Source organism: Gorilla gorilla, chromosome 21 (assembly GCF_029281585.2).
Source record: "Gorilla gorilla gorilla isolate KB3781 chromosome 21, NHGRI_mGorGor1-v2.1_pri, whole genome shotgun sequence".
NCBI classification, from domain to species: Eukaryota; Metazoa; Chordata; class Mammalia; order Primates; family Hominidae; genus Gorilla; species Gorilla gorilla.
Window position 1 is genome coordinate 50,414,195 of NC_073245.2, and position 268,466 is coordinate 50,682,660.

Below are 268,466 nucleotides of genomic sequence, written 5' to 3' on the forward strand. Positions count from 1 at the left end.
AGGAGCGACCTCTAAGGCGGAGAGGATTCTCTCTGGAGGACAAGGACAAGATTCCACAGGGTTCCTTGAACTTGAGAATGAAGGCCCCATGCCTGCTGAAGAGGCCTTGTGAGACAGGGAGCACAGAAGACATGTCCTTCCTTTCTGAGCACAGGAAGCGGCCTCTGGCTCCAGGAGGCAATTCTCTTTGCCAAGGCCAATGGAGCTGGCTGTGCGTGCTGTCTACGAGTGCCAACTCCTGAGGGTTGGCAGATAAATGCTCTGGATGCCTCATGCCTCAGGGGGTGTTCAAGGATTCCATGCTGTCTTTCAGAGATCTCCAGAAAGATCCAGCTACAGTTGCCAACATGGACATTTGTATGAGGGTGGGGCACAGTGGCTCATACCTATAATCCCAGCACTTTGGGAGGCTGAGTCCAGAGGATCACTTGAGCTTGAGATCAGCCTGCCTGGGCAACATAGCAAGATCCCATGTCTACAAAAAATAAATAAATAATAAGCTGAGCATGGTGGTGCATAACTGTAGTCCCACCTACTTAGGAGGCTGAGGTGGGAGAATTGGTTGAACCCAGGAATTTGAGGCTATGATTGCACCACTGCACTCCAGCCTGGACACCAGAGTGAGACCCTGTCCCTGGTGGGGTCGGGGGGGGTGGGTGGAGAAGGCAATCCCAGCACTTTGGCAGGCCAAGGCAAGAGGATCACTTGAGCCCAGGAGTTTGAGACCAGCCTGGGCAATGTAGTGAGGCCTCATCTCTAAACATAAAATACAATGAAGTTTTAAAAATTAAAAAAAAGAAAATTTGCTTGACAACTCTTTATTCCCTTTGCAGATTCACCTCCTACTCCCCCAGCAGGGGTTCCTGGATCAGCACCAAACACACTGATCCTTAAATCCTCGTCTCAGGGTCCATTTTCTTGGAATCCAAGACAAGGAAGCACTCCCGAATCTCCCCGAGGATTCTGCATAAGGGCAACACTGGCCCTCGTACCCGAGGGGAGAGCTGTGTATGTTCCTGAGCTGCAGGTGGGTGTCTGCCTCCCTGTGAGCGAGACCTCTGGAGGGGTCTCTGCCGACAGGTCTTTCCACAATGAGAGCCTGGAGGGATGGAGCCAATCACACCATTTATTGTGCCCTGGTTCTGATGCCCACTCTCGCTATTCTGCATGGGTGAGGATCAGGTCTTCCAGGAGTTTTCTGGAGCCAGGGGCAGGTCGACAGTTCTCATCCTCCCAGCAGAGGCAGAATGTAAAACCAGTGCTCCATGGTGACATCTCACTGGGACTGACCAGAGCTCCCAGCTACCCCTCCAGCTGGGCCCTGGCCCAGTGCTCCTGGAGGCTGGTGCCACTGAAGGGGCCTCTCAGCTAGAGGGAGGCAAGGGGACTTGTCTGGGGTGAGTCCTCAAGGGATGTCTGTGAGTCTGTCCCCTCTGAGGAGAAGCTGCCCCCAGTGAGGTGAGGGACCTGGCTCTGCCTGGGGGGCTGCTGCCGGAAGAAGGTGGTGGCAAGCAAATGCTCGCGGGCAGTGTCAGGCAGCTTGTGGGAGCCTTTGCCGTCTTCAGCCTCTGCAGCCCGGCCAGCTTCCTGGGGTGGAGAGCCTGCCTGGAAAGTTCTGTTCTGTTCCCCTCTGGGGGGCCCAGGAGGCCAATAGGACTTTGGCAAATGGTCCATGCCCAGCGAGTCTAGTGGAGGCTGATCCCACCTCCCCTTGGAAGTGACCTCTACACTCAGACCCTGGCCCTTGGCCGCCACCCCTCTTCGTTCTGGGCGCGCCAAGTGAGCAGCTGGAGCCTCTGGGCAAGAGCTGTGGGTCAGTGCCTTCTCCAGGAGCATCCGGATCTCCTCATGCCTGATCCGGGCCTCCTCCCATAGCTCCTGGCCCAGGCCTGCCCGGCTCAGGGAGGCCACCTGCAGCCCCACGGCTGCGAGCTTCTCAGCAGGGAACTCAGATGCCAGTCGCTGCAGGTAGCGGTGGAGGCGGCGCTGGTCCCCAGGACTGACCCTTGAGGTCTTGTCCAGCCTGAGCTGGGCCATCAGGTCCTGACAGTCCATGTGGAACCAGGTCATCTGGGGGACAAGAAGAGAGGGAGGTGGGGGCTCAGGCTGGAAGTGGGACCATGGAGGACTGAATTAATAAGTGCCCAATGCCAGAGCCCCGCTCAGCTTGGCCATGATCTTCTCCACTGACCATGATGACCCTGGTTTCCCTCTCTTCCCTGGGGTGCACACACCTGCCATCTGGAAACAGCCCCCAAGCACCCTTAGAATCATCAGACACCTTTTTTTTTTTTTTTTTTTTTGAGATGGAGTCTCGCTCCATCACCTAGGCTGGAGTGCAGTGGCATGATCTCGGCTCATTGCAAGCTCTGCTTCCCAGGTTCAAACAATTCTCCTGTCTCAGCCTCCCAAGTAGCTGAGGCTATAGGGACCTGCTGCCATGCCCAGCTAATTTTTGTATTTTTAGTAGGACGGGGTTTCACCTTGTTGGTCAGGCTGGTCTCGAACTCCTGACCTCAGGTGATCCGCCCGCCGCAGCCTCCCAAAGTGCTGGGATTATAGGCATGACCCACTGCGCCCAGCCCATCAGACACCTTCTAATAGCCCTACAGGCCAGCAGGGACTTAGCCCTCTCTGGGGCTCAGTTTCTTCTTCTGTAAAATGGAAGTTGCACTAGATGATCATGAAAAGCCTTTTGAGAGGTGAAATTCCTATCCATGGTTGTATTAACCCTTGAGAGTGCTGTGAGGGAGGAGTCTGCCTAACGTTTATTGAGCACTGACCGTTTGCCAGGTTCTGTGTGTCTCAGGCAGGATGGCACTGAACTGCACCAGCAGCCCATTTCACAGAGAAGAAAACTGAGGCTCAGAGAAGTGAACTCACTTGCCCTAGGTCACACAGCAAGTCAGGGAGGAGCTGGGATTCCACCTCGGATCTGTCCTCCAAGCACCTTCATGGGCAGAAGGAGAAACGGGCCAGGCAGGGATGTGCCCTCACCATCACACCTTGAGACTGTCAGCCACACCAGGCCCGCAGGCCCCCTCCCTCCAGCCGAGCCTCTGCCTCATTTTGTGATTCTGTCTGTCCCCGCTTCCCCCACAAAACGTCTGCAGACTGCAAAGAAGCCAACACGTTCCCAGCAGCTCGTGAAAAACATAATCTTTCTCTCCATTAATTTAGAACCCGACAGCGAGCTGTTAGGCTGTAGGGATTGGAGAACCATTTTCTCCGAAGAGACCATCTTCCCACGGATTAAGGGAACTTGTCTTTAGATAAATGGCTTCATATTTGTGCAAGCACACGGAGCTCACGGCCGGGAAAGAGCTCCATAAATCTCCGTTAGTGGCACCATTGTGTTATTATTATTTAGGACCAAAGCTGCTGCACACACGCTCCCCACCAGGGGCTGAGCCTGGTGCTGGGCTGTCCCGTCATCTGTCTGTCTGTCCAGGACTTGACCTTCCAGGCTAAGCTGGACAGAGATGGATAGCACTTCAGAAATCATCTTGCCCAACCCCTTATTGAACGGATTGAAATTCAGGGCCAGTGAGGAAACAGGGCCAGCCCAGTTCCAACAGCGAGAGTTGGACTCAAAGTCAGGGTTGCTACCTCCCCCATAAGACTTCTAGGCCTGGCACAGACGCCACATCCACACAGGCCATCCCCAGGCTTCCAGCCTATCCTGACTCCCCGCACAGCCTCCCTGAGCCCCTGCGGGCCGAGCCCGTGCCAGGCACCATGGATAGAGCCAGGACCAACTAGAACCCAGTCCCTGTCTCAGGGAGCTCGCCTCGCAGGCACCATGCAAGAGACAAGCGAGTGACAAGGACCAGGACAACTTCAGGTCAAAGTGAGCACCCAGAAGTGACAAAACAGGGTGAAGAGAGAGAACTGAAGTGGGGCAGTCAGAAAGGGTGTCTGCAAGGAGGGGATGTGTGAGCTGAGAGCGGAAGAAAGACAAGAAGCCAGCCGGTCAATGGGAAGAGCTTCCCAGGCTGAGGGAACAGCACTGCAAAGACCTCAGAGTTGGAGCACGTTTGATTGATCCGGGAAGGCCAGTGGGGCTGAAACTGGCTGAAATCAGTGGGCAAGGCAAAGAAGCTACCAGATGTCTTTAACCCTGGAGGCACTACTCCTCTTCTTCCTCCTCTTAATGATAATAATAATATTGATGTTAATAACAATTCTGAATTTGAACAAAGCCCTGTGCCAGGGGTTACTTCCATTGAAATCTGTCATTACCTGGTAAGGCTGGCAGTAGAGCCAGATGGCCTGAGTTTGAATCTCTGCCCACTCAGTTAGCTGTGTGACCCTGGGTGAGTTATCTGACCTCTCTGTTTCCTTAGGTGGAAATGGGCACAATAGTAGTACCTGTCTCATAGGATCGGGGCGACAATAAAATGATATGTGAAATGATTAGAACAGGGCCTGGCTTGTCATAAGAACTCCATGGCCATTAACTATGGTCTTAGCAAAGAGCTGAGGCCTAGAGCAGTGAAGACTGTGGTTGAGGTCACAGAGCTCACGCAAGGACATGAAGCCCCAGACTCCAAGGCTCGGATTCTGCCTGTATCGTGCTCTTAACTGTACACAGCTGGAACTGGGGGAGCCCTTTGCTGCCACTGCCAACATCTGCCTCCCTTGCCCACTGTCCCAAGGAGACAGAGAGTGTCCTGTCCTTCCAGGGCCCCAGGCGTGAGTTGATCAGAGTCCCTCCTGCTGCCCTCTGAAGCAGACTGTGATCGCTGTGGCCTGCATGCGGGGCTGGCCTGATAGCTGGGAGGCTGGGGTCAGGTCTTTCTCATACTTCATCCTTGGTGACAAGTGCAAGGGGCAGCCGAGGGCACTGGGTCTGGGCCAGCCATGGGGGTCCCTGTCCCAGCTGGACCACACTCTCCCAGGCTGCTCCTTTGTCCCCACAGACCTCAGTTTTCCCATAATTTTTTTTAAAGAGAGATTTGGCTACATGAATTTAGGACAGGTGGCAGCTCCTAAATCAAATCATCCTTCACCACTGCCCTCTTTGGGCAGTTTTCTCATCTGTAAAATGGGAACAACATTGGTGCCCTGTCATCAAAGAGGTATGGGTAAGAATGAAGTCAAGTAAGGTGTGTGAAGTGCTCACAGGAGGTCTGGCATGGTGTACACACTCACAAATGTGCACTCCCCTCCCAACAACCCCTCATCCTCATCATGGTCAAGCCTGCTTGGTGAACGGATCTGTCGTCATTTCTCCTCTCTTTGGGGAAGCGTATAAGGCATGTCACGGGGTACCACGGACACATCTATGTTCAAATCTCAGCTCTTCCCCTTCCCCTGTTTTTTTCCTGTTACAAGACTTGGGGAGTGAATCTCGATGAGCCTCCGACTGTGTCTGGGTATCCCTGTCCCCGCTGTGCCCCCAGCCAGGGGATGGGGGTGGTGTCTGTGCAAGTGGGCGGGGGGGCTGTGTCTAGGTATCCAAGGGATGGGGGGGTGTCTATGCAGTCGGGCCATGGGGCTGTGTCTAGGTATCCCTGTCCCCACCATAGCCCCAGCCAGGGGATCGGGGGGTATCTGTGCAGGTGGGCCGCGGGGCTCACCCTCTTGCAGAAGCGGTGCAGGTGGAGCAGCGTCTCAAGGTCCGTGCGTTGCCGCTCGGCCGCCATGTAAAAGTGGGTCAGCTTAGCCTGGAAGGCCCGCTGGGTAGAGGCAAAGGCTGCCAGCTCTGGGAACTCTGCACGTTCTGCCTCCCCAGCCCCTCTGGCTGTAGCTCCCAGCTGAGCGGCCTGCTTGGACAGCTCCAGGCCTCGGCGGTACTGGGCCTGAGAGGGGAGAGGAGGGGGCGCCCACTCAGCACCCACCTTGGCTGGGGCCTCCCTCGGAGGTCAGCAACCTCCAGCTGCCTTGCTGGCGAGCCAGGAGACTTCCTGAGCTTCAGTTTCCTCATCTGTAGAATGGGGACCCTAATAGCACCCACTTCACAGGGCTTAGCTCCTGGTGAGGGTTGAACAACTAAGAGCAGTTATCACGCTTCTGGAAGTCTCCAGGCCCTCGCCATGGCAGTTCACTTTGCCTAGCCGGGCTCTGCTTAGATGTCCCTTCTGGAAAACTTCTCTGACTCCAAAGGCTCCTGCTCTGAGTCCCCACATTCTCCCTTACTGTGCGCTTCCCTGTTTGTCCCCGCCCCCGCCCCCGCTCCCCACTGGCCTGAGAATTCCTGAGCGCTGATACGGGGCTGAATCACCCTGTGGTCCAGAGCCTTGTCACATCGCATCACGTTGATGCAGCTTCCCTGCCCCCCAACCCCCGGCTCTGTGAGGCTGAGTTATTAGGTCTAGGATGAGGCCCTGGAACTGCATTTTAAGAAACCCTCTGGGGGATTCAGAATATTCTTTGGGCTTGGCCATCTGGTAAGAATCTCTGGGGGAGATAACATCTCAGCTGAACTCTGCAATCCAAGCTGGTTCCCTCACTGTCTCTGGAACTTTTCTTGTTCTTTCCCACCTCCACAGCTTTGCCCTGGCAGTGCCACCCCCTCTAACGCCCTCTCCATCTGCTCCAGTCCTGCTCCTCTGTTGTCTGGAACGCACTGCAGCCTGGAGGAAGAAGTTCTCAAATTCTGCGTGGGCTTTCTCCACTGTCTCCAAACTTCCATCCTTGGGGGTCAGTGTTTGCAGGCACCGCCTTCCTTCCTGCTCCATCCAGTCGCTGACCTGGGGCAGGAGAGGCAGATTTGGACATGAGGGGCTGCTAGGAGACCTCCCTTGTCCAGCTCCCCCACTTCCTTGCAGGCTGAGGTCTTCTGTCTTCAGTCATTCAGTGGCTAGGCCTGTGACCACTGGCTTGGACTGAAATTCTCCCATTCTGGGCATGGGAAGAAATGACTTGGGGAGGGGGAGTGTGTGGTCGTGTTCTTCAAAGCGGGACCCCGGAGGGCATCTGGCCTGGCCAACGCCCTCAGTGCCCACTGTTATCTGAATGAAGTCACAGGGTGGAGAACTTCAGGCTACTCTAACCACTCAGAGACGCCGGATCATAAAAGGGGTGGCCTCAGGGGTGATGAGCTCCCTGTTCGGGTGTGTGTGTGTGTGTTTGTGTGTGCGTGCACATGCAAACAGTGCTGGAGAAGAAGCTGCAGGCTGCAGAGGAAAGTCCATGGGCCTGCTGGGAACTCACCGTGTGCACATGGTAAGCCACTCCCCCTTTCTGGGCCTCAGTTTACTCAGTGGTAAAATGGGGTAGACATGAAGATTCAATGAGGGATAGAGGGTATATAATGGCTCTCAACCCCGAGTGGAAGTTCCTTTCTTATTCTGGGGCACCTTAAAGAGCCTATTCACTCACTTTATCTTCACAGATCCAATGTAGCAGGTACTAATATTACCCCCCATTCAACAAATGAAGATACTGAAGCACTGAAGAGTTAAACATCTTGTCCAGGGCCACACCACGAGTAAGTGCTGGAGCCAGGAATGAACCAGGGCTGTCTGATGCAGGAGTGCGCCGTGCCCCACAGCTCCAGGCAGAAAGGAATGTGTTGGTTCTTGGCACCGGCAGTCAGATGAAGCCACGCCAGGTGCAGGTTCCAGAATCAGACCCCGAGATATGCAACCACAAGCAGGTAACATAATGTCTCCCAGCCTCAGTTTCCTCGCCTGTGCAGTGGATGAAATCCTAGCACCTTCCCCATGAGTTCGGAAAGCAATGATGTTCACAACGGCTCTGGCCCAGGGCTTGGCACAGAGTTGGCGCTCAATAAGTGCAGCTCTTGGGGCTATGTTTTCACCCATTGAGCACATACTGATCACCAGGTCATGTGCTACGCCCCAAGGATGCCTGCCTGGCCGTTGAAGGATCACCAGCTTGGTGTCCTTTCTCCAGAACAAAGCACCTGGCTAGGGCCGGGCCCAGAGTTGGGGCTTTCCTGTGGAATGTGGCCAGGCAGAATCCCCACACCCCAAGCCAGACTCCCCTTTCACCTGGTGAATGGCAGCTTCCAGGCGGCCCAGGCGGACACGGAGCTCCAGCTTCCCCAGGAGGCTGTTGGAAGCGGTGACCAGAACATGAAGCTGCTCGTCCACAAGGCTGTACAAGGCAGTGGCTGCAGCCAGATGGCTCCTGGGAGGTGGGCGGAGGTGAGAAAAGGCCTCTGTTGCCCTCTTCACCCTGCTGTACTTCTGTCCCGCATAGGCCTGACCCTCCATCTCTGTGGCCCCAGCCTGGGTTTCCAGCTAACTTGCTGTGTGACTGTGGGCAGGTCCCTTCACCTTTCTGGGCCTCAGCCTTGGTCTTCCATGGGACTGGGAGGACAAGAGAATGCAGTAGGAAGTGAACTGACCCCGCCCCCCCTTCCCTAGAAGGGAATAAAGCTGGCCGGACAGATCTGGGTTGAAAGCCCAGCTCTGCTGCCTTCTAGTAGGAGGCTCTGTGCAAATTTCTCAACCTTTCTATGTCTCTGCTTTTTATTCTGTGAGGTGGAGATAATCACAGAAACCACTTAATAGCATGGTTGTAAGGATTAAATGATCTAACGCCCTGGCCCTCAACTCTAGCTATACATTATAACCTGCCCTGGGAGCTTTAACAAATCTTAGTGCCCTGCCCCAGGCCAACAAAGTCAGACTCTGAGTGCAACCAACACACTGATGTTTCCCTTTTTTTTTTTTTTTTGAGACGGAGTCTCACTCTGTCACCCAGGCTGGTCACCCAGGCTAGAGTGCAGTGGCGCGATCTCCATTCACTGCAACCTCTGCCTCCTGGGTTCCAGCGATTCTCCTGCCTCAGCCTCCTGGGTAGCTGGGATTACAGGCACGCACCACCATGCCAGGCTAATTTTTGTATTTTTAGTAGAGACAGGGTTTCACATGTTGGCCAGGCTGGTCTTGAACTCCTGACTTCAGGTGATCTGTCTGCCTCAGCCTCCAAAAATGCTGGGATTATAGGCATAAGCCACCACGCCCGGCTGAGACACTGATGCTTTCTAAAGCACCTCAGGCGGTTCCAGGGACAGCCAAGGCAGAGAACCAGTGCTCATGCATGCAAAACACTTAACAGTGCCCAGCGCACGATGTTTGTCAGGTCCGTGCTATTTCTATTGCAATGGTGGGAAGTAGCTGCAACACGCCTGCCGGCCCTGCCTCCATTTCACAGACGGGAAAACTGAGGTCAAGGGAGGGGAATCAACTTGCAGATGACAACCTGAGTTGGAACCCCACCCAGGGCTGTTTCTGCACATAATTTAAAAAAATGCTCAAAGCCACAAGTCACTAAGGAAGAAGTGTGGATGGGATTTCAGGCATGGTGATATTTGCGTGAAGGGAGGAATCTCCAACCCTGCTCTGCCCTCCTCTGCCTTCAGAGGGAAAATGGAAGAGAGAAGATGGAAGAAAAGCTTTTGACTTCCTGGAGGGTGCTTTGCTCTACCTCAGCCTCCCCATCTGACTGCAGCTCCCCACGGGTTGCCACCCTTGCAGGGAAGAGGTGTGGGCCCAGGGTGCATGAACAGGATAGAAAATCTCTGCCTGCCTGGAGAGGGAGGGACGGAGGGACGGGGACAGCCTAGGGGCTGCAGGGACCCGCTGCAGAACAAACGCCCACAGCAGCTCATGTGGGACCACAGTGACCCCTGCTGGAGCTGCTGGTAGCTACGGGTCTGCGGGGCCTCGGGTGGACAGGAGGGGCCTGGGCTGGTGGGGCAGGTAAGGGTGGAAGAGGCTGAGAAAGGCAGTGCCAACCCCCACCAGGCACTGAGGGGCAGGGAGATGACCCCACACCCAGTGCTGCCCGTGCGTCCATCTGTGTGAGCCTGCTCTCAAGTCTAGTGCAGCTCTGGGTGGTGTGTTCAAGATTCTGGGACCAGACTGCCTGGATTCAAGTCCGGGCCCCACCACATCCCAGCTATGTGACCCTGGACTAATCACTTACCCTCTCTGAGCCTCAGGTTCCTGCACTGTAAAATAGGCATAATATTTGCAGCTACCTCGGAGTGAATTAAGTGAGCTGGTATTTGTAAATCCCTGAGAAAAATGCTGGACACATACAAAGTGCTATTTAGGTCTTGGTTCTGTAAACAAAATGTTCTTAAAAGCTCATGCATACCAGCCCTTGACTTTGAATATAAGTAGCTGTGTTCTAAGAGGGTGAAAATACTTGCAATTACCAACCAATTTAATGACTGACTTTTCCCCACCCCCTAAATTTAAGAAAGCTGGGACTTTCCAGGAATGTCTAAAGGTATAATTTATTCTGGCTCTGAGACCCCTGAGACACCATGAGGTTCTCATAAGTGTGTTTGAGCAGCCTACCGGGAAAGGCAGGGCTGGGTAGGGGTTAAATGCCCAGAAGGCCTGGCTTCAAATCCCTTACCAGCCGCTGTCTAGCTGCTATTTCCCTTCGCTGAGCCTCAGTTACCCATCAGCCAAATGGACAATGTGGACCTCACAGGGTTCTTGCCAGAAATAAATGAGGCAGGCTCTTGCAGGGGTTCAGCGTGGTGTGTGGGTCAGAGAAAGTGCTTTGTCCAAAAGGGTTACCAGAAATGGGTAGGCGACATCCTCTGATGCCCATCCCAGGCTCAAGATGGCTGGGGCTGAAGGAGGGAAAGCAGAGAAGGGGCGAGGAAATTGCCAGGGCTCAGGGCAGGTTTCTGTGACCAGGCGTCAGCCTGGGATACAGGCCCTGCAACTACTGCAAAGCTGGGCACCCTCAGGGCTCAGCTATGTGTGCCCTAGGTGGTGTGGTCCCAGCTCCAAGCTCCTGGGCCAGAAACAGGATGGGGTGGAAGAGGAAAGGCCTGGACGTCTGTACCTGACATCAGGGCTGAAGTCCAGCCTGCTGGCATCACGCTGCAGCCTGGCCAGGGTGGCTCCACCTTCCCGCTGGAGGCCCAGTAGGCCCGGGTCCCTCAGCACAGCCTCCATCAGCTCCTTGGACTTGCTCAGGCACCTGGTAGCCTCCTGCCAGCGTAGGGAGGTGCCCTGAGGCCCCATCCCCACTCTCCCTCTGCAACCTTCCAAGGCTCCCCACACCCAGATCAAGTCCAACTCCCAGTTTGGCATTCAAGGTCCTCCAGAAAGTCTGTCATTTCTGTCTCTAAAACATCCCCTCTAGCCATGTCCCCTCTCATCACCACGGCAACCTCATTGGTCCACCCTCCAGCATCTCTCGCTGGGACACCCGTTCCAGCCTCTTCGCTGATCTCCCTGCTGCCCTCTGGCTCCCCCTACAGTCTGTTCTCCACATGGCAGTTGAACGGATCTCAAAGTGCAAATCTGATAATCCCTGGTTTAAAACTTTCCAGTGGCTTTCCCTGCAGGCTTCGAACTGATTCCCAGCCCAACTCTTCCTTGGTCCAGCTCCTGCTGCATCTAGAAGCTCCACTCATGCTTCTTTCCCACTCATTCTGCTCCACACTGGCCTCCTTGCTACTCCTGAACACCCCAGGTATAATCCCACCTCAGGGTCTTCGCATGTGTTTGCCCCCTGCCTGGAGCACAGCCCCCCACCAAAGGCAGGCTCCTTCTCAAACTTCAAGCCTCAACTTAAACTCCAGCTCTTCAGAGAGGCCCTCCTCCCTCCCTCATTATTCCCAATCTTACTTCCACAGGACTTGACACAATTTGGAATGACATACCCATTTATTTGTTTGCTTTTTAAACTACAACCTCTGCCACAGCACCACGAGCCCCAAGAGGGCAGGGATAAGTCAGTTTGCTCCAGGCTGGTCTCCAGTGCAGGGTACAAAGTGGGTGCCCCTCAAATATGAGTCAAGTGAATGATGAAAAACGGGAATAATGTCCTCCCCCCTTTCCCCAGGCTGTCCCCTTCTCGAAGCCCTTGGTCCGTGGGGTCTAGGGTGTGATGTAGCTTCCCCAACCACCATGCTCCAGGCTCACCTGCATCCCCCCAGGGGGGTCGGCCTTCTCGAATTCCTCGATGGAAGCTTGTAGCAGGGAAGAGGCCTGGTGGAGGTCAGCAAGGAAAGGGTCCAGCTTCTGCAGGACAGAGGACCAAAGGGCAGGTGTCAGCCCAGGCCAACCAGGAGGATGCCTCTTGCATCCCAGGAGCACACAGGGGAGGTGGGAGGCAGTGGCTCTCCAACTTCAGGTGCATCAGAAGCATCTGGAGAGCTGGTTAAAACACAGGCTCTGGGCTCTGCTCCTGAGGTTCTGCTTCAGTTCCTCTGGGGCGAGGCATGGTAGAAAGTGCATTTCTAACAAGTTCCCAGGTGCTGCTGATGCTGCTGGCCTGGGGAACCACACTTTGAGAACCACTGGTGTTGAGTATGAGTGAGGGAGAAGAAAGGAGACAGGCCTGAGCGACTCCCAGGCCAGTGGGGATACCATGATTGGTAAGGAAAGAAAGAGGGCAGAGTTAGGGGAACATTTTCAGCTGAGTCCCACTTCAGCCCAGCTCCATCACTTACAAGCTGTGAGACCTTGGGCAAGTTACTTAACCTCTCTGTGTCTCTGCTTCCTCCTCTTTAAAATGGAGATCATAGTAGTTCCTGCCTTATAGGGTTGTGTAAGGATTAAACCCATTAATATATGCAAGGCACTTAGAACAGAGCCCAGCCCATACTGTGTTTATCATCATTCTCACTTCCATGTAGTGGGTCTACAGGTAAGATTTCATGTAAAGGAAAGGGTTTAAAGCTAAAATACAGTTCGAAAACCAGTGGATTCATTGGAGGCCTCTCAAAGGGAAGCTAGGACCCTGGGGGACAAGCGGAAAAGGAGATTGTTCAGTAGGTATCTTTTTGTACCATTTGAAATGTGAATATACTTACTGCCTATTCAAAAACACACAATTTTAAAAAGATCACTTGGGCAAAAAGTAAATAAGCCACCATGTTACACTGTTAGTATAGACCGGTGGTTCTCAATGAGGGGTGACTTTGCCCCCGGGGACATTCGGCAATGTCAGGAGACTTTCTTAATAGTCGTAATTTGTGGGGTGCAAACAGTGGGTAGAGCCAGGGCTGGTACCAAGCATGCCGCAATACACAAGACAGCTCCCAACAAAACAGAATTGCTCAACCCCAAATGTGAATAGGTTAAGGTTGAGCAACCCTGGTCTAGAGAGAACCCGGGGCGGGCATTGATGGGCATGGGTTTCGGTGTGGTTTAAGCCCACCGAAAGGCACCCTCGCCCTATGTGTCCTCATGTACTAAATTGGGTATGAAATGCCCCCTCTTGTGGTTGTGGGGAGGAGGGACTGTGATTACACAGGAAAGGAGCCCAACACTGGTGGCTGCCTTATTTCCTCCCTCTTATAGGAGGGAACCAGACCCTGAGCTTCCTAAGTTGTGTGGGTCCATAGAGCAAGTGCCTGTAAATTTATTTTATTTTATTTTATGATTCTTTTTGAGACAGAGTCTCACTGTGCCACCTAGGCTGGAGTGCAGTGGTGTGATCTTGGCTCACTGCAATCTCTGCCTCCTGGGTTCAAGCAATTCTCATGCCTCAGTCTCCCGAGTAGCTGGGACTACGGGTGCATACCACCACGCCTGGCTAACTTTTTCTTTCTTGTATTTTTAGTAGATATGAGGTTTTACCACGTTGGCCAGGCTGGTCTCAAACTCCTGACCTCATGTGATCCACCCATCTCGGCCTCCCAAAGTGCTGGGATTACAGGTGTGAATCACAGCGCCCGGCCCTGTATATTTATTTTCAGTTAACATAGACCTAGCTGTTTACTCACATTAACTAAATTAATCCTCACAAAAACCCCATGAGGAGGTACTATTATTATCCCCTGTTTAGCTGATGAGGAAACCAAGGCTCAGAGAAGGTAAGTAACTCACCCAAAATCACACAGCAGAGCTGGGATTGCAATGTAGGCAGCCTGGCCCCAGAGCCTGAGCTCTTAGTCATTCTACTCTGTACCTTCACTGTAAACATTTGTTGAGTGACCGTTTATTTTTTAGCATAGCAGGGTTGATGGATCCATGGGACAGAAGAGTGAAGAGAAGAGAAGGAGTGGGGGTCAGGGGCTAAAGGCTGTGATGGTAAACACCTGGAAGAAATGCACCCACTCGGTGTGGCAGTAGGGGAAGGGGCCTTCCAGGACTGCGGGCAGCTGGCTGGGGTCCACATGGTGGCTGAGGGCCTTCAATGAGGTCAGCACCTCCACCTGCAGACCAAAGAATCAGGAGAACCAGGGACTCAATGTGAGGACAGTCATTTTAGAAGGTCCTGCCCAGATCCCTGCCCCAGCACCAGTTCATTTCCCACAAGTAAGGTTGACTCCAGCTTTAAAAGTTGCTTGGCACGCAACCAATCTTCTCTGGAAACTCTGACAAATCAAAATTCAGAACCAGACCCTGGTTAGGGAATGGCAAATAAACAGCACTCATACTGCCACTCTCCTAGCTTGTGCCCAAGGCAGACATCATTAATCAATCATAGCACTCGTTCCCTCTGAGCTTGGCTCTTTCCCAGTACAGCTCTCCAGGCAATCATACAAACTGATGGAAGCTGGCCCTTGTGATGAAACTTCTTTGTAATCTTTGCACAGTTCCCTGAGGAGCCAAGAGCTGTTTCCTTCTTGGGGCTGGTGAGAAAAGTCACTAAATCCCAACAGTGTCCTCTAAGACATGGAAGAACTAGGTGACTGCTTCTGCCAGGCAGAGAAATTTGAGGTTTATGCTGGGAATAGCTCCACATACCTAGGCTTGGGATTTGGTGGATTCTGTGGTTTTTTTGGACCCACCTGATATTCCTGCTACTCAAAGTGTGGTCCATGGGCCAGCAGCACCGGCATCACCTAGGACATGTTGGAAATTCAGAGTCCCAGGACCCACCCAGAACTACTCAATCAGAACCTGCACATTAATGTATTTCCCCAAGAGATCAGTAAGCACATTAAAGTTGGAACAGCACATCTCCAGCCCACAATCTGCCTCCTCACTAACCAGGAGGAAGGAGAGTTTTAAAATCACATCCCGAAGCAGGACAGAGGACTGACTGCCCATACTCATTACTGTGGTGTATGGCACTAATTAAAGGGAGCTGCAGGGCTCTTTCCTGCAAAGTCCCGCTTCAACTCCACATCTGTATTAATTAGGGCGAGAAATACAGGAAGAGCAGGTGTGACCGCAGTGTGAAAAAGGCACTGGAGTCAGGTGACTCCAGCTCTGCGTCTAGCTTGCTGTGTGGCCTTAGGCTTCAGTTTCCCCCTCTGAAAACAAAGGGAGGAGGGATGGACCAGATGAAGCTTTTCAAATAGGTTCTATGCCATGTGCAATTCTCGATCATGTGGCAGCACCCACCAGGAGTTGCTAGGATTGCCAGAGAGATATCATTCTGTGACAGATTTGACAATGCCTGCCACGGATCTATACTGGGGAGTGGTAGCGCTTAGGCCTTGTATTTATTGCCTTACACTAGATTACTTCCAGGCCTCTTCTAGCTCATGAATTCTGCAGTTCTCCCTCTCCTTAACCCCAGCTCAGCTCGAGCCCAACAACTCCCCTCCTCAACCGTCAACCCTGAGTCCCCCTCACCTGGACGTCAGGTAATGTCTGCAGCTGGAGAGCCGCCTCCTTCTCCCCCAGGAAGAGAATAGCCCGGATAGAGGCTGGGACCTGAGCCTGTCAAAGACAACCACTGCAGAGTTGCTCTGCCCAAGGCTTCATGAAGCCTCACACACCTTGATTTCCCCCTTCGTCCCTTGTAAGATGCAGGCAAACGGGTCACAAGGACAGAGTGGGGTCCCTCCATGACCGGAATCTTTGTGTGATATGTTTGGACTGTGAATCATTGGTTAGAAGTCATGAGAGCAGCAGGTTCAAGTCGTGTTGCAAATCTTTCCAGATGACCCACCCCTCTGGGCCCCAGTTTGCCCACCTACAAAGCGAAGGAGGTCAGACCATAAGGTAAGCAGATGCAGAACCTCCATTGACTCTGCTGCCCATAATTGCTGGATAGGAATCTCTTCTCTCCTCCCTTCTCAGCTCATGAGCTTTATGTGATCTAAGTCTGAGCCAATCAGTGTGTTGCATTCACCCCCAGGCCACAGGGTTGGGTGTGGAGGGACTCCTGAATCCACTGTAACTGAGACACAAAGAAATTTTTGCTGAGACCTCTAGGAAAATAATCTCTTACTCTTTCCTAATGGATTTAAATTAGAGACCATGTGAAGTCAGAGCTGCTGGGAGCCATCCGGCCACCAAGGGGCACGGGGTGCCAAGCGGGGTGGCTTGGCATCCTCCAAAGAGAACGGGGCCAGAAATGGAGAGAGAGGAACCAGGTTCTAATGATAATATCTGAGCCCTTGGATCAAGCCATACTTGAAGCTGGACTTGGCTCCTGGACTGTCCAGTGACATGAACCAATGAGCTTCAAGCTTGTTAGGGCTGAGTTTTCTGTTGGCTGCAGTAAAAGTCCCTGCCTGAGAGTCCTGGTCCCAGCCCTAAGCACCCCTGGACTCTATGAATGTCAGGAGGCCCCTGGTGGCTCCCAGGACTTACTAGGCTAAGGCTCTCCACCTCCCACTCACCTGGGTGGCCTGCAGGGCGCTGACCAGACTAGGCTGTGGGGGCTGTCTCCTGGCGTCAATCAGGACCGCCAGCCCTTTGGCTTTATCTTCAGGCCTGTGGGTGGTAAACGGAATTGACAGTCTTGTTGGATGGCCTCGGACAGGGGGCAGGACCTAGTGGAAGGTGAGGGAACCTGGCTGCTAGAAACCTTGATTTACTGGTGAACTCTTCATCCTGTAAGACCAAGTTCCAATGCCCCTTCCAGGAAGCCCTCCATGGTTCTTCTCCAGGCAGAGCCTTTTGCTTCCTCTTTGGTGCTCCTGCAATACCTCATACAGCCCTCGTTTATAGCCCTACTATTCCTAACTCTAGCAACTAACCCAGGTACAGGAGGCAAGTCACTTGGGACTCACCCACTTTTTTGTGTAGGCAGAATCCTTATTTTGTTCAAGAATCCAACTCCCTCCAAAAAGCCAAGTTCCCCCAGAGCCTGGCTTCTGATTGGTTGAGGTCAACAGTAGTGACGTAATTCCTCTGGCCAGTGATTGGTTTAGATGGGGGAGGGTCATGTGACATTTCTGGCCAATGATATGTGAGGGAAAGTTTTCCGGGGAAAGAGGCTTCTGGGAAAGACATTCCCTCCTTTAAAAAGTTCTTAACAAAGAGATATGAGGCAGAGACATACAATGATACATTTCCTTAACAGATAAAACATTTTAAATGGGAATTTCTGTTGATTGCAGTCAAAACGCCCTCCCTGGTTCAGCCACATTGCACTGAGCTTACAGTGGGCCACTTTTCAGTGACTATCTTAGGATTTTCCAAACTGGCACAATTTTCAAGACTTGTTAAAATACAGATTTCTCACCCTACTCTCCCATCCCCACCCCTCTAGCCATCTGGCCAGTGGGTACAGGGTGGCCAGGGAATCTGTGTGGTTCCAAGCACCCTCGGCCAGTCTAATGATCAGGCAGGATTGAAAAATAGCCCCCAACTGCCCTCAAGCCTTCCAACCACTCAGTGCACAGACAAAACCTGAGGTGGCCCAGTGGGAGGGTAGAGCTGTGGCGCTGCCATTAGTACCTTGTGGTCTGGGCAAGTTATTTCATCTCCCTGAGTCAATTTAATAATGATAGTACCGGCCTTATGGGCTGTAGTGAGGACTGATGAATTCATTCTTGTAAAGCACTCAGTGACTGCACAGAGTAAATGGGATGTAAATATTTGCTATGATTATCCTAGAAGGGGAAACTGAGGCACAGAAAGGCCCAGTGGCAGACAGTGACAGGAGGCTCTGGGAGGTGACTTCAAGTCTCTGACCTTATGTCCTTGCCTCCCTCTGGCGATGCCCATGCTGGACAGTGATTTGTTTCCAGACCTGTCTCTGCTACCAACCTGGGGGCCCTTAAAAGTCAGGGCCCGGTGTGAGGAGCCTCTCTCCCTAGCACCATGTAGCATGAAGCCAAGCCCAGAGCAGGGGCCCAGCCTATGTTCATTCAGAGCACAAGTGGAGAAGACCAGCCCAGCACACAAACACCTGGTGTGCACTGAACTCCACAGTTTACATCCTCTACACCCCCTCATCCCTGCCACTTGTGCCCAGCTTGGTCCTTAGAGCCCTCTTGGTCATGCCCTTTATTCAGGCGAGCCTTGGGGAGGGGAGATTATTGCCCTATGGTTGCATAGCCAGTCGGTGGGATCCCAGAGCTCTGTCTACCACGCTAGTCACTTTCCACCACAGAAAAAGGGGGTCCCATCTCCCACTCAGTCCAGAAAAGCCACTCCACCTTGGACAAGAAGAAAAAAAAGTTAGTGACCAGCAGGTGGCAGTGATGGCTCCAGTGGGGTGGGATGCATGAAGATAGTTCCAGAGGGTTCCATCACCTTCCACCCCTTACCCCCAACAGCAGACCTCTAGGTTGAGTTGGGGCTTATTAGCCAGTCCTGAGCAGCATCCCCTCTAAGAGTGCCCTGGCTAGGGGCTGGGTCCCAGAGGAAAAGAGGGCGCCTCTTCCCCAGCCAGTCCATTAAGTCTGAATGGTGGCAGGGGTAGGAGTGTTAGGAGGAGCATTAGAAATCAGCCTGAGTCCACTCATCATTCATTCACTCACTCACTCACTGACTCACCCGCTCACCCACTCATTCTTTCACTGTCTCATTCATTCATTTACTCATTCACCCCTTTCCTTTGTTTATTCAAATATTTATAATTCAGATGACAGCTCAATTATCACCTCCTCAGGGAAGCCTTCCCCGATTTCCCAATTGAAATTAACATCCCCTATTCTTCTTACTCTACAACAATGGTTCTTAAAGGGTAGTCCCAGGCCCAGCACCTGTTATCACCAGGAAATTTGTTACAAATGCAGATTTTCAGGTCCCACCCACCTTCATCAACTGAATCAGAAAATCTGGGGGATGGGCCCCTGCAATCTGTTTTAACAGCCCACCAGGTGATTCAAATGCACCTTCAAATTTGAAAACCGGCCAGGCACGGTGGCTCACGCCTGTAATCTCAGCACTTTGGGAGGCCGAGGTGGGTGGATCACCTGAGGTCGGGAGCTCAAGACCAGCCTGACCAACATGGAAAAATGTGGTCTCTACTAAAAATACAAAATTAGCCAGGTGTGGTGGTGCATGCCTGTAATCCCAGCTACTTGGGAGGCTGAGGCAGGAGAATCGCTTGAACCCGGGAGGCGGAGATTGCAGTGAGCTGAGATTGCATTGTTGCACTCCAGTCTGGGCAACAAGAGTGAAACTCCATTTCAAAAAAAAAAAAAAAAAATGAAAACCACTGGTCTACAAACATCACTCTTTTCTTCATCACACTGACACTCCTGAAAGTTTCTTGGCCATGGTTTGTTTCTTGCACTCTGTCCATCTCTCCCACCAGCCTGACAACCCCCCGATGGCAGGGACTGAGGCTGTTTTGCTTTCCCCCAGCATCTGTCTGGGGACTGGCTCTGTGAACAGACGACTGGATGGAAGGATATGGTGCCTCTCCACTCAGTGTCTGGTCCAGGGCTCTGGGCCCAGAGGGTTGAGGTGGGGATGGAGCAGTCAGGGTGGCCCAGATCCTTACCTGGGGATGGTACACAGGTAGGAGAGTAGCTTGGTGACCTCTGAAACTGTGCACCATGGTGCCTCCCAGGCCCCCTCTGTAGTTGACACCAGAAGCAGGGGCCGCCCGGCCCTGTCCCGGCCACCTGGAGGACAGAGGGCACATGTGAGCAGTGAGAACTTTGGGGGGGCCCTCTAGGGACCTCTCCTGTGGCCTGCAGACCTTTGGCCATAATGGTTCCTTTGCCTGGAACACCCTTTCTCTCCTTCTCCTTCTGTGAACTCTGACTTCTACTTATCCTTCAAGACCCAGCTCAAACACCACTTCATGAGAAAAGTCTTCCCTGAATCTCCTCTGTGCAGAGCACTCCCTCTGTATAAGGTATGTGGGCAGGCAAAGCTCATGGCATGAACTCTGGGGTCACACAGAAAGGGGTCAAGTCTCTGCTCTGCAGTGACTCACTGTGTGTCTGTGGGCAAGTCAGTGCACCTCTGAGCTTCAATTTCCTCATCTGTTAAACGGGAGAATAATATGCTGAGCTTATTAGGTTATTTCGAGGATGAAATCAGACAGCTCCTGAGAAGCACTTAATACACAGCAAGAGCTCAGTGAATGATTGAGTTGCTCAATCATTGGTCGTTACAATGATCACTGTCTCTGTTCTCGTCTCCAGTCCAAGGGGTGGTGAGCGTGCAGCCCTGTGGCCACCAGCACTATTTCTTCTTGCAGACTTTCAACCCTGGGTTTCCGACAGGCTATTTCCTGTTCCAGGAATCTGGGCTGTGTGCCTCACTCTCCCCACAGGAGTCATGAGGCTGAGGCTCCGGGAGCCAGTACAGCCCATCCTCATGGGGAGGAAAGGGGAGGGCAAGTACAGCAGCAGGGAAAGAGGCTCGGGCCTCGGGAAACCATGCCTGTCTCGCAGCCTGGACTCAGAGCCCTGCACTTCAGTCACCTCACTCCAGGATGCCCTGCAATGACCACCAGCCACTCCACATGGGCACCACCCTCTGCAGCATGCAAAACCCTTCACAGCTCACGAAGCCTTGGACAAACCTAACCACCTTCACAAGTGCCGCCTCACAGGGGTCCAACCACCTGGAACATTCTTTCACATATGTCTTAAAATCTGACATAATTTTTACAATAAAAAAAAAATTTGTGGCCGGGCACGGTGGCTCACGCCTGTAATCCCAGCACTCTGGGAGGCCAAGGCGGGTGGATCACGAGGTCAGGAGATCGACACCATCCTGGCTAACATGGTGAAACCCCGTCTCTACTAAAAAATACAAAAAAAATTAGCCAGGCATGGTGGCGGGCTCCTGTAGTCCCAGCTACTTGGGAGGCTGAGGCATGAGAATGGCGTGAACCTGGGAGATGGAGCTTGCAGTGAGCCGAGATCTCGCCACTGCACTCCAGCTTGGGCGACAGAGTGAGACTCTGTCTCAGAAAAAAAAATTTTGTGTGTATGTAAATGTGTATACATATATATCAATGTTATCCTCTTGATATTATGGATTTGATCTTTTTCCTACTATTCACTTACAAATTTCAAAAGTAAAGACATTTTGTTGGGGATAAGAGGGGAGACTTGAACAGAAACTGGAAATTGACTAGTATGAGGACATTATTTTTCATTTTGTTAGGGGGCCGGGTGCAGTGGCTCATGCCTGTGATCCCAGCACTTTGGGAGACCAAGGTAGGAGAATGGCTTGAGCTCGGGAGTTCGAGACCAGCCTGGGCAACATAGGAAGACCTTGTCTTTACTAAAAATTAAATAAATAATTATCCAGGAGTGGTGGTGTGTGCCTGCAGTCCTAGCTGCTCAGGAGGCTGAGGTGGGAGAATTGCTTGAGCCGGGAAGGTTGAGGCTGCAAGAACCATAATTGTTTCACTGCACTCCAGCCTGGGTGACAAAGTGAGACTTTGTCTCAAAAGAAAATTTTTTTTACCTGTTAAGTGTACTAATGGTATTGTGATTATTAGGGAACACACTGAAGTATTTAGGGGATAGAATATGAAGATTTGTAATATTTTTATAAATACTTCAGAAACAAATAGATGAAGCATGACAAAATGTTAAGATTTATTAAATCTGGGTAATAGGTACATGGGTATTCATACTATTCTGTCTACTTTTCTATAGGTTTGAAATTTTTCAAATATTAAAGTCCAAAAGGTGAAGTCATTAAACCACGAAAAAAATGCACAACTTGTGAAGGTGGAAGTGCGGGTACAGGTCCCTCCAAAATCCTATCGCAGCTGTTTGTTGGGTCCCTTGGGTCAGGAAATGCTACATCACATACCTGGGTCCATTTTGCTGATGAGGAAACTGGGGTGGGGAAGCAGCTTCCCAGTCCCCCACAGGCCCAGGTCCCCAAACTCTCTACAAGGGTAGAGACCATGCCTGATTCACCCCTTGAATTAGGGGTGCCTTTGTCTGCTATAAACCTGAGGCCTGGAGCTCAACTGCAGCTCTGATGGTGCTGCACTCCCCTGCTCTATAACCTTCTATGGCTCCTTATGGCCTTGAAGAGAAACTGCAAGCTTCTGGACCTGGCACTGAAGTGTCTCAGGCTCTGCACACTCTTCCATCCTCATTTCATACACTAGGTGTTAGGGCGAAGCTGTGTCCCCTGCCCCTCCAAATTTATACGTGGAAGTCTTAACTCCCAGTACATCAGCACGTGACTGTATTTGGAGATAGGGTGTTTAAAGAAGTAATTCAGTTAAAATGAGATTACTGTGGGCCCTAATAGAATATGGCCAGTGTCCTTACAAGAAGAAATTTGGACACAGAGGGAAGAGCCCATGAAGATACAGGAAGAAGATGGGCATTTGCAAGCCAAGGAGAGAGGCCACAGAAGGAAACAACCCTGCCAACACCTTGATCTTGGACTTCCAGCCTCCAGACCTATGAGAAAATGAATCTCTGTTGCTTAAGCCACCCACGTTATGGCAGTCCTGGGACACTAATATACTAAGTCACCCCTTGCCACCAATGACAGATGATACCACCCAGCTTTGTTCACCCTATTCCTTCTGCCAGGTATGCCCTTCTGTCCTATCTCTATCTGGTGAAATCCCCCTCATCGCTCAAAGACTAGCCAAGATGCCACCTCTTCCTGGAAGACCTCCTTACTGCCTTCCCTCTTTAGAAGCTCTTCCCCAGTCCCAGGTTCCCAAAGCAAATGTAGGCCTCTGTGAGATCCTGCAAGACTGAGAGCCCTTACGGGTGCGCACTGGGTCAAACTCATTGTTGCATCCCTGTGCTCAGCACAAGGCTGGATAATCAATGTCTGTGATTGATTCATGAAGGAATGGAGGGTTAGAGCAATACCTCTCAAACTTTGATGGGCCTGGGGATCTTGTTAGAATGCAGATGCCAGTTCAGCAGGCCTGAGATTCTGCCTCTCCCCCTAGCTCCAAGGTCACGCTGATGTAGGTAGTCCCCAGACCACACTTTGAGCAGCAAAGGGTTCACACACTCAGGACATTCCACACTGGGACACAGTGGTCATACAATTAGTTCACATGTCTGGTTCCCCACACTGCCTGGAACAGGGCCCTGCACACACCCAGTGCCAGCTGAGTTGATTACAGCAAGGGGCAGTTGTCCACCTGATTTGTCTTCAGCTGGGCCAAGGAGACCCTTTTGCCCCAAATGTTATCCTCACCTACCAGCTGGCGCCAGAAATACCATCATTAGCATCTCAGAACTGTGGCTTGAAGCTGTGCTGTTCACAGATATTGGGAGCCTCAGGTGAAAATGAGGATGGCAAAATGAGGGTGGTGGGTAAGTCGGGGTTGCCCAAAGTTGCTGAAAAATGTGTTGCATCTGCCAGCAGCATGAAGAGTCACTCCAAGTTTGGGGAGGGAGGAATGGTAAGTAATTGAATTTGCAAGCAATTAAAAGCATTTTTTTCATATCAAAATGAGTGTGAATGTTTTCTATTTATGGATATTTAAAATGTATAGAAATTTTAAAGGCAAAAAGGATTTCAAAGATCTATATGGAGCAACTGAGAGCTCAGGGTGAGGTCTCAATCTCAGGGGCTCTGTTCATTCTCTTCTGCATTAGGGATTTTCCAGTGAAAAGACAGGGAAGCCCTCTCCTAAGGCTTTGTGCCTGTGGCCCCAAAGATGTCCATGCCCTAATCCCCAGAACCTTGAATATGTTACCTTACATGGCAAAAGAGACATTGCAGATGTGATGAAGGGCAGGACCTTGAGGTGGGGAGATTATCCTGGATCATCCAATCTAATCATAGGAATCCTTAAAAGCAGAGAAATTATCCTGGCTTTGGTAGGAGCAAGGTGCCAAGATGGATGGAGGGTGAGGGAGATGCAACATTGCTGGCTTTGTGGATGGAGGAAGGGGCCACAAGCCAAGGAAAGTAGTGGTCTCTAGAAGCTGGAAAAGGCAAGGAAATGGAGTCTCCCTTAGAGCCTCCAGGAAAGAATGCAGCTCTGCAGACACCTGGATGTAGCCTAGCGAGATCCATGTTGAGCTTCTAACATACAGAGCGATCAGATAATACATTTGTGTTGTTTTACGTCACTAATTTGTAATAACTTGTTATGGTCACAATGGGAAACACAGTGCCTATTAAACAAAACCCCATCCCCAGCATGGGAGCAGACATTCACACCTGCATGTTGATCAGTTTCTTTCCTGAGAACAGATCTTTATGAAAACTTTACGGGGAGACCTGCTTCACAGGGCTGGCTTGGAGCAGATCTAGATCTTGAAGCACAGGCTCTGGGGGCTGTTTGCCCTATAAGGAAACTCCAACAGAGGCCGGTGTGGACGCAGAGACACCAGCGAGGAGACCACTGCAGCAGGCAAGAGACCACGCTGGTTTGGACTTGGGTGGGGTGAAGTCAACAGATTCTGAACACAATTTAATGGGAGAGTTGACAGTTAACAAATTGAATGTGGGGTGTAAGAGAAAGAGCAATCAAGGATGATGTGGTCATCTTTTACTGCCATGAGGAAAGACTGGAAGGTTGGGAAGTGTGGGGTGAGGGGATGTGAAGTCAGGAGTCCATATTTGGACATGCTAAGTTAGAGATGTCTGTGAGACCTCCACGCAGAGACATCAAGTAGTAAACAGCTGGATGGATAAGTCTGGAGTTCATGGCCAGGGCCCAGGCTGGAAAAATCAGTGTCGGGGTTGTCAGCCTGGAGAGAGCATTTACAGAAAATATTCCACTTCCAGGATGAGATCGCCTAGGAAGTGAGTGTGGATGGAGAGGAGAAAGGGACCAAGGACTGGGCTTTGGGGGCCCTCCAGGATTTACAGCTTGTGGAGATGAGGAGACAGGAAAGGAGGCTGCAAAATTGTGGCCAGTGAGGTGAGAGGAGGACTGGGTGACTGAAGATCTAATGGCAAGTGAAGAAAGCCTTTCAACAGGAGGAAGTGGCCATCCATGCCAAATGCTGCGGAAGGGCCTAGGGTGATGAGGACTGAGAATTGACCCCGGATCTAGAAACATGGAACGCAATGACGACCTCGACAAGACGTGTCTCAGTGGCACAGTGGGGAAGGGATTCTGATTAGAGTGAGTGGAAGAGAGAAGGTGTGGAAACAGGGAACACAGACAACTGCTTTGTGGAGTTTTAATGTAAAAGGGTGAGGGTGGGAACACGGGGGCCTAGAATAGCTCATTTCAAGCTGGGCAATATTGCAGCGTGTTCTCATCCTGATGGGAATGGCCCAGAGCCAAAGAGGGAAGATGATCCTGTAGGAAGGAGAAGAGAATCTTGTTGGAGGGATGTCTTTGAGGAGGTAAAGAGGAACAGAGCACTGGTTCAGGGTCAGCCTCAGGCACATGGACAATTCATCCATACTAGAATGCTGAGCCTGTGGATACAGATGCCAGCAGGTGGGTGAATGACCTTCCTTCTGGTCTGACTGAGTAAGCAGAAGCAATTCATAGACTTCCTTCCAATTGCTTCTGCTTACTCAGTCAGACCAGAAGGAAGGTCATCAGCTGAGATTTAAGTTGGGGAAGGTGGTGTTGAAGGTCAAAGGAGAGAGAAGGTGTGAAGTCATCACACAGGACTGTGGGGGAGTCATTCAGGACTCTGGAGGTGAAGTAGGATCCACTAGCACCATTGGGACCCCCAGAGGTCAGTGGTCAGGAATCCAACACAATTAGCCTGCACAATTGTGTGGATTTTTCCAGCTTCGTTCAGCTTGAGGGTGCAGGTGGAGAGTTGGATCTCACGGAGGTTGGGATTTATCTGGGTAAGTGTGAAGGTGGAAGAGGAAAGCAAGCGAGTGAGTGTTTGAAAGGAAGTGATTACAATGTGAGCCTGGAATCTAAGCTAGGAAGAAGGGATGTGAGGATGTGACAGAAGGTGGGGGAGACATAATGATGGGGAAGGGATGTGGTGGAGGGTGGGGGAGATACGATGATGGGGAAGGGATGTGGTGGAGAGTGGGGGACATATGATGATGGGGAAGGGATGTGGTGGACGGTGGGGAGACACGCTGGAAAAGGGGAGTGAAAAGGTGGTTGAACCAATAGGTTCAAGGTTTTGGGAGGCCTGAAGATGATGAAACTTGGGGCAGTGGGTGACCTGGAAAGAGAAGCAGTGGTAAAGGAGAGGGAGCCTTAACACGCAAACCAGGCGGGGAGAAGTTGGTTACGGGGGATGCGATGGGGGCAGTCATGTGGGGAACGAGGACAAGATCACTAGAGAAGAGCAGCACAAAAAACGGACAGAAGGAGCACGCATGTGGACGTTGCTCATTCACACAGCAAATGCTTTTTGCACACATACTACACATCAGGCATGTGCGAGCTAACAGTGCATGTTGCAACCCCCAAGAATTACAACAAGAGTAACTGAGGGAAGAGTGACAGTGAGCCAGGTCCTATCTGCCTATTCTCCTCCTCTCGAGGAGGCCCAGAGAGGGCAGTGACTTCTCCAAGGGCACACAGGGAGCTAATGATAGAGTTAGAACTAAAACAAAGGTCATCTTCCTCCCACAGCAGAGCCTTCCATGGACAAAATCTGAGCCCTTGGCCCATGATGGCCCTAAGAGGATCATGAGATCCTTTGTGTACAATTAATATGGAACAAACAGCAGGAGCTTCAGCAAAGATGACCAGGAAAAGGACAGATTAAGGTCTCCTGGGAGCTGCAAAAAGACAGGGCAGTGCCCAAGGTCCTGGAGAGATATAGAAGTCTGTGAAGTAAAATAGTATTTCAGGACAATCAGTCTCCAGAAAGCACTGTGGTTCTCTTGCCTCTGGACCTTTGCACATGCTGTTCCCTTTGTCTGGAACGCTGTTCCCAACTCTTCACCTGGATAATTCCTACTCATACCATAGGACTGGGCTTTACGTTGCTTCCTCCGGGAAGTCATCCTTGACCTCTACTACCCTAAGCCTGAACCAGGGGACTCATCTGTGCTCCCACAGCCCCCTGTCCTTCCCAACTGTCACACTTTGTTTACACTGGGTTTCAATAATCTGTTGCGATAACCTGTTGGCTTTTCCCCACCACTAGAATATAGGTTTCCTGATAGCAGAGAACACATCAGACTTGTTCTCTTATGAATCGCCAGTGCTAAGCCCAGGAACCGGTTAATGTCTGTTACAACAATGGGGAAATATTAAATACGAGTGATAAGACCTTCTGTATTGGATGCTGCTAGTACCCCAAACCCAGATCCCCTCAGCAGGCAGAGAACCCATCCCCAGAGTCTGCAAGTATCAGTTGTCAGTGGCTCACAGATGCCCCCTCTCTGAAGAAGCACTCTGGGCTGAACTGGATCACTGGCTCCCCCTGCCCCACCCCATTCCAGGATCAGCCCGAAGTTCCTGCAGTTCATTAATGACGGACAGACCGGGGATCAGCCCACAGTTAATGACTGACAGACAAGGCTTATAAAAGGCCAGTCCCCTACACCTTCAGCTGGAGCCAGCTCTGTGGGGCGGGTCATGCCCCAGTGCTCTCCCTGGGGTCAGCCCACAGCCTTGCTTGGCTCCTTCCCCTGCCTTGACCCTCTGTCCTTCTCCTCAGAGCCCTCCTCCAACAGGTCACTTTCCCAAAAATCTATGTCTCAGGCTCTGCTTCTGGGGAACCCAGTATCCACCTTGGCTGCTTCACTGATGGATGGACAAGTAGACAGATGGACAGACAGATAGATGGGTGGATGGATACCAACAAATTGCTTTCATCTATTCCAATTCTCCCATGGGAAAGATGAGGAAACTGAGGCCCAAGGAGGCTTGGTCTAGAACCTAGGCCTCCAGGACATTCCCTGCCTCCCCTCCACCCAACAGCACCTGAGGATGCTCTGGGGCCCCCAGCTCCCTCCCTACCACCTCCTGCTTGAATCCCCTGGAACCTGGCAGGCATGCTATCCTGGAGCGGAAAACCTTGACACCTAGAGCCCCAATCCTGGGCTCAGACCCTGGGGGCTCCTCGTCCAGGGTGGGGCCTCTTTCTGGGGAGCCTGCAGAAGCTTCTGGCAAGGCAGCCTTTTCCTCAGTCAGTGGGCTGGGGGCAGTGGCTGGGCCAGATGTTTTGGTCTGAGTTGTTCCAGCTGGGAAAAAGCAACAACAAAGAAAAGGATGTTAAGCAGAAGATGGGCTTTCTAAGGGGAAAATGTCTCCTCTTTCTCTTTCTGACTGATAATAGCTTACACCTATTGATCTCTCCCATGTGCCAGGCATGGCGCTAAGCCCCTTACTTCTAGCGTTACCCCTCCCCACACCTCACTTTTTTTTCTTTAGCGACAGTCTCACTCTGTTGCCCAGGCTGGAATGCAGTGGCATGAACATAGCTCACTGCAGCTTTGAACTCCTGGGCTTGAAAGATCCTCCCACCTCAGCCTCCCGAGTAGCTGGGGCTACAGGCATGCACCACCAAGCCCAGCTTTTTTATTTATTCCTTCCTTCTTTCCTTCCTTCCTTCCTTCCTTCCGTCTTCCTTCCTTCCTTCCTTTTTTCCTTCTTTTCTTTCTTTCTTGTAAATTCCTGGCCTCAAGCCACCCAAATTCTCCCGCTTCAGCCACCAAAGCACTGGGATTACAGGATAAGCCTCTACACCTGGCTTCTGGTGTCGCTTTGAACCCTCAAAATAACACTGTGAAATAGGTGACATTCCCATTGCACAGATAGGGAGAACGTGGACTCAGAGAAACTCAGTACTTGGCCAACGTCACACAGCCAGTGTATGGCAAAGGTGGAGTGTGAACTCAGGCAGTTGTAACACAGTCACAGTGCCTTGCTCAATTCCAGACACATGAGACTTCAAGCCCCTTAACATGCCACACTGTATACTAAACCCCTGAAGCTGAGCCAGCCCAGGTGGTCTCTATCACTTACAACCAAAACCACCTGAAATGTGATCTCAACCAGACAATAACCTCCCTGTACAGCTGAGCATGTGGGCATCTTACCTTTCCCCAAAGATTTGGCTCGGTTGGGTTTAGGAGAGTAGAGGGAACACAGGACTTTCCAGGGCCCATCGTGCTGGAGTGAGGCTTTCTCCGGGGTCACAGAGGGTTGCCTCTGCCCTTTCAAGAATGAGAATTTGAGCCCAGGAGTTGGGGGCTCAGGGGAGGAGGTGTTTCTGCTAGGGCAGGGCATGGGCTTGGGAAGTCTCCCATTTCTCTCTTTGGTCTTCACCTCTATCTTTGTTTCAGAGGCTGGAGCTGCAGGAGAAGCTGGGGACAGGCGGGGAGAGGAGGCTTGTCTTGGTCCAGGCCTGAGCTGCACCATATTCTCTGGGTTTCCTAGAGGTCCCTGCATCTTGGAGGCAGCTGGCTCTTGTGAGACACCTGCCCTGAGACCAGAGGCACAGTCCAGTGGGTCCTCAAGGACATTCATGTAGGAGCCTTGGGGCGGCCTTTCTGAGTTGTGGGTGGGTGCTTTATGATTGACCTTTCTCCTGAAGCCCAAATTATAGGGCCTCTCCTCAGAGCTTTCTGGCTTTGTGCAAGCCCGATTTCCCAAGGAAGGTCCTTCACTGGCCTCTGAGAGAGGCAGTATCTTTTGAAATAAGGGAGTTTCCTTAGTTCCAGCTATCTCCTCTAGTGCCCCAGAAGTACACCCACTGGATGTGCCTGCCTCCCTATTGGGAGACTCTCCTCTGCTCTCTTGGGAAAAGCCTAGGAGAGCCACATAGTCTCCCTCGAAGTCCTGGCTGACCACCTCGTCCATCCTGAAAGCCACCTCCCCAGACCGGGCTTGCTCCACCTTGATGAGTCCTGGATACTTGCTCCCATATGTCCTGCCCTTACCCTTGGCCAAACTCTGGGCAAGAAGCACCTGGTTGTCTGGGGAGCTGGCCTGGTGCAACTCTTGAGGGCTGCTCAAATCCAGTGCCTCTAATGGAAGGGGCCCCCAGGCTTGGCAGAGGGCATTCACTACTTGGGGTCTGTCATCCACAAACTCTGGGCTGGTTATCTTGGTCCAAGGCACAGGGGCAATCCCATTTTCTGATGCTACCAAGCAGTTGTGTAGGGGATTTCCCTCAAAGTCACTGTTGATGGCCTCCAGCCATTCTTGGGTGAAAAGTATAGGGTAGGCTGGCTCGGGAACAGGCTTCTTGTCCACTGTGCAGAGGTCCAGGGAGAGGCATTTGATCATGATGCAGACAGACTGCTCCTCCTGGGGCTCCACTTGGAGGTAGAAGTCACCCTGGCGCAATAAGAGAGGGTTGAGGGGTGCCAAGTGGACCACAACTTCATCCCTCAGACAGAGTGGCCAGCCCTCGTGTAAGAAGAGGCAGTGTGAGTAGGGAGCCTGTGGAGAGAAGGGGATGGCATCAGAGAACCTGGCCCTGAAAGGCTCCACCCTTGGATTTGCTCCTTTCCCTCTCCCACGTGGAATCTGGAACAGGTCAGGGACTAGGATGAGGCAGCATTTAGGAGGCACTCACTGTCAAGGTTGTGCAAAGGTTGACTCTCCTGCCTCACGCTCATCCTGGCCCTGACCTTGGAAATCCTAGCCTACTGACCCAAGTGAGAAAGCTCAGAGCACCATGCACTAGTTAGCAATTGGCTTTCCCAAGTGGTCCCCTTGCTTGGCTCATGCTCCCTTCCTCTCTGCATCTATCCAGAACATTTCCCAACCCAATTCAAGCCTTAGCCCTCCATTTTAAAGCCAGGGAGACATGGTTTAGACAAACGTCTACGTTGCTAATTTGTGCAAATTGCTTAACTTCTTTGAGCCCCAATTTCCCTATCTGCAAATAGGATAATAATACATGTCAGTACTACTGGGTTGGTATGAGGATTAAGTGAGATTATACAGATGGCCTCAATTTATGGTGGGGTTATATCCTGGTAAATCCATCATAAATTGAAAATATCATAAGTCAAAAATGCATTTAATGTACCTAATCTACAGAACATCATAGCTTATTTAGACTAGCCTATCTTAGAAGTGCACAGAGCACTTACATCAGCCTACAGTTGGCCAAAATCATCTAACACAATGCCTATTTTATAATAAAGTGTTGAACATCTTATTGAATTTGGATAGTGTATGAGGGTGAAGTAGAAACAGTACTGAATGAGAAGTCAGGAAATCTGACCCTGCCACTAACTTACTAGATGGCTGTCCAGTTTTTCCTGACCCAAAGGTTATTCTGGGCCTGAATGTTTATTTTTTATTTGTTTGTTTATTTATTTCTCATTAAATAAATGAAGGCTTATTTGTTTATTTTTTATTTATTTCCCATTAATGGATAATAACACGAAGGTGAAGCAAAACTTTAAAAAAAAATTTTTTTAACTGGAGTTGCCAGAAATTCCCTGTATAGGTGGGTACAGCGGGTCATTCTGGAACAGGCTGTGACCCAAGTGATCCCTCTCATTTGAGCCTCTCCACTGGGCTGTGCGGGACCAGTGTTCAACAGTGACACCATGTGGCAACAACGGAAACAACAGCTCCACTGGGCTGACAACGGGTCTTTAACTGGCTTTTGGAAAAAGAGTCTGAGTTCTGTGGATTGAGTAAGTCCCAGACAATCTTATATAATCTGGATGTGTGTAGGGGAGATGTACAGAGAGTGAGACTGAATTTCCTGCTAATTAAACAGGTGTTTCCTGGAATTATTGATTGTGGAAATAGTGAGATCTGAGCATAGTTATACCTTATGTTGATAAACCCATTTATATCAGTCATATTGTAGATTGGGCTGCCTCAGAGAAGCTTAATATCCATAAACCTTCATGAGTCTGTAGGTTTTCTCGACCCTTTTCACTTAGCCCTCTTGGGTTTGCAACATGCTTTCTCTCTCACCTTCTCATTGAATGAGAAAAAACAGCCCAGCCATTTTTTGCAAACAGCAAAGCACCAGAGCGATGATGGCTTTGCTCATCTCACTTGACTTTCACAGTAACTCAGTTTGATGTAGGCAGTTCAGGCATTATTATTTTCATTTTACAGAAGATGCAACTGAGGCTCAGTGAGGTGAAACATTTGGCTCATACCCACACAGCTGATAAGCACCAGGGACTTGGACCTAGGCCTTCACATTTCAAGTCAGCTGTATCTGTCCCCAAGCCCCACCAGACTTTATGTGAAGGTGGCTGCCTCTGGGTGATGGTGGCTGGAGAGGCAGACTTTGAGGCTGCCATGCTCTTATTTCAGATGGAGAAACAAGGAAGTGGGATAGCGATAGCCAATAGCTACTGGGCACTTGCTGCATGCCAGAGTCTTTGCTAAGCCATGTGTTGTCATCTCCATGTGTTGTCATCTCCATGTGTTAGGTGCTGTATTATTAACATTTCTGCTTGACACATAAGGAAACTGAAACTCAGAGAGGTGGCATGGATCTCCAAAGTTCACAGTGATGAGCTTGGATTTGAACCTGGGGCATCTGAACCCAGAAGCCATCGTGTTAATCCCACATGACTTCCCATTGCTCTGAGATTGACAGATATTTGCCTATCATTACAATTAGATTAAACTCACCTACAAGGAAAAATAAAGACGCGGAAATGTTGTTACCTTGAGGAAGCGGCCAGTGTAAATGAAGTTTAAATGGCCAAATAAGGGAAGTGGGCAATTGTGTAGCTTGTCAGGGAGAAGAAATAAGGATGGGGGAGCATCTGCATGAAATAGTGTCATGTGGAAGTGGCTGCAAATGCTTCCATGAGAAGGTCCCTTCTTCTCCAATACCAGTTCCCATGTATTGAGCTATTTCTATGAGCCAGGCTCTGTGCTAAGCATGTAAAATAGATTATCTCACTTTCCTTCTGGTTCCTAACTCTGGACTTTTAGCTGCCACGTTCAATTTATTTCTACCACTGAAATGACGCACACATTCCCCACCCTTCCTTGTTGCTTCTGATGAGCTGTGTCCCTGACAGGCAGTGGGCAACTCAGGACAGGCTGATGGGACCTTAGAACCTCTTTGTGATTCTTGAGGCTGAGGTAGCAGGAGGGTGGGTGTTAATAACAACAGAGCAGGGAACAGTAGGGAAACCCATGAAGGGAATGGCAAGTTCCTGAGGTGGGCATTTGACGGCTTGGTCTCCTCAGGCTTCTCTCATCCTTTTCTGTTTTGTTTTTTTGTTTTTTGTTTTGAGACGCAGTCTCACTGTGCCACCCAGGCTGGAGTGCAATGGTGTGATCTTGGCTCACTGCAACCTCTGCCTCCTGGGTTCAAGCGATTCTCTTGCCTCCAAGCAATTCTCCTGCCTCAGCCTCCCGAGTAGCTGGGACTACAGGCATGTGCCACCACGCCTGGCTAATTTTTGTATTTTTAGTAGAGACGGGGTTTCACCATGTTGGCCAGGCTGGTCTCAAACCCCTGACGTCGTGATCCGCCTGCCTTGGCCTCCCAAAGTACTGGGATTACAGGCATGAGCCACCACTGCCAGCCTTCTCATCCTTTTCTTAAAACAGCTCCACCCTCTGACCATAGAGGTAGACACGTGACTCAAGCTTGGCCAATCCTGGTACCCCACTCCTCTGGCCACAGTGATTGGTCCAGGAATGGGCATATGACCCAAGCCCGGCCAATCAGGATCCTTCCTTGAGATTTTTCTATGTGCAGTGGATGGGAAAGAGTTTATTTTCCTCCCTAGGATAGAATATAAATCCTTGAGCTTCCCTGGGTTCCAGCCTTGTGGGAACACTTAGCCTGGAAGAATAATGCCAACAAGCAGTGCAAAGCAGAGACTAGGGACAGAAAGGATCTTCAAGGGATTTGATCAGTGGATCAACTTGGGCCTGAGGCCTGATCCACCCTTCCCTGGTTTGAGTGAGGATTCTGTCATTTGCAGCCAATGAGTCTGGCTAAAACACTTTTCTCTCCACTTTGCCTTGGCAGAGGCCTCCCTGAGATCTGAGTTTGAAGAGGTCACAGGGGAAGAAAGCAAGAGTCCTGATGCCTCAGGGGCTCCGGGGAAGCTCTAGGACCTTCTCTGCTATTTCCACTGAAGCTGCCCTACTTCACCAAAGGCACTTGGCAGTGCCCACAATGTCAGGCGCAGGGCAGGCTCCCCAAGACCAGGGAGCCCCCAAGGATGCCTTTATTCAGGCCTTCTTCTCTGCTGGTGACAGTACAATGTAATGAACTCATAGATGTCACAAGGCAAATCCCCTTCGATCTGGGGGGCTGATGTCTCCCCTTGGGCAAGCAATGATACTTGGAAAGTCCCCCCACACCCTCAGTTCCCCGTGAAACAAGACACAGGCCAGCCCACCTCCTTCTCTGCCCACCTCTAGCCCCATGACTTTCTGGAACAGCTTGTTCCCTGTCCCTGTTTCCCTCTTGACTTACACAGGCTGCTTCTCGTACTTGCTCACACAGGCGCTTGGCAGGGATCAGGAAATCCAGAAGGAAGCTCAGCCCATCCCCCTGGAAGCCAGAGTCCAGGAGACGGAACACCTGACCCAGGACGGTGGGTGCTGTGGCCTCGAAAGGAGGATAGAGGCCCGCCAGGGCATGCTGGATGGCTGTGTCGAGAGATGGAGGGTCCTGTGGGGGACAGGAGGAGGGGGTGATAATAGCAATGATAATAAGGGCAGAGACCACTTCCCGTGACCTTCCAGGCCCCATATGCCTAAGGCCCCTGCTAATTCTCTGACCTCCTCTCCTACCCCACCCCCCTCACTCATCACTGCCAGCCACACTGGCCTTCTTTCCTGTCCCTCAAACACACTAGGCACAATCTCACCTCGGGGCCTTTGCACTGGCTGTTCCCTCTGCCTAGAATGCTCTTCCTCAAGACAGCCTCATTCCCACACCTCTTGCAGGTCTTTGCTCAAATGTCATCTGCTGATCCACGGAGACGTGGAGGAATAGGGGTGGGGGGTGGGCATTCAGGTCAGGGTCAAAGAGAAGGAGGATTTTGGCATTGCCCCAGTCTCACCGCCTGGCTGGCCTGCAGGCCTGCAGCCTGAAGCTGAGCCACGAGGGAAGCCCAGCCCAGACCAGACAGCCCCACTCCACATGTAGATGGGAGAGTGAGAATAAGTGATTGCTGTTTTGCCACTGAGCTTTGGGGTCATTTTTCACACAGCAATAACTGATACAAGTCCACGGCTGCAGACTGTACAGCCAGCTGCCTCCCATTGACCTCCTAGATGCCTCTCAGCCACCAACCGCCAACATATCAGACCTATCCTGGCAACTTCCCAAACCTGCTCCTCCCCCAGTCCTACCTCGGTGATGACCCCACTGCCCAGTCAGGCTCCTAGGCCAGAAATCTGCTCACAACACTGCTTCTCCTCCTGCCTCCCAACCCACAAACAGCCCTCAGTGTGTCCCACACCACTTCCCCTCCACCAACAGCTCTCCAGCCAGGTGCTCCGCTCTGTCCCCTGCCCCCGCCCTGATCCAGGCTTCACCACCTCTTCCAGGAAGGGATCCAGAAGGCAGTCAGCCCGTCCCCCTGGCAGTCAGAGTCCAGGAGAGGGAACACTGGGCCCAGGACCCAGGATCACCTGACTCCTCTCCTTGGCTGCCAAATTCTCGTCTGCCTCACCCCAGCCATTTTCCACCAGGACCCCAGAGTGACCTTTCTCAAATGCAAACCGGACCTCATCAGTCTCTGCTCCAAACCCCTCAAAGGCTCCCACCGTCTTCAGGAAGCATCAGCCTCCAGGCATCCAGCTCCCCTGAGAGCTGGCAGCTGCCCTCCGCCCCCGCCTCCCCTCCAGCCTCGCCACCCCTCTCCATGCTTCGGCCACAGTGGCACATGCCTTCCCTCGCTCACCTGGAGGCCTCCGCACATGCAGTGGCTTCCTGCTGGAATGCCCTTCACTTCCACCCCTCCTCACCTGGCCAACTCCTCATTCAAGACTCAGGTCAGCCATCACCTCCTCCAGGAGATTTTCTTGGGTGCCCCCAACTACCCCAGTGAGATCAGGTGTCCCCTTTTCTGGGATCCTATAGTACCCCTATTACAGCAGTTCCCATCTAAAGTCAGGTGTAATGGGTAGAATGACCTCCAATGACGCCCTCATCCTAATCTCTGGAACCTGTGAACATGCTATCTTACAAGACAAAGTGGAGTTAAGGCTACCAATGGAATTAAGTTTGCTAATCAGCTGACTTTAAAACAAGGAGACCATCCTGGATTAGACAAATGGGCCCAGTGTAATCACCAGGTGGAAGAGGATGCAGAAGAGGGAAGGGTAAGAGGAAATGTGACTATGGGCCAGGGGCGGTGGCTCACACCTGTAATCCCAGCACTCTGGGAAGCTGAGGTGGGAGGATCGCCTGAGGCTAGGAATTTGAGACCAGCCTGGGCAACATAGTGAGATCTCATCTCTTATTACATTAAAAATCGTAAATAGGCTGGGTGTGGTGGCTCATGCCTGTATCCCAGCACTTTGGGAGGCCGAGGTGGGTGGATCCCTTGAGGTCAGGAGTTCAAGGCCAGCATGGCCAACATGGCAAAACCCCATCTTTACTAAAAATACAAAAAAGTAGCCAGGTGTGGTGATGCATGCCTGTAATCCCAGCTACTCGGGAGGCCAAGGCATGAGAATTGCTTGAACCTGGGAGACGGAGGTTTCAGTGAGCCAAGATGGCACCACTGCACTCCAGCCTAGGCGACAGAGCAATAATAAATAAAATAAAATAATAAATAAATAGCGGAAATATGACAACGGAAGCAGGATCAGAGAAATGTGATGTTGCTGGCTTGGAACATAGAGCGGGAGCGAAGGAATGTGGGCGTCTCCTAGAAGCTGGAGAAGGCAAGCAAATGGATTCTCCCCTAGAGCCTCCAGAAGAGAAATAGCCCTGCCAAGACTTTGTTTTTGGTCCAGTGAAATGCATGTCAGGCCTCTGATCTTTTATTACCTGCAAGATACTATACTTGTGTAGCTTGAAACTAAAGTGCATGATCATTTGCTGCAGTGGCAGCAGGAGGCAGGTACAGTAAGCACTGGCTTCTTTTCCTCTCTGGGGCCTCGGTGTCTGCACAGGACCCGGCACAAACAGGTGCTTCATAAATTTTATGGCAGAAGAAACAAAATGTCCCTCTCTGAATCACAATTTTTCTTTTCCTTTTCTTGTCTTCTCTTTTTATTATTATTATTATTATTTTTGAGACAGAGTCTTGCTCTGTTGCCCAGGCTGGAGTGCAGTGTTCTGATCTCTGCTTGCTGCAGCTTCCGCCTCCTGGGTTGAAGCGATTCTCCTGCCTCAGCCCGAGTAGCTAGAATTACAGGCATGAGCCACCGTGCTTGGCCTTTTTGTTTGTTTGTTTGTTTTTAAAGACAGGATCTTGCTCTGTCGCCCAGACTGGAGTGCAGTGGTGCTATCTCGGCTCACTGCAGTCTTGACTTCCTGGGCTCCAGCAATCCTTCCACCTCAGCCTCCCGAGTAGCTGTGGACCACAGGCACCCATCACCATGCCTGGCTAATTTTTGTATTTTTGGTAGAGATGGAGTTTCACCATGTTGCTCAGGCTGGTCTTGAACTCCTGAGCTCAAGCTAGCCACCCGCCTCGCCTTCCCAAAGTGCTGGGATTAGAGGCATGAACCACCGCGCCTGGTCAGAACCACCATTTTTCTGTCAAATAGACAAGTTGGACTAGGCCAGAGGTTTCCACCCAGGTATGGTCTTAGGACCCATAGGTCATGAGCCTCACGGGGGCCCTTCTGGTTGCCCCAGCCTGGTTGCAAGCTCCAGGTCCACCTGTTGCCCAGGGGAGCAAAGGGAGATGAGAATAAATAAGGACCCCACTCAAAGGGAGCTTACTTAAGGAGGGAAAAATCATTTTAGTAAATGAGGCCCCTGAAGAAAGAGAAATACAGTAGGAACTCTGAGGAGGAGGAGGGTGGCATTTCTCAATGCCAGCAAGATTCCAATGCCAGGAGGCTTTTACAGAGGACCGAGGCTCCCTCCCACCCGTAGCCCACACAGTGCTGGCCACAGGGGACCGCCATCACTATTTGTAGAATGAATGAGTGAATGAATGAGTGTCCACAGCCCATTGTGATGGAAAAAGGGTCCGGGCACTGCCGTGGCAGTGAGCTCAGAGAGGATGATGGACCGACAGGCATCTGGTGCTGAAATCACATGTACCCAGGAGGTTTTACACTGAGGTGGAGGGAGGGGCCTTCAAGTTGGCAGAACAGGGAAGGTCTCATCTGGCCTGGTGTCCTCTTCTAATCCCCCCCCAACCCCCACCAATCATGGTCAAACTCTGACATTTCCCACCCCATGCAGTCCTGGGAGAAGTCCCTTCCCCTGCCAGGTGCCCTCTCCACTCCCTCCCTCCTCTCTCCTGAGACTTGGGCTCTGGCCTCTCTGTTGAGACGTTGGCTCCAGCCTCTCTGTGCAGCCTTGAGTAGGTCCTTTCCCTCTCTGGGCCTCTTTCCTTGTGTAAAGAAAGCATATTGAGCTGGGCTAAGCTTGCTTTGTTTTGGTTTTGGAACTTTAATCATTCATGATGACTTTTATGATGTTTAGCATCTCCTCATACCATGCATACTATTAGCACTTACTATTTTTCTTCAAATCCACTCACTTTTTCAAAACTTACACAATTGTGTTTTTCAATGAGACTCTGTATCATCACAGTGGTTATGCAAGTGCAGCCAGACTGCCCGGGTTCAAACTCTGGTTCTGTCACTTACTGGTTGTGTGTACCTGGCAAGTCAGATTTAACTCGTTGTGCCTCAGTTTCCTCATCTGTAAAGTGGAGACTGTAATTACACCCACCTTAAAGAGTTGATCAAGATTGGGTGTATTGAGGTAATACATGCGAATTCTCTGCACAGGACTAGAATTTAGTAGGTGCTCATTAAGTAAGAGCCATCACTACAATTTCTGTGGTCATATTATTATTATTATTATTATTATGGTGTGTGTGTGTGTGTGTGTGTGTGTGTGTGTGTGTCTGTGTGTGTATGTGTGGTTTTAAGGAGCAGAGAGTTTAATAGGCAAGAAAGAAAGAAGGAAGAAGAAAACAGTTCCCCTGTATGGAGACAGAGGGAGGAGGATTCTAACAAAGAGAAAACCCCATGTGCTGTAGGAAAGTGGCTGCTTCTACGAGGAGGTTGGAGGCGATGGTGTCTGATTTGCATAGGGCTCAAGGGATTGGTTTGACCAGTCATGTCACTCATGTAGCCCACGAAAAAACTGGCCCTACTACCCTAGCTTTTTAATATGCAAATGCAGGGCGCCATGATGTTCTACACAGGTGGGGATATGTGGGGGCGGCCATGTTACCAGGTACATGTCGGGGCAAGGGCAAGAAGAAGAAGGTAGGAATCACCACGTTTGGGTGGATCTGTGGCAATATTATAATTGTTATTACATCATCACTATAAATGGAAAAATAACTGTAAACTGGCATAAATAGAATGTAATTCCAAAAATAAACTGATGATGCATTGGATGGTTTTTGTATTATTTCATTTATTAAAATATATTTAAATATATTACTTACATAAAGTATATTTTTTGTTTACTGTTTGTATTTCTGTGAAAATAAACTACTTTAAAAAATAAAAATAAACAATGAAAACGAATAGTATCAGTAAATTCTAGGGACATCTGGTCACCTCTTGGAGCCTAAGGGGGTCTTCTCCCTCTCTTTCTCCCAAATGCATCAGAGAGATGTTAAAGACATCTTATCCCCAGAGGAAGTCTTTCTCCTTAGGTCTGGAGAAGCTCAGAGAATTTGAAAGGGACTGACTGTCCATCACATGGTTCCATGTCATTTAGTTCCAGTCTGTGACATACCTTGTGTCTAACCAGGCCTGCATTCCTGGCCCCTATACTATGCTTATGACCTTCCGGACTGACCCAGGGAACCTTGTAGTGCAGAGGGACATAGAAAACTACCTGCTCACAGTGGTTATACCTGGGCAATGGAGTGGGGGTGGGGGGATGTGTATACTTCTATTTCAATGTCTTTGCAATGAGCCACTGCTATTATAGTCTTTTTTTTTTTTTTTTTTTTTGAGACAGAGTCTCACTTTGTCACCCAGGCTGGAGTACAGTGGTGCAACCTTGGCTCACTGCAACCTCCGCCTCCTGGGCTCAAGCGATTCTTCTGCCTCAGCCTTCCATGCAGCTGGGATTATAGGCACCCACCACTGCGCCCAGCTAATTTTTGTAGTTTTAGTAGAGATGCAGTTTCACTATGTTGGCCAAGCTGGTCTTGAACTCCTGACCTCAGGTGATCCGCCCTCCTCGGCCTCCTGAAGTGCTGGGATTACAGGCATGAGACACTGTGCCCAGCCCCATTATAATCTTAAGTATCATTTTCGTCAAGTAAAATAAACAAATATAAAGGGCACAGGTTGACGCCTTTTTAACCTGTGTATGAGCCCCTGTAACCACTTACCCAGATCAAGAGACAAAAGATCTCCATACTCCAGAGAGAGGCCCCTTGCCAGTTGTCTATGTCATCACTGTGGTCTGCATCCTAACCTCAGGGAAACAGTGAGTTAAACTATCTTTCCCTGATGTGCCTCAGTTTCCACTTCTGCACATAGATGGGATTCTGATTCCTATCCTACCTCACTCAGATGATTGTTCTAGACACACGAGGAGCTAATTAATGGACGTAGAGGGTCTTGGGGAAAGTCAAAGTCATGGCCGCTGCTGTTATTGTTATTCATTCTTACTTATTTTTACTCATCCTGTCAGCCCAAGCTTAAGTCCCAGCCTCTGTGTGAAGCATCCCCCTTCTCCTGGTCCCTCCCTGTGTCCACTGCTGTCACCCCAATGATAACAACAGTCTCCAGGCGGCTACTGTACCCAGGTCCCCTACTTGCATTCTCTCGCTTAGCCCACACAACGATGCCAGGAGCCAAGTAGGAATGACCCGTTTTGCAAGTCAAGAAACCGAGGCTGATCTTGCCCAAGACCACAGAGAAGAGAAAGACAGAGCCAGGATCCAATCCAGATTGGGGCCTGCCAAGTCTGCCCAGATCTTCCCCTGTTTCCTGCCGCCCCCTCTGCCTGGGGACCACCAGCTGTGGGGACTGACGATCCCAGCTGCCTGTCCTTCCCAGTTTCTAGTAGAGCCTGAAGAAACTGTTTACCTCTCACAGAGCAAGGCTCAGAGACTGGGACGCCCTTAGCTTTCACAAATTGGCTCGGTTTGCCACACACTGTTACCATTTAAGGGGCAGCCAGTAAAAAGGAAGTGTGTTCCGAGTTAACAGAGCTCCGAGCTCTTGGCCAGCACATTACCCACTACAGGCCTGAACCCCAGGGGCTCGTAAGCCATCCAAGTATTGGAGGAAGCACACTGTGGTGGGTGTGGGGGTGCCCAGGCGGCTGCAGGAAGGAACGCTAGCCACTCTCATTCCCAATCCACCCGGCAGCCCAGCCTGGGACCACAGGAACCCAAACACCAGACGTGGGCCCCTCAGCATGATTTCCATGAAACTTAATAGACGTGTTTCCATTCCTTCCCAGTGAACACAGCCCGCAGCCCGCCTGGGCCAGGCAGGAGCCAGGCTGTTCCCAGGCAGGAGCCAGGCTGTTCCCAGGCAGGAGCCAGCGGGTGTGAGGCTGAAAAGGAAGAAGGTGAGACGAGCCACAGCCCCCTCCCCTGCAGCCCAAGGTCAGAGAAGGAGCTCATCAAAGGGACAGGCAGAACCAGGCCCGCACTGCTGGCTCCTATACCATGCTCACGACCTTCTGGACTGACCCAGGGAAGCTTGCAGGTTAGGAGGGACTACTTGCTCACAGCAGTTATAACCTGGGCAGGGGAGTAGGGGCGTGCGTATACTTCCATTTCAATGTCTTTGCAATGAGCTGCTATTATTATAATCTTAAATACCATTTTTATCAAGTAAAATAAACAAATATAAAAGGCATAGGATGACGCCTTTTTACCTATGTATGAACCCTGTAACCACTTACCCAGATCAAGAGACAAAAGACCTCCACCACTCCAGAAAGAGGCCCCTTGCCAGGCAACTCTCCCACCCCTGACTATTGGAATTTTTTTTAAAGAAAACAGTGTCATACCGTATGATCTATAGTATGAGTAAAACCACGTAAGCCTAGAAAAAACTCCAAGTGGACATTAAGTAAAGTGTTAACTGCAGTTACCCCTGAGGGCTGTGCAGGGCAGGGGCCTCGTAAGGCAGCCTTTTAATTTTCTTCATAGTTTCCTGGATTTTCCAAACATTCCGTAACCAGCCTGTATAGCTTTTATAATCAGGAGGGGAAAAAATAAAAGTGTGAGTGTATGTGTTTTTAAGGCTGGTTCCCTTTGTAAATGGTCTCACCAGATGTTGTTAGCTGGACCTTCTGAGATGTGGCTTAAGCTTTTCTTTTCTTTTCTTTTCAAGAAAGAGTTTTGCTCTTGTTGCCCAGGCTGGAGTGCAATGGTGCCATCTCGACTCACTGCAACCTCTGCTTCCCGGGTTCAAGCGATTCTCCTGCCTCAGCCTCCCAGGTAGCTGGGATTACGGGCACCTGCCAACACGCCCAGCTAATTTTTTGTATTTTTAGTAGAGACAGGGTTTCATCATGTTGGCCAGGCTGGTCTCAAACTCCTGACCTCAGGTGATCCACCCACCTTGGCCTCCCAAAGTGCTGGGATTACAGTCATGAGCCACTGCGCCCAGCTGGACTGAGCTTTTCTTAAAGGTCCAGTTTTATCCATTTACTGCAACAGGCAAAGATTTTAGTATCACTTAGCATCTGCCGCCTCCTTACTTGGGAAGAGAGGACTGAGAAAAGCCAAAATGAACAGAGTCCTAGGGCTACCTTCAAGCTCTGCCCTGTTCCTTGGGAAAAAAAAAATGCCTAGGGAGGGTGAGATTATGCCCCTGACTCTCTGGGTGACCCTGGCCTCAGTTTCCCCATCTATAAAAGGGAGGCACTAAGCATATCTATCTCCAAGGGCCCTTCCAGTAGGAGCATTCTAGAATTCAAAGTATAATCAGGGGCCGGGTGCAGTGGCTCATGCCTATAATCCCAGCACTTTGGGAGGCTGAGACAGGAGGATCTCTTGGGGCCAGAAGTTCGAGACTAGCCTGGCCAACATAGTGACAGCCTGTCTCTATAAAAAATAGGAAAACTTAGCCAGGCATGGTAGCTCATGGTAGTCCCAGTTACTTTAGGCACTGAGACAGAAGGATCGCTTGAGCCCAGGAGGTGGAGACTGCAGTAAACTATGATCACACCACTGTACTCCAGCCTGGGCAGAGCGAGTCCCCAACTCCAAAAAAAAAAAAAGTATAATCTATTTCAGGAAGGTTTGGAGCTGGGATGTGGTTTCTAAATGGGATCAGTTAATCCTCAGTTGGTGAGAAGGTTTAAAAAGATCTGTCTTGGCTGGGCACGGTGGCTCATGCCTGTAATCCCAGCACTTTGGGAGGCTGAGGCAGGCAGATCATCTGATGTCAGGAGTTCGAGACCAGCCTGGCCAACATAGTGCAACCCCGTCTCTACTAAAAATACAAAAACTAGCCGGGTGTGGTGGCGGGTGCCGATAATCACAGCTACTCAGAAGGCCGAGGCAGGAGAATTGCTTGAAACTGGGAGGCAGAAGCTGCAGTGAGCAGAGATTGGGCCACTGCACCCCAGCCTGGGTGACAGAGTGAGATCTGTCTCAAAAAAAAAAAAAAAAAAAATCTGTCTCTTCCATCTTCCTGCCTCAGGCCTAGGGAGAGTCAGTCTAAACCAACAGCCACAGGTATAAATAAGTGCTTCCAGGGGCCTGACAGGGTAACATGAAGACAGACACTGGCTGAATGTGAGAAAGCACTCACTTCCACCCTTTGGAGATAGTCAGCCTCAGCACCAAGGAAGCAATGGGGAATAGAGGGGCTTGGGGCACACACCCCTTCTCATCAGCATCAGCTGAGTGTTGCTTTGGCCCAGCACCACCTGATCTACTGATCTTTCAGTAAAACCTCCCAATTTTGAAAAAGTTGGCCAAGCCAAACACATCTGTGAGCCAGATACGGCCCAGCGGGTGTCAGGTTGTAATTTCCAGTCTCAGTGACCTGGGACACTCGTCCTGAACTTCTCCAGGCTGGAGATTCTAGAACCAGCATTCTGTGGCTCTGGCTGCCAGGAAGTTCTTGCTCACTTCCAACTAAAACTTCTGCTTTAAGTCCTTTTCATTTTTGTGTGGGTGGAGGTATGAGTGAGTATTGGCTCGTACAAAAAAACTTTCAGAAACTGGAAAAACAGCCCTGATGCAGTGAGCCAAGAAGCAAGTGGCTGTCAGAAGACCCACGTTATAAACCAGCTCTGTCTGTATCATCTGCATGACCTCGACCCCCTGCCCCTCACTGAGCGTTAGTTTTATATTTGTTCCTTTCTCTCCCTCTCCCCTTTTCCTCTGCCCTGGGCTCACCACCTCCCACCTAAACCACATCATGATCACAATTGTAACCAGAGCTGCTTCCTACTGTCTTGTGTGTTAGGTCCCTGCTAAGCATTTTTCATTAACTATTTTATCTCAATAATTCTATGGGCTGGGTATTTTTATTCCCATTTTACAAGTTAAGAAACAGAGCTCAAGGCTCTACTGCTACTAAATGGTAGCACTGGGGTATGACCCTGGGCACATAACCACCAGCTGTCCTGTCTCTTTCCCCGGGCTCCCTGCTACCACGCCAGGCTCCTCTTAGCCATCATAGTGGGCTTCCTAACACAGAGATCCAACTGTGACCCTCCACTGCTCAACAACCTCGGGTGGCTCCCTATTGCCTTAGCAACTCACTGGCCTGGTGCTGTGGCCCGTCAGTCAGCTCCCAGCTTACCTTCCCTACTTCTTCTAAACATACTTTATGCTGTAGCCCAAGGCTTTCCAATCATCATGGGCCCCTTTCATGAGGTTCTTTCTGCCATGTTCACATATTCTAATTTGTTATTGGCTTACTCTTTTTTATTAATTATTATTTACTTAACGTTTGACTTTTTGTCAATTCTTTTTCAACTTAAATCTATTTTTTGGCTGGGTGTGGTGACTCATGCCTATAATCCCAGCACTTTTGGGAGGCCGAGGCAGGAGAATCGCTTGAGCCCAGGAGTTCAAGACCAGCCTAGGCAACACAGGGAGGCCCTATCTCTACAAAAAATGAAAAGTTAGCTGAGCATGGTGGCACGCACCTGTAGTCCTAGCTGCTTGGGAGGCTGAGGTGGGAGGATTGTTTGAGCCTGGGAGAGACAGAGGCTGCAGTGAGCTATGATCATACCACTGTACTCCATCCAGCCCAGGTGATGGAGCGAGACCCTGTCTCAAAACAAAAATTATTTATATTTATTATTATGTGTTTGTGCTGTTTAAATTCCTTTCTAATACTCATTAAGATGAAAAGCTGTAAACTAAAAAATGTTCATCTAAGTGCCATCTAAAATCTCCCCTCCTGGAACCCTTGATGGATGCCACACCTTGGAAAGTGCTGCCTGGACACACATCTGTGTCTCTGCTTCCACTGCCCCACTCTCTGGACTGAGCAACCTCCTGCCCACCCTTCAGAGCCCTTCCAGACTTGCTTCTCTTCTCTTTGCTTTTCAGGACACATGTGCTTCCAGGCAGAAGGATGGACCCCCACCACCCATCAGACACAGCCTAGAATTATCTGTGGATGAACCTGCCTTCTCCATGGACTGCCAGCCCCCAAAGCAGGAACCACGTCCTTATAGAGGGCCTGGCACACAGTAGGGAACTGGGGTGGGGTACTGCCATGCAGCAGGTATGTGGGCAATGTTGAATGGATTAAACTGAACTTGGCTGGGCGTGGTGGCTCATGCCTGTAATCCGAGCACTTTGGGAGGTTGAGGTGGGAGGATCACTTGAGGTCAGGAGTTCGAGACCAGACTGGCCAACATGGTAAAACCCCATCTCTACTAAAAACGCAAAAATTAGCTGGGCGTAGTGTCACACACCTATAGTCCCAGCTACTCAGGAGGCTGAGGCATGAGAATTGCTTAAACCTGGGAGGCAGAGGTTGCAGTGAGCCAAGACAGTCCCACTGCACTACAGCCTGGGCAATAGAGCGAGACTCCATCTAAAAAAAAAAAAAAAAAAAAAAAAAAAAACCTGAACTTGACCAGTTTTTCTCACAGGTGGCCCACAAAACAATTTTGGGAGAACATAGATCGATGTGAAATCACAGCGAGAAAGTTACTCCAGTTCTCTTCCATTCCTCCCGATGACACCAAGGACAACACCTCAGTCTGGAGCCAGTCTATCTCGAACACCTCTCAGGCACTTACTCATCACTCTGTTTAACAAAAGAAAACAGTCCTCGGGCTTGAAATTGTTCACCACCAACCTCATCCAGCCAGAATTTACTAACACAGATTTGCCTTCCTTGAGTACATATTTTATAGTTACTTTTTTTTTTTTTTTTTTTGAGACAAAGTCTCGCTCTTGTCCTCCAGGCTGGAGTGCAATGGTGCGATCTCGGCTCACTGCAACCTCCGCCTCCGGGGTTCAAGTGATTCTCCTGCCTCAGCCTCCTGAGTAGTTGGGATTACAGGCACCTGCCACCACGCCCGGCTAGTTTTTTGTGTTTTCAGTAGAGACGGGGTTTCACCATGTTGGCCAGGCAGGTCTTGAACTCCTGACCTCTGGTGATCCGCCAGCCTCGGCCTCCCAAAGTGCTGAGATTACAGGCGTGAGCCACTGCGCCCAGCTTAGTTACTTTCTATTTATGACAATGGATACTGATTTTTTCATGGTTGTGATATAAAATTTTCTATTTAAATACATTTTTCAGTGTACAAAGTAAGTTGATTTAAAGAAAAATATTGAGCAAATAATAAGTAGTAGATTTTATTATTTTCTTATATATTTTATCCAGTAAGTGGATGTGTAAAACTTGTTTCAGTGATACCAAAATTTGGGAACCATGGGACAGGATCAACCCTAAGCCCCTTTGCCATAAGATTCTCTGACATGGGGGTGTCCCCAAACACTAGACAGCTGTTAATCAAATGCCCCACAAAAATTACAGTTATGATGGGTTATCATAAAGGAAAGATACATGACATGCTAGAGTAAGAGTCAGGGAAATCAGGGAAGGCTTTCCTGAAGAGGTGATATTTGGGTGAAGATTTACCGGGTAAATAAGAATTCATTAGGTGAAGGTATTCCTCCAAGCAGGAACAGCATGTGCAAAGGCCCTGGGGCAGCAGGGAGCATGAACCATAAGAGGCTCGCAAGCAAGGCTGGAGTGGATGGAGCACAGAAGTGAGGCCAGGGAGGTAGGCTGGCAACAATCTTTATTCTTTAAAAACAGGCAAGGGAAGGAAATCTGCACATTGTTCCCAATCTGGAAAGAGCTGCTCACCCTTTGACAAGGGGCAGACCAGTGCCTGACCCTTGATCTGAGGATCTGGGGTTCAGTGAGGGGTTTCTAATGACTAGGTTAGGTGTGAAAGCAGGAGAGGCTTGGCAAACACCAGGTGCACACTGTGGCCCTGGAGTGACCATGACCGCCGAGTGCAGGCTCAGAATTCAGACTGTCCTAACTTGCACTTTCTGGTTGGGGTGACCTTGGGCAGCTACTTAAGTTCCCAGAGCCTGAGGTCCCCATCTGTTGGAGATAGCCGCAGGTCTAATCTTAGAGTTGGTATGAGTTACCGACTCCTGGATGTAAATCACCTAGCACTGGGCCTTGCCTGTAGGGAGAGGTGAATAACCACTGGCTTATGAGAGTATTTTCAAACAGCTCCAAGAGCCATGTGTGTGTACACCTGTCCCCCCAGTGCATGGATGTAGGTGCCCGGTTTTGCAATATGTCTGTGGTGTGTATGCCAATGTATGCCCATAGTTTAGCAGTATGGGGGAGCAGGTGGAGAAGGCATGGGTGTATGAGAGGGTGTGAACATGTGTTCAGCTGTGTGAGTCAGTGGGAGCATTCAAGTGTGCTCTGTGCGTGCATGTGTACATGTGTGTGCATGTGTACATGTGTGAGTGCCTGCATATGTGTGTGTGTGAGAGAGAGAGAGAGTATGAACACCTCTATATGGAATTCTTCTGCTTGTGAAGGTGCATTTCTGTGAGTGAAAACCCACACAAATTCAACATGGTTGGTCACAGTCACGGGGGTAAAGCCTTGGCCTGTCTTCACAGCTTTTTTCCAAATCTTTACAGCCCCTGTGAATCTGCCTGGGTCTCTTGTATCTGTCTGGAGCTGGGCTGAAATCCTCTGAAAACAGACTTTTCTTTCATTCCCTGTTGCCAGATACTGGCACAAACGCATCCCTGCCACCACCACACACACACACACACACACACACACTCTCTCTCTCTCCCAGAATGTCTCAACTTTTTTCAAGGTTCCAGCTCCAAAAGTCCCTTCCTCTTCCCTCTCCCCAGCCAATTCCCATGGAAGCACCCTGTGTTTCAATGTGTATATCTGACTTTCCATAGCTGAGTCTAAAACAGCAAAAGCATCCCAAGTTTTGGTAAGCAGTTCTCTCCTTTTCACCCTGGACCCTTAACCCTCCTCGCCCTGCACTGCCTGGCTGGTCTGGGAGGGGACTTTAACCCCCACCACCACTCTTCCCCATCCAACTCCCTGCCGGGACAATGTGCATATCACAGTCAGTTCCAAAACAAACATGCAAAACCACCCCGTTTCAGCCCTCAGCCTCAGGGCTGAGATTCAGGCTCAGGTCTAGGGGTTGGGGAATATTAAAGTTTACAAGTACAATCTTACTCCATCCATACACACACATGGAGAAGCCGGGAGAGAACGCGGCCAGAGATGGGCTCCTGCCCTTGAACCCCTGCTGGGGTGGAAGCAGGTAAGCACAGCCCTGCCGAGGCACCGAGGGTCGTCTCAGTGTAAAAGGCCAGGGCCACCCGGGGCTGTTCTGCAGGGAATGGGGAAGGCTGTGCCCACTGAAAGGGGGCAGAGCGAGGTGGTCCAGGCCTTGGCGCGTTACCATGGTGACGGGCTGCCAGCGGCGGGCGGCGCGGCTCCTCTCCTGGGCGCGGGGTCTGTGGGTCCGCGGGTCCGTCTGTCTGGGGCAGCCCTCGGTCCCGCCTAGCCCTGGAGCCAGGGGAGAGGGCAGGCCCGGGGCACCGACCCCGGCGTCATCTCGGAGGAGCGGCCGGGGGGGGGACAGGGAGAGAGACTGAGAGAGAGACAGAGAGGGACTGGGGCTGGAGACGGCGAGAGACATAGGGGAGCCGCGGGCGGCGCGGGTCGGGCCACCAGACGGGGGGCGGCAGCAGAGGCGGGGCGGGGCGGGGCGCGGCGGGACAGCGGCCCCTTTGTGCCTGCGCCCTCGCCCCCAGCCCGCGCGCCCCGCCCCCACCGCCCCCCCTTCCCTCCGCCCACCCCCTCAGCAGCCAGCTGGAACCCGAGGAACCCGAGTCCGCCCCGCCAAGTTTTCCTCCCCGCTCCTGGCTCTTCCCACGGCGCACCCGGCCCGGACAGCCCCATTGTACAGACGGGCAGAGCGAGGCCTCGAGCCGCAGCAGCCAGGTTAAGCGCCCGCGGACCTCGCTGGCAGGCCCAAGTTCGAGTCTCCTCCTCCTCCATTTCCCAGGGAGTCACAGACTCTCTTAAGCTTCGATTTCTTCATCTGTAAAATGGAGTGGGATGATGATGATGATGATGATGATGATGATGATAGTGCCTGCTGCTTAGATTTGGTGATGAGGAGTAAGCATCTGTCCCAGCGCCCTTGAATTCTCCCACATTATGCCCCATCATGACGGCCTAATTCAAGGCTTTGAGGTGATGTTGGCTGTGTGCGAGTTCTGTTCTTGACTCTCAGATAATGACCTTGGCCAAGTCGGTATTTCCTACTGAGCCTCAGCTTTGGAGTGAGACTAAGAAACTAGATGACTGCTAGGGTCTATATGTGTGTGTCCCCTCCCAAATTCATATGTCCAGACCTAATCCTCAGTATGATGGTATTAGGAGGTGGGGCCTTTGGAAAGTGATTGGGTCATGAGAGGACAGAGCCCTCACGAATGGGATTAGTGCCTCTCTCTCTATATATATACATATATATATACACACACACACACATATATATATAGGCACTAATATGTATAGGCATATATACACACACATATATACACACACATATATATACACACATATATACATATATATATACACACGCACGCACACACATATATATTTGAGATGGAGTCTCACTTTGTTGCCCACCCAAGCTGGAGTGCAATGGCATGATCTCAGCTCACTGCAACCTCTACCTCCCAGGTTCAAGCAATTTTCCTGCCTCAGCCTCCTGAGCAGCTGGGATTTTAGGCACCCGCCACCACACCTGGCCAATTTTTGTACTTTTAGTAGAGACTGCGTTTCGCCATGTTGGCCAGGCTGGTCTCGAACTCCTGACCTCAGGTGATCTGCCCGCCTCACCCTCCTAAAGTGCTGGGATTACAGGTGTGAGCCACCATGCCCAGCCTAGTGCCCAAGAGGCCCCAGAGAGCTAGCTGCCTTGCCCCTTCCACCATGGAAGGACACAGCGAGAAGGGGCTGTCTATGAACCAGAAAGGCCCAGAAACATAAGGTCCAGAAAGAAGGCTCTTACCAAACACCCAACTTGCTTGTGCCTTGATCTAGGGCTTCCCAGCCTCCAGAACTGTGAGAAGAGAATTTCTGTTGTGTATAAGCCCCTCAGTCTAAGGTATGTTGTTATAGCAGCCCAGACTAAAACAGTGACCAAAGTTATTCCTAGTTAGATGGCTTGGGGTTTTGTCCATTTATTTATCAAACACTAGGCACTGAGTCAGCCTGTCTCCCCCACTAGACTATACATTACTTGAGAGTCCCTGCCCTCAAGTAACATACAGTCTAGTGGGGGAGACAGGCAAGGAGCAGATAAACAGGAAAAATAAAAAAATAATAACTGTGGTAACTGCTAAGAAGGAAACAAACAAATGTTGACATTGGGAACAGTAGAGGGATCAACTTATAGCTGGTGGTCTAGGAAGCCTAGATCTGAAAGCCTAGATCTGAAAGGGGAGGAATTAGAAGAGTGGAGATGGGGAGATGCAGAGAAACCAAGTTCTAAGCAGAGAGAACCGCATGTGCAAAGGCTCTGAGGCAATAGTAAGCTTAAAGGAACTGGGGAGTAAGTGAAGAACTGAAAAAGACGAGTGTAGTTGTAAGGGTTAGAGTTCAGACCCAAGCCTTATCCACATCCCATCTCCCACCCCACATAGGTTAATCAGTCTTTTAGCAGAGAAAACCTGAACTAGGAGCCATCCTATCCCAACTTTTGATAAGTTCCTTCACATCCCCAACCTTCACTTGCTCATCACTAATTTGGGACTAATAATCCCCTGCAATAGTTCCACAGCCCAGCAATCAAGTAAACTCTCTCTACAGGAGATGGTCTGGATGGTTTTAGTATCATGACTCCAGATGTGAATTTAGGAGAGAACAGACTTGATGTTCAGTACAGAATTCCACTGAGAGTTGTGGGGTCACAGCTTGAAGGTTTTAGAGTCCCAGGTTGCCATGAGACAGAATTGACATGACAGCCAGCATTCTGGGGTTGCAGGCAACAGAAACGAGTTCTGAGTTAATTAAGCAGAAAAGAATGGATTGGCAGTCAGAGAATCAATGCGAAGGCTGGGGCCTATCCTCTGGAAAGCACTGGAGTAAGTAGGATGCTCTGGGGGTCTCGTTATAGGAAAGAGTTGGAAACGTTTTAACACATGGAATTACATTAAGACAAACAAACACACCAAAGTAGAACTTTATACGTGTCAGGTAGTTTTCTAAGTATATAAGAGTTATGAAGTAGATTCTATTATTGTCCTCACTTTACAAATGAAAAACTAAGGCACAGAGAGGGTATGTAGCCTGCCCAATGTCAGATAGCTAGTAAACTGTGGATTTCAGAATTGGACACAGCTATCCAATTCTGTAAGTTATGTTATTAACCACTTTGCTATGCTACCTGAATAAATCCTAACCATTCCCTCTGCCCTTGTGTTCCTCACTGATGGACTCAGAACCTTAAAAGAGCCAGGCATGGTGGCATGCTCCTGTAGTCCCAGCTACTTAGGAGGCCAAGGTGGGAGGATCACTTGAGCCCAGGAGTTCAAGGCTGCAGTGAGCTATGATTGTACCATTGCACTCCAACCTGGGAGACAGAGTGAGACCCCATCTCTAAAATACAAACAAACAAAATAAAACCTTTATAGAGAAATTCTAATTGCATCACATGCCCAGGGCCTCACTAAGACTGCACCTACACATATCAGGAATAGTTGGTCACCCAAAAGGAAATTAAATTGCATAAGAAGGAGAAGAAATGAATATGAAATTGTCCATAAACAAGTGCAATTACAGCCTGGGCACAGTGGCTCATGCCTGTAATCCCAGCACTTTGGGAGGCCGAGGTGGGCAGATTGCCTGAGCTCAGGAGTTTGAGACCAGCCGGGGCAACATGGCAAAACCTTGTCTCTACTAAAAATGCAAAAAAATAACCAGGCATGGTGGCGCACACCTGTAATCCCAGCTACTGGGAGGTTGAGGCAGGAGAATCACTTGAACCTGGGAGGTGGAGGTTGCAGTGAGCAGAGATCACACCACTACACTCCAGCCTGGGTGATAGAGTGAGACTCTGTCTCAAAACAACAACAACCACCACCACCACAACAACAAAAAGGTGCAATTACAGTCTATCCATTGGGCCTCTCAACATACTTTATATCCTTGTTCACAGGCATGTTCTTCCAAAACTCCTCTCTACTGATGTGGTATAGCAGTTCCATATGCAACCAACAATGTGCACACACACATACACACACACACCTCTATGGTTTGTAGTCATACTGTGTGTGACCTCAGGGAGGTTCACTTTTCTGAGCTTCAGAATCGTCTTTTGTAAAAGACAGGTAAGATTCGTCATGGGGAAGAATAAATAAGTTAATGAATGTAAAGTGCTTTGCACTGTGTCTGGTACATAGAATTAACATGCGTCATATAAAATAGTGCTGTTATTCCAAAAAATAGGGAGGAGGGAATACTTCCAAACTCATTCTATGAGGCCAGTATTACTCCAATACCAAAACCAGACAAAGACACATCTAAAAAAGAAAGCTACAGGCCAATATCTCTGATGAATATGGATACAAAACTTCTTAACAAAATACTAGCAAACTGAATTCAACAATACATTAAAAAGATCATTCATCATGACTAAGTGGGATTTATCTCTGGGATGCAAGGATAGTTCAACATATGCAAATCAATCCATTCTGTTGTGATACATCACATCACATACATCACATCAACAGAATGAAGGACAAAAACCATATGGTCATTTCAATCGATATTGAAAATGCATTTGATAAAAGTCAACTTCCACTCACGATTAAAAACCCTCAAAAAACCAGGTATAAAAGGAACATACCTCAACATAATAAAAGCCATATATAACAGACCCACAGCTAGTATCATACGGAATGGGGAAAAACTGAAAGCCTTTCCTCTAAGATCTGGAACACAACAAGGATGCCCACTTTTGCCACTGTTATTCAACGTAGTACTGGAAGTCCTAGCTAGAGCAATCAGGCAACAGAAAGAAATAAAGGGCATCCAAATTGGAAAGGAAGAAGTCAAATTATCCTTGTTTGTCGATGATATAATCTTATATTTGGGAAAACCTAAAGACTCCACCACAAAACTATTAGAACTGATAAACAAATTCAATAAGATTGCAGGATACAAAATCAACATATGAAAATCGGTAGCATTTCTATATGCCAACAGTGAACAATCTGAAAAAGAAATTTAAAAAGTAATCCCATTTAAAATAGCTAAAAATAAAATTAAATATCTAAGAACTAATTTAACCAAAGAAATACAAGATCTCTATAATGAAAACTATAAAATATAAAGTGAAAGAAATTGAAGAGGACACCAAATAATGGAAAGATACTCCCAAAGCAATATACAGATTCAGTGCAATCCCTATCAAAATACCATTGACATTCTTCACGGAAATAGAAAAAACAATCCTAAAATTTATGTGGAACCACAAAAGACCCGGAATAGTCAAAACTATCCTAAACAAAAAGAACCAAACTGGAGTAATCACATTACCTGACTTCAAATGATACTACAGAGCTATAGTAACCAAAACAGCATGTTACTGACATAAAAACAAATACATAGAACAATGGAACAGAATAGAGAACCCAAAAACAAATCTGCACACCTACAGTGAACTCATTTTTGACAAAGGTGCCAAGAACATACACAGGGGAAAAGATAGTCCAATAAATGGTGATGGGAAAACTGGATATCCATATGCAGAAGAATGAAACTAGACCCCTATCTTTTGCCATATACAAAAATCAAATTAAAATGAATTAAAGACTTGAATCTAAGACTTTAAACTATGAAACCACAGCAATAAAACATTGGGGAAACTCTCCAGGACTTTGGTCTGGGCAAAATTTCTTGAGTAATACCCAACAAGCACAGGCAACCAAAGCAAAGATGGACAAATGAGATCACATCAAGTTAAAAAGCTCTTGCACAGCAAAGGAAACAATCAACAAAGTGAAAAGACAACCCACAGAATGGGAGAAAATATTTGCAAACTATCCATCTGATGAGGGATTAACAACCAGAATATATAAGAAGCTAAGACAACTATATAGGACAAAATCTAATAATTTGATTTTAAAACATGCAAAAAGATTTGAATAGACGTTTCTCAAAAGAAGATGGCATACAAATGGCAAACAGGTATATGAAAATTGCTCAACATCATTGATCATCAGAGAAATGCAAATCAAAACTACAATGAGGTATCATCCCACCCCAGTGAGCATGGCTTTTATCCAAAAGACAGGCAATAACAAATGCCAGCGAGGATGTGGAGAAAAAGGAACCCTCTTATGCTGTTGGTGGGAATGTAAATTAGTACAACCACTATGGAGAACAGTTGGGAGGTTCCTCAAAAAACTAAATATAGATCTACCATATGACCCAGCAATCCCACTACTAGGTCTATACCCAAAAGAAAGGAAGTCAGTATATGGAAGAGATCATCTGCACTCCCATGTTTGTTGCAACACTCTTCACAATAGCCAAAGTTTGGAAGCAGCCTATGTGTCCATCAACAGATGAGTGGATAAAGAAAATGTGGTACTTACACACAATGGAATACTGCTCAGCCATAAAAAAGAATGAGATGTTGTTATCTGCAACAACATAGATGGAACTGGAGGTCAGTATGCAAAGGGAAATAAGCCAGACACAGAAAGACAAACATCACATGCTACACTTATTTGTGAGATCTAAAAATCAAAACAATTCAACGAATGGAGACAGAGAGTGGAAGGATGTTTATCAGAGGCTCGGAAGGGTAGTGGTGGGGGTTGGGGGTGGGGGGGTGTTGGTTAATGGGTACAAAAACATAGTAAGAATGAATAAGACCTAGTATTTGGTAGCACAACAGGATAACTATAGCAAATAATAATGTAACTGTGCACTTCAAAATAACTAACAGTATAATTGGATTGTTTGTAACACAAAAGACAAATGCTTGAGGGGATGGATACTCCATTCTCCATTATGTGATTATTATACATTGCATGCCTGTATCAAAACATCTGAAGTGCCCCATAAATACATACACCTACTATGTACCCACAAAAATTAAAATGAAAAATAAAAATAGAATAAAATGGTGTTATGTTAGGGGCCGGGAGTTGTGAATTCACCCTCCAAATACACAGGCTTAACTGTTGGACTGGACTTGGTTCATCTCTCTGGGACTTTCCAGTGGATCTTCCAAGGACTCAAGCATTCACTTCCTTCCTCTCTCTCTCTGGCAAATGAATAACTGAATCATGTGCCAATTGCTACACTAAATTTTGAGAAATAACCAAATCCATCACTAGTCTTACATATATGGTGGCGTGAGAAAATGGGGAAGGGCTGTGGAAATGGGCTCTGTTACTGGTTCGCTGTGCAGCTCTCTGCATGGGGCCACAGTTTCCTCAGCATAAAATGGTGATTATATAATCTCTCCTCATGAGGCTTTTGTAAGAATCCAGTGAAATAATGCATTGAAAGGGTTTAACACAGTGCTTGGCATATAACAGGTTCTCAGCAAATGGAAGCTCTGCCTGTGATTTTGAGATTCCCAGGCCTAAGTGCCAGGACACCTCACCAGGGGACAGGATTACTTGGGTGAAGGGAGTTTCCTAATTTAAGCAGGATGTCATGGGATTCAGAATGCATTCATTCAATCATTTAATACATATTTATTTGCTCCTACTATGAGGACGCTAAATACTTGGCATGCGTGCATATACTCACCCCTCCCATACCCGTGACAGATGTCACTAATCCATCATGGAACTTTCTGCTGAACCTAGAAACTGCCCCAGAGTCCTCCTCAATAGAAAGTGCAGGCAGCTGCTACCAATCAATACATGTTGACATGAAGACGATGCTTATTCACCATCTGAAGTTCACAATGTATAAGGAAATGGGCTCCAGAGGCAGAAGCCTCCAGAGACAGAAGGCTTGGGTTTGCATTTTGCCATAGGCCCTTATGATAATGTGTAGGCACTAAAGGAGCGTATCAACCATGGAGTGGACCACTCAGATCTCCCTTCAAGATAGAGTCTGTGAGCTGCAGATGTCTTCAGGATCTGCTTCAGCTTTTGAGCTGAGGCCACCTGCTTCCTGGGCAGCCTGCAGCTAAGCACACTGTGAATGAGGTTTCGTTATTTCTGCCTAATATAGGATTTCTCTATGAATAATCTTTGTGCCAGAGTCCCCTGTTGGGCTGGCCAAGACCTTCTCAGAGCTGCGCCACAGTCTGAAGCTCTTGCTACCCAATCCTTCTTCATTCCCCCTCTCCTTTCATAGTCAGACCTGCATCAACATCCAAAGGCTCCCCTTTTTTCTCCTGCTCCCTCTCCCCATTATCCTTTGCAGGCATTACCCCCATGCATCTCTTGGCATTCTTAACTCTGTCTTTGGCCTCTGTTTCTCAGAGACACAGGTGACATCAGCACAGAGCTGCAGAAGACTGGGCTGGAAAGGAGTGGTCCTCATCTTCTCTGATGGGGAGAATAGGGGTGGCACAGAGGTTATTGTGAGTGCTAGGAGCAAAGAGTGACCCAGGACAGGGAGGCTGAAGGGCACCTCCCTCAGCATGAAATTGGCCTTCCCTATCAAGGACTCTTTTTTTATTTTTGAGACAGAATTTTTGCTCTTGTTGCCCAGGCTAGAGTGCAATGGTGCAGTCTTGGCTCACTGCAACCTCCACCTCCCAGGTTCAAGTGATTCTCCCGCCTCAGCTTCCTGAGTAGCTGTAATTACAGGCGCCCACCACCACGCCCAGCTAATTTTTGTATTTTTAGTAGAGACGGGGTTTCACCATGTTGACCAGGCTGGTCTCAAACTCCTGACCTCAGGTGATCCACTCACCTTGGTCTCTCAAAGTGCTGGGATGACAGGCATGAGCCACCGTGCCTGGCCAAGGACTCTTGATTGCAAATGACAGAAACTCAACTCAATCTCAAAGTAAAAAGGGACTTTAGCGCCTTATAATGGAGAAGCGGTGCCGGAGCTCTGTCATCATTCTAATAGCTTCTTCCCTATGACTAGAGAAGTTGGTCTCCAGGCCTATAAGGTCTCAAGCTGGCAATAATAGTATAAAGACATCATCAAAATAGTAATCTCAGGGAAGACCCTGATTGGCTTTGCTTGGGTCACATGTCAATTCTTGAACCAATCACTGTGACCAAGGTAATGAAGATATTCTGATTGGCTGGAATAGATTCTATGCCCACCCCTGGGTGGGAGCACATGATGATGGCTCTACCAGGGCTGCATAGAGAGAGGAGAAGCTCTCCAAAACAAACAGGGGGATGGGAACACAAGGTAAACAACAAAACCTTTGGTGATCATTATCCACTTCAGAAACATGGAGAAGGAAAAAGACAAAAAAGACAGATTCTTCTCTCAATGACCTCCTCTTTTCACAGGGGAAAATCTGATGTTTAAATGTTTCCTGATCAGGTCCTAGGATGGGCTTTGGGGAGTGACCTGTGGGTAGGTTAGGGACCTCAGACACTGTCTCACCCTTTCCTAGGATGCCCACAATCTCGGTGGGAAGGATGAGATGGAAATAACCTATGGAAATAAAACCTCTTAGAGCTCCTAAAAAAGACTGAAAACTTACCTTGTTTAACTGTCCTGATTTATGCCAGGGAGCTTCACCCAGGGAGGAGTGACTCACGTTGTCACACTGTCCAGCCAGGACAACAATCTGTTATACTTCATCTGTCCTTAAATCGGCCTCCTGATGGAGCAGCCTGCGCTATATAAGCGGAGACCTTGAGTTCAGGTCCCTCTCTGCCCACTAACTCCGTGAGGCATCTTGGGGGTTTGCCTGAATTCTCAGAACCTCAGTTTTCTAACCTGTAAAATGGAACCCATAACCTCTGCTTTGCCTGTTTCCCCTGTCTGCTGTGAGGAAACAACACACGCATTTGTCACGTCTCACTAGGGATGGAGGTCATAAGATGCATTTATTGAGTGTCCACTCTGTGCCAGAGACAGCATGCTGGATGCTGGCCATATCAGGGTGAACATGACAGACATCCCCTGCCTTCGTGTAGCTCACAGTCTAGAAGAGAGTCAGATCTTAATAATGAGTGCCTTATACAAATGGTGGTAAGGTCTTAAAGGGGAAAAAAGAGCACAAATCAATGGAACCCACTGGAGGTCCAGGAGGGTGGCCCTGAGGGCTTAAGCTGGGATTCAAAGAGAAAACATAAGAAGTCAGGGAAGGCTGGGCTCGGTGGGTCACACCTGTAATCCCAGCTCTTTGGGAGGCTGAGGCAGGCAAATCACGAGGTCAGGAGATCGAGACCATCCTGGCCAACATGATGAAACCCCGTCTCTACTAAAAATACAAAAATTAGCTGGGTGTGGTGGCGCATGCCTGTAATCCCGGCTACTCGGGAAGCTGAGGCAGGAGAATCGCTTGAACCAGGGAGTCGGAGGTTTCAGTGAGCCGAGATTGCGCTGCTGCACTCCAGCCTGGTGACAGAGCAAGACTCCGTCTCAAAAAAAAAAGACGAAGAAAATGTCAGAGAAAAGCATTAAAGTCAGAGGGAACACCACATGCAAAAGGCCTGTGGCAGGAGAGCATGTTGGAGGCAGAAAAAAGCCAGAGAGTGATGGGGACAGGGACACAAGAGGAGGTGGGAGGCATGAGCAAGGCTCCATAGGCCAGAGAGTTTGAATTTTCTTCTTAGAGCCATGAAAACCCATGGGAAGGAATTCAGGAGGGAGTAATATTATCAGATTAGGTTTTTCTTGACCACCCCTCCGCCCGCCGACTCCCTTCAAAAGGTTCCTCCAGTGCCTGGGTGGAGGAGACCGTGGGAGGGGGCAGGGGCTGTAGGGAGACCCACCAGCAAGGGGGCTGACATGGGGGGCTGGAGAAGAGTTGGGCTCCAAGGGCGGTGGAAGCCAAAAGCCAGGGCTCTGGGGGGACTTGGGGCTGGATACTCCAAGTCAGGGGGCATAGAGGGCTGTGTAGCTACCCCCAGCACATCCCTGAGCCTCTGGAGAAGTCCTTCATCTCTGGAGTTTCTCTTTCCCTTCCAGTCCAGCCCTTTCTTGTTATTGTAGGACAGACTCCATCGATGACTCATTCAGGACTTGGGTTTCTTGTTCAAGCAGTCTCCCTTCTCCTGATTACTTTGGGCTCCTCTGGGCCTGCAGGCCTCGCCCCTCATCATCTGGGGAGGCAGCCAAGAACCTTGCTGGCTGGGTGAGCTCTACGGAGGAAGGAGCCGGGACCCTCCTAGCTTCAGGCCCCACCCATGCTTTCCTGCCTCTGGTTTTGCTCTCCTCTTTCCCCCGCCAGGGGACCCCTGTTCTGCAAGTCCTGTTCCTCCTTCCACGACCACTTCCCCTGGGAAGCCCTGCTAGGTGGCCCCAGACAATCTTCTCCACCCTGCTCAGTGGCACCTGTCTTTTTATTCAACCCCCAGGAGCCCACCTTCTGGTGAGTGAGGCAGGGGTGCATTGATGGAACTACGGACACAAATATGGTAGGAACCTAGAGGAGGGAACCGATAACACCCCCTAGAGATTGGGTCAGATGAGGTTTCCCAGAGAAAGGGACATTTACACCTGGGTTTTGAAGGAGGAATAGAAGTTCATCATGGGGAGAAAAACAAGAAGGCATTCCAAGCCAAAGAAACAGTGTGTGCAAGTTATTTCTGTAATGTGGGAAAGGGGCCCAGTGCATGTAAATATTTGTTGAATGAATCAATGTTTGGGGGAACATTGAGAAATTTGGTGTGGCTGCATCAGAGCTTGCAAACTGCCAGTGGATAGGCCAAATCAGGCAAAGAGAAGGTTAAAAATAAAAGTGAAAATGGAATTAATTATCAACATCTAAAAACTGGGAGGCTTCACAGACACTCCGGAGCTGGGCAGCATCCTCTGCCTTTAGGCGCATGCTGTCCAGCTCACCAGAGTCCCCACCTGGCTCAGTTTACTCATTCATGCTACTTCTTGGGCCCTGTGGACATTTGAATTTGCACCACTACCTACATGTTATACTCCTCAAGGTTCTGGACTGTGAGCTGCTCACAGGGCCAGGCACACAGCAGGTGCCCAATACATCTTTGTTGGCTAAGTGGATAGATGGTGTGATGATTTTAAAATATGTCCCCAAATTTCTTAACACTCTGGAGCCCCCTTCAGTGTGGGCTGAACTTAGAGACTCCCCTGTAGACAGCCAAATGTAGAAGAAGTAATAGCTTGTGATTTCAGAAACTAGGTCACAAAAGACACTGTGGCTTCTGCCTGGCTATTTCTTGGATTGCTTGCTATGGGGAAAGCCAGCTGCCATTTTGTTAGGATACTCAAACAGCCCTGTGGAAACACCCAGGTGGCGAGGAACTGAGGCTTCTTCTTGCCAATGGCCGGCACCAACTTGCCAGCCATGTGAGTGAGCCACCTTGGAAGCAGCTTCTCCAGCCCAGTCTAGCCTTAGATGATTGCAGCCCAAGCTGACAGCTTGGCTGCAACCTCATGAGAGACCCTGAGTTACAACCACCCAGTGAGGCGGCTTCCAAACACCTGATCTACAGAAACTGTGTGAAACAATAAATGTTTATTGTTGTCTCAGATGCTGAGTTGTGAAATAATTTGTTACGTTACACATCAATAGATAACTAATATGGATGGATGGCTGGGTATCTGGATGGCTGGATAGATTTATATAGAGTGCATTAGGTAATGGAGGAAGTCCCATTGGGAAAGAGGGTCAGAGCCTGGAGAACCAGAAGAAGTTTATAATCCCTGGTCATCTCTAAGCTTTAGGGAGGTTATTCAGGCAGCCAGAGGAGGAGAGGGTTAGTGAGTTTTGAAGCCAAGAGGTCATCAGAGGCTAGACCACTCATCCTGGGGAGACAGCCTGCCCTGTGTCTCCAAATCCAGCTTCCTCAAGCAGCAGTCCATACTAGTCCTTCCTACCCTGAGGTCCTGGCTCCACCATTCCTCGGCCCCAGCTGGCCCTCAGAATTGTGGAGGAGGTCAAGACTTCAGCATTTTTCAGAAGCCGAGTCATCCTCCTCACTCAGAGTCTTCTTTGTGTGGAGGAAGCAGTTTCTCGACTGGTGGGGGACTCAGGGCAGGGTCAGTAGCCTTCAGGAACCAGAGGAGGGTATTGAGAAGCTGGGACCCTCTGTGGAGACCCTGCTGGCCCCAAAGGCACGGTGGAGAGCCACAGCCACCAAACATCCATAGGATTAGGTCAGCCCTAAGATCCAGTATATTGGTATTGTTTGAAATGACCCAACACATGTCCTCGGGAAACATATGTACAATGGGCCTGGCACATATGAGAATTTTTTAAGTAAATCAAAACTGCACTGAAATGCCATTTTTCATCTACCACATTGGCAAAATTTCAAAAGCTTGACAATACCTGCTGGTGAGGCTTTGAGCAAATAGCTACTCTTATAAATTGTCAATAATGCCTGTTGGCAATAAAACTTCTAGGAAGGAATTTGTAATATAGAACAAAACAGCATATGCATTTACTCTTTGATCCAGGATATTTACTTCTAGGATTTATCCTAAAGATATAATTCCACAAATATGAAAAATGTGTATGCAAGGTTATTTATTGAGGAATTATTTATAATACAAAATGTTGAAAATACACAAATGCCCATCTGTAGAAAACTGGATGAATAAACTATGGTACCACATGAGAGAATGTTATGCAGCCATGAAGGCAAGAAGGAAGATCTCTATAAACCTACAGGGAGTGATTTCCAGCATATATTGTTAAACAACAAAATAAGGTAAAAGCAAAATAAAGGACTACCTATACTATGCAAACTTTTAAGAAAATAAAAAAGAAAATATTTATTTATTTACATACATATTTAAATAATTATGCAAAAGAAACCCAGGAAGGATAAATCAGAAACTTATTGCAAATGGTTACTCATAAGAAGTTAGCGGGAATATCAATGGAGAAGAAAGAGATGGGAGTGAGATTCCTCTGAATATATTTGTACAGGAGTTTTGACTTTTTAACCATGCAAATATTTTACATTCTCAAAAATAAAATTAAATAAAAAGATAAAAATGTAAACTGTAAACTTATAAACAAAGAGTAAAGAGATGAGCTTAACTGAATGTCAAATAATAATATAGCCACACAAAGAAAATAATTTAAGTAAGTGTAACCACAGGAGTCTAGGTATTTAGTGTTGTAATTCTAAAACTACTATCTCTGTGTTGTATGATGGAAGAAATGAGTAAATGTGCTGATGTTTTGGGACTCAGCGTTCTCACTATGGGAAAAGGAAGTCAAAAATATGGAGTGGAGGAAGGATCTGTGGCTATGGCTATGAGTGTTAATTGGAGACATTGATATGAGCAGACCAGGGAAAAGCAACATACCTATAGCAATTAGCACACCCAGGGCCCAGATCTTGTCTCCTAAATGCCATTCCCTACTAAACAGAACTAGTGTCCTTAGAAAAATGGCTGATTCCAGGATTGGGCAGGGAAAGCGAATGGTGAACCTGAAGCATCTCATGTCAAAATGCAAGGAAACACTCAATGAATTATGAGGCCAAGTCTAAAGGAGCTAACTTAAAGGGGCTCCCACTAGCCAAAGTCCAGACAATTTGATTCTCAAGAGAAGAACGATGAGGTTTCTCACTGTTGGAGTGAGAGATTACCAACAAGCAAGGGACTAGAATGATCCATGTGGCAATGGATTTGAGTTGGAGACAGTAGCGTCCCAATGCAGATAAGTAAGTTGATAGATAGTTGCATACAGAAATGTTTATAGGTATGTGTATATACAGAAGTTCATATATACATATATTTTCTTGTTCTATCAGCTGAGAGCACTTAGAAGCACTGACATTGCAGTAGCAACAAGCACACTTAACATCCAGATTTTGGTGTCTAATTCCATTCTCCAGTAAAAGAAAACAGGGATCCCTGGAGAAATGGCTGACTCAGGCTGGACATGGTGGCTTATGCCTGTAATCCCAACACATCAGGAGTCTGAGGCAGGTGGATTGCTTGAGCCCAGGAGTTCAGGCCAGCCTGATCAACATGGCGAAACCCTGTCTCTACAAAAAATACAAAAATCAGTTGGGTGTGGTGGCATGTGCCTGTAGTCCCAGCTACTCAGGAAGATGACGTGGGAGGATGGCTTGAGTCTGGGAGGCAGAGGTTGCAGTGAGCTGAGATCACACCACTGCACTCCAGCCTGGGCAACAGAGCAAGGTTCTGTCTTAGAGAGAGAAAGAGAGAGAGAGAGAGAGAGAGAGAGAGAGAGAGAGAAATGGGTGATTCAAGCAAGGACTGGGGTAGAAAATGTACAATGTACAAGATGAGCCTGGAGCATCGTAAGAAAATGCCTTAAAAAAACAAAGAAATCCACAATGATGGAAGGATGTGAAAGGGACACAGAAAACAACTGAAAGAGCTTCTAATGACCAAAGCTGGATGGAACAACTTGAACAAGAAAATAAAGCATACACTGATATAAATAAATGAGTGCATAAACAAACAGTCACTTGTCCCTTATTGACAGGGATGCTTTCTGATAAATGCATTTTTACAGGGATATGTTCTGATAAATGCTCTGTTAGGCAGTTTCATCATTGTGTGAACGTCAGTGTACTTACACAAACCTAGGTGGTGTAGCCAGCTACACATCTAGGCTATATGGTATAGCCTACTGCTCCTAGGCTACAAACCTGTACACTGTGTTATTGTACTGAATACTGTAGGCAATTGTAACATAATGGTAAGTATTTGTGTATCTAAATATACAAAAGGAACCATAAACATACACTTACCATGAATGAAGCTTGCAAAACAGGAAGTTGCTCTGGGTGAGTCAGTGAGTGAGTCGTGAGTGAATGTGAAGGCCTAGGACATTACTGTACCCTACTGTAGGCTTTATAAACATTGTACACTTAGACTACATGGAATTTATACAAATATTTTTCTTTTTCTTTCTTTTTTTTTTTTTGAGACAGAGTTTCACTCTTGTCACCCAGGTTGGAGTGCAGTGGCACAACCTCGGCTCACTGCAACCTCCGTCTCCTGGGTTCAAGAGATTCTCCTGCCTCAGCCTCCCGAGTAGCTGGAATTACAAATGCCCGCCACCATGCCTGGCTAATTTTTGTATTTTTAGTAGAGCGAGGTGTCACCATGTTGGCCAGGCTTGTCTTGAACTCATGACCTCAGATGATCCACTCGCCTGGGCCTCCCAGAGTGTTGGGATTACAGGCGTGAGCCACCGTGCCAGGCCCTAAAAATATTTTTCTTTCTTTAATAATAAATTAAACTTAGCCATAAATTTTTTTACTTTCTAAACTTTTTAATTTTTAAAACTTTTAACTCTTTTGTAATAGCAACTTAAAACACCAACACATTAAACCAGTGTACAAAAATATTTTCTTTCTTTATATCTTTATTCCATAAGCTTTTTTCTATTTTTAAATTTGTTTTAATTTTTAAACATTTTTGTTAAAAACTAAAATGGAAGGCCAGATGCAGTGGCTCGTGCCTATAATCCCAGCACTTTGGGAGGCAGAGGCAGGAGGATAGTTTGAGGCCAGGAGTTCAAGACCAGCCTGGGTAACATAGCAAGACTATCTATTAAAAGAAAAATTAGCTGGGCATGGTGATGCATGCCTGTAGTCTCAGCTAATCTGGAGGCTGATATAGGAGGATGGCTTCAACCCAGGAAGTCAAGACTGCAGTGAGCTAGGATCCCTCCACTGCCTTCCAGCCTGGGCCACAGAGTGAGACCTTGTTGCTAAAAATTAAAACAAAAAATAAAAATAACTAAACTGCAAACATAGGCCGGGTGCGGTGGCTCACACCTGTAATCCCAGCACTTTGGGAGGCCAAGGCTGGTGGATTACCTGAGGTCAGGAGTTCAAGACCAGCCTGGCCAACATGGGGAAACTCCATCTCTACTAAAAATACAAAAATTAGCCAAGTGTGGTGGCACAGGCCTGTAATCCCAGCTGCTTGGGAGGCTGAGGCAGGAGAGTCACTTGAACCCAGGAGGCGAAGGTTGCAGTGAGCCGAGATTGTACCACTGCACTCCAGCCTGGGCGACAAGAGCAAAACTCTATCTCAAAAAAAAAAAAAAAAAAAAATGCAAACACACATATTAGCCTAGGCCTACACTGGATCATGATCATCAATATCACTGCCTATCACCTCCACATCTTGTCCTACCGGAAGGTCTAGGCAATGGGAATTTCTCAGCTCCATTATAATCTTACGGGACCACCATCATTGTTGACCGAAGTGTTATCATGCGGCACATGGCTGTAAGTGTGAGAGATTAGGCAAATTTCCTGTGCAGAAGAATTCCAAATAGTTTATGTAGATACTTCACCCCCAAGAAGATACAGCATAAATAAATAACTTCCACTCCTAAAGTGTGGACTGCACATAGTGACTTCCTTCCAAAAGTTACAGTATGGGAAAGAGGAGAAAGAGTAACTTTACCGTGGAGATATCTGACAAATATGACCTCGGCCAGGTGATCAAGGCCAATATCAACAGTAATAAATTGTGTTAATGCTACATACTCTTGATATGCTGTGTAAGGATGGGGCGCTTCAGATACAGGCTGCCTTAGACATCTCTATTCTGCCCCCACCTGCCTTGCAAAGATGTCCTCAGGGAGAGAGTAACTGTCTTCTCCAGGGCCACACAGCATGCTGGGAGGGGCAAACACCTGACTGGCCTCTTCACAGCATCAACAGAGTTACCACACCTATTTCACAGAGAAGGTAAGGGGGACCCTGAGGGCTTGTACAATTTGCCCACATTCCCTTACAGTGGTCCAGTTGCAAAAAAAAAAAATAGTAGAGGGGCTCCCCAAACCACACACACCCCAAATAGCCACAGCTTAGCTCAGCTTCCTCCCATCCCTGGATTCTCAGCACTGAGATGTCTCCCTCCCTGACATTCTAGCTTCCTCTCCCTCTTTTCCCACAGGGACGGCCCCTTTCCCTCTATGGCCCCACTTCAGAGCTCTGAGGCTACCCAAGGACACCCCAGGCCTCTTCCTTACAGTATGAAAAAAACTGGGCAGATGCTATGGCGGTGGCGCCATGGAGGGGGCCGGGGTCATGTTGCGGCCTCACCCAACAGGCGGCTGGGAACTTAACTCATGGTGAAAGGGCTAAATTGTCCTGTGCAGCTGTGCTTGTTTTTCTTCCCCGTTTCAGTCCGCAGCCCTGATAGGGGAGGGGGTAAGCTGGAGGCGGTCACTTTTTTTCCTGCCTGTGTTCCCCCATCCCAGGGAGTCCTCCAAGACTGTCCTCCAGGAGCCTACACGTGCTGCTTTCACCTGGTTTCTTATAAAGCAGAGTCTCAGGTCTGCGGAGTGGGAATGGGTCTTCATGGATCCAGCTGTTGAAACATCAGAATGATCCATGGGGGTGCAATCCAGGCAGTCATCTGCCTCCCCCAATAGGATTAGAACCCCAGGGGCTAGGACCAGAATTGCAGTGTTAATAAACACAGATGGTTAGTTAGACCCAGCTTGACTATACAGATTGAGAAAAACTGGGGCCCAGAGAGGGACAGAGATTGCTCAGCGTCACTAAATAAGACCTATGGCTAAACCTAAGCTAACTCCATTCATTCATTCATTCATTCATTCATAAAAACATTCACTCAGCATTGACTACTTCCGGCCCTTTGCCAAGGGTTTAGCAGGGTGGGAGTTGGCTCACAAGATGCGCACAATAAGCAAGCATGTATACAACAAACATCCTTCAAAAGTGCAGTGACAAGTACTGCAACTGAGATGTCTGAGATACCACAGGAGCCCAGGAAGGGTACTTGACCAGGCAGAGGGGAAGTGGTCAGGGAGGGATGTCTAGGGGAGGTGATAACACAAGCAGAATTCTAAAGGAGCCATAGAATATATCTATGCAAATGGCCAGGCACTGTGGCTCATGCCTATAATCTCAGTACTTTGGGAGGCTGAGGCTGAAGGTTGTTTGGGAGGCCAGAAGTTTGAAACCAGCCTGAGGAAGGAGTTGGTTGAACTTGTTTGTTTGAGACCAGAGGAGCAAGACGTCATCTCTACAGAAAATACAAAATTAGCTGGGCATGGTGGTGTGCACCTAGCTACTTGGAAGGCTGAGGTGGGAGGATGGCTTGAGTCTAGGTGGTTGAGGCTTCAGTGAGCTACGATTATACCACTGCACTTCAGCCTGGGCAACAGAGTGAAACTCCATCTCTGGAAAATATATATACAAATAATTTTTTTAATTAAATGAAAATTTGAAAAACAAAGGAGGAAGGACCCTCCAGGCAGGAGGATCAGCATGAGCAGAGGCTTGGAGGTAAGAGCAGTGTGGGTGGGCAGCAAAAAGCAGTTCAGTGTTGCAGGAGCCCAGATTTGTGTGGCAGGAAGAGGCAAGAAGTTTATTGCACCTGCTGAGTGCTTACTGTATGCAGGGCCCTATTCAGACACTGGGTTTAGGCACCATGAGCAAATGTACACAAAGCCCCTGCCCTCATGGCTCTTCCATTCTAGGGGAAAGACAAGAAAAAAACCAAACCAATAAGCAAACCAAGGCATAATATTCATGAGGAGGTAAGTGCTGAGGGGGGAAATAATGCAGAGTAAGGGGCTCCTATTTCATGACAGGTAGCCAGAAAAGGCCTCTTGATGAACACATCCTTAGCAGAGACCTGAAGGAGGCAAGGTAGTGAGTGGCGAAGCATTTGGGTAAAGCACGTTCAAGGAGGAGGGAGCAGTGAGCACAAAGGTCCTGAAGCCTGAGCAAGGTGAGGCTGGAGAAGGTTGGCAGGAGCCAGTTCAAAAAAGGACCTTACATGACATGCTAAGAAGTCACTTTCCTCTTCTTCTTGTAAAGTATAAGAAGCCAGTGTTGGGGCTTTGTGTTAATCCATTCTCACACTGCTATAAAAAAATCCCCAGCTGGGTGCAGTGACTCATGTCTGTAATCCCAGCACTTCGGGAGGCCAAAGCAGGCAGATCACTTAAGGTCAGAAGTTCAAGACAAGCCTGGCCAATGTGGCAAAACCCCATCTCTACTAAAAATACAAAAATTAGCCAGGCATCATGTCACAGGCCTGTAATCCCAGCTACTTGAGAGGCTGAGGCAGAAGAATCGCTTGAACCTGGGAGGAGGTTACAGTGAGCCGAGATCGTGCCACTGCACTCCAGCCTGGTGATAGAGCAAGACTCCATCTCAAAAAAAAAAGAAGAAGAAGAAGAAGAAGAAGAAAACCTGAGACTGGTAATTTATACAAGAAAGAGGTTTAATTAACTCACAGTTTTACATTGCTGGTGAGGACTCAGGAAATTTACAGTTATGGTGGAAGGCAAAGGAGAAGCAGGCACCTTCTTTACAGGGTGACAGGATGAAGTGAGTGCCAAGTGAAGCGGGAAGAGCCCCCTTATAAAACCATCAGACACACACTCACTATCACAAGAACAGCATGGGGGAAACTGCCTGCATGATCCAATTACCTCCACCTGGTCCTGCTCTTGAAATATGGGTATTATGGGGATTATAATTCAAGATGAAATTTTGGGTAGGGACACAGCCGAACCATATCATTCTGCCCCGGCCCCTTCCGAATTTTATATCCTCACATTTCAAAACACAATCGTGTCTTCCCAACAGTCCCCCAAAGTCTTAATTCATTCCAGCATTAACCCAAAAGTCCAAGTCCAAAGTCTCATCTGAGACAAGGCAAGGCCCTTCTGCCTATGAGCCTGTAAAATCAAAACCAAGTTAGTTACTTCCTAGATACAATGGGAGTCCATGCATTGGGCAAATACACCCATTCCAAATGGGAGAAATCAACCAAAAAGAGGGGCTACAGGCCCCACACAAGTCTGAAATCCAATAGGGTAGTCATTAAACCTTAAAGTTTACTATGTAAACTTTAAGTAAACCAGAATGATCTCCTTTGACTCCATGTCTTACATCTAGGTCATACTGATGCAAGGGGTGGGCTTCCAAAGCCTTGGGCAGCTCTGCCCCTGTGGCTTCAGAAGGTACAGCCCCCCTCTCAGCTGCTTTAGTTGACTGGCATTGACTGCCTGTGGCTTTTCCATGTGCATGGTGCAAGCTGTCAGTGGATCTACCATTCTAGGATCTGGAGGACAGTGGCCCTCTTCTCACAGCTCCACTAGGTGGTGTCCTAGTGGGAACTCTATGTAGGGGCTCCAACCCCACATTTCCCTTCCACACTGCCCTAGCAGAGGCTCTCCATGAGGGTTCCAACCCTGCAGCAGACTTCTGCCTGGACATCCAGGCATTTCCATACATCCTCTGAAATCTAGGCAGAGGCTCCCAAACCTCAATTCTTGACTTCTGTGTACCCACAGGCTCAACACTACATGGAAGCCACCAAAGCCTGGGGCTTTCAGCCTCTGAGGCAATGGCGTGAGTGGTAACTTGGCCCGTTTTAGCCACGACTGGAACTGAAGCAGCTGGGACGCAGGGACGCACCATGCCTCAAGGCTTCACAGAGCAGGGGGGGGCCTGGGCCCAGCCCACAAAACCGTTTTCCCCCCAGGCCTTGGGACCTGTGATGAGAGTGGCTGCCATGAAGGTCTCTGACATGCCCTGGAGACATTTTCCCCATTGTCTTGGTGATTAACATTTGGCTCCAGGTTACTTATGCAAATTTCTGCAGTAGGCTTAAATTTCTCCCCAGAAAATGGGTTTTTCTTTTTCTATTGCATCCTCAGTCTGCAAATTTTCCAAACTTTTATGCTCTGCATTCTTTTGAATGCTTTGCCACTTAGAAATTTCTTCTGTCAGATACTCTAAATCATCTCTTTGAAGTTCAAAGTTCCACAGGTCTCTAGGGCAGGGGCAAAATGCCACCAGTCTCTTTGCTAAAGCATAGCAAGAGTGACCTTTACTCCAGTTCCCAAAAAGTTCCTCATCTCCATCTGAGACCACCTCAGCCTGGACTTCATTGTCCATATCACTATCAGCATTTTGGTCAAAGCCACTCAACAAGTCTCTAGATAGTTCCAAACTTTCCCATATCTTCCTGTCTTCTTCTAAGCCCTCCAAACTGTTCCAACCTCTGCCTGTTACCCAGTTCAAAAGTCAATTCCACATTTTTTAGTATCTTTATAGCAGTGCCCCACTCTTGGTACCAATTTACCATATTAGTCTGTTCTCACACTGCTGTGAAGAAATATCCAAGACTGGGTAATTTATAAAGGAATGAGATTTAAATTGGCTCACAGTTCCACATTGCTGGGTAGGCCTCAGGAAACTTTCAATCATGGTGGAGGGCAAAAGAGAAGCAGGCACTTTCTTCACAGGGTGGCAAGATGGAGTGAGTGCCAAGCAAAGGGGGAAGAGCCCCTTATAAAACCATCAGATCTCGTGAGACTCACTCACTGTCAGGAGAACAGCATGGGGGAACCCTCCACCTGGTCCCCCCTTTGACACTTGGGGATTATGAGGATTATAATTCAAGATGAGATTTTGTGGGGGACATGGCCAAACCATATCAGACTTAGAAAACAATACCCCAAAATGAAGGCCTTAGAAGTGAGTTTCTTCTCTGACCCTCTCCTGCCCTCCTAGCTCTCAGTCCTATTCCTGAAGGCTAGCCATAGAAACTAGAATCCTTCCACAACATGTGCTATAGAAACCAGAACCTCTTCTCCCCAAAGCTAGTCATAAAACCTAAAAATACTACTCTAATTTTCCCTCCAACTTTCTGTATAAAAACTGGCCATAAAGAAATGATCTTTCCTTTGACTGTAGGTCATAAGACCCCCATTCCAGAAAAGGTCCTGCCCCATCCCCAGAAGGAAGGAGCACTGCTCAGAGAGGCCAAGAATAATCTAGACAGGCAGGCCATGCTGGGTTCCCACTCATTCTATCAGCATTCGATCAGACCTTTTTGTCCAGTAGTATTTCTACATGGCTGTTTATACTTCATGGAACCTAAGCATAAAAATGAACAATTTCTTCTGTATCTTTGGGTCTTCATTCTAAAGACTCCCGTGAACACACATTAAATACATTTGTGTACCTTTTCTCCAGTTAATGTGCCTTTTGCAAGGTGATTTTTCAGAGAACCTTTAGGGGGCTCTCCCTTGGCCCCATGCCAGCAAAAGGTTTAAACAGAGAGGTGGGGGCATGCCCCAGGTTAGATTTTCAAGTTCCTCTGACTTCCATGTGGAGAATGGACCAGGTGGCAGCAGGAGGGCCAGTGAGGCATCTGTTACATGGACCGGGCTGGAAGTGATGGTGGCCTGGATGGTGGATGGAGGGCATGGGGGGCTGAGGAGGAGAAATGGGGTGCTGAACTAACTATCAAAGAGGCAAACCCATAGGGCTAGATTGGTTGCTGTTGCTGGGTTGGTCAGGGTGATGGCAGGTCATGGGAGGAAGGCAGGCCCACCTCTTAGACAGAGGCAAGCAGGGATGAGCAAGGCTGGGGAAAAGACACATTTAGTTTTGAACGCCTGAGCCTGAGGCTCCTATGGGACATCCCTTCTCAGGGATGATGATCTGGGGCTCCAGAGAGATCTGAGCTGGAGAGGAGGTTGAGGAGTTGTCATCATGATGGGGGGTTGGGAGTACTGCCCGACCCACTTGTCATTTGCCTTGGCTCATGACTATTGAACTGGGAGATAAGGGGGCCCAGGACAGAACCCCAGAACCCAGGAAACCCCCAGGGTTAAAAGATGGAATAGAAGCTCACGAGGAAGGGAACCAAGGAGTTGTCTAGGCCCCAAGGAGAATGAGGAGAGTGCCAAAGGATGCTTCAATGGGAAAGAGACAGGCAATGTTAAAGTTGTCCCCAGACCTACTAAATCAAGGATGAAAATATGTCCCTAGAATGTTGGCAGGCAGTAAACAGAATGACACTGCTCTCAACAGACTGATGTGGATCTATCTGCAAGGTTGGCACGTGTCTGTAGTCCCAGCTACTCAGGAGGCTGAGGTGGGAGGATCGCTTGAGCCCAGGGGTTTGAGGTTACAGTAAGCTATGATCGCACCACTGCACTCTAGCCTGAGTGACAGAATGTCACCCTATCTCTAAAAGTAAAAATTTTAAAATGCCAGGCACGGTGGCTCATACCTGTAATCCCAACACTCTGGGAGGCCAAGGCAGGCAAATCATTTGAGCCCAGGTGTTCAAGACCAGTCTGGGCAACATGACGAAACCCCATCTCTACAAAACATACAAAAATTTGCTAGGCGTGGCGGCACATGCCTGTAGCCCCAGCTACTCAGGAGGCTGAGATGGGATGATCACCTGGGCCTGGGAAGTGGAGGCTGCAGTGAGCCAAGATTGCACCACTGCATTCCAGACTGGGTGATGAAACAAGATCCCCCCATCTCTAAAAATAGAAATTAAAAGAGGCCAGGTGCAGTGGCTTATGCCTGTAATCCCAGTACTTTGGGAGGCCAAGGTAGGCAGATCACTTGAGCCCAGGAGTTCAAGACCAGCCTGGGCAACATGGTGAAACTCCATCGCTACAAAAAATACAAAAATTAGCCAGGCATGGTGGTGCATGCCTGTAGTCCCAGCTACTGGGGAGTCTGAGGTGGGAAGATCACCTGAGCCTGGGAGGTCGAGGCTGCAGCGCACGGAGATCACAGCACTGCACTCCAGCCTGGGTGACAGAACAAGACCCTATCTCAAAAAATAAAATTAAATTAAAAGAAAGGTTGTATTTGTTCCCTACTGCTAGGTACCAAATGACTCCACAGCCTAGGGGCTTAAAGTGGCAATGAACAGTTTCTGTGGTGGCTTAGCTGGGTGGTCTGGCTCAGAGCCTCTCATGAGGTTGCAGTCACAATGCTGCTGGCCAGGGCTGCAGTCATCTGAAGGCTCAACAGGGGCTGACGGATCCACTTCCAAGATGGCTCACTCACATGGCTGATGAGCTGGTGCTGGTGTTGGCAGGAGGCCTCAGTTCCTCATCCTGTAGACCTCTCCACAGGGCTGCCTGAGTTTCCTCACAGCATGGTCTCCCCCAGATTGAGTGATCCCAGAATGAGCACCATGGGCCACCATGTCTCATGACCTAACCTCAGAAGTCACACACTATTTCCACCATGTCCTAGCATGGTCAGCCCTATCCAGTGTGGGACGGGATATTCATAAAGGCAGGGATTCCTGGGGACCATCTGAGGCTGGCATCCCCAAGACAAAGAAAGTATAAACATGAAGTTCTCAGCAGTATGTTTCATTCACAAAGATTTGTGGAAGCTTTTTAAAGGCCCTCCAACTACATAACACACGATAGCTGATATGGTTTGGATCTCTGTTCCCACCAAATCTCATGTAGAATTGTAATCCCCAGGGTTGGAGGTGGGGCCTGGTGGGAGGTGATCGGATCATGGGGGCAGAGTTTCCATGAATGATTTAGTAACATCCCCCCTTGGTACTGTATAATGAGTGAGTTCTCACAAGATCTGGTTAAGTGTGTGGCACCTCCCTGCTCTCTCTCTTCCTCCTGCTCCAGCCATGTGAAGTGCTGGCTTCCCCTTCGCCTTCCACCATGATTGTAAGTTTCCTGAGGCCTCCCCAGGAGCCAAGCAGATGACAGCATCCTGCTTCCTGTCCACCCTGTGGAATCGTAAGCCAAATGTCTCTTCTTTATAAATTATGCAGTCTCAAGTATTCCTTTATAGCAGTGCAAGAATGGACTAATACAAAATCTTGTGCTTATACTTTCATAGAACATCTCTGGAAGGATGTACTTTTCACTAACTTTTTGAATCTCACGTTTTTCTACTCCTCTAATAAATATATATTTTAAAAATAATTATCGGATAATCAAAAGGAGTGTCCACTGAGTTTGGAAATAAGTTTTCTCATATATCCAAACCACGGATATTTGCGAAGCTGCTACTGTGCATCAAGCTTTGTTCTTGGCACTGGAAATGGTGAAGGGAACAGAGCTTCGTCACCCTCATGGGCTGGGTTCTTTTCCTAGGGCTGCCATAACAAAATGCCACAGATGGAGTCACATAAGCAAGAGAAATGTATTGTCTCACCATTCTGGGGGCTAGAAGTTTGAAATCAAGGTGTCAACTGGGTCGGTTATGTTGAGGGCTGTGAGGGGAGGCTCTGTTGCAGGCTGGCTTCTTAACTTGCGGATGGCCGTCTTCATGTTCACATGGCATCTTTGCCGTATGTACGAGTGCCCACATTTCCCCTTTTTATAAGGACACCAGGCTATTGGATTAGGGCCTACCCTAATGACCTCATTTTAATGTGGGTTCCTTTGTAAAGACCGTTTATTCAAATAAGGTCACATTCTGTGATATTGAGGGGGCTGGGAATTCAACATAGGAATTTTCAGAGGAGAGACATAATTTAACTCGTAACATTGGCCTTACGTCGAGTGAGGGAGATGATAAGCAAAGGGGTCTATAGTACCTCAGGAGCCCAGGGAGCTGGAGAGGGAGAAAGCAGCCCAGGGGGAGGTCCACGATGGGCAAAGGCAGGGTTGGCCTGTGGGTAGAAAGTGTGTGGGAGCAGAAGAAGTGGATGGAGGGTGGAGAGTCACCATGAGACACATGCAGCTTTGAGGAGCTTTGGCTGAGCAGGGAGTCCACAGTGGTGGCTGGAGGGAAAACTGGGATCTAGAGGGAGTCTTATCTGATTTTATGATGAAAAATCTTGTAAGCTGAAAAGACAAAAAAAAAATGCAGAAAAGGAGGGCAAGGCCGCAGGTTGAGGGTCGGGCCTCTTCTGGGTGCGGAGAGGAAGAGAGGGAGGGAGGAGAGGCAGGTGTGTTTGCATGGTGTGGGGTAGGAGATCTGCTGAGTGAGGAGGTGCCAGGCTGCAAGGGCCCTGAGGAGGGAGAAAGCTCAGGGTTTGGCTGAGGGACACAGGAAGCTTGCAGGGAGTGGGGGCTCCCAAGCCCTCTCTCAGCCCCCAGACCTCCCTCCCAATCCCCGACCCACCCCGGCAGCTTCTGTCCTTCCGTTTCCTTCCCATCTCTCCCAGGGTCCCTCCTACGGCCCGTGGGTCTGTCCCTCCCCACAGCTGTCCTGCTGATCAATGGATGCTCTGTTCTCTCTGGCTTCCCTCCATGTGTCCCCGCCTAGCAGGGGCCATGGCCTCACCCCGGGGGTGCACAGGCCTGTGGTCAAAGCAATCTCCATCTGGCCACAGGGAAGTTCCGCCTCCACATCTATGACAATATTTGAAATTCTTCAGAAGTTGCATTTTGTGTTATCACACCCATTGGGTCCTGCTCACCTTTTGAAAACCCTCCAGGGACCCCTGACTGCTCAGAGAACAAAACCCAAACACTTTAAAGTGACCTCCAAGGCTCTGCATGCTTCAGCTTCTGCACTGCTTTGCAGCAGCGTTTTATCTTGAAATAATTTTAGATTTACAGAAGAGTTGCAAAGACGGTATGAAAAATTCCAGTATTCCTTTTCACCAGTTCCCCTCATGTTAACATCTTACATCACCATAGGACATTTATCAAAACTAAGACATTAACATTGGTACAATGATGTGTTACTTTTGTAGGAAATGATAGTAATTATGGATTTTTTTCATTTTTATTGTGGAACATGCCATAGAGACAAAGGCATATATGTACAGTCTGAAGAATAACAATAAATACCCTTGAACTCACCAATCCATTTAAGAAATAGAATACTGCTGTTACCCCTGACACTTTGCATGCTCCTTCCTGATCAAACCCCCTAGCCTCAATGATTGAAGCAGGGATGTTAATTTATGGGGGTGACTGATGACATAGAAAGAAAGAATTCATTACTTACAATTCCAAGACAAGGCATCACACAATGCCACAGAGGGCCACGGAGGCAGCACCAGGAAGCCGTGCAGATTCCTGCATCATGCTTCCTGCACACCCTGTGGAGTGTACACCCTTGGGTGAGGAGGTAGAAGCAGGGGCAAAGATAGCACTGGGCCAGAGGCTTTACTGGAGTTTCCAGGGCAAAGGCAAGGCAAGGCAGACTAAACATCGTGCTCTCAGAACGGCACACAATTTAAAACTCATTAATTGTTTATTTCTGGAACTTTTCAATTATTTTCGGACCGAGGTTGACCACGGGTAACTGAAACCACAGAAAGTGGAACCGCAGATAAGCGGGGGCTGCTGTATAGTATATGATCATCTTCATGTTACAACGCTTCTATTTTCTTTTTTGAGACAGAGTCTTGCTCTGTCACCCAGGCTGGAGTGCAGTGGTGCAATCTCAGCTCACTGCAACCTCCACCTCCTGGGTTCATGTGATTCTTCTGCCTCAGCCTCCTGACTATCTGGGATTACAGGTGTGAGCCACCAAACCCAGCTAATTTTTGTATTTTTAGTAGAGACAGGGTTTCACCATGTTGGCCAGGCTGATCTTGAACTCCTGACTTCAAGTGATCCGCCCGGCCTCGGCTTCCCAAAGTGCTGGAATTACAGGCGTGAGCCACTGCGCCCAGCCAATGTTTCTATGTCCGATTGTTAATGGCTATCTGGTTTCTCTCCAGGTGCACAATGCTTCTTTGAGTATCTCCGTGTCTGTGGCTGATATCCAGATGCAAGGCTTCTTCTGGGCATCCCTGGGAATGGGAGTGCATAGACATACTGGTCAAATTACAGCACAGCCTCTACACCTTTACTGAAGATGGAAAACTGTTTTCCAAAGTTGACTTGCCTAACATGATGTAACTATCATGCAAAAATAAAAATAAAATTAAGAATAAAAATTTAAAAATGAAAGTTTACATGTTCACCAGCTCCCTCCAGACACTCATCTGCCTTTGGTGCTGTCTGACTTTGTTTGTTTATTTATTTATAGAGATGGGGGCTCCCTATGTTGCCCAGGCTGGTCTCAAACTCCTGGACCCAAGCCATCCTCCCAAAGTGCTGGGATTACAAGTGTGAGCCACCACGCCTAGCCTGACTTTAAGATTTTTGCCAATCCAGTGGGTATGTAATGATATCTCAGTGGATCTTAATCCACACTTCTTTGATTGATAATGAGATTGAGCATTTTTCTCATGTTTTTAAATCACTTATGCTTCTTTTATGAAATTCCTGTTCTTTTGTTCCCCAATTTCTATTGTGTTATTTATCAATCTTTTTCTTATTGTTCATAGGCGTTTTTCTATATTATGGATGCTACTCTTCGGTTAGTCATGTGTGTTGCAAATCTTGCTAATTGTGACTCGTCTTTTCATTCTCTGAATGGGATCTTTTCATGAAAGGGCCCTCTAAATTTTAATGCAGTCAAATTTGTCAACTACTTTCTTTATGGGTTAAACTTTTTAATCTCATTTTTTTAAGTTTCATTAAAGAATCTTTTCATAAAGATGCTCTCCTATATTTTATTATAAAGTTGTAAAGTTTTACCATTTATATTTAAATCCTTAATCCATCTGGAATGGATGTTTAATGTGTGGGATGACATACGGAATCATTTTCATTTTCTTCCATATGAATAGCGAGTTATTCTGGCACCATTTCCTGGGAAGACCATCCTTTTCTCCTGGATTCGCGATGCAGGCTGCGTTATCACCTTTTCATATATGCATGAGAAAAAAAATGTTAAGGAAAAAGCCAAGTGAAATACAATGGTAGGCAACACTTTGGCCCAGCAAGTCCATGTCTAAGCATTTATCCTAAAGAAATAACTGTAAATGCAAAAAAAAAGAAAGATTTGTCGCAAAGATGTGGTTTATAAGAGCCAAAAATTAGCAAACAATCTCATTGCATATGCAACAAAAGAAATTGTTTAAATAAATTTTTGTACATCTATACAATGGAACATTATGCAGTAATCTAAAAAGATATGGTAGATTTTAAGGAGGTGACATGGAAAGAAAAATGGAAAAGTGCAGACTATGGAACCACATACAGATACAGTATAATCCTCACTATGTAATCTAGAGGCATGTTCTTAGACAAATTACAAAAGAGGGACGATATATACCAAACTGCAAGCAGTTGATCTATATTATCTGACTTTAAAAAAAATTTGTCATCCTAGCATCCCAGTATATTATCTGAATTTTTATAGTGATATCAGGCAATCATAAATAAAACATAGTTCACTTTCTCCATGTTAAAAAAAAATGATGTTGCATATGCTTAGGATAATACCATAGGACCCAGCAACCCATTCCTAGGTATTTTCTTAAGAATCTAAGAACATTTATGTTCACACGAAAGCCAGTATGTGAATATTCATCATAGGCCCATTCACCCAAAACTGGAGGCAACCCAGATGTCCCTCAACCAGTGCATGGATAAATAAGCTGTGGTTCATCCACACGATGGAATATTACTCGGCAACAAAAAGAAACATTACTGATGGATGCGACACCATGGATAAACTTCAGAACGCTGTGCTAAGTGAAAGGAGCCAGACCCAAAAGGCTACATACACTATGATTCCATTTATATGGACATTCTGGAAAAGGCACACTTATAGGAAAGCAAAACATCAGTGGTTGCCAGGGGCGGGGATGGTGGGAGAGATTTACTATAAAGGAGCACGGGGACATTTTGGGGGTGAAGAAACTGTTCTCTATCTTGATTATGGTGATGATTACATGACTATGGGTTTGTCAAAACTCATAAACCTACTAATTACAAACTACCCACTAGAAAGGGAAAACTTTACAATATGTAAATTACACCTCAACAAAGAATCGCAAGCTATAAAAGGTGTTGCAGGTTATACCTTTGTAAATTAAAATACACCAACAATGTGAAAGCTAAAGAAAAATATGTGATGTAAGAACATTTAATGATATGGAAAAATATTCACAGTATCGTCAAATGAATATCCATGTTGCACAACGCTGTAATACACAAGTCTATGTACACAAAGGCATGCATACATGCACACACCGGTAGAAAGAAAAAACTGCTGGATAAACGCCGCAAATGGTGTCCACAGGTCTCTCTGAGTGGAGGGGTCACTGCTGGTCTTTATTTTCTTTCGCTCCCTGGGTTTGCTGTTTTCCCAAGACGTTTCCCACAATGTGTTCCCGCTGGAGTCCATGGCTGGCTCAGGGAGGCTGGGAGGAGGTGGCCACTCCACAGCTGGGAAAACCGCAGCCTCCCGATGAACCCTGGCTGACGACCTGTCTATGTTTACTTTTTCTCCCTGGGCAGACAAGACGGGAGACTGGAAGAAGGGGCCAGAAATTCAGACTCAGAAGCCCCCTCCAGAGGCCACAAGGCAGCCTGGTCCTCTCTGAACCAGTGGCTTCCACTCACTGGCCCCTTGTCTCTGCCTGGACTCCTGTGGGTGAGTGGAAGGCCAAGAGGGCGCCCTCTGGTGCCCACTAGATCGACTCCCAATTAATCACTTAACTGTGTGACCCTGGGCCAACTACTCAACCTCTCTGTGCCTCGGGTCCTCCTCTGAACATGGGGATAAAGACAGTGCTTGCCTCGTGGGGATGTTGTGTGTGTATACATGCATACACACATGTGCAAAGAGCTTAGAGCCACGCCTGGTACCATTTACATGCTCAGTAAATGTTTAGGAGGATTGTTGTGATAACCCAGCAGACTGATGTGTAAGCCTATGGTCCCATCTCAGGGCATGTGGGTGTCACAGGATCGTAGTCCTAACAGCCCAAAAATAATGTTAAAATGACTCAAGGACTTCACTTGTGCTTCTGAGCATCCTGCAGGAAATAGGCACAGTCTACAGAACTACTTCCTAATGCTCCCCTTAGTTCAACTGTCCACTTCCTCAGCACAGTCCCTGTATGTCTTTGGAAGTCCCCCTTCTCCAGACTTCCTTCATTCAGCCAACAGCGTTTATTGAGCACCTGCTATGTGCCAGCCAGCTGCTGTTCTAGGCTCTTAGAGTAAATCAGAAAACAAAATAGATGAAAAATTCTCATTGTTCACAAGTAGATTCTAGACGTCTCCCCAGAGCAAAGCCCAGGCCCTTGGCCTTCCTCTCCCCTGCCCCTTTCTTCCTCGTTCTGCACCCAGAACCCAAGAAAATGCTGCAGCCCTTCCTGGGAGGGCAGGAGAGAGGAAAGAACTGAGTTGGCCAAGCCAGGCTCTCCAGCAGGCAGGGCTCCAGCAGAGGCTGGGCACCTTCAGCCATCAGCAACTGTGTCCCATTACCTGTGGAAAGTGCCAGCCCTGGCCTGGCAAACAGTAGGAGTTCATCAAGAGTGGCTTTGTTGTACAGTGGTTGTCTTGTACCCAGTTGGATTGGCAGCAGCTTCGGGGCACGAGGAGCGACTGTTCACTCCTTGGGGAGCTTGCAGCACAGGGCAAGGTGCACAGTAGGCACTTGGTGGCTGGCAGGGCCCTCTGGGGCATCCTATGGGTGAATATCTTGCTGAGCCCATGGAAGGCCCATGTCAGAATCCAGTAATGTGCTGGGGAGGCGAGCTGGGGTGGGGTTGGAAGTGGTGCTCACCAGCCCAGCCAGGGTTCCTCTTAAAAGTCACAGTGCTCAAAGCCAGTACACTGCCTCATCCCTTTTTATGCCCTCACCTGGCTCATCTCCCATCCATTAGTCCTCAAGGTACATCTGTGAGTCCCATGGGTCAGGTAGTGGGTGCAATGGGAGGAGATGAGGGTGTGGACTTGTCCTCAGATCTACCTCTTAGTACCTATGAGAAGTCAGCAACCACCCTGACCCTCTGTGTCTTCATCTGTAAAATGCATATATTAGTCTCTTCCTTGGTGGAAAGGATTAAATGAGATGTTGCATATGGAGGCATGTGAGGGTTTTGTAAGTGCTCATTCTCCCTTTTCCCTCAGGAAGAAAGCCTCCACCTTCAGACTATCAGGCACCTGGGGACAGACCCCAGGACACTGCCTTTTGTGGCTCTTACCACCCATGGTCACCTCAGTTACTCAAGCCACACATGCATGTTCGTGCATCCCCCACATATACACAGAAACTCACGGGCGTTATATCAACCAGGGTTCCTAGCTGCAAGCAACAGAAAGCAACCATGACTGACTTAAGCAGAAAAGGAATTTCTCAAAAGAATATTATTTGATTTATGGAATCACAGGAAATTATCCAGGTCTCTACTTGGAAGGCAGAATGAACCTTATTAAAATTAGTTGAGATGTGCACTTAGCATTGTGCCTTGCACAGAGTAACTGCTCAGGAAAGGTTATCCAATAATAATGAAAGCATGTCTTATGGTGTGACATCTCTGCTCAAAATCCTTTCATAGATCCAATTGTCTACCATGGAAACCCGGCCTCTGGGCTGTGGATACTTGTGATGGGGGAGGTGGTGCGGGCTCCGAATTCTTTCCAAGAGTCTGCAAACCCGCAGAGCCATGAAGCATTGTCTGTAGGCCAGCACTCATCCTCCACCCCTCTGCCTGCTTCTCCGCTCTCCTAGTTCCTTCTCCCTCCTCTAGGAATTCAGCATTGCCACTCTGATTGGCTGGATTTTGGGACATTGATTGAGCCTTGTTTTCCAGTGGGCAGGAGGCTCTGTGTCTTAAAGGCCACTGGCCCAGCTGCCAATGAATCAGTACTTTGTTTCCCCAGGTAGAGTGGGGGCAGGGGGCAGGGAACTGACAGGGCAAGTTTGGGGCATTCTGCTCCAAGGTCCCTCTAGCCAAACATTATCAAATGTCATCCAACATGCTCCTGGCTCTCCATTTCAGATGTCTGTAAACTGGGGACTACAAAATGCAAATATGTTTGAGAGTTGCTAAATTTGCAGTGACTTTTTCTCAATCGATGTTTTGCAAATCTAACTACTATCATAGGAAGACCTTCATACTTGAAAAACTTGGCGGGTCACCCACCACCCAGATCAAGACCAAAGCATGGCTGTCAGTGCCTTCGCTTAAACAGTTCTCTCCGCCTGTCCTGCCCTTCCGCCATGCCCCTCCTAGGCCATCACAGATGCCAGCTCAGAGGGGCAGTTCCTGCTGGCTGCATGGTGTCCCACCTGGACTGTGTCACCAGCCCCTTCACAGCCTCTAGCCTTCTGTGCTCCCTACCTGACCCCACCCATACATCCAGCAGGCAGAGGGACGGGTCCAGAAATGCACAACTGGTCACCTTGATTGCACTGAGCCCTGCCCTGCAGTCAGTTACCTGGGTTTTCCACCAGGCATCCATTTAGCTTAGTCATCTTCCTCCGGGACAGTGGCCGTTTGATGGTGACAGACCTAGGCCCAGGTTTCTAAGAATCAGGAAGATGAAGCAACAGGGAAAGCAGGTTGACCCTTGCTTCCTTCCCCTTCCACAGGAGGGTCCTGCCCCGGCTGACAGAGGAGGCGTGAGTCCTGCCGCTTCCTGGCCTGTAAGATGCCCCTCAAGGTCAGGCGTGGTGGCTCACACCTGTAATCCCAACACTTTGGGAGGCCAAGGCGGGCAGATCACCTGAGGTCAGAAGTTTGAGACTAGCCTAACCAATATGGTAAAATCTCATCTTTACCAAAAAAAAAAAAAAAAAAAATAGCTGGATGTGGTGGTGTGTGCCTGTAATCCTACTCAGGAGGCTGAGGTGGGAGAATTGCTTGAACCTGGGAGGTGGAGGTTGCAGTGAGCTGAGACTGCACCACTGCACTCCAGCCTGGGCGTCAGAGGGAGACCCAGCCAAAAAAAATGCCCCTTAAGTTTGCCAGCCTGAATATATTCAGTCACCTGAGCCACTGAGAGGCTCCCCCGTGGCTCCAGTCAGTGGCAGGAGCTGGAAGTCTCAGGAGAGAAGGAAAACGGAACCCAAACCTTTGCAAACACTCAGACTGGCTGCTAAGTGCCACACACGCATTTGATCACACTGACTCCTCCGGCGAGCCCTGTAAGGCTGGCGTTACTATCCCACTTTACAGATGAAGAAACTGAAGGTGGCTGAGGTAGCGACCCTTCCTAATGGGTGGGAGTGGGATTGAACTGAGCCACACAGTCAGCATTTATCCCCCCAACAAAGAGTAATAACTGCCCCCGTGGCCCAGGCCTGGCTTGTCAAAGGCTGTACATTTTGTGTGGAATAAACCTAAGATGCCGTGGGAGGGAGGGAGTTCAGGGAAGGCTTCCTGGAGGACACGGTGCTGCATGCCAGGCAATGGGAAATGCATCTTCAAAGGCATGGAGGTGTGACAAAGTTTCACATGTTCAAGGTTATTTCTCTAAGTTAGTGTTTCTCGAGGGGTGGCATCAACGGGAGCTTCCCAAACCTTGTCACCTACCCTGTACTCAGGATCAGGGTGTGGGGCTTGCTTTTGGAAATCTGCGTGGTCACAAGCTCCTGGGTGGTTGTACTTGAAAGTGGCAGTGCGAGAACCCATGGGGTGGGATGTGGAGGGCCCTGTGAGCCTGTTAAGGAAGTGGGCCTTGCCCCTTGGTGATGTGAAGCAGAGGGGGGATGGTGCTGGTGTCGGCTTCAGAGAGATCTCTTTGGCAGGTGTAGGTGACCAGCTTGGAGCCTGGGCACCTGAGACAAGGCCGGAGCAGCCATCAGGAGGCCAGACAGCAGGAATCAAGGTCTGGACTTCAGAGTGATCAAGAGGATAGAAAGAATAGAGAAAGAGAGAAGGCAGGGTTGAGGAGGGCTTCCAGGTTCCAGCTTTATGGAGGAGGCGAGAGGGGGCTGGGTTTGGAGAATTGGTAGAGCCGAGACAGCAGTGCAGCCCTCACACCCGGGCATGTCAGGACGCCACAGGCCTTATGCCTCAGGGTGCCCCACACCTTAGAGTGCCTTCCTCAGAACTTTCTAGGTCCCACCTGGCACCTAGAACCAGCTAGGCATTGCAGTGTCATCCGTGTGGGCACCCCAGGCCCAGGGTCAGGCCCCAATCTGCCGTCTCATTCCTCATTTATTCTCTATGGGACACTTTACAGCCCTGGATCCTGAGGAAGGGGTCTGCCAGGTGCCCTGAGAGCTCTGGGACTCATCCTATGAAGTGTCCTGGGGCCCTGAGGCCAGGTCCCAGTTTCAGGAGGGTGCCTGGAGAGCTGATCATCCCTGCTGGCCAGCGCAATGTTACTTTGGTGGGGTCATGTGAAATTGGGCTGCCAGAATGGTCCTCAAATGCTGATTTGAGGTGACTCCAAATATTTGCCTGCTCAGGGCTCTGCCTAAGGACAGCCGTGGGTGCAGGGACACTTGCTGCTGGTTGGTATCTAGACACTGCCCTGAGATCCCTGGGTGCCTTCCTGCTACCCTGGCCACCCCAGATGGGGTGACTCAGGTGAGGTCCTTGGGGAGGCCACCCTGGCACCCACTGGCCAGTGACTCCCATCTGCTGGCCCCTCCTCATGTATTACACCTCCACCTTAATCACACGGCCAACAGAAATATCCCCAGCAATAGGGCCATTTGATGTCACATGATCCGCTGCACTGAGAAGAACGCAGCGTCGCTTCTGTGGTTTCCCTGCTCAGAGGGCACGACCTGAATCCAGTCCCAAGGAAACAACAGCCAAACCCAAACTGACAGACATTCTGCAAAGCAGCTGGGTTGTCCTCTCCAAAAATGTCAAGTCATGAAAACACTGAGAAACTGTTCCAGCTTAAAAGAGACCAAGAGCCTGGGCACAGTGGCTTATACCTGTAATCCCAACACTTTGGGAGGCTGAGGCGGGCGGATCATGAGGTCAGGAGTTCAAGACCAGCCTGACCAACATGGTGAAACCCTGTCTCTACTAAAAATACAAAAATTAGCCAGGCATGGTGGCACATGCCTGTAATCCCAGCTGCTCGGGAGACGAAGGCAGGAGAATTGCTTGAACCCAGGAGGTGGAGGTTGCAGTGAGCTGAGATCGCACCACTGTACTCCAGCCTGGGTAGTAAGAGTGAAACTCCATCTCAAAAAAAAAAAAAAAGACCAAGAGACATGAGAAGAAACTGCAACAGGAGGTCCTATATTGGACCCTAGACCCATTCACATTATTATTGGTACCATTGGTGAAATGGGAATGGGGTCAGTGGATTAGCTGGTAATACTATATTAATGTTTGTGCTGTGATAGGCCGGGCACAGTGGCTCACACCTGCAATCCCAGCACTTTAGAGGCCAAGGCGGGTGGATCACAAGGTCAGGAAATCGAGACCATCCTGGCCAACGTGGTGAAACGCCGTTTTTACTAAAAATACAAATATTAGCTGGGCATGGTGGCACGTGCCTGTATTCCCAACTACTTGAGAGGCTGAGGCAGGAGAATCACTTAAACCCGGGAGGCGGAGGAGGTTGCAGTGAGCTGAGATCGCGCCACTACACTCCAGCCTGGTGACAGAGCGAGATTCTGTCTCAAAAAAAAAAAAAAGTGCTGTTTGTGCTGTGATTATGCAGGAAAGCATCCTTGTTTTTAGGAAATACAAACTAAAATATTATGCGTGCACTTACACCCAAATAATTCTGGAAAAATATTTACATATATATGTATACACATATATATTCATATATAGATACATCTGTAAAGATAAGTGTAGTAAAACACTACTAACTTGGTCAATCTGTGTGAGATAAATATAGGAATTTTTGTACTATTTTTGAAACTGTTCTGTAAGTTTGGTATTATTTCAAAATAAAAAATTGAAAGCAATTTTACAGTCTCAACAACCACAAATTATAATAGACATGGCTACCATAATTGAGAATCTAGTATGGACTCCAATGCATTGGCTCATTTAATCTAACATTAACAACACAAGGTAGATATTATTCATCCTGTTTTACAAAAAACGAAAGATCTCAGAGTGGTTAGTGACTTTCCCGAGGTCACACAGCTTGAAAGCAACAGAGGCCAGAATTGAACCCAGGCCATACTGGGTTAAGAACCCATGCTGTCAACCTCTGAGAGATGGAGAAATGGGCAAGTAAACAGATGACAATTACATAGGGTGGCAATTATGGAGACAGACTCTGAAGGGAGCCCAGATAACCTGGAAGGCTCCATGTAGGAGGCGATATTTGAACTGGGCCTTGAAGCATGTATAGGAGTTTTCCACTTATGGAAAGAAAGTCTCCAGGTAGAAGAAATGGCATAGTCAAGGGCGCAGAAGCTTGAACGGATAGGTCCCTGGAGGTTGTTTTTCTGGGCCTCACCAACCTGTGGGTAAAAACGTGGTTACATTAAGTGTCACTGGCTTTTTGTCATTGCCTACAAAGTGCCCCTCATGCTTCTCCATGAGTCCACAATCCACATTCACCTCCATCACATAACACAACAGGAGGTGCCCCCTCCCCTCATTTTGAAGCCTTCAGCATCCCTTTGCCACTTTTCTGCTTGTGTGGCCTTAGGGAAGTTACATAACTTCTCTGAGCCTCAATTTTCTCATCTGTGAAATGGAGCCAATGATACCTACTTTCAGGGCTAGATAAGGATTAAAAGAGAATGTCAGCCAAGGGTTTGGCTTGGTTTCTGATATGGATTAAGCCCATCAAAGATGGTGGCTGTTCTTATGAATGAGGACCCTAGGTCCCAGAGAGGGGCAAAGACTGGTCCAGGTTCACACAGCCAAGCAGAGGCAAAACCAAGGCTCCACCCCAGGCCCTGGTCCCCACTAACCTCCCCCTAACCCCAGCCTGCCAATGTTCCCAGCTCGTGCTCTCCCTAGCATAGGGTAGAACCAGGCCACGAGCAGCTCTCTAGCAGCCCAGGTTCTCTCGGGGCTCAGCCTGTTGGGCCTTGGCTGGGCACACACGTATTTCCTAATGTGGCCGAGGGGAAACAGCCCCAAGTGTCAGAGGCTGTTGCACATTTGGCAATAGCCAACTGCCGGTATTGCTTTTCTTCCCGTGATCCTCCCTCGGGCTGGAGGAGGCCAGGTCTGCCGTGAGCCAACATTGTGACACAGGCGAAGCTCTCCAGTTTCCTGAGCAAAAGAAGCCAGAGAGGCACCCTCCCTTCCACCCACCCCTGCAGAGCTGCTCTATCTTGTTTTCCTTTCTCTCAGCCTTCAGCTTGTCCCAGAAACTGCCCTTTGTGCAGGGCTCAGGCCTTCAGTCTGAGAAACCACCCTCCTTCCATCAGCCCCCAGGCACCAAGGCAGATGCCTCCCCCTGGAAGCATTGGGGGTTTGCCAGGCCAGACTGAGCTTGTCCTTAGTCTCCAAGCACTTAGGGTCTAGAACTATGCTCTGACTCTTCTTTCAATTTATTCACTATTGAGCATATCTTGTGTCCCACTCTGGGATTGCTGTGATAATAATAATTAATATTAGTATTAATAATAATGAGGAAGCTCAGCCCCCACCCTGTGCCCCTTGGAGGCTCATATCCTTCTGACCAGATTACTCAAAGGAGCCCTTTTATGAGATGTGAAGCTGGGAAGGAGACAGACAGTGTTTTTAGCATAACAAAGCAGGGGAGACACCCTCTTAAGAGTTTATGCCATAATACAAAATTAATACAAATTGTACAAAATGTCTGATTGTCTTTTTTTTTTTTTTTTTTTGAGACAGAGTCTCGCTCTGTCACCCAGGCTGGAGTGCAGATCACAGCTCACTGCAACCTCCGCCGCCCAGGCTCAAGTGATGCTCCCACCTCAACCTCCCAAGCAGCTGGGACTACAGGCGTGGCCTACCATGCTGGCTAATTTTTGTATTTTTTGTAGAGACGGGGTTTCGCCATGTTGCCCAGGCTGGTCTCAAACTCCTGGACTCAAGCGATCTGCCCACCTCGGCCTCCCACCATGCTGGCCTGATTGTCTTTTCCACACTGCACCTTGAGGCTGGATCTCCAGGTGGGCCTGCTTCTCTCCTCCCCTTCACCCTCCAGCATCTACCACAAGCTCCTCCTTCACCTGCAACCCCCTCTCAGGATGAAAGAATGGCTGGCAGCATAGCCTGGAAGCCGGACACACAGAGGAAGGGGGATCCTGGTGGGTGAGGGAGGGAAAGGGCTAGAAAATCAGAGCTGAGGGGAGGGAGAGTACAGGGCCTCAGGTGACCACAGAGGTGACCTCATGTTAAACCCAGGCAAGACCTGTGCCTGAGGATGGAGCGTGGGGACAAACAAGGAAACAGGTTCAGCAAGTTTAAGCAGCAAGCTCACAGTCACAGAGCGAGGAAGTGGCAGAGCTGGGATCTGGGCCCAGGTTTGTCAGGTTCCAAACCATGCCCTTAACAGCCTTGCTGTGCTGCAGGGGCTCACATAAGGCAGGGAGTGGCTGCTTCTCCTCCAAGCCCCTGGCGGAGTGGAAGGCTCACAGAGGCAATGTAAGCCACAGATTCCTCTATCTTTGCCCCTATCCAGTCCAAACCCAGAGGCCAGAGGGCCAAGAGCTCAGTTTCCAGTGCCCTTGGCGTGTTTTCCTGGGGGCTCTGAGGCTCTCCAGCCAGCTAGTGATGAAGGTTGACTTACAATTATTTACTGAGCACCTTCTCTGTGCAAATCGATTCACACCTATTATCTCATTTCATCCTCAGGAACAACTGCCATGATGAGCAGTGTTTCCTCATCTTTAAATGAGGAACCCCAGTTTCAGAAAGGTGGAGGAACTTGGCCAGGCTCACAGAGTAGGGTAGCATGGCTGGGACTATGAACCCAGGTCTGCCTGGCTCTAAACCCAATTCACTTTCTTCTGGAAAAAGTCGTCAGCCTAAGGACGGAAGAGCAGGAAAATAGACAGATCCAGCCCTTGAACTGACCAACTCTTGATCCACCCCATCTGTGAATTTCTACTGAGAAGAATATATTTTCCCTATGATTTAAGCTGCATCAAATTGAAATAGCAGGAGGAGAGTTTTGGGGGATGACAGGATTCTTCTATATCCTGATTGTGGTCCTGGTTACAACACATAGCTATACATGTATCAAAATTCCTAGAACAAAAAGGAACTCTAGGAAGCAAATATGGCAGAATGTTAAGGTTTTATAAACCCATGTGGTCTATTCCTTTCTTAGGTTTGAAATATTTTATAATAATTTTAGGGAAAAGAAAAAAACAAAAAGCAGGAGGAGGAGGAAGAGGAAAAGGATATTTGGGGAAAGTCTGTTTAGATGGGATGGCTGGAGCTGCTGCAGCCATCTTGCAACCATGAAAGAAGCCAGTGTAAGAGCAAATCTGAGACACGGGGATGGGAGAGCAGAGAGATGGAAAGATGATCCTGCAGATGTCAGTCAGTTGCTGAATCAATCAGAATCTCAAACCTGTCCTCCTCCCTCTGGACTTCCTCTCTGCCATAATAAATTTGTTTATCGTTGAAGCAATGTGAATTGATGGTTTCTGATACTTGGATTGAAGACACTGCTACTGATACAGGATACGGGGTCAGATCTGAAGCATTGGGGCAGCCCCATGGCCAGCAGCAGTGCTGACAAGGAGACTGTGGAAAGTCACTGATGTGGCTCATCTAGATGTGGCTGGGCATGAGACATCGGGGAAGCCAGTGGGGTTGCTTGTTCAGAAACTTGCCAGCTGGGTTTTTTTTTTTTTTTTTTTTTGGTGGGAGGTGGGTGGGGGGGACAGAGTCTTGTTCTACTGTCCAGGCTTGAGTGCAATGGTGTGATCTTGACTCACTGCAACTTCAGCCTCATGGGTTCAAGACAGTCTCATGCCTTGGCCTCCTGAGTAGCTGGGATTACAGGTGAACACCACCATGCCTGGCTAATTTTTGTATTTTTAGTAGAGACAGGGTTTCACCATGTTGGCCTGGCTGGTCTCGAACTCCTGGCCTCAAGTGATCCACCTGCCTTGGCTTCCCAAAGTGCTGGGATTACAGGTGTGAGCCACCACCCCCGGCCGTCAGCTGGTTTTAAGATTCTAATTTTATAGCAATGTAGGTCATTGTCATGTGATTTCATCTTAATGTTCCTTTCCTAGCTGACACCCTCATGGATACCACATCCACCTGGGCCTTGGGGAACTCAGGAACTTCGAGCAACTAAGAGCTGGAAGTGTTCAAAATGTGCAAGATAATTTTTCAAAAATCTAATTTTTGTGACAAGTCATCAATCTATGTGTTCTGGCTGCTACTTAGAGCAATCTTCCTGGTACAGATGCAGACATCTGAGTCTGGGGGCTCAAATCACTTGGAAAAAGGGAGAGCTGGGGTGAGGGCCTACAGTCATGAGTCCTCCTGGCACCTGCCTCAGGTAAGGGAAAATCTTCTCTGCATGAAAGGAGGAATGACCATGACAGTGATGTGATCACTGCATCTCAGTTTCCTTGTTTCCAAAATGGTGAAGAGGTCAGGCACGGTGTGGCTCAGCCTTAATCCCAACACTTTGAGAGGCTGAGGCAAGAGGATTGCTTGAGCCCAGGAGTTCAAGACCAGCCTGGACAACATAGTAAGACCTCATCTCTATAATAATAATAATAATAGTAATAATAATAAAACACAATGGGGAAGAATCATCCCTCTCTCAGGGTTGTTTTTTGGCTTGGAGATGATGCGTGTGAAGCATCTGGCACACAGTGGATGCTTCACACATGGCCACTGCTTTCATTCTGAAGCAAGCCAGAAGAATTCTAGTTGCTGCAGATGGAAGCAGGAGGGGAGACTCTTTTAGAACCAAACAAAGAGAGGAAGAAAAAAACTTTTAAGAAAAAAAGAAGAAAACTTCAGAAGGTCTCACTTCCTCCGAGCTCAGCGGACTTCATTAGACTTTCATAAAATCCAAAGTCGGGGAGACAGGGCACTAGGGGGCTGATGAGGACCCAGCGGGAGAGAAGCTGGCTGCCCCCTCTGCAGCCCCACCCCTCCTCTCATCACCATGGAGACGGAGCAGGCTGCCCAGTGGGGTTCCTGCCCACCCGAGGCCTGAGGCTGCTGCAGAGGGAGGGGCAGGGGCTGAGCAGACAGGGACCTGTCTGGAAAGCTGGGTTGATGGTGGGGAGTGTCTACATCCTCCCAACTCCCAAGGCACTGAGGGATTCGGGCTGGTGTGGGATGCATCTGGAGGGCTGTGTTTTGATCCTCGCTCTGCTAGCAGCTTGCTGAGTGGCTGTGGGAAGAACGCTTCCCCTGGTGAAGCCTCAGGTTCTACATCTGCCGAAGGAAGGAGTAAAAATGTACAAAAACAGAAGCTTGGATAAGAAAGCTGTGGGATGAGGAAGCAATGAAATATTTAATGCTGGAGAAGAACATTTGCTACCTATTGTTTCTCGAAAAAAGGGAACTTTACCAAACTGACCAGGTGATCCCATATTGGTTAACAAACAAACATGGACTCTCTACCTATGCTTACCAACAAAAGAGGGAGAAAAGAAATACTCTAAAATACACTTTGGCTTGTCTCCGGGAGAGGGAGTTACATGTAATTTGTATTCTCTTGTTTCTTTCTCAAATTTTGGCCAATAAACATGGGTTACTTTTAAAATCAGGATAACATTAATAGCTCGCATTTGGATATTTATTTTGCACAGGCACTATGCTAAATGCTTTACGTGGTTTTAAGCTCATTTTATCTTCTCCACAATCCAGAGAGGAAGCAGTACTATATATTTCTCTTCTGCAGAAGAGAAAACCGAGGTTCAGAGAGGTTAAAGGGCTTGCCTGAGGTCGGACCACTAGAGAATGACAGGGCTAAGATTTAAAACCATAGCCAAGATACTAGACCCTAAAATGTGAGCATTGAATCATTACCACTACTGCCTCTCAGGACAAGAAAACACGAAAGCATCTGTTTTCTTAAATGTTTTACTATCAAAAATACAAAAGAAATCAAAAGTAGAAAGAAAAATATGAATCCTTATGTCTGTGCCACCCACCTTCAAGGGAGTCTGTAGGTGGGGGCATTTGGGTGGGGACACAGAGCGGGGGATGGGGTGCTTAGGGAGGGGAACCAATCTACACACACACATACACACACGCACGCCCGCGCACACACACGCATGCATACATGCACATGCGAGCCTCCCAGGCTGCACTTCTCCCTGCCTGTGGGGCCCTAACCACAATGGAAAACCACAGCGGCCCTCCCTCTTTCCCACCCTCACCAGGTTCCTTCCTCCTTTCCACATTCTACTGACGCATTTCCCCAGCCGACTCTTTTATAGCTCCCTGGTTCCACCTCAAGGCCTTGAGGTTTTGGCAGCTCTGGAGGATGAGAGAGAACATGGCCAGGGGCCCCTGCAACGCGCCGAGATGGGCGTCCCTGCTGGTGCTGGTCGCCATAGGCACCGCCGTGACAGCGGCCGTCAACCCTGGCGTCGTGGTCAGGATCTCCCAGAAGGGCCTGGACTACGGTAATTGGATGCCTCCCTTCCCTCCTCTCCACCCCTGAGGAGCACTTACTTAGCATCTACTGTGTGCACCCCTTTAGATCCAGCACCTGGCACACTCATAGCACCTCAGGGCAGGTCCCCTTGCCCCCATTTTATATATGAAGAAACTGAGGCAAAGCGAGTTGCCTAAGATTGCAGGGCTGGGATGGCAGAGCTGGGACTGGAGCACTGGTCTAGAGGACTCCAAGTCCAGTGCTCAGACCCCTGAGGGTCCTCATGGTCCCCTCCTTCCCTCTATGTAACCTCCACCTTTGACTTCTAAGCCCTTCTCTTCTTTCCAAAGCCAGTTCTCAGCCTTGCCATTTGCCTCTCGATGCTGAGGAGGCTGAGCAGGGTCAGAGGGAGAGTGTGGGAGGACCTCCCCACCCCGTGCTCTCCCCAGTGCAGGGGCTGGCGGCCATACTGTGCACGGTGCTCCACTGGGTGACACAAAGAGGGTCCCCCCAGACCACTCACCCCAGCCCAGGCAGAGGAGAGAAAGACCTGCTCTAACCTGTGCCAGGCATTGAGCTAGGAACTTTACACACAATCTCTTTTACCCTCACTTCAGCCTTGTGTAAGACAAACTGCTGCTATCCACATTTACACGTGAGAAGTGGGCAGCCTGGATTTGAGCTCTGGTATTGCCTGATGCCCCAGCGCGGGGTTGCCCGATGCTGCCTCCCGATGGCAGAGAGATGACCTGCAAAACAGTGGGTGACACCCAGCCCCAGGGAAATCAGACCAAGGGGAAGGCAGAGCCTCACCAGTCGGGGTGCGCTGGGGAAACAGACAGGACTCAGGGGACCTGGTATCCCACCCCTGAACTCCCACCCCAGCCCAGCAGGACATCACTGAATCCTAGAGCTGCAGACAGACGGCCACAGAAGACAGAAGAGCTAGGGGGAAGGAGTATGGCCCTGAAGCCTGTCGACGCAGAGGCTCAGTCAGGGTCTTTAAGTTCAGTGGTCTTCATGCTCCGTCATAGCAGCCTCAGTTTCCCCTTCTACCCAGGCCCCTTGTGCCAATCAGAGTGAGTTTTCTGAAATGCAGCAAATCCCTACACGTCCTCCACTGGCTCACATTCTCCATGGCTCCCTACTGCCTTCAGAAGCTATCCTGACCCTTTGGCATGGCATTTGAGACCCTTCGAGGCCTGGCCCCTGTCAGCTTACAGATCCTGGCCACTGCACATTTTTTTTTCCCTCCACACAGTGACCAGTTATGTGTCATTTACTTTTGAACCCCCAGAAAGCCTTCTCTAGGGCATGGGCTCTGGGACCAGAAGGCCTGGGTTCAAATTCTGCCCCTTGTCAGCTGTGTGGCCCCTAGCAAGTCACCTCCGCTTTCTGAGCCTCAGCTTCCTTATCTGTGAAATGCGGGTAGTGACAGGACCTACTTCCTAGGATTGTACAAATTCATACATATACGGAGCCTAGAACAGTGCTTGGCACAGAGTAAAGCTCGATGCATTTCATTGATATTATTATTTCCTAACTGGCTCCAAGAAAACCCAAAGTCTGGGCTCCCTCATCTTAATACTTACTCCTTTTCAGGTAATGTGTCTGCCTTTTAATTGGTTCTTTGATGCTGTTAGCCACATCATAACTGGTGGTAGAATTCCTGCCATTAGGACATTATTTATTCATCTAATAAATCTTTTTTTGTTTTGTTTTGAGACCGAGTCTCGCTCTGTGGCCCAGGCTGGAGTGCAATGGTGCCATCTCAGCTCACTGTAACCTCTGCCTCCGGGATTCAAGCGATTCTCCTGCCTCAACCTCCCAAGTAGCTGGGATTACAGGCGTGCACCATCACACCCAGCTAATTTTTTGTATTTTTAGTAGAGACGGGGTTTCACCATGTTGGCCAGGCTGAACTCTTGAACTCTTGACCTAAAGTGATCCACTTGCTTTGGCTTTCCAAAGTGCTGGGATTACAGGCGTGAGCCACCGCGCCCAGCCTCATCTAACAAATCTTAAGTGCCTTCAAAGTGTCAGGCACAGTGGGAATGTAGCGGACACATGAGTAAATAAAACAGATTGCTGCTGACCTCAGGGGGCTTACATGTAATAGGGGAGAGACATTAGTCAGAGTCACGTGAATAAATGCATAATTACAAATGGTAACAGGGGCTCCGAAAGAGCCGTCCACAGCATCATGAGAATAACACAGGGCGTTGCTCTGATCTACTAAGCCAGGGAGGGTTCCCAGAGGAAGTGATGAATGAGCTGACTAGAAGCTGACCGGGTGAATATGGGAGGGAAGAATTTCTTAGGGAGCAAGAATTGCACGTGCAAAGGCCCTGGGGAGACAGTCCAAAACCCAGAGAGGTGGGAGATCTGTGGGGGTGTAGCATAGAGCAAATAACAAATTAAGTATCCAACAAATACTAGCAGGAGGCATAACTGGGTGTTTCAGGGGTGATATTTTAGACCAGGGGTCAGCAAACTACAGCCCTCAGTTTTTGTATGGCTTATAAGACAAAAATGGCCTTAATGTCTTTAAATGATGGGAAAAAATCAAAAGGGCCGGTTATGGTGGCTCATGCCTGTAACTCCAGCACTTTGGGAGGCTGAGGCGAGAGGATCACTTGAGCCCAGGAGTTCGAAACCAGCTGGGCAACATGGTGAAACCCCAGATCTCTGCAAAAATGTTAAAAAAATTTTTAAAACGTTAGCCTGGTGTGGTGGAGAACACCTGTGATCCCAGCTGCTAGGGAGGCTGAGGTGGGAGAATGACCTAAGTCCAGCGGGTCGAGGTTGCAGTGAGCCGTGATCATGCCTCTGCACTCCAGCCTGGGCGACACAGCGAGACCCTGTCTCAAAACAACAACAAAAGAAGAAAAATACTATCTCACAACATGTGAAAATTATATGAAATTCTCATTTCAATGCCAACAAATAAAGTGTTATTGGAATACAGGCACACACAAGAACATGATATTGTCTACGGCTGTTTTGTGCAGTAATGGCGGAGCTGAGTATTTGTGACAGAGGCAATATGGTTTCCTATAAAGGGTCAGTTTACTATTTGGCCTTTTCTAGGAAACCTTAATTGATCCCTGTTTTTGACCCTTCCAGTGCCACTGTCCATGCTACGAACAGGGGCCCAGGGTCCAGAGCCTGCCCTGCCCCTCTGTCCCCTGCTCCAGGCCGTGCCTCTCACTGTCACCCCTGCCTTCTCCCTTCAGCCAGCCAGCAGGGGACGGCCGCGCTGCAGAAGGAGCTGAAGAGGATCAAGATTCCTGACTACTCAGACAGCTTTAAGATCAAGCATCTTGGGAAGGGGCATTATAGCTTCTACAGGTGAGGCCTGTCAGAGCTCAATCCTCAATTTGCAGGACTTGTAGTGTTCTGGGGACACCAAGAGCTAGAATGCAGAGCCACAAACTCCTCAACTCACAGAGTTTCATATCCCAAAGCCTGCATTTACATCATCCCAAGGGGAGGCAACCTCCCAGCTGAGCGTGGAGGAAGCCACAAAAACCACGACTTCCAGGAAATGTGTCATGAACCCCCAAACTCTGTGCCATATGTCAATTAGAATGTGCAAGTTTTCAAGGTCAGAAAATCTTTTCTAAAGTGGCTTAAGGCAGAATGCATTGGCTCACATGGCCGAAAAGTCTCTGGAAGAGTCTGGCTTCAGGTTCAGCTTGAGGCAGGCTTACATGTCACTGGGCCCTGTTTCTCTCTTGCCCCCTCTCAGCATCACTTCCTTGGACAGGCCTAATTCGCAGGCAGTGTGTCCCCTCCAGAGGCAAGACAGCCACCAGTAAGTCTCACTAGATCTCCTGCTCAGCACTCTGAACAAAGAGCCCTAAGACTCACTCTGACTGGCCCATCTCAGATTATATACACAGCCCTGAGCCAATCACTGTGGCCAGGGAATGAAATACACTACTTGGCCGAGCCTAAGTTGCAAGCTCCACCCCCGAAGATGGACGTGAGGTCAACTTTCTTTGGAGTGGCATGGAACAGATATGGGGAGGGGCTTCCCCTAAATAATCTAGTAGTTGTGTTATCACAAGAAGGGGGCTGTGCACTGGGCAGAAAACCCATAAAAGTCCTCTACAGTTTTATACACCCATTCATTCACAGATATTTTGAGCACCCACTGTGTGCCTGACACAGCAGGCTTTGGGGCTGCAATAGTGAAACAAGACAGAGCTATACAGAGCTCTTCTGTACAGAGCTTCCAGTGAAAGGGCCTTCTATTTTATCTTCATTGATTGCCACACACCCTGCAAAATAGCAATCACTGTGCCCATTTTACAGATGAGGAAACTGAGGCTGAGGTAATTATGCCCAGGGTAACCCAAGAGTATATTAAAGAGCAGGATTTAAATGCAAGTTTTTTCTGACTTCAAAACCTAAGCCACTCCAGTTGCCTACATATCTGCCAAGCCTGCTTTCTTAGCTTTGGGCTCCTCCTGGAATGGATGGAGTGAAGGACCAGGTGGTGGGGGATGAGTCTGCATTAACCATTAACGAAGTCCTCATGTGGGCACCTAGGAGTATATGAAATTATATGACATTCACATTTCTCCTTTGCAGCATGGACATCCGTGAATTCCAGCTTCCCAGTTCCCAGATAAGCATGGTGCCCAATGTGGGCCTTAAGTTCTCCATCAGCAACGCCAATATCAAGATCAGCGGGAAATGGAAGGCACAAAAGAGATTCTTGTGCGTTTCCATGCTTGCGGTTTGTTGGGTGTGCTCTTGGTGATATTTGGACGGGATTAGAGAGTCAGCGTCTCTGGAATGCCCAATTTTTGCCTTGCCTATTACCACCTATAGCCACAGCGTTCCTCAGGAAATTCTTCACATGAGAAGATTCAACATAACCCTTGATTAATAGCTGAGCATTTATCCACATCTCAGTGCAGGATACCGGCGAGGCTGAGTTGGTGTATGTGGCTTAGGGTGGAAATCTAAGTGGAACCTTTAATTTATTCCGTTTATCAGTTAGCTATTGCTATGTAACAAACCATCCCAAATTCTGTGGCTTAAAACAACAATCAGCTGTCATCACTTACGTATCTGTGTGTCGGCTGGGGCTTAGCTGATCCGGGTTGGGCTTAGCAGAGGAGGCTTGGCTCCACCTGTGTCTCCTCCTCCTTGGACCCGTGGGTTATGCAGAGCATATTCTTGGTGATAGCAGAGGTGCGAAAAGGGAAAGCAGGAACACACAGGTCCTCTTAAGGCCCAGGCTCAGAACTTATATACCATGGCCAAATCATTTCACGTGGCCAAGCCCAAAGTCAAGGGCAAGCAAAGGCACCTTCCTCAACCCTGCCATGATAGGCAATGGCAAGGGTATGAATGCAGGGCAGGGTGAAAAATAGGGGCAAATAACCCAAACTACAACTCCAAATCTAAGTCCTGGGATCTCTCCACAGCTACCCTGCCCATTAGCAATAGGGGTTCAGACTGACCATCGCTTTAGGAAGGTCTCCTTTCTGGGGAATCTAGGGAGGAAAATGGAAGAGAAACCACCCTGGCGGATGAAAGGGGCGTGAGTCTGCCCGCCCTTACAAGAACTGCTGGATGTGTCTCCTCCCCACAATAAGAATCACTTAACTCTCTCCCTGGGCTGTTTTGCATCTGTCTTTTCCCTTAATGATCACACACAAAAACAAAAGAATGTCCACTGTCTTAACCAAAACCCATTTCATCCCTGAAGGAGGAGTTATTAACCTCATTACTGAATTAATGGGGGCATTAATGAATGAAAGTCATTGGCCCCAAACACCCAGCTTTTTAGTAGCAAAGCTGAGACACACACTCTGGTGTCTGACTGCTGATCCAGGGTCTGAGGGAGGAAATGGAAGCTCAGAGAGGTAAGAAACATGCCCAAGGCCACACAGCTAGGGCGGCGGCTGAAGCAGTGGTTAAGAGCAGGTTTCTGCCAGGCAAACATGAGTTCCGAATTCAGGTTGGATTCCTGACTCTCCCACTCGGCTGCTATGTGATCTTGGGCAAGCTGCCTCTTCTCTCTGAACTGTACCTCCTCACCTGGAGTGGGGATAATAACAAAACCCGCCTTCCAGCACTGGGGTAAAGTTTGAATGTCAGTGGGAAGAAAGGATTTGTCCCACGTTCCTCTTTGTTCTTCTTCAGAAAAACGAGCGGCAATTTTGACCTGAGCATAGAAGGCATGTCCATTTCGGCTGATCTGAAGCTGGGCAGTAACCCCACGTCAGGCAAGCCCACCATCACCTGCTCCAGCTGCAGCAGCCACATCAACAGTGTCCACGTGCGCATCTCAAAGAGCAAAGTGGGGTATGGACTCCCGGGACTGTGGCTGGGAGGAGGGACCTAAAGAAGAACTCTCCCAATCATCCCTGTATTCCGAAAACACATCCAGAGAGCCACGGGCATGCCAGGCCTTGCTCAGAGGCCTCAGGCATGGTACGGGGGCCAGGGGCCCACAGATGAAGCAGACACTGTCTCTTTCTCAAGGCATCATTTGTTCATTCCATATTCATCCAGCAGACTTTACTGAGCACTTACTATGTCCCAGGCTCATACTAAGCACTTTACATATGCACTAAATTATATCCTCATCACAAATCTGTGGGCATTCATCTATCCATCCATTCAACAAATACCTAGTGAGAATCAGCTCTGCACCAGGCTTGTGCAACATGGTCAGGAAACAGGAGTGACCAATGAAAACTTAGCAAGAGCTAATATTGGTCAGAGGCTGACTGTGCCCAGCACTGATTTGATCACACTTATTATCTCATTCAAGCCACACCATGACTCTGTGAGGTCGGTCTATTATGACCCCATTTTCTGGGGAGAAAACCAAGGCATGGAGAGATAGGCAATAACTGAAGTTGCTACAGCTAATGAGTGTTCAAGTCCAGGTCTATTTCACCCCAGACTCAGCCACACAGTCCTGTTCTCTTAAAGTTTTCAGCCCAGTGGGGAAGACAATCATTAACCAAAGCATTGCATGAATGAATGGCCCACACAGAATTACAAAAGGAGACAAGAATTAAGAAAAAGAGGTACAAACTTCTATGAACGCAGAGAACCAGAGGCTCTGACCGCATCCAGGAGCAGGCCAATTCTTCCTTGGTGAAATGACATTTGAACTGAGATGAAAGGATAAGTAGGCATTAGTTAGGGAGGTGTTGGGGACGGGGGTGTTTTAAGCAGAGGGAACCGCATGTGCAAAGGCACGGTGATGGGAGGACACACAGGAGAGAGGACATGGCAGGCCAGTGTGGCTAGTGTGCAGCAAGGGAGGGGACTGGTAAGGAATGAGACTGGGACAGGGGCCCAGCCATGCAGGGATTCAGGAAATAGCCTCATGAACAGGTCACTAAATCGGGGAGAAGTGTCTGATGGGGTGTGTGCAGTTAGAGCTCAGAGGAGAGGGTGCCAAGGCCTGTTTCTAGGAGGGAAGAAAGCTTTTGAGATGAGGCAGCCTCCTGAATCCAGCCCAGGGACAATCAAAAAGCCTCATCTATGTCCCTACTTGTTCATCTCTAGGTGGCTGATACAACTCTTCCACAAAAAAATTGAGTCTGCACTTCGAAACAAGATGAACAGCCAGGTAGGAGGGGCTCGGAGCCCCATCAGCGAACAGAGGAGAAGGGCCCTTAGTAACCACACACCTCCCCCTTCTACGGACACTCTGCTGTCACTCCAGACCCCTTGGTAGTCCTTATAGCCCTTTGAAACCACAACCCCAGCTCTAAAATCCAGTCATGTATGTTTTGCTGAAGAGTCCACCAAGAGACCAAGAGACAATCACTTCCCACACTCCCAGCAAACTTTCCCTCATGCCAAGCTTGGGCCACCTCTGCTTTTCCCCAGCCTTCCTCCCTGCTGAGAAAATGCCATTCTCTTTCTGCCTCCCTCTCTTCCCATAGCCCTGCTAGCTTCCCTCCACCCCACCCACCCCAAGTTCCTTCCTTGATGCTCCCCATACAGAACAAATGCCAATGATGAAGCTGCATTTCTGGGCTTTGGCCAAACCCCAGCCATAGCCCATTCCCTGAGGCTAGAACTAGTACAAGAGACGGGTATCAGTCAGCACTCCCCGAACCATGCCCATAGCCTAAACCCGCAACCCAGATACTTCAGCTACGGGACGAGGCCATTCATTTGGCTGGTTTTCCATTAACAAATTATTAGTTTTTAAGAATCATCTGAGCCTGTCTCAAAAAGCAATAAGTTTTGGCTCTCTCCAGAGGGCAATGGAAGCCACTGAAGGTTTTAGGCAAGTGGGTGACCTGGCCAGATCTGTGCTTGACAACAATTTCCCTGTCCACTGTGGGAATGACTGGAGGGGCCAGGAGTAGGGGCAAGGAGACCACTGAGGAGGCTCGTGCGGTCTTCTAGGTGGAAGACGTTGGTTTCCTATTTAAAGACACTGAAAATACAGATGGGGGGCATCAATCAAGTGAGATCATCTATCTGAAGATACTGTGTCAAAAGCTTAAAGAGCAAGAAATCAATACATGTTTGTCAAAATGCATAACACTGTCGACTATAGAATGGGTTTTAGAGTCCTATGGCAAGAGTGGAGCCAGTGGCTCGGTTGGAATTAGATGGGACAGTTCCAATGAGCAGGACATTCCCCAGCCAAAGTCTCAGGGTAGGGTCTCAGGGAAGGTTTTGGCTCTGGCTCCAGGGCTTAACTAGCTGTGTAACCTTGAGGAAATTACTTGACCTTCTTGAAACTCAGTTTTACCATCTGTAAAATGGGGACTTTAGGCCGGGCATGGTGGCTCATGCCTGTAATCCCAGCACTTTGGGAGGCCGAGGCAGGTGGATCAACTGAGGTTAGGAGTTCAAGACCAGCCTGACCAAATGGAGAAATCCTGTCTTTACTAAAAATACAAAATTAGCTGGGCATGGTGGTACATGCCTGTAATCCCAGCTACTCGGGAGGCTGAGGCAGGAGAATCACTTGAACTCGGGAGGTGGAGGTTGTGGTGAGCCAAGATCATGCCATTGCACTCCAGCCTGGGCAACAAGAGTGAAACTCTGTCTCAAAAAAAAAAAAAAAAAAAAAAAAGGGTCGGGGGGACATTAATACCTTCTTCACCAAGGAACTGTAAGGATTCATGAGATAACCCAGAAAATGTGCTCACTCACTAGGCTAGCTCACCCACAGTTCAGCTGTCTGTATAATCAAGTAATAGGCTGAGAGGAGTGTTGAGATATATTTAACATTTGGAACAATTACAATGATTATTTCTTAGTACCATCTAAAGATGGCCCCTCTATAGCAGCCAAGCTAATAAGTAGTAATGCTGCTGCTGCTGTTGATGATGATGATGATGGTGAGGTTGATGATGGTAATGGTAATGGTGGGGATGATGATGATGATGGTGATGGTGAGGATGATAATGGTGATGGTGATGACGGTGATGGTGAGGTTGACGATGGTGATGGTCGGGATGATGATGGTGGTGATGGTGAGGATGATAATGGTGATGGTGATGATGGTGATGGTGAGGTTGGTGATGGTAATGGTAATGGTGGGATGATGATGATGATGATGGTGGTTCTGAGGATGATAATGATGATGGCGATGATGGTGATGATGGTGATGGTAAGGCTGATGATGGTGATAGTGAGGTTGATGGTGATTATGAGGTTGATGATGGTGATAGTAATGGTGGAGATGATGAGGATGGTGATGGTGATGGTGGTGATGATTATGGTGAGGTTGATGATGATGATGGTGATGGGATGATGATGGTGGTGATGGTAATGGTGGGGAAGATGATGATGATGGTGGTGATGGCGAGATTGATGATGGTGATGGTGGGGATGATGAAAATGATGATGGTGATGGTGATGGTGATAGTGGGAATGATGATGGTGGTGATGGTAATGGTGGGGATGATGATGATGATGGTGGTGATGGTGAGATTGATGATGGTGATGGTGGGGATGATGATAATGATGATGGTGATGGTGGGGATGATTATAATGATGATGGTGATGGTGGGGATGATGATAATGATGGTGATGGTGATGGTGGGGATGATGATAATGATGGTGATGGTGATGGTGGGGATGATGATGGTGGTGATGGTGATGGTGATGGTGGGGATGATGATAATGATGGTGATGGTGATGGTAGGGATGATGATGGTGGTGATGGTGATGGTGGGGATGATGATAATGATGGTGATGGTGATGGTGGGGATGATGATGGTGGTGATGGTGATGGTGATGGTGGGGATGATGATAATGATGGTGATGGTGATGGTAGGGATGATGATGGTGGTGATGGTGATGGTGGGGATGATGATGGTGGTGATGGTGATGGTGGGGATGATGATGGTGGTGATGGTGATGGTGGGGATGATGATAATGATGGTGATGGTGGGGATGATGATGGTGATGGTGATGGTGGGGATGATGATAATGATGGTGATGGTGATGGTGGGGATGATGATGGTGGTGATGGTGATGGTGGGGATGATGATAATGATGGTGATGGTGGGGATGATGATGGTGGTGATGGTGATGGTGGGGATGATGATGGTGGTGATGGTGATGGTGGGGATGATGATAATGATGGTGATGGTGGGGATGATGATGGTGATGGTGATGGTGGGGATGATGATAATGATGGTGATGGTGATGGTGGGGATGATGATGGTGGTGATGGTGATGGTGGGGATGATGATGGTGGTGATGGTGATGGTGGGGATGATGATAATGATGGTGATGGTGGGGATGATTATAATGATGATGGTGATGGTGGGGATGATGATAATGATGGTGATGGTGATGGTGGGGATGATAATGATGGTGATGGTGATGGTGGGGATGATGATGGTGGTGATGGTGATGGTGGGGATGATGATAATGATGGTGATGGTGATGGTAGGGATGATGATGGTGGTGATGGTGATGGTGGGGATGATGATGGTGGTGATGGTGATGGTGGGGATGATGATGGTGGTGATGGTGATGGTGGGGATGATGATAATGATGGTGATGGTGGGGATGATGATGGTGATGGTGATGGTGGGGATGATGATAATGATGGTGATGGTGATGGTGGGGATGATGATGGTGGTGATGGTGATTGTGGGGATGATGATGGTGGTGATGGTGATGGTGGGGATGATGATAATGATGGTGATGGTGGGGATGATGATGGTGATGGTGATGGTGATGGTGGGGATGATGATAATGATGGTGATGGTGATGGTGGGGATGATGATGGTGGTGATGGTGGGGATGATGATGGTGGTGATGGTGATGGTGGGGATGATGATGATGGTAATGGTGACGGTGTGGATGATGATGGTGGCGATGGTAATGGTGGGGATGATGATGATGGTGGTGATGGCGAGATTGATGATGGTGATGGTGGGGATGATGATAATGGTGATGGTGATGGTGATGGTGAGACTGATGATGGTGATGGTGATGGTGGTAAGTATACACCGATGTAATAGGCATTTTCTTCCTCCAAGGCAGGAGCTCATCCTGGGAAGTTTCAATGGTGATAGCGAGGTTGATGGTGATGGTGATGGTGGGGATGGTGATGATGTTGGCCCATATAATATACTGAGTATTTACAGTGATCTAACACTATGCTAAGAACTCTTTTCATGGATTCCACCATTTAATCCACACATTCTGGCATTTAATCCCCTGTGAGAGAGATTTCATGATTATCCCTATTTTACAGGTGAGTAAACTGAGATACAGAAAGCGGAAGTAATAGTGCTTGGATTCAAATCCAGGATACCCTGCCTCAGAGATGAGCCTCGCTCTTAACCATAAGATCCAATTTAGAAGCAAGTGCTGGCCTGAATGAATGAATGAAGGAATGAGATGTCATGATGCCAGGAGGGTCTGGAAATGGTGAGAAGTGAGCCAGGGAGTCTGCCCCCAGGGAATACAGCGTGCAGGGCTGGTGTCTGAGGGAAGGAAGATCCTGCGTCAGTACAAAGTGTGCATGAAGGGAAGAGCAGGGAGGGAGCTGGGCTCCCACCAGGATTTGCTGCGATCTGGAGCCATCTGTTGGCCCTGATGGGTGAGCAACACTGGTGACAATGCCTGAGGGGCAGCTCAGGAGTCCAGCAGGGCCTCAGCTGCCAGCTGTGCTGTCCTCTGTTCCTGGGTCCTTTGGAAAAGAGGTGCAGGTTCCTTGGAGAATGCCAGTCCAGGTCCTCTTAGGACTTCAAGAGCCTTATGTGGTAGAAACACACTTCAGGGAAACCAAATTTTCTCCTTCCCTCCTTCTCACTGCTGTCTTCCCTCCTTCCTTCCTTCCTTTCCTTCTTCCCACTCTTCTTCCTTTCTTTTCTTTTCTTTTTTTTTTTTTTTTGGTGATGAAGTCTCGCTCTGTTTCCCAGGCTGGAGTACAGTAGCACAATCTCAACTCACTGCAACCTCTGCCTCCCGGGTTCAAGAGATTCTCCTGCCTCAGCCTCCCGAGTAGCTGGGATTACAGGCATCTGCCACCATGCCTGGCTAATTTTTGTATTTTTTGATAGAGACAGGATTTCACCATGTTGGCCAGGCTGGTCTCGAACTCCTGACCTCAAGTGATCCACCCACCTCGGCCTCTCAAAGTACTGGGATTACAGGCATGAGCCACCACACCCAGCTCTTCCTTTCCTTTCTTTCTTCCTTCCCTCCCTTTCTCCTTTTCTCCCTTTCTTCCTTCTTTCTCTTCCCCTCTTCCCTCCTTCCCCTTTTCTTCCCTCCATACCCCAGGAAAAATAACTTGATTGGCAGTGTAGAAGAAGGGGTAGGGGAGGATAGAGGTGACCTCTAGGCAGATGGTGCAGCCAACCCCAAGGAGGATTAAGAACCTGAAGAGTTTGGTTTGGGATGTGCCAGCCTTGGGGACCAGTAGGACACACAGGGACAGTTGTCCTTGAGGCAGCTGGGTCCCCAGGCTGAAGCTCAGAGGAGAAGCCTGGGCTGCAAAGTAAGGCCTGGGTACTGGCCACATGTTGGGAGCAGTGGAGGTGACTCCGCCTGGGATCCCAAAGACAGATGCTGAGTCAGGGTTTGGGTGCAAGTCATTTATTGGGAGGGGTTCCCAGGCAGCGCAGTGAGGAGGCCGGGAGGCAGGGAAGGGCCTTTACTGAGTGGGTTGCTGCTATGGGCAACTGGGACTCAGTCCTGCTGGCAATTCTCAGAGGAATGGTGGGGAGCACACTTCAGAATTGTCCCAGAAGCGGGAAGAAGGCTGGGGTATTTGTCTACCACCTCCTACCCTTCTTTCATTGAAGGCTGTTCTTAGGGTCCTAACTGCTTGGCACTTCTGAGCACAGTCCAGAGAGTGTGGGCGGGGCGCTGCGGCATCTGCCACAGGGGCCGTGGGGATGCCTGAAATGGCTCAAGAAGAGGGCCTAAGTGGAAGGGACAGGAAGCCAGGAAGAAAGCCCGGAGAAGCTCCCACATCTTCAGTGAAGGAGGAAGAGCTTGCAAAGAAATCTGGGGAAAAGCCTGTAGGGGATAGGAAGAAAGCAGAAGGCCTTGGTCACAGGACTCTAGAAGGAGTGTTTCTAGAAGGGAATGGGCAACCACACCAGGAGCTACCCAGTAGTCAAGAAATGCAAGGACTGAAAAGACTGCTGGATTACTGAGGGGAAGGTCATTCGAGAGCAACATCAGGAGAGGGAGGGAAGGAGCTTGTCTGACCACCAGCCCCAGCCCCAATCTCTTAGTGAGGGGAAGGCTGTGGTTTAAATCCCATATTCCAGCTATCTATTGCTTGAAAACAAACAACTCAAAATTTGGTATCATAAAACAACCACCATTGTTAACGTTCATGGATTCTGTGCATCAGGAAAAAGGCATGACAGGGATGGCTAAGCTCTCTGCTCCATGAGGTCTGAGGCCTCACCTCAGAAGACTCAAAAGTACCATGTTAGAATTACCTGGAGAGTTCCTCTCTCCCATCTCTGGTGCCTGGGCTAGGAAGACTTGAAGGCTCAGCTCTGCTGGGACTATTGACCCAAGCCACTTCCATGGTCTCTCCACAGGGCTTGGGCTTCTCGTAGCATTGAGTGGGTTCTGCACAGCGTTTTATGACCTCACCTCTGAAGTTACACAAAGGTCAGGTGTATTGTTGTGTTCTGTTGCTTAGAAGCAAGTCGCCAAGCCCAGATTCTAGCGGCAAGTTCATAGACTCCATCTCTTGGTGGAGGTGTGGCAAAGCCACATTACAGAAGAGCAAATGGAATGGAAAATGTAATTTGCCATGTTCCGTTTTACAGATGAAGAAATAGAGGTCTAGATAAACGGAACAACTTCCTCAGTGTCAAAGTCAGTGTGTGACCCAAGTCAGATCTTCTCAGGCTAGTGTTTGTTCCATTGTGAGTCATGGGCTAGGGGACAGGGGGATTGGGGTGGGGTGGCAAAGGCAGGTAGGGAATGGCTTCTCTGGCCATACATACCAAACGTGAGGGTGCCCACCTAGACTTAAGCAGAAAGCCTGCCCATGCTCCCAGAAGCCCAGACAAGGGAAGGCTGACCATTGACTACCTCGTATTTGTTTATTACCTCATTCCACAAAGGATCTGAGACAGCAAAATCAAACAGAAACAAAAGAAAAAACAAAACAACAACAGCAACAAAAAAAAAAAACACCTTATAAAATAGAAAACATAAACACTCATCAGTTCCACACACCAGGGCAGGAAATAGAATGCAGTTATGTGGGCCATACAGTCATATACAGTTATTATTTCTAAGCTACATGTTCAACTCTGAGTTTCCTGGTGGCCAAAAAGAAAAGGGAAACCTGATTGGCTACATAATTTTCAAGAAAACATTCAAGGAAAGCAAGGCATATCTGGCCCGTTATTGCCAAGGGACATTTTTCACTATGGGAAGACCTTACTGATTAGTTGTTTGGTTCTCCCCAGGTCTGCAAGAAAGTGACCAATTCTGTATCCTCCGAGCTGCAACCTTATTTCCAGACTCTGCCAGGTGAGGGCTGGATGAGGATCAAGGATAGAAAGGAACAGAAAGGGGAGGGGGTGAGGAAGTCAGGGTGGATGTGATGGGGCCGGCAAGTTTCCCAGACAGCCCTGGGCCTGGGTGGGAATGAGCAGAGTAGTAGATTATTTTCAAGCGGCAGCTAGCATTGGGTCAAGTCCTTGTGCTAGGTCCAGAAGTGAGGAGGACAAACAGCCCATACTGCCTCATTCCCTCAGCTCTGCAAGGGCCAAACAACCAAATACCCCCAGCTCTCTGAGGCCAGAGACACATGACTGGCCTGAGATCTGATATTGGTCACTTCGTTTTGGATCTCAGTTTCCATGTCCTTAAAATGGGGACAATAATCTTCACCCCCAAGTACTTGGCAAGCTGCAAAGAACTGTGGCAGGCACTCAGGAAATTGTCCCCTCTCAGCCTCCCAACACTCCCCTGAGAGAGGCATTATTCTCACCGTTTTACACAGGAGTAACCTGGCCGGGGTCACACCTGTAATCCCAGCACTTTGGAAGGCCAAGGCAGGCAGACCACCTGAGGTCAGGAGTTCAAGACCAGCTTGGCCAACATGGAGAAACCCTGTCCCTACTAAAAATACAAAAATTAGCCAGGCGTCATGGCAGGTGCCTGTAATCTCAGCTACTTAGGAGGCTGAGGCAGGAGAATCGCTTGAACCCAGGAGGCAGAGGTTGCAGTGAGTCGAGATCATGCCACTGCACTCCAGCCTGGGTGACAGAGCAAGACTCTGTCTCAAAAAAAAAAAAAAAAAAAAAAAAAAAACACATGAGGAACCTGAGGCTCAGAGAGTAGGTGAGACTTGTCCAGAGTCATGAAGCCATCAAGAGGCAGAAGAAAGATACAAATCTGGAGCTAAGATTTCCTTCACTCCAGAGCCTGGGCTTTCAGCTGCTCTCAGGACTACCTCGCTGTGAAGCCTGGCATGGCTGGCACATAGCATATGCCCATTTAAGAGGCACTTTCTTCCTGCAGAACAGGAGCCCATCCTGGGCAGGTTCAATGCAGCTGCAGTGCCCAAGGTTTGGCCTCAAGAGGCAGGAAAAAGATTTTGGTCTGAATGCCAGCTTCATCACTCACCAACCATTGAACAACTTGGATTTCTGAGCCTTGGTTTCTTCCCTGCTAACTGAGAAAAGGGATATTTATTTAATTCTTTTTTTTTTTTTTTTTTTTTTTTTTTTTTTTTTTTTTTTATTGATCATTCTTGGGTGTTTCTCGCAGAGGGGGATTTGGCAGGGTTACAGGACAATAGTGGAGGGAAGGTCGGCAGATAAGCAAGTGAACAAAGTTCTCTGGTTTTCCTAGGCAGAGGACCCTGCGGCCTTCCGCAGTGTTTGTGTCCCTGGGTACTTGAGATTAGGGAGTGGTGATGGCTCTCAACGAGCATGCTGCCTTCAAGCATCTGTTTAACAAAGCACATCTTGCACCGCCCTTAATCCATTCAACCCTGAGTGGATACAGCACATGTTTCAGAGAGCACAGGGTTGGGGGTAGGGTCACAGATCAACAGGATCCCAAGGCAGAAGAATCTTTTCTTAGTACAGAACAAAATGAAAAGTCTCCCATGTCTACCTCTTTCCACACAGACACGGCAACCATCCAACTTCTCAATCTTTTCCCCACCTTTCCCCCCTCTCCACTCCACAAAACCGCCATTGTCATCATGACCCGCTCTCAATGAGCTGCTGGGTACACCTCCAAGACGGGGTGGTGGCCGGGCAGAGGGGCTCCTCACTTCCCAGCAGGGGCGGCCGGGCAGAGGTGCCCCTCACCTCCCGGACGGGGCGGCTGGCCGGGCAGGGGGCTGACCACCCCCACCTCCCTCCCGGACGGGGCGGCTGGCCGGGCAGAGGGGCTCCTCACTTCCCAGTAGGGGCGGCCGGGCAGAGGCGCCCCTCACCTCCCGGATGGGGCGGCTGGCCAGGCGGGGGGCCGAACCCCCACCTCCCTCCCGGACAGGGCGGCAGGCTGGGCGGTGGGCTGACCCCCCCACCTCCCTCCCGGACGGGGTGGCTGGCCAGGCGGGGGGCTGACCCCCCACCTCCCTCCCGGACAGGGCGGCAAGCTGGGCGGTGGGCTGACCCCCCCACCTCCCTCCCGGACGGGGCGGCTGGCCGGGCTGAGGGGCTCCTCACTTCCCAGTAGGGGCGGCCGGGCAGAGGCGCCCCTCATCTCCCGGACGGGGCGGCTGGCCGGGCGGGGGGCTGACCCCCCCACCTCCCTCCCGGACGGGGCGGCTGGCCGGGCGGGGGGCTGACCCCCCCCCACCTCCCTCCCGGACAGGGCGGCTGGCCGGGCGGGGGGCTGACCCCCCCACCTCCCTCCCGGACGGAGCGGCTGGCCGGGCAGAGGGGCTCCTCACTTCCCAGTAGGGGCGGCCGGGCAGAGGTGCCCCTCACCTCCCGGACGGGGCGGCTGGCCAGGTGGGGGGCTAACCCCCCCACCTCCCTCCCGGACGGGGCGGCTGGCCGGGCGGGGGGTTGACCCCCCCACCTCCCTCCCGGACGGAGCGGCTGGCCGATCAGAGGGGCTCCTCGCTTCCCAGTAGGGGCGGCCGGGCAGAGGCGCCCCTCACCTCTCGGACCGGGTGGCCGGCCAGGCGGGGGGCCGAACCCCCACCTCCCTCCTGGACAGGGCGGTAGGCTGGGCGGTGGGCTAACCCCCCCACCTCCCTCCTGGACGGGGCGGCTGGCCGGGCGGGGGGCTGACCCCCCCACCTCCCTCCCGGACGGGGCGGCTGGCCGGGCGGGGGGCTGACCCCCCCACCTCCCTCCCGGACGGAGCGGCTGGCCGGGCAGAGGGGCTCCTCACTTCCCAGTAGGGGCTGCCGGGCAGAGGCGCCCCTCACCTCCCGGACGGGGCGGCTGGCCAGGTGGGGGGCTAACCCCCCACCTCCCTCCCGGACGGGGCGGCTGGCCGGGCGAGGGGGCTCCTCACTTCCCAGTAGGGGCGGCCGGGCAGAGGTGCCCCTCACCTCCCGGACGGGGCGGCTGGCCAGGTGGGGGGCTAACCCCCCCACCTCCCTCCCGGACGGGGCGGCTGGCGGGGTGGGGGGTTGACCCCCCCACCTCCCTTCCGGACGGGGTGGCTGGCCGGGCGGGGGGCTGACCCCCCCACCTCCCTCCCGGACGGAGCGGCCGGCCGATCAGAGGGGCTCCTCACTTCCCAGTAGGGGCGGCCGGGCAGAGGCGCCCCTCACCTCTCGGACCGGGTTGCCGGCCAGGCGGGGGTCCGAACCCCCACCTCCCTCCTGGACAGGGCGGCAGGCTGGGCGGTGGGCTAACCCCCCCACCTCCCTCCCGGACGGGGCGGCTGGCCGGACGGGGCGGCTTGCTGGGCGGGGGGCTGGCCCCCCCACCTCCCTCCCGGACGGGGCGGCTGGCCGGGCGGCGGGCTGGCCCCCCCACCTCCCTCCCGGACGGGGCGGCTGGCCGGGCGGGGGGCTGACCCCCCCACCTCCCTCCCGGACGAGGTGGCTGCCGGGCGGAGATGCTCCTCACTTCCCAGACGGGGTGGCTGCCGGGCGGAGGGGCTCCTCACTTCTCGGGCGGGGCGGCTGCCGGGCGGAGGGGCTCCTCACTTCTCGGGCGGGGCGGTTGCCAGGCAGAGGGTCTCCTCACTTCTCAGACGGGGCGGCCGGGCAGAGACGCTCCTCACATCCTGGACGGGGCGGCAGGGCAGAGGTGCTCCCCACATCTCAGATGATGGGTGGCCGGGCAGAGCCGCTCCTCACTTCCCAGATGTGATGGCGGCCGGGAAGAGGCGCTCCTTGTTTCCTAGATGGGATGGCGGCCGGGCAGAGAGGCTCCTCACTTTCCAGACTGGGCAGCCAGGCAGAGGGGCTCCTCACTTTCCAGACTGGGCAGCCAGGCAGAGGGGCTCCTCACATCCCGGACGATGGGCAGCCAGGCGGAGACGCTCCTCACTTCCCAGACGGGGCGGCAGCCGGGCAGAGGCTGCAATCTCGGCACTTTGGGAGGCCAAGGCAGGCGGCTGGGAGGTGGTTGTAGCGGGCCGAGATCACGCCACTGCACTCCAGCCTGGGCACCATTGAGCACTGAGTTAACCAGACTCTGTCTGCAATCCCGGCACCTCGGGAGGCCGAGGCTGGCAGATCACTCGCGGTTAGGAGCTGGAGACCAGCCCGGCCAACGCAGCGAAACCCCGTCTCCACCAAAAAAATACGAAAACCAGTCAGGCGTGGCGGCGCCCGCCTGCAATCGCAGGCACTCGGCAGGCTGAGGCAGGAGAATCAGGCAGGGAGGTTGCAGTGAGCTGAGATGGCAGCAGTACCGTCCAGCTTCGGCTCGGCATCAGAGGGAGACCGTGGAAAGAGGGGAGAGGGAGAGGGAGAGGGGGAGGGGGAGGGGGAGGGGGAGGGGGAGGGGGAGGGGGAGGGGGAGGGGGAGGGAGAGCTATTTAATTCTCATTGATTACTACTGGGAAACAGAGAAACTCTCCAGACTTGAGCCAGCCAGGGCTTAGCCTGGTCTATTATCAATGATCCTAACAATGATCCTCTCTGGCTTCTGAGCCTCTGCATGGACAGGGCATTGGGCATCCACCTTCTCTCAAAACCCTCCCAGCATCTGTGAGGTCACTAGGATTCTCTCTGTTCTACAAATGACAAAAAGTGGCTCAGAGAAGTGCAAGGACTTGTCCAAGGTCATCCAGAGTTTGGTTCAAGCCTAGGTCTCTCTGTGCCCTTGACCCTGTGTCTTAGCGACTCATCTCAGGGCTGTTGGAAGAAGAGAGTAAGGGGGTGTCTGTGAATGTGGGGTGTGGGTTCATTTTCCCTTAAGGCAAGCTCCCTTAAGGAGAGCTCCCTGGAGAAGGTGGGAATGAAACTTGCACTGCAGTTCTTGATTCAATTTTAGGGGATTCTGATCCTGCATTTCAGCTTCCAGCGATGCTGCCGTGGGAGCCAGCTCATGGTCCATCTTCTTTCTCTCTAGTAATGACCAAAATAGATGCTGTGGCTGGAATCAACTATGGTCTGGTGGCACCTCCAGCAACCACGGCTGAGACCCTGGATGTACAGATGAAGGTGAGGCTGACACTGAGAATCATACACCCTCACACCTCTGTCTCAGACACTCCAGGGCTCCCCAGTCCTTGGAAACAAACTTTACAATGTCCCCCACTTCCTATCTGACTCACCACCACCCTCTCTACTCTCCCCGCCTCTCCCTGCTCCAGTCACACTGGCCTCCCCGCCATTCCCAAAACACACCATGCCTGCCCCACCCCCCACAAAGGCCTTTGCCCTTGCTTTTTCCTCCGCCTGGGTACTCTCCCCCAGGTTTCCACACAGCTCTTCCTTGCTTCCTTCAAGTCTTTGCTCAAATATTCCCTCCCTAGAGAGGCCTTCCCAGACCACTCTCGCTGAAATAGCTCTCTCCTCTTCCCCCACATCCTGCTTTATTACCAATACACACACACACACACACACACACACACACACACACACACAGAGTCTCTAGTCTGTCTCCCTCACTATGATGAGGGAGAAGGGGCTGCGACTGTTTTGTTCACTACCAAATGTGCAGCACCTAGACCAATGCTTGGCACATACTAGGTGCTCAATAAATTATTTGTTGGATGGGTGGATGGATGGATGGATGAGTGGATGGATATATGGATGGATGGGTAGGTGGATGGGTGGGGGGATGGGTGGATGGATGGGTGGGTGGGTAGACAGGTGGATGGGTAAGTGGATGGGAGGTGGGTGTGTTGGTGGGTGGATGGATGAATGGATGGATGGATGGATGGATGGATGGATGGATGGATGGATGGATGGATAAGAGGGTGGATGGGTGGGTGGATGAATGAATGGGTGGGTGGGTAGATGGGTGGGTGGGTAGGTGGATGGGTGAGTGGGTGGGTGGAAGGGTAGGTGGGTGGGTGGGTGAATGAATGGATGGGAGGGTGGGTAGATGAGTGGGCAGGTAGGTGGATGGGTGGGCGGGTGTATTGGTGGATGGATGGATGGATGGATGGATGGATGGATGGATACATGGATAGATGGGTAGGCGGATGAGTGGGTGGATGAATGGATGGGTGGGTGGGTAGATGGGTGGGGGTAGATGAATGGCTGGGTGGATGTATTGGTGGGTGGATGGATGGATGGATGGATGGATGGATGGCTGGATGGATGGATGGAGTTTTATTTCATGCTGCTCCCTCCCTTACTCACCACCCTCCAACCAGACACACTTCCTCAAATAGGTTAAGCTTCCTCTCACCTCGGGGCATTTGTCCTAGCTGTTCCCTCTGCCTGGTGCTCCCTTCCCTCCCAATGCCCACCTCTACCCCGCTGGCTTCTTATAGTACCACGTGGATCTCCGCTCAGCTGTCATTCCCAGAGCAGCCTTCCCTACCACCCCAGCAAGAGTGGGTCCCACTCTGAAATTCATCCTGGATTGTGCCTCCTTCAGTCCTTCCATATTGGTGATTTGCTTGTTTGTTTACAGTTATTTGTTTGCTTCAAAACACATTCAATGTGAAAAAGAAACTTTAGAAACTGCAGAGGAATGCAGAAATAAATATAGGAAAGAAGGAAACAAAAAAACAGAGAGAGAGAAGAATTACCCGAGTCTACAACCTAGAGATAAGCATCATCAATAAATAAGTGTAGATCCCTCCAACCCTTGTCTTTGCAGAAACAGAGGAAGATACACACACACACACACACACACACACACACACAGAGAGAGAGAGAGAGAGAGAGAGAGAGAGAGAGAGAGAGACAGAAACAAATGTACACATATATAGATACAAAAACAAATACACACAAAACCCACAATATAGAAACAGGAAAAAATGCACACATATGTACTCACATATAGAAAACAAAATACACACAGACATATATTTTGCATGTGTCATATTATAAATTCTGCTTTACAACTTTAAAAACTCAACACGTATCATAGGAACATCTTTGCCATCCATGAGATGTCCTCTTGCAGCCCTTTACTGGCTGCTTGGATTTTCAGCGGACAGCTTGTGATAAGGTATGAGGACAGTGCCCCCTCCTGGGACACCTGGGCTTTCCATTTTTTTTTCCACAAACGTAACCAAAGCTGCAGTGATCATCCTTGCAATCGTGTCTCTGTCTATCCTTGAGTATTTCCTAGAAGTGGAATTGCTAGACCAAATGGCATACTAAGAAAAAAAAAATGAATACCCACATATATCTAAGTGATACAACAGAGTAAAAGATTAAAACAATAAGTAATTATCCTCAGTGAATAAGAAAGGTCTTGTTTGTCTCCTGGGCTCCTGCCCAGAGTTGATCACTGACGACCATGGAGTGTGTTAACCTCCCAGGACCCTGGTTCTAAGCACTCACATAAATGCATGAGAAAATCCATCTAGATTTTGCTGATGGTCTACATGAATGGATACACACTGTTCTTTCACTTGCTTTCCTCACTTAACAATATGTATCAAAGATAATTCCTAGCCAGTACATAGGTCCATCTTTATTATTATTATTTGAGATGGAGTTTTGTCTTGTTGCCCAGGCTGGAGTGCAATGGCGCGACCTCCACTCACTGCAACCTCTGCCTCCCAGGTTCAGGCGATTCTCCTGCTTCAGCCTCTGGTCACTGGGATTACAGGCTCCCGCCACCACGGCTGGCTAATTTTTTGTATTTTTAGTAGATATGGGGTTTCACCGTGTTGGCCAGGCTAGTCTCAAATTCCTGACCTCAGGTGATCCACCTGCCTTGGCCTCCCAAAGTGCTGGGATTCCAGGCGTGAGCACCGCGCCCAGCCCATCTTATTATTATTAAGAGTTGCATGTATTCCATAATATGGAGGTTATGTTTGTTAATTTTAAGTAATAAAATAATTCTAAGGTACAGAGAATGCTATACACTTCCAAGTACCCAACACACAGATTTAAGAAATCTTACCATTTTGTCATATTTGCTTCTGATTTTTAAAAAAATTTTAAAAACTGTAGAAATAACTAACGAGGCCCCCTTGGGTGCCTCTCCCCCCACCCCAGAACCATGTTGATGACGTTGGTGTGTGTCCTTTTTGCCTGTGTTTTTATACATTTTACGGGCCTTTAAATTTTACATAAGTGTTATCCTACCATATGTATTCATCTATAATTTGGTTTTTTAAGCTCAACATTTATTTGCTAAATAAATGACCTGCTTTTGCAACATATTGCCAAATTGCTTTTCAGAAACATAAAGAACAACCTTAACAGCTTATGAGTGCTCTCACCAAACACTGGGTAGCATCAGTTTAAAGCACACACGACTCTCAAAACAATTTTCCTCTTTTCCCATTTTGCTAAGTTTACCGACGAAACAAACAGGATTTCACTGTTCTTTTCATAGGGTTTCTGTGCTTACTAGCAAGGTTGAGGTTGAGACAATGGAGTGGTTAGGAGAACGTTCACTGGACATTGGAGGCCTGGGTTCAATTTCTGGCTCTGCCACTTACCAGCTGTGTGACCTTGGGCAAGTCACTTCACCTCCCTGTGCCTCAGTGTCCTCTCCTATAAGATGAGCATAATTATACCTGCCTTCCCAGGACTGACATGAAAGGCACTTAGAAAGTAATGCCCGGGAGGCTTTTGATGCTACCGTTAGTTTCTGGTCATTGCTTTTTCCTTTGCAAGTGTACAATTGGTGTCTTCAGCCCATTTTTTCCTGGATGGAGATGTTGACTTATAATTCCTGAAGACTATCTGGGCTCACTCTGTTGCCTCTACCCCTAGGGGGAGTTTTACAGTGAGAACCACCACAATCCACCTCCCTTTGCTCCACCAGTGATGGAGTTTCCCGCTGCCCATGACCGCATGGTATACCTGGGCCTCTCAGACTACTTCTTCAACACAGCCGGGCTTGTATACCAAGAGGCTGGGGTCTTGAAGACGACCCTTACAGATGACATGGTAAGGCCGGGCTCTGGGTGGGTGTGGGAAGAGCACTGGACCCAGAATCCTGCAGACCTTCCAGACAAATCTGGAAAAAGCTTTTCTCACAATGGGGGAGGTTAAAGTGTTGACTCTAGAGTCAGCTAGAGCTGAGTTCCAATATCGGCCCCACCCCTCTCCAGCTGGGTGACCCAGGTCAATTACTGTACCTCTCAGAACTTGTTTTGTCATCTGTAAAACACCAATAACTGGTTTTCTCCAAAGGGTGTCATGAGGATTCAATGAGATAGTAATGCCTGATTAAATGAGATATTAGTCTATGAGAGGACCGAACACAGAGCTTTGAATGTAGGAAGTGATGAATAAGAAACATAAGGGCTACATTGATGAGTACTTGTCAGATTCTGTCATCCAGTCCTAGCACCATGCTAAGGCAGAGGCAGACTTCCTGGAAATGGGGCATCCTATGAGATTGGTTTGCAGGCAGATTGGGCTTTCTCAGGAGCAAAAAACAAGCAGGCGGTCACTGACCAGCTCCTGACCATTCTGGGCCAACTGCTGCAGAAGGTGTGGTTTGGCTTCCAGTCTGGTTGCTGCAGAATTTGTGGGTCAGTGCTCTGTTGTCACATAGGGGCTGGCCACTGTCTGTGTGTGCAGTCAGCCTCTCACCCCGATACAGAACTCACCCCCTCTGCTCCGTCTATAACAGCATCCTCCGAGATCCTTTTCTCATCTCTTGCTACAGATTCCAAAGGAGTCCAAATTTCGACTGACAACCAAGTTCTTTGGAACCTTCCTACCTGAGGTATGGAAGACCTTGCTTTCCTTTAGTGAGCCCCGGGGGTTCTGGGAGGACAGGGCTTTGCTGAGTGGATGATGAGAGCCCTCCACCCAACATAACACACACAAGATCCAGAAACAACCCAGCATGAAAGGGTGGAAATAGCTTCATCCACAGAACAGAGAAAAGCTCCAAGCGCCCAGTTGACCAGGTGTGGGAGTAGATGCTGGCAGGAGGTGGAGGGAGGGTCTTTCATGCAATAAATTTTTATTGAATGCCCACCATGTGCCTGGGGCCCTGTGCTGGGAACCCAACAGAATAGGGCACCTCCCTCCCCTCCTGGAGCTCCCAGACCAGTGGAGAGAGAAAAATATCATCCAGATATCCAAAACAATAACAAAAATAGTGTGGACTGTTACCAGTGAAACCAACAGGTGGATGAGGTTACTTTAGACAAAGTGGTCAAGGAGGGCCTCTGTCTTTATCTGCTCAGGCTACCATAACAAAATGCCACAGACCTGGTGGCATAAACAACAGAATTTATTTCTCATAGCTCTTGAGACTGGAAGTTCAAGGTTAAGGTGTCAGCAGATTTGGTTTCTAGTGAGGGCTCTCTTCCTGGCTTGTAGACTGCCTCCTTCCTGTGTCCTCACAGGGCCTTTTCTCAATGCGTGCATGGTGGCCGGTGGGAGAGAGCTCTCTGGTGTCTTTTCTTATAAGGACACTAATTCTATCAGATCAGGGCCCAACTGTTATGAACTCACTTAACCTCAGTTACTTCGTTAGAGGCCCTTCTCCAAATGCAGCCACACTGGGAATTAGGGTTTCAACATATGAATTTGGGAGGACACATTCTGTTCATAGCAGTGTCTCTGGTGGTGAAACCCCAGAAATTTCTATACAGAGAAGCTCTGGTTGCGGGGAGAGGTGTGGCTGCTAGGGGTGTCCAGGAGTGTTGTCTTGAAGCTTCATTTGCACAACAATCACATTATTTTTACTCAGACTGTGGGTTTACCTGGGGGAAGATCAGAGACTAAGAGAGAGGGGAAGAAGGTCACCAAGGCCCTCCTTAGTTCCCCCTTGAAGCCACTACTGCTGTCTGAGAAAGTAACATCTGCAGAGACCTGAAGGAAGGGAAAGGGCCAAGAGAAGAATGCGAGGAAAAGTATCTAACAAGGGGGAACAGAGAGTGCAAAGGATTTTAGATGGCAAGAGAGCTTGTTGAGTTTGAGGCACAGAAAGAGTTCCATGTGGCCAGAGATGGAAGACAAGAGGCAGAGGCACATGTGGTGAGGTTGGCAGGGTGCCAGCTGGCAGACTGTGCAATCTTAGGATTTATTCTAAGAGCAATGGGAAGACATTGAAGGTATTTAAGTAGGGGCAGGCCAAGGTAGGATTCAGAAACATTTTAACAGAAACTCCTCCTTTCGTTGGTTGTCTCCACTGGGGGCTGCAGGTGGCCAAGAAGTTTCCCAACATGAAGATACAGATCCATGTCTCAGCCTCCACCCCGCCACACCTGTCTGTGCAGCCCACCGGCCTTACCTTCTACCCTGCCGTGGATGTCCAGGCCTTTGCCGTCCTCCCCAACTCCTCCCTGGCTTCCCTCTTCCTGATTGGCATGGTAAGCAGTTCCTGGGTGTGGACAGATGAGGAGCCCCAGACAGTCCCAAGAGCACTGTCTTTGGAGTCAGGAGACCATGTGAATCCTGTCTGGATTCAAACCTGGACTGTGTCACTCCGGAACCTGAGGCTTGAGTCACTGTACTCAATGGTACCGACTCCTGGAGGTATTCATTCACCCAGCCATTCACTAGTGCATTTGTTTACTTATTCATTCAATTATTCATTCCATGTTGGCTTGAAATATGTGTACTGTTCCAATTCATCCACTTATATCTTTAGTCATTGAATTATGCATTTGTGTATTTGTTCATTCATTCAATTATTAATTCATTCAGTTATTTATTAGATTGTTGACTTGAAATATGTTATACATTTTCTGATTCCCACATGCATTCATTTATTCAATTATTCATTTACTTATACCTTTGTTCAATTGATCATTCATTTGTATATTTGTTCATTTATTCGTCCATCATTTATTCATTCATGCATATCTTTGTTATTCTTTCATTCACATATTTTTTAATCCTTCATTTGCCTCAGTTTTCACTCCATTGTTGATTTATGCATTCATCCCTTTGATCACTCCATCACTCCACAAAGATTTGGTGGCACCCATATGGCCACTGAGGGCGTGGTTCAGACGCTCTCTGCACCAGGAAGCACTTAGAGGCCTTAGGCAGGTCTACTGGGTCTCCCAAGCTGAGACCTGTTATTCCCACTTTGCAGACAGAATAGGTCCTAAGAGGTCATCCAAGACCGCACAGACTGCACTGAACAGCTGAGGTGGGAACCGGGGACTTCCTCCTCATATTTTTTGAATGAATTAATGAATGAGGGATCGTGAGAATGGGGCTGGCCTGTCTTATGCAGCCTCTCTGAGAGTGGCCCAAGAACTCTGAAATGGTCCTGGAAGTAGAGAGAGAAAATGGAAATTAACAGTTTAGGACTCAACAGCCACAAAGCCAAGGGAAGTCTCCCCACTCCTCCGGCTCTGTGGGCCTGACCCCACGGTGTATGCTGCCCTGCTGAGCCGTTGTGAAGCTGACCCTTCTTGGTTTGGAGGCCTTGCAGCCAGGTGCCTGGGTCAGGGCACTTCACCCTGGGTTGTTGTTTTGGCAGCACACAACTGGTTCCATGGAGGTCAGCGCTGAGTCCGACAGGCTTGTTGGAGAGCTCAAGCTGGATAGGTAAGTGGGCCTGTGAGAGGAGGAGGGGGCTGCCCCTCTGCCCTTGGTGTCCGTGGGATGACAGTGGCCCTGTGATACACAGAAGCACTGCATTGTTGTTTTCCTGTTGGCTCAACACATTAAAACCTCAAAGAGTGTGCGATGGCCACAGTATCCCCATTTTGCAGACCATGAAACTGATGCTCAGAGAAAAAGTGACTTGCTCGAGGTCACACATTGTAGGTGACCAACCATCTCAGCTTACCAATAAATGTCCCGGTTCTAGCAGTGACAGTCCTGTGTTCTGGGATACGGCCAGTCCTCATGGCTGGGAGGCGTCAGCTGATGATCCCCACTGAACCACAACAGCATGCAGCCACTGCACGTCCCTGGCTTTCCTTGACACTAGGAAATCCCTCTTCAACTTCTTCTCACCCCATCCTTGGGACTTTAACCACCATCCTCTGCTGAGAGACTCTAGAATCCACATGGCCCTGATCTGAGTCCCAGCAGGGGAGTTTGTGGTTAGGAGTGTGGCCCCGACATGAGGCTGCCTGCGTTAAAAGTGTGGCTCACCTTGGCAAGCACCAAAATGCTGCCAACTTCAGTTCTCCGACTGTCAAATAAGCCCAGTAAGGCCAGGCGCGGTGGCTCACGCCTGTAATCCCAGCACTGTGGGAGGCTGAGGCAGGTGGATCACCTGAGGTCAGGAGTTTGAGACCAGTCTGGCCAACATGGTGAAACCCTGTCTCTATTAAAAATAAAAAATTAACTGGGCATGGTCAGGTGCCTGTAATCCCAGCTACTGGAGAGGCTGAGGCAGGGGAATGGCTTGAACCTGGGAGGTGGAGGTTGCAGTGAGCCGAGATCGCCCCATTGCACTCCAGCCTGGAAGACAGAGTGAGACTCTGTCTCAAAAAATAAAAAATAAGCCCAGTAATTACTTTGCCAACAGCATTATTGTGAGCTGGAATGAGGTATTAATATGTGTTGAAGTGTTTAGAACACTTCCAGGGATAGAATAAACACTCAATATGCAAGAGGGAAAGAGAAACAGAAATGCAGAAAGAGAGAAATACAGGGCCAGGCATGGTGGCTCACGCCTCTCTCCCAGCACCTTGGGAGGCCATGGTGGGAGGATCTCCTGAGCCCAATAGTTCAAGACTAGCCGGGGCAACATAGTGAGACCTCGTCTCTACCAAAAAAAAAAAAAAATTATTTTAATTAGCCAGGCATGGTGGTGCATGCCTGGGGTCCCAGCTACTCGAGAGGCTGAGGTGGGAGGATCACTTGAGCCTGGCAGGTCAAGGCTGCAGTGAGCCATGTTCCAGCCACTGTACTCCAGCTTGGGCAACAGAGCAAGACCCTGTCTCAAAATAAATAAATAAATAAATAAATAAATAAATAAATAAATAAATAAATAGATTTTTAAAAGTAAAAGAAATACAGAAAGGGAGTTTCAGACGTAGAGAAAGAGACAGAGACACAGAGAGTGACACTCAGAGAAGGAGACAGACACAAAGGAAGGAAGGGAGGGGAGAGATGTAGAAAAGGAAAGGTAGAGACAGAGGGAGACACTCAGAGAGACAGAGGGAGGGAGCCGGGGGGCAGAGAGAAAGAGACACCGTATGCAGGCAGATGTGATGGCCCCCGCAGTTAGACCTGGCACCCGCCTCTTCAGCATATTTGCGCTGTTTTCACGCCGCCTTGACCCACATCCCTGCCCAGTCCCGCCCTCTCCCTGGCACCAAGTCGTCCTTCTTCACCTTGAGATGAGCCCCAGAGGTTTATGTGCTGCTCCTTTCTCCTGGCATCCTGTTGACAAGCATTACTGCTTCAGAAACGTATAGATTTAATTCCTCTTAAACACCCATGGGCCTCTAAAGTAAAGGAGCTGGAGAGGATACAGCTGGGTGTGGGCTGAGCACAGACTTTCTGGAATATGCAGGGGATGGGGATAGGGTATGAGAATCCACGGAGCAGAAATCCTGGGGCTACTGACTCTTGAGGAGCAAGGGCAAGTTTTTAAGCTTTGTACAGTGTTGCAGACAACCAAGGCTTTGCCTTCAAGGAGCCCTGTTCGAAACCCTGCTTTATTTTATTTATTTTTTTTTAGACAGAGGTTTGCTCTGTCACCCAGGCTGGTGTGCAGTGGCATGATCTCAGCTCACTGCAACCCCCGCCTCCCGGGTTCAAGCAATTCTCCTGCCTCAGCCTCCCGTGTAGCTGGGACTACAGGCATGCACCACCACACCTGGCTAATTTTTGTATTTTTAGTAGAGACATGGTTTCCCATGTTGTCCAGGCTAGTCTTGAACTCCTGACTTCAAGTGATCTGCCTGCCTCAGCCTCCCAAAAGTGCTGGGATTACAGGCATGATTCACCGTGCCTGGGCAAAACTCTGCTTTATTATAGCCTGGGCAACATAGTGAGACCTTGTCTCTACAAAAAAATTTTTTAAAACTAGCTGGGCTTGATGGCACACACCTGTAATCCCAGCTGCCTGGGAGGCTGAGGTGGGAGGATCACCTGAGCCCAGGTAGGTTGAGGTTGCAGTGAGCTGTGATTTTGCTGTGTAGTGCAGCTGTGACTACACTCTAGCCTGAGCTAGTGAGACCCCATCTCAAAGAAGAAAAAAAAAAGCAAACCGTACTTTGCTAATTGTTAGCTGTGTGACCTTGGACCATTGTTTGATCTCTGAGTATGTTTCCTCATCTGTAAAAATGAGAGTAATGGCCCTTGCCTCTTGTAATGTAACTGGTATTCAGTGGGATAGAGCGCCCAATACAGCTAATGAATGGTTGGGGTTCAATAAACAGCCATATGTTCCCCCCTTCCTCTGAGATCACTGTTAAAAATGTCATAAAGGCCTTAAAGGGAAAATAGTATATTGGCTCAGGTAACTGAAAAATCCAAGGTTTTCAGTCAAGGAAAGACCCAGGTGCTCAAATGATATCCTTAGGAATCTGTCTCCATCTCTTGGCTTTGCTATCCTCTGTGCTGGCTTCATTGCCCAGCAGGCTGTCACCAAGAGGTGGCAAAATAGTCACCAGGAGCTTCCTTATTTTCCCAGAGAAAAGAGAATACCTCATTCCCAATATTCCCAGCAGAAGTCCTGGGACTGACTTTCATTGGGCCAGCATAGGTCAGAGGTACATCCTTGCAGCAATGACTGTGGCAGAAGAAGTGGACTATGCTCTTTGGCCAGCATGGCCCAGAGCTCAGTGTGGGGTCAACGGCACTAACAATGCAGGGAATGTGTGAATTCTCCAAAGGCAACATCGGGGGGCTGTGACCTGTGGAAGGGGAGTGGATACTGGGTGGGAAAACCGGGCAGTATCCACCAGAGTGGGTTTCTCCTCTCTAGAGACTGGGTTCTCACGCTAGTCAGGCAATTGGTGGTCTCAGCCCCCTCCTTCCCCTCTCACAGGCTGCTCCTGGAACTGAAGCACTCAAATATTGGCCCCTTCCCGGTGAGTCTGAGGCCCTTGGTGGCTTCTTCCTCCTCCTGACCTGGCGGGGGGAAGGGGGACATGTCACAGGCTCGAGGCATTATTTAAGAGGCTACTGGCTCATTTGCATTTAATTTGGTTGTGAATTAATAGTTCGAGGAGCTTGGCGGGCAGAGGGATCTGAGCCAGAATCCGTGCTCCATACTTACTAACTGTGAGGCCTTGGGCAAGTCACTTCCCTTTTCTGAACTCCAGACCTTCCCCACCTGAGTGAGTGTAGTATGGTTTAAATGGGATTAAACATGCACAATCTGGTAGAGAAAATCTGCTCAACAAATGTTTGTTGGATGAACAAATGAATTACTTTATTGAGCACCTATTATGTGCCAAGTACTCTTCCAAGTGTGGGGTAGGCTGATGCACAAGACAGGGAAGTGATGCCTTCTCAGAGCCTTACATGGCCGTGGGAAGACAGCACAATAAGAAATGAAAGGCCAGGCATGGTGGCTCATGTCCATAATCCCAGCACTTTGGGAGGCTGAAGCGGGAGGACTGCTTGAGGCTAGGACTTCAAGACCAGCCTGGGCAACATAGCAAGACCTCATCTCTTATAAAAAAAAAAAAAATTAGGTGGGTGTGGTGGCATGCACGTGTAGTCCCAGATACCTGGGAGTCTGAGGCAGGAGGATGGCTTCAGCCCGGGAGTTCCAGGTTACACAAGCTAAGATCATGCTACACTGCACTCCAGCCTGTGTGACAGAGTGAGATCTTGTCTCAAAAAAAAAAAAAAAAAAGAGAGAAGATCGTTTCAGTCACAATCAAAGCTATAAAAACCAAAGCAGGGATGGGCGGAAAGTGATGAGGGAGAATGAAGAGTCAGAAGATGTGATCAGGGAGGGCCTCTCCGAGGAGGTGATGTTTGGACTGAAGGAGAAGGAGCCAGCAGAGGAAACAGCAGGGGCAAAGGCCCTGTGGTGGAGACAAGCTTGGTGCGTTTGGGGAATGAAGGGAGCCTGTGTGTCTGGAGCAGAGCGAGTAGGGGGCATCGGAAGAGATGTGGCCAGAGGGGCAAGCATGGGCTAGCTCATCCAGGGTCTTCCGGGCTGAGCTAGAGGAGGGGAGATTGTTGTGTTGCACAGGCAGTGAGAAGCCGGTGCGCTGTTTCCCTGCAGGGAGTGCTGTGAGTCTATTTATACCTTTGTAAAAGCTTCCCCTGGCTGGGGTGGGGGGATAGATTACAGACAAGCGGGGTCATTGAGGAGGCTGGTGTGTTTGTCCACGTGAGATGCTGGAGGTTGGGACTCAGCCAGGCAGAAGAGAAAGATGGTGGATTGGAGATATATTTTGGAAGTAGATTTAGAGAGACCTTAGTGAGAGATGTGAGCCTCTTTTATAAAGTGCATTTAAATATTTAATGAATATTTTGCACACCTTCTTTTGCACCCAGCACCATACTATGCACAGTGGGGTATAACATGTGGTCAATGTCTGGCAGATTTAGACACAGCACAGAAGCCTCCCTCATGGCTGTGTGGTGAGGGAAAGGATTGTCCAGGTGACTTCTAGGGTTTTGGGTGGAGCAGTTGGATGAATGGCAGAGCTACGTACTGACATGGAGAAAGGGCTGGTAGGAGAGGGAAGAGCAGGGAGAAACCCAGCTCAAGTAGGTGGTTCGCCTGCCCAGGAATCACTGCTCATCATTAAGTAGATTTGCCGCTACTGCCCTCACGAGGCGCATTGATGACGAGTTGCCCCTGTTAGTAGTAAGTAGTCGCCCATGCTGTTCAACACCAGCCACACAGAGCACCTGCCCTGTGTCTAACGTCAGAAGCTGCAGTCTGCTGATCCTGTCCAACGTCTTGCTACATTGACCTGAATCTCCTGGTGGGCTCTGGTTGAATCCCAGTTTCTGCTGCTCTGGAGAACATTTCCTTAGATTCCCGAGATGCCCCCAAGTTCCCCACCAAGTGAGTGCCTTGTAAGCCCTCCAACCCCAAAGTCATACCGTCCCAGTGTCCCCTTCAAATCTGATAAAAATCCAGCCAGCCATTTCTACCGAATGAGATTCCAAATGAAAGGACCAAATGCAACCTCACTGTATTTTCATGGACTTACTGGTTCCAAGGCTTTCTTGGTGGCTTGACTAAGTCCATAACTAATTTCTACTTCTGTAGAAACTAGAAATTTTAATTCCCAGGATTCACAGGAAGGAAGGCACTGCATTTGGTGAGGCCAGGGAATAACAGGCCAGGAAAAGAGACTCAATTGTTCCAGAAACAAAAATGTATATATTTACAAATCGTAAATGTCACAACTACAGGCAAGCATCTTGAGGGTTTTACACTATTTTTAATTTTTTTTATTATTGCCAAAGAAAAATATATGCACTATAGGGCAATCAGAACCTACAGATTTGCAAAAGAAAGAAAATAAAAACCATGCATATTTTCATCACTTAGTTAATAATTTGGAGTATATCCTTCCTGGCCTTTTGCTATGCCTATTTAATTAAAAAATGGAATGATGTGATTTCTATAGCCTGGTTCTCCTCACTCAAAAACATATCGTGGTTATGTCTGTGTTGTTACTTACGTTTCTACAATATCGTTCTTAACAGTTGCATAATATTACCTTCTATTAAAGTATTGCCATTTTCCACCAAGTGATTCCCCTATTGTTGGACATGGAGGTTGCTTTTAATTTATTGTTTTGGATAAATTTGTTGCTTTGGTGAACATTCTTGCATCCACATTTTTTCCTACACCCTACATTATTTCCTTAGGATAAATTCCTCAGAGGCATGTTTGCTAGCCCAAAAGGCACACAGGGGTCTTGCTGTGTTGCCCAGGCTGGTCTTGAACTCCTCCTGGTCTCAAGTGATCTTCTCGCCTCAGCCTCCCAAAGCACTGCTGTTACAGTCATGAACCACCAAGCCCAACCAGGCACACACAGGCTTTTGATGAACATTGTGCCAAATAGCCGTCAAAGAGGTTGATTCGATTTGCCCTCTTACTGCAGTGTCTGAGAGGACTCATTTTTTAAGCAAAGCTTTTCCCATTTAAATACTCTCTGATGACCTTCCTCATGATTGTCGTGAGTTGTAAGGCCTTGCACCTTACAATTGAGAACATGCTTTACATCTGGAACCATTGGAGCAAAAGAAACCACTTCCATGACCTTGATTGGGCTGCCAAGTGTTCACATATCACTTGCGTCCACCTCTCAGCAGTTTTCCCAACTGTGCGGTTGCTGAGCAGCGCTAGGGGAAAGGAGGGTGACAGAGGTGGGGTGATGAGGACTGCTGGTCCCGCAAGGTTCTGGCAATGCAGGGCCATCCTCCCATCCTCCCTCTGATTTCCAGGTTGAATTGCTGCAGGATATCATGAACTACATTGTACCCATTCTTGTGCTGCCCAGGGTTAACGGTAAGGAACTTTGAAGAAACCATTCATTTTCAGTCATGGGGGAAGAGGGTGGGGTTGATTACCTACAGCCACCTGATACCTGGCCCCAGGTATGAGGGCTGGGCAGTGGTGATGTCAAGTGAACTTCAAATGGCATCTGGCCCAGAAACGGATGGAACAAAAAGGAACTCACATGGGTTGACTTACTACACATGGGTTGATTCATTATTGCATGAGTTTGTCCTTACAAAACCCCCATGAGATGAAGGATTATTAACATCTCCAACTTTTATGGCAGGAAGCGGAAGAACAGAATGGTTTAGTGACTTAGGTCACAGAGCAGGCAAGAGGTGGGGCATGGGTTTGATCCTAGCAGTGAAAACAAAGCCCATGGTCTTTTTCCAACTCTGGAAGCAGGATGAGGGGGTTCCCTGATAACCCCTCCCAGAGCTTAGATCACCACGCTGGTAAGAGCTTCAGGCAGGCCGGCCCCTGACCTTTGAGAGTGAGGGGCAAAAGTACAAATAGAGGCCCATATAACCTGTGACTAGGATATTTAGAACTTACCAATTAATGCAACAAATTATCATATGAAATATGATACATCAGTCCTGGGATCTGTCCTCCTACCTTGACAAATGTAGCTTTGTAATGACCTGGGAGGCCACGTTCTAATTTAGAGTTCTCCAAAGTTCCATGTCAGAATGTGGCAGTATGTGGGGCGCTTGCCCGGGCCACTGTCCACCTCTGGCTTTGTCCTAAATGTTGAGGGGTTTCATGCCCACATGCATAAATACCCCTGTTACACACCACGCTCTAGTCACACCATTGCAAGCAGCAGATTTTTGGTTTAGTGTATACCAGCAGTGCTGCACCCTCAAGAGGGCCATCATGGGGATGGAGTCCATGCAGGTGCTAGAAGTGGACTTGGGGTTGATGGACAACAGGTGGGAGGTACGGACTCTGGGGCAGCCTTCCTTTCAGGCATGTATGCCCATGCCAGTCCCTACCTAGGGCCAGGAATGCCAGTTCAGGGAGGCTGTCTACCCAGGCTCTCTGGCCCTCCCTCCTCCCCTGCCCTTCTCTTTCTTTTCTCCTGGTCCTCACCATCGGTCTCTGTCACAGAGAAACTACAGAAAGGCTTCCCTCTCCCGACGCCAGCCAGAGTCCAGCTCTACAACGTAGTGCTTCAGCCTCACCAGGTGAGTCCCGGAGTCTTTTCCACAAATCTCCCCTAAAGATAGTGACCAATAGCAGCCTATGGCTGCAATGCTTCCTGCATGCCAAGCCCTGTGTCAAGCGCCTTCTACCCTTACAACAACCCTGGGATGTGGGTGCTGTTAAAAAACAAAGAAAGACCAAGCTTCAGAAAAGCCACAGAGTGTTAAACGACGTCCAGATTCAAAGCCAGGCTCCCGGCTTTGAACAATCACTGCATCGTTCCCACGCTACGCTCTGCAAAAATGAAATGCATTTGTGGGCCAAAGAGCCTCTTTTATAAGGTGCATTTAAATATTTAACGAATATATGTTGCATGCCTTTTGCACCCAGCATCATACTAGGCACTGTGGGGTATAACATGTGGTCGATGTCTGGCAGATTTAGACACAGCACAGAATTCTCCTTCGTGGCTTTCGCCCAGGCTGACCTCCATCTGCATTTGACACTGATGCCCTTCCTGGGCATGCTTTCTTCTCTTAGTTTCCAGCACTCCCCTAGCTCTTGGTTGTCTACCTGCCACCTCCTCTGCTTGTTCTCCTGCCCCTTCTCTGCAAGCTGGAGATCTCCAGGACCCCTCCCCAGGCCTCTTCTCTTCCCCCGCCATTGGCAAGCCTTCGTCGCTCTTGCCAACCTCTTCAGGCTTAGCTGCCACCTGCGTGCCACCCAGTGTCCCAGACATGCTTCCAGTCTTTTTATTTTTTCCAAACTCTCAGCTTGTGCATTCGCAGGCTCCCTCAATGTCTCCACCCTGAGGCCTCTTAAACCCAGCATGTCCCCACAAAGCTGTCACCTCCACAGGCAGCGAAACCATCACCCAGCTTGCATTTCTCACCTTGGTCAAAGGCTTTCCTGATAACTTGTGGCCCTCCTGGGGAGCCTCGCATCACCCAGATCCCTCCCTCTCCCTTTCCCCCAATGTCCAGCCCATCAATCCTCAATTCTTTAGACCGGGGAGCTAATTAATGGGGCTGAGAGACTGTAGAAAAATAACCAAGAGTGCATAGGAAACACATACCGCATGTTCCCCACATTTTACCAAGTTCTTGCTTTAAAAAAAATGACCCGTGGCACAATTTAATTTCTTCATTTCTAAAAATCCTGAGTGAAGGACACAAAGGAGCAGAGAGAAGTGGTTTTGCAGCCTTGATTGGAACAAGCACTCCCTTGAGCTGCCATGAGGCAGGGACGACAAATGAAGGCCTCTAAAACAGCCCGGGGGGTCTCCGTGTCTGAGAAGGAGGCAGCTTCCAGGGAAGCTGCTGACAGATTCGCAGATGTTGGCAGCTGTTGATGTGTAGATCCGGGCAGCGAGACACTGAGTGACCCCCACTGGCCCTGCCTTTCTCCTTCCCAAGAGGCAGGCTCCCAAAATGTCCTTCTTAAAACTCCAGTAGCTCCACACTCACAAACAAGTGGTGCATCTTCAACCGGTGACAACATTCCCATCTCTCCCTAGAACTTCCTGCTGTTCGGTGCAGATGTTGTCTATAAATGAAGGCACCAGGGGTGTCAGCCGCACCTGTTCCTGATGGGCTGTGGGGCACCGGCTGCCTTTCCCCAGGGAATCCTCTCCAGATCTTAACCAAGAGCCCCTTGCAAACTTCTTCGACTCGGATTCAGAAATGATCTAAACACGAGGAAACTTTATTCATTGGAAAAGTGCATGGTGTGTATTTTAGGGATTATGAGCTTCTTTCAAGGGCTAAGGCTGCAGAGATATTTCCTCCAGGAATCGTGTTTCAATTGTAACCAAGAAATTTCCATTTGTGCTTCACGAAAAAAACTTCTGGTTTTTTTCCTGTGGATTCTGTGTGCTGGTATTGTTTCTTGTTTTATGTTCATTTATTTATTATTCATTGGCTGTAACCAATGTGGCCGGCAGTGCCAGTTTACAGCACAGATACAATCATCTCTTTTTATTTCTATAATTAATCTCTGGAAGCCCCACAGCCTCCATTAACAGAAAGTCTCATTGTTCCAAATGTCCTTGGGATTTTCTTAGTCCAAATTCCTAATGTCACACAGAGAGGATCTGGAGAGTGGGTCAGTCCACTATGCTGTTGTTCTTTCCACTACCACATGGTGTGGCTGTTGACCGGTCATTCTGCACAGCCCATTGTCCTGTGTAGTCACCCGTCCACTAGGACTGTTGCTCCCGTCACTACCACACGGTGTCGCTGTTGAAAAGCTAGCCTGCACAGCCCGCCTTCCCTGCCCCACACTTGGGCTCCCCCTTTCATCCATGTTCTCCTGCCCAGCCATTGTCCCCAAAAGCAGAACAATGGGCCAGGTGACAGAGTCCATTGGGGTTTTCTGTTTCAGTCACATCTTTGGGTGCAATTAGCACTTCCCCATGACTCTCCCAGCTCTGGTGTGGAAGCCAGATCACCAGCCCAGACTGTCTTTGGAATTCTGGGGAGTTTCCTTGGGGGCTTTGGGCCATTTCCTGCCATGGGACATCAGAGGGGGCTATCTCAGCCCATGAGATGGGGTTTTATGGATTGTACTTCAAATTGATTGAGGAGTCCTGGAAGGCCTTTCTATGCTGCTGACATTTGCTCTGAGACCATAAGGATGAGCAACAACACACTGGAGGAGTTTGATGCAGACGGTGGAGTGGGGGACCACATGACCAGATTTAGTTTTTAAAATGTTTTATTGTGACTTCTGAAAGCATCAGAAAGACAAGAGGGCAAGGGATGAGCACAAATTAGGAATGTGTTGTTATTCAAGCTTCAACCAGATTGGTGATGGTAAAATTGAAGAGAAGCATTTGTAGCGAGCAAAAGCAGATAAAAGGTATTTATTTTATGTATAAAGAAAAATGTGCACACTTCTGCTGACATCATTGATTCTCTGTTAAATGGAGGTAAAGGCTCTAGGGCCACACAAGAAGGGAGGGCCATTGATCAAACACTCTCAGGAGTCAAGCAAAGGGCATGAATGATCTAATTTAATCCTGATAGCATTCTTCATCCCCCAAGATGGCAATTGCTCAAACTTTTTTGGTTGTTTTTTTTTTGAGACAGAGTCTTGCTCTGTCACCCAGGCTGGAGTGCAGTGGCACGATCTCAGCTCACTGCAACCTCTGACTCCCAGGTTCAAGCGATTCTCCTGCCTCAGCCTCCTGAGTAGCTGGGACTACAGGCATGTGCCATCATGCCTGGCTAATTTTTGTATTTTTAGTAGAGATGGGGTTTCATCATGTTGGCCGGGCAGGTCTCAAACTCCTGACCTCAAGTCATCTACCTGCCTGGGTCTCCCAAAGTGCTGGGATTACAGGGGTGAGCCACTGAGCCCAGCTGTTCAGACATTTTAAATTGAGTTACCCTTCCCTGATCACATAGCCAGCAGGTGGCAGAGTTGGAATTCCCACCTTATCTATTCCCACATGTCAGAGCCCATGCTTTTTTTGCTCCTCCCGGATGTCAAAATATTGTCTGTTCTGGGGGACTTGGCACGTTTAAAGCAGAACTTCTTTGTTCTGTGGCATAGGTTGTACACTGTAAAACATAGGTTGTACCAGGCTGAGGAAACAAAAGTCTTTCTCTAATTTGTCCACCAGGAGGATGCATCTTTTTCTCCACTAGCCAGGGGCTATGGAGGCCCTGAATAGGAACAGAAGAGCAGCTAGCAAGGGCGGAAGGAAGAGAGAGAAGGGAAGCACAGTGTGGGATAGACTGGGAGGCCATGAGGACTGTTAAGAGCTCTAGGTTTTGTTCCAAAAGATAAGGCAAGCCATTGGAGAGTTTTGAGCAGAAGAATGTTACAATCCAATTCACATTTGTGAAAAAGCCCTCTGGCTGCTGGGGAGACTAGCTGGTAAATATGGACACACACCTGCCATCCCCCACCCTCATTCTCTTTGGAGTTAACCCCCTTCTACACCTGCCCTCTACTTTCTGTAACATATAGACCCCCCCTGCTCCACACTCTATAGAAAAAAAAAAAAATGCAATTATTAGGTTGGTGCAAAAGTAATTGCGGTTTTTGCCATTACTTTTAATGCAAAAACCTCAATTACTTTTTTTTTTTTTGGAGACAGAGTCTCGCTCTGTCTCCCAGGCTGGAATGCAGTGGTGTGATCTTGGCTCACTGCAACCTCTGCCTCCCGGATTCAAACCATTCTCCTGCCTCAGCCTCCCAAGTATCTAGGATTACAGTCTCACACCAGTACGCGCGGCTAATTTTTTGTGTACATATATTTTTTAATATAGACAGGGTTTCTCCATGTTGGCCAGAGTGGTCTCCAACTCCTGACCTCAAGTGATCCACCCACCTTGGCCTCCCAAAGTGCTGGGATTACAAGTGTGAGCCACTGAATCCAGTCTTGGCCGTCACTTTTAATGCCAAAAAATATAATTACTTTTCCATCAACCTAAATCTTTCTTGGACCTGAAGGTTGGTGCATGAAACACATTGTGCCTGCGAACTTCTCTCTAATGGCTGAGAAAAGGCAGTTGCTTGGGGGTTAGGGTTTGAGCAGCATTCCCCAACACACTCCAAAAGTTCTGCCAAGTTGGCTACAGAACCACTATTTGAGCAGCTTCTCCCTTCAGGCTAAGCATTGTCTGCTGCAGATGACTGCAAATGTGTGTTCAGGGTTTCTTTGGGTGATGTTGAAAATGTTCTAAAATTAAATTCTGGATTGTACACTTTAAATGGGTGAATTTTATGTATATGAAATATATGTCAATAAAGTGGCAAAAGACAATTGAAGAAAAAAAAAAAGAATTGTTCACTCCAAACTGCCTAAAAGCTCACCATCAGAGCAGCTTCCCTTCTGGGACAAGCATAGCCTTCCTGGGGTTCCTTTTGGAAATGCTGACTTATTAAATAAATATGAGGGAGGAGTACCCTGTGCAAGGAGGGAAGGTGGGGAGGGGCACAGGAAGACTAAGCACTGTCCTCATCATTTCGCCATGTCCCGCTAGTGGCCATGAGCAGCCCTGTCCCTGGGTCTATCTCTTCAGGCTTATGATCCTATTTAATCCTCATGACAACCGCTAAAGGTAGACAAGGTTGCCCTTGTTTTTCAGATGAGGAGTCTCTAGAAAAGGCGTGTGGCCTGCTAAGCTAACTGTTCAGAGCCTGGGCTCTGGAGTCACCTGGCGGTGGTTTCAAACATAAATCTGGCCCCCTCAAGAGCTGTATGACTTTGCAAATGTTCCTTAACCTCTCTGGCCCTCTATTTCCTCCTTTGAAAAGGAGAGTTAAAATCTTGCCTTCTTCTTTGGCATGAGGTTATTGGGAAGAATCAGAGGTATGATTGATAGGGTCATGGCACAGTGGTTAAGAGTATGAACCATGATCCCAGATATCTTGGGTTTAAATCCCATGTCTGCTATTTACCAGCTGTGTGACTTTGGGCAGTATACTTAATTCTCAGGTTTTCTATTTCTCATCTGTAAAGGGAACATCATTATAGTACCTACCTCATAAAGTTGTTATGAGAATCAAATACATGTCCAATCCGTGGTACAGGGGTTGACAACAGTAATCCAAGTTTGCTCTAATTTGAGTAAACGCAGTTCTTCTTACTATACTGTAAAGACTATATCTGACCAGGTGCAGTGGCTCACGCCCTGTAATCCCAGCACTTTGGAAGTCTGAGGCAGGTGGATCACTTGAGCCCAGGAGTTCGAGACTAGCCTGGGCAACATGGCGAAACCCAGTCTCCACTAAAAACACAAAAATAAGCCGGACGTGGTGGCACACACCTGTAGTCCCAGCTACTCAGGAGGCTGACGCACGAGTATCATTTGAACCCAGAAGGCGGAGGTTGCAGTGTGCTGAGATCACGCCACTGCACTCCATCCAGCCTGGGTGATGGAGTGAGACTCTGTCTCAAAAAAAAAAAACAAAAAAAATACTATATCTGGCTACAGTAGTATTCCCAATGCCTGCCACATAGTTGGTGATCAGTAAGTATTTATTTTAAAAATGATCTGGGATTTCAACCCACATCTGCATAACTCAAAACATTTATGCCAGTGATTCTCAATGTAGGATCCAGGGCTGTCTGCATGAATGGGCCTGACCCCAAGAATCAGAGCCCCTGGCTGGCCAGAACTCTGGATTTATCCTCTCCAGTTCAGCAATAGGCTCACAGTGTAACCTGGGCCAGTTCTCCCTCTCTAGGTCTCAGTTTCCCCATCTGTAAAAGTAAGGGCTCTCTGGGGTGAGGAGCTGTTTATCCACATGACCAGCCCTGCTCCATGGGGGCTCCTGGTATCTCAAGACACGCAACCTTCAAGCCACAAAGGATCGTCACTGACGTTACTACTTTTATTTTGTAAGCCCGCATGTCTCAGGGCTCATGTGTGTGTGTCTGTGCGTGTGCGTACACAGGCACACGTTCAGATCTGCAGGTGATGTGGCTTGGGGAGAGGCTGCCATAAATATTAAACTCCCAACTCCAAAGTACCCTGCAGAGATTCAGAACTGCAGGAATTCATAACATCATTCTCTTTCAAGAGTCAGTGTTCTCAGGAGTGCGGGCACCGTCATAGAAAACTATCGAAAAGGAGAGTGAAGCGTTAGAGAACTGCTGAGTTTGGAGGGAACTCGGAGCTCATTTAGTCCCTTGTTCCCGAAGCTCCAAGCACAATCCGTGGTCAGCAGCATCACCCTCACCAGGGAGCTTGTTAAAATGCAGAGGCTCAGCCCCAAGAGGAACATGATGGATCAAGATTTGCATCTAAACAAGATCCCTGGGCAACTTGCCTGCACGTCTTTGTTTCTGAAAAGCTGTGCTAGTCCCCAGCCCTCATCTGCATTTGAGGGAAACATGAGGAACAGAGAGGGGTGGAGTTTGTTCCAGGTCCCCCAGCCCATTAGGAGCAGGGGCTTGACAAAAAACCTGTACAGACTTTGGAAAAGGATTCAAAGCTCTCTGCGAGAGGCAGGCGTTTGCGCAAAAGATGAATAAGTGCAGAAGAAATGCTCAGTGTTGCTAATTGTGTCCAACAGGGTTCAGGCAAGAAAAGAGAATCCAACTGCATTGGTTCTTGGGATTTGAATAAAGTGGCTATTTCTAGAGTTGGGGGACAAGCTTGAGGAAACCAACCAGAGACTGTTTTTCCTAAGGCTCAAGCAGCAAAGAAAAGCATCTGGGTATCCCAGCCCAAGGAGATAATGGGAGCCAAGGACAAGGCCTTATCAGGAGAGACACAGCCAACTGCCACACTTGTGATCTAGAGAAGACAGCAGGGAAAAGTGCCCTGACATCTGACCTCCTGCCGTGCCACCCTCTGGCTGAACCCAAGTAGAGATGAGGAAACTGAGTCACAAAGTGCCCAAAGTCACCCCGTGGGGGAGTCAGGATTCAAATCCAGGCCATCTGGCCCCAGAGTCCATAAAGATAAACGTAAGGTTTGTTTATTCCTTTGGCAATTATCTACTATTTGCTGCTCAGTATTCTAGACACTATGGATTCCAAATTCTGGGTTTTTCAAAATCTTTTCAGTAACACTTTTGTAGTCAGAATATCGGTGGCGAGTCCGCAACACTCCCAGCCCTTGTCTTCTCAGAGGAAAGAATTCAATTGAGAGACGGAGGCAAGTTTTAAAGCAGAGGCAAAGGTTTATTGAAAGAAGCAAAGTACAATTGAGAGATCAAGTGCCCCGCTCAACCTTTGGCTCGGGGCTTTTATACACCGGCTTGGTTCTGGGGTTTCTTCTCCTCCTTGATTCCTCCCTTCGGTGGGCTGCTGCGCCATCCATGCATGCGCAATGGCCTGCCAGCACTTGAGAGGAGCCGCATGCGCAGTGTGTTTACTAAGGTTGTGCGCATGCTCACTTGGGGTGATTTGCCCTTACTGGTCCGTCGCCGCAAGAAAAAGGTCATATACAAGTCAGACTCCAACATTTGCCTTTCTGCTCATGCTTAAGACCTTACCAGGGAATTGTGTTTTGCTGGCTCCAGATGATGTCAACTATCTGTAAGGGAACTCCTCTCCCTCTTGGCGCCATTCGTGGCCACTTATCATGTCAGAGGGACAGTTTTATGATCGCCTGTCCATCATTTGATGCACTGCCATTTCTGGGGGCCCTCTCCTGCACAAGAACACAATAAACAGCCTTGTTAAAAGAGTCCTTATTTCACTGCAGTAAGACTGAGTGGTGGCCAGAGTGGTAGCAGCTGTTGCTTTTGTGGAATTGGATGGACAGCCTGGTAGGAGAAAGGCCCAGGGGTTCTGACCAGCAGTGGGGTCGTGCTGCTCCCTGAGGCCTCTGCTGGGTCCTGGGCCATCAGCAGGGACCTTAGCCAGCAGTGGGCACCTGCAGGGGTGGAGGCCAGGCCTGGGCCATGTTGCAGCTCTAAGGTCCAAAGATTGCTGCTGTGGGAAATTCCCACCCCTGCAAATGACTCCCAGCCAGGGACATCCTTAAACTGCTGCCAGAGGAAGAGTGACATCTACGTCCCCATAAGATCCTTATGCTCCAGAATGTCCTCCCCCACTCTCCTCCCCTCCTGGGCAGGCTGAGGTCCAGGAAGCAAAGGCCCCTAGGCACACTGGGGACGCACCTGTGAGCCCTTTCCTGCTCCAAAGCCTCCCAAAGGCTGGCTCCTTACCCTGAGGCCTCTGCTCAGCTTGTTGCCTCCCAAGAGAACCCTGCCCTGACCAGAGTTTTGGAATGGCATCCTGCAGACCTGGACTTAAATTCCTGCTGGGTGACTGCAGCCTGCATCACTTCACCCTGCCAAACCTCAGTTTCTTCATCTCAAGACAAGACTAAAATATCCACCTGGGGTTGCTGATGCAAGGATGAGAGGAGACGTGCAGCTTAACCAGCACAGCGCCTGCACATAGTAGGTGCTCAATAAATATCAGTTTCTTTCCAATTCCTGCCGGGTGCTGCAAGGATCTCAGGAAATGGAAGACTCAGCCGTGCCTGCAAGGAGCCATCAGACTGGTGGTGTGGGGACTGAGAGGAGGGACGGATGAGGATCCCAACAAACCTCAGCCCCAGTGACAGGAGCAACACGGTACAGAGGAGCAGAGAGGCCTGGACTGTGGGGTTCCCTGTGCTTAACGTGGGACATTCTGATCTTAACCTCAGTGCCTGCCAGTGCTGTTTGTGACCTACTGGGAGTCACCCTGTTAATCCCACCACATTCGATTGGTTGAGGCCATCATGAAGACCTGCCCAATTTCAAGGGAAGGGGGCAGAAACATTACCTTTTGATGGAAGGAATATCAAAGAATTCGTGGACATATTTTTAAAGGACCACAATTATCAAAAAGCAGAGTGGTTAATGCTGTGGTGGGGAAAGCACAAAGGGTTCTGGGACCTCAGAGGGGACCCTTTCTAGAATCCAGAGAAGCATGGGAGTGGTCAGGGAAGGCTTCCTGGGGGTGAGGGCAAAGCAGAACTCACAAATGTAATCAGGGCTGGGGCAAAACTCTAAAAATTAAACACAGTCTGTACTATAAATTTTGTTTTCCAGAATGAAATTTTACTATCTTGACTTACTGCGAATATATGCCCGGGACCATACCCCCAAGAAAATAAAAATTTTAGAGGCTGGGCATGGTGGCCCAAGTCTATAATCCCAGTATTTTGGAAGGCCAAGCGGGAGGCTCACTTGAGCTCAGGAGTTCGACACCAGCCTGGGCAACATAGCAAGACCTCGTCCCTACTAAAATACAAAAAATTAGCTGGACATGGTGGCTCACACCTGTAGTCCCAGCTACTTAGGGGGCTGTGGTGGGAGGATCACTTGAGCCCAGGAAGTTGAGGTTGCAGCGAGCGATGATCATGCCACTGGACTCCTGCTTGAGCAACAGAGTAGACTTTGTCTCAAAAAATGAAAAAAGAAAAAAAATTGTACATATCCACAAGCAAAAACTTTTTTAACACTTATAATTCTACCCCCACAACCAGAGACAATGCCTCATGACTCCTTGCTAAATATTTTCCAGATTGTTGAACATAGAAGCCTATTTTGAACCCCCCAAAATAGAACCTTACTCTATGGTGCCATTGGAAACGGATGCCTCATGACACCCCTTTCCTTGCCAAGAATACCTTTATTTCTGCAGCCTCACTTTAAGGGGCATGTCATAATTCATTTAACCAATGCCCTTCTGGTGGATACATGAGGTTGGGTCTCACTTCTCCTGTCCTGTTTCCCACAGCATAGCAGTGGTATCTTGGAGCAGTGATTTACTGGCACACTGACTCAATTATGTACTTAGGGGCAAGTCCCTGAAATTGAATTCCTGGGTCACAGGGCATGCAACTGTTTAAACATTTGCCAATTGCCTTCCAGAAAATTTCACCACCAGCAAGGTTTGAGAGACACTGTTTTCCCATTGGGGGAAACATTTATTTTTTAAATAAACGAGCCAGTATATTTAAAAAAAGAGAGTTTGGTTGGTGCCAGATGTAGCTTCACTCTCAACCCTGCCGTCTGCTGGGGGTGAGATCTCGAGGGAGCTCTGTGGCTTTTTTGAACCTCAGTTTCCTCATCTGCAAAACCAGGCCTTCCTAGCCGAGCTCTTAAGAGACTGGCTGAGATGAGGCAAGATGAACAGTGATGAATGTGGGGTCTTTCTGTGGGGAGGGTGGACAGGGATGATCATAGGAGTCAGGCTTCCTCATCCACTGATCTGGGCAGTGAAATCTGGCTTCTAAGTATGACCTTATGACTTCAATGATGTCGCAAGCAGGTTCCAGTCCCTGTGCCTCCCCTTCCCACTCCCAGGAGCCCATCCAGCCTCAGGAACTGCCCCCAGCCATCGAGCCTTGGCTACTTAAGGGACCTGGGCCCAATCCACAGCTGGGACAGTCCTGGCCCACTGCACTGGGAATCTAGGATGGGGGCTTTGGCCAGAGCCCTGCCGTCCATACTGCTGGCATTGCTGCTCACGTCCACCCCAGAGGCTCTGGGTGCCAACCCCGGCCTGGTCGCCAGGATCACCGACAAGGGACTGGAGTATGGTAAGAAGCCACATCTGCTGGCTGGACTTGGCAAACCCACGCTCCAGGCTGCTCTGGGTACAGTGGGGACAGGGAGTAGGGACACAGACCGGACCCTCTCCCTGGGGCAGTGCTACCTTCTGGGTCAGGTGGCTCTGGCTCCTATTCTGGCCTTACTGCCCACCAGCTGAGTGCCCTGGGCATGTTATTTGTGGTAGTGAGGTCCTCCACCAGCCAACAGAACACAGCTTTGCGTGCAAGTAGTTGATTTGGGAAATGATTCCAGGAAACACTGTAGGGAATCGGTACTGAGATGAGGAAGGGAGGGCAGCCAGGAGAGAGTGTGCAATTAAACCAGCCACCACCTCTGATGATGGGAACCACTCAGCTGGGAAAATTCTGCGTAAAGTTTGGAAACACATGCCTCTGAACTGGAAGTCAGAATTGTGGTCACCTCTAGAGGCAGGCAGAGACCCTGAAGGGCATGAGGGAGGTCTGCCGGGGTGCTGGAAGTTGCCATATCTTGATCCAGGTGGTGATCACATTGCTGTATAAACATTAAAAATTATTTAGCAATACCTTTAAAATTTGTGCCCATTAGGTACTTTATATATATTATTCCTCAATTTTAAAGAATGGGCAGGCCAGGCACAGTGGCTCACGCCTGTAATCCCAGCACTTTGGGAGGCTGAGGTGGGTGGATAGCTTGAGGCCAGGAGTTCGAGGCAAGCCTGGCCAACATGGTGAAATCTCGCCTCTACTAAAAATACAAAAATTAGCCAGTCTTGGTGGCAGCCAACTGTAATCCCAGCTACTTGGGAGGCTGAGGCAGGAGAATCGCTTGAACCCGGGAGGCAGAGGTTGCAGTGAGCCGAGATCATGCTGCTGCATTGCAGCCTGGGCAACAGAAGGAGACTGTCTCAAAAAAATAAATAAAAATAAAACAAAGAATGAGCAAAAGTAGGAGTATTTTTTTTTTAATACTGAAACAAAGCCTCCCGACTATCCAGGTGGCAAGGGAACTGGGATATTTATACACCACAGTGATTGATTGAGGGCTTCTGGGCCGGGGGTTTGTCACCTCCCCAGCACTTCTGTCCTGTTGCATGTACCTGCTTTCTGCAGTTACAGGACAAAAAGCCTCAGGACATACAGGCTCAGGGAGGCAGACATTGGCAGCTGGGAGTCAACTGTCACTCACTGGAAAGACTCAAGGATATGGACAGGCACTGACCACATGTCTTCTCACATCCCTAGAGCCTCAGTTGCCTTACCTATTAAATGAGATAACAACATTCCCTTAGGTAGGGTTGTTGGGAGCCCAGACTGGCTCGAGACAGGAAGAGGGAAATCAGGGAAGGATTCCAGGATATAGTAAAATGGAAAAGACAGTGGGAATTACCCAAGGACAAGGGGTAGCGTTCCAGGCAGAAGGACCCCAACATGTGCATTTGCTAGAGGGAGAAGAGCAAATTGGAAAGAGGTGAAAGGGGAGGCTGCTGGTCTTCTGTGTACCCATGCCTGCCTTGGGGACAGAAACCTGGGCCTCTCAGATCTCGGAACAGTGGGACCTGGTAACTGGTACTTGCATTGAAACTGTAAATCAGGAAAGTTTCTCTTTTGTTCCTTTGCACTGTGCACACACACCATGTTTATGTAACCAGTCCTCTGAGGTTGGGCATTTTGGTCCTTTCCATATTTTTTTTTTTTTTTGTAACGGAGTCTCACTCTGTTGCCAGGCTGGAGTGCAATGGCACAATCTTGGCTCACTGCAACCTCCGACTCCCTGGTTCAAGTGATTCTCCTGCCTCAGCCTCCCGAGTAGCTGGGATTACAGGCACATGCTACCACGCCCAGCTAATTTTTGTATTTTTAGTAGAGACAGGGTTTCACCATGTTGGCCAGGATGGTCTCGATGATCCACCCGCCTCGGCCTCCCAAAGTGCTGGGATTACAGGCGTGAGCCACTGCGCCCGACCCCTTTCCATATTTTTAATAATATAAACCCTGTTTGCTGTTCCAGGCATTTACTGAGTGCCTGCTGTGTGTCAGGCACCAAGCTAGGAGTGCTTGTTATCCTCACAGCCCCCTTCTTGCTTTGCAGTTTCAATGACATGCCAATGAGGAAAGTTTAGTTTAGTTTAGTCTAGTTTTGTTTTGTTTTGTTTTGTTTTGTTTGAGACAGAGTCTCACTCTGTCGCCCAGGCTAGAGTGCAGTAGTGCAATCTCGGCTCACTGCAATCTCTGCCTCCCGGGTTCAAGTGATTCTCCTGCCTCAGCCTCCCGAGTAGCTGAGACTACAGGTGCCTGCCACCATGCCCGGCTAATTTTTGTATTTTTTAGTAGAGATGAAGTTTCACCATATTGGCCAGGCTGGTCTCGAACTCCTGACCTCAGGTGATCTGCCCTCCTCAGCCTCCCAAAGTGCTGGGATTACAGGCGTGAGCCACCACGCCCAGCAAATGTATTGTTGTCATTGCTATTTGACAGATGAACAAAGTGAAGGTTGTTTGGGGACTTTGTCAAAGTCATCCAGCTAGAAAGATGCCCTCTTTCTCTAGCCCCCAGATCCTTCCAGTTTCTTCTACACAGGCCAGATGTCATGGAGGACAAGAAGGAGGACCATCCGTCCAAGCGCACAGCACTTTTGCCCTTGGGGATTTGTTGGCAAAGGCATTCCATTTCCTCGTCAGTAAAATGGGCGTGAACCTAACAATGCCACAGAAATGCAGGGACGCCTCTGAATGTCCCTCATGCTACCTGGCACACAGAGGGGCTCATATCCTGTCATTGTACTTAATGCTAATAAGGATGTTGGCCCCTCTCTTGAGGACAGGTGGGAGCCACCGTAGGGTTTAGAGCAGGGGAGGAGGCAGGCAGATCAAGCTGACTCCCAGCTATTTCCTTTCCACAGCGGCCCAGGAGGGGCTATTGGCTCTGCAGAGTGAGCTGCTCAGGATCACGCTGCCTGACTTCACCGGGGACTTGAGGATCCCCCACGTCGGCCGTGGGCGCTATGAGTTCCACAGGTGCGGCTCTCCCTTCTGCTGTGGCTCTGAAGTGGCTGGAGCTGGCTGTCAGGGGGAATTGGAGAGTGAGGAAGAGAGAGCCTCAGGATTGGGCTGCGGGGGGACCTCTCCGGGGCAGACAGTGGGATAGTTCCCTGAAGAGCTCAGAAGGAAATTCTGGGAAGGAATTGAGCTCCTCCACTCAGTCACGCAGCAAATATTAAGGAAGACCTACTGGCTGTGTGATCTGAGCCTTGATTTCCTTATCTGTAAAATGGAGTTGATCTACTTCCTCCTTCAGAGTGCTCATCCAAGATCCAATCTGGCCACTAGATGTAGTTTGGAAGAGAAGATAGACCTTACACTTTAAATCTAGTAGCCCAATGGTTAGAGCTGAAGTTTGTACTTGGGGGAGTCAGGGAAGGCTTCCAGGAGAAGGTGGCATTTGAGCCAAGTCTTCAAAAGATTACTAGACTTGAGCAGCTGATGCTTTAAAAGAGCGTGAACTGCTTTTTGAGGGATGGGCAGTGAAGAAACGACAATCAGACTCGTAGCACATTGTACCCCTCCCTGCTCACTGCTGTTGGGTGTTTCCTTCATTCCTGCCTTCTTTTATTCAGTCCATCAGCCAAAATCTATTGGGCACCTACTATGTGCCAGGCAAATAAAATAGAACTTGACCGTTATTTTCACACTGTGACAACCTTGCTGACTTTTTTGGGTCTTATCTTAAGGCTGCCACCATCTTCCCTGAATCTGTTTCCCCCCTACCTGGATGTATTGAGAGAGAGGAGGGTTAGCAGGAACTGCAAACCCAAAGGGATATGTCTACGGACCTTCTCAGGATGCCGCCGGGGGTCATTAGATTCATGGGTTCTGATGCTGACTGCAAAACCGTGAGCAATTGCATCCCTTCCTCAAGGTTCTATTTCCCCCTTTGTGGAAAGGGAGCAACAACACTGCTGACCCCTTCAGTGTGGCCCATATGGCCTGAAGAAAGTAATGTGCTTAGCATGGTCATAAGATCGATGCCTGGGGCACAGCAGGTGCTTACCTGGAGCAGATCCTGCTGGTCTAGTCCCCACTGTGGAGAGGGGAGGCGCAAAGTCCCTGGTGAGGCTGGTCCCTGGTGAGGCTGGGTCCAGGCCCAGGGCTGACACCTCCTTCCATGTCTCTCCCTTCAGCCTGAACATCCACAGCTGTGAGCTGCTTCACTCTGCGCTGAGGCCTGTCCCCGGCCAGGGCCTGAGTCTCAGCATCTCCGACTCCTCCATCCGGGTCCAGGGCAGGTGGAAGGTGCGCAAGTCATTCTTGTAAGTTGGCTCTGCTCCCAGGCCCTGGAGCTCTTGGCCTTGGCCTTCGCCCCATCCTTCTTAGGTCCAAGGTGTTCCTAGCTTATCAGAAAGGCCACGTGATGGACAGATGGAGTCCAAGCCCGGAGGTGGCCTGGGGATTGAGTCCTGGCTCTTGGATGAGTGTCTTTCCGTCTCTGAGTCTCTACTTCCTCATCTCCCAAAGGGGACGGGCCTGCTTCCTTGATGGAGTCATGGGAGGGCTAAGTGCTGTAATATCATGTCTCCTTGGTTTGCTTCCCACAGAAGCAGACCTTAGGGCAAGAATTCCAGTGCAATAGTTTATCTTGGAAGCGATCTGAGGAAACCCACAGGGGAGTGGGGAAGTGAGGAAGGGGAGGGAAGGGAAGGAAGTCAGCCTGGTGGGCAAGTGAAGCTGTCTAGCTGGGGAACTCAGGGACAGCAGAGAACACGCCTCTGAGTTACTCCAGCCCCACCCTGTCACCCCGTCCTCCTGCTTGCCATTGGCCAAGGGCTGCTTCCAGGGGCTCTGGCTCTCAGGCACTTTGAACAGTTCTCTGACCCCAGAGGCACGTGGCTGGAAGGGGTGTTCATGTGCTCGGGCTGCCGTAACAAGCATAGACTGGGTAGCTTAAGCAGAAGTGTGTTTTCTCACAGTTCTGGAGGCTGAGGGCCAAGGTCAAGGTTTTGGCAGGCCTGGTTTCTTCTGAGGCCACTCTCCTTGGCTTGCAGATGGCTGCCCTTTGGCAATGTCCTCATGTGGTCTTTCCTCTGTGCTCAAGAAATCCCATTTCTGAGGCCGTGCACGTTGGCTCACCCCTGTAATCCCAGCACTTTGGGAGGCTGAGGCGGGAAGATCACTTGAGGTCAGGAGTTCAAGACCAGCCTGGCCAACATGGCAAAACTCAGTCTCTACTAAAAATGAAAAATAAATTAAAAATTTAAAAATTAGCCAGGTGTGGTGGCAGGTACCTGTACTCTCAACTACTCAGGAGGCTAGACAGAAGAATCGTTTGAACCCTGGAAGCAGAGGTTGCACAGGGCTGAGATCATGCCACTGTACTCCAGCCTGGGGGACAGAGCGAGACTCCATCTCTAAAAAAAGAAAGGAAAGAAACCCCGTTTCTCTCTGTATGTCCTAATCTCTTTTTATAAAGACACTAGTCAGATTGGATTAGGGCCCACCCTAATGGCCTCATTTAAATGTAATCACCTTTTCAAAGGGTCTATCTCCAATACTGTGACATTCTCAGGTACTGGGGATCAGAGCTTCAACATCTGAATTTGGGAGGCAGGTGGTGACACAGAGCAGCCCATAACAGAAGGAACAGCCCAAATATGGGTGATATGACCATATTTATACTTCAGACCTGCACTGCCTAAAATAGTAGCCACCAGCCATGCCTTTACTGAGTACTTGAAAAGTGCCTGGTACAAGTTGAGATCTACTCTAAGTATGCGACACTGAATTTGAAGATTTAGTATTAAAAAACAAACAAACAAACAAAAAAACAGCAGCTGAGCGGGGTGGCTCATGCCTGTAATCCCAGCACTTTGGGAGGCTGAGGCAGGTGGATCATTTGAGGTCAGGAGTTCAAGACCAGCTTGGTCAACATGGTGAAACCCCATCTCTACTAAAAATACAAAAATTAGCTGGGCGTAGTGGCACATGCCTGTAATCTCAGCTACTTAGGAGGATGAGACAGGAGAATCTCTGTAGCCTGGGAGGCGGAGGTTGCGGTGAGCCAAGATCACGCCACTGCACTCCAGTCTGGGCAAGAGAGTGAGACCCTATCTCAAAATAATTAATTAATTAGTTAATTAAATAAAATAAATTAGCCACCACACCTGGCTAATTTTTAAAATTATTTATTATAAATAAATAAATAAATCTCAATATTTTTTATACTGATTACATGTTGAAATCATACTATGTATTACTAAAATTAATTTCAGCTCTTTCTTTTTATCTTTTTAATGTATCTTCTGGAAAATTTAAAATTACATGTGTGGCTCTCGTTCTATTGCTTTAGAAAGATGGCCGGTTTATATGTTACCTATATATGCACATTTGTTCTAGTTCCATGAAAGGAACTGGCCACACTCTCTTACCCTGGCTTTTGTCACTGAAGTATCTTAAATATCTCTTTCTATGGGCATATGACTATCTACCTCATTTTTTTTCACTTTTTTGAATGTGCTTTTAAAAATTGATAGGAAATTCACGGAACATAAAATGGATTATTTGAAAGTATACATTCAGTGGCACTTAGTACATTCACGATTTTGTGCCATGTCCACCCCTATCTAACTCCAAAACATTTTCATCATCCCAAGAGAAAATTCCTTACCCATTAAACAATCATTCCCCATTTCCCTTCCCCCAGCTCCAGACAACCACCATTGGGGTTGGAGACTCCTGGAATAGACCACATTTTGCCCCATTGTTCTCAAAGGCTGCATAACATTGGGTGCCCACAACTCATTCAACCTGTCGCTGCCAGTGGACATGTAGGCTGTTTCCTTTTTTTTTTTTTTTTTTTTTTTTTTTTTGCTACTGCCTATGATGCTTCAGTGAGCTGCCCCACACCACGCGTACATCTTGGCAGGAAGAGCTACGGGATAAAGGCTTAGAAGTTAAATTACTGGGCCAAAGAGTATGTGTGTTAGAACGAGGAGAGATCTCACTGATTTGTGTTTCAGAAAGCTTGTGCCAATGTGCACTCTCGCTGCCACAGTGTCTGGGACTTCTGTTTACTCGTACATTCAACAGCATTGAGTATTAAAACTTCAAAAGTTTTTTTTGAATCTGATAGGCGAGAACTGGTGTCGTTGTTATTTTCATTTTTAATGACTTTTACATGCTTATTTTGTACTGCATTTCCTGTTCATATCTTTTTTTTTCTTTTGAGTTGTTCTTTCTTTCCTTGTTAATTTATATTGGCTTGTTCTTTGTATATTAGGGAAATAAGCTCATATATTAAGGAAATTGGCTCTTTAGATGTCTCATACTGCAATTTTGTTTTTTACTTTACATATGGCATTTTTTTTTTTGTCCACTGAAGTTTTAATTTTCTATGCCGACAAGTTTATCAAGGATTTCCTTTATGGCTTATGAGACTTGGATATTGCCTAGAAAGGCCTTCATCCAGCCCTGCCTGGAAATACTGGATCTGGGCTTTCTTCTAGATCTTTTATGGCTTTATTTGTTATTCTTAAATCTCTGCTCAGCTCCGTGTATTTGGAGGTAAGAACTGAGCCTTCTATTTTCCCCACAAATGGTTGCAGACCCTGGTCTAGGAACTAACCATGGCTTCTCTTACCTCCTCCAGCAAACTACAGGGCTCCTTTGATGTCAGTGTCAAGGGCATCAGCATTTCGGTCAACCTCCTGTTGGGCAGCGAGTCCTCCGGGAGGCCCACAGTTACTGCCTCCAGCTGCAGCAGTGACATCGCTGACGTGGAGGTGGACATGTCGGGAGACTTGGGGTAGGTCTCCATCGGGGCACTGCCAGCTGGACTCCTGGTTGCAGCTCCCGGCCAATCCAGCGCTCAGCCTGGCCTCCGATAATTGCAATGATCCAGGTGGCTTGCACAGGCACTTGAAGATCATTCTCTGGGGAACCCTGTTGAGATGAACAGACTTAAGCCAGGAATATTAGTGCATCATATTCATTTAAAAAAATAAACTTTCATTCACCTGACAAGGGGACCCTTGTCAGGTGAATGAAATCTGGCTATTTGGAGGAACACAGAAACTTTGGTTGAAGGAGAGTTTGCGAAAAATATACAAGTCGTTGGACAAGTCATTTCATCTCTTCTAGTCTCAGTTTCCTTGATTAGAAAAGTGTGACCAGGTGTGGTGGCTCACGCCTGTAATCCTAACCATTTGGGAGGCCAAGGCAGAAAATCGCTTGAGCTCAGGAGTTCAAGACCAGCCTGGACAACATGGTAAAACCTGTCTCCACAAAAAAATACAAAAATTAGCCAGGCGTGATGGCACATGCCTGTAGTCTCAGCTACTTCAGGGGCTGAGTTGGGAGGATGGCTTCAGGCCAGGTGACAGAGGTTGCAGTGAGCTGAGATTGTGCCACTGCACTCCAGCCTGGGTGACAAGGTGAGATCCTGTCCCCCGCCCCCCGCAAAAGAAAAGAAAAATGTGGATTCTCAAGCCGCTTCCCCAAATCTGCTGAATGTGATCACGTGACTGGGTGCCGCAGGTGCTGGGAAGCCAGACACAGCGAATCAGGCTGGATGTGCTGGGACACAGCAGGGCGCCACGAAGGGGTGGAGAGGGCTCCCTTTCTGGACTGGCCTGACCAGGGACCAGGGCCTGGCTTTCCCAGGCACCCGGCCATCCCCAAGTTCAGTGGCAGACTGTGCTTCTCTCCCCAGGTGGCTGTTGAACCTCTTCCACAACCAGATTGAGTCCAAGTTCCAGAAAGTACTGGAGAGCAGGGTAAGAAGGTCCAAGCCTCTGGCCTCCCCCGAGCTTGGCGAGGGCTGAATGGAAGACCTCACTGACCGCTGGCCCTGGACCAGGCCATGGGGGCTGGTTTAGACGTACTTGGGCCCAAGGCCCAGGGAGGACAAATCATTTGCCCAGGTCATGGAGCTGTTGTGGGGCACGCTGGGGACAAAGCTCCAAGTCCGTTCGGTTGGGCAGAAAATGGTCAACTGCTTGACCAAGGGTTAAACAGCAGGGGCTAAACAGAGACTCCAGCCCCTCCCTCTGCTCCGCCTTGCTCAGTGCCCCACACTGCCCTGCATTCCACCAAGGTCAGAAAGGAAACCATTCCTCAGGCGCCTGCAAGAGACCAGGCAGGAAATCTCAGCGAGGGCGTGGGCCAGGTGGGAACTGGGCAAGCTCGTGAGCACCAGCCCTGGATGGGGAGGCAGCAACACTGTCAGACTGGCCTGTTAAAAAGGAGTATGTGAAATCTTCAGAGTGTATCATCTTTGACTAAATCAAAAAGATGTCGTGTTAACTTTCAGTTCCTCTAAACGCTCATTCATCCCAAAATCCCGTTTCTGAGATATTAGCCAAAGGGTATCTGTAGCAATGACTGTGGGAAGGGAGAAAGTGATGAAGGAGGAAAGGGAAAAACACACACACACAAAAACACACCACACCCCACACACACTCCCCGCCCCACGCACACACACACCACACACACATCTTACACACAAGCACCCCCCACACACCACACCCTCCACACACACCCCTCACATACCACAGCCCCCCACACACCCCCACACACACACCGTATACACACACTCACACATCACACCCCGCAGACTCCTCCACACACACACCCACACACACCACCCACATACACAGTACAAACATCCTACACACACACCCTGCACACACACCCCACACCCCACACCCATACACACGTCTCACATACCACAGCCCCACACACACCCCCACACACATCCCACACACACACACACCCCACACACACACCCTCCACACACACCTAAGACACCACACACATACACAGCACACACATCAACCCCCTCACACACAACCCACACACCCTGCATCCCCCCCACATTCACCCCTCACACACCACACCTCCCCCATACACCCTCCACACACACCCCCACACACATACCACACCCCACACAAACACACACCCCACACACATACCACACCCCACACAAACACACACCCCACACACATACCACACCCCACACAAACACACACACCCCCACACACACCCACCACACACACCCTACACACAGACAGCACCCACACACACCACACGCACCCCCTACACACACACCACACACACCCTCCGCACACACACACAAACACACCACCCACTCACACCACACACACCCCCCACACCACACACACGCGCGCACACAGACACCCCCCCTGGTCTGTAAGTCCAACCTCTGGTTTGGCTTTGAGTGCCCCCTCGTGGTTGAAGCAGGAACAGCAGGCAAACCCCGCATTTTGGGTGTGGCCAGCTGTGCTGTTTCTTTTCTGGTTCTGGGTCCCTGGGATTAAGTGACCCTGAGAAATATGCCAACCTACTCAGGCACCCTGTTGCCATATTGCTGTGCATAACAATAGTAAGGTAGTACAATTATAATTATCATAGTAATCCCATACCATAATTATTGTTTTGATAAATGAATATAATTAATGCTGTACAGAATATATTATTGTATAACTATTCTGATTTATAACAAAAATGGCTGCTATTTCTTGAGCCTGTGGCTTGGCCAGGGATAATGGGCTCAGCACTTCATGTGCACAGTCCCTCTGGATCTTTTTTTTTTTTTAATTGTGACAGAGTCTCACTCTGTCGCCCAGGCTGGAGTGCAGTGGCACGACCTTGGCTCACTGCAACCTCCACCTCCCAGGTTCAAGCAATTCTTCTGCCTCAGCCTCCCGAGTAGATGAGACCACAGGCACGTGCCACCACGCCCAGTTAATTTTTTGTATTTTTAGTAGAGACGGGGTTTCACCATATTGGCCAGGCTGGTCTTGAACTCCTGACCTCGTGATCCGCCCACCTCAGTGTCCCAAAGTGCTGGGATTACAGGCGTGAGCCACCACACCCAGCCAGTCCCATTGGATCTTAACCTCGACCTTGGAAGGAGGCGCCATTTTCCACATGGACAGAGGAGGCTGAGGGGTGGAGTAGCTTTCCCAGTGTCACCTTGCTGGTGAGAGGCTGAATCAGGATTGGAGCTTCCTAGAATGTGGAGCAGCTTGTACCAAAGCCCTTCTAGGGCTAGGTGTCTTGGGAAAGATGGAGATCTCACCTGACCCCTGATCCTTAGAGATCTTCGAATTCTCTTCCAGAAAAACTAAGAGCCTGACGCAGGCCTTTCTAATTCCCCACTCAGGGTGGGATGTGGTACCTGGACCAGCAAGGCTAAGGAGAAGAATAAGCACTCATGAATGCTTGCTCTCTGGGTGATATATACTCACTATCTCTTTCCCCAGCTTCCCAAAATATTACCAGAAAGGGGTCCTGATCCAGAACCTCAAGAGAGGGTTCTTGGATCTCGCGCAAGAAAGAATTTGGGGTGAGTTCATAAAGTGAAAGCAAGTTTATTAGAGAAGTAATGACGGAAAAGAATGGCTACTCCACAGGCAAAGCAGCAACATGGGCTGCTCAGTTGCGTATACTTGTGGTTATTTCTTGAGTCTGTGCTAAAGGGGTGGATTATTCATGAGTTTTCCTGGAAAGGGGCGAGGACTTCCCAGAACTGAGGGTTCCTTCCCCTTTTAGACCATATAGGGTAACTTGGACATTGCCATGGCATTTGTAAACTGTCTTGGAGCTGGTGGTCAAGTCTTTTAGCATGCCGATGTATTATAATTAACGTATAATGAGCAGTGAGGACGACCAGAGGGCACTCTCGTCGCCATCTTGGTTTTGGTTGGTTTGGCCAGCTTCTTTACCGCATCCTGTTTTATCAGCAGGGTCTTTATGACCTGTATCTTGTGATACCAGTCCTGCTGACCTCCTAGCTCATCTGGTGACTAAGAATGCCTAACCTCCTGGGAACGCAGCCCAGCGGGTCTCAGCCTCATTTTGCCCCTGTTCTAGATGAAGTCACTCTAGTTATAACACCACTGACAAAAACACCCTGGGAAGCACTTGGCCTTGCCATTGTATCTTGTGAGTGAGAACCAAAAAGCAGAGAGAGGTTCTGCAAAGGTCAAACAGCCATTGGGGACTGGGCAGGATTTGAATCCAAATTTACCTGGCTTTCCTGCTGCACCCCTAACCACTACCCCAGCTGCATCCTCAGGAGGCCCTGCTGTGTGTCTGCGACTCAGGCATCCCATGCCTCCCCTGCCCAGTCCTTCATGTCCCTAAAGACTGGGGCATCCAGGCTCCAGGCTTTTGGGATGGTCTGATGGGCTATTGTCTGAAGGAAAAGCAAGAAAGGAGCGGTCTTCAGGGAGATGGATGGAGTTTCTTGGTTCCCTTGCAATCAACCACGAATGTTCCTCACTACACTTGACCTTGCTTTCTGGCAGCTCCTCGCTGCTAAACTCCTCTCCCAGAAAATGGAGCAGCTGCAAAGAGAGGTTAAGATACAGCCCTTTGCCCTCCCAGCCCCCAGCATCACCCTTCCATCAGCAACCCAGCGTCTGATGGATGGTGCCTGCTTACCCTTCAGCACAGAAGCCATCTGTGACCCCTGCACTAGGCCAGGGCTCTGCATGTCCCTCTCCTTCACTGTACATGTGGATTCATTGCACAAGAGGCGGTAGCTGGCTAACAAAAAGAGCTGTTTAAAGTGAGGACTTTCTCATCGCACATAAACAAAGCAAATATTGACGTATGAACCCAAATGTTTTAATGGTGGAGTTTCAGGCAGCGTCTCCAATGCCCCCTCTTCGAGCTGTGTCAGTGAATGCCCACAGCTATTCTTTGAAAATGGTCTCTTGATTGACATTGCCCTTGGTCTTTCCTGCATAAAACATTAAACTGCTACAAGAAACCATCCCAGGTTTCTTTAACTGCAATGAGAATTTAAAGACACTTGCAAAGCCATCCCAGTGTAGAATCCTTCTTGATCTTTATGATTTTTTTTCCTCCTAAGATTTTCTGTTGTCTGGTCCAAATTTAATCTTGTTTTTAGAGGGGTTTTTTTGTTTGTTTTTTGTTTTTTGTTTTTTTGGTTTTTTGGTTTTTTTGCACCTCACCTTTCCAGAGTATTTATCTTAGGTTTTCATAGAAAGAACCCTTATAGCTAGGGCCGGGCATGGTGGCTCATGCCTGTAATCCCAGCACTTTGGGAGGCCGATGGGGGTGGATCATGTGAGGTCAGAAGTTCTAGACCAGCTTGGCCAACATGGTGAGACCCCAGTCTCTACTAAAAATATAAAAATTGGCAGGGTGTGGTGGCACATGCCTGGAATCCCAGCTACTTAGGAAGCTGAGGTAGGAGAGTCACTTGAACCTGGGAGGCGGAAGTTGCAGTGAGCTGAGATTGTGCCATTGCACTCTAGCCTAGATAACAGAGCAAGACTGTGTCTCAAAAACAAAAAAAAAAACAAAAAAAACAAAAAACCTTTTTTCCCAATGATATTGCATTAGTGTACATAATAAATAATTCGAGTGATTACAAAAGCAAGTACAGCAAACAGGTGGTAGGCTTTCATGTGGACCCCAGTAGGGCCCAGTTGGACTTTTCAAAGTCTATCCCAAGGCTGCATCATAAATAATTCGGGTGATTACAGTGGCAAGTACAGCCAACAAGTCTGGAAATGCACATTTCCTTCTCTTGAGAAGCAGGCCGCACAACTGGTGGCAATTGTGTATGAGTAGCCTACAGACCCCAGCATTCAGTCTTCCAGGAGTACCAGTGGGAATGGGGAATACTGATCAGTCCAGCCAATCTGTTCAGGATGACCATTAAGAACTATCTACAGGCCGAATGTGGTGGCTCACGTCTGTAATCCCAGCACTTTGGGAGGCCAAGGCAGGTGGATCGCCTGAGGTCAGGAGTTCAAGACCAGCCTGGCCAACATGGTGAAACCCCGTCTCCACTAAATATATAACAATTAGCTGGGCGTGGTGGCACATGCCTGTAATCCCAACTATTTGGGAGGCTGAGGCAGGAGAATCGCTTGAACCCAGGAGGCAGAGGTTCACCCAGGAGGTGAGCCGAGATCGCAACACTGCACTCCAGCCTGGCCAACAGGGCGAGACTCCATCTCAAAAAAAAAAAAACAAAAAAACTATCTACATTAACTGTATGTTTATTTGTGTTTATTTCTAGTTAGTGTCTAGTTCTGCTATTAAACTCTAAATTCTGAGAGGCCAGGACCTCCCAAAGGAAAACTTTGTAATGGTGGAGTTTCAGGCACTGTCTCCAGCCAGTGCCCCCTCCTCAGGCTGTGTCAGTGACTCCCTAGCTCAGGTGTCCAGCCCTGGGACAGACTGAAAAGTCCAACTGGACCCTAGTGGAGTCCACATGGGGGCCTACATAATTTTATTATTTGTATTTCCTTGGTACCTGGCTCATGACAAGCACTTATAAATATTTGTAAATCAGTGATCACTGAGCACAGGTGTGGAATAATGTGACTGCAGTGATCAGCACGGGGCCAGACCAGAGCTGGGGAACTCACTCAGGCATTCTCTTCCCATGTTTTTCAGATTTGCGAAATGATCCAGAAATCAGTGTCCTCCGATCTACAGCCTTATCTCCAAACTCTGCCAGGTAGGACACCCCATCCATCCCGGGACACTTTTATTTCTGTTAATTTCTATAAGAGCATATATATATCTTATAAAATAGTAAATGGGGCAAAAATATAGAAAGTAAAAATTAAGGGCCAGGCGCAGCGGCTCACGCCTGTAATCTCAGCAATCTGGGAGGCCGAGGCGGGTGGATCACCTGAGGTTGGGAGTTCGAGACCAGCCTGGCCAACATGGTGAAACGCCGTCTCTACTAAAAATACAGAATTAGCCGGGCATGGTAGTGCATGCCTGTAATCCCAGCTACTCGGGAGGCTGAGGCGGGAGAATTGCTTGAACCCAGAAGGTGGAGGTTGCAGTGAGCCAAGATCACGCCATTGCACCCTACCCTGGGCAACAAAGACCGAAACTCTGTCTCAACAGAAAAAAAAAAAAAAGAAAGTAAAAATTAAAAGTTCATTTTTCTCCCCCACTTTTCTTCCAAGAAGTAACTTCTGTTTTGGGTGTACCTTTTCAGATATTTTCTTTGTATGTACAAATATAAATACATGTAAGCATATAAATAGACATTCATATATGTATTATTTTGTTCATGAATCTATGTGTATATGCATAATTTTAAATATATATGTTCATATACACATAGTATAGGCATTGTTCCAGATTTCTTTTTTTTGAGATGGGGTCTCACTCTGTGTCCCAGGCTGGAGTGCAGTGGTGTGATCTCGGCTCACTGCAGCGTCAACCTCTTGAGCTCAAGTGATCCTCCTGCCTCAGCCACCTGAGTAGCTGGGACCACAGGTGCATGGCACCACACCCGTCTACTTTTTGTATTTTTTGTAGAGACAGGGTTTCTTTATGTTGCCCAGGCTGGTCTTGAACTCCTGGGCTCAAGTGATCTGCCCACCTCAGCCTCCCAAAGTACTGGGATGACAGGCACGAGCCACTGTGCCAGCTTGATTTCATTTTTAAAAACTTTTTATTGAAGTATATTTATAAAGCAAAGTGCTCAAATCATAAGTGTGCTGTTAAAGAGTTTTTACATGCATGTAACCAGCTCCCAACCGAGAAACAGAACACGGCTGGTTTTTCAGAGCCCCTAGTGTCCCCCTCCGTCACTGCCCAGCCCTCCAGGGTCACCACCATCCCAACTTCTACCAGCAAAGATTAGTTTTGCACTTTGCACATGAATGGAATCAGACAATATTTTGAGTCTCTTTTCAAAAGCCAGAAGGCTTTCTTTGTTCAACTTTAAAATACGAGGTCAGGGCTGGGCGTGGTGGCTCACACCTTTATTTTTTGTGTTCTTTTTCTTTTTTTTTTTTTTTTTTTTGAGATGGAGTCTCGCTCTGTTGCCCAGGCTGGAGTGCAGTGGCGCAATCTCGGCTCACTGCAAGCTCCGCCTCGCGATTTCACGCCATTCTCCTGTCTCAGCCTCGCGAGTAGCTGGGACTACAGGTGCCCACCACGTCTGGCTAATTTTTTTTGTATTTTTAGTAGAGACGGGGTTTCACCATGTTAGCCAGGATGGTCTTGATCTCCTGACCTCGTGATCCGCCCGCTCGGCCTCCCAAAGTGCTGGGATTACAGGCGTGAGAGCTCACGCCTTTAATCCCAACACTTAGGGAGGCCGAGGCGGGTGGATTACCCGAGGTCAGGAGTTCGAGACCAGCCCAGTCAACATGGTGAAACCCCATCTCTACTAAAAATACAAAAATTAGCCAGGTGCCATGGTGGATGCCTGTAATCCCTGCTACTCGGGAGGCTGAGGCAGGAGAATCACTTGAACCTGGGAGGCGGAGTTTGCAGTGAGTTGAGACTGCGCTACTGCACTCCAGCCTGGGCAACAGAACGAGACTCTGTCTCAACAAAGAAAAAAAATAATAAATAATAAATAAACAAAATAAAATATGAGGTCAGGTCAGGCTTGGTGGCGCACACCTATAATCCCAGCACTTTGGGAGGCCAAGGAGGGAGTATCACTTCAGTTCAGGAGTTCAAAGCCAGCCCGGGCAACATGGTGAAACCCCATCTCTACAATAAATACAAAAATTAGCCAGGCATAGTGGTGTGTGCCTGTAGTCCCAGCTACTTGGGAGGCCAAGGTGGGAGGATCGCTTGAGCCCAGGAGGTCAAGGCAGCGGTGGGCTGAAATTGTGCCACTGCACTCCAGCCTGGGCCACAGAGTGAGATCCTATCTCAAAAAGAAATGAAATAAAATAAAACATGAGGTCCATGCATATTGTTGCATGCACCTGTAGTGTAGCTGGTTTATTCTCCTTGCTGCATGGTATATCACCATGTAGATGTTTCCCCATTTATTTGTCCATTCTACTGTTGAAGGCCATCTGGGGGGTGTTCAGTTTTAGGCCATTATCCATAGTGCTGCTATAAATGTCCTAGTACCTATGGTCGCATGTCTTTGGGTATATATCTGGGAGTGAAATTGCAAGCTCATCATATCATGTGATATGCCCAGATTCAGCATTATAAGATCCTGCCAAACAGTTTTCCAAAGTGGTTGTAACAGACCTTATTTGTTAACAGCCGTGTAGTGTTCCATCACATGGATGTGTCTTCATTTATTTAATAAGTCCCCCACTGATGGACATTTAGGTGCTTTGCTGTCCCTTGCTATTGCCAACAGGGCTGCAGGGAGCCATCTACAAGTGGAGTCCCTGGATCCAGGGTGCACACATTAAGCTCGGAGGGGGAGACCCTGATAAATTATCTGAGATATTCTCTGATGCCTTAGCTCCTAAGCCCCTATGCGGTTATTTGCTGACATCACGTTTACCAGAAGTCCAGGTCGGCAACCCAGTACTGAGACTTGGAACATTCATCCATTCAGGGTTTTGGAGGGGAGTGTCTGGGCCCTCTGGACGTGCCATGCCTGACCTTCCTGGTTATTGGCTCAGCATTAAGCTCCAGGTGTGGCTGGAGAGGTGAAGCCTGGACTCATGGGGTGTGTGTGTGTGTGTGTGTGTGTGTGTGTGTGTGTGCGCGCTTGTCTGGAAACTGCTTAGGCCCTAGGCTGAGCATACACCCCCACCACTGTTAACTCATCCAAGGGAATCCATGTAGTCTCTTTCTTGAAGAAGCAATTCTTTGCCTCAGGGCCGGGCTAGTAGGGGGATTCTGAAGAAAGTCACAGGGAATGTGAGTCAGCCAGAGCCCTTGCCCCTCCTCCAGCAGCTGAAAGTGTCATCTGGCCCCTAATTCTGCCCTGTCCTCGTTCACAGTTACAAAAGAGATTGACAGTTTCGCCGGCATTGATTATAGCTTAGTGGAAGACCCTCGGGCAACAGCCCAGATGCTGGAGGTGATGTTTAAGGTGAGGGTCCTGGGGCCGGGCTGTGTGGGTGAGGCTTTCCCTCAGGGTCAGCCATTCTTTGGGCCACCTGTCCCCTCAACTTCAGATCTGTCCTCATCCTCCCAGTGGTTCCCGCTTTGTCAAGGGCCGGGTGATATGGAGTGGCGGGGAGTGTTTCCAGAGCTAGGATTCTCCCACGGCTGTCTTACACCTCTCAAGTCTTAACGCTTCCCTCCTCCTTTTTCCCCTACTTTGCCTTGCCCGTCATGCAGAAAAGGCCAATCAGAGCGGGGCTTAGGGAGTGTAGATGGGCCTAGGGCATATAGAGGGGCTGGCCAGGACGTCCTGTGGGTTAATATAGCAAAGCTTCTGGTGAGCTTTTCATTGAAAGACGTAACACTGCCTTTAATGGTGGAGTTTCAGGCAGTGTTCCAGCCAGCGTCCCTTCATCGGACTGTGTAGGGGAATACCTAGCCCCTGCCCCACGATAGGCTTTGAAAAGTCCAATTGGACCCTATTTCCCTCTCCAGGGTGAAATCTTTCATCGTAACCACCGTTCCCCAGTTACCCTCCTTGCTCCAGTCATGAGCCTTCCTGAGGAACACAACAAAATGGTCTACTTTGCCATCTCGGATTATGTCTTCAACACGGCCAGCCTGGTTTATCATGAGGAAGGATATCTGAACTTCTCCATCACAGATGACATGGTGAGGATGGTGGCAAACAGGTCTCTCAAATGAACACATAACCTACCGCTCCTTCCTTCTTTCCTTTTCACCCCTGTCGACATCAGTCAAATAGTGAGTTGTAGCTAAGAGAAAAATCAACACCGAGAAAAATCAACACCAAGAAAAATATGTTAGCACAATCTCCCTTTTTACTTTGGCAACCAAGAAACTCAAAGCCAAAGTTCTTTCTCCCATGGCTGGGTGTGGTGGCTCACGCCTGTAATCCCAGCACTTTGGGAGCCTGAGGCGGGCGGATCACTTGAGGTCAGGAGCTTGAGACCAGCCTGGCCAACATGGCAAAAACCTGTCTCTACTAAAAATACAAAAATTAGCCGGGTGTGGTGGTGTGTGCCTGTAATCCCAGCTACTTGGGAGGCTGAGGTGGGAGAATCGCTTGAACCCAGGAGGTGGAGGTTGCAGTGAGCCAAGATCGTGCCACTGCACTCCAGTCTGAGCAACAGAGTGAGACCCTGTCTCAAAAAAAAAAAAAAAAAAAAAAAAAAAAAAAAAGCTCTTTCTCCCTTATAACAACTGTGGAAGACTTTGCAGCTTACTTATCTGTGTTTTGCTTTTCTAGACTTGTTTACTAGTCTAGACTTGTTAGTCTAATTCATATTTTCTCTCATCCTGATGATTTCTGGAGGTTTATTAAAAAATATTTTAGTGAATGAGGCCGGGCAAGGTGGCTCATGCCTGTAATCCTCGCACTTTGGGAAGCCAAGGTGGGCGGATCACCTGAGGTCACGAGTTCAAGACCAGCCTGGCCAACATGGCAAAACCTCATCTCTACTAAAAATACAAAAATTAGCTGGGCATGGTGGCACATGCCTGTAGTTCCAGCTACATGGGAGGCTGAGGCAGGAGAATTGCTTGAGCCCAGGAGGCAGAGGTTGCAGTGAGCTGTGATCTCGCTACTTCACTGCAGCCTGGGCAACAGAGTGGGACTGCATCTCAAAAAAAAAAAAAATATATATATATATATATATATATATATATATATGTGTGTGTGTGTGTGTGTGTGAATGAGGCAAGATAATACATGCACTGATAAATGCATATATTTTCAGAGAAAAGGAAATAAAGGCCAAGTGAAAATAAAGCACAATTATAAAGACACTGAGCCCTTAAATTAATTTCTTTAACATCTCAAACCTGTCTGGGAGCTTCCTTGTAGCTAAAGTGAAAAAGATACATGATTTCATGATTCATGGTGAAAAGGAGAGACAGGCTTCCTCACACCCCCAAAACAACTGTTTCCAGTGTGGCTTTGTATAAGGGAGACTGAATTTTATAGTGGCTCTCACCTTTAATGGTTCTCCAGTTTATCTAATATTTCTGGGTTTCAAAAAGTTGTCTCTTGAAGCACTTCATAAAAGTTGAGGCCTCATGAATAATGTCAGGATGGTGGGAGAAACAGTGTGGTTCAGCTCGGACGGTCCAGCTTACCCTGGTATAAGTCAGGGGCCGTCTGGTAGATCGAGGGTCATTTTATCCTTCTGATGGCCTCCTACACCTGCACAGGCCTTTGCTTCTGGCATCGTGTTTGGTTTACCCATCCTACTGCAGCACAGGCCTCTCTTTCAATGGGATGATAATAGCTACGTTTTATGGAGCACTCACCATGTGCTGGGCCTTGTACTAGGATGTTCGTTTAGCCCTCACAGTGACTCGAAGGTGGGGACTATTGTTATCCCCATTTTATGGATAAGGAAGTTGAGGTTCAGGAAGATGGAAGGGCTGGCCTGAGATCACAAAGTCAGGACACAAACCAAAGTCTGTGTGACCGCAAACCTCACCCTCGCAGACCCTCTGAGTGGGACCCACACATCAGCTACCCCCGGGGGAGAGCAGGCAGGATGCTGAAGACCCATGTGCTCTCCTTGGGTGAATGCAGGACAGGCATCTCTCCCTGCCAGGGTAACCCAGGCTGTGGAGAAGCGACAGTCTTGCACATTCCCCTGTCTCCCCAGTCTTCTTTAGAGCTTCAGCTCCAGCGGGAGCACCCTAAAACTTCTTCGTGTCTCTTTGCTGCAGATACCGCCTGACTCTAATATCCGACTGACCACCAAGTCCTTCCGACCCTTCGTCCCACGGGTAAGGAGTCCCTTAGTTCCCCATGAGTGCAGACCGAGCCTACTAGACTCCAGAGGTTTCTCTTGAAAACCTCTGCATCTCTCAGCTTGACCAAGAGTGAGAAGGTCAGGATAAGACTCCCACTGAAGGCTGGGGTGCTGCTCCCTTCAAAGCCTAAATAACAGGGGCCAAGCCCCATATCTTGTGGGACCACAGCTTGTCCAATCTTTTGTTGGTGTTATCTAAGAATCCCAAGGAATGCTGGCATAGTCCATAAAATGTACCCTAATGAACAGCAGCTAACAATTACAGGGGGCTTCCTAGGTGCCAGGCATGTTCTTGGTTCTTTAAAAAATTATTTTTTGGCCAGGCATGGTGGCTCATGCCTGTAATCCCAGCCTTGTGGGTGGCCAAGGTGGGTGGATTGCTTGAGTCCAGGAGTTCAAGACCAGCCTGGGCAACATGACAAAACCCCATCTCTACAAAGAATACAAAAATTAGCCAAGCATAGCGGTACATAGCTGTAGTCCCAGCCACTGGGGAGGCTGAGGTGGGAAGATCACCTGAGGCTGCGAGGTTGAGGCTGCAGTGAGCTGTGATTGCACCACTGCATTCCAGCCTGGGCAACAGAGTGAGACCCTGTCTCAAAAAAAATTATTAAAAATATTAGTTTTTGAATGGGAAATAAATTCTCAAGGTTCAACATTCAAAAGATCTAGAAGGTTATAGAGTGGAAAGTCTCACATCCACTCCTATTCCCTAACCACCCAGTTCCCATCTCAAGTTTGCCAATATTACCAGATTATACATATCTTTCTGATGATATTCTATGTATATATAGGTTCAGTATCTCTTATCTGAAATGCTTGGAAAAGCAACTCTGCCTACCTTCTTAGTGAAGCATTTTACCCTCTCAGCCTTCCAAATGTCTCCCTTCTAGAAGAGGATGTAGGTTTTACATATACATAACCAAAAGGTTCATGGGAGTACTGTTTTTCCACGATTATCCTCCTAAAAAGGAAGAGTCTTGCCCCAAATTAAACTCTGTACCTATCTCTAGTACACAGAAAATTAAGAGCGCTTTTGAAATGGTAGAATCTAGGGCTGGTCGTGGTGGCTCACGCCTATAATCCTAGCACTCTGGGGGGCCAAAGTGGGAGGGTAGCTTGAGGCCAGGAGTTCAAGACCAGCCTGGACAACATAGCAAAACCCTGTCTCTATTTTAGAAAGAAAAGTTAAAAAAAAAAGAAAGAAAGAAAGAAATGTTCTGTGGAATATCATATTAAAAGAGTAATAAGAGAAAATTAAATATTTTTTTTAAAAAAGAAATGGTGGGATCCAGCTGTGTCATATTTCGAAAACACTGGCATCTGACCTCAGCATGCCCAATTAGCAGAATGTGATGAGGGGATGGAGAAACCTCGGGAGAGGTAGGGAGGGAGAAAAAATGGGCCCAACTTTTCTGGAGGACAATTTGGCAATACCTGCCGAAAGTTTTAAAAGCATTGCTGGCCAGGTGCGGTGGCTCACACCTGCAATCCCAGCACTTTGGGAGGCTGAGGCGGGCAGATCACCTGAGGTCAGGAGTTCAAGACCAGCCTGGCCAACATGGTGAAACCCTGTCTCTACTAAAAATACAAAATTAGCCAGGTGTGGTGGTGCACACCTGTAATCCCAGCTACTTGGGAGGCTGCGGAAGGAGAATCGCTTGAACCCCAGAGGCAGAGGTTGCAGTGAGCTGAGATGGCACCATTGCACTCCAGCCTGGGTGACAAGAGCAAAACTCCATCTCAAAAAACAAAACAAAAAAAGAAAGCATTGCTGTCCTTCAGCCAAGCAACTCCACCTCTAGGAATGTTTTCCTGAAAAGAATAGCCAAGGGTGCTCACAGGAGGTGGTCATTATAATGGCAAAACCCTGGAGACAACTTGATGCCCAATAGAGTTTAATCCATCGCAGGACCCATACATAACGAAATACAACACAGCCATGAAATAGATGGTGCAGACTCTGTGTCTGACATGGAGAGATGGCCAGTTTTGCCACTAGGAGAAAAAGGCACAAAGAATTTTGTTGGAAATAAAATCAATTGAAAGCAACTTCCAGCTTTATCTGACTCCCTCAGGCATCTCCTGGCAGACTTGTATATTTTCTTCTCTTGATGTAATCTCCTAATTCTGCTCCCAGTTAGCCAGGCTCTACCCCAACATGAACCTGGAACTCCAGGGATCAGTGCCCTCTGCTCCGCTCCTGAACTTCAGCCCTGGGAATCTGTCTGTGGACCTCTATATGGAGATAGATGCCTTTGTGCTCTTGCCCAGCTCCAGCAAGGAGCCTGTCTTCCGGCTCAGTGTGGTAAGGTTCAGAGCCTTTGCAAATGCTGTTCCCTTTTCCCTACATGCTTTTCCCTTTTCCCCACATGCTTTTCTCCCCACTCACCACCTGGGTAATTCCTCCAGGTCTCAACTTAAATATTACTTCCCGAGAGAGGGCTTTCTTGCTGGCCCTTACCCCAAATCTACCTTACGCCCCTTACCACTTTTTCCTGTAACACCCCCTTATCTTTCTTCTCAGCGTTTACTACAAAGATACTTTGTAGCTGTCTGCAGGTGTATTTGTTTAATGCATGTATCTCTCATTTTGTGAGTCTGGGCTATTGTGGGGAGAAAGGTATACGGGTGTTTGTCTATTTGCTCTGTTTTTTGTCTATATTTGACCTTGGAAGACTACATTTCCCAAGCTTCTTTGTACTTTGATTTCCACCCAGGTCAACCAAAGGGAGGTACTGTCAGGAGAATGATGGCGGGGAGGAAGGATGAAGCCAGAGTACTATTTCCTCTTTCTTTGCCACGGCAGAGGCTCTGGCTGTGACTATGTCTCCTCATGGTGACTTCCATAATTCCACCTCCACTCTTTGTTCCTCTCGTCCTGGGGTGGATACAGCCTCCTGTCTCTGGATAATCTCTGGGTGGCCTCACCAACACTTTACTAGCTTCTCAACAATTCCATCACTTGTATAACCAATTCCCTGTATTAAATTCCCTCTGCGTTAAACATTGAGAGTCAGTTTTCCTTTTTTGATGGACTCTGGCTAATAGGGAAGGGATGTTGGGTCCTTTGGGGGCCTTGCTCCCTGGATGGAGAACTCTGCTCTCTTGTTTCTTGACTTTTGAAATCAACAAGTCAAATCTCTACCAGGGTAATTCTTCCTAGAGGCTATATCTGCAATTTAATGTTGTCGTTATTGTTATCAAAAGTGTCATTATTAATGTATTTTAAATTAAAATATAATTTACTGTCTGGGTGTTGTGGCTCACATCTGTAATCTCAGCACTTTGGGAGGTCAAGGCAGGAGAATCACACAAGGCCAGGAGTTTGAGAGCAGCCTGGGCAACATAGCAAGACTCCATTGCTACAAAAAAGAAAAAACAAATAGCCAGGCCTGGTGGCATGCACCTGTAGTCCTATCTACTCAGGGGGTTGATGTGGGAGGATCGCTTGAGCCCAGGAGAGTGAGGCTGCAGTGAGCCATGACTGCACCACTGCACTCCAGCTGGGCGACAGACAGAGACTCCATCTCTAAAACAATAATAATAATTTATTATTGTTGTTACTAGGGCTGAATCTTGACCCGAGATAACTAGAAATGATCCTTTTTAGAGCTTTCCAAGGGTAGGTACTCTATACCTTCTCTTAGTACTCTGTTCAAAGTTTAACTGCTATCATAAACAACAATTTCAAGTAAAAATGTTCAAGTCCAAGTTCAAATATTGTTTGAGCACCTACAGTGAGCCTTCTGGGAGTCTATGATCTAGTGGGCAAATTTCCTGCTTTAGCGCATTGAGCTGTTTGTTGAGAGGAGACAGTTGGTCCCTTGTCATCATCCTTCCTATACATACAACCTTCATCACTTACACCTGCTTCCTTCTTCTGGCATTTCCAGGCCACTAATGTGTCCGCCATCTTGACCTTCAATACCAGCAAGATCACTGGGTTCCTGAAGCCAGGAAAGTAAGTTGGCCTCCTACCTACATGGGGGTGCCCAGCTGGACTCCATCTGTATGCTGTAGCTGCTTCTCTGTAGCTGGTGGGAGGGGGGGCACCATTTGGAAAGGACACTTACATTTCACCCCAATTGGCCCAATTCTTCTTCCCCACTGGTCCTGCCCCCACAAATCTCAAATTGTTAAAGAATGCGCTAAGACTGTTACTTCTTAATGTATGAATTTTAGACGCCAGCTATATTAACTTCCTGAAATGATAAAGAGTGAGCTTTTTGACACTATCTCATCTGCCCTGTGACAGTCTTCCCGATATCATTGTATCACTGCTTTTAGTTCCTCAGTCATCTTTTCCACTCCTGCTCCCGCCCTACCTTTGGCCCTGTGCCTTCTCAAGCTCATCCTTTCTCGCTTCTGGGGACCCCCGCGTTGCTTAAACTTGCATAAAGCCCACACCTTTTAATCTTCTCTGATTCATTACAGGGTAAAAGTGGAACTGAAAGAATCCAAAGTTGGACTATTCAATGTAAGTTGTTTTTATTGATGACATGATTAGAATGTTAATTAATCTGGGGTGTTTCCTAAGCAATTGCTATGGCACCTATAATAGGAAATACAAAAGGAGAAGAGTTGATTTTTTGCCCTGCAGAAGTGTAAAAGGTCTCGAAGACACAAGACATAGGGCCAAGGAACAGTTATATCCTAATATAAAACAATATATAATTAAGTCATCTACTGAACAGAATTCTCTTAACTGCAAGAGACAGAAAGCCAATTGAAGTCATCTTAAGCAAAGAGGGGAATATAATTGAAAAGCAAAAATAAATGAAAAAATGAAGACCAGAGATTTCAGGCATAGCTGGATCCAGGTGTTCTAATTAGTGCATCAAGAATCTCTCTCCATCTCTCTGTTCTGTTTTCATCTGTGTTAGCTTCACTCTCAGGCAGGCTCTTCCAATTGGTAGCAAGCCCCAGAGTTTCTTACAGTTTCAGTTTTTTAAAAAATTTACACACACACACACAAAATCTCTGTGCTAGCTCTCAGTGGACTAATCTTAGGCCCCCAGTCTTAAGCCAAGCACTGTGGCCAGAACTCAGCCCAGCATGGATCTCATCTACACTCTAGGAGACAGGATTTGCAGTCAGCTACATCCAAAGCACATGGACCAAGACTGGCAAGGAGGGTTGTTCCCTGGGGGAAAATAGACTCCATTATCAAAACAAGAGGGATTGAGTGCTGAGCAGGTAAATCCAAGAAGTGATTTCCACAAGGTAGAAAAAGTGGTGAAGTAGACGGCCCCATATAAAAGGAGGAAAGAGAACGTGAAAATCAGTGTGGGCCAAAGTTATGGAGAAGAGCTTTCTGGAAAGAGGGAAGGAGGAGCTGGGTAGACTTTAATGTGTAGTCGTTGGCTTCTCTTTTACCATTCCATGATGCTGGCCTCCACTGACCACCTCCACCTGTGCCCTGCCTCCCAGACTTTCCTGAAGCACTTATGAAGTGGAAACAAACACAGAAGCGGTGGGGAGAGACGCAGGGACCCTGAGGCTAACTCCTTTCAGAGAATAAAGGGTGGAGTGAATAATGGTGCACTCATATCGTATCTGTGCGTGTTTACTGCAAAGTAAAACATTCAAGTGAGAAGTTTCACAAAAATCCATCCTGTCGGGTTTTCAGAGCATGAAATGTAAAAACAAAAACTATAGACTCAGATACATTTAGATTCAAATCCTGATGCTGCTGCCCAGTTTGTGGTAAGTCCCTTTCATTCTGTAGGCCTCAGTTTCCCGATATGTGGAATAGGGACATTAATATGAACTTTGAGGGGTTGTTGTGAAGATTGAATCAGACATGCACGTAAAGCTCTGAGCTCTCTGCTTGGCATATAGTGGGAGTTAGAAGTTGTGTTTCATGATTTTGGTAGAGAAGCTAATTTGTTTTTATTAAATTTTTTAAATTATGTAGGTAGTTCAGGAAAAACATTCTCACTGTAAATAAAACCGATACTAAAGATAAGGCTAAGGACATGTCAAATGTTGATGTTCTTCCTTTAGAGGAAAGACTGTCGGGTGTGTAACTTTCCAAAATTTTTCTATTCACTTGCATACTAAATGTTCATCTCAAAAGAGTTTTATCTTATAAAATAGTAGCATGATGTAATACTAGTTTGCTTTTTCCAAGCGTTTTGCTATGTTGGCACACACAGAACCACCGTGTGGCCCTGTGGCGATGTAAATGTATCTCTCCTGTTCTCCTCCAGGCAGAGCTGTTGGAAGCGCTCCTCAACTATTACATCCTTAACACCCTCTACCCCAAGTTCAACGGTAAGAATCACTGTGGATTTTTCCAAGTCAAAAGTGAACACTGCTGTCTGGAGGAAAGAGAGTTGGACTTGGAAAACAGGGCTCTCCTGGGGGCTGTATGACCGTGGGCAAGTCACTTCTCTCTGAGCTTAGTGACCTGCCTGTGACATGGGATCGTTGAAGTTGGCCTCATCTCCCTCCAGGGCTCTAATGAGGGTTGGGGGCTGGGACAGCTCTTTGGAGCACGGGAAACCTCCTTATAAGCGGGACAGAGGGACACATGGAAGTGCCCCACATCCTGAAGAGGCAGGTCAAAGACTGAGGACCAAGTTAATATAGAAGGCACAAGGCAGCTGCCTCTGAACTCACATCTCCCAGTCAATTGCCCAACTGCCTAGTCAAAAAAGAAAGCAAAAGACTTAAATCCTGTTTCCATGAAGCTTTGCTTCTTTTGGCTGCAACAGAGAGCAGGACGGGGCAAAGGGCAGGGAGTGGAACGCCCTGTTCTTTATCTTATCATGAATGTGTGCTTCCTCCAGACAGCACCATGCCTGATAGCTTAGGCTCCCAAGTCAGCCTCCCTGGGTTTAAATCCCCTTTCTGACACTTTCTGTGTGACCTAGAACAAGTTACTTGGCCACTCTGTGCCTCAGTTTCCTTATCTGTAAAATGGAAAGAATAATCACACCTACCTCATAGTCTTGGAAATCACTAAATGGGAATATACTGAATATAGAGTTTGCAGAGAACATTTTCGGTAAAAATCTGTCTCTAATTATTATTTATTCACCAATCTCTTTCAATGTTGTGCTTCAAACTCCAGATAAGTTGGCCGAAGGCTTCCCCCTTCCTCTGCTGAAGTGTGTTCAGCTCTACGACCTTGGGCTGCAGATCCATAAGGTCGGTGGGTTCAGGGGGGCTCTGAGGATGTGTGAGGGAGGAGGTGGTTTGCATGCTAGCTTTGGGGCCATGACTCATGGGTGACACCCAGCCCAGCCCTGCAGCTGGGAAAGTCTGGCCAGGGGCAGATCGGGTGCTCCTGGGCCTTGCCATATGCCACAAAGCCATCCACATGTCCTTCAGAAGTGGCACCTCTGCTGGTGCAGGTGGCATTTGACACAGCCCTATGCCACCACCACATCCCATCCCTACCATGAGGGGCGTGAGACAAGCTCAAGACTGGCTCGTTTTGAAAATACTGCAGGCCTGAGCTGAGATTGCGCCACTGCACTCCAGCCTGGGCGACAGAGCCAGACTCCGTCTCAAAAAAAAAAAAAAAAAAGAAAATACTGGAGGCCAGGTGCAGTGGCTCACGCCTGTAATCCCAGCACTTTGGGAGGCTGGGGCGGGCAGATCACGAGGTCAGGAGTTTGAGACCAGCCTGGCCAACATGGTGAAACCCCGTCTCTATTAAAAATACAAAAATTAGCTGGACATGGTGGCCGGTGCCTGTAATCCCAGCTACTCAGGAGGCTGAGGCAGGAGAATTGCTTGAATCCAGGAGGTGAAGGTTGCAGTGAGCCGAGATCACGCCACTGCACTCCAGCCTGGGCAACAGAGCAACACTCCGTCAAAAAAAAAAGAAAAGAAAGAAAATACTGTAAGTCCTAGACATAGCATTAGGTCAGATTCTGAAAGTCATTTGTAAGTTTTAAGCTTTTCTTCTAAATTTTAAGGTTGAAGAACTTTATTATAAATACCTGTTTGGCATGCCTCCCCATTTAAACAAGTACTACAACCATATATATATATATTTTTTTTTTTTTTTTTTTTGAGACAGAGTCTGGCTCTGTCACCCAGGCTGGAGTGCAGTGGTGCGATCTTGGCTTACTGCAACCTCTGCCTCCCAGGTTCAAGAGATTCTTGAGCCTGAGCCTCTGGAGTAGCTGGAACTACAGACTCCCGCCACCACTCCCAGCTAAGTTTTTGTGGGTTTTTTTTTTTGTATTTTTGGTAGAGACAAGGTTTCACAATGCTGGCCAGGCTGGTCTCAAACTCCTGGCCTCAAGTGATATGCTCACCTCAGCCTCCCAAAGTGCTGGGATTACAGGCATGAGCCACCATATACAGCCAACGCTATATATGTTTACAAAAATTATTCATAAACCCATTGCTCCACTACAAGCACAGTTTGAATTTTGATGTACTTCTAGTGCTTTTTGTTTTAAGGGTTTTTTTTTTAAGTTTGTTTGTTTGTTTTGCACGGTTGCATTACTAGTGCTCATACCTGTTTTCTTATTTTCCCTTTTTTTTAAAAACTTAAAAAAAATTTTTTTTTAGGCCAGGAGCAGTGGTTCATGCCTGTAACCCCAGCACTTTGGGAGGCCAAGGCGGGCAGATCACGAGGTCAAAAGTTTGAGACCAGCCTGGCCAACATGGTGAAACCCCATCACTACTAAAAATACAAAAATTAGCTGGGCATGGTGGTGCGCACCTGTAATCCCAGCTACTCAGGAGGCTGAGGCAGGAGAATGGCTTGAACATGGGAGGCAGAGGTTGCAGTGAGCTGAGATCATGCCACTGCACTCCAGCCTGGGCGACAGAGCAAGACTCCATCTCAAAAGAAAAAAAAAATTAACTTAAGGTTCTTTTTAAAGCTTAACTTAAAAACTATTTTAATATCAAGTGAAATAGGGAAAACTATTTTCATTACTCAAACTATTATTCTGACCAAGCATTTTGTGGTCTATCTGTGCTTCCAATTTTCAGGTTATCTTTTGAGGTGAGATGAACTGGGTTGGCAGACTCATTAGCAGGAGGGAGATGCTGCGCTGTGCCTGGTACATTGTTAACATCAGAAAATAATAACCATTAAAGGGAATGAAGGGCAGAGGGGATGATTAGGGACCTAGGAACACTGGCCAACTGTTCTATCTAAAAAACAAATGTCGAAAGCCCTTTTGGGCTCTGAGATACTCAGCACTTAACTGCTCTTGAGCATTTATAAGTAGTCAGATCGTTGTTCAAAGCAAAGATTGAGTGACAGTTCATACCATCGGCCTCAGTTTTCTCCTCTGTAAAATGGGACATAACCCAAATGTCAATGGGCTTTTGTGATGATTTAGAGGGCAAGTATGATAGCTTGTAGCTCAATATTTGACATGTGGAAAGTAATTAGATTTATTATATATTATAATATTCATTAGAATTTTGAGGTCAACTCTGCCCATGTGTCTAACCATCTAAAACAAAGGATGGATCACTGTGGGAAAGAACTGAACTTGGCCTTCGGTTCAGAATTCCTGCCCCTCTGGGTGATGGAAACGTAAGAAGAGCAGGAGAGTATACCCTAGCAGTTCACAATTTTTCATTATTTGCCAAAGAGAGAAAATTTAGGTGACGCAAAGGACACTTAGAGGCCTGCCAGGCAGCAGCAGCTCGGGGAATGACAGATCGATCTCTACCTTGGAGAAGGCAGCTGGGAAGAGCTGTGCTTTACGGAGAGCTTGGGGACTGAGGCACACTCGCAATTTATGCACTGACCTGGATTCTGGCAGAGCTTGTGTTTCGTGAGACGTGGGCTCCCTTTCAATGGCAGGTGCATCTTTTTGGAGTAGAGGATGCTCTTTACCATCCTGTCCTGTCCTGTTTTTCCTAGGACTTCCTGTTCTTGGGTGCCAATGTCCAATACATGAGAGTTTGAGGACAAGAAAGATGAAGCTTGGAGGTCACAGCTGGATCTGCTTGTTGCATTTCCAGCTGTGCAGCACGTCTCAGAGATTCTTGAAGAATGAAGACATTTCTGCTCTCAGCTCCGGGGGTGAGGTGTGCCTGGCCTCTGCCTCCACCCTCCTCCTCTTCACCAGGTGCATGCATGCCCTCTCTGAGTCTGGACTTTGCTTCCCCTCCAGGAGGGACCACCCTCCCCGACTGGCCTGGGATATCTTTACAAGCAGGCACTGTATTTTTTTATTCGCCATCTGATCCCCATGCCTAGCAGAGTGCTGGCACTTAGTAGGTCCTCAATAAATATTTATTAAATGATGAGATGATGGAATCACCTGGTATTCTAGCTGAGCCTCATCACTGCCTGCCCTCTTCTGACCTCAGGGGTCTTTGGATAGTCAGCCACATCTATGGTCTCCAAGGCCCCTTTCTCATCGCCGCTGCTATGGGAGCCTCAATGAGAGAACCAGGGATTCTGTACATCATGTAGCCCTGGATCTGGCACTGGTGCTCCGTCTCTAAGGCCCTTGTCCTGTCTCAGCCAGGGTCTCACTTCAACATCGCTCCCTCCCTCATTTCTTGCCTGCTACAGCCAAGGGAGCCAATGATCTCCCGGAGGAAAAACGCAGCCTCCCGCTGCTTTTCCCTCATTGAAGCAGGTGTAAATTAGGAGGAAATGGATCTGTCTAAGTTTTTGGTCCAACCCCAATAAAAAGCTCATCCAACTGTTGTTTATGAGCCCCAAGCCTGGAGGGAGAGGCCCTGATTTCTAATTACTGAACAATGAGCCTTTGATCAGACTAATAAAGAGTCATTTCCAAGTTATGTAGTTGGGCTCCCAGGGACTGGGAGTCAGAAGACTCGTTTGATAATTTTTTTTATTGTGTTAATGAGCAGATGGATGGAGCTTCAGGCTAGCAGATAATTCACAGGGAATAATCCCATTTACCCTGTGTGTGACAGAGATGTGTTCCAAGATGGGACGATGTGTTGTCGCCCAGCTGGTGGCAGGGTAAGCTGTGGCTTCAAGTCCTCTCTCCTCTCCATTTTTGTTCATTTGTTTACCACCACCATCCATCCCTATGACCGACTGGCAAAGGACACAGGCTTCATCCAGTACTAGCCGTGTGGCCTTGGGAAGGTCACTTTCCCCCTGGGGTCCTCATCTATGAAATGATGATGATGATTATAGTAGTCAATTCCTGGGACTGCTATAATGACTGCATTGGGTAATCCATGTGGAAGGATTTATTTAGCCAAATGGGGATTCCATATTTATTGGCTGGGTGTGCTTACTAAGCACCTCCTATTTGCCAGGCTTTGGGGTCCTCATGGGGAGAAATACATGGAGCACAGGCTCCATTCCTGATCCTGCTTTTAAGAGTGATTCTTAGGTGTGCTGAAAAGAGCCAGTATTGATTCCAGCCTACCTGTTTTGGGTCCGTGGGCAAGGTATCTCCAAGCCTCAGTGTCCTCTCCTGTCAAATGAGGCTGGGAAGAGCTCTTGGCAGGATTATTTTGGAAATTGATGGGTTCAGGTTAAGCTTCCGTGGGTGCCCAGGGAATAACCAGGTGGTGGTCAATGGATGACACAATTAGATCACCTGTCATACTTTGGTGTCCCCAGAAGCAGACCCTGAAGCAAAGAGGTGAGTACAAGTATGAGGGTGTTGCAAAAGTAATTGTGGTTTTTGCTGTTACTTTCTTTTTTTTTTTTTTTTTTTTGAGGCAGAGTCTAGCTCTGTCGCTCAGGCTGGAGTGCAGTGGTGCGATCTCAGCTCACTGCAAGCTCCGCCTCCCAGGTTCACGCCATTCTCCTGCCTCAGCCTCCTGAGTAGCTGGGACTACAGGTGCCTACCACCACGCCCAGCTAATTTTTTGCATTTTTAGTAAAGGCAGGGTTTCACCATGCTAGCCAGGATGGTCTTGATCTCCTGACCTCATGATCTGCCTGCCTCAGCCTCCCAAAGTGCTGGGATTACAGGCGTGAGCGACCGCGCCCGGCCTGATTCCCAGTCTTTTCTTCAGTTAATCTTTCCTGGGTTTTTGATGAGATTCCTAGGAAGGGGGTCTTAAGATAATTGCATTTCTTTTGGAAAGAAGTTTTCTTATTCAGAGAAGTAAATTCCAGACAGAGTCCCTTCTGGTGCTTCAGGAAGGAGGATCAGAGAGCTAAGGAGGTGAGGGAAGATCAGAGGGAGACCTTGAGGCTGCTTTTTTAGTTCAGCATACCAATGTGCCATATATTGGTGTATTGTTTTCTGAGCCCCAACAGTGTTATATCTCGATGGGGTAGTACAGGACAACACAGCTGGCCCTAGAGTCCCATAGCAGGTTCTGACGCCCTGAAATCTGACTGTAAACATATGAGTATCCTGGACAGCTCCAACCTGTAGAGAAGGACTGGCCTTGGGACAGGAGGTTCTGATCTCAATAACCAGAAGAACTGGACTGTCAAAGAACTTTCAAGAGACCACAGACTCATTGCTGTGTAGATCTCATTCTCACACAAAACCAAGATGCCACCTTGGAGCGCCTCCTCTTGACTACAACCTGTTCCTCCCTTCTGCCCTTCTCTGATTTCCCCTCTTCTCTCCTCAACCTGATCAAGACCTCTAGCCTCACTGGTGTCTTCCAGGCCGCTATTCTGATTTAATTTGTCTCCGTAACTAAGCACAATTCATCATCTCTAACAGAATCCTTTCATCTCCTGACAATCCTACTTTCCACATCCCCAGCCTGGGGCCTAGGCGTAGGTAAGAGAATTAAATTACTGGAGGAAAAGGCAGGCAGGCTATAGCCAGTTGAGGTCTCCTTCCATCACCAAAACCATAGCTCTGTCTGAATGGCCTGAGCAGCAGCAACAGCCTAGAAATCGGAATACATGATATTTCTAATGAGACTCTCAGGTAAGGTCTCAGAACCCATTCAGTCTCAAGACATGTTTTTTGTTTTTGTTTTTTGTTTTTGTTTTTGTTTTTGTTTTTGTTTTTTTGAGACAAGGTCTGGCTCTATCTCCCAGGCTGGAGTGCAGTGGCACAATCTCGGCAAACGACAACCTTCACCTCCCGGACTCAAGCCATCCTCCCACCTCAGCCTCCAGCATAGTGGGACTACAGGCATGCACCACCATGCCCAACTGTTTTTGTGTGTGTGGGTATTTGTTGTAGAGATGGGGTTCTGCCATGTTGCCCAGGCAGGCCCCGAATTTGTGAGCTCAGGTGATCCGCCGGCCTCAGCCTCCCAAAGTGCTGAGATTACAGGCAGGAGCCACCATGCCCAGCTGCATTTCTTCTTTCTTTTTATTTATTTTTTTTGAGATGGAGTTTCTCTCTTGTTGCCCAAGCTGGAGTGCAATGGCATGATCTCGGCTCACTGCAACCTTGGCCTCCGAGGTTGAAGTGATTCTCCAGCCTCAGCCTCCTGAGTAGCTGGAATTACAGGCGCCCGCCACCATGCCCAGATAATTTTTGTATTTTTAGTAGAGACTTGGTTTTATCATGTTGGCCAGGCTGGTCTCAAACTCCTGACCTCAGGTGATCTACCTGCCTTGGTCTCCCAAAGTGTTGGGATTATAGGTGTGAGCCACCATGCCTAGCCTGCATTTCTTTCTAAGAGCCCAAGATGTAGCTTAGAAGAAAAGACACTAGCATGCCAGGATAGTCCATATTGTGCTATAAGTGAAGGCAGCATGGAGAAGTCTTGGCAATGTAGGTAACAAGGTCAGGGGCAGCCACAGGTCTGAATAGGTGGAAAGATGAGAGCTGCGGGGTATAGTATCAAAGGGTTAGGCAAACAATAGAACCAATAAGTGTGTGTGTTTGGAAAGGGCAGAAGAAGAAAACAAAATAAACAAAACCAAAACCAAGTACAGCATTGGGCCCCAGGGATTAGAAAGTCAAGCAGGAGCTAGCACGGCCAATGCACTTTGCTTCTTTCACTGGAAAAGTCCAAAATATATTTTCCTATTAGTACACAGAGATCTTCTGCATTTGATTTTTAAAATTTAACACAGCTACATAATATTCCACATTTGTGTATGTACAAAAGAACTTCTTCATTCTTATTTAAAGATGCATAGGATCTCCTGGTGAAATATACAATTTATTTAACCAATTCCTACTTATGGGTCATCAGGTTGTTTTAAAACTTTTGCTTTTATAAATAATGTTTCAGTGAATACCTGTATTCATATGCCAATTCATACGTGTGGAGGTACATTGTAGAATAAATGCCCAGAAATCAAATCCTATAACTCTGACTCTTCGGTTAATTTAGCAGATTGTCATTTGCTCACTTTCTCCTCTTTCCAGACTTTCCCCTTCTCTTGAGGTGGTGCCTGGGTATACAGGGATGTTGAAGGGGTCCATATGGCATCATGAGAGTGGAGTGAAGCAGGACATAGTAAAGAATTTAACCTTGCTCAAACAGAGACATGGCTTTTGTCCTTGGCCCCTGGAAGGTAATCTCTAAGCCCTTGGAATGCTTGCCTGGTAAGAGTGCCTTTGTTTACCTGGGGGCATTGGTCCATAACAGATAGTCTAACAAGGGGAGCCACGGCAGGGCTTTTGTTCACATCATATCAGCTTAATCTCTGAAGATGCTGAAGACCGAGCCCAGCCACATGGGCAGCCAACCAGATTGGCATGATCAAGGCCCCAAAAGACTCTGGAGCTTTTCAGATGATTTTCAGGAGAAATGACTGAGCCCAAAGAACAATAGCCTGGAAGGAAGTTCCTATGAGTGCTGTGGGAAGTGGTGGGAAGGTGAGGGGCAGAACTTTACAATGAACAAAGGTTGTCTTATTATGCAGATGAAGTCTCCCCGGTAATCTCTGAGCTGCACTCAGAGGATAGATGAAGAAGTCTGGGCGTGGCGATTACTCCAAGTCTTTTCTCTGGTTAATCTTTCCTAGCTATTTGATGAGATTCCTAGGAAGGGGACCTTAAAATAATTGCTTTTATTTTGGAAAGAAGGTTTGGCTGAGTGTCCCCAGTTGGCAATACTTCATGTGTATTGTCACACATCAATGCTAGAAAAGTGATGCTGTCCACGACTCCAGGGAGAGAGGGCAGCTGGAAGCTCTGCGTTAGAACTTTCTTGGACTCTGCCCTGTGTTCCTCTTCCCTTGGCTGATTTTAATTGGTATCTTTTTGCTGTAATAAAATATAACCATGAGTATAACAACTTTAAGTGAGTTCTGTGAATCTTTCTGGCACATTTTCACACTTAAGCATTGTCTGGGCCACTCCTGAACTTGCAATTGGTGTCAGAAGTAAGAGTGGTCTTGTGAGCAATGCTGCCTCTAACTTCACACTAGGAGTCTTCTCCTCCTCAGCTCCTTCACTCACTGGACATCCTGCTGGCCACAGATGCTGCCTGAGCATGAGGCCAGTGACACAGAGACCTGTTCACTGTGGCCTGGTCAGGGCCTGAAGTCCCTCACCTCCTGCCCCCAGCTGCTGCATCTTCAGATCTGCTACAAACCCTGTATTGATCAGGCTTCCTACCTGCAAACTTTAGCATCCACTCTGGTTAGTATAGGCAGAAAAGGGGTTTGTTAAAGGACATTAGATTGTTCTCAAATGGTTGGGAGGAGAAACAGAGTTGAGGCTGAGCTTCCAAACTGGTCACAGGGGTTAATCAGATGCAGACCACACCAGGACATATAAGCTCACTTTCTCATTAGCCCCACTGATTTTTTAAGGTATTCTATCATACACCAGGATCAACATATACTTATAAAATTCCTTTGTCTTTACTATTTAAGATTGCAACACTTATTTAGTGTTCAATTATCTGCTTGTGAAATACTTCTTAGCTCAGTGCTTCTCAAACTCCAATGTGCCTATGAATCCCCTGAGCATCTTATTAAAATGCAGATTCTGATGCAGCAGGTCTGGGGAGGAGCTGAGAATCTAACCATCTCCCAGGTATTTCCAATGCTGCTGGTCCTTGAGTAACAAGATCAAGTAAACCTTGTGGGAGTAAGAAATTTCTCACTGCTATATAACCCCCTAGAACAGCACCTGGCACATAGTAGGTGCACAGTTAGACATTTGTCACATGAATGGATTTGGCCCATAGATCCAACATGGTCCAGCTTCGCCCTCCATCCAGCACTGTGTGAATTGTTGGTCTACAGAACGTTCAGTGGTCTGGAGCCCAGGAGAGAAAACTGGAAATTTCTCAAAAGCCAAGTAGTGATAGAAAATGATTCAGTCGCTGATATGGTTTGGCTGTGTACCCACCCAAATCTCATTTTGAATTGTAGTTCCCATAATCCCCAAGTATTGGGGGAGAGACCCAGTGGGAAGTAATTGAATCATGGGGTGGCTACCCCCACGCTGTTCTTGCAATAGTGAGTGAGTTCTCATGAGATTTGATGGGTTTTTTGTTTGTCTGTTTTTTTTAGATGGAGTCTTGCTTTGTCACCCAGCCTGGAGTCCAGTGACACAATCTTGGCTCACTGCAACCTCCGCCTCCCAGGCTCAAGTGATTCTCCTGCCTTGGCCTCCCGAGTAGCTGGGATTACAGGCACCTGCCACCACGCCCAGCTAACTGTTTGTATTTTTAGTAGAGACAGGGTTTCACCATGTTGGTCAGGCTGGTCTTGAACTCCTGACCTCAAATGATCCACCCGGCTCAGCCTCCCAAAGTGCTGGGATTACAGGCGTGAGCCACTGCACCCAGCTGAGATCTGATGGTTGTATAAGGGGCTTTTCCCCTTCTGCTCAGCACTTCTCCTTACTGCTGCCCTGTGAAAAAGGTAACTTTCTCCTCCTCCTTCTGCTATGATTCTAAGTTTCCTGAGGTCTTCCCAGCCATGCGGAACTGTGAGTCAATTAAACCCATTTCCATTATAAATTACCCAGTCTTTGGTGTGTCTGCATAGCAGTGTGAAAACAGACGAATACAGTCACCTTGTTGAGGTCAAGTGGCCAATTTTTGCAACATTGCTAGATCAGGGTCTCAATGATAAACCCCCTTTTAGGAAGAAGGCACAAATTTCCCATATAGAAAAATTCTAAGTAATGTATGTAAACACTGCCCTGCAAGAAGTGGGGAGCACAGCTCTCTGCCCCTTAAGTATGGGCTACACTTAGTGACTTGCTTCCAAAGAATAGAGTATGGAAGAGTGGTGGGGAGTAAATTTATCGAGAAACCTGACAAATACTACATTAACCAGGTGATCAAGGTAAAGATACTGAGTGATAAGTCATGTTGATAGTAGGCATCTTAGTTCAGGCTACTCTAACAAATTACCATAGACTGAGGGACTTAAACCACAAACCTTTGTTCTCAAGTTTTAGAGGCTGGAAGTCTGGGATCGGGATGCCAGCATGGCCAGCGAGGGCCCTCCACTGTGTGGCAGGCTGCTGACTTCCCACTGTCTCTTCACATGGTGGGGAGCAAAGAGAGGGAAGCAAGCTCTCTCATGTCTTGTCTTCTGATGGCACTGTTTAATCCAGGTTAGCGTAAAGCTGCCTTATTTTGAAGTTCAGCCTAAAGATTCCTCTGTACATCGTGAACTATAACCTAAATGGAGTTGTAAACAGACCATACCCTACTCGTGCCAATCACCGAGTTTTGGCCAATCAAAAGTGGCCAACTGTTTAAACCGTTCAAATAAGGCAAACATACATCTGTAACCAATCTGGCTGTTTTTGTACCTCACTTCCGTTTTCTGTACATCACCTAACTTTTTCTGTCCATAAATCTTTTACCACCACGTGCTATGCTGGACTCTCTTGAGCCTGGTCTGGTTCAGGAAGCTGCCAATTCATGAATTGTTCTTGTTCCAGTAAACTCTTTTTAATTTAGCCTAAGTTTTTCTTTAGACTGGATGCGGTGGCTAACGCCTGTAATCCTAGCACTTTGGAAGGCCAAGGTGGGCAGATTGCTTGAGGTCAGGAGTTGGAGACCAGCCTGGCCAACATGGCAAATCCTGGTCTCTACTAAAAATACAAAAGTTAGTCGGGCATGGTGGCATGCTTCTGTAATCCCAGCTACTCAGGAGGCTAAGGCAGGAGAATCGCTTGAACCCAGGAGGCAGAAGTTGCAGTGAGAATGAGAAGAGATCGTGCCATTGCACTCCAGCTTGGGTGACAAAGAGTGAGACTCCGTCTCAAAAAAATAATAAATTAAAAATAAATAAAATAAAATAAAGTTTTTATTTTAACAGTGCTAATTCTATTCATGAGGGCTCCACCTTCATGACCTAATTACCTCCCAGAGGCCCTACCTCCAGATGTTATCCTATTGAGGATTTAGATATCAACATATGAATTTGAGCAGGAAACAAATATTCAGTCCATAACAGTAGGTGTCTCTGACATGGTGAGATGAGAATGGCACTCAATGGTCTTCCTCCCCAAAACCCATAGTGAAAAACATCAGACAAACCCAAATTCAATGGCATTCTACAGAAACTGTTGGTCAGTTCTCCTCAAAACTGTCGAGGTCATCAAAAACAAGGGCAGTGTGAGAAACTGGCACAGCCCAGGGGAGCCTCAGGAGACTTGAGGACTAAATTCAGTGTGGCATCCTGGGTGGGACCGTGGAAAATGAAAAGGACATTAGGGAAAAAAATAATAAAATTTGGATAAAGTTATACAGTTAATAAGAATATGTCAATCATTAGTTATAATAAATGTAATATTAATATAAGAAGCCAACAGTAGAGGAACTGGGGACAGGATGTATGAGAATTCTCTTTATGACCTTTACAAATTTAAAATTATTTTTAAAAATTTTTTGTAAAGAAATTGAAAATTATTTTTTATTTATTTACTGAGACAAGGTCTTGCTCTGTCGCCCAGGCTGGAGCACAATAGAGTGATCACAGTTCACTGCAGCTTCCACTGCCCAGGCTCAAGCAATCCTCCCACCTCAGCCTCCCGAGTAGCTAGGACCACAGGTGCTTGCCACATGCCCAGCTAGTTTTTGAGTTCTTTGTAGAGACTGGGTTTCACCATGTTGCTCAGGCTGGTCTCAAACCCCTGGGCTCAAGCAATCCACATGCCTTAGCTTCCCAAAGTGCTAGGAGCCACTGCACCTGGTCCGCCTTAGTATTTTAAATCTAAAACTATTAAATCCTTTACTGTAAATCTAAAACTATTCCAAAATAAAAAGTTCATTTAAATCTTTTTTTAGGCTGGGCATGGTGGCTCACGCCTGTAATCCCAGCACTTTGGGAGGCCAAGGTGGGTGGATCACCTGAGGTCAGGAGTTAGAGACCAGCCTGGCCAACATGGTGAAACATTGTCTCTACTAAAAAAATACAAAAATTAGCCAGGTGTCATGGTGGGTGCCTGTAATCCCAGCTTTGTGGGAGGCTGAGGCAGGAGAATTGCTTGAACCCAGGAGGCAGAGGTTGCAGTGAGCCAAGGTCACACCACTGCACTCCAGCCTGGGCGACAGAGAGAGATTCTGTCTCAAAAAAAAAAAAAAAAAAAAAAAAAGTTTCTTTTAAACTTAGAAAAAGTTTTTCATCCATTGGCAGAATGTAGACGATCAGAAGTCACCAATTATCTGCAGAGGAAATCTTGGGCCAGAAAGAAAGGTCATCAGCTCAGTCCTCCCCAGTAGATGGCGATAGCAGTTAATTTGTTGGTGGCTACTTTGAACTTGGGAGCCAACAGAATCTACATAATAGGGTTTCAAACGCCTTTCAGAATCGATCTTGTATCGCAGATGCAGGAAGAGAGTTTAGGTTTTCCTCTTTAGTGTGTCTTCTTTAGGAATGAAATCTTCATTGACACATTAGTGGGTGACTGGTATTTAATGAGAGGCATCAGAATGCTGTGATTGAAGAATTTAAATTCCCCATCAGGGCCGGGAGCAGTGGCTCACACCTATAATCCCAGCACTTTGGAGGCCGAGGCAGAAGGATTGCTTGAGCCCAGGAGTTCAACACCAGTCTGAGCAACACAGCAAAACCCTGACTCTTAAAAAAAAAAAAAAAAAAAAAAGGCCCCATCAGGGAAACACATCCCCAGCTCAGACTCCTCACACAATAAAAATAACACCAGGGCTGATCCCCACACTCCTCCAGCTATGCTCCCAAAGGCTGCTTCCTGTCTTCTAATGGACTTCGCTCTGCTCCTGAACGCAGGGCTCTGTGAAGGTCCCTCAGGCTCAAACCTGGGCCCTCTTCTCTTTTTCTGCCCTCTGGCTGTTTTTAAAAAGATGTTCTCACATTCCTAGGGGATGTCTGCCTCCAAAACTTTGAAGACTATCCCCAGTTATCCTGTTTCCAGTCCAGCCTTCTCTTCTGAGATGCTGGCCTGTCCCCTAACTGCAGGCTTGATGTCCCCTTCAGACTAACTGGATTTAGGGAGCTGCACCCAGTTGGTGTGCCAGGGGAAAGGTAGAGGCATCCTGGGGATTTCTCCTGGAGTCTGGTGCGTAAATTCCCCCACAGCGCATCCAGCTGGGCCTGCATCTCCCAGCCCGCAGAGGAACGCTGGTAGTAAAACACAGCAGAACAGATGGCTGCTTTATGGGCCAGAAGAAAATGATTTCCCACCTGAGGCCACTAAGGAATCCAGGGCTCAATTCTCTACTTTCCCTTAGAGAAGGCTTTCCTCCCATCTCAAGTGATCTCATGGGGCCATTAGTACAGACAGAGCGGAGAAATCCCAGGGCCAGGTGGGCTGTTTTTAAAAGAATGTTCTCACCATCTCACCTTGGAACGGAGGATTCGGCCCAGAGCTATCACCTGCATCTTCCAGATCCCATCAAGCCCGGCTTTCAGTCCCACCCTTCCACCCCACAGCTAGCTTTCTAGGACCTGCAGTTCAATCAAAAGTAGCTCTCACCCCGGAGGTGGAGGTTGCAGTGCACCGAGATCACACCACTGCATTCCAGCCTGAGCGACAGAGCAAGACTCCATCTCAAAAAAAAAAAAGTAGTTCTCTAAGAACTGCCCCTGCACACTGCCACATTAAGAGTCAATATCAAATGGCTGAAATGAAAAACACAGATAAAATCAAAGTGTTGGCAAGAACATGGAATAAATGGAAAGCGTGTGCCCTGTTGGTGGGAGTGTATCCTCATTAGTTTGGGCTGCTATAACAAATTACCACAGACTGGGTGGCTTAAACAACCAACATTTATTTCTGATAGTTCTAGAGGCTGGGAAGCTCAAGATCAAGGTGCTGTCAGATCGGGTGTCTGGTAAAGACCATCTTCCTGATTTGCAGATGACCATCTTCTCATGGTATCTTTACATGTCAGAGAGCAGAGAGAAAGGAAGCAAGTTCTCTTGTGTCTCTTCTTATAAGGGTACTAATCCCATCACGAGGGCCCCATCCTCATGACCTCATTAACTTCCAAAGGACACATCTCCAAATACCATCACATAGGGAGTTAGGGTTTCCACATATGAATTTTGGCTATAGTCTCAGCTACTCTGGAGGCCAAGGCAGGAGGATCATTTGAGCCCAAGTGTTCAAGTCCAACCTTGGCAACATAGTGAGATCTTGTCTCTTAAAAAAAAAAACCACTGCATAATATTCCACTGGATGACTATTTCCCAGTTTGTTCAACTATCCCCCATTGATAGACATCCAGTTCTTCACCACTATAAACATATGAATTGAAACATAAACACTTAGTCCACAGAATATTTATAATTTGCATAGTAGAGTGCAAAGTGGTACAACCATTGGAGGACTGTTTGGCAGGATGTATCTGCTAAAGTTGAACAGGCATGATGAGCCCCATGACCCAGGAACTCCACTTTTCAGTATGTACTCAACAGAAATGCCTACATCTATTTAACAAAAGATGCATACAGCTATGTCCATAAAGCAGTTTTCGTAATAGCCCCCAAGTGGAAATAACCCAAACATTCAGCAACAGTAGATGGATAAATGGTGGCACATTCACACAGTGGAATATTAAACAGCAATGAGCATGAATGAACTACAACCACACACCACGACATGGGTGACCCCTGCAAACAGGATGCTAAGTGAAAGATGCCTGGCATGATTTCATTGATACAAAATTCAAAAGAAGGCAAACCTAACATATAGAAGCAAAAGTTAGACAAGTGGTCAGACTTCAAGGTGGGGTGGGGGATAGTAAATAGAAAAGGATGTGAGGAAGCTTCTGGGGTTTTGGTGATGTTCTGCTTCTTGATCCATGTACTGGTTACATTGGTGAGCTCACTTTGAGAACATCTGTCTCTCCATATACTTGTCTGTGTATATGTTATACTTCAAAATAAAAGTATCTATCTGAAGGGTATGCCTGTATTTATGAGACTCCTTATAGTGTCTTTGCTCATGATAAACAAAGCACCATTTTTCAGATTTTTTTCATCCATATATATGAAGATTTACATTGTGTACAGCTGCTTATTATGACATTGCTTGTAATAGCAAAATAATAACAAAACAAGAATGAAAGAAACCTGTATGGTCCTTAATAGGATACTGGTAGTTATATTATGGTATATAGTCATGCAAAGGAATACTATGCAGCCATTAAAAAGAATGAAAGAATGAGGCCCATCTATGTGTGCAGACATAGAAGAATGTGAAGAATTATTAGGTGGAAATAGTAGACTGCAGAACAGTAGGTACAGTATTATCTTCTTTACTTTCATGCATGCATGCTTATATGTGTACAGGAAATTGCTAAGAGGTTACCTAAGATAGTGAAACAGAAGTTACCTCTGGAGAATGGAAATGAAGCATTGGTAAGGCTGCAAAATTTTACTTTCCTTTTTGTACCATTGTACATTATTTGTATATTTTTAAGCAAGCAAATACTACTCCTTAAAAGTAAATTATCTGGCCAAACGCAGTGACTCACACCTCGCATTTTGGGAAGCCAGGATGGGAGGATTTCTTGAGGCCAGGAGTTTGAGACCATCCTGGGTGGCATAGGGGGACCCCGTCTCTACAAAAAAAATAAAATAAAATAAAATTTAATTAAATTTAAAAATGAATTTTTAAATGTATTAATTTCCTATTGCTGCTGTAACAAATTAGCCACAAACTGAGTAACTTTAAACAACATGAACTTATTATCTTTTCGTTTTGGAGGTCAAGAGGGCTGCATTCCTTCAGGAAGCTCTGGGGGAGAATCTGTTCCCTTCTTTGTTCAGCTGCTAGAGGCTGCTTACATTCATTGGCCTGCGGCCACTTCCCCCATCTTCAAAACCAGCAGCAGAGCATCTTCTCTCCTCTCTGACCTCTACTTCTGGCCTTACATCTTCTTTAACTCTGATCCTTCTGCTTTTCTCTCATAAGGACCCTTGTGATTGCACTGAGCCCACCCAAATAATGCACGATAATCTCCCCATCTCAAAATCCTTAACTTAATCACACCTGCAAAGTCCGTTCACCATGCGAGGTAACATACTCATAGGTTCAGGGAATTAGGACATGGACATCTTTGGTGAGCCCATTGTTCAACCTACCACAAATGTATATCAAAGCAATTAAGGCACACATTTTAAAAAATCAAATGTGCAAAAGGGCTTATCATAAGAAGCAGTGGTCTCAGAGGTACCACTTTTAATTCCTGAAATGTTTCTGGTTTTAGTTCCTTTGATGGCTAGCTCAAGATCTCAAATAACGTTCCTACATCATTTTTTAAATTTACCAATTTTCTAAAAATTTGCTGAGTACATGAGGACTTAGCTTGTCACCCCATTTTCCTTTCCTCTCTCAAAATACTATGTAACATAATATTTTTTGTTTCTCTATTGGTGTGTTTGTAATTTTAGATAATACATTCACACATATTTCATGCTCTATCAACTATACCTATGTGACTTCCCTTTACTCACTGTGTGACCTTGGTGGGTCTCTCTGAGCCCAAGTTTCCACATCTAAAAAAGTCACAAATGTGCAGTAGTCTCACTAGCTGGCTGTCCGCCGAACCATTTCTCTTTCCACCTGGACACATGGTTGAACTACATTTCCCAGCACCCCTTGCAATTAATTGTGGCCCATGTGACTGAGTTCTGACAAATCCACAAACACCACCTGTATGATCCCCCACTACATCTTTCTCTGTGTCTCTGTCTCTCTCTCTCTCTCTCTCTCTCTCACTCTCTCTCTCTCTCATCCCCCCTCAGCCAGCTGGATGTCGATATATTGACACCCAAGGTGACTTGGGATAAATGTGTTGAAGATGGCAGAGCCTCCAGCAGCAGTCTAGGTCCCTGAATGATTGTATGGAGCAGAGCTTCTCCCATCCCCAACTGTGGCATGTGGGCTTTGCAAAAGCAGAAATAAACCTGTCACAGTCACTGAGATTTGGGGATTTAAACATTAAACAGGAGCTAGTGTTGGTTTTAATTGGTACAGAAAGTATAGCAACCCATGAGACTACTGAATTACTTAAACGTATGTAAGTATATTAAGGTTTGTAAGTTGCTTAATCGACAGTAAATGCTTAACAAATGGAAACTATTATTATTAGTAACACATTCCTTGGACATCGGGGTTCTCCCCTGCTTCCCCTCCCAGAGATTTCTAGTTTTCCCTGTTCAGTTAACTCTTCCTTTCCCTCAGCAAGAAAATATGTGCCTATCTAACACCATAAATAATCAAATAATCTCTCCTTGTTCAGAACTCAGCTCCACAATTCAATTGGCAACCGATCATGTGGTATTTTCAACTGCTATTTAAATATTTTGCTATCTAATTTCTCCTAGTTTTATGTCTAACCTCCCTAAGTAGATTATAATTGCCTTGAGGGCAGGAAACAGATATTACACGTCTTTGTATCACCCATGGCTCAATGCAGTACTGAGTCAGGCACTTAATATGTATCTGGTGATTTGATTTGAAGTCTCTTGTCACTTAACCTAGTGATCCAATCTTTTCCTAAGTTATGGGCTGCTCTAGGCTTTTATCATATAGCTCCTTCAATTTATAGCCAGCTGTTAATTACCTCCAGATCCTTGCCACTGTGCTTCTGTGCATGCTCAGCTGTCCCCACCTTTCACTTTAATTTCTCCTGTTCAGATCCCAGAGCCGCCCGCAAAGGATATCTCACCCTGTTCTCACTGATGATGGTTCTAAGCTGCCCACTGGGGCTTTGAAAGGTACTTGGAAGGTAAATGAGCCACGAAATGTTAACCCAGGAGGGCGGAAACCCAGGGCAGCAGGAAGTAAGAGAGGACCTTGAGGGTCTCCATTTTGCAGGGTGCTCAAGGGCCAAAGGGAAGGGAGGCCCTGGCAGGTTGAGGTGACCTTTACACTTTAACACTTTGGTGAGTTTCCTTAATACCTTCCCATTTCTGAAGAGCCTGGACGTGGTTGAGGTCTTGCAGAGAACGAGTAGAGAGTGCGGTGGTTTCAACTGAAATAGTCCCTGTCAATCTAACAGTCCAATATTTGTAGTTACTTCTCACTATGGATTCAGTTGTGGTACCCCCAAAAAAGATATGCTGACCAGGTGGGGTGGCTCATACCTGTAATCCCAGCACTTTGGGAGGCCAAGGCAAGTGGATCACTTGAGGTCAGAAGTTTGAGACCAGCCTAGTCAACATGGTGAAACCCCATCTCTTCTAAAAATATAAAAATTAGCCAGGCGTGGTGGCGGGCATCTGTAGTCCCAGCTACTCAAGAGGCTGAGGCACGAGAATCGCTTAAACCTGGGAGGCGGAGGTTGCAGTGAGCTGAGATCACACCACTGCACTTCAGCCTGGGCGACAGAGCCAAGACTCCATCTCAATAAATAAATAAACAATCAAAAAAGATATGCTGCAGCTTTAACCTCCAGGACCTCAAAATGTGATCTTATTTGGAATAGGCTCTTGATAGAGGTAATCAAATTAAAATGAAATCATCAGGATGGGCTATAATCCAATATGACTTGTGTCCTTATAAAAAGGGAAAATTTGGACACAGATGCAGCTACACGCAGAGGGGAGGTGATGTGAAGACAGCTATGTGATGCTGGAGGCAGAGATTGGACTGATGCAGCTGCCATTCCAGGGATGCATGAGGCTGCTGGAAGCTAGGAAGATGCAAGGAAGGATTCCACCCAGAGTCTCAAAGGGAGCATGGCCTGTGGGCACCTTGACTTCTGACTTCTAGCCTTCAGGACTGGGAGACAATCCATTTTTGTTGTTTTAAGTAACCCAGTTTGTGGGGACAGGGAGGTGGTTAAGAAAGGGTCTCACTCTGTCATCTAGCAGGCTGGAGTGCAGTGGTGCAATCACGGCTCACTGCAACCTCAACCTCCTGGATTGAAGTATCCTCCAATCTCAGCCTCCTGAGTAGCTGGGACTACAGGCATGTGCCACCACACCCAGCTAATTTTTTGGTGTTTTGTAGAGATAGCATCTTCCTATGTTGCCCAGGCTAGTCTCAAACTCCTGAGCTCAAGCTATCCTCCTACCTTGGCCTCCCAAAGTGCTGGGATTACAGGCATGAGCTACTGTGCCTGGTCTAGTTTGTGGTATTTTTTATAGCAGCCCAAGAAAACGAATACACTTACTTTCCCTTATCCATGCTTCCCTTCCCATATCCGTAAAGGGGCACCTAAAGTCAACCTCTCAAGAGTGGGAGGGTTTTTAGCTGAAATAAAGATTTAAGTTAGCCATGCAGAAGTCAGCTTCTCACTGAGTTTCCAAAATAACTGCAGCTGTTCCAAGTATTCTTCTGAGAGGAAAACCTTTAGAAGTGTTCCCTGGGAGATGGGCTCCCAGGTTGCCAAGCCCTTTTCTGGAGGGACTGTTCCAGACTCAGCTCCCTTGGGACTTTCCCTGCTGTCTGTATGAGTCTCAGACGTGCTGAAGCAGAGAATCAGATGGTAGTGGCTGCTGATGTTTGGTGCCCAATGGTCTGGATAAATTCTTTTTGTTTCCATTAGAACATTCAGTTTCCCCAATCTATGTGCTCTTGGGAGGTGGAGAGAGAAAATCCACTCATTCCACAAATATTTATTGAGCCAGCACTGTATGCCAAGTGCTGTCATTGTGCTTGGGATTTATCAGTAAACAAAACAGATCCAAAAAATTCCCACCTTTATAAACATTACATTCTAGGATGGGAAGAGACAGGCAATAATAAATGAGAACAAAAGTTAATTAGATAGTAGGTTAAGAGATGATAATGGTTATGGGAGAAAATAGAACAGAGTTATAATCCAATCTTTATCCATTTTGTTGCTCAAATTATCCCAGCTTTAGTCATTAGAAATGACTTCAGGATGGCCCCTACATCCTTTGGCTATGTCCCTGTATTAGCCTGTTTTCATACTGCTATAAAGAACTGCCCAAGACTGGGTAATTTATAAAGGAAAGAGGTTTAATTGACTCACAGTTTGGCATGGCTGGGGAAGCCTCAGGAAACTTACAATTATGGTAGAAGGCAAAGAGGAAGCAAGGCACCTCTTCACAAGGCAGCAGGAAGGAGAAGTGCTGCACGAAGGGGGAAGAGCCCCTTATAAAACCATCAGATCTTGTGAGAACTCACTCACTGTCATGAAAACAGCATGGGGGAACTGCTCCCATGATTCGATTACCTCCACCTGGTCTTTCCCTTGACACATGGGGATTATGGGGATTACAATTCAAGATGAGATTTGAATGGGAACACAAAGCCTAACCTTACTAGGCCCCATTATTTTCTGAGCACTTCCTCACTCTAGCACAATAGTATGTGTGCCAGGTTCATCTTTTACTTCCCCTGCTAAAGACTTGCAATCTCCAAGGAACTCTAGTTCCTTTTATTGAAAAATGGTATTTGGAAACCAAGATCTGGGTGCTAGATGTCTAGATGTGCTCACTGCTACTGGGATGCCATTGCCTCTAGGGCTTCTGAGAGGACAGAACTAGAAACTTTACATAGGACAATTACTAACAAGCATACACATACAGCCATATTTATTTCTATATTTATGCATCTGTATAATTGTTCAAAACCATGGGTTCATACTGATATTTCTGATTCTCATCCAACACCACACAGGATTCATTCTAGCTCTTTCCTTATTTCTAACTTTTTTTCCAACAGTGAGAACCCTGGCTCTAATTATCCACAATCTGCTTTCCTTTTTGTTCAATCCAAATAGACACATATTGACTAAACAGAGCACAATATTTGTATGCAATTCTTTTTATCTTTGACCTTACAATATACAGTCAAAATGCTGTCTTCCAGAGTTGCTTAGTTCTTTTATTCCCCACATCCTTCAGTGGGATTATCTCAGTCATTTGTAACACAGGTTCATTTGCTATAGCTTATATGCCATTTGGGGTTTCTCCCACATATCCTGGTTGGTTTTGATGATTTATTTGTTTACTGGGCATGTGAAACATTACTATGGTTCTGACAGTCAAGGCTATATAAAAAGGTGTACTCGCCAGCATTTGGCATTACATTTTTTTTTTAATTTTAGCCATCCTAATAGGAGAATAATGGTATCTCATTGTGGCTTTAATCTACATTATCCTAAGAGCTAATGATGTTGAGCATCTTTGGTGAGTTACCTAATCAAGACTTTTACAGATTTTCTCATTGGATTATTTATTATCTTAAGGTTGAGTCTAAAGAGGTTATGTGTGTATGTGTACATATACATATATATATATTCTAGATACAAGTCTTTTGTCAGATACATGAATTGGCACGTTTTCTCCCAGTTTGTGGCCTGCCATTTCGTTCTCTTAACAAGGCGGTTCACAGATTACAAGTTTTTAATTTTGATGAAGTCCAACTTATTAATTATTTTTCTTTCATGGCTTGTGCTTTTGGTGTAATATCTAAGAAATCTTTACCAAGACCTAGGTTTTCTTTTGTGTTTTCTTCTAAAAGTTTTATAGTTTTGCATTTTATATTTAGATCTATGATTCATTTTGAGTTAATTTTTTGCATACAGTGTACAGTTTGGGTGAAGGTTTATTTTTCGGCCTGTGGATGTCCAATTATGCCACCAATATTTTGGGGGAGCACTATTCTTTCTCCATGGAGTCGCTTTTGAAACTTTTTCAAGAATCAGTTGCCCATACTTGCCTGGATCTATTTCCGGACTCTCTACTCTGTTCCCTGGGTCTGTGAGTCTGTTCCTCCAATACCACTGTCTTCATTGCTGTTGTTATTACACAGTAAGTCTTAAAATCAGGTAGTGTGATTTCTCCAACTTTATTCTTCATTTCCAAAATTCTTTTAACATTTCTAGCTCTTTTCCCTTTAAGAGTACACTTTAGAATCAGCTCATCTATATTTACAAAAACTTCTGCTGGAACTTTGATAGGAATTATATTAAACATATAAATAAATTTGGAGAGGACTGTCATCTTTGCTGTGTTGAGTCATCCAATCTGTGAATGCAGGTTGTCTCTCCTTTTATCTGGGTCTTTGATTTCATAGCACTTCATAGTTTTCAGCACACAGATGCTGTACATGTTTTGTTAAATTTATACCTAAGTACTGCACCTTTTGGAGCTGTTATAAATGGCACTGCATTATTAATTTCAGTTTGCAATTGTTCATTGCTAATTTACAGAAATATGACTGATTTTTCCATGTCAACCTCTCACTGTCTGACTATAATTTGTTATTCTCTTACTATACTACTGGATTCCATTTATTAATCTTTTATAGAAAAGTTTTGTTTCAATATTCACAGATGAAATTAGCCTGTGAATTTCTTTCTGCTATCTTGTCAGGTTTGGATATTTGTAGCTTCATAAAAATAACTAGGCAGTTTATCTTGTTTCTCTCTATGCTCTGGAACTTTGATGAGCTTTGGAATTACCTTACTGAAAGAAACTATGAAGTCCTCTTGGATGACTTCCTCAACTAATTCCATAGTTATCAATCTGTTCAGGTTTTCTGTTTCTTCTTGAGTCAGTTTTTGGTAATTTGTATTATTTAAGCTTACTTCGGTTTTAAATCAAGTTACATTTCAAGGAGACTAACATTGAATTGTGTTAAATATGTTTTTATAATTTTTTTCTCCTTTTTATCTTTATACTGTATAATATCATGCAACAGTTAAAAAGAAAAAGTGAATCTATATATGCTGACACGGAAAGATCCACAAGACGTAATTTTTAAAAGCATGCTTCAGAAAAACAGAGAATCAATTGTTTAACAGAAAATCTTATTTTGAAATTAGAACTCTGATTTTCATATACAAAATTGACGTAAAGGGGTCTGAAAAGATACCCACGAATAACTACTTGACAGCAGTATCATCTTTAGACTGAAGCCAGAAGGATCCCTGCCTTGGGCTTTGATTTTGGAGGAACCCACTCAAGTTCCCTCCAGATGCACCGTATCCCACAGGGAATATGCCAGAGGGACATGCCCGTCTACAGCCACCTCCTCCCAGAACAGGCTTCATTGCCGGGAACCCTAGAATTCCTTTCCAGGGCCTGTGAGGGGCTCACCTCATTATGTCCTCTTGGGAATGGAGTACACCACTGTCGTGACCACTGCTAGGCCCAACCGGTAACTAATGGGTGGCTGTTTGAGGAGGGTGTGGTGGAATTTGAATGTGCAGGTTGGAGTCTCCATACACATGTGCATAAGGAGGCCATCATGGTGTAGACAGAGCTGGGCGTGGGAAGGAAAGGGAGGCCTTACTGCCACATCCTGGCAAGGAACTGGGGAAAAGTCCAGACAGTCTAAATCCAAATCTGGCTTTCCAGCTCATTATGAAGGTATATTTGTCCAGATAGGAGGATAGAACATTTTTATTCAACTATTTGTTAGCTGGGTTTTCAGAAACTATCTAGACATATATAGGAATTACATTAAACCTACTCATCCTCAGTTTGACTGCCCCACCAATGTCACAAGCACGTCTTCTTTATCACGTTACTTCTGGGGAGAGGTTGGGACTTGAGGGGAAACAGGAGAAAAGGGGTGTTATGGGTTGAATTATGTACCCCCAAATTCATATGTCAAATCCCTAAATCCCAGTTCCTCTGAATGTGATTGTATTTGGAGTTGTGGCCTTTAAAGGGGTGATTAAGTTAAAATGAGGCTGCTAGGGTGGGTCCTAATGCAATCTCAGTTCACTGCAACCTATGCCTTCCTGGTTCAAGTGATTCTTGTGCCTCAGCCTCCTGAGCAGCTGGTATTACAAGCATGCACCACCACACCTAGCTAATTTTTGTATTTTTAGTAGAGACGAGGTTTCCCCATGTTGACCAGGCTGGTCTCGAACTCCTGACTTCAAACGATCCACCTGCCTCAGCCACCCAACATGCTGGGATTACTGGCATGAGCCACCGTGCTTGGACATGATGTCCTTATAAGAACAGGAAATCTGGGCACACACAGAGATGTCAGGGCACTTGTGTACAGAGGTACAACCCTGTGAAGAGGCTGCAAGAGAGTGGCCATCCACAAGCCAAGGAGAGAGGCCTCAGAAAAAAACCCAGTCTCTATCATAGACTTAGTCTCTAGAACTCTGAGAGTATAAATTTCTCTTGTTTAAGCCACCCAGTGTGGTATTTTGTTAGGGCAGTCCTAGCAAACTAATACAGAGGACTTCAGCTTTTTGCTCTATTATTTCTTACTTGACTTTTGTTTCTTAGGCACATATATCCAAGCATTATTAATGTAATTAAGAAATAACATTTGTGGGAGTAGGTATGAAAACAAAATACATGTTAAAATGTTCTCTTCTCATGCTTATTTTTCTATTCTCATTTCTAATCGTGCCTTCTACGCCTGTGTGTGTGTGTCCCTTGATTAGGCTAGATAGTGGCCTAATCTGTTCCACTATGTGGTTTTTTTCCACTATGGGTCAGCTCTTCAATTGATCAATTCTACTTTTATTTTGTTTTCTGATTCATTAATTTCTGCATGCCTTCATTCTTTTCTTCTTTTCTTAGATTTATTTTATTGCTCATTTTGTATCTTTCTCGGTTGAATGCTTAATTCATTTATCTTTTTCTTTTTCTTTTCAGAAATACATGTTTAACTGATGAATTTTTCCCAGGACTTTTTCCTCCCCCTTCAAACCCTGGTTCCTTGGACAGATTTGGCAACAGCTTTGTAAGTGATATTAGAAATAGTTGGCTGGGCATGGTGGCTCATGCCTGTAATCCCAGCACTTTGGGAGACCAGTGCAGGTAGATCGCTTGAGCTCAGGGGTTCAATACCAGCCTGGCCAACATAGCGAAACCCTGTCTCTACAAAAAATATAAAAATTATTTCCCGAGCATAGTGGCAAGCACCTGTAGTCCCAGCTACTTGGGAGGCTGAGGCGGGAGGATGTCTTAAGCCCAGGAGGCAGAGGTTACAGTGAGCCATAATTGCACCACTGCACTCAGCCTGGGTGATAAGAGTGAGATGCTGTTTCAATCAATTAATAGAAATAATTGTCTATGATAATTAAAAACAGGATTTTTATTTATTTATTTATTTTTCATTTTCCCTTTAGGCGTATTTAATATTTTCCCCCCAGGCCGATCATTCTCAATGTACGAACATGTGTGCACATGTTACTAAGACAATTACCATGTTAATGAAATATTCAATTTGAAAAAGAAAAAGAAATTAAGTGTTTAATACTGAATTTTCCTTTCAATATGATTTTAGCTCTATCTCACCACTTGACACATATTGTTTTCCTTTTTTTCCTCAATCTGGCTCGAAATGGCAATTTTGACTTGCTCTTGTTCTCACATGGAGTTGAAGAGGGGGTTTTAAATTTTTCATGTGGTTGGGTTTTTGTCTCATTTCTACTTTTGTTTTAATTTCTGGTTTTATTGCTTGGTGGTCAGAGGCCTCTACTATTTCTATTATGGGGAAAGCTACTAATATTTTCTTTATAACCATAGTGTATTTGTCCATTTTCACACTGCTATAAAGAAATAGCCGAGACTGGGTAATTTATAAAGGAAAGAGGTTTCATTGACTCACAGTTCTGCATGGCTGGGGAGGCCTTAGGAAACTTACAATCATGGCAGAAGGCAAAGGGGAAGCAAGCTTGGGCCTTCTCACATGGTGGCAGGAGAGAGAAGAGTGAGGAGTGAAGGGGGAAGAACCCCTTATAAAACCATCAGATCTTGTGAGAACTCACTATCATGAGAACAGCATGGGGAAAACCGCCCTCATGATCCAATCACCTCCCACCAGCTCTCTCCCTAGACAGGTGGGGATTATGGGGATTACAATTCAAGATGAGATTTGGGTGGGGACACAAAACCTAACCATATTTCCACAGTCAAATTTTATCAATGCTTTCATGGGTGTTTCAATAGAAGGTGTATTTTCTCTTTTTTTTTTTTTTTTTTTTTTTTTGGAGATGGAGTCTCACTGTCACCCAGGTTGAAGTGTAGTGGTGTGATCTTGGCTCACCACAATCTCCACCTCCTGGGTTCAAGCAATTCTCCTGCCTCAGCCTCCTGAGTAGTTGGGATTACAGGCATGTGCCACCACATCCAGCTAATTTTTGTATTTTTAGTAGAGATGGGGTTTCACCATGTTGGCCAGGCTGGGCTCGAACTCCTGACCTCAAGTGATCCACCCACCTAGGCCTCCCAAAGTGCTGGGATTACAGGCATGAGCCACCACACCCAACCCAGAGGTATATTTTCTGATTGCGGGATACACAATGCAATATTATCTCTTACATCAATCTGATGAGTTATTTGATTCAGATCCTCCATATTACTGTGTGACCTGTGGCTTATGCTAAAACTTTGGGCCACCCTTTATCCAATGTGGTTCAGTCCATTTACCTCTGCTCAGCCGGCCTTGTGCAAAGGTGACGTCAGAGTGTGGTCCCATCTCTCCTCTCTCTACCTTACCCTCAGGCTGTTGGTTTGGGTTAGCAGCCTAGCTCAGACAACATAAGGGCTGCAAGATCACTGGATCCTCTTGACAGCCCAGGTTCCCACCATGCTGGGGCTTGAAGACAAGCTCAGGGAGTGACCTTCTCTGATTCTCCAAGCCCACCTCTGCCCTGAGTTATCATATTTCTGGTAAAGGTGTGGGCCAGACCCTTCAGGACTCTGCCACTTACTTTTCAGGATCCTGCGTCCACTTGAGATCTGGGGGATAAGTAGGGGCAGTTGAGATCTTCCTTAAGTTTTTCGCAAATATCTCTGAGTCTGCAAAGATACGCTTGCCAATTTGCTCAGATCTGCCACATTCATTATAGATGGCATGCTCTTCCATAATTTGCTCTGCTATTTTGTTGTTGTTGTTGTTGTTGCTGCTGCTGCTGCTGCTGCTGCTACCTGCAACAAAACAGGGTGGGGTGGGGTCTCACTCTGCCATCTTTTCCTCCTCGTATTTATCTCTGCCAATTGCTTCTGACTGTTGCCACAGTCTATGAAAGCTGACAGCTGGATTCTCACCAAATTGAGAGACTGTGTGTTGAATCGTCTGATTCAAAATAAATGCCATTCATTCTGTGTATAGCTGGAGCACCTCAAAGGTCACTCTGAAACTGGAGTTCAGCAGGAGGCCTGTATGCCTGCTGGTGACGACAGACTAGGCATGCGTGTTAAGATGCGATGGAGAAAGAACACAGTGGCTTCACATCATAAGTCAGAAGAATAGAGAGATGCTCCCAATTGTGTCTCACACGGGCGATTCTGCATGGCCTCCAGGTGAGCAGCAGCCAGGCTTTACTGGTTTAATGATGTTCTTTTTCGCTTCCTCTGCAACATCAGGGAGTTTATGGAGTTGTATATATATACAGTGTTCTCACTGGTCATGGCAGCTCATGCCTGTAGTCCCAGCACTTTGGGAGGCTGAGGTGGTGGAGCACTTGAGCCCAGAAGTCCAGGAACAGCCTGGGCAACACAGTGAGAACCCATCTCTACAAAATAATTTTAAAATTTTTTAACTTAAAAAATTAAAAAATTAAACATAGTATTTTCAAAATTTCCTTGCTTTTCCTTTAATGTTTTACGTTTCACTTTCTCCTTTCCATTTTGTTCTTTTTATTCTGTCTCCGGATCGTGTAACAAATTTGTAAGCACCAGTATTTCTAATGTCCAGGAGGTACTTTTATGATTCCACTTTCCCTTGAACAAGACCTTATTAGCTCTTTCATTATAATGTATATATATATTTTTTTGAGACGGAGTCTCACTCTGTCGCCCAGGCTGGGGTGCAGTGGCATGATCTCGGCTCACTGCAAGCTCCGCCTCCTGGGTTCATGCCATTCTCCTGCTCAGCCTTCCAAGTAGCTGGGACTACAGGCGCCCACCACCATGCCAGGCTAATTTTTTGTATTTTTAGTAGAGATGGGGTTTCACCGTGTTAGCCAGGATAGTGTTGATCTCCGGACCTCGTGATCCGCCCACCTCGGCCTCCCAAAATGCTGGGATTACAGGCGTGAGCCACTGCGTCCAGCCTTTCGTTTTAATTCTTACCTCCTCCTCACAGTCTGTCTTTTAGAAAAGCATCTATTTTTAAAAATTATTTACTATTATAAAAAAAGCCTAGAGGGCTTAAATTTATCTGATACTTGACCATGCAGAAAGTTGACTTTTGATATGGGTACAAGTCAGATTGCACCCTACCCCAGTTTTTCTAGTTAATTCCAAAGTCCCTTTACAAAGGAGAAACTTGAGGCTAGGTGTTTGTTAATTATCTTCCCTTCACCTCCTTATCTATAGAAGTTGGTATTAGCCCAGAGGACTCTTTTGTTTATTTTAACTGGCAATTACGATGTGAAAACCTTCCATATGTGTATCAGTCAGGTTTCACCAGGTTATGCTGCAGGACAAACAATCCCAAGATCTTAGCACCTTCCCACCACCATGGCCTATTTCTCACTCACATTATACATCAGCTGTAGCTCTGCCCCATGCCCTCTTCATTCTGGGATCCAGGCTACAGGAGCAGCTGTTACCTGGAACATTGACATTATCCTGGCAGAGGGAAAAGAGAAATGGCAGAACCATCTTATTGCTCTTAAAGTTTCTGTTCAGGAGCACCAGGCCACTTCCACTCATCTTTCAGTGGCTAAAGTAAATCCCATGGCTGCACCTAATGTCAACGTCATGGGAAATAGAATCCGCCAGCAAGGGTGATTTGTAGGGAAAGCCCAGTAGGAAGGACTGATATGGAGTGGCTGCAAATGTTTTGAACAAATAATGCAGTCTACCAGAAGAACAAATAAGCAATCTACTATCTCTGCATTAACCTTGCACTTATTTCATTGTCCCTTGCATGTGTGTTTTTATTATGAAATATTACAGACATACAGAAAAGTGCATAAAACATCACTATATACTACAATGAATATGAATCAAAGGGCTGGTCCATATTGAGTTGAACACATCTTTTCTTTTTCTTCTTTTTCCTTTTTTTTGAGATAGAGTCTCACTCTGTCACTCAGGCTGGAGTGCAGTGGTGCGATCTCAGCTCACTGCAACCTCTGCCTCCCGGGTTCAAGTGATTCTCCTGCCTCAGCCTCCCGAGTAGCTGGGATTACAGGCACACGCCACCACAACCAGCTAATTTTCGTATTTTTAGTAGAGAATGGGTTTTGCCATGTTGGCCAGGCTGGTCTCGAACTCTTGACCTCAGGTGATCTGCCTGCCTCAGCCTCCCAAAGTGCTGGGATTACCAGCATGAGCCACCGTGCCTGGCCGAACACACCTTTTTATGTACAGAGGGTAGAACTTATTTTCTGCAAAGTGCCAGAGGATCATTACAATGATTCAAGAGGTTTGTGAGTCCAAATGATACTTATTGTCTAGAGAATCTCAGCTGTCCTTCTGACCCCAGAGCCTTGACTCTGTGTATCAGAGTTGCAGATGAGCTTCCTGATGAATGTGATGGGCTGGCAGCTACTCAACCTGGCCATGGATCACCTCCTCCCAGCATGCACCAGTGAAAAGCAATACCTGTTCATCTCACATGCACGATTTCCCTCCAGCTGCTCCTCTGGATTTGAGCTTGGCCTGTGTCTTCCCAGGACAATAACATGAAGGAATTCACAAACATAATGTTGACAGAGGCCAGACACAAAAGACCACATGCTATACGATGCCATTTATGTAACATTCAAAAATAGGCAAAACTAATCTGTGTCATTAAAAGTCAGTTAGCAGTTTCCTTTGTAGGAGTGCTGACTGAATGGGAGATTGAGGGGGTGCTTCCAGGGTGCAAGTAATGTTATTTCTTGATCTGGGTGATTACATGTTTGTGTCCACCTTGTGAAAATTATTTGAGCTGTACAACATATGATTTGTGCATTTTTGTATATGTGTTAGATACTAAACTTTTAAAAAATATATTGGGTAAAAAGTGCTCAGAAATGCTGCTTTTATAATCATTACTTACCTGTCATCTAAGAAAGTCAATGTGTGTAAATTATGAAAAGTGATTTCTGGCTGGGCGTGGTGGCTCACATCTGTAATCCCAGCGCTTTGTGTGGCCGAGGTGGGAGGATGGTTTGAGCCCAGGAGTTTGAGGCTGCAGTGAGCTATGATTGTGCCACTGCACTCCAGCCTAGGCAACAGAGACCACAGCAAAAAAAAAAAAAAAAAATTATCATAATTTCTGTTTATTGGCTGAAGTGATCTCATGACAATCATACCCAGTTGAGCCTTTGCACTAAACATAGTTATATCAGTTGGGAATTAAATTCAACTGCAGGGAACCAAAAAACAAACAAACAAAAAAACAAATAAAAGCGTCTCAGTCAAGACAGAGGTTGTTTTTCTTAATGAGGAATTTGAAGAAAGGCAGTCCAGAGCTAACAGGGCAGCACCACGGACATCAGGTACCCAGTCTCCTTCTAGCTTTTCTCTCCACCATCCTGAGAATGTGACCTTCTTCCTCATCCTCCCAAGGGGGATGCTGTGCTCCAGTCATCATGACAACGTTCCAGGAGGAAAGAAAGAGAAGATCAAAGAGCAAAATGGACAAGTTAGACAAGCCTAATCCCTTTTAAAGAGTTTTTCCAGGAGCCCACCTCTTCCTGATTCAGATGTGGTCGCTCAGCAGCCTCCTACCATGCAGGCAGCTACTCCAGGACCCAGTTCCTGCAGTGCACGGCAGCCAGCAGCACCACAAGGCCAGCAGCTTCCCGCAGTGTCCCCACCTTTGGCGATTTTGTAGCAGAGTGCCTCTAGTGAGACACCACTCTGTGAATGGCTTTCTCTCACTCCGTAGAGGACAGTTTCCTGGCAAGTTCCAGAGGACAGATTTCTAGCAGATTCTACCAACAAACACTGCAGTGGCTTCTCTGCCATCCAGGGAACCACAGCTGTGCCCTCTGCAACAAAGTCTGGATCTCAGCCTTGCGAGAATGGGGGTAGGGAGTTGGGGGGAATTTTATCTTAACCCTAAGAATGGTGGCTGCTCTTTATTTTTGTATTTTATTTTTGAGACAGGGGCTCTCTCTGTCACCCAGGCTGGAATGCAGTGGCACAGTGTTGGCTCACTGCAACCTCTGCCTGCTGGGCTCAAGCGATCCTCCCACCTCAGTCTCCCACATAGCTGGGACTACAGGCACACACCATGCCCAGCTAATTTTATTTTTTGTAGAAATGGGGTCTTGTTCGGGGTTTCACTGTGTTAGCCGGGCTGGTCTCCAGCTCCTAACCGTGAGTGATCTGCCAGCCTCGGCCTCCGGAGGTGCCGGGACTGCAGACAGAGTCTTGCTCACTCAGTGCTCAGTGTTGCCCAGGCTGGAGTGCAGTGGCCTGATCTCGGCTCGCTACAACCTCCACCTCCCAGCCGCCTGCCTTGGCCTCCCAAAGTGCCGAGATTGCAGCCTCTGCCCGTCCGCCACCCCGTCTGGGAAGTGAGGAGCGTCTCTGCCTGGCCGCCCATCGTCTGGGATGTGAGGAGCCCCTCTGCCCCGCCGCCCAGTCTGGGAAGTGAGGAGCGTCTCTGCCCGACCGCCATCCCATCTAGGAAGTGAGGAGCGCCTGTTCGCGGCCGCCATCACATCCTGGAAGTGAGGAGCGTCTCTGCCTGGCCGCCCATCGTCTGAGATGTGGGGAGCACCTCTGCCCTGCCACCCCGTCTGGGATGTGAGGAGCGTCTCTGCCTGGCCGCCCATCGTCTGGGATGTGAGGAGCCCCTCTGCCCCGCCGCCCAGTCTGGGAAGTGAGGAGCACCTCTTCCCGGCCGCCATCCCGTCTAGGAAGTGAGGAGCGTCTCTGCCCGGCCGCCCATCGTCTGAGATGTGGGGAGCGCCTCTGCTCCGCCGCCCCGTCTGGGAGGTGAGGAGCGTCTCTGCCCGGCCACCCCGTCTGAGAAGTGAAGAGCCCCTCCGCCCGGCAGCCGCCCCGTCTGTGAAGTGAGGAGCCCCTCCGCCCGGCAGCCGCCCCGTCTGGGAAGTGAGGAGCGTCTCCACCCGGCAGCAGCCCCGTCCGGGAGGTGGGGGGGCGCCTCTGCCCAGCCGCCCCGTCTGGGAAGTGAGGAGCCCCTCTGCCCGGCAGCCACCCCGTCTGGGAGGTGTACCCAACAGCTCATTGAGAACGGGCCATGATGACGATGGCAGTTTTGTCCAATAGAAAAGGGGGAAATGTGGGGAAAAGATAGAGAAATCAGATTGTTGCTGTGTCTGTGTAGAGGGAAGTAGACGTAGGAGACTCCATTTTGTTCTGTACTAAGAAAAATTCTTCTGCCTTGGGATGCTGTTAATTTATAACCTTACCCACAACCCTGTGCTCTCTGAAACATGTGCTGTGTCCACTCAGGGTTAAATGGATTAAGGATGGTGCAAGATGTGCTTTGTTAAACAGATGCTTAAAGGCAGCATGCTCCTTGAGAGTCATCACCACTCCCTAATGGCAAGTTCCCAGGGACACAAACACCGCGGAAGGCCGCAGGGTCCTCTGCCTAGGAAAACCAGAGACCCTTGTTCACTTGTTTATCCGTCCACTATTGTCCTATGACCCTGCCAAATCCCCCTCTCCGAGAAACACCCAAGAATGATCAATAAATACTAAAAAAAAAGAAAAAGAAATGGGGTCTTCCTATGTTGCCCAGGCTGGTCTGGAACTCATGGGCTCAAGTGATCCTCCTGCTTCAGCTCCTAAAGTGCTGGGATTACAGGCATGAGCCACTGTGACCGGCCTATTACTATTTTAACAGTTCTTGGTTTGCTCTTCAGAAAACTGGGAGGGGTTTTCTCTTTACCTTGCAGAGTGAATCATCTCTGGCTTAGGAACCCCAAAGTGAATTCTAACTCCTGTGAGGTCCTGGGGCATCCAGAAAAGTCACTATGAAGTGATAGGAGGATAGCGGTGGGAAAGACCCGGTTCCAAGGAGCAAACAGGAGGTACCAAGTGCTCCTGGTAGATGTGAGCTTGAATTCACCAAAGCCCAGCTGTTTCTCCAGAAAGGAAACTCCGTTGAAAGTGCAGTCTGCAGCGCCATCTTTTGGCCACACCTGGGAATGTCACAGCTGGAAGGAACACTGTAGACAACTGGTCACCTAGGATGCTGGTGAACCCTGCAAGTTCTTAGGCACACTCTCAGAGGTACGACTCAGCAGGTTTGGAGGATTCACATGTTTATCAAGTCCCTCAGGGTGTATGTTCTCATGTAAGTCGTTCAGTAATTCCTTACCTTCCCCCCATCTGGAAACCCTATTTTAAAGTTGTCAACAGGCCAGGCGCTGTGGCTCACGCCTGTAATCCTAGCATTTGGGAGGCCAAGGTGGTCAGGAGTTCAAGATCAGCCTGGCCAACATGGTGAAACCCCGTCTCTGCTAAAAACACAAAAATTAGCCGGGCGTGGTGGCACATGCCTGTAATCCCAGCTACTCGGGAGGCTGTGGCAGGAGAATCGCTTGAACCCAGGAGGTGGAGGTTGCAGTGAGCTGAGATCGTGCCACTGCACTCCAGCCTGGGTGACAGAGTGAGACTCCATCTCAAAAAAACATAAATAAAATAAATAAATAAAGTTGTCAACAAAAATGTGCACAAGGCTGTGATGCAGTGTATAGGTCACGGTGGTGCTCCTGCCCAAAACGCCAAACCCAAATCTAACCATGAGGAAACATCAGTCAAACCCAAAGAGGAACTTTCTACGACGTGACTAGCCTTCACTCTTAAAAAATGTCGAGGTCATGAAATACAAAGAAAGTCTGGGGAAATGTTACCGACTCAAGGAGACTCAGAGACAGGGCAAATGAATGCAGGAGGTGATCAGAGATTTTGTTTTGTTATATAGGACATTGTGGGAAAATTGACAAAATCTGAATATGGTCTGATCATTAGATAATAGTATTGTACCAATGTTAATTTTGTGATTTTGATAATTTTACTATATTTGCATATTTGTATTAATTTGTACCAATTGTACTATATTTGTACAATTATAGTATAATGGTATATAGGAGAATGTCCTTGCTTTTAAAGAATGTACACTGAAGTATTAAGGGGTAAAGGGCCAACAAGTCTGCATTTGACTCACAAACACTTCAGGGGGAAATACGTATATACATGTTTATATGTTTCTATGTGTGTTCATATATGTCAATATATATATTTTTGTTTTGTTTTGTTTTGTTTTTTGAGACAGAGTCTCACTCTGTTGCCCAGGCTGGAGTGCAGTGGCATGATCTCGGCTCACTGCAACCTCCGCCTCCCAGGTTCAAGCAATTCTCCTGCCTCAGCCTCCCAAGTAGCTGGGACTACAGGCGCGTGCCACCATGCCTGGCTAACTTTTTTTTTTTTCTTTGTATTTTTAGTAGAGGCGGGGTTTCACCGTGTTAGGCAGGATGGTCTTGATCTCCTGACCTCGTGATCCACCCGCTTTCGCCTCCCAAAGTGCTGGAATTACATGCGTGAGCCACCACGCCCGGCCCTGTTTTTTTCTTTATGTGTATATTTGTAATCTTGGTGAAAGGTATTCAGGAATTCTTTGTGCTACTTTTGCAACTTTTTTAAAGTCTAAAATTATTTTTTTAATGAGAAGTTATTTTTTTCACAAGCCTCCTGAAATATAGCGTTATAATGCCACCATTCAATTACACGGTAAGACAGTAATACCCCACCTTTCTATGGAGCCCTTGGTAGGTGCCAGGCATGTGCTAATTTGAGGTTTATCTCATTGAATCCTCACAGCAATCCTAAGAAGGAGATGCTATCATTACCCCCAATTTTCAGATGAGGAAACCTTCAGCTCAGAGAGGTGAAGTGACTTGCCCAGGGTCACACAGCCAGTAAGTGATGAAACCGTGTGGCTGTGCTCTCTGAATCCAGAGTAATTAAAAAAGTCCAAGTAGCAGCACATAGGATCCACAACACTGGATGGCAGGGGTCGCGCTGTTCAGAGGACTGGGGGCCGCTCCCATGGCTGCAGATCGAACTCTACAACCACCTTCAAATGTGCCTGGGCCTTTGCTATGCCTCTGCCCACCCTCCTGCTGCTCCTGGCATGTGCTGCTCACTGCCACCAGTCCCTCTCCTACTTCCTCTTCTGGAATAGACTATCTCTTCCTCCATGTCCCCTTCCCAAGCCCTCTACCTGGGAGAACACTCTCCGTGCTCTGTGGTTCCACAGCCCTATACCTGTCCCTTTCTCAGGGACTATCCCACTCTTTTTTTTTTTTTTTTTGACAGAGTCTCACTGTATTGCCCAGGCTGGAGTGCAGTAGTGCAGTTTCAGCTCACCACAACCTCCGCCTCCCAGGTTCAAGTGATTCTCCTGCCTCAGCCTCCCGAGTAGCTGGAATTACAGGCACGTGCCACCACGCCTGGCTAATTTTTGTATTTTTAGTAGACAGGTTTCGATATGTTGGCCAGGCTGGACTCGAACTCCTGACTTCAGATGATCCGCCTGCCTCGGCCACCCAAAGTGCTGGGATTACAAGCATGAGCCACCGTGCCCAGCAGACTATCCCACTCTTCACCTCCTGCTGCAATTCCCCTGGCAAAGCAGAAGAGTGTAGCTGTAGCTACCTCCAGCTGGGGACTCAGCCAGGCCTGGAACCAAAACCTGGCTCTACCCATCACTGGCTGTCTGATCTTGGGCAAGTCACTCGGCCTTTCTTAGCATTTGTGTTAGTCTGTTCTGCATTCCTATAAAGGAATACCTGTGACTGGGCAATCTGTAAAGAAAAGAGGTTTATTGCCGGGTGCAGTGGCTCATGCCTGTAATCCCAGCACTTTGGGAGGCCGAGGCGGGCGGATCATGAGGTCAGGAGACCGAGACCATCCTGGCTAACATGGCGAAATCCCATCTCTACTAAAAATGCAAAAACTTAGCGGGGCGTGGTGGTGGATGCCTGTAGTCCCAGCTACTCGGCAGGCTGAGGCAGGAGAATGGTGTGAACCCAGGAGGCGGAGCTTGCAGTGAGCCAAGATTGCACCACTGCACTCCAGCCTGGGCGACAGAGCGAGAGTCCGTCTCAAAAAAAAATTAAATTAAATTTTAAAAAAGAGGTTTATTTGGCTCACAGTTCTTCAGACTGTACAAGCATCTGCTCAGCTTCTGGTGAGGCCTCAGAAGCTTCCGATCGTGGCAGAAGGCAAAGGAAGAGCAGGCGCATCACATAGCAAGAGAGGGAGCAAAGAGAGAGAGGAGGAGGTGCAGGCTCCTTTAAACAACCGGCTCTCTCGTGAACTAACAGCAAGAACTCACTCATTACCATGGGGAGGGCACCAAGTCACTTAAGAGGGATCTATCCCAATGACCCAGACACCTCCCAGCAGGCTCCATGTCCAGCACTAGGAATCACATTTCACCATGAGATATGGAGGGGACAAATATTCAAACTGTATCAGCATCTTTTAAGTCAAACAGAGGTATTATAACCCAATTCATTATAAAGAGTTTTGGGCATTTAATATAACATCTGACAAGCAACAAGTACTTAATAAGTGTTAGCTACTATTTTTATGTCCTATCTCTATAATGACTGTTTTACATTTTTTCACAAAAATTAATTATAAGCATGTGTTGAAGTTTTATTTTAAGCTTGTCACAAAGCCAAGTCAGTAGTTCCCTTTTGTTATGGATATTTTCAAAGGAAAAGAGAATGGTTGGATAATCATTATTAAACTGAATACAAGACAAAGAATGTATGATAATCATCCAAGTGTTTGGGTAGCTAATTTCCCCAAAGAGGTTTTAATCTTGTTAAAGTTTATCAGAAAATTGCTTAAGCATTTATCAGGAATGCTCATGTCCTCCCAGAAGGAGGTTGTGAATTGTATCACGAAAGTGTTCTATTCCAGGCTGTGATTGGGATGTTCTTCTTAATCATACCCATAAGAATCGGCAGAGCACCGTGTCTCACTCCTGTAATACCAGCACTCTGCGAGGCCGAGGCAGGCAGATCACTTGAGGCCAGAAGTTCATGACCAGCCTGGCCAACATGGTGAAACCCTGTCTCTACTAAAAAAGAAATACAAAAATCAGCTGGGCGAGGTGGCATGTACCTGTAATCCCAGCTACTGGGGACGCTAGGGCATGAGAATCACTTGAACCTGGGAGGCAGAAGTTGCAGTGAGCTGAGATCACTCCAGTGCACTCCAGCCTGGGTGACAGAGTGAGACTCCGTCTCAAAACAAAACAAAAGAATCATGGCCGACATTTCCTGAGCCTTCACTATGCATCTAGTCTGGAGCTGTGTCACAGGCCTGGCCTTGAAACAGGTTCTGGATGCATTTCATCATTGTCACCCCCCACCCCGCAGCAAGCTCAGTTCGGTGTAGGACTCTGCAGATGTCTACAACATGCTGATGAGATGGGTGAGTGGGAGCAGTGGCCATCATGTCCCAGGCCTTTGCACAATGTGCAACATTCAACACCCTCTCCACACCACCAAGATGGAAATAAACAGGTTTCTGAGAGTAGAAAGACCACCCATTGCTCCCCCGGTTTCATTGGGTATGAGTTTGTGCTGTTTGGGAGAATGACGTGCTAGGTGTTTTGTCCAACACCATAAAGTAGGCTCTTTGTCAGGGAGATAACAAGGCGCTTTGTTCTGGCCACAGAGCCGGGTAGAGCATCCAAAGGCTCATTGCCAAGCATGGATGCCTTTCCTCTGACAGACAATGAAGAATTGGATCCAAGTTGCTCATTAAGTTCCTTAGGGAGTTGTTGGACATCTTGCTACTGTACGAACAAACAGATGGACCTGGCTGCTGGCTGCAAGGATATTTTAGAAAAAGCAGGTCTGCCTACCCATTATGAAGAGTAAAATATTATACTGGGATGGGGTGCATCATCTCCAAGCTGGTTTGGGGGTGAGGTCAGTGGTTCTCAAAATGTGGTCCTCTGAACAGCAGCATCAGCATCACCTGGAAATTTGTTTGAAGTGAGAATGTGCCCGGGAGCGGTGGCTCACACCTGTAATCCCAGCATTTTGGGAGGCCGAGGCAGGCCGAGGTCAGGAGTTCAAGACCAGCCTGGCCAACATGGCAAAACCCTGTATCTACTAAAAGTACAAAAATTAGCAGGGTGTGGTGGTGGGCACCTGTAATCCCAGATACTCCAGAGGCTGAGGCAGGAGTATCGCTTGAACCCGGAAAGCGGAGGTTGCAGTGAGCCGAGATTGCGCCACTGGACTCCAGCCTGGGCGACAGAGCGAGACTCTGTCTCAAAAAAAAACAAAAACAAAAAAAAATGAAGAAGTCAGGATGCTTGGTCCCCATCCCAAATCTGCTGAATCAGAAACTCAGGGGAGGGGCCTAGCAATCTGTGCTTTAACAAGCATTGTAGGTGATTTGGATGCATACTTAAGTTTGAGTTGAACTGAATTTTTTTTTTTTTTTGAGACAGAATCTCACTCTGTCACCAAGGCTGGAGTGAAGTGGTATGATCATGGTTCACTGCAACTTCTGCCTCCTGGGTTCAAGTGATTCTCGGGCCTCAGCCTCCCGAGTAGCTGAGATTACAGGCACACACCATCACACCCAGCCAATTTTTTTGTACTTTTAGTAGAGACGGAGTTTCACCATGTTGGCGAGACTGATCTCGTCAGGCAATCCACCCACTGCAGCCTCCCAAAGTGCTAGGATTATAGGCATGAGCTGCTGCGCCCAGCCCTGAGTTGAATTAAATGGTAATATCTTTTCCTCTTTCCTTCCTATTTCACTTCCTAGCATCTTCTCTTTCTCACTATCCTCTCCCATCCCTTTTCCCTCACAAACCAGCAACATGTTCTCAGAAGCCACTGGGATTTGATCTAAGCGCTCAGGTGGGTTGCAAGACCTTTTGAGAGATCACCAGGATGGGAGATGATCAAGCTCCAGAACACTGTTACATTCTCCCAGTGGAACCTGAGAGCAGACCTGCCTGGATGAGCTAGGAGACATCTTGATGGGCATCTCCGGCCATGACAGCACGTATTTCTGAGGCAGAAACAAATCCGGCCAGAGTGTAGAGCCTGTGCTGTCCTGGAGCCAGCTTTAATTGATCATAAGAATGTTTGGGGCAAAATGGCATAGGAAAAGAACAGCAGTGGGAGAAAAGGTGAAAGCCATAGGTAACCACAGAGAGGCCTGGAGCAATGGAGCTATTCAGAGAAAAATACAACAAACAGCCACCAGGATGGATTTGTTAGAACACATCAGCATTGGCCGGGCGCGGCGGCTCTCGCTTGTAATCCCAGCACCTTGGGAGGCCAAGGCGGGCGGATCACCTGGGGTCAGGAGTTCAAGACCAGCCTGGCCAACATGGTGAAACCTCGTCTCTACTAAAAATACAAAAATTAGCTGGGTGTGGGGGCGCATACCTGTAGTCCCAGTTACTCAGGAGGCTGAGGCAGGAGAATCGCTTGAACCCAGGCGGTGGAGGTTGCAGTGAGCAAAGATCACGCCAGAGTATTCCAGCCTGGGAGTCAGCAGCGAGACTGTCTCAAAGAAAAAGAACATATCAGCATTTACTGAAGACTCAAGTGGACTTCCTACAGATCTGGGGCTGATATTCAGAGGACGTTCAAGGAAAGGGTGACTCCTGAAGGCTGGAGAAAAAGGGACACTCCTATTACACATGCAAAAAGAAGATACAGCCCAACGGCTCGTTTCAATAAATATTTGCCAAGTGCCAGCAATTCTCCAGGGTGCATGCTGGATTTTTAAGCAGGATGCAGATCTGGTACCTCACTCTGGTACTGTGGCCCCTGCTAGGAAACTCTTCAGTCACATCCTCAGCCACCTCTGGGTTGACGTAGACCATTCAGGATCCCAGGGCAGCTCCAGGATGCTAAATTCCAAAGGACTGAATTGCTATGGACTGAACTTTGTACCCCCAAAAGTCACATATTGAAGCCTGATGTGGTTTGGCTATGTCCCCACCCAAATCTCACCCTGGATTATAATAATCCCCATGTGTCAAGAGCAGGGCCAGATGGAGATAACTGAATCAAGGGGGTGGTTTCCTCCATACTGTTCTCATTGTAGTCTCAGGAGATCTGATGGTTTTATAAACGGGAATTTTCCTGAACAAGCTGTCTTGCCTGCCACCGTTAGTAAGACGTGACTGCTCCTCATTCCCCTTTCGCCATGACTGTGAGGCCTCCCCAGCCATATGGAACTGTGAGTCAATTAAACCTCTTTCTTTTATAAATTATCCAGTCTCAGGTATGTCTTTATTAGCAGCGTGAGAACAGACTAACACAAAGCCTAACCCTCGATGTAACTATATTTACAGATAGGGCCTTTAAGGAGGTAATTAAGGTTAAATGAGGTCATAAGGGTGGAGCCATAATCTGATAGAATTAGTGCCCTTATAAGAAGAGACACCAGGGAGGCCATTCGCTCGCTCTCCACCATATGAGGACACAGCAAGGTGGCCATCTGCAAGCCAGGAAGAGAGCTCTCATCAGAAATTGAATCAGCCAGCACCTTGATCTTGGACTTCCTGGCCCCCAGAACTTTGAGAAAATTAACTTCTGTTGTTTAAATCACTCAATCTATGGAATTTTATGGCAGCCCAAGGTGGCGAAGATACGTCCCTCTGCCCAACCACACCAAGCTGTCCAGTTGCCATGGCTATACTACAGTTTAGGGCAGGGGGCAATTCAAGAGGTGGCCTCTTGCACAGTGTTAAATGGGAAGCAAAGTCAGTGTCTCCTCTCTTGTTCTCAGTGTTCTCTCTAATGTACTTGCACCCTCTCCAAGTCAAAGTCCAGAGAAGGGAAATTGGGACACCCATGTGAGCCTCTTGTCATCTGCTTCTCTGTTCCCCTTCTTCTTCCTTAATCCCTCAAGGTCAAAAAAACAAAAACAAAAACAAAACAACAACAACAAAAAAAAACAAAGAGCATCAGGTAAAAACCTTTTGTGACCCCAATTATATCTTTCTTTCTGACTCCAGCTAAGCCTTAATGGTAGACAAAAGTGTCTACTCCACATCCCCGAAAAATTTTTGGGGATAGATTCTCCAAGTTTGCTTACTGGTATAAAGGAGTAATAAAAAATATATATATATTGAAGAACCCTGCCTTGCAAGCAAGGCTACTGTCCTGCTGCATAATCCTATTTTTGAGTGACAAAGATTGACTAACACTGTGGTCTTCCTTGGCATTCAAATCTCCCCCTAGCCAAAAGGATGCCAGGGATATATTAGAGAAACTATGATGTTCTGGGAAAGAAAAAAGAGAAAAGCATGTTAAAATAAAAAAAAAAAATCACCCTAATTTGCATATATACATATAAATCTTTTTTTTTTTTTTTTTTTGAGAGTTTCACTCTCAAAACTCCTGGGCAATAGGAGTTTCACTCCTGTTGCCCAGGCTGGAGTGCAATGGCGCGATCTCAGCTCACTGGAACCTCCGCCTCCCGGGTTCAAGCGATTCTCCTGCCTCAGCCTCCCGAACAGCTGGGATTACACGCACCCACCACCAAGCCTGGCTAATTTTTGTATTTCTAGTAGAGATGGGGTTTCACCATGTTGTCCAGGCTGATTTCGAATAAATCTTCTTTTAACCAAAAAAATGGTATATCACTTTTTACATACTTCCCTGCTCTGAGCTTCATTTGCCTAAAATTGTATCTTCATCTTTCTATCTTGGAACATAGAAATCTATCTTGCTGTCTACCTCTATCTCCCTACTCCAAGTCACCAATATCTCTCACCTAGACAACTGCCATAATCTTCCAACTGGTCACCCTGCTTCCACTCTTGCCCTGGTATAATCCGTTCTCCAAACAGAGAGAAAAAAATTTTTTAAATAAAATCTGCTAATGTCAAGATTTCTGCTTCTAAATAGAAGGGAGTAGTTGACAGGCCAATGTTTCTGCTAAGAACTGGAAAGGGTGGATAAAATAGAAAACCATCGTTTTAAAGGCATTGGAGAGCTTTGGAGGCAAAGGACTGGAAACATTAAAATTCCAGAAAGGGGACCAGGCGTGGTAGCTGACACCCGTAATCCCAGTACTTTGGAGGCTGAGGTGAAAAGATAGCTTGAGCCTAGGAGGAGTTTGAGACCAGACAGGGTCTCAACATAGCAAGACCCTGTCTCTTAAAAAAAAAAAAAAAAAAATTAGCGGCTGGGCGCAGTGGCTCACGCCTGTAATCCCAGCACTTTTGGAGACCAAAGTGGGTGGATCACAAGGTCAGGAGTTCAAGACCAGCCTGGCCAAGATGGTGAAACCCCATCTCTACTAAAAATACGATAGCTGGGCATGGTGGCGGGTGCCTGTAATCCCAGCTACTCGGGAGGCTGAGGCAGAGAATTGCTTGAACCCAGGAGGTGGAGGCTGCAGTGAGCCGAGATCGCACCACTGCACTCCAGCCTGGGTGACAGAGCAAGACTGTCTCAAAAAAAAAAAAAAAAAAAAATTAGCTGGGCATGTTGGTGCACAGCTCAGCCTCCCAAGCAGCTAGGATTAAAGATAACCATTAGCATTCTTTCATAATATTTTTAAATTAAGGTATTTATATTGTTTTGGACATAATGCTATTGCAGTTAATAAACCACACTATAGTGTAAACTTGATTTTTTTACACAAGGGTCTTCACTAGGTTGTCCAGGCTGGCTTTGAACTCCTGGGCTCAAGAAATCCTCTGCCTTAGCCTCTGGAGTAGCTGGGACTACAGGTGCACGTGCCATCACACCTGGCTAAGATAACTTTAATGCACTAGGAGACCAGAAAATGTGTGCGACTCACTTTATTGCAGTGGTCTGGAACCAAGCCTCTGAAATACAGCTACATATATTTATCTGGGCTGGGATCTCCTTGAGGACACAAACTGCCTTACTCACCCTTGTATCCTTTTCTCCAGCTTAGCGTCTGGCTCCCAAGTAAATGCACAATGCTTTTTGAGTGAATGAGCCTCACTCTCCCCAGCTCTCCATTCTCCTGGCTGTCAGTTCTGCTGTGGAGTCTCCAACCAGCTGCTTCCTCAGGCCCTCATACTGGGCACATATCCCAGCAAGGGCCACGCCTCCTTGACCTAATCCTGGCTCTTGGGCCACCTTGGTTAATGGACTGCTCTTCTCAGAGTTCCTCAGGCCCTTAAGACCTGGGATGGCTCCTGCCTCACATGCAACAGTGGCGAGAGGCACCCATGATGATCTGATGCCGGATGAAATATGCAGACTTAGGTACTGTATTACTGCTTAGACTTAGGTAATGTATTCTACTGCTGTCCCCTCCACCGTGGCAGACATCTGTCATCAGTTACAGCTTCCTCAAGTGGACCCAGATTCCTTCCCCTGGCATCTGTTCAAGCAGCCACAGCCAGTTGGCAAAAGGTGGCAAAAAAGTCAGGATGGTCCTCAAAGGCCAAGGCAGAAAAAGGACCTGTGACTTCTGGATGCTTCTGCAGGGAACTGACTGCTGGTATGGTGCCTTTAAACATAAAGAATGCCTGCCCCTTAGGCCAGGCATGGTGGCTCACACCTGTAATCTCAACACTTTGGAAGGCCGAGGAGGGTGGTTTACTTGAGGTCAGAAGTTCGAGACCAGCTGGCCAACATGGCGAAACCCCATCTCTACTAAAAATACAAAAATTAGCTGGGCGTTGCGGCACATGCGCATAGTCTCAGCTACTTAGGAGGCTGAGGCACAAGAATCACTTGAACCTGGGAGGCAGAGGTTGCAGTGAGCCAAGATCACACCACTACACTGCAGCCTGGGCAACAGTGAGGCTGACTCAAAAAAAAAAAAAAAAAAAAAAAAGAGAGAAAAAAAAACAAAGAATGCCTGGCAGACCAATAATGTGTCAAATTCATCAAGACAGGCTTACCAGCGTGATTTTTGCCCCAACTCCAGCCAAGGTGGTTTTAACTTCAAGTGGGGAGATTAACTGCACCTTTTCACCATGGCCCTTGGGACATGTGTAGATTCCTCCCTCTGTGAATCAGAGATGATAGTTCATGCGTGCACATCCTTAGATCATGTGATTGCTGCAATTTTTCTTTCTCTTAAAAACAGGTCTCACTCTGGCACCCAGGCTGGGCTGCAGTGGTGCCATCATTAACTCATTGAATCCTCGAATTCCTGGGCTTAAGCAATCCTCCTGCCTCAGCCTCCTGAGTAGCTGGGACTACAGGAGTGCGCTACCGTGCCTGGCTAATTTTTTGTGGAGACGGGGTCTGCTGCCTAGACTGGTTTTGATCTCCTGGCCTCAAGAAATCATCCCACCTTGGCCTCCCAAAGTGCTAGTTATACAGGCACAAGGCACCATGCCTAGGCCTTGCAATAACTGACTTTACCCTAATCTCCAAAGCCTGAACCTAAGGGTACCCCTCAGTTCCATCAATGGCAGCTGCTCCATGTTCACCCTACTCCCACTGTTACCCCATAACCTGTCCTCTCAAGCTGACACCATGGATTTTTACATCCCACACATGCTGACCAACTTGTCCCAGTTTGCTCAAGATCTCCCTGGGTTTAGCAATGAAAAACCCACTTTCTGGGAAGTCCCTCAATCTCAGGCAAACTGGGACAGTTGATCTCACAAGTAGGCATTTACTTATGAGCCAGGTCATCCAGGACACTCCAGCCTTCCTGAATGACATCAGACCTGTCTCACTCCATAATCTACCCTGACTATTCTGCAATGCCCTCAATTCTCATGGGTCCTAAATGCCTAAATGTGAACCAACTACCAGCACTTGTTCACCTCCTAGTTCCAAATGTATACCTCAAACAATATCCTCTGAGCCAAGGAAGAGTGAAAATCAGATCTGGCCTATGGCCTACCTTCTCCAAAGCCAGCCTTGCAGGCTCACAGGTTGTCACTGATTTAAGAAGCAGATGGAGCAATTCTGTAAGGTTTATTGAATGGGTGGGTAAAAAGTGAACGACAGCTACAAATTCAAGAATAAAACTCTTGGTTATTAAAGTTATTCCAGGCATGGACAGAGGGATGCGAGGCTGGCCTTCCCTGTCCACGGTCCTCTGAGGCAGCTGAAGTCTCCCATGTCTGGACCCCAAATCTTGTGCAGATTGAACAGTGGATCCGGGGTGCTCTGAGCAGGCAGCAGGGAGCAGCTCTGGTGACGCTTCATGTGGTAGCCTCACTCTCCATTCTCTGCCCCTCTCGTGCCCACAAACACCACCAAGAGATTCTGAAACAAAGGACAAGTGAGATCAGTGATTTGAGGTTCCCATCTGCATAAACACGGACCAGCTGAGCCTCTGGCTGTGGGTTCCGGCTCTTGGCATCAACTCACCATGGTGAGAAATATCAGCAAACCCAGATCCCAGATCACCAACTCCATGGTCTTAGGACTTCCTTGGACTGTCCTTGGATCTAAGGCTGAGACCTAAGAGGGTAAGAAAGCATACAAGTATTTAGTCTCCAGGGCCATCTCCTCCTCCCCAAGCTGACACCACTGAGAGGGGTCCCATTCAAGCAGGGCGAAGCTCATCATTCACGCACACCAAATAAAAAATCCCAACAGAAAGGACATGAAAGGACAAACATCTTAGAAGTTTCGTTTTTCTTTCAAGCAGTTCACAATCAGGGCAAATGACCAGCTAGAGTAATCCACAGGAATACAGCTTTCCTAGCCTCACCTACAACTTTCTCCATTTGTTCGACATTACTGATGGTGCCTGTGGAAACAATGTGGATTTCACATTTCATGAAGCAAAGCCCGTGATTCGCAGTTCTCACATGTGCCCTTCACTGCTATCTGAATTCATTCCAGCGTGGGGCCCAGAGAGAAATGCAGACTGGTTTCTGGCAGGAGGATCCCTAACATGAAAAGACAAAATGAACCCTCAGAAGTCAGGGGGTGGGTCTAGTCACCACATCACATGGGCCCACAAAGGCCCAAGCTCTGAAAGGCTAGTTGGAAAAAGGCTGCAGCGTGGGAAAGCTCCAGGGTTTGAAAGGGAAGGCTGGACCAACGCAGGGAAGATGTCTTTCAGCACTCCTACCCCTGCACTGTTAATGATCGGGACACAGGAGACCCATGATCACTTTTGGATACAAGAGCAGGGAAGGACAGAAAGAGAGCCAGCAAGGGAGGGAGGCTGGTGTCAAGGGCCTGAGGAATGGCCTGAGGCAGGGAGAGCAGCCCAGATGAGCAGAGGCCCAGCCACGGCCACCGTGTGTCCTTCTAAGACCCCAAAAGGAGTTAAGACACTTCCAGCATTAAAAAAATGGAAATGCTTTTGGGTTGGAAAAGGTCAGGAGCATATGGTCCTAACATCATACACACACACCCTGAAAGAAAAACTCACTGCTAATCCAGATCACAGCACACTGTGGACACACCAGCGCTCAAGGGAGGAGGACGGTTCCCCTGGGGAGCTCACTTTACCCACGCAGATTTCCGGAGGCTCTTCCTCTGCAACAGCCACTGAAGGCATGTGAGCGACAGCCCCACGGCAGGACAGAACGTGGAACCACGGGATACCACTTTCACCTTGCTTCCCCTACATCATCCAAGCCCCAGGAACAGCACATGACTCTGCAGGATGCAAAGAAACATATTCCAGACAACAGTCCAAAAATCCCACCTTGCGGACCCATGGTCCAGCGCCCTGCTGCTATGAAGACAACACATCCCATGGAGCCTCTGCACACAGCGGACCCATCTGAAACAGACACAGAGAACACTTAACGCAGGGGCTGGCGGATCATAAGCAACCCACAAATGCCACTGTCTCTATTAGTACTTACAGCCACATTATTGTCTCAGGAACAAGAAAAACGTAACTCTAGGAAGGGGTCGGCAAACTATCTGTGAGAGAAATGGCATCTATGCTATCCTATGTGCCCACTCTGTGCTGCTTATCAGTATACACTACATAGACCCAGCTATCCCTCTTCTGGACACATACTCAACGGAGATCAAATCACACCTCATAAAGACATCCGCACTCCAATATTCACTGTGGCATTACTCCCAATCGCCAAGATACGGAAACAATCTAAGTCTCCATCAACAGATGAATGGAAAAAGAAAATGTGGCATACACACACAACAAAACATTATTCACCCTTAAAAAGAAGACCCTTGGCCAGGCGCGGTGGCCCAAACCTGTAATCCCAGTACTTTGGGGGGCCGAGGTGGGTGGATCACTTGAGGTCAGGAGTTCAAGACCAGACTGACCAACATGGTGAAACCCCATCTCTACTAAAAATACAAAAAATTATCCAGGCGTGGTGGCATGCACCTGTAACCCCAGCTACTCGGGAGGCTGAGGCAGGAGAATCACTTGAACCTGGGAGGTAGAGGTTGCAGTGAGCTGAGATCGCACCACTGCACTCCAGCCTGGGCAACAAGAGCAAAACTCCATCTCAAAAAAAAAAAAAAAAAAAAAGAAGAAGACCCTGGGCTAGGCATGGCAGTCCATGCCTGTAATCCCAGCACTTTTGGAGGCCAAGGCAGAAGGATGGTTTAAGCCCAGGAGTTGGAGACCAGCCTGGGCAACATTGCGAAACCCCATCTATACAAAACATACAAAAATTAACCAGGCATAGTGGCATGCACCTGCAGTCCCAGCTACTCAGGGAAATGAGGTGGGAGGGTCACTTAAGCCTGGGTGACAGAGGGAGACCCTGTCTCAACCAAAAAAAAAAAAAGATAGAGAAAGATCCTGTCATTTGCCACAACATGGATGGACCTGGAGGATATTATGTTAAACGAAATAAGCTAGACACAGACAAACAGTGCATATCTCACTTATGTGTGCAATGTTAAAAAAAAAAAAAAAAAGGTCAAGCATACAAAGATAGAGAATAAAATGGTGATTACCATGGGCAGGAGCTGAAGGAAATAGGGAGATGTAGGCCAAAGGACACCAAGTAGCAGATATACAGGATGAGTAAGTCTAGAGGGCTCACGCACAACATAAGGGATTTCTGTGAAGCAGGTTTCAGCTGCTCCTCACACACACTAAAAACGGTGACTATGTGAGATAACAGACATCCTCATCGGCTTCACCATAGTAACCACTGTGCTATCTATATCTGTCCCATTATTCTGTAACATCATGTTGTAAACTTCAAATATAGACAATAAACATTTTAAAAACAGGTTGGGTGTGGTGGCTCATGCTTGTAATCCCAGCACTTTGGGAGGCTGTCCCAATTATTTGTATCACATAAGGCCAGGACTTCGAGACCAGCCTGGCCAACATGGTGAAACCCCATCTCTACTAAAAATACAAAAACTAGCTGGGTGTGGTGATGCACATCTTTAATCCCAGCTACTCGGAGGCTGAGGCATGAGAATCACTGAACCCAGGAGGCAGAGGCTGCAGTGAGCCGTGTTTGCACCACTGCACTCCAGCCTGGGCAACAGAGCAAGACTGGGTCTCAAAAAAAAAAAAAAAAATTAAAAAAAAAAAAGGATGCCAAGGCAAGAAGGCTTTTGGAGCAGGCCATGCCTGGCAGTGATCAGCACAGACCTGGGATGGGTAACGAACAGGTGGGGTGGGAGAGCCCCGCACCTACCATCTAGTGTGTAAGAGCTGCATTCATACCTCTGACTATACCTATAGCATATTGTCTCCCTCGATTACTACTCTAGCCCTTGCCACCTTAATCTAAGGGCAGAGGGAAAATCCACCCCTGGTAGACCACGGACGCTCCTCACAGCCAGGACTGAAGGTGGACTGTAACAGCTGGCTTGTTCTAGGACATTTTTAACCCCAGCACTGCTCAATGGGATAAGCCTTGTCACCTTACAACAATGTGTCTTCTCATTTACTGTTTGTCCAGGTGCTACATGTCAGTTACCAGGCACCATGTGAAACAAGACAGAGGCACTGCCCTGAGGAAGCTCACAGCACAGTGGGCAGGAGAAGCAAACCAACAATTCCCAGACAGTGTGACCAGTGCTGAGAGGTGGGAAGGAGTGTGATGGGAGGCAGAGAAAGCTTCTGGGGGGAGCTCTAGGAAGGGGTAACCACTACTGTGGCTCCAAAACTAGCTCAGAGACATAAACTCATTGTGGCAGGTCCCTGCTTCACTGCCCTTTGACAGGAGCCGCTGAGTACCCTCCATCATGCTGGGCACAAGGGACACTCAATGAACCATACAGCACCAGTGTATGGTAGATGCACGTAACAATAGCTTCTTAGGAAACGAGGGTTGCCATGTGGAGGTTACTGGGGGAAGGTGCTATATAATCTGCATGCATTTTACAAGCGGATGAGGTGCCCCCATCCAGCCCCCCACCACTAGACTGCTGACTGCCCTCAAGTTCCCCAGATAAACCCTGTTTCCTTCACTGGCTCCAGGTCTCTTCTCCAGCCTGTTGAACCTGGTGCCATCCCTAATGAGGTAAACAGGGGTCTGGCACGACAACCAGGTACCAGGAGGTAACATCACTGGTGAGAATAAAGGCATGTACGAAAGCTCCAGAGTTTGGAAGGGATAGGAGTGGACCCTTCAAACACGGGGAAGCGCTTTCATTGATTCCTCTCCCTGCACTATCAATGACCAGGGCACAGGCAGCCCACGATCACTTTCGAATACAGGGACAAAATAGGGCAGTGAGTGAGTTGAGAGGGGAGGCATTGCCAGCAGCTTAGGAAGGGCCCAAACTAAGAGACCCGGAAACAAGTCAGTGACCAGATTTGCAGCCTAGAATTGCAGCAGCTGCTTCTGATTCCCAAAGATTTCTAACATGGTTTGATTTCCCAAACTTTAGCATGAATACGAATCACCTGGAGAGTATGTTAAGCCAGACTGCTGGCTCCAGATCCAAAACTTCTGATGTAGTAGGTCGGGACAGGGCTAAGAACTTGCACTTCTTACAAGTTCCTAAGTAATACTGATGGTACCTGGTTCTGGGACCACAGTTTGAGAACCACTACTCAAATGCTTCCCTCATAAGAGAATGAGATGGAAGATCAACTCTGGGTGAAATGTTGAGAATTCACTGGATTAGCAAGTCAGGGATTGTGTGATACTATCCACACGTCGGCCAGGCATGGACTTACTATCCATAATCCCAGCACTTTGGGAAGCCAAGGTGGAAGGATTGCTTGAGCCCAGGAATTCAAAACGAGCCCAAGCAACATGGTGAGACTCCGCCTCTACAAAAAATTTTTAAAAATTAGCTGGGTGCAGCAGCACGTACCTGTGGTCCCAGCTACTCGGGAAGCTGAGGTGGAGGATCACTTGAGCCCAGGTCGAGGCTGCAGTGAGCCATCATTGCACCACTGCACTCCAGCCTGGGTGACAGAGTGAGACCCTGCCTCAAAAAAAAAAAAAAAAAATCCATAAATCACTTCATAACAAGGATCGCCACCAAGTCCAGAGAAAACCACTAGCTAATTGCCTGCCTCCAAAATGCAGTACTCCTCCCTCTTCAACAAACTATGCCAATCCACACTAGGATGACTCGAGCCCAAGGGGAGCTCTGTAAGCCCCACCGTGATTCACACAGTAGAGTCGCAGAGTTCGAGGAAAAGAGGGTGTCACATGTCCCTGTGGGCCTCAGTGGAAGAGCAAGCAATGGGAAGCAGCCTCTGCCTCCCCTCTAGTGACCTCAAAGTTCTTCGTCCTTGCAGCCTGAACACCAGTGCATTCTCTAGAGAAGCACCCAGGATTCATACCTTACAAGCACTGCAGCTCAGCCTCTTCTTGAAGACACGTCACCTGGAGCCACTGGGCACACAGGACAGAGGTCAGCTGACAATCCTGCAATGACAAGAAGCCACACATATCACTTCTTATAACACATTCCACTATCCAACATGTTCAACAGGAAAAAGCGACCTCTCAATCGGGGTGGGATAGGCTAGGCGGCGGCTGCATCAGTGACTTCCCCTTGTCCTCCCTCTCTAGCTTTATTCCTGATCTTACAACTCCACCCATTCCTCCAGGGGCAACCTGAGAACCAGTCATCCTCAGGGGAGCCCCGAAGGCCAGCACAAAAGGCAGAGGAATTAAGAGCTGGAATGGTGGCCAGTGAGTGACACCAATGCACACCTCAGAGGGTTGAGAGAACAGGCGAAACTCTTGGGTGGGAAGTGAGGGAAGTGTTTTGCCTCTCAGAACCCAGCTGTGCTCCCCTTGCAGCAATGAGCACTTTCTCTTTCTTACGACAAACCCTTCAGGACCCCCTATTCCAGGCCAATGACATGTAAAGATGTAAAGATGCTACCCTATCCTGTCCCCAAGTTACACACACACACACACACACACACACACACACACACACACACACATACACACACGGGGTCAGCCCTGCTCACCCCAACCTCAAAGTCTCCCTCATGTTTATATGCCAATATTGCACTTATTCAAAACTGTGCTATCCACTGCGACATACCATGACTCATTACATATCACATTCCCTTCCTGATCTACCCCTCAGAACACAGAGCCTGGTTTCTGGAAAGAGAGGTCAAGCTGAGAAAGACTTAAGCATGATGTCCCCCCGCACTGACTTTCATGTGGCAGCCAAGCAAGCGCCGGACTCCTCAAGGGCTGGCAGGAGAGCAACAGGAGTGTGTGAAAGCTTCAGGGTTCGGATGGGATAGGGTGGACCCTCCAAACACGGGGACAACCTCTTTCAGCGTTCCTCTCCCTGCACTATCAATGACCTAGGCACAGGCAGCCTATGATCACTTTCGGATGCAGGAGCAGAAACAGACAGGAGAGCCAGGAAAGGCAGGAGGATGGTGCCAGGGCCTGTGGGATGACCCAAGTCAGGGACAGTACAAGACTCCTGCAGCTCCATCTGTCCTGTAAAATCCCATAAAACCTAACGACCAAGGGGGATCAAAGGGGAAACACCTCTGACAAAAGCCCTGGAAAAATCTGGGGACTAGAGAGCAGGATCATGGGGTCACATCTGTAAAAATCAGTTCTGCCCTACCTTTGTTTTCTGTATCAGGAAATTGAGATTCAAAACAGGTCAGATGGCCCTTGGCTGGCATCTGGGAACTTGGCTCTCGGGATGTTCCCAGTCAACAGTTTACTGATCAGAACTGTTCACTGGACACAGTCTCTCCGTGCAAATAATGTGGTACAGGCACCTGTTTTCCTGAAAGTCTGGAATTTTGGTGCGTGCTAGGCAGGTGGTGTCTACATAACCAGATCCCAGTAAACACCCCGGGCATGGAGCCCCTACTGGGCTTCCCTGGGCAGAAACACTGCACACAGGCTGAATGCATTTTCACTGCTGAGGGGAGAATGGGTTCCACGTGATTTCTGAGAGAGGGAGGGAGCATGAGGAAGCTGGCACAGGGATTCCTCCAGACTCAACCTACATCTTTTTTTCCTGAATCATTTGGCTGTGTACCCCTACAATGTTGCTAGGTTAAATCTTAACCATTGATTACAACTGGAAAGAAATCCAGCCACTTTCCATTATGACATGCTGCTAATGCACTGCAGGAAAAGCCCCAGCGCTCGCCCCAGGCAGCTTCCTGCAGGGGCCTCCTCCTCCACAGCCCCTGAAGGCACAGAAGGAGGGGCCAGCTCCAATCCAGCTTTCCCAGGGAAGAGGAGTCTGGATCTGGGAATCCATAGGACATGGCCCCTCTTCTCATCCTCACCTCTCCCTACATCACCACCAAAGCTCCAGAAAAAAAGGGGACGTGACTTTACAGGGTGCAAAAAGCCAAAATTCCAGAGATGGACAAGAAACCTTACCTCGGGCCCTGCGGTCTGCCACTCTCCTGCATCCCAACACCTCTCACCAAGCGTCTCTACAGTGTTGCATAGATGCTGACTAAACCTGAACAGCCATGACTTCTTTTAGGAACGAAATAGCAGCTTATCTCTAAGAAAGGGGCTAGAGAACTTCTAAGGCAGGGATGATATCCGCTTCATCTGTCGGGCCAACTGTTACTAAGTTCAAGAGGATGCTGGGGCCATGATGATCTTGGGATGTGCTGTTTCTCCAGCAGCGTCCAGCAAGCAGCTGGGGAGGTCGTGGGGAAGCCGTGCAGACGCTGCTGCCGTAAATCCCTCAGTGATATTCTCCCCTGCCTGTCTCTGGTCCTTGATTCCTTTCCCACAAGCTGGAGGGAAAATCCTCCCCATACAAGGGAAATCCTCCCCATACAAGGCTGGAGGGAAATCCTCCCCATACAAGGCCAAGGCCAACAGAACTGAGTTACCTCAGAATCCTCTGAAGGGGTGGAAAACACCAAATCTGCTCCCACCAATCCCACACAGGTGCTGACTCAGTATTTTTCTCCAACACCCCAAAATGCAATGAACCCGATCTCCTTACAGTGGAGGGACTCTCCCTTTCTCATTTTTCTTTCTTGAGACAGGGTCTCACTCTGTTGCCCAGGCTGAGTGCAGTGGCACGATCATGGCTCACTGCAGCCTTGACCTCCCGGGCTCAAGAGAGCCTCCTGCCTCAGTCTCCTGAGTAGCTGGGACTACAGGGGCATGCACCGCCATGCCTGGCTAATTTTTTAGTTCTTACAGAGGCGGGGTTGCCCAGGCTGCCGTTTTTCCTTTGTCCCACACTGTCAGAATACTGACCATCTGGCAGACATAACAAAGTAGGGAACAAAATTCAGACACTGCCCTTGAGACCACAGCAAAGAGAGCCAGGAGACAAGTCAGGCAACAATTTCCACAGGGTCAGCTTGGTGCAGAGGGGGCTGGATAAGGACGTGGAAGGAGAGGTGTGGAGACAGAGAAAGCTTCTGGGAGGAAGGAGCAGGGCAGCCCTATCTCAGCTCCACACCCAGCCCTTCTGCTCCGTGAGGCCAAACCCATCACCCCACCCCCTTCCCTCATGTCTTACAATAACTGCCCCGGGCCAGGGAGAAGAGCAACACAACCCACTAGATGATGCCAGGCACCAGGAGGCATCTAAGACGTGGTGTGAGGGAGGAGGTGTGGGAAAGCTCCAGGGTTTGGAAGAGACAGGAGTGGACCCTCCAAACACGGGGAAGTGCTCTCGGCAGTTCCTCTCCCTGCACTACCAATGACCAGGGCACGGGCAGCTCATGATCACTTTCGAATGCAGGGGCAGAAAGGGCAGAGGGCAAGCCCAGAAAGGAGGCCAATGCTGGCATTCCGGGCAATGGTCTCACCTGGAACAGAACAGCTGACAGGGCAATGAGCAGACTTACAGCCTAAGATTACAGGTGCTGCTTCTGACTCCCAGAGATCACTTACCACTCCCTGCCAGAAGCAGAAAGGAAGGCAAACATGGGCAGAAATATTGAGAATGCTGGGGCTCTTCTCAAAGACTGGGCTGGCCGGGTGCAGTGGCTCACGCCTGTAATCCCAGCACTTTGGGAGGCTGAGGCAGGTGGATCATCTGAGGTCAGGAGCTTGAGACCAGCCTGTCCAACATGGTGAAACCCCATCTCTACTAAAGATACAAAAAAAAATTAGCCAGGCGTGGTGGCGGGCACCTGTAATCCCAGCTACTTGGGAGGATGAGGCAGGAGAATCATTTGAACCCGGGAAGCGGAGGTTGCAGTGAGTCAGGATCATGCCATTGCACTCCAGCCTGGACAACAGAGACTCCGTCTCAAAAGAAAATAAAAATAAAAATAAAAAAATAGGCCGGGCACAGTGGCTCACACCTGTAATCATAGCACTTTGGGAGGCCAAGGCGGTGGATTGCCAGAGGTCAGGAGTTCGCAATCAGCCTGGCCAACACCATCTCTACTAAAAACAGAAAAAATTAGCTGGACATGGTGGCGGGCACCTGTAATCCCAGCTACTCAGGAGGCTGAGGCAGGGAGAATCACTTGAACCCGGGAGGCAGAGGTTGCAGTGAGCTGAGATCACGCCATTGCACTCTAGCCTGGGCAACAGAGCGAGACTCTGTCTCAAAAAATAAATAAATAAATAAATAACAGACTGGGCTGGAAGGTATCAATATTGGCTATCTGTTCCACTGAGGCTTACATAAGACCGCTCAGCCAGGCACTGGGTTATGAATCCAGGCTTGAATCTGAAACGCAGCCCCTCTGTCCATTCCAACACATGGTTTTCCTCTCAACATGACAGGGTCTTTGTCAGGGACTCTCAGAGCCCCAATCAAGCTCAGGGAGCACCTTCTTGGCAGCAGCCCCAAGAAGGCAGAACAGGGCCCAGGCCTGTCCCTGCCTGCTGAAGGAGCAAAGACAGGAGCAAAGGGAAGCAGCCTTCACCTGTGTCCTCACTCCCCACTCCTCAGCACCCAACCACCTCTGGCCTCACAACCTGCAGAGAACTTGAGCTCTAGAGGACTGAGCAGGACCCCACTTACCTGGGACCTCAGGATCCGTGCTCTCCCAGAGGACACCTCTCACACACATGGGGCGGCAGTCATGTGACACTCCTGCAGGGCACAAGAAGCCAAGATGTGACTGATGCACTTGGCACTGCTTATGGCAAGTCCAGGAAACCACGATATTCACCCACAGAAAACACACCAGGGGAATCAGTGTCTCAGGAGGTGAATGTACTGACAGCTTGTCTAGCCCATCCTGGTCACTGACACAGTCCCCTGAGGTCATCCCGTCTGAAATGGACAATGGTGCCTCTACACAAGAGGAAAACCTTGTAACTTTTCCTTTATTACCAATAACCAAGACACAAGCAGCCTGTAATCATTTTGCACACAGGGGCAGAGAGATCCAGGGCTTGTTGAAATTGGAGACCAGTGTCAGAAGCCTGAAAAATGGCCTGAGCCAGGACAGTGGCACAGCAGAGCACAGGATGAAGCAGCTTCCATCTTGTCCCACATAAACGGAACCTGCCCCAACAAGGAGAAGTAAAGGAAAGACCCTTCAGATGAGAAAGTTGGCAGACTTCTTCGGACGTGGAACACAGGGACGGTGTGATCCTAAGAAAAATCACCTCAGTGTACTCCTGTTTTCCAGATGAGAAAACTGAAGATCACAAAAAGAACCAAAGCTAGGGAGTAGTGGTAAAGTGTTTGGGACCAGGGTACAGGTAGGTTTGATGCCAAAGCCCTCCAGCTTTTGAGTCAGATATTCCAAGACACAACAATGATAAGGGATCCCTAAAGATGCTAAACCCAAGCAGGCACAAGAGGAACCCAATGTATTCATCATGATGGCCCCAAAGAGGGTAAAACTGGGGCCAGCACAAAGACACTCTTACCTCACCTCTCTCTACTTCCCAGACATCACGCCCAGGGAACCTGCATGCACCCACCCTTGTGGGACACAAAGCCCCAGATCTCCAGAGGACAGATCTCATAGAACACCATGGTCCACCTGCTTCCTGGCAGGGTGAAGATACCTCTCATGGGCCTCTCTGCACCAATCAGCCTCCTCTGCCAGAATCAAGAAGCCCTGGATGAGCTATCTAGACATCACCTGGTCAAACCCGTTCTGGAAAGGACAAGGAGAGTACTGGCACAGAAGCAACCAGGTGGTAAACATTTCCTAAAAGTTGGCTAGTGTTAACAGTGGTCTACGGTCTCAGCAACACGAAGAGTTCATCTAGAGAAGAACCAGACATCAGGGACAGCTTAAGTCTCATCTTATGCACATATTGTTGAATTTGTGATCCTGAAGCAGTACACTGAAGGGGACTCTGAACCTAGGACAGGTTCTGGTGTGGCACACCAGCGTGGCGCAGTCTAGCATACACAGTAAGGGCTATTATGGGCAGGATGACCCATCTGTCATCTGCGGGTCAGGGCTGATTACACATCTCACTCTTCTATCAGCCATGCCTAGCTATACCTCTGGCTTTGGTCACTGACATCACAACGACAATGCTGTGGGGAAATTAATCCTGGTGGCCCACGGACAAGACCGTCAAGGGGAACACCATGGGATGACCAATGGGCCAGTGGGAAATAGCTCTGACCACCCCCACACAGGCTGCCTTGCTCAAAACTACTTCCCTGACATGCATCAATGTGCTAAGCCCTGTCACCTTACAACTGAAGTCTTTTTTGTTGTTGTTGTTTAAAGACAAGGTCTGACTCTGCAGCCCAGGCTGGAATGCAGTAGCACAATCTCGGCTCACTGCAACCTCCACCTCCTGGCGCATGCCACCACACCTGGCTAGTGTGTGTGTGTTGTAGAGACAGGTTTTTGCCATATTGCCCAGGTTGGTCTTAAACTCCTGGGCTCAAGCGATCCACCCACCTCAGTCTCCCAAAGTGCTAGGATTACAGGTGTGAGCCACCATGACCAGCCACAATTGTCTTTTTCCGGCTCCTGTTTTTTGTTTTTTGTTAGGGACATAGTCTCACTCTGTCGCCTAGGCTGGAGTGCAGGGGCATGATCTTGGCTCACTGCAACCTCCACCTCCCAGGTTCAAGCGATTCTGGTGTGCCTCAGCCTCCTGAGTAGCTGGAATTATAGGCGTGTGCCACCACACCCAGGTAATTTTTGTATTTTTTAGTAGAGATGGGGTTTCACCATGTTGGCCAGGATGGTCTTGAACTCCTGGCCTCAAGTGATCCACCCTCCTTGGCCTCTCAGAGTGCTGGGATTACAGGTGTGAGCCATCGCACCTGGCCCATCTCCTGTTTTTCATTTGTTCCATAACTGCTGAAAATCAACCATCTACCAAGCACCAGGTAAGTCAAGAGACAGGACTCGGACACTGAGACAGGCAAAGTGGCTCACACCTGTAATTCCAGCACTTTGGAAGACTGAGGGAAAATCACTTGAAGCCAGGAGTTCAGGACCAGCCTGAGCAACATAGCGAGACCCTGTCTGTCCCAGCTATTTGGGAGGCTGAGGTGCGAGGATCACTTGAGTACAGGAGTTCAAGCTATGATCACGCCACTGCACACTGCACCCCAGCCTGGACAACAGAGTGAGATCCTGTCTCTAAAAAAATACAATAAAATATTAAACAAAACTCAAGACACTGTCCTCAAGGTCACAATAGAGAGAGGCAAAGACAATCAAGCCAGTAATTGCCACAGGGTGTGACTAGTGGGGGCTGCAGCTGTGGTTCCACCACCAATCCTGAGGCAGGGACTCACCCCTCATACACCTTGGTGAACGCCTCACGGACCCCTGCACTGAGCCTTGCACAGGGAGCACTCACTAATAAGACACCAAGTGCCAGGAGGCATTTGAAAGATGGTGAGAAGGAGGTGTGAGAAAGCTCCAGAGTTTGAAAGGGACAGGAGTGGACCCTCCAAACACGGGGAAGCACTTTCCGCGATTTCTCTCCCTGCACTATCAATGACCAGGGCACAGGCAGCCCACGATCACTTTCGAATACAGGTGCAAAAAAGGGCAGGTGAGCCCACGTCAGCGTGTTAGCTGCCAGATCTCCAGAGGGGGGCTCACCCCCCAGGGAAGAGAAGGGTACCCAGGACCCTGAGAGCCATCATCACTTCACAGGCAGATTCCATCTGTCCCCACCCAGAGTCCACAGAAAAACCGACTTCTGGTAAAAATGCCTCGGCTGTACATTCAGCCCACCGGTTCTGAGTATCTACACGTGGACAGGCACCGTGGGTTCAAAATCAAGAAAAACAGCCAAGGCCTCTGCCCTCAGAGAGCCTTTGCAGTTTCCCTACTTTACAGAAAGTCAACCTCAGGGGAATGAAGGAACTTAGCTAGCATGTGACCCCAAGCGCAGCCCGTCTCCTAAGCCACGCTTTGCTCTGCACCTGCTTTGCCAGACAGTTCTCAGAACTCAGAACTGGCTGAGCTCATTGACTATCCCCTCTATTGCGTCCCACAGAAGGGTCCTTCCCCAAGGTGCGCAGAAGCAGCGGCACTTACCCAGGGGCATTCTCACCCCGCGGACGGTGGAAGCCCCTCAGGGGGTGCAGATCAGAGTGCTGCAGGAGAGAGAGGGCGCTGGCTGGTGCGAAGCCGTCCGAGGTGCAGCACAGCCCACAAGGCCTAGGCAGGGAAAAAGCACGGGGAGGGGGCTTTAGTACAAGGCCCGGGGACAGAAGTCCAGACTCTGCCCCACTGGGGTGCTGGCAGCGTCTTCCATTTAAACCACAGCTAACTGGTCTGTAAAATGAAGGTTCTAACACCTACTTTTAAAAGTTATTGAGGGGAAAACGAGTTAACGGTCTCAAGGACATGGCACAATGACTGACACTTTGTAGGCAACAGACAAGTGGCTTTGGAGGCCTCCAATGCCAGGAGTCGGGGGCGGGCAGCTAAAGTCGCCGAGCCGTGTTTCCCGCCATCCAGGGGCACTAAGCCTCCCCGCAGAGTAGCTGCGCGGACAGGGGTCTGACGACCGCACGTGGCCGGCTCAGCACAGCCGCGGCCAAGGGCGCGGCTCACCCGCCAGTGTCTTTCCCGAGGACACGCGAATCCTGGGGGGTCACTCCGGCAAAGAGGACGAGACACTGCACCAAGGACCGGGCCTGACCTCTCTGGCCGCCTTCCCCGGGGCCTCAGTTTCCCCCGATGGTGAGAGTGGGGCAGACCATGCGCCCTGCTGTGGACTCACCCGGCGCCCTGGCGTCGAGTGGCGGCGGAGACCTGACAGACAGCATGGGAAAAATCAAGATGTCTGCAGATTTCGAGAGATGGGATGCGGTGGCGTGCGATGGCGAAGGACGGCGAGTGATGGCGAGTGACGGCGAAGGACTGAGGCCACACGACAAGGAAGCTACGCTCGTTTCCCGCTGGCGGAAATACAGACGAGAGCGCGAGCTGCGACCTAGAGCGGTAGGAACCGACGCGAGCCGTCCTGCAGCGTCCTCTGGCGGAGCGGAGGCTCAACTCCAGACTCTGGAGGACTTGGGATAATTTTCGAAAACTGTCTGGAAGTTTAGAAGTAATCTTCTCCCACTTGCTTTGCTTTTCTGTTTGTTCTGAAGATGTTCCTTGGTCACTGATTCATTATTAATCTGTAGGAATGGCCAATTTTCCATGATAGGAGCTGTTACTACGATGAGGGGACTGTGCTTAGTTTGGACTTCTTTCTGCAAGGGTCCAAAGGCATCTGTCTTTGATTCACCACTGTACTCAGTACCTAGTTCAGTGACTAGCACAGTTGAATGAATGAATTCTACCCCCGCCCCATTCCTTTTTTTCTGAACAATGTCAGACCGAGATGACTGAGTCATGGCCTGAGACTGGAATGTGAGCGTGAGAAGATAAGCCAAGAGAGATGCACAGCGGGTAACTGCTTTGCTAAACTCCAGCCTCAAAGTACATGGGATGGAGGGTGGAAAGAGTCTCTGAAGCAGAAGAGACCTGACCAGATTGGCATTTGAGGAACCTGATCAGATTTGCACAGTGACAGAGACTATAGACAGATGTCCCATGTTCCCTGCAGCATACTGGAGACAATCTTGGGAGGGGACTCATGGCCCACAAATCCTCATAAGCATTGGCACTGCCTGCACCCTGAGCAGGGTGTGCCTCTTCGGCCTGAGACAGCCCTGCTACTGACTCTGCCCATGTTCTGGAGTGCAAGCAAGCCCACCCTTGGGCCTGATGAGGAGCCCACGCCCCGCCCTCTGCCCCGCTCCAGTCAGATTCTTGGTACTCAATAGGTCAGAAGGACAAGAAAATCCAGTCCTGATCTATGCAATCGTGAGGGAAATGGGGGTCCCTGAGGTGAGATCTGCTCCATATTTTGTACCTGGGAGAGGCCTATGGAATTCCCAGACTGTGAGAACACTGGGAGTCTCTGTGATGGGGAGGGGCTGTGGGATGCTGCTATGGTTTGGCTGTGACCCCACCTAAATCTCATCTGGAACTGTACTTCCCATAATTCCCGCCTGTCGTGGGAGGTAATTGAATCATGGGGGTGGTTACCCCCATGCTGCAGTTCTTGTGATAGTGAGTGAGTTCTCATGAGACCTGATGGTTTTATAAGGGGCTTTACCCACTTTTGCTCTATACTTCTCCTTGCTGCCACCATGTGAAGAAAGACGTGTTTGCTTCCCCTTCCGCCATGATTGTAAGTTTCCTGAGGCCTCCACAGCCATGCTGAACTGTGAGTCAATTAAACCTCTTTCCTTTATAAATTACCCAGTCTCAGGCAGTTCTTTATAACAGCGTGAGGATGGACTAATACAGACGCTATGGCTGAGAGGACACTGGGCAGGGGGGTCAGGTGTGCCCACTTGTGGCCACACAGCCCTGGTGTCCTCTTCTGCCTCCCACTCTTGCCGTTACTCTCCATGTGACTTTGGCTAAGTGACCTAACTTCTCCGCCCCGCCTCAGTTTCCAGTTATGGAAAATAGGCAGTCATAGTTCCCTGCTCATAGCATTGCTGTGAGAATTAAATGAAATGATTTATATCAAGACCGTAGCACAGAACAAATATCCAAGGCCTAGTAGTTGCTATATTGTAGTATTTCTGAGAAAGCTGAGGGCTTCTGTCACCGTAAGGACTCTGGGATTCTTTATGAAGCAGAGGAAATGTGCTGTGTTTGAAAAGTCTAAGATGGCATTGTCAGCCCGGTGTGGTGGAGCAGTCCTGTAGTCCCAGCTACTCAGGAGGCTGAGGCAGGAGAATCACTTGAGCCTGGGAGGTTGAGGCTGCAGTAAGCTGAGATCACACCACTGCATTCCAGGTTGACAGAACGAGACCCTGTCTCAAAAAAGAAAAAGAAGAAGAAAGATAGCATTGTCCGATAGAAATATAACGCAAGGCCGGGCATGGTGGCTCACGCCTGTAATCGCAGCACTTTGGGAGGCTGAGGCAGGTGGATCACCTGAGGCTGGGAGTTCCAGACCAGTCTGACCAACATGGAGAAACCCCGCCTCTACTAAAAATACAAAATTAGTAGGGCATGGTGGCGCATGCCTGTAATCCCAGCTACTCAGGAGGCTGAGGCGGGAGAATCGCTTGAACCCGGGAGGCGGAGGTTGCGTTGAGCCGAGATCTCGCCATTGCACTCCAGCCTGGGCAACAAGAGCGAAACTCCATCTCAAAAAAAAAAAAAAAAAGATAAAAAGTAAAAGTAAAATTAATTTTAATAATTTATTTAACTGAATATAACCAAAATATTATCATGTCAGCATGTAATCAATATTTTATAATTATTCATGAGCTATTTACTATTCTTTTTCTTGTATGAGGTCTTTGGAATCTGGTGTGTGATTTACATTTATGGTACATTACAATTCCGACTGGCCACGTTTCCAGTGCTCTGTAGTCACACGTGGCTGGTTGCTGCTGTGCTCCCCAGCACAGATATAAGGCAATCTGGCTCTCATCAGCCCTTTGGAGCTGGAAGAGACGCAGCAAACAGTAGGCTGAGTGCATCCACAACCCACACCCACCTCCGCCGCCCCACCTATCAGACTGAAAGGGCTTGGCCTCCTGCATATTCAGATTGAGGCCTCACCGGGCTGAATCTTCTGGGCTGGCAATTAAGGCCAAGGTGCCCTCAGACAGCTGGGAACGGGCAGAACTGCAGATTTTCTGTAGTTCCAGATTTTCTTTTGCACTCCTTATTCTCATAACACTAAGGAGGGCACCTTGGCGGGTTCATTCCTGCAGCCCCAGTGCCTATAGGAGGATGGACACCTAAGAGGAGTGGTTCATGCTTGTTCCACGGTAGTGGAACAGGATGTTAAATTAGCCAGGCGTGGTGGCGGGCGCCTGTAGTCCCAGCTATTCGGGAGGCTGAGGCAGGAGAATGGTGTGAACCCGGGAAGCAGAGCTTACAGTGAGCCAAGATGACACCACTGCACTCCAGCCTGGGTGAGAGAGTGAGACTCCATCTCAAAAAACAAAAAAAAAAAAGGAAGTTTCAGCTGACAAATGACAAGGTCAGGAGTTCGAGACCAGCCTGGCCAACATGGTGAAACCCCATCTCTACTAAAAAATACAAAAATTAGCCAGGCGTGGTGGTGGGTGCCTGTAATCCCAGCTACTCGGGAGGCTGAGGCACGAGAATCACTTGATCCCAGGAGGCGGAGGTTGCAGTGAGCTGAGATCATACCATTGCACTCTAGCCTGACTGACAAGAGTGAAACTCCATCAAGAAAGAAAGGAAGGAAGGAATGAAGGAAGGAAGGAATTGAAAATCCAATAAAATTGCTGTTGTGATAAGCAAAAATTGATTTGAGTATTGGCAGTTTTTGAAGTTTCCGTGATAAAATAGCAGCTGCCTTCCAAAGAAGGTGCTGGACCAAATGCAGAACTGAGGAAGGAGATAACCGAAACATGGTTGCTTGTGACTCTTGAATCTTCTCTTCCAATTGGAGGGTATTAATGGTACAGAATTAGAAATGAAAAAGAAGGTGAATGATGAATTATATTTCTTATGAAAAAGCAAGAGCTGTGAGTCTCACCCCCTGCCCCCAAAAGGGAGAGACAGGGAGGGAGCCCGTGCATCTCACCTTGACTCATTAAGAAGCACTTTAGCAGGTCACAAGGGAGCTTGACATTTGTCACTCAAAGTTGGGGAGCACAGGTGACTGGGGCCCAACCCACTCCTGAGTCAAAGGTTCACAGTCTCTTTCTGTAGGAGTAGAATCTGTGGTATGAATGTCTGCCTGGGACCCAGGAGGTCCCATCCATGAGGGAACCTGCTAGGGTGAGGGGATTCCAAGAAGAGGGTCTGTGCACACATCAGTAGGGATGCAACAGGCAACAGGAGGAGTCTCTCTGAAGAGCCCATGAAAAAGGCCACAAGATCAACCTTTGAGAAGCCTGGGATTGGTAGGGAAGGCCACAAGAGAAATAATCAGGATTAAACATCTCCCTAGCTTGGAGAGGGCACGGGCTTCTTACAAAAGCAACAGACAAGAGATGTCTCCCCTCTCCTTACCCTTTTACTCTACCTGCTTTTATCCTGGAAGTATTGAGAGTCGGCAAGTGGACAGAAAATTCCTGTTGAAGAGAAACATATCTGGATACGTGAAGAGAGAAGCCCCACGTCCCTACCCCAGCCTATCCCGTACTTAGTCCCAGCTGGTGGAGAGGAGAGAAGTCTTACCTATGGAAGATCATTGAAAACATAGTAATGCGTTAGACTGAACATTTAAACTTGTTGAATGGATTCAGCAGATCCTTAACTAATCCTGGTGGGTTTTTTTTATTCTTTTTTGAGACAGATTCTTGCTCTGTCGCCCAGGCTTGAGTGCAGTGGTGTGATCTCGGCTTACTGCAACCTCCGCCTCCTGGGTTCAAGTGATTCTCCTGCCTCAGCCTCCCGGGTAGCTGGGATTACAGGCGTGTGCCACCATGCCTGGCTAATTTTCGTATTTTTAGTAGAGATGGGGTTTCACCATGTTGGTCAGGCTGGTCTCAAACTCCTGACCTCGTGATCCACCCACCTTGGCCTCCCAAAGTGCTGGGATTACAGGCGTGAGCCACCACGCCTAGCCTTTTTTTTTTTTTTTTTTTTTTTTTTGAGACTGAGTCTGGCTCTGTCGCCCAGGCTAGAGTGCAGTGGTGCGATCTCGGCTCACTGCAACCTCCGCCTCCCAGGTTCAAGCAATTCTCTTGCCTCAGCCTCCTGAGTAGCTGAGATTACAGGCGTGCGCCACCATGCCCGGCTAATTTTTTTGTATTTCTAGTAGAGATGGGATTTCACCATATCGGCCAGGCTGGTCTCAAACTCCTGACCTTGTAATCCACCCACCTTGGCCTCCCAAAGTGCTAGGATTACAGGCGTGAGCCACCGTGCCTGACCCTACTAGTGTATTATTAAAAAATAATAAAATAAAATAAAATAAAATTGTTGAATGGAAACTGTGTTTTCCATTTTTAGTGATTGCAAGACTTTTTATTACCTAAGAATGATCAGAGAAATTCTAAGGCTTTTGCCTGATATTTTTCTAGGGGCAGGGGAGAGACGCTCCCACTTAGCAAGTCTAAGCGACGTATCAGGAGTCCTGCTTTCAACGTACTAGTTGCAAAGGATTGGACTGTAGCTGGGAAGACAAGGTTCCACCACAGGAAGTCTGTGACCTCATAGTGGCTGAGAAATCCCCGGGGCCTGGAGCCCCTTCACCAGAAGAGATGGAATCATGGCTGGCTGGACAGCGTCTTCCAAGGAGTTGGTGCCCGGAGTCTAGGTGGGAAGTCAGCAACTGACCATGAAAGGCCTGCAGGAGCTCCAGACCCATCTCCACACCAAGAGTGACCACCGTGCTGCAGATTTTGTTGTATCTGTCCATTCTCCTCCTCGGCTTCTTACAGCTCCTCTGTTACTGCGTTTTTCAGGAGTCCATTTGGGTGATGAGCACTCTCTGGGGGTGCTATGGGGGCATCTTTGGAGCTTGGCAGCAGCGTGCTGTGATAGAAAACGGGTAGATGGGCTGGGCGAGGTGGCTCACACCTGTAGGGGTGGGTTGCCCCTACACACCTGTGGGTCTTTCTCGTAAGGTGGAACGAGAGACTTAGGAAAGAAAAAGACACAGAGACAAAGTATAGAGAAAGAAATAAGGGGACCCGGGGGACCAGCGTTCAGCATATGGAGGATCCCGCCAGCCTCTGAGTTCCCTTAGTATTTATTGATCATTCGTGGGTGCTTAAAGAAAAGGGGGTTGTGTCAGGGTCACAAGACAATAGTGGGGAGAGGGTCAGCAGACAAACACGTGAACAAAGGTCTTTGCATCATAGACAATGTAAAGGATTAAGTGCTGTGCTTTTAGATATGCATACACATAAACATCTCAATGCTTTACAAAGCAGTATTGCTGCCCGCAGGTCCCACCTCCAGCCCTAAGGCGGTTTTTCCCTATCTCAGTAGATGGAGCATACAATCGGGTTTTATACCGAGACATTCCATTGCCCAGGGACAGGCAGGAGACAGATGCCTTCCTCTTGTCTCAACTGCAAGAGGCATGCCTTCCTCTTATACTAATCCTCCTCAGCACAGACCCTTTACGGGTGTCGGGCTGGGGGACGGTCAGGTCTTTCCCTTCCCACGAGGCCATATTTCAGACTATCACATGGGGAGAAACCTTGGACAATACCTGGCTTTCCTAGGCAGAGGTCCCTGCGGCCTTCCGCAGTTTTTGTGTCCCTGGGTACTTGAGATTAGGGAGTGGTGATGACTCTTAAGGAGCATGCTGCCTTCAAGCATCTGTTTAACAAAGCACATCTTGCACCGCCCTTAATCCATTTAACTCTGAGTTGACACAGCACATGTTTCAGAGAGCAGGGGGTTGGGGGTAAGGTTATAGATTAACAGAATCTCAAGGCAGAGGAATTTTTCTTAGTACAGAACAAAATGGAGTCTCCTATGTCTACTTCTTTCTATACAGACACAGCAACAATCTGATCTCTCTTGCTTTTCCCCACATTTCCCCCTTTTCTTTTCGACAAGACCGCCATCGTCATCATGGCCCGTTCTCGATGGTCGCTGTCTCTTTGGAGCTGTTGGGTACACCTGTAGACTAACAACAGACAAAACAGGCACACAAGGATTAATATGAGATTTATAATCGTAGTACTTCCGATGGTCTTAACCCAAGTGACAGGGTTAAGATTTGCGAGGCCATCAGCAACTCCTGCAATTGTCTCAGTTCCTGGCACCAGATTTAAATGGGCTTTTGATGCTTTGAAAATTTGTTCTTTTAATTTGGAAATGTCTAAAGTGAGATTATCTTCTCTTTCCTGTAGATGGCGTCTAACCATGTCCCAGTGATGCTCAGACTCATTATAAATTTGGGGTGTAATGCAAAAGTCTGACGTATTCCAGTCACACTGTAACTGGAAACGATGTTCTAAGCTCATGAGTCTGTCTCCCATCCAAATGACAGTTTGTCTAAGATCATTAATTTGATTTGCCAATTTTTTATTAATACTAGATTGTGAATTCCACAATCTTGTAGAATTTTTTTGCCAATCATTAACAAAGTTTACCGACTGAACAGAAGAGTGCAATACAACTCCTGCTACAGCAGCCGTAGCTGTGACTGCAATTAATCCCATAATCACTGCAATTAAAGTAAAAATGAATCTTTTGGATCTATTTAAAACACCTTTTAATACTTCAGTCAAAATATGGACGGATGGCGAGGCCTCCCAAGGTCGGTCCATGGACACAGGGATCCACACGCCCTCTCTTGCTCTCACCAGCAGAATACGGTGTTGCCAATTAAAAGTTGAATCAATGCAAGTAAACAATCTACAATTTTCACAGGTTATAGTCTGGGAGTCTGGTTTAATAACTATATTTCCTACAACTAGCATATAAGGGGGCTTTACGCAACTTTGTAAAGGAACTGTTAGACTGGAATTTAGGTCGATAGTATAAAATGGCTTACGATCTCTTGTTTCTAAAGTTTGATTTCCAGACCAAATTCTAATGTGGTGTGAGGCCACAGTAAGCCTCCATAATTTTGGATGTTCAGGACCAGAAACAGGACTTATTATTTTTGGTCTTGGGGTAGAGATTCCTTTTTCTCCCCATTTCCAAGGGTAGAAGGACTGTAATTTTTTATACTTATGTTTGTCTAAACTTTCTGTTAAGTCACTATCAACAGCTGGACTCACTTGTGTACTTGGGCACGACTGAGTTTGTCCTGAGCAATTGTGGTAGAATTGACCTCGAGGTGCCCAATCTATAATAGTTCCGAATTCATTGTTTTGTAATATCACCGCACTATTGGCCACACATTCTTTCCAAACTAAAACTTCTGTATTTTTTGATTCTTTGGGAATTTCCTTGGGGCAAGGTTTCCCTTTAGGTCTAAATTTTAATGATCTTTGATAAGAAAAGTCTTGTAAATAATTTACCCGTGGCCTGAGTGACATCCCGCTTACCATGTGATAAGTGAATCTACTGATGGGACTGACAGTAGGTACTTCTACCAGCCAATTTTGGACTGCAGGCATTAAACATCCTGGTGCTCTCCCTAGGCAAATAGGAGGATAACGATATCCAATGGAAATATTTATCATCATCCCTTCTTCCTCAGGTTTGGCAGGGCAGCGATCATCTGTGGGGCCAGGTACCCATACACTATCATTAACATATACTTCTATAGGATTATTCATCCATGTGACTGGTGTTACCATCTCCGTGGAGGCGCTTTTCTTTGCATCTCTGATGGGTTCATTGTAGAACTTCAAATGTCTAGTGGGTATCCAAACAGGAAGCTGATTTTCTCCTGGTGAAACACAAGCAAAACCTCTCCCCCACGTTATCACCTTCCCTATTTCCCATGTCTTATTTTTATTATCTTTCCACCAAATTAGTTTTCCTTCATGTGGGCTGTTCTTTTTACCAGTAAGATGTTGTTCTGCAGAAGTAGTAGTCTGATTTCTATAAATGTTTAAAAAATTTAAAGTATAGAGTGCTAGATTAAGTTGCATCTGAGGAGTGGTACACTCCTTACTGTCTCCCCCTTCTTTTTGTTTAACTAATTGAGTTTTGAGTGTTTTATTAGTTCTTTTAACTATGGCCTGTCCTTGGGAATTATAAGGAATTCCTGTTGTATGTGAAATTTTCCACTGACTTAAGAACTTTTGGAAAGCTTTACTATAATATTCTGGTCCATTGTCAGTTTTGATTTTTTTTGGAACTCCCATTACAGCAAAACAAGACAATAAATGTTTTTTAACATGGGAAGTACTTTCTCCTGTTTGGCAAGTTGCCCATATGAAATGTGAATAAGTATCAACTGTTACATGAACATATGATAATTTTCCAAATGAAGGTACATGCGTGACATCTATTTGCCATAATGCATTAGGACGCAGACCTCTGGGATTAACTCCTGCCTCTTGAGTGGGCAGGTGTAAGACTTGACACTGGGTGCAATGTTGTACAATATCTTTTGCCTGTTTCCATGTGACATCAAATTTGTTTTTTAATCCTGCTGCATTTACATGAGTCAAAGCATGAAGTTCTTTTGCTTTTATGAATGCAGATGATACCAGTAAGTCAGCTTGTTCATTTGCTTTAGTCAAAGGCCCTGGTAAGTTAGTGTGTGCTCGAATATGAGTAATATAAAATGGGAAATTTCTTTTTCTTACAGTTTGTTGTAATAAATTGAATAGCTGGTTTAACTGATCATCCATGCTATATTTAATTAGAGCTGTCTCAACATCCCTTGTAGCCTGTACTACATATGTAGAATCTGATATAATATTGATAGGTTGGTCAAAATCTTGTAACACTGTAATGACTGCAACCAACTCTGCTCTTTGAGCCGATTGATATGGAGTTTTGATTACTCGTTCTTTCGGCCTTGTATAAGCCGCTTTTCCATTGCTGGAACCATTAGTAAATACTGTTAGAGCATTTTTTAAAGGTTCACGTCTGGTAATTTTAGGTAGAATCCAAGTGGTCAATTTTAAGAACTGGAAGATTTTCGTTTTTGGGTAATGATTATCAATAATTTCCACAAAATTAGCAAGACCAATCTGCCATGCACCAGAATTGATAAAGGCTTGTCTAACTTGTTCCTTGGTTAAAGGGACAACTATTTTGTCTGGGTCATTTTCACATAATTTTATTATTTGTAATCTTGTCTGACCGATTAATGTAGCCATTTGATCCAAGTACAATGTAAAAGTCTTAACTGTACTGTGAGGAAGGAATGACCACTCCACAAGATCAGTATTTTGAATAATGATGCCTGTTGGAGAATGTGCAGTGGCAAAAATCAAAAGTTGGAGTGGAGCTAAAGGATCTATTCTATTTATTTGTGCTGACTGAATTTTTTTTTCCACTAATTTAATTTCTTTTGTTGCCTCTGGGGTTAACATTTTTTTACTATTTAAGTCTGAGTCTCCTCTTAAGATAGAGAACAAATTTGACATGGCATAAGTAGGAATGCCTAGAGTTGGCCGAATCCAATTAATATCTCCCAGCAATTTTTGAAAATCATTTAGTGTTTTTAATGTGTCTTTTCTTATTTTTATTTTTTGTGGCTTAATTTTTTTATTTTCTATCTGCATCCCTAAATAATGAAAAGGAGTAGAGGTTTGGATCTTATCAGATGCTATTGCCAGTCCTGCGTTGGCAACCTCTGCTTGCAGAAATGTATAACAGTCAATTAATTTATCTTTCGTTTCTGCAGCACATAAAATATCATCAATATAATGAATAATATAACAGTCTGAAAACTTGTCTCTAACTGGTTGAAGAGCTCGACCTACAAAATTCTGACAAATAGTTGGACTATTAAGCATTCCCTGAGGTAGCACTTTTCACTGAAACCTGGTGGCTGGTTCTTTATTATTTATGGCTGGTATAGTAAAGGCAAATTTTTCGCAATCCTGCTCCGCCAGAGGGATGGTAAAAAAGCAATCCTTTAGATCGATTATAATTAAAGGCCAGTCTTTTGGGATCATGGCCGGAGAGGGCAACCCAGGTTGGAGAGAACCCATGGGTTGAATTACGGCATTTACGGCCCTTAAGTCAGTTAACATACGCCATTTGCCTGATTTCTTCTGAATTACAAACACAGGAGAATTCCAAGGCGAGAATGAAGGCTCAATATGACCCTTTTCTAACTGTTCATTTGCTAATAAATGTAAAGCCTCCAGTTTTTGTTTAGGTAGCGGCCACTGATTTACCCACACCGGTTTTTCTGTTTTCCAAGTTAATGGTATGGGTTTAGGAGGCTCTACAGTGGCCGCCCCTAAAAAGGATACCCTATTCCTTCTGTTTTTTGATTTATTTTAGCCTCAACTGGAACTTTAATGCCGTCTTCATTTTTTTCTAGTCCCTTTCCTGGTATATATCCCATCTTGGACATGATTTTTTGACTCGTGGGGCTATATAATGGAGCGGGCATGGTGATTTCCGCACCCCATTGTTGTAATAAATCTCGACCCCACAGATTAAGAGGAATTGAAGTAATCATTGGCTGAACAGTACTTTCTTGATTATTTGGCCCTAAGCAATGTAAAATCTCAGTACTTTGATACACTTCTGAGGCTGTGCCTATGCCGACAAGTCCTGTAACAGCCTTTTGTTTAGGCCAATTTTTTGGCCACTGATTTAAAGCAATGATAGAGACATCTGCTCCAGTGTCTACCAACCCTTTAAACTGTTTTTCTTGAATTATGGCCTTACACACAGGTCTGTTCTCTGAGACCTGACTTGCCCAATATGCAGCTTTTTCTGTCGGATCAGTGCTTCCAAACCCTCCTATTTTTTTTATTTTACTATTTCCACCCTTAATATATGGCAGGAGTAATAATTGAGCAATCCTGTCTCCTGGACTGGCACTCCAAGGAATTGAAGAGCTAATAACCAATTGAATTTTGCCTTTATAGTCTGAATCAACCACGCCAGTATGAATTTGAACTCCTTTTAGATTTAGACTTGATCTTCCTAAGATTAGTCCTACAGTCCCCTCAGGCAGGGGGCCATATACCCCTGTGGGGATTTTTTGTGGGGGCTCCCCTGGAAGCAGAGAGACTGCTTGTAGAGTACATAAATCTACTGCTGCACTGCCGCTTGTGGCGGGGGACAATTGTTGTATTGTGGTAACTGGCTTATTTCCTGAAACACTTGGGACAGTGGGGGTTGTTGTCCCTGAAAACCCTGAGGAACAAATGGCTGAATTGGGAATGCCCCAGTTTGTTGTGGGGCCTGAGGCTGGCCCCTTTGCTCGTTTCCCGACAATGGTTGCCCATTTTTATTAAATTTAGAACGACATTGACTAGCCCAATGTTTTCCTTTTTTACATCTTGGACATAAGTCAGGTGGCTCTCTACCTGTTGGAGTTGCTTGAATAGTTATATTCTGTTTATTTAAGACTGGGCAATTTTTTTTTAAGTGACCAATTTGGCCACAATTATAACATTTTCCTCCAAATGTTCTAACTTGTCCTCCTAAAACAACTCCTGTTATTGCTTGAGCCATAAGCATAGCTTTATGCATAGCTCCTCCGATTTCATCACAGGCTTTTACATATTCTGAGATTACATCTGATCCTGTAGGAACCTTTCCTTTTAATGGCTTAATGGCTGATTGACACTCAGGATTGGCGTTTTCATATGCCATCAACTCCACTATGACCTTACGGGCTTTTTCATCGGCAATTGACTTTTGAGCAACATCTTGGAGCCTTGCCACAAAATCAGGGTAGGGCTCTTTTGAACCTTGTCTTACTGTATTAAATGAGGGGCAGACGCTTCCTGGGTCTTGGATTTTTTCCCAGGCTCTAAGGCAGATAGCTCTAACTTGCTCAATGGCCTCATTTTGCATTAATGCTTGTTGACTAATAGTACTCCAATTTTGACCTGTTTCTAATAGTTGATCTGCATCTATGTTAACTGGAGGATTGGCAGCCCTATTTTTTCGGACCTGTTCTTGTACCCCATCAATCCACCAAGTCTTAAATTGTAAAAATTGAGAGGGTGAGAGAGACGATTTTGCCAGAATCTCCCAATCATAAGGAATGAGTCTATGTCCATGAGCAATGGAATCTAATAATGTCCTCATATAAGGGGAGTTGGGTCCATACTGTTTTACTCCCTCTTTCATATCTTTTAGCATTTTTATCGAAAAAGACTTGTATCTGGCCTCAACTGTGAGAGGCTCTCCCTCTTGGGCTCCTTCTCCAGGTGGCATCGGTTCTAACGTTACTGGGAATTGCCACGCCTCAGTATCTCCTTCCTTTCTTGATTTATCAATAATTTTATGTAATTCACTACCCTGTCTACTAGGTGGTGCCGTAGGATCAAGTCTCCTAGTGGGCGGCTGAGGGTACGGCACCCTGCCCTGTGGTGCTGGGGGCATTCCTGGATATCCATACTGACTTTCTGGGGGTGGCCGATACTGAAGTTCAGCCGGCGGCCAGTATTGATAAGCTACTGGTGGTTGGGTCTTATTTTCTTTAACCTGCGTTTGAGGTTGTAATCTTACAGGCACCTGACCTGCTGGAAGAGGACTTGGCCCTCGTGGTTTAGACTCTGATGGCCCCACTAATTCTGGACCTTTTCCTTCTAATTTTAACGTTTTAGGATATATCACCTCCTGTAATTGATTATAGTCAACATTTTGCGTTGACTGAGCCATTACCGGCTCTGCTACATATTCGCAATGTAAACCTTCCCTTTCTTTCTGGGATTTTTTCCTTGTCTTTTCATTACAATCTATTAAACAGCTTCCAGGGGCGTCAGAAACTGAGACGCTATCTTCTTCTGTTTGAAATGGTTCTAAAGCTGCTTTAATAATGGCCCAATCATTCCATACTGTAAGTGGAATGATATTACCCTTCCTACATGCTTGTTTTAGTTCCTTACCAATTCTTTTCCAGTCTTTTAGATCTAAAGTTCCTTGTTCTGGAAACCATGGGCAAAATTGTTCTATTATTTGAAATAGCTTGATTAGATTTTTTGTAGATACTTTAACTCCCCCTCTTTTTAAAAGAATTTTAATAAAGCTGAGATAAGAGGCATATTTACTTTTAATTTTACTTTTAGTTTGCCCCATTATCACCCTAGCTTCTTCCGAGCGCACAAGCTTACCGTACGGCTGACTGTAGATGTACTCGGGATCTCTCGTCGACTTGTCCTCAATGACCACGCTCGAGCGTACCTTCACCCTAGAGAAAAGCCTCCACGTTGGGCACCAGATGTAGGGGTGGGTTGCCCCTACACACCTGTGGGTCTTTCTCGTAAGGTGGAACGAGAGACTTAGGAAAGAAAAAGACACAGAGACAAAGTATAGAGAAAGAAATAAGGGGACCCGGGGGACCAGCGTTCAGCATATGGAGGATCCCGCCAGCCTCTGAGTTCCCTTAGTATTTATTGATCATTCGTGGGTGCTTAAAGAAAAGGGGGTTGTGTCAGGGTCACAAGACAATAGTGGGGAGAGGGTCAGCAGACAAACACGTGAACAAAGGTCTTTGCATCATAGACAATGTAAAGGATTAAGTGCTGTGCTTTTAGATATGCATACACATAAACATCTCAATGCTTTACAAAGCAGTATTGCTGCCCGCAGGTCCCACCTCCAGCCCTAAGGCGGTTTTTCCCTATCTCAGTAGATGGAGCATACAATCGGGTTTTATACCGAGACATTCCATTGCCCAGGGACAGGCAGGAGACAGATGCCTTCCTCTTGTCTCAACTGCAAGAGGCATGCCTTCCTCTTATACTAATCCTCCTCAGCACAGACCCTTTACGGGTGTCGGGCTGGGGGACGGTCAGGTCTTTCCCTTCCCACGAGGCCATATTTCAGACTATCACATGGGGAGAAACCTTGGACAATACCTGGCTTTCCTAGGCAGAGGTCCCTGCGGCCTTCCGCAGTTTTTGTGTCCCTGGGTACTTGAGATTAGGGAGTGGTGATGACTCTTAAGGAGCATGCTGCCTTCAAGCATCTGTTTAACAAAGCACATCTTGCACCGCCCTTAATCCATTTAACTCTGAGTTGACACAGCACATGTTTCAGAGAGCAGGGGGTTGGGGGTAAGGTTATAGATTAACAGAATCTCAAGGCAGAGGAATTTTTCTTAGTACAGAACAAAATGGAGTCTCCTATGTCTACTTCTTTCTATACAGACACAGCAACAATCTGATCTCTCTTGCTTTTCCCCACACACACCTGTAATCCCAGCACTGGGGGAGGCCAAGGCAGGCAGATCACTTGAGGTCAGGAGTTTGTGACCAGCCTGACAAACATGGTGAAATCCCATCTCTACTAAAATAGAAAAATTAGCCGAGCGTAGTGGTGGGTGCCTGTAATCCCAACTACTCAGGAAGCTGAGGCATGAGAATCGCTTGAACCCAGGAGGCGGAGGTTATGGCGAGCCGAGATTGTGTCACTTCACTCCAGCCTGCGCAATAGAGCGAGACTTTGTCTCAAAAAATAAAATAAAATGAATAATAAAAGTAAATTAAATTTAAAAATAAAACAAAATATAAAATAAAATAAAAATGATGGAGCATCAGAGACGCTTGGGTCCCAATCTCCTCTGCCACAATCTAGCTCTGTGCCCTATTCTTTTTTTTTTTTTTTTTTGAGACAGAATCTCGCTCTGTCGCCTGAGACAGAATGTCGCTCTGTCAGGCTGGAGTGTAGTGGTGCAATCTTGGCTCACTGCAAGCTCCGCCTCCTGGGTTCACGCCATTCTCCTGCCTCAGCCTCCCGAGTAGCTGGGACTACAGGCGCCCACGACCACGCCCGGCTAATGTTTTTGTATTTTTAGTAGAGACAGGGTTTCACCGTCTTAGCCAGGATGGTCTTGATCTCGTGACCTCGTGACCCGCCCATCTCAGCCTCCCAAAGTGCTGGGATTACAGGCTTGAGCCACCGCGTCCGGCCACTCTGTGCCCTATTCTTAACCTCAATTTACTCATCCCAAAAACAAAGCTGTGAGGGAAAGGAATTTCTACTATTGTTGTTGTTATTGTTCTTATAACTACAATCCTGATCTTTTCCAAAGCCAAGATATTTCCCTCTCTTTTACCAGAAGTGTGTTCCCTTTAATTCCCCAGCAGGGAAATTTTACAGGGTTTGGAGAACAGGGTGGCCGTTGCTGGGCTCTGTGCTCACTGGGCTGCTCTTTCCCATGCTGGCCGTTGGCATCTGCCTCCCGCGCTGTCTCATGCTGTGCTCTCTTTCTGTGTCTGCATTTGAAAGTGATCATCAGCTGCCTGTGCCTTCGTCATCGATAGTACAGGCAGGTGAACTGCGCAAAGCATTTTCTGTATTTGGAGGGTCCATCTCTATCCTTGGAAATGCTAGTGCTTTTCTCACATTCGACTTCTCTTCTGTGAACACTCTCAAGCCTCTGGGGCATTGTGGGCTGTCATTTTGTTTGGCCTTTCTCAGCTTGACTTCTTGGCAAAAATTAGGCTGTGTATATCTGGGACTATTTGTTGCCCAGGACAAGGTTAACTACTCAAGGGATGGCTGAGGCTCACAGAGCATGAGCCCTGCACAGAAGAGGTAACATTTCACCAGCCAGGTGAATTGTACGGAAATTAGCAATCGAGTATATGAATACATACAACATTGAGTATAGATCATGATTATGATAGGATTTAAAGAAAGATGGCTTCTTGGAGATGGTGTGCTTTGGTGGTTTTCTGTTTGTTTGTTTTTGTTTTTTGAGACATGGTCTTGCTCTGTTGCCCAGGCTGGAATGCAGTGGCACGATCAGAGCTTACTGCAGCCTCAACCTGCTGGGCTCAAGCGATCCTCCTGCCTCCGCCTCCCAAGTAGCTGGGACTACAAGCACATGTCATCACACTTGGCTAATTAAGAAAATTTTTTTTGTAGAGATGAGGTCTCACTATGTTGTCCAGGCTGGTCTCCAACTCCTGGGCTCAAACGATCCTCCCACCTCAACCTCTCAAAGTGCTAAGATTGAAAGTGTGAGTCATCGTGCTTGGACCTTGGTGGGTTTTTCTTTTTTTGGAGACAAGGTCTTGCTATGCTTCTCTGGCCTCAGGGGACCCTTCTGCCTCAGCCTCCCCGGTAGCTGGGACTACAGGTGCACACCAATGCATCTGGCTCTTGGTGGATTTTTGAAGTACTCAAATAGGAGTCCTTTAAAGTTGCAATGGGAAGGCTCTTAAGGGTCAGGGGGAGAAAGAGGAAGACTCTGAAGCTGAAGAGGAGGAAGGGATGGGGAGTGGACACCTGTGCTGGTATGTGGATAAGTTAGGAACTGGAGGGGGCAGTATCCCCCCATCTCATTGCATGGCCTGTAATAGATGATCTTTAAATGTTGATGCAAAAGAAGAAAGGGAAATGCTCATTGTGGCAACAGGAGAGGGCTCACTTAATTCTGAAATGTAAGAAAAATTACTTGTGTCCCAGTCTGCTCTTGGCTCTGAGGGCTTAAAAAAAATGAAAAAAGGCTGGGCGTGGTGGCTCATGCCTGTAATCCCAGCACTTTGGGAGGCTGAGGCAGGTGGATCACTTGAGGTCAGGAGTTTGAGACTAGACTGGCCAAGATGGTGAAACCCCGTCTCTACTAAAAATACAAAAATTAGCCAGGCATGGTGGTGGGCGCCTCTCATCCCAGCTACTTGGGAGGCTGAGGCAGGAGAATCGCTTGAACCCAGGAGGTGGAGGTTGCAGTGAGCACGCTACTGAACTTTAGCCTGGTCAACAGAGCAAGACTCCATCTCAAAAAAAAAAAAAGAAAGAAAGAGAAAAAAAAGAAAAAAGCAGGACAACTTAACTGATTCAAATAAAATAAAATCAGGGCCAGGCATGGTGGCTCACACCTACAATCTCAGCACTTTGGGAGGCTGAGGCAGGTGGATCATTTGAGGTTAGGAGTTCAAGACCAGTCTGGCCAACAGGGTGAAACCCTGTCTCTACTAAAAATACAAAAATTATCTGGGTGTGGTGGCGTGTGCCTGTAATCCCAGCTAATTGGGAGGCTGAGGCAGGAGAATTGCTTGAAGTCGGGAGACAGAGGTTGCAGTGAGCTGAGATCACACCACTGCACTCCAGCCTGGGCGACAGAGCGAGACTTTGACTCAAAAAACAAAACAAAACAAATAAATTAATGAAATAACAAAAGCAGAAAATGAGCATAGGGCCAGGCCTGGTGGCTCATGCCTGTAATCCCAGCATGAAAGTACATCAATAGGAAATGTATGTCAGTGTTGTGGAACAACATCTCAAAAACCCTTGGAGGATGTTATGGACTGAATATGAGACCAAGGCAAGAGGATCGTTTGAGACCAGGAGTTGAAGACCAGCCTGGACAACATAGTATGACCCCATCTATACAATTTTTTTTCTTTTAATTAGCGGGGCCTGGTGGCATGCGCCTGTAGTCCCAGCTACTCAGGAGGCTGAGACAGGAGGATCGCTTGAGCCTGGGAGGTCGAGGCTGCAGTGAGCCATAATTGCACCACTGCACTGCAAGCTGGATGACAGAGCAAGACCCTGCTTCAAAAAAAAAAATTGGCAGACTTCAGTTGGAAAGTCTTGGCCTCAGTGCCCTTGAAGGGCAGGAGTAGTGCTTCTGCCTTGTGAATGCCTTCTGACCCCACCAATGGGGAGAGGTGGACACGAGAGTTGGGCAGATGGAAATCAGTTGTATCTTTATCAATGGTGACAGCTGGATGCGACCACCTGCAGGCTCCCTGACACCTGCTCCTCCTTCCTTTACCTCTGTTGCAGCCCACCCTCCAACCCCTACCACACACACTGCCATGCTGGATAGGGCCTGCCAGGTGAGCTTACTCAGGAAGGAGTGGGGACTCAGCCAAGGATCCCATGAACAAGCAAAGCACAGACACCCTGAGGGGTGTGCAGCCTCAACAAGTCCTAACCCACACTCAAGACAAATTAGATGAGGGACCTCAGAGATGGGTCACTCCTCCCAGAGCTCCAGAAAGGGTGGAAGTGCCTATCCTTGGCTCAGAAGGTAATTTTGAGAATTGAGAGCTTGAGTGTGAAAGGTTGTAAAAATCAGGCCAGGCACGGTGGCTCACACCTGTAATCCCAGCACGTGGGAGGCCGATGTCAGGCAGATCACCTGAGGTTGGAAGTTTGAGACCAGCCTGGCCAATATGGTGCAATCTACTAAAAATACAAAAATTAGTCAGGCTGTGGTGATGTGAGCCTGTAATCCCAGCTACTCAGGAGGCTGAGGCAGGAGAATCCCTTGAACCCGGGAGGCAGAGGTTGCAGTGAGCTGAGATCACGCCACTGCACTCCAGCCTGGGTGACAGAGCAAGACTCTGTCTCAAAAAAAAAAAAAAAAAAGTTTGTGGAATTCAGAATAGCATTTCTCAGAAAGCCCCGCTACTGCTTGCAAACCTTTTTTTCTAATGACCGTGCACAGGTTTCACTGTCACAGGTTTAATTAAAGTCTTCTGCTTGATCTCAAGTAGCGTGGAGAAAAAATTCATCTAAAGTGTTGCCCTTCAGAGATATTTTCAAGGGACTTTATTAGAAGGACCATCATTTAAGGATTAGATGGTATGACAGAGGGTGACTCTGCTACACCAGGGAAGAACATGCTAGGGAAAACACCTTCTTTCTTTTAAGTCAAGTGTTTTCTGTGTCATCAGATTGCCCAAGCATCCCTGGCATCTCTGCTTCTCAACCATAGGCTATGATGTGTATGGTGCTCCCATGAGTTGTGCAGTACACGACCTGCACAACCATATGTGGCAGTCCTGCCTACCCTCAATGGAAGCAGGATGGAGATGTTCCCCTGGGTAAACGTGGCATATGTCCCTCACTATAAGCAAAAAATCAGAGCAAGTGTGAAGTCAGAAGTCCACCCAGAGAGAGAGGCAGAGTTGCAGGACAGGGATGGAATTCCAGTTCTGGTGTTCGTTGTCTTGGAGGCCCAGTTTGACCTCTGCCCTTCCCTTCGCTTGATTATATAAGTTTTCCAATAATGTATTTTATTTTTAAAGCGTAAGTTAGGTTTCTATCACCAACACATTCTATCTAAAAGCCCAAGTCTTTTCCTTAACTTGTCCTAAATGGCCAGTTATTAAGAAATTCCATTGAGGGTTTGGCTGTTGCATACAGCCTTGTGGGCATTTTGCTTATCCATGTTGACTTTCTCATCTGGGACACTGGCCTACGTAGTACGTGATTCCAGCAGACAGGGCAGTATGTTGAGCTCTTGAAATAAGTATGTTGTGACAGCCTTTGTTACAGCATTAAAAGAACAGTCTATTCTCAATGGCTGACCCTTTATTTGTATGCTGACGTCAAAAACAAAACAAGACTGCAGACACACTCTTGCCAATGCTAGAAGGGATGCATGTTTGAAGTGGATTTTTTTCTATTTTTTTGCTTGGAGAGGAGGGTGTGTGGACACCAAGCTGGCCATGGTCCAAGCTGACCTATTTGCCAGCCGACCCCTGTCTGGGCTGCCATAACAAAGTGCCATGATGAACTGGGTGGCTTATAAACAACAGAAATTTATTTCTCACAGTTCTGGAGGCTAAAAGTCCAAGATCAAAGGCACCAGTATATTTGGTAAACTAGGAAGCGGTGAGGGCCCACTTCCTGGTTTATAGACTGATGGCTGTCTTCTCACTGTGTCCTCAAATGGAAGCTGATGTTTCACAAATATTTTCTGGGTAAATGGATGGGCGAGTGAACTCATGAAGGGATGCTCCATTAGATGAACGCTTGGATAAAGGGCGTTAGTGGAGGGACAGAATTGCAGCTCCGTCCTCCCAGGGGGCGCTGCAGGCACGTCTGCGTGGGCAGGGGCCCGGCGGAAGCGCCGCTCTAGGCTGCAGCCGCGCCCCCAGCCGTATTTCCGCGGGCGCTGAGCACTAGAGAGAGCGTCTTGTGGCTGCGGCCTGCCCCTCAGCCTCCTCCGCGCGGTTACCCCTGTACCCGCCGCCATCCGTCCTGGCGCTCCGGATGAGTCAATGAGGGGCAGCGCCCGAGGAGTGGTCTTTCCCAGAACCCCTGGTGGCCTCCCAAGGCCGGTGCTGTATACCTCCTCCCCGACAAAAGGGGAAACTGAGGCCCCGAGGGGAGTGGGAAGAGCCGGCTGGACGTCAGGCCCAGCCGCTGGTGCAGTGGTCCGTCCCCTCCGCCGGGGTGGGCCCCTCGGGTTTCGCGTGTTCTCGGGAAAGGGAGTGGCGGGTGAGCCGCGCCCTCGGCCTTCGCTGGGCTAAGCCGACCCCATGCGGACGTCAAACACCCCCAGGTCGGCACAGCCTCTCTGCGGGGAGGCTTAGTGCCCCCTTGAGAAACGGCTCGGCAACGCTGTGCCCGGGGCCTTGCACGCGGGCTGAGGGGGGCTAGAGACCTCGCGACTTTTACTCCCCCGACCCCGATCTCCGACTCCTGACTTTGGAAGCCCCCAAAGCTGCTTTTCGGTTGCCTACAAAGTGTCGGTCATTGTGCCACGTCCTTGGAACCGTGAACTCATTCTCTCCTCAATAACCTTTAAAAGGTAGCTGTAAAACCTCCATTTTACAGACCAGTTGGCTGAGGTTTAAATGGAGGACGCTCCCAGGGCCCCAGAGGGGCGAATTCCAGACTCCTTTGCCAGGACCTTGTACTAAGCCACTTCCCTACGCTTTTCCCTGCCTAGGCCTCGTGGGCTGTGCGGCTATCCTGGAGACAGATGACAGCTCTCCCTTGGATGGCTTTGCTGGTTCCTCACCAGCCAGCGCCCCCATTTTTCCTGCAGCACCCTGATCTGCACTCCCTGAGGGGCTCCCACTGTCCGCGGTGTGAGGATGTCCCTGGGTAAGTGGTGCTGGTCATGAGCACTTTGGGGGACCCTTCAAATTCCCTTCTGGAGGACCCCAGCGGAGGGCATGGTCATGAATTCCGAGAACTGTATGGCAAAGCCGGGTGCAGAGGAGAGCCTGGCTAAGTTCTTTCATTCTCCTGAGCTTGACTTTCTGTAATGTAGGGAAACTGCGAAAGCTCTGTAAGTGGGGAGATCTTGCACGTTTTTCTTGCTTTTGAATCCATGATGTCTGTCTACTTGTAGATACTCAATATTTGTGGGATGAATGAACAATTTAAGCCTTTTTTTTTTTTTTAACCAAAAATTGGTCTTCTGTGACTTTCTTGATGGGGGCAGATGAGATCTTTGTACTGCATTAAGTGGATAGCGCTCAGGTCCTTTGGGCTTGGCGCTTTGGCAATCTCCAGGCAGCTCACTTTGGCCTCTGTTCCTGGATCCCCTTTGCTCTTTTCTGCGCCTGCATTTGTAAGTGATCACGGGCTGCCTGTGTCCTGGTCATTGGTACTGCAGGCAGAGGAAATGCGGGAAAGGTTGCTGTGTTTGGAGGGTCCACATCTTCACCCTCCTATCCCAGGAGCTTTCCTACACTCCTGCTTCTCAAAGCTGCACACACCTGGGGCCTCCAGGGGATTGGGGGCTGCCGTGTGTGTTATGTCATGATTAGAGCTTTCACTTCCTGCTCCCTGCTGTTGGGAACCAGGCTGTGTGTGTTGCTTAAATTCCCCTTGGTGACCAGCAGAGTCACTGCCACTCAGCCATGGCACACTGCTGTAAACCTGGTTTTGATCTCCTTTCAATCTTTTGCTGATTAACTACACACTGATCAGTGTTGGCCACCCTCACCCTGCCATAGACCATCCGCTGTCTTCCTCTGTAGAGTTAACTATTTTCTCTTTTATGAGGAAATAGTGTGTTTGCTTAGGAGTGTTTACTGTCTGGTAACTACTGTGCTAAGCCCTTTCCTGTTGCCTGCCATCCCTGCTGCGAGCAGGGACAAGCTGGGTGCTCACTCATGGCATCTTACCTGTTGCAGATAGTCCACTGTGTGCACAGGCATGGGAGTTGTCATGTCGAGAACATGCTAGACCTCAGTGTCCTTGAGGTAAGATCTCTGGTTCATTCTCTGGAATGTTGGTTCCTTGTATCTAGTACAGTTCTGTACATGTTCCCAGGGGCTTTGGGGTTGGTGTAGGGGAGCTGAGAGGTGAGATGAGAATGGCACTGTGGGTCCCCAGATCCGCTGTCCACCCAGCCAACCCAGATCACCTCTGGCCTTTCCTGTGCCTTCAGGGCTTGCTGCTGGGGGAAAACCTCCAGAGTCCCACTTTGGTAATAAGAGGTCTCTGCCCTTTCTCCCTGGGCAGCAGGATGTTGTAATGGAAAATGAGTGGACCTAGGCTTCAGAGACTCTGGTCCCCTGGCTTTGAATCCCCTTCTGCCACTATCCCAGTCAAGGACTGATTGAGAACCTAATTTTCTTCATTTGGAAAATAATGTTCTGATAGAGGTGACTTTTGTGGTGCTTGAGACCACATGATTCCTATCATTACCAACCAATATTTTCCGATTGTTTTTGCCCCATGTGACTTCTCTGTGATTCCTCCTGGCAAGGAAGTTTTACAGGAAAGCAGGGCCACTTTTGGGATCCTGTGCTGGGCTGGATCATTTTCCTGGACTGGACCTAGTCCACAAGCTGCTGGCATCTGTTTCTCCTCATGGATCTCTTTCTGCCTTTGTATACACCTGCATTCAAAAATGATCACGGGCTGCCTGTGCTCTGGTCATCAATAACGCAGGGAGAGGAATTGCTGAAAGCCGTTTCCCGTGTTTGGAGGGTTCACACCTGTCCCTTTCAAATGCTGGCGCTTTCACACACTCCTTCTCTCCTGCCAGCACCTTCTGGTCTCAGGAGCATTGCAGGATGTTGTGTGAGTGAGTGATGGGAGACACTTTAGTATGGCTTTTTTCAGCTTAGCCTCCTGTTATCAGAGAGCAGTCTCTTTCAGTGTCAAGGTTTGAGTACTAGATGGTGGAAAAAGCCTGTGTGAATTATTTTTAATGAATAAGTGTGATGATGGGTGGCATACAGTCACTGCCTTAAGATTTTCAAAGAGAAGCAGCCTTTTGGAGGTGGTGGGCCTGGGCAGGTCTTTCAAGGAGTGGGATGTGATGGGCAGTAGAAAGGTATTCCAGGGAGGGGTAGCAACATGAGAAGGTCTTTCAAGGATTGGGATGTGATGGGCAGTAGAAAGGTATTCCAGGGAGGGGTAGCAACATGAGAAGGTCTTTCAAGGATTGGGATGTGATGGGCAGTAGAAAGGTATTCCAGGGAGGGGTAGCAACATGAGAAGGTCTTTCAAGGATTGGGATGTGATGGGCAGTAGAAAGGTATTCCAGGGAGGGGTAGCAACATGAGAAGGTCTTTGAGTCTGGGATGAGCAAGAGTGTCTAGTCCCACCAGGGAGACAGATGTGTAGGCAAGTAATGAAAGCATGGAGGGATGGCTGCTGGGGTGGTCCTTGGCTCCCAGCACGGCGAGGTGGGACATCTATGGGAGGGGCCCTGAGAGGTCTCTTGAGCTGTCTTTCTGCCAGTTGCACATCTGCTCGGTTGCCTGTTAAGACTCTTAAGACAGTTTTGCTGGACTCTTAAGTTTTTATTTTGATATTCTTTGAGAGCATTGAGATTCCTTTTTGAGATGAGTTTGGTATGAAAGAAACTGGCAACTCATACCCGATTGATTAACTGGGGGCATTCCCATTGACATCAGCTTGAAGAAAGACGACAGAACACTGGAGACCAAGTACTTGCAGCCTTCTGCTCTGCGGCCCCTCCTCACTCCAGGGATGCCGCCTTGGGTCTGGAGACTGTTAGAGGAAACCCCAAGAGGTGCAGGCACTGAGCCTCTCAGGACAATGACCTGGGGTCCCAGCTCCCCTGGAGGGGCCTCCTCATGGTAAGTGAATGCCAAGAGGTTAAGTTGGCCTGTGTTTCCGAGGTGGAAATTCCAGGTCGCTGGCTTCATTTGTCTTCTCTTTTAGATTGTTTGGGGGTTGATCACAGACCAAGAGTGACGAGTGATGTCACCCTGTGACTCATGGCCGGACCTTCTTGCCCCTATTGTCTCAGCACAACATTATTCGACTTTTCCCTCAGCGTGGGTGAGCAGAGGAAAAGCCCTGTGGCTCTGGGGACTTGGGATCCAGAGTTGAAGACCCTTCAGCTGGCTCTGCCCTGCAAGTGCCACAGAGTGCCATGGCCCAGGAAGACAGGTTTTCTTCCATCTAGGCCAGGCCATCCAGTGGCCATCCTCCGTGTCCTCCCGCCTCCTCCTGGTGTGAGTTCTGAAAACCAAGAATTTGTTCCTGTTGACTTTTTCTGTGCTATGGACCCTTGTCGTCTCACCCACTCAATAAATCTTGAAACATGCCCTGCTGCTTGTTCTTTCATTTTTGTGTGTTTGGTTTTTTTTAAATCAGTATCTCCATGTGCCAGCAAGACTGGGTGTAGAGACTGGGTCACAAGGGCAGGTCTTCTGGTTCTCACTCATTAAGACTTTCCCCTTGACACATACCTAAGGCTTGACCTAGGGAATGTGAGATGGGACGTGGGATTTGGACTGGGGTTGAACAATAATCCCAAGTGCATCTAGGGGTGGGGGGGTTCAGGCTTAGGAGAGAAGGGGAACTCTTAGGATTAAGTTGGCGGGGGAAACATTTGAGCCAAGGCTTTGGGAGAGAAGACTATGACGGGATGACTTAGGGATGGAGGCAGGGGCTGGAGTCCTTGAAGAATGCAAGAGCGCCCTGAGCTCAGGTGGTGGATTGCAGGTGAATGTAGGAGTTGGTTTTGAGCAGAGGAGAGAGTGGAGTGTACGAGGAACAGCTGCACTTGGAGAGCTCTGGGGGTGTGGCAGGCAGTGCCAGCCGCTGGGGCTTCTGTTACCATGAGATAGATTTGGTCTTTGGGGATTCTCTTTGGTAGCAGTGATCGCAGTGATGTGCTTATGTGTGCATTGTATGTGTGTCACCACCTCCATATGTTGCTCTGTCCTCATTTTTCAGGTAAATTTCACACAAGAATGCTCCCAAAGGCCATGGTAGAAAGTTGGGAGTCAGTTGGTCCCATTCCTTCAGTTGAAATAGAAATCACTGTGACTAAGCCGGGCATGGTGGCTCACGCCTGTAATCCCAGCACTTTGGGAGGCTGAGGCGGGTGAATCACTTGAGGTCAGGAGTTCGAGACCAGCGTGATGGGGCCAACATGGTGAAACCCCATCTCTACTAAAAATACAAAAATTAGGCATGGTGGCAGGCACCTATATTCCCAGCTACTCAGGAGGCTGACGCAGGAGAATCATTTGAACCCGGGAGGTGGAGGTTGCAGTGAGCCAAGATTACGCCACTGCACTCCAACCTAGGCAACAGAGTGAGACTCTGTCTCAAAAGAAAAACAAAAAAGAAAGAAATAACTGTGACTAGGGTTGAGGGAAACCAGGCTGTCAGGCATCTCTGATGACCTCTGCCAGCAGGAGACATTCTTGGCTCAAGAGTCCGCTCTGCCAGCCATCTCTGGCGAGGGCCTTATTTCTGCATTGCCCCCCTCCTTATTTCTACCCAAGAACCACCTGACACCTCTGGTTTGCTCTCTTGAAGATCCCTCCACCTGCTGCAACCCCTCTCTGGCCAGTTTTATCCAACTGTGGCCTTTGTCCTTTAGTGAGAAATGACCACATTTCCCCCACCAAAGAAAGGGGGCCAAAGTTCTCCCCTTTTCTGAGTCCACTATTTTTAGTGAAGTTTTACACTGGTTGGTGCCTTGAATTGGTAGACCTGTCTTTCCCTAGCAAACTGACCCCTCTCATAGCTAAGCAGGTTCCTGTCAGCTAATAGGACAAGTGTCTACACTACACTCCCTTCTTTAATCTCTTGTTCTCTTTCTCTCTCTCTCATGCTCTTCTTGACCCACTACCTCAATCCTGCAACCTGGGGGTCCCTTACACCCTTTTTAGTTTGTTCTGTAGGAGGCAACAGTGATGGAGTACTGAAAAACAAGGGAAGAGGCGAGATTGCCACGCAGTGGGGGAAGAGAGTGTCAGCTATAGAGATAGGATCACTTACCGTGGCTTGGCCCCCTGGCATAAAAGTTTTCTTACTAAGCCAGACTGGTTGATTTGTGGAGGGTTCCCTCATTTATCACCCTATTTTCATGCATCCTAGTGGTTGCTGGCTGGATGTGAAGGTTGGTGAACTAATATGTTAGAAGCTCTTAGCATAGCACTTGGCACATAGGAAGTGCTCGATGAAGGATAGCTCCTCTCAATCACTGGAACTTCCTTTCCCATTGTAAATGGTCCTCATCGCTGGCCCAGCGTCTTAGGTCTTTCTTCTCCTGCCCTCTGCCACCCTCTCCCGACCCTACCCTCAGCCTCTAGCCTAGACTTCCCATTCTCCCGAGGAGACAGCGAGGCCCTCCTCACTCTGCCTGTGGCCTGCCTGTCCACCCTTTTCTCACACAAGCACCCTAGGCCTCAGCCACCCTTCTGCTTAAGGTCCCTGAACATGTTCTTTTCCCGGCCTATGTGCCTGGAATGCATCCTCCGCTTCAAGCTCAGCTGACTCAGCTTGTGTCACTTTCTTCAGGAAGCCTTTGCTGGCGGAACCTCCACCCAGACTGGATTCCCCGCCCCTCCTTCCATTCATATGAAGTATCAGTTCTGTGCAGGCACAATTCTAGGAACTGGTAAACAAAAGAGGCAAAAGAGCAAATCCCTGCTTTGTACTTACATTTTGGAGGACAAGGACATATCATAAAACAAAGTACTAAAATAGGTAGAATGGTTGAGAAATGTTAAGGAAAAAAAGTCATAAAGCAGGGAAACAAGATAGGAAGTTTGGGGACCAGCAGAGGGAGTGGCATTTTAAATTGAGTAGACAGGAAGGCCTCCCCAGGAAGGTGAGATTTGATTAAAGTGAGGAGCTCTCACTGCTGGGCGTTCACTGCAGCCTGTTTAAGCCGCCATCACTGCATGGACCATGGACAATAGGAAGCTTTTTCCTGGCCGAGCGTGGTGGCTCATGCTTGTAATCCCAGCACTTTGGGAGGCTAAGGCGGGCGGATCACGAGGTCAGGAGATCGAGACCATCCTAGCTAACACGGTGAAACCCCATCTCTACTAAAAATACAAAAAATTAGCTGGGCGTGGTGGTGGGCGCCTGTAGTCCCAGCTACTCAGGAGGCTGAGGCGGGAGAATGGCGTGAACCCGGGAGGCGGAGCTTGCAGTGAGCCGAGATCGCCCCACTGCCCTCCAGCCTGGGCAACAGAGCGAGACTCTGTCTCAAAAAAAAAAAAAAAAAAAAAAAAAAAGGAAGCTTTTCCTTTGGATACCAGGCTCAGTGAAGTGGGGAGACAACAGGCATCTGAGGCCACTGCAGTGCTGCTTCTGATTATGAACGTTGCACCATGTGGTGAAGGTGCAGCTGAATCAAGCCAGGATTAACTGGTCAGCACCTAGATGGGTGTGTCTAGAGGCCAAGCTCTGCACCTGTCACCTCCCCATCCCCCTCACCTCCAAACATAGCTCAGTGGTCTAGGGAAGCTCAGTCACCCAAGGACAGCCTTGATAGGCCTAACTCATCACCTTGGTCCAGGACCCATAGCAGTGATCACTGAGCCCTGCAGTGTTTCTGCTGGGAGAGTTCTGCATGTCAAGAGACTGAGTAATTGGTTGCAGAAACAGGAAGAGACAGAGTAATTAAGTCTTAACAGCAGCCTAGGAGCATAGAACATTGAGCTCCTGTTGCAAGTGAGCTCCTGTTGCAAGTTTCTAGAACTCACAGGTGGAGAATGAAATTTCAGTTTCCAAACCACGTTCATGCTCCTCCAGGCATGACTGTGAGCAGTATTCTGACTTGCCATGAGGCCTGGGGATTCAGTTTTTTCTGAATTTTTATAAGGCGTGGCTATGTGACCAAGATTCCTCTTCGTTTTTTAAAAAAAATTTTTAGTTTACTTTTTGAGACAGTTTTGCTCTGTCACCTAGGCTGGAGTGCAGTGGTGTGATCTTGGCTCACTGCAACCTTTGCCTCCTGGGTTCAAGTGATTCTTCTGCCTCAGCCTCCTGAGTAGCTGGGATTACAGGTGTGCACCACCACACCCAGCTAATTTTTGTAATTTTAGTGGAGACGGGGTTTCTACTAAACCCCCATCATGTTGGCCAGGCTGGTCTCAAACTCCTGACTGCAAGTGATTCTCCTGCCTCGGCCTCCCAAAGTGTTGGGATGACAGGCGTGAGTCACCATGCCCAGCCTGTTTTTAATTATTTATTTATTTTAAGACAGGGTTTTACTCTGTCGCCCAGTCTGGAGTGCAGTGGTGCAATCTGGACTCACTACAGCTTCAACTTCTTGGGCTCAAGCAATCCTCCTGCCTCAGCCTCATGAGTAACTGGTACTACAGGTGTGCGCCATCAGGCTGGGCTAGTTTTTGTATTTTTTTGTAGAGATGGGGTTTTACATTGTTTCCCTGGCTGGTCTCGAAATCCTGGTCTCAAGTGATCCTCCCAAATTGGCCTCCCAAAGTGGTGGTGTTACAGGCGTGAGCCACCACTCATGGCCTCTTTTTTTTTTTTTTTTTTTTTTTGAGAGCCCTTACATTCACTACTTCCATTACTAAAGGGAGCAAAATGAATCTTTTCTCATTATAGTCAAAAAGCATACCAACATAATGCCTGACGGGTGGAAGGTGCTCAGTCAACATTTAGGGATGAGGAACGAGACCAGCAGATGCCATGATAGTGTGCGCCAGAAATGACTCATGCAGGCCCCTCTGCCTCTGTGGGTACGACTGATAATAGGTGGGCCTGGTGAAGTCACTAAGAATCTGATGTGGCTGGGCAAGGTGGCTCGTACTTGGAATCCCAGCTACCCAGGAGGCTGGGTGGAAGGATCACTTGAGTCCAGGAGTTTGAGACCAACCTGGGCAATACAGTGAGACCCTGTCTCAAACAAACAAAAACACACGAAAACCTGATGCGGTCACTTAATTGCTATGGGGCCTGGAGCACATTATTTTGCCTCCCTGACCCTCAGCTTCTGGCTGTCTAATTTGACCATCAACATAGCACTTACCCCAAATAGCAATGATGAAGATGATGCATGTTAAATGCGTAACATAGTAACTGCCTTGCACGGAGTGCTTGATAAATGTCTGCTGTTTTTATTTGATGAGCACATATAGCTTGTTGATAGTTAAAATGAAGAACAAATATAAAATGTCATTATGACAGGCTCATCTGCTAAGGCACCACGAATACTTTCTTCTTTCTTGTTTGCTAATTTGCAGACATCCCAGCGGGGTTGGTGTTAGTCACTGCTACCATTGATTGAAATTCTGTTAAGTCCGACGCACTGTATTAAGCCTGTGTGTATCATTACCTCACTTAATCTTCACAACAACCCAGTGAGGTAGATTTAATTATTTTCCATTTTACAAATAAGGAAACCAAGGCTCAAAGAAATGGAAGAGACCTGTCTCACACCTAATGAGTGGCTCAGCTAGTTTTCCATTTCCTGCTGTATTAAATAGTGAAAAATGTTTCAGGCTGACTGATTTCATAAATAGCATAAGCATACCAAGCTTGTCAGATGCTTGTTTGTACTGGAAAACTGGAAATTAGGATATTTTACTATTTGTTCCATCTGCTTCAAATTATTGCCTATTATTTAGACTTGCTGAAATAGTCCTCATCTAAATCAGTGGTTTTGCAGATTGAATTTATGAACCTGACATGTACAGGGACAATAGCCATGTTTTAGCCAACACCAAAATATCAAGTGTCCTTCCCACTACTGTTGTGTCTGAAGCAAGAGTCATCCCAGACCCACAGAACTTGAGGAAACTTGAGAAGGGTATCACCAATGTGGCCCAATAACCAGGATTAGCATCAAGAAGAGCCATGATCCTACCAGGAAACTGTTGCCTGGCACCCGAGTCCCTGTGACACAGTGGGTGGGAGATTCCACGGCAGAATTGAGCCAGGAGAATGAAGAACTGGACAGAATGAAGGTTCATTTGTCCATCCAAAAGATATTTATTAGGCACTGTGCTGGGAATAGAGATACCATGATGAACAAGAAAGTTGTTGCCCTCAAGAGGGTCGCATAAACGTGTATAGATGATAAGTTATATGAATTCACACTCCAGATACTTATGGAACAATCACTATGTGCTGGGCCTTGCTCTCAGATGGGCATTTGGGTCTGAACAAAGCAAATGAAGGAGCTTATAGTATAGGACAATGCTGTCCAGTTAAAAAAATAATGTGAGCCACATATATAAAATTTCATAGTAACCTCATTAAATAAAAAGAAGCAGGTGAAATAAATTTTGGTAATAATATATTTCATTTAGCCCATTACATCAAAGAATATTGTTATTTCAACACGTAATTAATATTAAAAATTATCATTATTATTATTTTGAGACAGAGTCTCGCTCTGTCACCCAGGCTGGAGTGCAGTGGTGTGATCTTGGCTCACTGCAACCTCTGCCTCCTGGGTTCAAGTGATCCTCCCACCTCAGTTTCCCAAGTAGCTGGTATTACAGGCATGTGCCACCTTACCCTAATTTCTGTATTTTTAGTAGAGACGGGGTTTTGCCATGTTTGCCAGGCGGGTCTCGAACTCCTGGCCTCAAATGATCCACCCGCCTTGGCCTCCCAAAGTGCTGAGATTACAGGCAGGCATGAGCTACCTTGCCCAGCCAATATTAAAAATTATTAATAAGATTTTTCCCCAAATGAAATCTTTGAAATCTGGTATATATTTTATACATACAGCACATCTCAGTTTAGACTAGCCACATTTAGAGTGTTCAGTAGCCACATATGGCGAGTAGCTATCTTACTGGACATCATAGATTTAGACAATAAGGGGTTCAAGGATGCCTCCTTTACAGGAAGGCTGCTGCATCTTGTGGGGGCTTAATGAAGCTGCTCCAGCTTGGATCCCCCATTCTCTGGTATCCCCTCTCCTCCATCTTGGCAGAGCAGGGCGAGGTATATATCAGGCGTGCCTGATGGAGTTAACTTTAGTGTACCCAGCGTTTGTTATTCAGTCAGTCACTACCTGTTTACTAAGTGCTGGCCTCTGTGCTAAGCACTGTGAATGCACGCCAGTGAAAGCAGCCATTTGTTAGCTCATAATTTCATCAAGATAAACAAGATGCATAAATTGTTAAAAACTGGGAGAAATTCTACAGAGGAAGAGGGAAAGGTGCTGCAAGAGTAAATAGGGCACCTGACCTCTTGGGAGTCAGGGAAGTAGACTTAACTGAGCAAAGGAGGAGAGTGGTCCACATCCAAAAGCTGCGTAGAGGATGCAGGGAGGAGCTCAACGGTGGTTGGTGTGGCTGGCATGCAGCCCGGAGTGGTGCGAGCACTGGCTTTGGAGTCACAGATCTGGTCCAACTTAACTGGGTGACTTTGATGACAAGTTTTAAACTCTGTGCGCCTCAGTGACCTCCTATAGAGGGATGTGGTGAAGATTAAACTGATTGATGTTTGTTTTTTTAAGATGGAGTCTTGCTCTGTTACCCAGGCTGGATTGCAGTGGTGCAATCTCCACTCACTGCAACCTCCACTTCCTGGGTTCAAGCGATTCTCCTGCCTCAGCCTCCCGAGTAGCTGAGATTACAGGCATGCACCACCACACCTGGCTAATTGTTGTATTTTTAGTAGAGACGGGGTTTCGCCATGTTTCACCAGAGTGGTCTCAAACTCCCGAACTCGTGATCCGCTAGCCTTGGCCTCCCAAAGTGCTGAGATTACAGGCATGAGCCACCACGCCCTGCCATGAGCAGCTATTTTTTTTTTACATAAAACTTTTATTTTGGAATAACTTCAGATTTACAGAAAAATTTAAAACCTAGTACCTAGAGTTCCCATATGCCCTTCACCCAGCTTCCCCTAATATTAGCATCTTATGTAACCATGACACATTTGTCAAAACTAAGGAATTAACACTGGTACATTACCATTAACTGAACCACAGACTCTATCTGGATTTCGCCAGTTTTCCCATTGATGTCCATTTTCTCTGCCATACAGAATATCACATTACATTTAGTTATGTATCCTTAATCTCCTCCATCTGGAATGGTTTCTCAGTCTTCCTTTGTTTTTCATGACCTTGACAGTTTCAAAGTGTTGGTAAGATATTTTGTAGAATGTCTCTCAATTTGGATTTTTCTTTTTCTTTTTCTTTTTTTTGAGACGGAGTCTTGCTCTGTTGCCCAGACTGGTGTGCAGTGGCACAATCTCAGTTCACTGCAGCCTCCATTTCTCAGGTTCAAACGATACTCATGCTTTAGCCTGCCGAGTAGCTGAGACTACAGGTGTGTGCCACCATGCCTGGCTAATTTTTGTATTTTGTTTTGTTTTTTTGAGATGGAGTCTCCCTCTGTCATGCAGACTGGAGTGCAGTGGCGGGATCTCAGCTCACTGCAGCTTCCACCTCCTGAGTTCCAGCGATTCTCCTGTCTCAGCCTCCTGGGTAGCTGGGATTACAGACGTGCGCCACCATACCTGGCTAATTTTTGTATTTTTAGTAAAGATGGGGCTTCACATGTTGGCCAGGTTGGTCTCGAACTCCTGACCTCAGGTGATCCACCCGCCTCGGCCTCCCAAGTGCTAAGACTGCAGGTGTGAGCCACCTCACCCGGCCTAATTTTTGTATTTTTAATAGAGACGGGGTTTCACCATGTTGGCCAGGCTGGTCTCATACTCCTGGCCTCAGGGGATCTTCCCACCTTGGCCTTCCAAAGTGCTGGGATTACAGGCATGAGCCACTACACCCGGCCCTCAATTTAGGTGTTCCTAACAGTTTCTCATGATTAGACTGGAGGCTACGGGTTTCTGGGAAGAATATGCCAGAGGTGAAATGCCCTTCTCATCACATCATATGGGGGGTACATTATATCAATGTGACTCATGATCAGTGACATTAACCTTGATCACTTGGTTAAGGTGGTGACTGCCAGACTTCTTTGCTGTGAAATTCTTATTTTTTCCCTTTTCATACCGTAATATTTGGAACATAGGTTTGATTTTAATAGATATTTTTAAAATATATATTTAGAAATCTTTACCCACACTGAGAGAATGTATATATTTTTCTCAAGTACCTTTGGGGTATGTATTAATATTGTTTGCATATTTACAATATTTACAAATATCATCTACAGCATAGAATGTGGTAACTTTTATGCTGCAAAGCAAGTCTCAAATATTAATACCAGCACATCAGTATCAGGAATAAATGGGCTGGGCGTGGTGGCTCACGCCTTTAATGCCAGCACTTTGGGAGGCTGAGTCGGGTGGATCACCTGAGGTCAGGAGTTTGAGACCAGCCTGGCCAACATGGTAAAACCCTGTCTCTACTAAAATTATAAAAATCTGCCAGGCGTGGTGGCGCGTGCCTGTAGTCCCAGCTCCTCAGGAGGCTGAGGCGGGAGAATCACTTGAACCCGGGAAGTGAAGGTTGCAGTAAGCTGAGATCTTGCCACTGCACTCTAGCCTGGGCAACAGAGCAAGACTCTATCTCAAAAAAAAAAAAAAAAAAAAAGGAAAGATGACGACTGCAATATGTCACTACAATGTAAAGTCTAAATAAAAACAAAACAAATGTTAAAAATACTCAAACCTGAAGGATAATGAAAATACTGTATTATGAAAACTTGTATGATGTATAGCTAAAACAGTACATAGGAGAAATTTATAGCCTCAAATGCTTTCATTGGGAAAGAATTTCCCACCAGTAAGGGAGTGTGTGACTCATTACACAGGTTAGATGGAAGTTCAGAGAGTTCTCCCCGGTGTCTTTGGCATTTCTCCAGGATTTTTGCAGCACTCCGAGGGAATCAGAGCCCCAGTAACTACTGAGATTGAATGAGCCACTAGTGCAGTACAATGCAGACACAGAACAGATTATATTTTATTCCACAAAGAAAAGGAATGAGATCTTTTCCCACCTTAGCTTTGTGAAATATGTTCCATTTCCATTGGAGGTGCTGAAGGAAATCAGGTTTTAAGTCATGTTTTATTTAGATCTGCTAGAGAGACTGTGTTTTGTTTTTCTTTTTTTTTTCTTTTTTTGGTTGGCTGTTTTTGAGACAGAGTCTCCTCTGTCGCCGAGGCTGGAGTGCAGTGGTGCAATCACAACTCACTGCAGCCTCAACCTCCACTCAGCAATCCTCCCGCTTCAGCCTCCCAAGTAGCTGGGATCACAGGCACATGCCACCATGCCCAGCCAAGGGTTTCACCATGTTGCCTAGGCTGATCTTGAATTCCTGGGCTCAAGTGTTAGACCCACTTCGGCCTCCCAAAGTGTTGGGATTACAGGCGTGAGCCACTGCACCCAGCCTGTTTTGTTTGGGGCAAGGGTTTTAACATTTATATATATATATATATATATATATATATATAAATACCAGCACATCAGTATCAGGAATAAATGGGCTGGGCAGTATATATATATATATACTGTTATATATATATATACTGTTTTATATATATATATACTGTTTTATATATATACTGTTTTATATATATATACTGTTTTATATATATATACTGTTTTTTATATATACTATTTTATATATATACTGTTTTTTATATATATACTATTTTATATATATACTGTTTTTTATATATATATACTGTTTTTTATATATATATACTGTTTTTTATATATATATACTGTTACTATATATATTTTATATATATACTGTTATATATATATACTGTTTTTTTTATATATATACACACACACACTGGCTGTGTGTGGTGGTGCACACCTGTAATCCCAGCACTTTGGGAGGCCAAGGCAGGCTGATGGCTTGAGCTCAGGAGTTTAAGACCAGCTAAGCAACATAGTGAGATCCCATCTCTAAAAAAAATACAAAAAGGCCAGGCACAGTGGCTCACACCTGTAATCCCAGCACTTTGGGAGGCTGAGGTGGGCAGATCACGAGGTCAGCAGTTCGAGACCAGCCTGGCCAGCATGGTGAAACCCCATCTCTACTAAAAATACAAAACATTAGCCGGACATGGTGGCACACACCTGTAATTTCAGCTACTCAGGAAGCTGAGGCAGGAGAATAGCTTGAACCCAGGAGGCGAAGGTTTCAGTGAGCCAAAATCACGCCACTGCACTCCAGCCTGGGCAACAGAGCAAGACTCTGTCTCAAAAAAAAAAAAAAAAAAAGGCCGGGCATTGTGGTGCCTGTACCTGTATTTGCAGCTACTTGGGAGGCTGAGGTGGGAGGATTGCTTGAGCCCGGGAGGTTCAGATTGCAGTGAGCCAAGATTGCACCACTGCACTCCAGTCTGGGTGACAGAGTGAAACCCTGTCTCAAAAAAGAAAAAATACTGTCCCTGCCAAATCCAAGACAGACAGCTTTTCTTTTTCTTTTCTTTTCTTTTTTTTTTTTCTTTGAGACAGAGTCTCGCTCTGTCACCCAGGCTGGAGTGCAGTGGTGTGATCTCAGCTCACTGCAACCTCTACCTCCCTGGTTCAAGTGATTCTCATGCCTCAGCCTCCTGAGTAGCTGGGATTACAGCCAGTTACCACCATGCCCAACTAATTTTGTATTTTTAGTAGAGACGGGGTTTCACCATGTTGGCCAGGCTGGTCTCAAACTCCTGGCCTCAAGCGATCTGCCTGCCTCGGCCTCCCAAAGTGCTGGGATTACAGGCGTGAGCCACCGTGCCTGGGTCAGACAGCTTTTCTATAGTGAAACAAATCACACAGGAATATAATTATGACCATTTTCCCTGGCAAATATCTAAGTAACTTTAAGGTTTGTCGGGTCCTGTGTCATAGGTGTTGCCATGTGTGCTACCTTTTTCAGAAGGCCCCATTTACCTTGTAAACCTCTCTCCGTCTCTAACAGGCCCTGTATGGGCTCTGCTGTCTCAGTTTTAACTGTCTTCTGCTTGATGTGAGTTCAGCCTGGGGATATAAAGCTTTGCAGAGCCAATGCCTTTGCATTATTCCCCGAAAGCTTGACTAGGGAGGCCAATCATTATGGGCCAGGGTGGGATTCCTTGAACTCTCTTGGAATGGGCTCACCAAGGACTACCTTTGGTTCTAGGAAAACCTATCATTTTCTTTCCTTTAAATTAAGCGTTTTCAGTGGCATTGGCTCAGCCAAGCATCCCTAGCATTTCTACTTCTCAACCATAGGTGAGTGGTGCTCCCATGAGTTGTGCAGTATACAACCTGCACAGCCATATGTGGCAGTTGTGCAGGGGTGGCAGTTCTGCCTACCCTCAGTGGAAGATGGATGGGGATTTGTTCTAAGGTAAACTTGGGATGCATTCCTCACGTATGCAAGAAAGCTGAGTGAGTGTAAAATTAGAAGTCCGTAGATTGAGAGAGGCAGAGAAACAGGACGGGGAATCTCAGTGGAATTCCAGTTCCTGGTGTTGTCTTGCAAGTCTGACTTGATCTCTGCCCTCCCCCTCATTTGATTATGTAAGCTTTCCAATCAATATTACTCTTTATTTATTTCTTTTTAGCATAAGTTAGGTTTCTGTCACCAACACATTCTGGCTAAAAGCCTGAGTCTTTTCCTTAACTTGCCCCAAATGGCCAGTTATTATGGAATTCCACTGGGTTTTGGCTGTTGGATGAGGCACTGTGGGTATTTTGCTTATCCAGGTTGACTTTCCCATCTGTGACACTAGCCTACCTAATGAGGGATTCCAGCAAACAGGATGGCATGCTGAGATCTCAAAATAAACATGTATGGCAGCCTTTGCACACAGTATTCAGAAAACAATCCATTATCAGTGGCTTGCCCTTATTTTTTGGTCCCTAAATGTATTTTCTGGCATTAAAAATAAAACAGCAGGTATGCTCCCTCCAAGAAGGAGAAGTGTGTGTGTAAACTGGGCCTTTTCTACTGGAGGGGGTGTTCTGGGGTACGAGTGAGGGCCCAGTGAGGGCTCAGGCTGACAATCAGGACTACTTGGAAAATAGTGTTCTCAAGAGTGGAGGAAGTGGGCTCAAAGGAGCTTGAGGAGACTATAGGGGGAAGCACAGGACACCAGCCAAGGCAGTCCTGGAGTGTGCAAGGCCCAGGACCAAGATTTTTGGCATGGCCCCTGTCTCTTTCTGTTCTAGTCCAGGAACCATCTCTTCATCTTTTTTCTGTTTGTTTGTTTAATGTAAAATGTGCCATTCCTGCTTACTCTTATATTCTCATCACAAAAAAAGGTACATTGTTTGGAACCTGTTACTATTGAAGATCCTGCTTTTGCAGTTCCCTAATACATTTATTTAATGCTGGATATATCATTATGTACGATGCTATATCATCCATGGGTGGCTGACTTGTTCTCAAAGATAGTTACTGTGCCTTACTGATGAGAACTACAAATATAAATGTTGCCCAGAGTATGCAGGAAAATGTGCATGATAATTTATTTTCTGGTCATGTTAAATTTACCACTGGGAATTTTTTTCTTCAATGTAGGACAACGCCTCTTACAACTGTATCTTGACCTCTTGAGGCCCAAATCGCTGCATTCCTATAATGTGGTTGCTTTCAATGATGACTGCAGCCCTGCCTTCCACATGCCACCATTAGCAGGGAGCACAGCAAGAGGCCTGTGAGCAGAGTGAGAAGAGCAAGCTCATTTAAGCAGGATACTTCCATTTCTTATTCTCCATGGCTTAAGACCGGTGAGAGAATAATGTCATCACTTCAACTGGAGGCGTGAAAGTACATCAATAGGAGGTGTATGTTGGTGTTGGGGAGCAATATCTCAAAAATCCTTGGTGGATGTTATGGACTGAATATGTGTTCTCCCCACCTCCCGGCCCCAAATTCATACGCTGAAGCCCTAACCTCCAATGTGATGATATTAGGAGATGGAGCTTTGGGAGGTAATTAGGTTTAGATAAGGTCGTGAGGGTGGAACCCCCATGATAGGTTTGTTTGTTTGTTTGTTTGTTTGTTTATTTGAGATGGAGTCTTGCTACCTCTATCGCCCAGGCTGGAGCGTAGTGGCACAATCTCGGCTCACTGCAACCTCCGCCTCCCAGGTTCAAGCGATTCTCCTGTCTCAGCCTCCCGAGTAGCTGGGATTACAGGCATGCGCCCCCATGCCTGGCTAATTTTTGTTTTGTTTTTTGTTTTTTGAGACAGAGTCTCGCTCTGTCGCCCAGGCTGGAGTGCAGTGGCGCGATCTCGGCTCACTGCAAGCTCCGCCTCCTGGGTGCACGTCATTCTCCTGCCCCAGCCTCCTGAGTAGCTTGGACTACAGGCATCCACCACCAAGCCCAGCTAATTTTTTTGTATTTTTAGTAGAGACTGGGTTTCACTGTGTCAGCCAGGATGGTCTCCATCTCCTGATCTCGTGATCCGCCCGCCTCGGCCTCCCAAAGTGCTGGGATTACAAGCGTGAGCCACCGCTCCTGGCCTAATTTTTGTATTTTTAATAGAGACAGGGTTTTGCCTGTTGGCCGGGCTGGTCTCAGACTCCTGATCTCAAATGATCTGCCCGCCTGGGCCTCCCAAAGTACTGGGATTACAGGCGTGAGCCACTGCGCCCAGCCGGGTTTAATGCCTTTATAAGAAGCAGAAGAGACACCAAAGCTTCCTCTCTCCAACATATGAGGACATAGCAAGAAGGCAAGTGGGGAAGAGGGCCCTCACCAGGAACCAAATAGGCCAGCACCTTGATCTTGGACCTCCCAGCCTCCAGAGCTGTGGGAAATAAACATCTGTTGTTTAGACTGTGGTACCGAGGCTGTAGTATTTTGTTATAGCAACCTGAGCAGACTAAGACAGAGGAGATAGGCATGGCCAATCCTGGAGGACAGACTGACAGCTGATCCGGAGTCTGCCAAAGCGGTGAGGTGACTGCCCTGGAGTCAGCTGGGGAAGGGGTGCACAGGTAAAGGATGCCTGCCACACGTATCCCCCTCCCCAAGATCACCCTGGTTGCAATAAGCCAGAGGTGGTACTCTGGTCTGAAGACAGAGGTACAAGCCAAGGCATATACCCACTCAGGCAGCTCAAGCACAAGCATTTGCAGAGCCCAGACCCTTGAACTCGTGCTGTGTCCAAGTGAGTGAAAGCATGTCAACACCATTTCTGACAGCCTAATCTCATATAATCTAGTGAAAGAAATTCTACACCAGGCAGCAGGAGTGAGCTGCTTGCAAGGCTGCTCTCAGAACCAGATCTGGCCATGATGACTCCATAAACATGAATTCTGGAGCTTCTCAGGGCATCTGGTTGACCCTACATATGTGTGAGAGATGGGTAGAGGTAAGAGAGAGGGTTGGAGAGCACCCTGAAGAGGAGAAACAGCAAATGGGACCCACAGGGAAAGGACTTGGTCTGGAGCTCGATTGCCCTACCTAGATGGCACCACTCACCCTAGCTAGTCCCAACCACTGGAGAGAGACTTAGAAAATTTCAAGGTAGAAAATTGTGGTCAACAAGAGTCACATGGGATCTGGTCTAGACAGAGACACCCTTCCTAAATGGCATTGCTAGCCCCAGAAGGGCACTTACAAACTTTTGAGGAATACAGTCCAAAGTGCAGGACCCTCTTAAGGTACAGGGTCTGGCACAAGGGGCCTCACTTGCCTGAATCTAATGGTGTTACTACCATCAACCACTGGATACTATCCACTAAGAATTAACAGTAGGAGCAAGAAGGTGGGTTCAGCACTGAGCCAATGAAGTTTCTATCCGTCCCCTCATCCATCCATCCATCCATCCATCCATCCATCCATCCAACACATGTTCATTGAGCACTTACACCATGCCAGTATTGTTTTAGGTTCAGGAGAAACAGCAATGGGTCTGACCAACTATTTCTACCCCAAGCTGGTACTGCCACAATTAAAAAAGAAGGAAAAATAAAACAAGAAAAAAATGGTCACAGACGTATCTCACATACAGCTGTTCATTTACAAACTTTTCTCAATTATGGTTCTTGAAAAGTGTTCCAATTACTGTGACTGTATACAATTTAACCCAAAACTTAGTGGTTGGGGTAAATGACAATGTTTATTTTACTCATGAATCTGCTATATGGACTGCTCAATATTTTTCATGGATCCACATCTCTTATGGGCTGCTCTCAATAGGGTTAGTTTGTCCCTGCTCAGCTTGGTGTCAGGTTGGGGTGGAGGCTTGAAGCCTGGGGGCTGGAATCATCTGAAGGCTTCCTCACTCATATGTCTGGCTATTGATGCTGACTGTCACCAGAAACTTAGCTAGGGCTGGTAGCTGGAACACCTCTTCATGTTTTCCTTATGTGGCTTGGGCTTCCTCCCAACATGGTGGCTGGGGTCCCAGAGTGAGCATTGTGATAGGGAGCAAGCCAGGTAGAAGCTATGTCTTCTTTATGACCTAGCCCCAGAAATCACATAGCATCACTTTTGCCCTATTGGTTGGAATGGTCACAGACTCAGCCAGACTCAAGGAGAAGGAACATCAATCCCACTTCTCAGTGGGAGGAGTGTCGGTTACATCATAAGGAGAACCATGGGATGGGTCATATAGATTTGTATGGCATCTCCCAGAATGATGCTTTCAGGGTAAATAAAACAAAACAGACTGGTGTAGTCATCTTTGGAAAAAAGTCTGTCACAAAAGCTTTTACCGCTGCTCCTCTTTTTTCCAATTCTGTGCCTTTCCAAACACACTATACAAAATGATATTTTGACATTACAGTTCAGACGAAGACATTCCCCAGTTTAGTCGATGTTTCTAGTTAGAGATCATGCCGTGGAACAAATTTGAATTGTGCACTATGTTTGGAGAATCCAAAACGTTTTACTATGTCTAGCATCTCATGTGTCTCTTAAGTTTATTGTACATGTGTGCTTTTCTCAAATGTTTCAAAGTGTTCTAATGTTTAGTCTTTAATTTTCCCTCGAGGTATATGTGCGTATGTGTGTTTTATTTTTATGTTTAAGTGAAGCCCTCAAAAGTTTTAAAAAATTAGCAAAGAGTGCAGAAAAAACATATCTTTTATGCCAGGCACAGTGATGTGTGCCTTTAGTTCCAGCTACTTGGGAGGCTGAGGCAGGTGGATCGCTTGGGCCTGGGAGTTTGAAGCCAGCCTGGGCAACATAGCGAGGCCCTGTGTCTTAAAAAAACAAACCATCATTTAGAGAACCACTCACTTGCATCTCTCCTCCACCAACTTGCACCTAATATTAAATCTTGTCTTTCTGTCCAGAGCAGTAAGTCTTACTGCCTTACATGTTATGTAAAAACCATATTTTAAGCAAAATTATTTGTTTGTATAATTTTCTGTTGCATCAATATATTTTTTCTGTTAAAAATATTTAGGTGCCTTAGGCTGGAATTGAACACAATTTTGCCCATTTTAATTAATGGGAAAAATTTAACAGCTTTCCACTTAGAAGCAGAATTTCAGGAATGAATTGAAACCACTAGGAGGGTGATAGCTGTATTTTCATCATCTCCCCAAGGGCTTTTAG

The 268,466-nt window shown here is 47.8% G+C and overlaps 5 protein-coding genes, 3 long non-coding RNA genes and 8 other non-coding genes across 21 annotated transcripts; 7 read left to right on the forward strand and 9 right to left on the reverse strand.

The window, feature by feature from the left end:
- Window positions 1–1,108: 1,108 nt before the first annotated feature.
- On the reverse strand, window positions 1,109–49,162 carry KIAA1755 (KIAA1755 ortholog). The gene is made up of 14 exons (XM_019017456.4): window positions 48,863–49,162; window positions 34,292–34,489; window positions 28,950–30,297; window positions 27,894–28,091; window positions 19,546–19,669; window positions 16,484–16,577; window positions 15,489–15,575; window positions 14,000–14,116; window positions 11,877–11,975; window positions 10,789–10,937; window positions 7,962–8,100; window positions 6,573–6,695; window positions 5,583–5,804; window positions 1,109–2,070 (listed from the first exon to the last, which is right to left on the reverse strand). Exons 1-14 carry the CDS (start codon window positions 49,100–49,102, stop codon window positions 1,369–1,371), a joined length of 3,840 nt encoding a protein of 1,279 aa, XP_018873001.3. The 5' UTR covers window positions 49,103–49,162; the 3' UTR covers window positions 1,109–1,368.
- Window positions 48,318–77,233, forward strand: LOC109024412 (uncharacterized). Its single transcript, XR_002003916.3, has 2 exons — window positions 48,318–48,721; window positions 77,002–77,233. It is a non-coding gene; the product is annotated as an uncharacterized lncRNA (long non-coding RNA).
- Window positions 76,511–106,900, reverse strand: LOC129529193 (uncharacterized). 2 transcript variants are annotated; one of them, XR_008674655.2, is made up of 3 exons: window positions 106,522–106,900; window positions 77,867–78,032; window positions 76,511–77,073 (listed from the first exon to the last, which is right to left on the reverse strand). It is a non-coding gene; the product is annotated as an uncharacterized lncRNA (long non-coding RNA). The 2 variants fall into 2 exon arrangements; XR_010132363.1 differs by lacking the exons at window positions 76,511–77,073; window positions 77,867–78,032 and adding an exon at window positions 105,646–106,087.
- On the forward strand, window positions 92,413–129,957 carry BPI (bactericidal permeability increasing protein). The gene is made up of 15 exons (XM_055373501.2): window positions 92,413–92,612; window positions 95,821–95,935; window positions 97,184–97,312; window positions 98,750–98,911; window positions 100,133–100,196; window positions 107,512–107,575; window positions 112,555–112,646; window positions 116,343–116,519; window positions 117,247–117,306; window positions 118,739–118,906; window positions 120,031–120,098; window positions 123,508–123,550; window positions 126,891–126,954; window positions 128,059–128,135; window positions 129,611–129,957. The coding sequence occupies exons 1-15, from the start codon at window positions 92,471–92,473 to the stop codon at window positions 129,647–129,649; spliced, it is 1,464 nt and encodes a 487-aa protein (XP_055229476.2). The 5' UTR covers window positions 92,413–92,470; the 3' UTR covers window positions 129,650–129,957.
- An 8,384-nt stretch (window positions 129,958–138,341) lies between these two features.
- Window positions 138,342–170,815, forward strand: LBP (lipopolysaccharide binding protein). 2 transcript variants are annotated; one of them, XM_055372580.2, is made up of 15 exons: window positions 138,342–139,103; window positions 141,997–142,111; window positions 143,275–143,403; window positions 146,736–146,891; window positions 147,798–147,861; window positions 153,551–153,614; window positions 156,835–156,926; window positions 157,436–157,612; window positions 159,668–159,727; window positions 161,894–162,061; window positions 163,650–163,717; window positions 164,191–164,233; window positions 165,969–166,032; window positions 166,835–166,911; window positions 169,610–170,815. In XM_055372580.2, exons 1-15 carry the CDS (start codon window positions 138,980–138,982, stop codon window positions 169,652–169,654), a joined length of 1,446 nt encoding a protein of 481 aa, XP_055228555.1. In that variant the 5' UTR covers window positions 138,342–138,979; the 3' UTR covers window positions 169,655–170,815. The 2 variants fall into 2 exon arrangements, with proteins under 2 accessions (XP_055228555.1, XP_063558136.1); XM_063702066.1 differs by lacking the exons at window positions 163,650–163,717; window positions 164,191–164,233; window positions 165,969–166,032; window positions 166,835–166,911; window positions 169,610–170,815 and adding an exon at window positions 162,474–162,742 and having other exon boundaries at window positions 138,591–139,103.
- A 40,957-nt stretch (window positions 170,816–211,772) lies between these two features.
- LOC101125341 (uncharacterized) lies at window positions 211,773–225,619 on the reverse strand. Of its 2 annotated transcripts, XR_008674608.2 has the most exons (7): window positions 222,759–225,616; window positions 222,332–222,420; window positions 222,166–222,237; window positions 217,541–217,625; window positions 213,284–213,438; window positions 212,191–212,283; window positions 211,773–212,085 (listed from the first exon to the last, which is right to left on the reverse strand). It is a non-coding gene; the product is annotated as an uncharacterized lncRNA (long non-coding RNA). The 2 variants fall into 2 exon arrangements; XR_010132320.1 differs by having other exon boundaries at window positions 213,289–213,565; window positions 222,332–225,619.
- LOC115931760 (small nucleolar RNA SNORA71) lies at window positions 212,832–212,959 on the reverse strand. Its single transcript, XR_004068215.1, has one exon. It is a non-coding gene; the product is annotated as a small nucleolar RNA SNORA71 (small nucleolar RNA).
- On the reverse strand, window positions 216,326–216,459 carry LOC115931753 (small nucleolar RNA SNORA71). The gene has a single exon (XR_004068208.1). It is a non-coding gene; the product is annotated as a small nucleolar RNA SNORA71 (small nucleolar RNA).
- Window positions 218,439–218,572, reverse strand: LOC115931757 (small nucleolar RNA SNORA71). Its single transcript, XR_004068212.1, has one exon. It is a non-coding gene; the product is annotated as a small nucleolar RNA SNORA71 (small nucleolar RNA).
- LOC115931755 (small nucleolar RNA SNORA71) lies at window positions 220,795–220,928 on the reverse strand. Its single transcript, XR_004068210.3, has one exon. It is a non-coding gene; the product is annotated as a small nucleolar RNA SNORA71 (small nucleolar RNA).
- LOC115931754 (small nucleolar RNA SNORA71) lies at window positions 224,993–225,126 on the reverse strand. The gene has a single exon (XR_004068209.1). It is a non-coding gene; the product is annotated as a small nucleolar RNA SNORA71 (small nucleolar RNA).
- A 3,334-nt stretch (window positions 225,620–228,953) lies between the features above and the next one.
- Window positions 228,954–241,302, reverse strand: LOC134757796 (endogenous retrovirus group K member 18 Env polyprotein-like). Its single transcript, XM_063702243.1, has 5 exons — window positions 240,235–241,302; window positions 233,250–234,877; window positions 230,628–230,676; window positions 229,184–229,303; window positions 228,954–229,065 (listed from the first exon to the last, which is right to left on the reverse strand). The coding sequence occupies exons 2-5, from the start codon at window positions 234,817–234,819 to the stop codon at window positions 228,954–228,956; spliced, it is 1,851 nt and encodes a 616-aa protein (XP_063558313.1). The 5' UTR covers window positions 234,820–234,877; window positions 240,235–241,302.
- Window positions 241,303–242,338: 1,036 nt separating this feature from the next.
- LOC115931759 (small nucleolar RNA SNORA71) lies at window positions 242,339–242,471 on the forward strand. The gene has a single exon (XR_004068214.1). It is a non-coding gene; the product is annotated as a small nucleolar RNA SNORA71 (small nucleolar RNA).
- A 4,142-nt stretch (window positions 242,472–246,613) lies between these two features.
- Window positions 246,614–251,358, forward strand: LOC101125828 (uncharacterized). Of its 3 annotated transcripts, XR_002003933.4 has the most exons (5): window positions 246,614–247,622; window positions 247,764–247,921; window positions 248,962–249,030; window positions 250,699–250,884; window positions 250,970–251,358. XR_002003933.4 is itself a non-coding variant. In XM_055373229.2 (4 exons), the coding sequence occupies exons 1-2, from the start codon at window positions 247,090–247,092 to the stop codon at window positions 247,868–247,870; spliced, it is 327 nt and encodes a 108-aa protein (XP_055229204.1). In that variant the 5' UTR covers window positions 246,964–247,089; the 3' UTR covers window positions 247,871–247,921; window positions 248,962–250,884; window positions 250,970–251,358. The 3 variants fall into 3 exon arrangements, 1 of the variants encoding a protein (XP_055229204.1); XR_010132352.1 differs by lacking the exon at window positions 248,962–249,030; XM_055373229.2 differs by having other exon boundaries at window positions 246,964–247,309; window positions 248,962–250,884.
- Window positions 248,384–248,515, forward strand: LOC115931758 (small nucleolar RNA SNORA71). The gene has a single exon (XR_004068213.1). It is a non-coding gene; the product is annotated as a small nucleolar RNA SNORA71 (small nucleolar RNA).
- LOC115931756 (small nucleolar RNA SNORA71) lies at window positions 249,670–249,803 on the forward strand. Its single transcript, XR_004068211.1, has one exon. It is a non-coding gene; the product is annotated as a small nucleolar RNA SNORA71 (small nucleolar RNA).
- Window positions 251,359–268,466: the final 17,108 nt, after the last annotated feature.

Bases quoted from the DNA above. Each gene is read 5' to 3' on its own strand.
- BPI (XM_055373501.2), top strand. From the start codon at position 92,471: ATGAGAGAGAACATGGCCAGGGGCCCCTGCAACGCGCCGAGATGGGCG. The intron at 97,313-98,749 runs GTGCGTTTCCAT...GTTCTTCTTCAG, and splicing joins AAGGCACAAAAGAGATTCTT to AAAAACGAGCGGCAATTTTG. The intron at 123,551-126,890 runs GTGAGTCTGAGG...TCTGATTTCCAG, and splicing joins CAAATATTGGCCCCTTCCCG to GTTGAATTGCTGCAGGATAT.
- LOC134757796 (XM_063702243.1), bottom strand. From the start codon at position 234,819: ATGGTAACACCAGTCACATGGATGAATAATCCTATAGAAGTATATGTT. The intron at 230,677-233,249 runs GTACTACGATTA...TCTCTTCAACAG, and splicing joins TTGGGTTAAGACCATCGGAA to GAATTTTCTGTCCACTTGCC. The intron at 229,066-229,183 runs GTGAGGCCTCAA...CGTCTCTTCCAG, and splicing joins AGCCCAGAAGATTCAGCCCG to CTCCAAAGGGCTGATGAGAG.
- LBP (XM_055372580.2), top strand. From the start codon at position 138,980: ATGGGGGCTTTGGCCAGAGCCCTGCCGTCCATACTGCTGGCATTGCTG. The intron at 139,104-141,996 runs GTAAGAAGCCAC...TCCTTTCCACAG, and splicing joins CGACAAGGGACTGGAGTATG to CGGCCCAGGAGGGGCTATTG. The intron at 142,112-143,274 runs GTGCGGCTCTCC...CTCTCCCTTCAG, and splicing joins GGGCGCTATGAGTTCCACAG to CCTGAACATCCACAGCTGTG.
- LOC101125828 (XM_055373229.2), top strand. From the start codon at position 247,090: ATGAGGGGCAGCGCCCGAGGAGTGGTCTTTCCCAGAACCCCTGGTGGC. The intron at 247,310-247,763 runs GTGAGCCGCGCC...TTCCCTGCCTAG, and splicing joins CTCGGGAAAGGGAGTGGCGG to GCCTCGTGGGCTGTGCGGCT.
- KIAA1755 (XM_019017456.4), bottom strand. From the start codon at position 49,102: ATGTCTCTCGCCGTCTCCAGCCCCAGTCCCTCTCTGTCTCTCTCTCAG. The intron at 6,696-7,961 runs GTGAAAGGGGAG...CTCCTGCCCCAG, and splicing joins TGGAAGCTGCCATTCACCAG to GTCAGCGACTGGATGGAGCA. The intron at 2,071-5,582 runs GTGAGCCCCGCG...CTTGTCCCCCAG, and splicing joins TGCACCGCTTCTGCAAGAGG to ATGACCTGGTTCCACATGGA.